This window comes from Perna viridis, chromosome 3 (genome assembly GCF_037379345.1).
Source record: "Perna viridis isolate PV_CMFRI_1.1 ecotype Kerala chromosome 3, ASM3737934v1, whole genome shotgun sequence".
NCBI lineage: Eukaryota > Metazoa > Mollusca > Bivalvia > Mytilida > Mytilidae > Perna > Perna viridis.
Window position 1 is genome coordinate 39,309,837 of NC_142447.1, and position 262,775 is coordinate 39,572,611.

At 32.3% G+C, this 262,775-nt stretch overlaps 7 protein-coding genes, 1 long non-coding RNA gene and 1 pseudogene across 28 annotated transcripts; 6 read left to right on the top strand and 3 right to left on the bottom strand.

Annotated features, from left to right (window-relative positions):
- The first annotated feature begins 1,725 nt into the window (after positions 1-1,725).
- On the top strand, positions 1,726-8,187 carry LOC148622204 (tripartite motif-containing protein 2-like). 3 transcript variants are annotated; one of them, XM_088571848.1, is made up of 3 exons: positions 1,726-3,261; positions 6,095-6,207; positions 6,672-8,187. In XM_088571848.1, the coding sequence occupies exons 2-3, from the start codon at positions 6,105-6,107 to the stop codon at positions 7,691-7,693; spliced, it is 1,125 nt and encodes a 374-aa protein (XP_088427974.1). In that variant the 5' UTR covers positions 1,726-3,261; positions 6,095-6,104; the 3' UTR covers positions 7,694-8,187. The 3 variants fall into 3 exon arrangements, with proteins under 3 accessions (XP_088427974.1, XP_088427975.1, XP_088427973.1); XM_088571849.1 differs by lacking the exon at positions 1,726-3,261 and adding an exon at positions 3,300-3,550; XM_088571847.1 differs by lacking the exon at positions 1,726-3,261 and adding an exon at positions 4,328-5,498.
- Positions 8,188-9,413: 1,226 nt separating this feature from the next.
- On the top strand, positions 9,414-12,392 carry LOC148622205 (tripartite motif-containing protein 59-like). Its single transcript, XM_088571846.1, has 3 exons — positions 9,414-9,574; positions 10,448-10,529; positions 11,070-12,392. Exons 2-3 carry the CDS (start codon positions 10,508-10,510, stop codon positions 12,206-12,208), a joined length of 1,161 nt encoding a protein of 386 aa, XP_088427972.1. The 5' UTR covers positions 9,414-9,574; positions 10,448-10,507; the 3' UTR covers positions 12,209-12,392.
- A 1,217-nt stretch (positions 12,393-13,609) lies between these two features.
- Positions 13,610-28,092, top strand: LOC148622206 (uncharacterized; annotated as a pseudogene). Its single transcript, XR_015920888.1, has 19 exons — positions 13,610-13,735; positions 14,262-14,436; positions 14,655-14,860; positions 16,212-16,341; positions 16,986-17,110; positions 17,297-17,407; positions 17,637-17,813; positions 18,159-18,416; positions 18,663-18,782; positions 19,158-19,226; positions 19,635-19,733; positions 20,404-20,526; positions 21,411-21,510; positions 22,491-22,721; positions 23,202-23,288; positions 24,246-24,530; positions 24,997-25,189; positions 25,596-25,764; positions 27,857-28,092. The product of XR_015920888.1 is annotated as an uncharacterized LOC148622206 (transcript).
- Positions 28,093-31,977: 3,885 nt separating this feature from the next.
- LOC148622207 (transient receptor potential cation channel subfamily M member 5-like) lies at positions 31,978-48,301 on the top strand. Of its 3 annotated transcripts, none has more exons than XM_088571857.1 (21): positions 31,978-32,094; positions 32,370-32,543; positions 32,996-33,201; positions 33,700-33,832; positions 34,213-34,363; positions 35,259-35,370; positions 36,697-36,853; positions 37,280-37,536; positions 37,768-37,890; positions 38,549-38,611; positions 38,869-38,965; positions 39,657-39,779; positions 40,336-40,435; positions 42,175-42,406; positions 43,501-43,587; positions 43,839-43,970; positions 44,511-44,798; positions 45,736-45,928; positions 46,468-46,645; positions 46,966-47,138; positions 47,798-48,301. In XM_088571857.1, the coding sequence occupies exons 2-21, from the start codon at positions 32,375-32,377 to the stop codon at positions 47,881-47,883; spliced, it is 3,060 nt and encodes a 1,019-aa protein (XP_088427983.1). In that variant the 5' UTR covers positions 31,978-32,094; positions 32,370-32,374; the 3' UTR covers positions 47,884-48,301. The 3 variants fall into 3 exon arrangements, with proteins under 3 accessions (XP_088427983.1, XP_088427982.1, XP_088427984.1); XM_088571856.1 differs by having other exon boundaries at positions 32,003-32,094; positions 32,342-32,543; XM_088571858.1 differs by lacking the exon at positions 31,978-32,094 and having other exon boundaries at positions 32,372-32,543; positions 47,801-48,301.
- Positions 47,995-55,511, bottom strand: LOC148622208 (inactive polypeptide N-acetylgalactosaminyltransferase-like protein 5). The gene is made up of 10 exons (XM_088571859.1): positions 54,531-55,511; positions 53,865-54,019; positions 53,376-53,544; positions 52,463-52,660; positions 51,818-51,935; positions 51,443-51,625; positions 50,428-50,544; positions 49,637-49,741; positions 49,111-49,245; positions 47,995-48,269 (listed from the first exon to the last, which is right to left on the bottom strand). The coding sequence occupies exons 1-10, from the start codon at positions 54,773-54,775 to the stop codon at positions 48,150-48,152; spliced, it is 1,545 nt and encodes a 514-aa protein (XP_088427985.1). The 5' UTR covers positions 54,776-55,511; the 3' UTR covers positions 47,995-48,149.
- A 4,696-nt stretch (positions 55,512-60,207) lies between these two features.
- Positions 60,208-62,634, bottom strand: LOC148622209 (uncharacterized). Its single transcript, XM_088571860.1, has 2 exons — positions 62,483-62,634; positions 60,208-60,615 (listed from the first exon to the last, which is right to left on the bottom strand). The coding sequence occupies exons 1-2, from the start codon at positions 62,568-62,570 to the stop codon at positions 60,308-60,310; spliced, it is 396 nt and encodes a 131-aa protein (XP_088427986.1). The 5' UTR covers positions 62,571-62,634; the 3' UTR covers positions 60,208-60,307.
- A 228-nt stretch (positions 62,635-62,862) lies between these two features.
- On the top strand, positions 62,863-144,049 carry LOC148622210 (uncharacterized). Of its 4 annotated transcripts, XM_088571853.1 has the most exons (65): positions 62,863-62,987; positions 70,214-70,388; positions 72,971-73,018; positions 73,370-73,423; positions 74,747-74,800; positions 80,036-80,538; positions 81,496-81,579; positions 82,364-82,434; positions 82,830-82,980; positions 85,073-85,137; positions 85,661-85,787; positions 88,264-88,356; positions 89,607-89,794; positions 90,854-90,967; positions 91,526-91,659; positions 91,877-92,009; positions 92,259-92,528; positions 94,360-94,557; positions 94,950-95,087; positions 96,266-96,363; positions 97,057-97,154; positions 100,191-100,348; positions 101,186-101,270; positions 102,389-102,530; positions 102,841-102,916; positions 103,557-103,762; positions 104,291-104,453; positions 104,764-104,886; positions 105,238-105,295; positions 106,015-106,089; positions 109,003-109,113; positions 110,597-110,733; positions 111,388-111,453; positions 111,814-111,930; positions 112,765-113,484; positions 113,740-113,872; positions 114,697-114,891; positions 115,909-116,074; positions 117,066-117,133; positions 117,708-117,808; positions 118,377-118,523; positions 119,006-119,095; positions 119,462-119,568; positions 119,829-119,913; positions 120,314-120,460; positions 121,079-121,243; positions 123,414-123,512; positions 124,185-124,279; positions 124,791-124,938; positions 125,469-125,489; positions 129,231-129,348; positions 129,664-129,756; positions 130,280-130,382; positions 130,960-131,188; positions 131,673-131,822; positions 131,884-131,903; positions 132,468-132,579; positions 132,837-133,019; positions 133,458-133,661; positions 135,687-135,801; positions 136,959-137,056; positions 137,299-137,475; positions 137,739-137,839; positions 138,261-138,475; positions 140,503-144,049. In XM_088571853.1, the coding sequence occupies exons 2-65, from the start codon at positions 70,267-70,269 to the stop codon at positions 140,970-140,972; spliced, it is 9,135 nt and encodes a 3,044-aa protein (XP_088427979.1). In that variant the 5' UTR covers positions 62,863-62,987; positions 70,214-70,266; the 3' UTR covers positions 140,973-144,049. The 4 variants fall into 4 exon arrangements, with proteins under 4 accessions (XP_088427979.1, XP_088427978.1, XP_088427981.1 ...); XM_088571852.1 differs by lacking the exon at positions 131,884-131,903 and having other exon boundaries at positions 131,673-131,842; XM_088571855.1 differs by lacking the exons at positions 131,884-131,903; positions 140,503-144,049 and adding an exon at positions 139,950-140,104 and having other exon boundaries at positions 131,673-131,842.
- Positions 144,050-145,476: 1,427 nt separating this feature from the next.
- On the top strand, positions 145,477-234,780 carry LOC148622211 (uncharacterized). 13 transcript variants are annotated; one of them, XM_088571864.1, is made up of 16 exons: positions 151,513-151,679; positions 152,091-152,130; positions 153,608-153,698; positions 174,174-174,382; positions 180,803-180,845; positions 188,679-188,889; positions 190,488-190,597; positions 190,998-191,122; positions 196,212-196,352; positions 220,486-220,647; positions 225,071-225,235; positions 226,479-226,570; positions 228,836-228,974; positions 229,629-230,425; positions 233,124-233,159; positions 233,971-234,780. In XM_088571864.1, exons 3-16 carry the CDS (start codon positions 153,643-153,645, stop codon positions 234,532-234,534), a joined length of 2,850 nt encoding a protein of 949 aa, XP_088427990.1. In that variant the 5' UTR covers positions 151,513-151,679; positions 152,091-152,130; positions 153,608-153,642; the 3' UTR covers positions 234,535-234,780. The 13 variants fall into 13 exon arrangements, with proteins under 13 accessions (XP_088427995.1, XP_088427994.1, XP_088427991.1 ...); XM_088571869.1 differs by lacking the exons at positions 151,513-151,679; positions 152,091-152,130 and adding an exon at positions 145,477-145,496; XM_088571868.1 differs by lacking the exons at positions 151,513-151,679; positions 152,091-152,130 and adding an exon at positions 151,262-151,328.
- On the bottom strand, positions 163,213-164,555 carry LOC148622212 (uncharacterized). The gene is made up of 3 exons (XR_015920869.1): positions 164,470-164,555; positions 164,027-164,206; positions 163,213-163,325 (listed from the first exon to the last, which is right to left on the bottom strand). It is a non-coding gene; the product is annotated as an uncharacterized LOC148622212 (long non-coding RNA).
- Positions 234,781-262,775: the final 27,995 nt, after the last annotated feature.

The following is a 262,775-nucleotide window of genomic DNA, read 5'->3' on the forward strand; positions in this document are numbered from 1 at the left end:
CGCAATATTCTGTAGGTATTATTGACATTTATTGCTTCAATTGCATTACTACAAACTTATTTCATTGATAAGCAAAATTCGGTAGAATCAAACCTGAACAAATTTGGCAGTAATGCAGCTTTAGTTATAGTATTATAGGAAGGCTAACATTGTACTTTGTTGTAGTTGTTGCTTTTAAAATATTTAATTCAGGAGAGAGCATGGCTGAATAAGAAACAAAATGATTTGATTGATCGTTTCATTTCATAGCATATTATTCTTGAAAATCACTTTTATCATTAACTAGAGTCATTTGCCACCATATGCACATTATACATCGTTGTTACTCCAAGAAAGACGGTACACCTAGATACAGATATGTAGTACTTGGTAGAGTTTCCTCATTCTTTGTGGAAAAAACATTCCAAATCATCTTCTAAATATACCGAAGATGTTTTCAGAATGCTTGAGTTTTTTATCAACTGTTTAAAACAACTCGCTGATGTCGGTCCGACATATAACTACTAAACCAACACAAAAGACGTCCTGTTATACCGTGCTTTTGTAATTTGAATAGTAAGCATCTAGGCCAAACACGATCAATGGCAATGGAGATATCGCAGAAAACAACGTGAATTTCCTTACCATTATGCAAAGATTGGCCAAATGAATTTGAAATATTTAGTAGTTGGTTGATAGCTGAGTCACCATGAGTAAATCCAGATTGGCGTTGAGTAATAATCCGATTATCTCTCTGGAAATTATGATTGATTGATTGATTGATTGATTATCTTTATTTCCACCATAGCTGAAGCTTTGATATTTAAGAAACAAAATTAGCTATAATACAGACAAAGTTATGTAAACCTTATATACACAAATTAAATTGTCATTACAGACATCAAATTAAAAAAAAAATACATTTTATGCAGTAACATACATTTTGAAATAATACTCAGTAGCGAATGAGTCAATATTTTAACTTCTTCCGCATTTCCGCTCTTAAAAACTGGCGTCACGTTCGCTCTTTTCTACATAGATGGAAAGAGAGACTTCGCGAGAGAGGTTGAAAAGTCTACATAAGGGACTCTTCAGTTCGGAGTACATGTATGCGGCCTTGAGAAGTCTAGGGCTAATAAGGTCAGGGCGGAATGCCTTACCCGTATTAATGTTTTTCAACATATCTTCGACCTCGGATTCACAGATTACGCATTCTTTAATCTCATAATCACCTACGATAGGATGAGGAAGATGAGTGTTAGAGTCGTTCGTTATGAGTCATGAGCGTTCATTTATCGTGCGTTTGGGAGCGTTCGTTTATCGTGCGTTTGGTTCACGTTTAGCGTGCGTTTAGGTATCGTGCGTGCGGGAAACCTAAATGTTTCATGGAGTGTAAAACCTACTAAGACAAAACCTAATTTGGAAAATCTAGAGAAATCCTTTTCCGGCCAAAATCTTAAACGCTTATATCTAAATAACGGGCACACTGGCCTATCTATTTTTTTTTCTTATTTTGTTTTAGCATGAAAGATTTTAAAAGATTTCGCAACCCTTTGAAATCCTTGTTATTCTTTAGCAGAGGACATCTTTAGGTGTCCAAACCATGCGTCGATCACTCTGGTGACATTGTTACCCTTGTAATGTTAAAAACGTAAGGTTCGTTTTACTTAGACAATGATGCATATATGTATGACGAATTTTATTGTGTGCATTGTCGAATGTTCCAGTAAAATGATTTGTCACATACAATGATATATAAATCGATGAATATAAAATCAGCATCTGAGGTAAGTTGCTGGCATTCAGCATCGTATATTTGGTAGCAAATCGCTTGTGGATGTGTTATGGTCATTTGTTTCATTTATATATTTTTTTTAATTGGTCACCACGTGATGATTTGGAGAAAGTGCTGTCTGAGAGACGAGAATTATTTTTTTTTTCAAATGCATGGATAATTCATTTATATTCATCATATAAATGGCACCCTTCACCAGTGATTGATAAACACAGTAGCCATAGACCACTGAGGCTGAAAATGGCCAAATATTTTTTTAGAAAGCTATTTAAAATGGTTGAACAATTGCTATATAAATAGATATACTTAAAAATACTGAAAAAGGTCCATTGCCAAAAAGATTTCTATTAACTACTGCTTCATGGTCATGTGTATGTATAGTTTATAAAAGCTGTTAAACTTTCTTGAGTTCGGTAATCCATAACTTGTACCAGAGATGCGCTGAAAAGAATGAATTATCTTTCTTTTTTTCTACATTTGAGGAATTCAAGGTAGTAAAATTATTTTTACAAACTTGCTCTTACCATAGTGAAAACGATTTAAAACCTTAATAAAATACTTGCTAAATTTTGCAAAACTTGCTTGTATGACATCTGATAGCACAATGGAATTTTCATTGCACATATAAGAAGTAATAATGAAACGAGGGAAAACCATTACCAAGAAAACATTAGTTTGGTCTTTTTTTAATAAAGCAAGGAACTATACACTCTTAGAGAAAAAACATTGAATGCATTTAATACAAGAGTTTTACATGTCATAATTGTGATAGGCCTCTCTATTACTGCTGTATTAAAAACAAATAGTGTCAGATATATTGTAAATAAAAACCAGAAAAAAACAATTTCATTGGTAGCCAATACAGGATGGTATAAGACGTCCAAAAGGAATGTTGATATAATAATTCGAAACGTTCGGAAACATCTAATCATATATATCTAAAACTCAAAACTTTTTAAATACATGTACAGTCTGGCAAGTGACTGATCGTCGCTTTGTACAATTGCAAACATGCATCTTGAATATTTGTTTGTTGTACATTTGTGTTCTATCTCTTTGAACATGAACGCCCATGTAGTACATGCATGTTTATCTACTGTGATCCATATTGATAACCTATATGTCAAAGGTAGAGATAAATATATTTGATATTGAATTAATATATTAACTTAAATATCCATCGAGACCCTCTAAGCTTTACAGTCTGTTGGCTAAGCACAAATATAGACGTATGACCTAGTTCCGATCAATAGTCCAATTAAATATGTTTATTTTGAAAGGGTTGTGTATTCAAAATTACTGTAATCGCTTATAATTTAAGCATAGGCTAAATAGTATATGGTTACTGTTTTCTGTTTAGGTTCAGCACAAAAATATAAAGTTTTCGAGTAGTTACATAAAAGGGAAGACAGAAGACACCCACCGGCTTAATACACATTAAGTCTCTGTATCGGACGTACAGTCATAATCAGGTGAACAATACACAGGTAAGATCTCATGTAAACAACGATCAGTTTGTCATAATCTTGTTTTAGTTTCGCTTAAAATATAATATTTTATTTGATCCAAATAAGTTGTTTAATCTTTGTGTATCACTCACTTTATCTTCCAAACGTCCCACCGAATGAAAATTGCTACCAACATGTCAAAATAAAGTTACAGTATCTTCCGGTTCAGAAAGAAATAGAATTATAAGAAATGCATTGTTCACTTTGGCAAATACCCTAATGTTTGGATAGTTTTAGAGTAGATCAGGGCGTGCCGAGTTTTTAACAAGTGAGTACACACACACTAACGTCATGGTAATGTTAAACCTGAGGCGGATGCTATATCGTGATCTACATGTATAGTCATTCGGAAGTCATCAGTTTGTTCTCATTTGTACCTATATATCAATTCTTTTTTTTTCACTATTTGTATGTCTCATACATGCACTCATATCAATCATGTTCTTTTCTCCCCATTGTTAAACTCGTCTGGCCTCGGATGGATCCAGCTATTTTGAAAGGGGATGCCAATCGGGGTTCCTCAGATGAAGGGGGTGCTAGGATATTATTTGCTATTTTTGTCAATTTTATACACGAAAAATGACAAATTTGCCAATAAAAAAGGGGTACCAACCCCTTGCACGTGTCCCTGGATCCGCCTCTGGACTCCTGATTTGGAAATGAAAGATATGATATTTCTCTTGCTTCGACTCGTAACCATTTTTCATAAGAAATCTGTTACTTTTGCGTGTTGTTTGTAAGATTGGATCTTGAATTGAGTGGTGTATTTTCTTGTATGCTGTTGACCATTATCGCCCGTCATTGTAACTAAATACCTTCATTTTCTCGTTAAGATATGTTTGTGTTTCGTCTCTATGAAATTGCAAGGGCACTCCAGTCCTGTTTTATTTATGAAATGCTTCCTCTTTTCTTCCGACTGCTTTATTTTTACATGTATACGTTACATGTATATATTAGTACTCATCTAAAAGAATTGATCTTGATTACACATTTAAGATCTAGAAGTGTTTGTATGATGTTGCTATTTATGAATAGATCAATAATAATTGCTTTCAGAAAAGAATGTTAATTTGAACTTAATTGTTGGTCATTATAGGTATAAGTTCAAATCCTGTTTTCAAAGTTATTTATTTCAACAAAAGGAAATAGATCAGAGATAACAAAATTTTGTGATAGGTTAATAGGTTGTCATCACTGCTTCACCGTAAGGCAGAGGAAATAACTGATGCTTCACATACCAAAACGAAGTGAACACCTTTGTAGATGTCACAAAGTTGGCAAAGTCACCAAATCAAGTCCCCTCTAGCTTCAGATGTATACTTTTTATCATTCTACTTTGTTGATAATGCTGCCAGTTGTTTGTTTTGGTTATTGAAGTAAAGGTTGGCTTAATTTTGGAAGAGATTTTTTTTTAACAAGGTATGTGTTAATATGGCAATACGCGGTTTTGTGGTTAAGTCGCCATTTTCTTGAATGATTTATGGATTATAGTTGATTTTTTTATATTTTCTTTTTCATTCATTTATTCATTACCTCTCTTATTGAGTCAAATTGCCTGTATAATGTATCCTTGAGTTTCGTAATTTTCTAAAAATTGAATTAATGATACGTACATTAAAATTCAAGAAAGAAAATTATTTTATTTTCATTAAAGTATATGAAAAGGATTTTCAGAAATCAACTAATGTAGAAACAAGCAAAAACAATTAAAATCCAATTCTTACAAGTACTCTTATTGTTTAACACTTGTTTGGATGTACATGTTATGTGAATTGTATGCACAAATAGTATATAACTGTTGGATAAAACTCTCATCAATGAAAATAAATAATAAAAACATTCTTTATACATAGGTAAATGACATAAACGCATTGTATATATATTTCAAAAGAAATAAATAGAATAATTCGAGTTAAGAATGGACTTTGATGTAGCGATTATAAGGTAACTGTGAAATAATAGGTTGCATATTTTCCGAACCGACGTGGGAGTATTGCAACGAATACCGCCATAAAAATATACGATCTCACGTCTTTACACTTAAACCTAGATTCAAGGATGTGTATTGGCCATGGGACATAACAATGGGGATGAGTAATTTGATACTTAACATAAAATCATATTCATTTTTGTGACATAATCAAGTACTTCTCATACACCATATTGTACCCCGGAGGTTGAACGGTAAACATGTACAGAGCGTACAATGAATTATGGTGAGTTTTGTGAATTTTGTTTATTTACTTTTCAAACTTAAAATAGATTTATGACTTTAAAGACTGTATTGTAATGTATACTTGTGTTCCATTGACCTGGGTTCAAATGTGGTGAAAATAGTTAAAAAATTCTTTCTCAATACTTGCATTGTATGCACTGATAAGTTGATTATTATATTATAAACATTCGTTTATGTTTAGAGATGTGTTTCATTTGATTTTACCACTATACGCAACACCTTTTTTCTGTTATAGCGTTTTATTTATACGTGTACATTCCTTTTTAGTAGATTTTCTTTGTATTCAGAAACTTGTCACAACCTATCCAAACTATAGAAAATTACAAGTCTAAGAGGTGTTTGATACTAAATGTTTAACATACTTAACTGGTCATTCAAAAATTATCTTTGGTTATTCAAACTAACATTTACTTAACGTTTTGAAGAGTTTTGATTTCAGAACCCGCAAGTCAAAACGTTAATGATATGGTGTGTTAGAGAAAAACTGAGAACCCACCGATCAACTCCAATTCTACCTTAGCATCGGAAACTTTTACCTAAGTTTGACCAAAATCTTATTTTATTCAACATTTTCAGGAGGCAGTCAATGGAGGGCGAAAATAATGTTGAGATGGCTGAAATGGAGGAAGAGGATCAACAACAGCTCGAGGAAAAACTGAGACAATTAGAGGACGATTCTACTACATATGGTTAGTATTGGATAGTCATATCAATTGTCACACATCATCTATTGATATTTCAGGGAAACCGTTATGAATAAAGCTCGTACAAAGAGCATTAAAACAATATCGTCCAAATTTGGTATACGACTAAACATGTATGCGAAATGTAGAACATGTACTTCAATGATCGTTACCCTAAGAGTGAAAACGTAAGCACGTCTGATGAAATGAGTTTCAACTTTCGTTACTTTTTCATTCATTTTCTGTATCACATCACATCCATTTTGCTACCAATGAACCAATAAACTTAGAAATGTGGTGCATTTATTTTTAATGTTTTGCTCAAGTATTGGCATTGCCAAAAATTCCAACCGGACATATACGTTTCTGATATGACAAACAACACAAGGCAATGTTGCATGACTAACATATTAACTTGAAAAAATACTTATTTCATCACTGAAGCTGTTAACACTTTGATTTTGTTGTAGGGTCTTCTGAAAACAACGTTGATGACATTCCTAAAGCTACCCGGAAGCGGAACATTGTTTTCGACGAAGAAAGATTTGAGGAAACTTTCTTAAAGTGTATGATATGTCGTGAAGTTTACGACGAAGACGAGAAAGCTCCCAAAATGCTTCCATGTCATCATACATTCTGTTTAGACTGTTTACAGCAAATGTTCCGTGTTGAAGGCGAGTATAGACAGTCTTTGACTTCAGCCTTCCGCAGCATGCCCATGGCAGTTAAAATATGTTGCCCGACTTGCAGAGATGGTTTAATATGTTCTGAACAAGATATAAAACGCCTGCCAAACGATACAACTATTTTAGAGTTGTTAAATTATATCAAAGGGAGCGGAAAATCAGATGTACAGTACTGTTCTAAACATAAGATGCAACCTCTGAACTTTTTTTGTGAGCCATGCATCACACCAGTATGCTGTGACTGTACTGTTATCGATCATAAGGAAAAGAATGGCCATATCGTGATGAACGTTGACGAGGCCCTTGGGAAATATACTCCAGTGTTGGACGAAACAATAACAGAAATGGACAAATCGATTAAAACTGTAGAAGACAAAAAACAGGCGCTGGAAAAGGCCGCCGATAATATTGAACAAATACAAAAAGAACTTGCCGTACAAATACGACAAACATTTGATAGGATGAGGGATGCAATTGACGAGCGAGAACGTGAGCTGTTTAACTTATCAGAACACGAAATCGACAAGAAACGCAATGAAATCGGCGATCAGTTAGCAATTGTCCACGAACGTGAAGACTTACTTAGAAAAGACAGAAACAATCTTCAAAGTGCCAAAGATTCCAAGGACATAAGTGCAATGTTTACCCATCATCAGTCAGCTAGAGAAGCTTTAGCGAAGAAGGTAGACATTCCGGGACCTTCCCGTGCTACCAAAGACTTTGCTGTCAGTTTCCAATTTAACAGCAGGGCAGAGAACAATATACGGTCTAACATCAGTGTATTCGGCGATGTCAGTTTCAAATAGACGAGTTGACATTTCCTATGGGTCCAAGTTGACATGTCACATTAGTCCAAGTGCTTTCATTCTGGCTTTTATTGCATAGTAAACTTTATTTACAATTTCTGTGATCATGGTGCAGATTACACTGCATACGAAGCTTGCCATAACGTTCATAAATTAACTAGTGCTAGAAAGTCGTAAAATTATTTGTTGAAAGATGAGAAAATTTTGTTTCTAATTTCATATTGACTGATTGGGTTACAGGAGTATTACTCTTTCTACCGTATTTCAACCTACGTACAGAATGATAACCTATTGTATATAACCGATCCAATGAACTTTAAATAGATTTAGTCTTTGAAAAACAAATCTTAATCAGACTGATACGCTTCAAGCATTCTTACTCCTATATCCTCCATTCGTCATTTTATATGCATGATTTGTTAGTAATGAATTGTACCTACAACATGTACGGAGTACGACATTTGTTAAGTAAAAGTATCATTATATAATATAAAGGAGTGGTGTTTATTTAATACAAGTAGTAAATAGGTGTCATAAATGTTTCGTTCTTCCAAGTGAACAGTTAAAAGTAAACACTTGTTTCTGCATATTTAATATCGCGAAATAAATTGATATATGGAAGATCACGTAAACTTATAGAAGGGTCTGAAAAACTCCCAACGATGTTAGAACTGTCAAATTATATATATCTATGCGCTAAAAACACAAACAAAATTGTGACAATAAAAGTACTACTGCTCCAGCAATCATGTTAAGTAGCACTCCAGCTAAGAATCATGCAAAATGTGATTCATGGGTAAAAAGCCTACATATTTTTATTTTTGATATTATGTTTGAATTGCCATAGTAAACAGAAATTTACATTCAGCCTTTCATATGACCCGTGTTCTTTGGAGATAAAAATTATATAGAATGCACTGTAGATTTCAAAATCAAAGAAGATAACTCAGTGAATGGCATTCAAATACATTAGAATTTGTTGGATATTCAATGTTGATAATATCCTAAGAGCAGACAGATTTGAATGAATAATTACACATTTCATACTATAGAAACATAAAACAACTTAATTACAAAAATAAAAATATGTAGCCTTTTTTGGAGTGTATCACATTTTTCAGATTTTGCATGACTCTTACAAAGACAGCTACTTAAATACTTCTAGTAACTCTGAATACAAAAACGCAAATTAATGCGCGGATGCAGACAATAATCATTTTCCTTCAAATGCAATATAGGGTTTATACTAATACCAAACTGTTGCGAATCCGGAAATTTCGCAAAAGGGGTCCTTACTGGCCTGAAAGAGGGTTCAATATAGTGTTTTTGTTTTTTTTATGTGTTACTATGTTATCTACCGAACACCGCCTACCCACCACACTCTTGGATCCCTCAATGCCAAGGTTTTCTTATTTACCTTACGAGCTGATTATTGCATATTACACGTAATGTTCTTCAGCTCGTTTGAAAGTTTTGTACATTGCGTTGTATATACAGGCAAAATCCTTCTACGCAAAAAAAGTTTTAATCCATAAACTAAAGGAAACCTGTGAACTGATACCAAGACCAAGTTACTGGGTTTACGGGTATTTAATTTCTTAAATCTCCGTTTAGACCCTCATTTAAATCATGAATAAATGTGTAGGCAGTGAAGCCTATAATTTACATGTTATCCATATTTGCGTAAAAATCAATGGAAAAAGCAGACGAAAGCATAATTTTGAATTTCTTGGCATGCGCATTAACGTTCCAGCCTACGGATAAACAGGAAATGACAATGCTGTCTAAATGACAAAGAGAGATAGTCCTAAAACCGACAAGTAAAGAGGACACAGGTTTACATGTTACCGCCCTTTATGATTAAGGATAACATTATTAAAGGTTTGTCATTTATTTCTTACCCATTGGACATATCATAATTACATGTACATGTATTAACATTCTTAGTTTACACATGGTGCCCGTGGGTAATCTTAGTACAAATATAAACGTTTCCTTTCACGTTGGTAAAAAGGACCTCTCAAACTAGATTGTATTTTCAATTTAAATTTATCCATTGATTGTACGTGTAATATACATCGGTTATTCATATATGATGCATACATTGACACGATTGTCCCAACCTGGTGAAGTCATTCGCGGTAGACGTGTGCTTAATAAATAATATGACTAGTCCCAATATCTTACATTTTTTCTGCGCTCATTATTACGAAAAGAGATAGATCTGAAGATATACTGTAGGAAACAGGTCTGGAGACTTTATGACACACATACTCTATTTAAATTATTCATTTCACTACACGTGTAGTGTTACCTATGAAAGTTCCCACATTAAAAGCATTGATGTAACATGATAAACGCGGGGTGCGAAATAATTTATATATAGGAATATGTAAGGTCTGGAGACTTTAAGATATTAACAGAGAGATTGGGCCAATACCAATTAATGCCCCATATAGACAACAGTCAAGACTACTGTTTTGTCTTTGATGAATTGGGCTAATCCGTGGCTATGTACCAGTAGATACTATTTGAAGTTTTAACTATTTTTTGTATTTGTCTCAACAGATTTCAATCGATTTTGTAGTGGTTGTCTGAAATGCTGCTGTTCGGACGTTAAACCCCAACAATCGATCAATCAATCTGATTTTGCAGTGGTTATTGATCTGAAGCGTTTTACTGCACATTTTCATTAGACTTTAATTTGCATACAAGTATAACACACATTAACAATTACATGCATTCTGTTTTCAGATTTCGCCTTAAGTTTGAATTATATGGAGTCCAGTAGTTGGAAACTAATGTTTTCCTCACATGGAGAAAACTATTAATTCAGGTATACCATTCATATTTCTTTGTAAGAAAGTAGTCAATGAATGCACATTTGATATGCACAATTATCCATCAGCATCATTGTATTAAATAACTCTCGCACTTGTAGTTACGATTTAACATGATACGCACTGTACATGTAACCATCCCTTCAAATATACTATAGATATTAGTCCTCATTTGTATTTAGCTGTTTCATTAAATGTTTTTCAATTTACAACTTACAAATACGTGTAGTTAGATGTTAACTGCCATATTCCATTATGTATTTGGTAACAATAAACTCGCGTTTTTTTAAACGTATACCCTTGTTAATGTTTCACTTTTTAAAAATTTTGCACAGTATGCAAGCTACGTAAAGTATTGGTTTCTAAAACACATGTTTTTTTAAATTTATACTTAATGTATTAAGTTCACAACTTAGGGGTAAAATGCTATTCATAATATTTAAAAAAAAAATATGCTACACACTCCAGGAAATCAGATAAACTAAAGCTTGTGGTACCTGTATGAGCAGTAAAATTTTGGTACTTTTACATTGCAGACAATAACATTGAGTATCCAACCGGTACCCTGGATCGCTTAGCATTCACATCAACAGTCAGTTCAGAATTTCATGTCAAAAGGAATATAGTCTTAGAAGAGTGTTCTTTCGTTGAAAAATTCTTGAAGTGCATCATCTGTGAAGAGATATATGACAACGAAGACCAGCAACCTAAACTATTACCATGTCATCACACTCTTTGTCGTGTCTGCATCATAAAATTGTTTATTGCTGAAGCTGAGTACCGACAGAGCTTAACGCCTGCATTTGATGATCTACCTAACGCTGTGACAATCATTTGCCCAAGGTGTTGCGTTAGCTTTATTTCAACACAAGAAGGACTACGACAGTTACCGACTGACCACCGTGTAATTCAACTTCTTGATTTCCTAAGTCACACTGACAGACAAACAGTTCAATACTGCAAAAAACATACAACTCAACCTATTAATTTCTTTTGTGAAACCTGCATAGACTTCATTTGCCGAGATTGTACTATTGTAGACCACAAGGAAACGGGTGGTCACAGTGTTCATGACATAGACGGTGCGTTTAAGAAATATTGTCCAATTATAGAAGGAGCAATGGCGGATTTGGAATCAGAAAAGAAAAGTATGACTGAGAAACGTCAAGCTCTGGAAGAATCAATAGAAACATTTGAAAAGTCTGAATCCGAAGTTGTAGAGCATGTACGTAATTCATTTGCTGCTCTTAGAGCTGCTTTAGAGGAAAGAGAGAAACAACTCATAGCCATGGCTGAGAAAGAAGTAGGGAATGAAAAACAAAAACTGGCAGAGAAAATCGATCTTATCGACAAACGTACAAAGGAAGTGGATGACAAACACAAAGAACTTCAGAAATGTAGAGATGAGGGAAATGTTGAGAAAATGTATAAAGTAACACAAAACATCCAGGACTATAAACCACAACCTTTAAGAATCCGCGAAGTTGATGACGGTATAATCACCAAGTTTTCCTTTAATGATCGTGATGAGAAATATATATCGAACCGTTTACAAAACTATGGAGATATTATAACAAGGATGGAGTCATCACTACAAACCTCTAAAAGTAGGACTTCCACAAGTAGTTATTCTAGCTACTCCGCCCCATACAGGTACTCGTATTACCGCCCGTGAACGTGCTCAGTTGTATCAACAAAAAAAACTTTTTTCTTGCCTTCCATGGACAGAAGATGTTGACGTTATTAAACCATTTTTTTTAACTTTTTGTTGCCTTCCATAAACAGTAGATTTTGACTTTAATGAACAATATTTTCTTATATATTTAATCGAATATTTGAAATATAGAAATCACACAACACTTGGTCTTGCTCTGTTGTTCATAACAAAATCGGCCAAGAGTCACAATTTGGGCTTTAACCTCGACTGTGGTTTGATATAGAGTAAAAAATTTCATTATACAAAGCTTCAAAGTTAAAAAAAACTAGAATCTGAAAGTGTAGGTACAAAAAAAGAAATATATGCACCAATTGATTTAGTCACTGATCCAAGTGGAAACAATACATCACCATCTTCAGAAATAACGGTTACTTTCCTATTCATGAAGTTTGTGGATACATCGCTCTGAAAACAGGCAAAGAATGAATGAGTAAATACAAAACCAAGGGTATATTGGGGGCTAAAATCACTTATAAAATACCAATAAATATGTATTCCAAATTATCACCAGTCTTCAAAACCATAAAAAAACGAACTTCAATACTTGTGTATTTGATACAAATAATGAAATTCTTCCCCTGATGTGGGTGTGCTGACAAGGCAAAAGGAGGTTTTGAGTCCCGGATTTTCTTCTCTTAGATGGACGAACTTCCAGACTTAACGAGTATAATCTATCGAGGCTAGCTGGTTTTGGTGTATTATTAGCTTAGATAAATATCTCATTCTTACTTGGGTAATATTCGTGAAATATGCGTACAAAAAATAAAAATATGTCAGTTTTGTTCTTAGTTTAACTTATTCAAAAAGTGTTTAGGACAGGTTGTGTTATCTTAAGATTCGTCAGTAGGTTAAATTGTCGAGACTCATCCATTTCAAGACCCATTTGATTGATTACGCGACTTTGAACTGAAATGATTCTTGAGATTTACTTCGAACGTATGGTGCCTTCGAATTTATCCTCTATGGTATACGTGTATTTTCATTTGCTTTCCACTTGACAAAACATGCACATAGAGAAAAACTTCTTGCGTTACATTATTTTTATAGGCTGGATAAAAGGTTATTCTTAGTAACTCGTTTTATAATGAAACTCCTTGTGTACAATTAGATATATCGATTATTAATACCCAAATCCTCTACAAAATCATACACAATGTCGATATTAGGACTATAGCTTAGACACTGTACTGTCAGATGATTTAGGATATGTTTTGCAAGTCATCAAAACTAAGACTATTACTGAACGAAGAATATATGTATTATTAAATGTATACAATGATCAATAAAACATACTGCACATTTTATATTAAATGTTTAACAATGGGAGTCGCGTACCTTTGACTTTAGTTTGGGATAGGTGTCAACTCCAGAAAATACATTAATAACGAGTAATAAAGAGGAAGTTTGTCTCCGTCATTTTAACTATCTATGAATACTGTCTTTACATCATGTTTTGGTAGATAGAAAAAGAAGGACCCCTTAAAGGTAAGTACGTGTATTTACTGGGTATCACCATTTGTTTCCTATCATTCCACGTGCAACTTGCTGATTGTTTTCGTGATAATAGAGAACACTAAACTCGGCTTTCAGTGCCCTTAACGAATTCATGATAAAAGATATTAGTGCTGTTAATATAATATACATTCTTTGGAATAGTGTAAAAAAACTATTTCATTCTGCATTCTCAATCATAATGAAAATCCATTTCAGTGTTTTATAATTTTTCACAGTTTTATTTCCGTAATATGAATCTAGGAACCTTATTTCTAACCCTCTTTATAAGCCTTACATATCTTATCGTCCAATTACCATTCATTGGTTTGAAAAATCATAATTTCCAACAATTGACTATCTGCATAAACGAAAAATTAAGAATGCTTTAGTATTTCTTGTTATGACATTTTTTTCATAAAGACATACATGTCCATACTGCATTTTTCAACTTCCAAACCAATATTTAATGCTCGTGGAATATCAGTGATCATGTTTTATCATAATTTATGATCAGCAGATTTTAACAATGGCCAGCGATTCCAATTCTATCTGTAATGACTGCTCAAGACGCGGTGTATTGAAACCATGGTTTGTCATATCAGTGATTGGTGATTCTAAAAGTATTGTACCCAGCACATGGGAGAAGTCAACTTTCCAAAGCAGTCTTATTGACACAGCCAAGGGTGCAAATGGTAAGAATACCAATACAAGTTAACGACAATTAAAATGATGGCACATTGTAACGGATTTTTGTCTTAATTCCTTTTAAGTTCTTGCAAACTTCTGTTTTTAAATTGGAACAGTTTTAAGTAACTCTAATATTGATTAATTCGTACGTCCACGAAATGCTTTATCCTCAGTCACTAAAACATTCCCAAACGGTTTCGTAAACAATGTATTATGATTGTAGAGTGCTAGATATTCCACACGGGCGGAGAGGGAAAGTTAAGCCAAACTGTTCAGAAAGCCGTAGAAAATTATTGGGAAATAAACGGTCAAAATGCTTCTGAAGAAAGTGGCAGGCAGAATAGGGTCAAACATGTTGATATTTGGAGAAACGCTCAGAAGGCTAAAATTCAGCTTTTCAAATTACAACCTGAACGAAGCGAAACCGAGGTCAGCACGCATCACTCATGAATATTCAAAAGAGGTTGTCAATAAAAGAAGATATGTTGCAGCTTACGTGATTCCAGCGATCTAGACATTTGATTATTTAATCTAAAACTAATTTTATTTTATAATTGGTTTGAATAATCGCAGTCATTGTTTTAATTGTAGCATTTATATTAACTTTCTGGTATAAAATCAAGGGAACCAAAAATTCTAGCGGCAATCAAAAGAATGTAATCCAGGAACACAGACCAGACATGGAAAATAGACACATACTACAAAGAACATAAAATAAGCAAAATAATATATACAAAACAACAAAAGTAAATCAGCAATTCGGACTCCACTAAAAGTTTGGAGCATGGACCAGGTGCACCAGTAGGGTAAGCATCCCCTGCTTTTCTAGAAACACCCGCCGAGTTGCTCATAAAAAGTCGTCCAGGGTAGACGAAAGAGAAAAAAAATATGACACACTGAACAAATCAGTTCTCAGGGTGCAGATGAATACACCGTAACGATCCACGAGTCCGTGATGACGACTATAAAACTTCTGTAAAGTTCATGTTATTATGTTACATGTATATAAGGTGCCTAAGCCCAAAGCAAAACTAACATAAACCGACCCGACATAAAATCACAACTGTACTGATGCGGACATACAACCATAAAGGCATAATGGATATTAAATTAAATCTTAAGATGAAATCTATGAAAATCCACAACATATAAGACGTTTTAAAGTCGATAAGATACGTTCATAACTGATGCTCCTAATTAATGGTAACTATTTTAAGCTTACAACTACATAACAAAATGCTTACACGAGTAATTCATAACTGATGCTCCTAATTACTGGTCGATAAGATACGTTCATAACTGATGCGCCTAATTAATGGTAACTATTTTAAGCTTACAACTACATAACAGAATGCTTACACGTGTAAATCACAACACATGTGTTAATAAAACACATAAAGAAAACTAGCACATTTTACGTGTTTATAAAATGACAAATTGAATTCTGAGTAATCGCAATCCCATCTTCTTCCATAAGACTCACTTAATTGTATTTTTTTATATATTAAAACAAGCATTTTCTCTCCAATAGTGGCCAAACAGTGTTTTTCATTGATTACTATTACAAAATAAAAAGAAATGACACTCTTCTTCAATAACAGTTTTACTTCCTTCTGCCTCCCACTGTGTGTATTCTCAATTCTAAATAAAAAGTATTCCTGGGTAGTGTAAATAAGACAAAGACAACAGAGAAATGTTACCAGTTTCATTGGCATTTTCTTCTGTGATTGTTCTATGGAATATTTAGTTGACTATCTAAAAACTTTCTCTTATGGCACAGATACATGACGCTGATGAAGATCACAATACTTTTAGAATACCAGAAGATAACTATATAGAGATCCATGCCGGCCTCCTGAAGAAAATAGGGGAGGAAAGGGTCAAAATTATGAGACTACACAAGGATTTGAGTAATTATAAAACGATACAAAATTTTTTGACTCTGGTTTGCTTGAGCTCATTTCCTGTCACATGTACTAACTAAAATGCTACCAATTAATATGGAGCGAAAACGTTAATAACTTTATCGGCAGTATGGATGTTGAAGGCACCGACCATTTTACTAGTGGATTTTTTTAAATGGATATTCCAATTTTTTTTAGAAAAAAATCTTTTTGCTCAACCATTAGAAAAATAAAAATAAAGATTCTTTATTTATCGAATTACTCAAGGAAAGTTTTCAAAATAAAAATAACGATTTCGGTTACTGCTGAAATGTATATAAAAATTGTGCGCATCGGCGAAAAACATATTCTTATTGGATATCAAATCCGACACCCCCCTCAAGATAAAAGTGGTTGGTGCCTTAGAACGTTCGTGTCATACTATACTCTGTAATGCAACATTAAGCGGTACATCCAAAAACACTTAAAAATCTGTCATTAAAAATTTAGTTTTTCGAAATGGAAAGGATTCAGAACCTGCGCATAATGACTTTTTGGTGAAAATGCAAATTAAATAATCGAGTCAAAACTGTTAGCAGGTGGTTTTCGCATGTAAAATGTAAAATGGTTCTTTATTTGATGCGTATGCATAATAGTCGTATGCTTTACAGCAATGCAGATACCTGAAATAGTCCTGGTAGCGGAAGGTGATGTGAAAACAATAAAACATACCAGTAGTCATTACTAAAGGATCCGGAAAAGCTTCAGATGTCATTGCAGAATTTCTTGAGCATGGGTATGAATTTTCTACAAAGTCGTGTGAACATATCTAGTATGTATTAAATATTTCTATTCTTTTTATATAGCTTTGGAAAAAAATGGAAGTAGTGTTATATTACAGTGTAACGAATATAATATTTCTGCTAAAATAGTTCCAACTTGTTCTAATTTAGACTGAGGAATGTATAATTTTTGTTTTCAGAAAGAGGATACTGAAAAGTAAACTACCGTTGTTATTGGAACTCGTATGGACAAAGAGGAACTAAAGAAAGTTACAAATTTGATGAAAACCATTAAGAAAAAAGAACATTTGGTAACATGTTAGACTTCTGGTTGCATGACATTGTCAGAACGTGATAAGTAATATCGCAAAGGAAATACCGGTATAGATTATCTATAGTTTCTCAATCTAACAAAATGTTAAGTCATACACAACATGTAAACGACAGTATTCAGATATATTTTAATATTTTTATAATTCTTGGTCTGAAAAGGTAACATTATAAGAAAAAAAAATGTAACCATTTTTTTTTTAAATGCAGATATCTGTCTATGACATAAAAGATCCTCAGAGGAGTTCGTTGTCAGATACGGCCACGGATGCTATACTTAGCTGTTGGGCTGTTAGAGGCACCATGAGGCCAACCAGACAAACAAAGACGCCTTATGAGATTATTTCCTCTACCAAATATGGACCAGATTGCAAGTATGTCTACAAAGTTATCGAATGTAAATGTAAAGGTGTGTTGGCGTCTTTTTCTGGAATATTACTTGGAATGGAAATGTTTTTTTTTTTTTTTTTGTCTGCTTGGATTTTTTTGACAGATGGGTTTTTTTTGACAGATGTATTGGCGTCTTTTCCTATAATATATTACTTTGAATGTAAATGTTTCTTTGACAGGTGTATTGGTAACTTCTAGAATATTACTTTGATAATCAATGCCAAACTTTTAAGCTAACAATGAAATAATGGTCGAAAAGGGTTTGCAGTATTGATTTATCTATCTTAAATAAGTTTCGTTGATGATATACCACGAATACTATATTGTCGGACCTCAGGCTAGAGTGATACGACAGAAACCCTGAGACCACCTCCAATAGCATTCGCCACACCAGAGGAGGAAAATGGTTCTAACATACCCGATTCGTCTATTGGATCACAAAGAATGCTTGCAGCCAATGTCGCTAGTTCATTTTTAGTTACCAGGACAACGCGGACCGGGGACACTTGGTTGAATCCATCTTCATTTCCCTTGTACTTCTTCGTTGCTTATCAACTTATTCAGACTCATTTCTCAGAGAACAATGAACAACGCCGAGAAGTATGTAGAATTTAAATCATCTATTTTCAGGGTCAAACATTATAGATTCTGTACTATGCTGTATCCATTGTCTGCGCTTTTCAACAGATTATGCATTGTATTGTTTCTATATTATCTGAAACATGTGTATTTCATTTACTTCTTTCAAAAGTGAAGAGTCTAACGAATACGTTGGAAGAGAATATATTTTTTATACAAGCATCTGAAAAAGATTTACGTTTTTGAGTTGTTGTATTTTTTTTTCAGAACTTCGCAAAGCTCTTGGTAAAGGCGATTGAAGCAGATAAATTGGATTATGTTGCAGTTTTATTACGCGAACACGACATCGAGCTGAAAGTGACTAGTATGCCACAGCTTTATAAAGAGGTTATCTTAAAAAGTAACAAGTTTCGTTCGTCAGCAATGAGTTGTTGAATCTCATTCGATAAGTTTAAAGGCAAAAAGAAGAATGAAGAATATTATAGAAACTTTAAGGAAACTGATCATCGTCATTACGAATGTCTCGCCTAAATAGTAAATGAACATTCGTAACTCTGTGTGTGTGTGTGTGTGTGTGTGTGTGTGAACAGAAAAACACAAAGTGTTCACCCTACTGGTGCTTCGGTATGGTTGGAGTATATTTTAATTACCTCGTTTTATAAGTTCTGTATTCAAATTTTAAATGATTAACTATCTTGAAGGCGGAAAATGCCATAAGTTTAAGAAAACCTGATAGATTACTTGTATTTTTTTTTCTGCTAGACTGTAGAATGCAAGCTGTGTCAACCCATAAATTATATGGACTGTCAACATCTACACTCCATACTAAAGGTGAGCCGAAAAATGAAACTATGAATAGGTAATACGAAATAACATGGTTTGCGGCAGTTTACACGAATAGGAGATAGAGGTTGGCTCATAAATGTATAAAGAAATTCATATAAAAAATTATTATATTGACCACTTAAGAAACTTTGATCAAAACAAAGCGCTACATCTCTATCTATAATGTTCAAGCTTTAAAATGTATTCGACACGTTTCAAAGACCCACATGTTATTTGATCGGAACTCCTCGTACAATTTAGAAAAAAAAACCTACTTCCGGTTGTGGTAGCTAGGTGAGTTACATATTATTGAGCTTTGAACTTCTCTGATTATCTTTCCTGTTCCATTTTGAAAAAAATATTTATTTACAATGAAATATTCAATTATATTAATTTCCTATAATTCGTTTTAAGAGAAAGAAAGCATCAAAGCAGTTGTTTGATTCTGATGATCCAAACAGTTGTTTGCAGTCAGCTAGGGATTGTGTGCTGAATTTCTCCATTATCCTAGAAGTGAGTTTTTGAATGGTTAATAAATGAATACTGTAGCGTGGATAAAAATAGGTGCATTTAAATAATTTTAACATAGGCATTAACATGAAATCATTAAAATGTTCGCTTTTCTTCAAACACTGTGAGTATAATGGAATTGCTTCATTCGCGTGTTTTAACGTATAATAAAAAAAAGTACTTTTGTAACCAACTGATATATTACCCACAGCTGTTGTTTCTCTTCGGACTATGCCTCCTGATCTATTTCCCATTTCTTTGGATATTTACCGTACACAGTAATCTAAACTGTGATATCAATTAATTATATTTAAACGGGGCTTTGGATTTTTATTACACACAAAACTTTATTTTGCTACCATCGTTTTGATTGATCACCCGAGCAAACTGATAACTGTCATCTGTGAGGAAATATTTATGATATTCAAAATATACCAACTGAGTAAATCTATCTAATCATAAGTGAAGTATGTTTTTCAACTCGAGGAAAATGTATATCACATCGCCAAATATTATTCATAATGACTTGCTATTTAAATTCATCAATAAAAAAAAGAAACTCTCCAGAGGCTCGTTAATATTTTGTCGATTTTTGAATAACAGAAGGCAATGACAAACGATATTCAATTCTATTTTTAGACGGTTATATTGAACCGTTTATATAATATTTTAGCAGCAAACACGACAAACGATCGTAGTAGTAAGACAAGTTATCAAGATCTTTTGATTTGGTCGTTATTTGCTCATAGACCGCAATTAGCAACACTGTTCTGGAATGGGTGTGAGGACCAACTCTGTAAGCCAAGTACATTGTTTTAGGGAGCAATCAAAACGGAATAAGTATATAAGTATAATAAGTGTAAGGATTTATCCGACTGGATTTCATTCTTTTTTTGTTTAATAGTACAATACGTAAAATAAAACATTTTGCCGTCGTAATGTAAAAGAAATTGCAAGCACATTTCAATTTGTTTTCACATGCCCGGCAACTATAATAACTACAACAATATTAAAATTAAAATTCCGATCGGAAAATCTAGAAATAGTTGAACTCACGAACTGGCTGAGTGTCAGAACTCCGTGTCATCACAATATGGGTCAAAGCTTGCTGTAGGTTATGGTTCCGCTCGAAACGTTTTTGAACGTTTTACTGAATGAATGTAATACTACTGAAAATATCAAATACATACCCAAAACGAATATACACAAAATGCCTAATCAGAATTCAAAGGTTGATTCAGGGGCGTAAATACAATATCAGAAACAATGAAATGCTGTTGATTCGTAAAATGAAAGTTTTTTACGAATCAACACCTTTTCATTGTATTTCTATTACCTCCAACTTACACAATTTTCAGAATCACTCAAAGCATATATCGTTATATAACAGATTCAGTTGTATAGAGTACAGGACTCCTTTTACTGTACTTTACTGTGTGTAGTCCGTTTAAGCTTCTAAACAGTAGATCTGACTATTAAATACAAATTAAAAAGGATTCAAACATTGACTCAATTATGGTGCCATCAAATGTATGATCTACCAACAGATTAAAACAGTACATTTGTAACCTCGAGGAAAATTGAAGTTAGATCACTTACTGGTGAAAGAGTTGTTTTCTTTATAAAAGATGTAATTTCATTGTTTGTTTAATTCAAATAACCAAAAACTTGTGTTTCCAGTAACCGCACTGCTTGCTTATGGAGCACTCAAAAGAATGTCTGTCATCGCCAAAGAAAGTGCTGATCAGTCTGTTTATAAAGACCTTGTTGCGCATGCTAAGTAAGTTTTTAAAGACATTGTTGCGCGTGCGAAGTAAGCTTTTAAAGGTAAAAGCTAGCTATAACACGACAAATGCTTATGATGTCGCTATGACGGGTCTTATTATTTGTTGTGAAGACCCGTTGACATGCCTATTTTGATAAATATTTTTTGACAAGGTGTCAATATTTTGTAATCAAAGGGAGGAAACTGCCAATTGATTTGTTTTCTTCAATTTACCATCATACTTATTAGGTTATTTGTTAATTATCATACATTTGCGTGTAATAAAACTATTTATGTGAATGATGAATCGTAATAATCTTTTTATCTTTTTTGCTTCGGCTTTTGAATTTCGAAAATAACTATCTTCGAAAATTAATGCTACGTAGTGTATTTCTTAAAAACAGAAATGGGTTGATACAGTAAATAATAGGAACTGTGGTATGATTGTCAATGAGACAGTCATCTACCAAAAGCCAAGCAACGAACAATTAAACTTCTACAGGTCACCACGCGGTCTCCGACGATGGGCAAAGCCCATACCGTTCTGCAAGCTGTAAAAGGCCCAAAACTATTCATAAATGACGAAAATCGACCTAATCTATTGTAAAAACGAATAACAATAAACAAACAAAAACAAAGAACGACAACCATGGGACTACAAGTTCCAGAGGCACATAAAGTATGTGGCTAGGATAAAACTCTCCCCTTAACCTGGGACAGTGGTGGAAAAATACAACAAAAAGAACGAACTATAAAAATTTGTTGAATTCGGATTCAACTCTTGAGATCGATACAGAATATAAACACTTTAATAACAAAAGACAACAAAGTGTATCTACCTCGAAAGAGTACTCGCTTTTCCTGTAAGCTTCATGTAGTTCAAAATCCAAAAGCAACTGAAAAGCGCACCTATATAACTCAAACAAACTCTGCTTTCTTAACTTCTACTTATATGGAAATAATATTTTTAACATAAGTTTTGCTTCATTCTACAGAGTCTTCGAGAAAAGGTCATTAGATATGTAATCAGAACTATATAAAGATTACCCAAAGGAGGCTACGGAGATAATGAATACAGAGTTCAATGTTTTGGATATAACCATCAGTCCTCTAAACTGTGCTTACAACAATGACATGTATGAGTTTATTGCTGATCTTGCTCACAAAGATGTCTCAACAAAATATGGTACAACAAGCTCGGAACAAACTTAAATGTTGCATTTAAGGTATACACGTGAGGATTTGATCACATTTTGTACTTACACTTAATAATAACTTATACGAGTTTATTGTAGATCCTTTTTCATAAAGTTGTCGATTCGATCAGTACATATAAAACGGGTATGAAAAAAAAACAATTTGTAGTTTTTAATATTGAATATATCTTTTATTTTCTACGGATGGGAATGAAATGTCGAACTATAAACGGCAAATATTCTATGGTTAGATTGTTTTCAGCAACCAGTCTATAATTTGTCTTTCATCTGTATCGGTAAACATCAAATTAATTTATGTTTTTGTTGCAACTTGTGTTTTCACATCATTTAAAACTGCTTTGATTCTCAATTTCATTTAACATTTGTTAATTTTTCAGTTGCTAATAAGGCATTGATATGGCATGTCGAAATGACCATGAGACAATGAAGAATAGTAAAAATAAGGATAAAAACTCAGTTTAGACTCAAACTGAAGGTCGAGCTCAGTAATCTACAAAGAAAATGATTCATTTAGAAAATTTTAATGTTGGAGGGTATAGTTCTGGGATGCTGTCTGATATGGTGGAAGAATACTTGGTACGTCATTTTAGATATTTTTGCATTACCAAAACAATGTTGATAAGTTTTGTGACTTACAAAAGTGTTACACAAGATGTTTGAACGATCAGAACATCATATATTTAAATGTCAGCCCCTGTAAGAATCAGACAGTGGATGAAACATGGTATGCAAAACCCATCATTTTTGTCATGTAATTTGATTATTTGCACCATTGGAAGCAAGGAAAACAGACAAGATTTTTCATATCATGCTGGGCAATTGAGTTAAAATTTCATTGAAATGCACTGAAAATGAACATTTCAGATAGACTCTGTCAAAAATCTCATTTTTCAAACATTCTATTTCAAATATTTTTTAGCAAAGCCAGCGATGCAGCGATTAAATAGCGTTATTTTCAAATAGAGAAAGTATCCTTGAGTGATATTACATTGTCAGATCGGTGGCTTTTTGACATGCATGTTTCTGATTTTTTTTCCCCATTTTGCCTGGTTCTTACAAACACTTACACTTAATGATGGAGCCGAAACACACAGACAGAAAACTGAGATTTACAATGTAAACCTTGAATTTTAGAGATGGATTGTAAGACTTCGGACCCAACAAATACTAATCATTCAATACTTTTGGACACAGCACAGGGAGCTACAGTTTGTTTTAATGAGCTAAGATGAAATCCGGAAAAGAGCAAGGCAAAATGTTTGGTTCAAAACGTAATACGTGCAACAGGGCAAAAATGCAGGATGAGAATGGACAAAAAATGTCAGATCGAAGTCTTTGGGGGAAATTCCAGAAGTAAACGCAATACAAATAAAGTCATGTCAAAGATTACTACTAAAATGCTGGACAAAATATATCATCCTTGGTGCCCAATTGAACTCAAATGATGGCTCCCTAATTTCATTTTTTTTTTTTTTTGCTATTGAAACGATTGAAAGATTTTTTGTCTTGGTCATTGTTTTCATTTTACAACAGGCCCCGATCTTTCATAGAAGACAGAAAAGTGATATACAAACGTCATCGAGTTGGTCTGATATATGGTATAGGTTTGGAAGGTATATAAACAACTTCTGGAACGTACTGGATACTGTGTCCTATCTGTTGACCTTCTTAGCTATAGGACTTCGCCTCAACGAAGTGACGCTATTGTGGGCAAGACGGGTATACAGTTTCAGTTTGTTTTTGATGCACATGAGATTTCTCCACGTGGTATTAATTTATCGCAAAATTGGGGTATATGTCATATTGATAAAAGAAATGGTAAGTATATATCCGTATCCCATCATTACCCGGCCTTATGTAAAGTGCGAGAATTTTATACTTGGCAAAACTCTAAACATTGTCCCGTTAAGACTTTTGTATTTTGCATTTTATGGTATTGTTTTCAATATAACTGTTCACGATTTTGAAATTAAATAATTTAATTTGATGAAAACAATCGTTATGATTGACTAATTCTCTTTGTCCAACCCAAGTTATTTTGTATAACTTGCACTCCGCGATTCAAATATTCTCAAACTAATTCTTAATATTTAGATTTGAAATCCATCAAAGTTGGTCATATTAACCATAATAACTTTATAATCATAGACAGCGGCAGCGATTTCTTAAAAATGTGAATTAACCCAAACGAGGTGTAATTAATTATTGATTTCTCTTCATCCTATAAATGAGAGCCACAGTCCAGTGAGTAATAAGAGTGAAAACATCTTGATTGACTTTCCAGTTGAGAGACCTTGCCCGATTTATCATAATCCTGATCGTGTTCATGTTAGCTGTTGGTGTTATTTACCATGTTAACAAGTACCCAAACCACCACGATATGTGGCCATCCAAAATAGAACAATGGCGCATTTGGCAGATAATATACCTTCCTTACTGGCAAATCTATGGAGAAGTATTATTGGATAGTGTGACAGGTAATTAATAAAAAAAATACTATAAAGAGAAACATTTGAGATTGAATGACTGATCATTTTTCACGGTTTTTGTTTTTTGTATTTGCTTTTGTTTTTTTTTTTTTGGAAGGTCTGCTTGATCTTTGCTACTTACTCGCTGAATTTCAAAAACCATGTATTTATAATGATTTTCAAAATAGTCATTTGTTAAATATTTAAACAACTTAAATAGTCAGTAAGATTTATCATTACTACACTAGATCTACTTGTCTATGCATTGTATCTTGTTACTGGGAACAGAAATATTGCGAATAGAAGGGTGAATTCATGTTTATTCAATTTTAACTATTATGGTGACCTGACGATAAAAATGACCACTATAGTAAAATAGCCAGATCTGGTTAATCATAAAATGCTCCTTCAACAGGCACTGGAAACATGAATAGTACATGTTCATTCATTGAAAGAGATGGTGAACTGGAAAGTAACATCCATAGATGTGAAGAAAGCGATGATTGGGTTGTCTTCGTTATAGCAGCATTTTACATGTTGCTATCAAATCTGTTACTGGTTAACCTTGTCATCGCTTTATTCAGGTAAAACGTGTATCTAAAACTGCAGAAACATCTTTATGAAAATTAAAAATGAGAAGTTTGCAATACCAGGGCGAAACCCGTGAACAAAACAAAAATTTAAAAAAAAACCGGTCAGGAATTATTATACCAAAACGATAAATAACATACAAAACAGGGACACAGTTATATATTCAGATTTAATTGATACTTCTGTCAGTCTTATATTGTAAATCAATATAACATTATGGTAATCCATAAAGCTGCATTGGCTGTCATTTTCGTAAATTTTTGTTTCTGTTGAAATATGCCTTAACTTTGAATTATTTCTACTAAATTGTACGTTTCCTGTATAATTTCATTTGATATCTACAAATAAAATGCATTAAATACATGAAATAGGTGTCTATATATTTTTTTGTATTGCAAGGCAAAAAATCGACCTAGATAAATTCGTATGCATGTGACTTCGAGTGACCTTAATCCGCGCATGTGCTATAAGGATAGCTTCTTTAGTAAAAATCTGATTGCAAGGCGAAAGTGGTTATTCAACGGCAAGGAAGACCGACGGACTCCTGCCGGTAAAGATAAAAGTTCGAATATAACGCAAGGGTCCTTTTGAAATTTACGTATTGTAATATAATGTGGCTCAAATATGTCATTATTTATTTGAAAACTAATCAAGGAATAGATGAAATGAAATGAAAACAATACACGTGCTGACCTGTGTATCCGTTATTGTTATATTTTTACCGAGGTTGAAGTATTTTTAACCCAGGTGTATGTCCTGTCGTCAATCTCCGGAAGTGGTGGCGAAAAATAATTTGACCAGAGGTATTAATCTTCTCTAATTAAAAAAAACGTTGTATTCACAATATTCTGTAGGTATTTTTGACATTTATTACTTCAATTGCCTTTCTGCAAACTTATTTCATTGAATCGGCAAAATTCAGTAGAATCAAAACTGAACAAATTTGGCAGCTAATGCAGCTTTAACAACATGAAGTAGTAATCCTTAACATTACATGTAAAAATGTAGGAAAAACTATAAAATATCTCCATAATAAAAAGTGCACATTTCTAATACTACAACACTGTGCAACGTTTGAATGACATATATTGGTTCAATGCTTTTGGGATATCTTACTAAGAAAGAGCAGCTGAGACTGACATCAGCACCAGAAAGACTGAAGTGCTTAAGGTAAATACAAGTAGCCGTACCAGTCGTAAAGTAAACTCCTCTTGGAGAAGTCGACTTCTTTGCATATCTTTGCAGTGTCATAGACTCGTAAGGAGGCTCTGAAAAAGACACCAAAGACATCGAAAGTAGAATAGAAAAAACACCCTTTAGAATGATGACAACAATTTGGACAGCAGGTACTATCACATTAAATATCAAAATCAGATTGTTCAACTCCAGTATTAAGATCATCTTATTTTTGGAAAGCTACGGAATACCCCATAAATAAATTGCAAGACTTTATTTACAGCTGCTTAAGACCAATACTGAAGGTCAGATGGCCCGAGAAAATAACAAATGTAGATCTACGGGAGAACACCAAACAGCTCCCTATAGAGCCAGAACTGAAGAAGCTGAAATCGCCCTGGATAGGCCCCACCTGACGAAAGCCAGCAAACTCAATCACCAGCCAAGCGTTGCAATGAAACGCTCAAGAGAAAAGAAAAGTTGAAAGGCCAAGAAACACATGGAGAAGAAATCTGTAAGCTGAAATGGAAGCAGAGGGATACAAGTAGCAAGGTGTGGTCAGACTGACACAAAACAGAAATTGACGACGGAGAGTTGTTGGGTGGCCAGTGTACCCATTGGTACTAGAGGCACAAGAGCAAGCAAGCAAACTTTTTGTATATGGGTTACCCAAATTAGTTCCTTCTACGTGTGACGGACAGACTGACAGAGTCGAGCAGTTACTAGACGCTTTCATCTTTCATGAGTCAGGATTAAATGCTAACTAAAAGGTCAATATAGAAAAATACACTATTTCCAATTGTTTATTCAACGACTCATGTATACATCAGAAGAAACAAATATATTTATGAAATACCGGTAGGTCCAGGATAAATAATGCTCATTTCTGTCCTTGTATTTCTAAAACAGTGCCAGATTTGAGAAAGAAAGAGCCATTTCAGAGAAGATATGGAGGTATATCAGATATTCATACATAATGGACTTCAAAATCAGAGTACCTGCTGTATTAAACATTTTACTGAGGTCAATAATGATGCTTTACTGGTGCATTTGTTCTAAGTGTAGACACTGCGGGGAACAAGGTATACACATAATAAGAAAAAACATAAGAAGATTAAGGAACCTTAATCACCCGCCTTGATACTGTACAGTACACGTTATATTTAATATACTAGACCGTCTTACTTGAAGTAAGCACAGGACAAACTAGATTTCATCATTTTTTTAATTAACATCGTTCTAAAGTTGTCCAGTGTTGAACGCGTTTGTCAACAAACGGTCTGTATTCCAGTGGGAACAAATTGTGCCCCTCTACTCGCTGACTTATTCCTTTACTCTTATGAGGCTGACTTTATAGTTGATCTAATCCTAAGGCAGGACCATCGTTTTGTCAGATCTTGGATCTCAGTTCCGCATACATAGACGACGTATTTTCGTTAAACAATCCTAGTTTCGGGGATTTGATACATCACATCTACCTCAATGAAATTGAGATAAAGAATACTACAGACACTATGAAGTGAGCCTCATATCTTAACAAACAATTAGAGATCGATGGTAAAGGAAAACTTACATGTAACCAAACTATACGACAAAAATTCCTTTCATCTGTGGCAACATCCCTTCAGCACCTGCGTATGGAGTTCATATCACAACTCATACGTTATAGCCAGAGCTTGTTGTAACTACGCAGACTTTTTGTACTGTGATAGACTTCTTACAATTAGGCTTCTGGAACAGGGTTGTGTTGCTACAAGATTGAATACATCGCTACAGAAGTTTTATGTCGTCATCGTAAACTTGTGGATCATTACGGTGTATCCATCTGCGCCATGAGAACTGATTTGTTCAACATGTCATAGTTTTTTTTTTCTCTTTCGTCTCCCAAGGACTTGACTTTGTGTGAGTAGCTTGGCGGATGTTTCTATAAAAGCGGAGGATGCTTACCCTACCGGTGCACCTGGTCCATGCTCTCAGTTTTTAGTGGAGTTGCTCATTTGTACTTTTGTTGCTTTGTACGTATTATGTTGGTCATTTTAAGTCCTTGCTGTGTTTGTTTGTTTTCCATGTCTGGTCTTTATTCTTGGATTACTTTCTTTTGATTTCCACCAGAATCTTGGTTTTCTGATTAATCTTAAACATGAATGTAAAAAGTCAATATACAGAGAGATTTCTGTATATTAGTGGAGACTTAGAATGGTCAAACCCTCCCACTGAGCCATTCAAAATCTGAATTATTTTGAAAATCTTTTGAAAGATATTGAAGTCAATTACTCTATGAGTGTTCAAATAGTTAGTCTTTTTTAGTTTCAGGAGTTGATATATAAAATACGCCAATAAGACTATTCTATACCTCTGGTGTCAATCATGTACAATAAAGCAAACCAAAGCAAGGTTCAAGTCATCATTCCTACCAAGTTTTATTGATGAAAAGAGAAGTCCTTAAAGATATTGTTAACAAAAGGCGATAGAAGATACATATGTTATGACCTTGAGTGCTAAGTACATTGTACTAACACAAGGTCAAATAGACCTTTAATCTAAGTAAACTATAGCAAAAAACAAAATCAAACTTAAATACATGTACATGTACAAATGTTCATATAAAAATTTGATTTAAAAATGAAACATTTGATACATAAGACATCATATAAAAAATGACATCAAAACACTATTTAGAGGTTTAAGATTTTTTTTTATATAAAAAAATGACTATGTAAGAGTAAACAAAAATGAATTGTAAAATTTACTTCTTTACAAATGTTTAAAAGTACCCACACTAAGTAACTGAGATTGTACCATCTGTTTTATGTACATCATGCTGAACATCCAATTGGATGTACAGCATAATATTATGTTATTTCAGTTTAACTACATGTGAATATATATGTACATATATTTTAATTCCAGGACTTCCCTGAGGATCTCCTAAAAGCATGTCAGGGATATTGACATGAATAATAACCACAATCTTCAGTAGGCAACACCCAAAAAAGATGCATTTTTAACTATTGCTAAAAATTATCGTGACATTTTGAGATAAAATTGTCATTTATGTCGACAAAATATCCAAATTATCACGACTTTTCGAGATAATTTTTCGCGACATTTATTTATCACGATGACAGAAATAGACTTCCATACATACCAGTGTGGTTAACTGTCCTGGTCTGTTTTAAAGATTACGAATACAATCTTCCCAGTTTTTCATGAAATCAGAGACCTATAATTACAAGTCTATGGAATTAATACAATGTAAGAGTCTATATAGATTTTCTTTGTCGCGAATTTACAATCCCTGAACAGTTTCCTCTCGTTTTCAGTAGGACCGTAAAAAATGATTTCATGTATATCTCACACAGAGCTATTCCCATAAAAGAACGCTTAAAAGGTACAAATTCTTATTTAACTTGACTGAAATTCAACGCTACATTGGTGGAAAAAGTAGCGCACTCGTCCGCATTATAAGTAAAAAGAATGTTTCCAAAATCCCAGATTGTGTTTTCTATTTCTGACTATTTTTTTTTATTTTTTCCGCTATTTGGGACAATTAAAAATAGCAACTAAAACTTTTCCTGAGAAAAGAAACTAGCGATTGGTGCCAATTGGCGTCGGTAGGAAGAAGGACCAAAGAAGAACAAAGAAGATGAAACCTGAATTAAAGAAGATCTATATAGGGAGTGTATAATAAATAATATCTATACAATTTCACTTTTAGGAAACTATTATTAAATCTTCCGGTATTTTGGTTTGCAGAGGGGAATTCAGAGATTCTCAAAAAAGGGTCTAAGTTACCAAGGGGGCCTGAATCTCCCATGGCTCAATGGGTTCCTATATAGTCCCCTAAATTTGTCCGACCTATAGTGCAATGTCAGACCTTTTAATATGAAGTCCAGTTTTAGGCGTTGACTTAAAAGCTTGACATTTAAATCTTATTCATGGCACATCTTGTTTTGGTGGTGAACAATATCATGCTGTTAATGACGTGTATTTGGACCTAATGGGTCATATCAAACAAAATTTTGTGGGTCTTATTTCAAGTACATGTATGAAGCCCGGGCCTAAAAATTAGTTTAATATTATAGGCTAAGCATCACATTCGATAGTTTATTCTAGATATACCCTGTGGTGTTTGTTTACCGACAACTTTTATAAACCCAAAAAAATATGCAAGTTAGAACAAACAGATACCAGAAACACAATTAATATTAAATATTCAGGAATCAGGTAATTAGTAATATAGTAGAATCTAGATATTACTGACTTGTTTTTATACCCTGTTATTAAGTTTAAATTTCATTTTCAGTTCTTTTTTTTTTCGCCTAATTTGTACTTCTTCTATGAATTAGAATTATCTTTTTTGGAAGGCTGAATTATCATGTGTACATGAATACCAAATACAACATACAATAATTTATTTTTATTACTTTTACTTAATCTATTTTGAAATCTTTGAATTAAAGAAAATCAATATAAAATCCAAAACTCAATTTAATTCTTGAATGATATCTCAATGATTTCTTGTCCCCAATTTGAAATGCTGATACTAGACTCTAGATAGCACCTTACACGTGGCTGTGCTTAACTATTAAAACAAGGCTGGTATGCCATACGACTAGAGTCGCCACTTCAAAAGTTTTACGGTTGACATCACAGGTCTTCGGAGTTCCCGGCAATGTTTTGTCCATGGATTTCCTCTCATGCGAACCTTCGGTTTTCCTGGCAATGTTTCGTCAGTACTGTGGATTTCCCCTCGTGTGTACCTTCGGTGTTCCGGCAATGTTTCCCTCGTGCGTATCTTCGGTGTAGCTACTAATATGTATATCAAAAAAACTTATTCAATGATGCGTGTCAAGGAAATAATTTAGTTTATATCTCAGTAAACAGCAGATGTCCTAGTCATAAGCCATAATCTTTAAAAAATCCTCCAATGAAATGTTTTTGAAGGACAGCTAACTTCCTTGTAAACTACTTAACATAGTCATTGTCTATAACAAAACGTTTAAACAATAGAAATTAAGAACCATGACCTTGATCGTTATTTCTTTAATAGAAGAAATGCTCACTGCATATATAAACTTTCGTCTTGGGGTATTATAATAAATGCATTGTAATCGTCATTGAGTAAGATACGACCATGTAAAGAGGTAAGTAAAATAGTGCTTTAAAATTTGTTAAATTGTCACAAGAAAATTGGGCTTCTGTTATTGTGTGGTGATTTTATTTCAGTACATTTTTAAATTGACACTAATTATAAAGAAAATATCTGTATTTTTGTTCTTTTAAAAGTTCTCAACTCTATATAACAAGAACAAAACAAAAATGAAAAAAAAAGATTAACATTGAACATTAAGTAATGACGAGTAATAAGATATACAATTGAATATGATTTAGGTGAGGGATATTTTGGAGATTATTTCAGTTATAATGATCATAAACGTTGATTCCATTTGGGAGATGTGTTTAGAAGAAGCTGGACGTACTCCACCTTGGTTCGTGATTTCTGTAATCGGGGATTCTAAGAGTGTTGTCCCCAGCACTTGGGAAAAATCAAACTTCCAAATAAGTCTCTTAGATGCTGCAAGAGGAGCAGATGGTTAGTATAGTTTTAGTTGTATTATTCATTTAGTTATGTGTATATTGCTTTCTCGGGAATTTAAAAGATAAAAAGATCGGTAATTGAAATTTTATGTTTATTTATTTTTGCACTCCGCGATTCAAACAATCCCACACAAAATAACGTTTTGATTACGAATCAATTATCAATAATTTGACTGCCACCCATAAGAAATTGAGTTATAAGGAATGTTTTTTTTATATTTTTGAACAGGTTATACGAAATGACCTGCTCTGCGGCAGTTTGCACTAAAGTCTTAGTGATGATCTATGTGCTGATGAATGATGATTATCAAAATTGTTCTGATTTTTTAGTGACGATTCGTCCTTTTTTTATTGTTATTATATTTGACTCATGTAAATATGTGCCAATATTTTAGAACTGTATTTTGTTGAATAAATTTAACCACTGACGTACTCCTTTTATTCAAGAATGTTGGATATTTCACAAAGATGGCAAAGGAAAGTTAAGCAACGCTGTCACGGAGGCCGTCGAAAGTTATTGGCAAGTATCACAGCAAGGATCAACTGGTAAAACTCTAGGCATATTCTCGAGAAAGAAAGGAAGCAAAGGGAAGATAACTCTTTTTGGAATAGAGCCAATAAAAGTGAAAAAAGAAAAGAAAAATACAGAGTTGGTAAGATTAATACAGCAATATTTTAAAGGTCATATCTCTAATTCTTTAATATATCAAGTAATTGTAGTGACTGATTAAGCAACGTTTATTGAATCATGCACCGGTTTTTAAGAACCTTATATATTACTGTTTTGTTTGTTGGGGTTTAACGTCCGAGCAGCAATATTTCAGCTATATTCAGACGATCTTAGACTTTTGTTTGTTGGGGTTTAACGTCCGAGCAGCAATATTTCAGCTATATTCAGACGATCTTAGACTTTTGTTTGTTGGGGTTTAACGTCCGAGCAGCAATATTTCAGCTATATTCAGACGATCCTTATATATTGCAGTTTTCACATAGACAAGTACATTTTATCGAACGACATTTTTTTGTAATCAAGGATTGTTGAAACCTCATTTGCATCCGACAATTAAGTACTCATGCTGAGACAATTATAATGAAGATATGACAAACCCTTTTTTAATCACAATTAAATAACTATTCACATTTTATTGAAGAAATTTGTGAAAGATGAACTGCATAAACAGTTTAAGATACCAGAAAATCAGTATGTCGAGACTCATATGGAGCTTTTAAAGAAGATTTCTCAAGAAAGAGTTAAAATACTTAATCACAACAATAAAGAACTGAGTAAGTAGTGTATTAAGTGCCTTTTAACGTAGGGATACAAGATGCTTTAATGAATCCTTATGCTTAGCGCAGTCTGTTCCTAGTAAGTTTTTACGGCAGGATTATGTTACACCTAGATTGAAGTTGTTAATATAAGAATTATAGTACTTTTGAATACAAAAGTATCAATTATATTTCAGTATGCTGCAATGTACACGTGTTTCAATGATTTAACAAAATTCCATCAGCAGCATAAGAGCTAAATACATAACAAGATCTAAATCAAAATAAATACACAAACATTTTCAATATAAAAAAACATTGAAATCGAATACAAAAAAATAATTTCGTGCTTACAGAATTTGTATTTTTTTTTATGTTTATCACTCATCTCCTAACAGAAATTATGATAGCAGTTATAGTACTGGTGGCAGAAGGAGACTTGAGTACTATTTACCACGTTGATGAAATTCTGAAACATGATTTACCAGTGGTTATAGTCAAAGGTTCTGGTAAAGCTTCAGATGTCATTGCTGAATATCTAGAACATGGGTAGGACATACATAATAATTGGCAATATATCCGAAATAATCTGTATTCAGTTCAATTATAATATCTTGTCTGAACTTAAGTTTTTCCTATTAATATTCGATTAACTTTTCAAGATTGGCGGTTTTTTTTCTTTTATTATGAATCTGTTCGCACCTACACCAAAGAATTTGAGATAAAGGATACTACAGAAACTGTGAAGTCAGCTTCATATTTTGACCTACACTTAGATATCGATGGTAAAGGAAAATTATTGACCAAACTATACGACAAACGCGATGACTTTCCATTCTGTATTGTCAACTTTCTTTTCATCTGTGGCAACATTCTTTCCTCACCTGCGTAGAGAGTTCTCATATCACAACTCAATATGTTATGCCAGAGGTTGCCGTAACTACGCAGACTCGACTTTTCACAATAAGGCTTTTGGAACAGGGTTATGTTGCTACAAGATTGATGTCATCACTACATAAGTTTTATTGTCGTCATCATGAACTCGTGGATCGTTACGGTGTATCCATCTGCACCATGATAACTGTTTTATTCAATGTGTCATCGTTTTCCTCTCCTCTTTCATCTTTTTTGACCTTTTATTATCAACTTGGTGGGTGTTTCTAGAAAAGCAGAGGACGCTTACCCTACAGGTGCACCGGGTCCATGCTCCGAGTTTTTAGTGGAGTTCGATTTTTTCACTTACTTTTGTACTTTGTATATAATGTTTTGGTTATGTTATATTCTTTGTTTTATGTGTCTGGTCTTACATTCCTTTGATTTCGCTAGAATCTTGGTTTTCTTGATTACTCTTTAAAACTTGGTTAGTTTGATATCTACACTACTTGATTCTGATAGTAACACTTCAAATAGGTTTTTAAACTAGTAATCTGTCATTTTTGTATAGGAAGGAGATACTGAGAAGTGACGCTCCACTGCTATTGGGTACCTGTACAAATCAAGATTCTCTAGAAGATTTCACAAAAGTGATGAAAAGTATAAAGGGGATGAAACATATGGTATATTTCTATCAGATATTTTCAATATTTATATGTGGCATTCTTGTGTTATACTTCTAAAAATCAATATAATTGTATTATTTTTCTATACATCCAAGCAACTTTAAAAAATGCGCTGAAAAACAGCATTATTATCAAATGTTACTACATCATTAAAAATACACATGTAACGAGGTCTGTTGGCATTACTAGAATGACATCTTTACCAATTTAAATGTCATTGAATTTACTTGACGTTTGTGCTATTAAACCAGAGCTTAAATTCATTGTATTTTGGTGCAAAGCTGGTCTCTCCTCCGGTGCACTTTAGATTACAGACCATCAATTTCGTCATCAATTTGGAACGTACGCAAAAAAGTCCTACGCCAACGTACAAAGTAGTCCCTTTAGCATACCATTATAAAACAGTTGACAATATTTTTGAATGAATGAACTTTTTTCAAAAAGGGAATTTTATGCCAATAATTTTTAGCCCAAAGTATACTGCCTCAAACTTAAATAAACTAAGTTGGTGAAACTATAAATAAAGATGGTCTAAATACAGAATTTTTAGGATTCCCCAGGCTATGAGTTCCGAGTGTCAGTGCTGCACTGCAAGGTAGTAAACCCCTTGCGAAATTTTGAGTGACATAGCAGTTCATGTGTATGTTTCAAGTGATATATGGTTTTGGTTAGGTTAAACTTAAGGTATACTACTGAGGATTCCCTGAAAACGAGCAAATTAACATGGAGAGTAATCGAAATCTGAATTAGTGGTTTGTAGCCTTGAGTTTAATTTTGTTTTAGTGAGGCTTATATATACACTCATTGAAACGTTCACGTTTACCATTTTAGCGTTCGTGGATCGTTTATCGTGCGTTTAAATATCGTTTTGCGTTTGTTTAAACGCACGATAAACGCTCGATAGAAGCGTTCATTTATATTTATTCTTTCATTATTTCCTTGATTCAACTGTTATTTTTATATTTTTTTCCATTATTAAATTATATAATTTCAATAACTTTATTTTCTATTGTTTCTTTCTTCATTATTTGTTAATATTAGTGTTTTTCATCGTTCGTCTATCGTGTGTTTAAAAGCACGATGTGAGCGTTCGTCTATCGTGCATTTGGTGAGTGCTTCTCGTGCGTTTGGGTATCGTGCATTTGGGAAACCTAAACGTCTCAAGGAGTGTAATTCATTACTGCGTTACCATTTTTAATTTGTCATGCGTAACTTAATTGTTCTTCGTCTGCGTGTATTTTTATGTCTCCGCTTGTTTTATTTTTCTCGAAGGATTTCCCATTGTTTAACACCGCGATGACGAATAATCTTGATGTTTTATAGATATCTATCTTTGATGTGACAGACCCGAATAGGCGTCCTCTGTCTGAGGTAGCTACAGATGCAGTACTCCGATCTTGGTCAGTGATGGGTTCTGGAAATTCTAAATCAAGACGACACGTTTCATCTCCACTCTCTTCGTTAGAACTTCACAGAGCAAGTATGTGCATTTTAGATACTAGTAGAACATTTCTGTAATTACTCATTATCGAATATGTAGGAAGGAAAATCGGAATCAAAACAACCTTGAATGGCATAAGTTTTTGTTGTGCATAATATAATTTAATGCTAATCGTGTTAAGCCTTGTTTTTTTTTTTTATTTTCCTTTGGAAAAAAACTTAATGCAAGGTTCCATATATCTATATATATGTAAGGAGATGTTGAACAACAAATTGATATTACCAATACGTTTTGTTATCAGTGCAATAACAAGGAATCCTTGTTTCTCTCAATCTATATTAAGAAAAATATTTGTTTAAATTTTTAAGATATAATTGCAGATATGATATCATCTTAGGTTTTTTTTCAAATGCTTGTGCAATTGACGTGTCTTGAATTAAAAAAAATATACCAACCCACACACAGGCATTGCTGGTGAAACAATACCTTCTTTGGAAGTTGAAAGAAATGGCGATACGTTGGAAGTTCCTGAGAGATCCGTGAACAGTCCACATAATTTAAGACCAATTTCCTCGCATCTTATGAGGTCTACCTCAGGGGTCCTCAACTTAATGGGAGGAAGCGGAAGAACGTGGCAGATCCCATCTTCATTTTCTTTATACTTTTATGTTGCTTATCAGATCATACAACAACGGTTTCACGACCACGATGAAACTAAAAAGGTATAGAAAAGTTATAGACGAACATAAACTTCACACAATAACCAATACATATTTTTTTTTAGTGCATGTGATAACCAATCGAATTCACCTAGAAATTGTTAATGTAGAAATAACTTATAATTTTTTCCGTGATGAGTGTTGAAAACATCAAAGAACCGTAATAAAATAAAAGCTTTGTAACATTTGTAATTTTTTTTTCGGGTATAATTACTGTAAAACTTTTAATTTTAGCTGTTAATCGATGATTTGTTCGGGAAAGCTATCGAAGCTGACAAAATGAAATATGTTGCTGTTCTTCTGCATGAACATAATGCTGAATTCCAAATACACAAGTTACCAATCTTGTATAAAGAGGTACATTCTCTCTCTTTATTAATATCAGAAACGATAAGTGTCAGTTTTTGTAAGAACCAGGGTGTGGACGAAAATGGTATGAGATAATTCGACAATTGGACAGTGTTATTTAATAATTTTTATCATTGGAATCAATATATAAAGATCAGATCATTACTATGATTATTAGTCATAATTTCATTGAATTACACTACCAATGAAGATTTTATGGGCACATAATTGTCCAAAGCCTAATATTCTATTGAGTATTTCCAAGCATGTCCGTTAATGATGTGATCAAGTAGTTGTCATCATTTACAATACATATCGTTAGACTTCCTTTAGTATAAAGTATATTACAAGACAAGTTTTTTTCTAACATGTTTGTTTCAGGTTTTCAAAATTTTGCCTTATTCTTACAAAATCTCGTATTTATTACAAAATGTAATCATAAGCTGTTTGAAGATTAGGGAAAGCACCATGAACATCGCTCTCAAATACTAAGAATAGTTTGCCCCTTTTAAACACAAGTGTCGGTACATATTTTCCCAAAAATCCAAACCCTGTTAAACTTAATAATTTAAAACAGAGTTCGGTTTTAACTGCACTGCAGTTGCAATGTCTTTTTTTTTGTATTTTAATGATGAGTTTAAAAATAAATCTTCCATTTCACCATGAGACTGTGATCTGCAAACTATGTACGAAGGATAGTGGATGTCAACACTTGTACTCTGTACTTGAGGTATTTATCTTATTATTTTACGGTATATATATATGAAATATAAATGCAAGTGTTTATACAAGAAATGTTTACGGAAATGAAAGTGGTTAAAGTCAAATGAAAAGAAATAAAAGATTTGATAGCGTATAAAATGTATTATTACTTTATCAAACAAACGGCATTTTCAGCAAACTGATATTATAACCCCTTATTCTTAAAATTAAAATGCAGTTGTCAATTAAAATCGAAAAAAAGAAAAATCTTTACTTTACCATCAGGCAATGTCAGCCGCATCGAGTTTATTTGAAGGCGATTCTAACGCTTGTCTAGAAGCTGGAAGGGAGTTATGTGCTGAACTTCTACATTATCCTAGAGGTACATGCATTGTACAATAGCTGGCTTAAAATCCACACCGCTTTCTTGCTTTCAATTATTGGGCATACATGTTTGAAACTATTCTTTTTTTATTTGTCTTCTGTGTTCTTTTGTTTATTTACTAGGTATGTACATTGTGTTAGTACAAATGTATGGATAATTATGGTTTTCAGTCGATAACAGTAAAATAACACACACATATTAAAGTTTAGTACATCATCTATCCAGCCGTCTTATCATGTAATTAGTCTAATAAAAAAAATACCTAATATTGCTGTCATGGAGACAAATGTTATTTTTTTCTCTTGAAAAAATAACCTAAATGCAAAGAAAGGGTATTTATACTACTTGAATCACGTGTACAGCATATCGAAATTTGCAGTGTATATGATTGGCATTTGTGTATTTTAAAGTATAAATTTAAGGGACTGTATAAACTCCGTAGTACTATCTGTTGTTGTTAGTTATATCCTACTACTACCAATGAAGATTTGTTGAAGCCCAACTGAACTGGTAAAAGGACGACTAGGTAGTATGGTGTCTTCATATTCGAATGTTCACAAGGTGAAGTAGCTATAAAAATAGGATTGAAAACAGTCCCTTTGTAAGCCTATATAAACGATCAATATTGGTTTTCAACTCCTTATGATTACCATTAAAAGTAAAATTCTTTGTTTTCAAATATACACAGCAATAAGGAGACAGGATGATTCAATATTGACAGTTTCATATCAAGATTTACTTATCTGGTCACTGTTTGCCAATAGACCGCAACTTGCCGAACTGTTCTGGAAAGCATGTGAAGATCAACTCCGTGAGTGTTAAATATTTACTATTTTAGAACAACCTAAGGCAAGACTAATAATTGCAAGTGGTTTTATTTTGAAATCTCTAAATCATGTTTATAATTATATGTTTGTTCTTGGTTTTGTAATTGAACATGAAAAAAGAATCATTGTAGGTTCTCCTTTGAACTTATAATACATTACTCTCAGAGCATGGACTAAGGCGGGATTTTTGTTGTTTCTGTACATAAAAAAACGATGCAAGTTAAGGAGGTAGACCTAGGATAAGGGACATAATTCTTACAAATCATTGGAACGTTTGTATTCACCATATCAATCTCATGTACGCATCAAAGTAACTTAGACTTATTTCATTCTGTCTCAAAGGAAAGATTGAAAGGCTTTGGTGAAATTTAATATGGTACATATCACTGATTTCAAGAGTTATTTCCATTACCCTAGGTCTACCTCTTTAAGTAAAAGTTTGAAATGTTATAATCTAAAAGGTTTAATTGCTACTTTATAATGTTTTCATTGGATAATTATTTCTGCTAGTCAAAATCATAAACGTGTTTATGTTAAAAGTAGCAGCACTGTTGGCTTATGGAGTACTAAAGAAAATGGCGGCTGTTGCAAAAGAAACTGCTGATCAGTCCGTTCATAAAGATCTTGTAGAACATGCTAAGTAAGTTGTTGCCAAACTGTAAAGTGTTGACAATTATCATGATTATATTTACATTTTGCATATCCTTTTACTACGCTGGCGTCTGCGATTATGCAAAGCATTATTTCGTATTTTTAAACATTTTCACTTTTTGGGAGCATCAAAACGGAAATTTTAGATACAGAACAATATAAAAGGTGCTGAATACAGGAAACAGAGACGATCCACATACACAAAATATACAGTAGAATAAAATTACGATAATAAAAACGAATCACTACATAAAAACTTAAGCACTTATAATTTGAATTCCCACAAATAATAATTGGGAGGAACATCAAGTGATCAAGTGCAGGCATATCCTGTCCGCCAGAGGCACCCGTCTCATTGCAAGTGAGTAAAATCCGTTATACGTTTAGTTGTAAATCTAGTAAAAAAGAGATATATCTCATCTCATCTTAGAAATAGAAACGAAACGAAACTTCATATCGGTTACACAAGCTGTAACAATAGGAAATAATCCATGGAGGCTTTGCATCTTCCGAGTTCTAGTAAATCGGAGTATTCTTATTTTGTGCAAACCAACAGCAGCTCTAATCGATTTTTAATATGACGCATTAAAGTATTTATATTTTAGTCTGAGAGAGAATTTATTTGAAAATTTAGCGGCTTGATAAAGAAAGAAATTTACAGAAAAAAATACATATCTTGCTGAAAACACAGATGAACGGTATTTGAGTAAAAATGTATACATCGAATAAAAGCGTGTATTGTATTTAAATTAGACAGTATGTTTGACACGATAGAACTTTTGACGTAAAACTGATAGAATATTTATATTAGTTTGCCATTTTAAAATATTTCATTCTTATTATACCCCAGTTGCAAAGTGCAGATAATATATAAATTGGGATTTATGTCGTCCCGCCCGTCCTTCTTTCTGCCCGTACTTCCTTCCTTCCTATCCCCCTTCCGTTACACGTGTTTTACATTGCAAAACATGGACTTTTATGAATATGGGGGCGTACATCGGGGGAGGGGGGGGGCGCATTTCATTACTCACCCTACACCACTGAATAGAATTGAATAAAACTTTCACGGGATCTTTATTTATGTTCCCATTATGCACATCCTATTTTATATTTTGATATAAATAATTTTTGGGATTTCACATACCAAAACATGGACTTAGTAATTTATGAATATGGGGGTTTGTGGGGCATCTCTGATTCGTTACTCCTCCTACAACACTGAACGAATTTAAATGAAACTTTCATAATATCTGTATTACATGCATGTTCTCATTGTGCACCTCTTATTTTGAATTTTAATCTAAATCAATTTTGGGGATTTCACATTTGTAGCAAAATTATGCATATAGCAATTCATGAATGAAGAGACATGGTGGGCCCATTAGTATCCGTTACTCGGATTCTATATGTCCCCATTGCGCATCTTTTACTTTAGATTATTAATCAAAATAAATTTGGGGTTTTCATATAGCAATTCATGAACTTTGTCATTTATGAATATGGGGACATCGGATACCAATCTTGTATGTTTATCCTCCTATATACTGAATGGATTTTATTAAACTTCATTACATGCTTCAATTGTGCACCTCCTTTTCCAAATTTTGTTCCAAATGAATAAGGTCAAAAGGGGCATGCTATCAAATGAGGGAATGGGGGTAGTACATTAGTGAGCATTGCTCACAGTTTGTCTAGTTTCATAATTGTATTTATTACATTGATGTACAGAATATTCGAAAAAAGATCATTGGACATGCAATATGAACTTTACAAAGACTATCCAAATGAAGCCATGGAACTCATGACTACAGAGTTTTGTGTTTGGGATATCAACATTAGTCCGTTGAAATGTGCATATTACAATGACATGTATGAATTTATTGCTGATCCCTGCTCACAGAGATGCCTTAATAAAATATGGTACAACAAATTGGGTACTAACTTAAGTGCTGCCCTTAAGGTACATTAATTTGAAATGTCTCAATTCCTAAATAGCCAGCATCATAAGAGTTAAGGAATATGAAGCGAATAGCGTAGCACAATTTGTTTCCTTTGGAATGCCGACCGCCTGTTGAAAAACACGTCCGCCACAGTGGATGTTGTCGTTAAAATAATTCCTCGGCATATTTGAACTTGGATTCATATTTAACTAAGTATGGAGAATCGTGACTAAGTATATCGTTTTGTATCTAGGTGTTTTATCCTTTTTAGAGTAAAGCGATGTCTTATGCTTTCAAATCGGGATTTCATCTTAGTATGGAATAGTAGTATAAAGAGCTAAAAAGGGTTTAATGCTATCATATTCCGATAATTATCCATATATAATTGGGGGTTTCCAGAAGATATCTCGAATTCGTCAAGACTCACATTGAGTTGGTACTACATGTACTATGGGGATAAAAAGTGTCGTTGTAAGAATGAAGAGACTACTAGTATTTGACAGTAGTAAATAGATAGTTTCGAAAGAGGTTTGGTGGTACATTTCATTACAGTTATGCAGCGTTGTTTATATGTATTATTGTGGATATTTTGAATCCAATACGAACTATCGCAAGCATCGTCCTTCATAAAAATAAACCGACAGAGGATAGAACAGATTGATGTTACACATTATTCTCCCATAACTTACATATGATAGTCATATTTAACAAATTGAAATCATGTATATATATGATTTGTTCAGAATTAGATCACTGAATGATCATCATGCATGCGTCAATATTGGCTATGTACAGAAATCGATACCAATACAACATTCTTATCGATATGTAAAATTCAAATTTACTTAAAAGCTTCATAAATTTGCCCATTGTTTGTTTACGAATGAAGTTCCTCGTTTATTTTGCTTTTTACTGAAAATCTAGTGTTTGTATTATCTGTGAATTTATCTCCGCATATTGTTGTAAGTTTCGGTTGCGTGTGTGAATGTGTGTTTTCTCAGGTTGTCTCGATTTGACACTTTGGAAGTCGTGTCCTCTTTACAGACCTTTTACAACGCGACTTAAATTAACGTGTGAATATGAATTGTTCTAATGTTTCTAATTGTGTTTACAGAAAGGTACCAGGTGTGGAAGATTTCAGGGGAAATATGCCTTTTGTAGGTTGATGTCGGCACCATTTACAAAGTATCTCATGAATTATGTAAGTAAAAAGTTACATATTTGCTACATTTTATTCATTAAATACGAAAATAGTTGTTAATTATACAGAAAAACTAGGGTATTTTTTGGGGGTTCATTTTTTCTTAAGGGTTAGTTCTTTTGTCAGTCAATCAGTTAATTGTGACGTCAATGTGCATATACATATATGTTTGGTTTTTTTTTTTGGAGCCAGATAAAATGGTAGTTTTTCTGGTCTTAACATATTCAATATATATCTTTTTTGTTTTTCAGTTAGTATTTTTCATAGCAATAATTGTTTACAGTGCCTTTCTGTTGACAAACCTGAAAGATGTACAAAACATTGGAGGCTTTGAGATATTCGTATACGTTTGGATGGCGTCTGATATTATTGAGGAATATCTAGTTTGTATTCAGATATTTATATTTATTTAAAGTTTTCTTCCCTAAGTAAATATTTGTTGTTAACACGTGGACTTAGAATTCGGCTTTCCGTCCGTCCCCAATAATGATATCTGGTGCATAACTTCTAAAACTTGAATCAGTTTTGAAATAACTTGTTATTGTCTACTAATGAAATTACTTGTTGTCTGATAAGCTATTATAACTTATGGGTATTGAGGAACGGAATTCCAACCTGTTACATTGTAGTAGTACATGAACAGGTCATTCCTGTTAATGTGTTTGCTGTAAATCTTAGGTGCTGAAAATCTACTGGAACACGTTTCGAAATACACTGTGCACAGTGTGTGTGTGCAAATGAGTGTATCCACTGGAAATATAGAAATAACATTTTCATTTGGTCTAAAAATGACAAAGGTATTGCTTTAATTATTGAAAAAAAAAACAACAAATAACAATACAAGACTGTGACATTGCTTAGAGTGGTCTACAACTAAATCTTTTTTTTTTTTTATAAAATGCATTTTTTTTTCTCTTTATTAGGTTCCAATGTTTGTAAAGAAACGTCCTCGAAAAACCTTTCAGATTTCTAAGAAAAAAGCCGATGGTTGGTATCGGTTTAGACGATACATTAACAATTTCTGGAACATTCTAGACACGCTTTCTTATTTTATTACTTTCGTTGCCATCGGGTTACGGTTTTTATGTAGTACAATTGATTGGGCACGCCGTGTGTATAGTTTCAGTTTGTTTCTGATTTACATGAGATTCCTACATGTCACTCTAATATATCGCAAAGTGGGAGTCTATGTTATTCTGATCAAAGAAATGGTAAGTTAAAACAAACTTTAGTCTACTAGTGTTTACATGTATGTTCATATCGGTTAACTTTATCGGTTAAAGCAAAGTTCACTTCATTGGAAACGATATGCAAGAGCTTCTAAAGGGTTCTGGTTAAGACCGGTAATTTTTTATTCTCGCTAAAGAGGTAGAATAACCGTGAAAACTTGCTGTCTAAGCTTAGGGTGATGAAAAAAAAATTGAATAATATCGATTTCTGTAAGTTGTATATGTAAAACGAGAATAAGTATTGTGAATATGTCAAAGAGACAACAACTCCATCAGGATGAAAATGTCAGCCCGAGGCCACCCATTGGTCTTCAATGAACATTCAAAAGGAATGGGACATATTTTTTGTATGTTTCTGTCTTTCTTTTAAAAAACTATTTTGCAGTTTACAAACTCATCAGTGTAAAAGTAATTGGATTCATATAAAGTATCTGGAGTTATTTTTGCGCACTTTTGTAAGATACTTCATCCAAGTTACATTTTCGGTTCGCCAAATTTCTGATTCGGGGACTTGGCAGATATTTAATCATTTGATGTAAGCATTTCAGAATTGCAATTATTTATCTTGTTTAATTTGGTCAGGCTTTCTCTTTTTTTTGACATACATTGATTTAGTTTCTGAGTCTGGGCTTCGTTTAAGTGCTTAATTCCGTGCAGTTCGTTTTCAGATGCATCTAGTCCAATTTTTAATCGTTGAACCACTTAGTGACTTTACATCAAATGTTAGAATATAAGATTGATCTCATTCTTCTGCATACAATTTCTGCGACGATCAATACAGAGTAAAGTCCAAAAGTCAGAAGCAGCGAAGAGTTCTTCTTGTATATCAAAATAAATAAAAAATGAAATACTTAAAAGCACAATTTATGAAAATTTCTATGTCTCGTTTTTAAACGAATTATGGTGTTTCTGTATTTAGATGAAGGACCTAGCTCGATTTATCGTCATCCTTATGGTGTTTATGATTGCTGTTGGAGTAATGTACCATGTTAACAAATGGCCAAACCATCCAGACATGTGGCCGTCTGCCATAGAAAAGTGGAGAATCTGGCAGATGATGTACCTTCCCTATTGGCAGATTTATGGGGAAGTGTCGCTGGATATTGTAAAGGGTATATTAATGAAAAAGAAAATAAAACATGACCAATACCAATAAATATAAAACATGTTGAATGAAAAAGAATTAAATTAATTTGTTTCCAGAGTACATAGAAAAAAAATACCTCATTTTAATTTCGACATTGTTATAATAAACTCATATGAAGATGAAAGCGCAGTTACATGTTTAGGACGTTCATAAACTCATCTTAAAATAGAGGCCCAGAAGAATGATTTTGTAGTTAATGTAAAAAACTAGAATGAGGAACAAGAATATTCATAATCCAGGAACCAAACTATAAAACGAAAAGTAAACAAAACACAAATTAAGTAAAGTAAAGAACTAAAACATAAATGAATAAATGATCAGCAGTTTTACGGTTGTTTTATGAATACACGCTCTCTTACCGACGTTATTTTAGTTCTTTAATCCATCTAAGTAGTATAATAATGAAATAGTATAAGAGATTACACGGTTCCTGTTTCCATTGTTGATTGTAGTAATTGGCGTAAAAATTGAAATTAAAAACTCAGGTTTGTTTACATTCAATAGGAACAGAATGTGAAACCAGTTCTTGCACTTATGTTGATACATGTGATACTTGCCCATGTACAAACCAAACAACTCATACATGTAAAGAAATTGATGATTGGATGGTCTTTGTTATAGCAGCTTTTTACATGTTACTGTCCAATCTCCTGCTGGTTAATTTGGTCATCGCTTTGTTCAGGTAACTTATAGTAAAAGTGGTGCACAGCACTATGAAGGACACCGAACAGGAAAAACTCAACATTGTTCTCGGATATAATTCTTCATAATTTGTTCCATCAGTGAGCATTGTATTTTCTTTCATATTTTTTTTAAAAGAATCGAATATGATACTTGGTTAATCTCCTAGTTTTTTTCCAAGCAAAGGGTGAATTTCGAACACTAATATTATTTCAATGTTCATGCAGAATTGCTCAACTTGATTAGATACTGTTCTAAACGATTGATTAAACTGTTTAAAATATGTTTACTTTTAATGATGTTCTTGTCTTCTAATGTAAGTGCTAGGTTTGAGAAGGTCAAAACTAACTCTGAGAAGATATGGCGTTACATCAGATATTCTTACATCATGGACTATAGAATGAGAATACCAGCTGTATTAAATATAGTAATGAGGCCTCTCATGGTACTGTACTGGTGTGTCAGTAGAAAAAGTACATGTTGTGAATGCAAAGGTAAGAATGAATCAAAATTCAAATCAAAAACTGAGAAAAAAAGTTAACACCATCAGTATATTTAAACATGGTTAACACAAACGTTTGTGTTTTTGCTTTTTTTCTGTATCATCTATGTCATTCATGTAATAGTATTTACATTTTATTTATTAATTCATGTAATAGTATTTACATTTTATTTATTAATTCATGAATAATATTCTCTGCTAAAGACTATGATTCTGATGCAACATCAGAACATTACAATGTAATGCAGAGAGTTCCTTCTAAAAAAACTTTCATTCCTTTCTTTATTTCCTCTTTAGTAGAGAATATTACTCATGAATTAATAAATAAAATGTAAATACTATTACATGGAAAAGAATGACAGATATAGAAACCGAAAAAAAACAAACCAAAAATACAAATATTTCATTTTAGATGTACAAAATTACCAATCTTATCTTAATACTAAATGTTGTGAATCTTGGAGTGTTGTACAAAAAATGTTTGAAATGATTTCTTAAACAATTTCAAGTCTTGTGTAATTTGATTTTGAAACGAGTGTAAAAAATCTTTAGCGTAAATGATAAACTTCATATTTAATTTTGTTTCTTTATAATAGGAGTAACTTTTATTTGTATGCAAATTGATTCTTTATGTATGCTATCTTTTTAAAGTAGATTGTTACCCCGATAATTCAACAGAACAACATTTAAAACAGTTACGAACTCTACAGTCACTTTGTGCAGTTCGTTGTAACTAGATACTTTCAAATTCAATGTATATTGTTAACTTTATGTTGATGATACTTTAGAAGACTCATCGCTGTTGCTTATTGTTTTTTTACAATTGTAAATTAAATGAAACACATTGCTAAGTTTGTAGTAGTAATCTTTTTATGAAGTTAATGGTTTCATTTAAAACGAACGTATAAACTGAGCAACATGTATGTCAATGAATACTATGACATAATTATTGTAATATTTTCTATTGAATATATTTATACTTTTGATACTGAACACACTTAGGTTAAGGTATAATTTGTATAGTCCATATTTGATTCTGAGAAGTTACACATTCCTCAAACCGTAGATTACTCTGAGTCTGTGTTAGACAGTACCTTGTTTTTATATGAACTATTTCACCATTCTGAAATGAAGTGAATAAATGTATTATTACTACTGAAGTCTATATCTACGTGAGACAGTATAATAGAGTAATCAAGGGAACCAAGGTTATAGCGGTAATCAAAAGAATGTAATCCAGGGACAAAGACTAGACATGGTAAACAGACATGCACAACAATGAACATGAAGTAACTTAAAATCATACATACAAAGTAACAAAAGCAAATGAGCAAATCGGACTCCGCTAAAACTGGGAGCATGGACCAGGTGCACCGGTAGGGTAAGTGTCCTCTGATTTTCTAGAAACAAACATGAATAATATTCATTTCCTTCAACGTTTTCAGTAAAATGATATCAATGAAAATATTTCTTAAAACAATCACACATCAGATTGTCAAAATAAAAACCAGAAATAAAATTCAAAATTAAGAAAATAAAATAAGACAGTAACCAAAATCAGACAACCAAGACCTATTGAAATGATCAGACGCACTTCGTTTAAAAAAACGCCAGTCGAGTTCTCCATGTTAAGCCGATAAATTGAAGTTGAAAACTGAAATTACATAAATATTTTATAATAAAAGTGGGCGTACCAAATTTATTATGAATTTGTGCTGGCTATAGTAAAACTTGCAATACAGCACACCTAAATGTAGAGACTAAGACGTATATTGTAAACACAAACTTAAGAAAAGAATACAATGTGCAAGTTTCCTACATTATTCTTCAACTCCTTGGTAGTAGATTTCACAAGTTATCTGGTAAATTTATACCTGTTATAATTTCTAATTAACAAATTCATTTTAAATGTTGTCTGTGTAATTTCATTACAAAAATGATTTGATTGAAAAAATCCTCTTTACCTCTTTATGAATGAAATTGTCCTTCGGTTCTTGCATGCAGTTCTGAATATACGGCACCAAATCTAGAACTTCTTTCTTCACAAATACACATTGTAGGTTTGTACGAAGTTGTTTATCTTTTGTAAATGTGAAAAACTGAAATAAAAATTGTACACAACGTTTTTGCTTTCTAATTTACCTAATCTTCATACCTTGTATTTGTGTCTGCTTAGTAATTGTTTTACATTGTAATTATGTCAGAACTGAAAAAGCATACACAACGGTGTTTATTAGTACAGTTTTATAGTGTATTGTCTATCATCAATTGGCAGATCTTTCATGTACTTCATGAAAAGCAAACAACAATGCATTGTTCTAAATTCGGCACGCTGAACTACATGTTTGAAGTGTTAATGCACATAGTTTTTAATATATGAAGTACAACATGTACTTATTTAATACATGAAGTACAACATGTACTTATTGTTTTTCGTCATTTTCTACAGATATTTCTTTCATAAATTCATTAAAAGAATAAATGGTATACCTGAGTATGTAGATCATTTGAACACGGTCTAGAGACCAATCTTCTGGCACCAGAGAACAAATGTCCTTCATTGTCAAGGCAATAAGCGGTAGCACCATTTTCTACCTAATACGAAAAAAAATGTAAGGGGAAGTCAAAAATAATACAATACTGTGTCTTTGTTTTTTCTCTAATTATTATTTTCCGCATTGTAACTACTACAATGATGGATAAAGTAAGAGTTGTTTCTCTAATCAATTCGTCCTCGTTTTCTGTTGTTTATTTACATGTTCCTGGCCGAATGTTAACACACCAAAAGACATACTGACCCATCGGCCAATAAAATGAAAAACGACCATGAAAATTGATACTCACGAAAAAAATTAAACCACAGTATTTTTCTTCAGTGATTTTAACCAATGTTTAGGAATCACCAAGCATATACTACTCATAATTGTATAACCCAGCAATGCTAAAGGTTGTCTGGCAAGCTATTTTCTGACTTGGTGCATCCTTACGGGCATGGAGGAACGGAATTCCAACCTCTTACGTTGTAGGAGTAATAATTGTAATGCATCTGTCAAAATCCAGGAACTTGACAAACACACACTGCTAAAAACGACATTAGATTAGGTGTTTCTATCAGAATGTATAAGCTTAGCATTGAATCATGCATGGCACAATTAAGATCTAGTTATTTATTACGAAGATGCGTTGATGGTTGAACTGTATTTTATTTGAAAGGGTTTGTTTACTCTAAAATTTTAGATATCTCCATTTTTAGGCTGTTCATATGAAAAGTATGAACTTACCATTGACTTATTAGTATAAGAATACAATTCGGGCCATACATTATCTAGAAACCATGCAAAAGGTTTACATCGTTTTCTAAGTCGTTTCTGACGAATAAGGCTGCCAACACTTATTTCCTGAAATCAGCGTATTGAAAAAAAATATTGCTTTAAACATGTTTCAATTTGTAGTTGTATTCAAAAGTTATAATGACAGATTTAAAAAAAAAACAATTACCAATACACGTTTTAAGCATTTTTATTATTTGGAATAAAATGACCTTGCATAAAATTCATGTACTGACTACACTTATCAGTGAAAGACTAAGAATTTACAATTGGGGCCAAAAGACGGGCCCTAAATTAGCCCCCCCCCCCCGCCCACTTGTGTTAATATTAAAATGTTAAAAACGCATTTGCTTGATTATTCTTTGAACTATATTGCATTCTCAGTATTGCCTATGCTCGAACATAAAAAAAAACCATACCATTTTGAAAAAAAAACAATTACACGAGGGAGTCCGTGCCATTAGCTCCTACCCTTATGATCCACCAATGTTTTGTATTTAAATGGAATTCAATCTGAAATTACTCTGAACTTCATCGTAAAACGGGAACAAATATGTGTATTTTCTCATAATGTTTTACATTGACTGTAATGACGAATGAAAACGGGAGTTGAATTGCGCATAAAAATTTGAAGGGCAAAACTTAACTCTTAGGTGTTACTTTGGTTCACTTACAACAATATGATAATGCAGTAAAATAGATTACTTATATTCAAGCAATGAAAACAGAAGACACAAGTGTGTCATAGCGGTACACATATGCCCTCTATTTTATGAGGTCCTTGTGGCTCTCACAGAAACAAAAATACCACATTTTAATTAAATTTTACTTTCCTGGAAGTGGTATGTTATTACTTGATAGCACATTATTTACAAAATATACCTTTAATTTCACAATTTTGATTAAGAAGATGATTCAAAACAAAACAAAAAAAAATGAAAATTAATAACCAGTCTTCATTGATCACCTTCATATCAGGATGTTGGTTATATACGTAGGACACGTATTTGTCCATCCACACTTCAGCAACTCTTCTATAATTAAACATTTCAATCTCTTGACGATCATTTTGAAGATATGGCTGACTCCGTGTTATGTGTCCTACCCTTGAACATGCAACATGGACAAGTTCTCCACCACACAACCACACCTGAAATACATTATTTTACAGGCTTCAGGTCACAAAAAAGATGTTTTAAAAGGTATTTTTGTTCTACTCACAATATGAAACATATCTGCAATTGTATGTTTACACAATAGCTAAAGAACCCTTTCAACATATTATATTATACATGGCATATGTACGGGCGTCCACAGAAAAGACAGCAGAGGAACATTTTACCTTAAAAGAAAGCTCAAGATTCTCGCCACCCCATATTTTAAGTTTGGCATCGTACATTCCAATCTGTTTGAAGAACTTCAATCGTACAGCATAGGCAGACCCCACAGCAATTACTCCACTGAAATAGATGTGTAATGAGCAGAAATGGATTGTGCATGTACTTGTATCTAATAAGCTTTTTATATCATATTTTATTTTTTTATGGTTTTAACAGAGGAAAGCCATGATTGGCTTCTCGCAATTATATGTACTAAACAGATAATTTATGAAGGCAGATTTTAATTATTGTCATCTCTTCTATCCCATTGAGGTATGAAAGGTACCTGAACTAATTTCCAGTCTAATCAAAATTAGATCTTGCGTTTATTGTAGGGGCTTATTTTAATTAAACTGAACTGATTTTAATTGTACAGATTTCGTTGATTTTTTCCCGTTGGATACCATTGTCTCTGGACATAAAGGCAGTGACCTTTGTGATCCAGTGTTTAAAATAGTGGCATGTATCGGTGGTTGTCAAAATATTGTACAAAAGAGGTATATGTAGGTTTTTATATACATAATAATAGGTAGAACATTTTCATCATTCATCAGAATTTAAATATAACAATTCCATAAAAGAAAAGTTTTATAGGTAAATTGACATACGGAAGAACCAAGTCTCCGTTAACGAGCTGATCCGGCCTGTACTCTGTTTCGAAAAACTGCAATCTCCAGTCAAACCCATATCGTGCACGGTATTGTCTAGTGAACTCGTAAGCAAATGTCTGGGCATTAATTGTGTCAAGCTGACTCATGGCGACTGCATTGGGTTTTTCTCGTAAAATACCTAACAGAGGTTCCATCCTAAATAGCAAATATTTACAGACGACAGATATACATAAAACTTTGAAAATATAATTTTGTCATTTCATAAAAATAAACTCGCATTGTCCTCGCTAAAGACAATATAATAAAAAAAAACACTTCAAGGAAATAACAAAAAAATATGTTGTTTTTGTATAAATTGTCCGAGTCCGGACATCTCTGATCGTGACCAACCGGCCCGTAATGAGAATGTTCAAATTGATACATGTTTAAAAAGAATTTTGTTTAAAAATTGGTGTCATTAGAGTACATTTAGAAAGTTTTATATTGAGCCTGTTCTTATTTGTGAATTTTTCTATCTATGATGCCATTAATATCATCAGATGGTTCAAAATTCACAATCACAATGACGTCAGTGACATCTTAAGATCTGGACCACGGACCGAGTGGTCACGATCCGAGATGTCTATAAGTCGAGAAGTCAGGTATTCGAATTACGCTCGCGGTACCCACATACATATAAAATATAAATATATTTAAAATGCAAGTAATGAGGACAACATCTACATTTGCAATGAATGGTTGTTTAAGTAGTTTAAGTGTAAATTTTGCTTCTTAGATTCGCTAATACTCAATAGAAGTCGATGCCTGTTTAGCCATGTAATTACAGTGCAGACCTTTTCATCTAGTTTCATTATTTCATAAAGAGTATCTGAAGAATAAATAATGAATGAATTTCTATTTTTGTGTATACCAGTGTCTATTGACCTCCATATGACTATCTAGGAAACACAAAACGTCACCGGTCACGTGCTTTACGCCTTCTAGTCGAGCGCCAATTAGTCCAAGTCTTTTGCGTAAGGTGACAATTTTGACAATACTGCCAAATAAACGCCTGATATATTGGAGAACAACCGACGCATCTGAAAAAGAACACAGAATGCATGAAAATAAATCTTTACATACCATGATTGTATTTGATAAAACTTGTACTTGTATGACGATTGGATGTGATTGCATGACACATTTTGTTACCTTTTAAAAAGTTCTTATTGACTAGAACATTTTACGTTTTATTTTTTTTTTTTTTGTATTCTGATTAATGTTGTTCAAATTTTATTATTTGAAATGTAACATCGAACCTTAGTCTGTCAGGTTTAAATTGGATCTTACTTATTGAATAGACTAGCCTAGATTGATTACACATTTATTAGATAGTTTTATATAAACAAATATTTTATACCGTTGTGGCCACCGTCGTCCACCAGAATGAGTTGTTTCAAGTTTATTGTTCTATTAATCACACTATAAACGGTACGTAACAGGATGGATGGCCATTCCTTGTAGAATGTAATCACTATACTGACCGATAGACGGCTACTTCTTGGCACTGGACACCTATACACACGAATGTAAATACACAAATGCTTACAAGACGGTAGTACAGCAATAAAAAAAAACAATGCTATGATTACACGTAAGCTAAAATGTTTAGATGAGGTGGACAACTTTTCTCAAAAGACTTAAAAATAGTGTGGGCTGCTTTTTCTGTGACACTACCTGGACTGTTTTTCATACAGTTTCATAATTTTCAAACTTATTTGTATTTGTTCAAAATATACGTTAATGTTCAGAACCAGCTCGCAAGTTAGAAAAATTAGTTATTTTTTGCTAATGTCGATTAATGCTTGTAAACGCATCATTTTTCAACGGTATTATTAAATAAGCAAGTTAATTCGAACAAGCTGTATAGATGAGTGACTTTCAAATTAAAATTTGTTGGTGTGTTGTTATAAGTGTAATTTAAGTTGAAAAGGTAAACATTCCATTTAATTCAAAACTTGTTACTTCAGGGAAAATCGATTTTATTTGCATCATATGTATACGTACTGTATCCCAAACTAATTACCTGTCAGGTCTTGAATCTGGTATTTTCCTATTTATAGGTATTGTATCACTCAATCTAACATTGATTAAGAATGTCCTGTATTCTTCATTTGAAGTCTTTTTATTTTTCTCAGTCTTTCCAGGGGGGTAGTAAAAGTATATATTATTTTTATCTCCAGATTCTGACAGTTCAACGTGGTGCTGCACAAACAATGTAACCAATGTTACACTAAACAAAACTAGTACAACTTTAATGTATCTATACATAGCATACTGCTGGCCATGGAATATTGCTTTATTTCTTCAAGTCGATGCCATTTTATAGGTATTTTATTTAAATATATATTGATACTCGTGGATGTCTCATCTGTTTATTGATTGCACATGTATGACTTGGTCACAACTTAATTTAGACGCCTTACGAAACTGCTGATATATAGACAGTGAATTTAACGTGTTGTTTTTACAGAATTAACTATTTACCCGCAGAGCTTAGTCCTAATAGATCCTCATAGTTGCATTCAACATATTTCATTTTCAATGCCTAAGCCGGTCCTATTACCGTACGTATTTTGTTTACACCGGAAACATACCTGAACAGGTAACTATAAATATACCAGTATTCATGTATGGATATAATACGAATTGTGTTTGTAACTGTTACAATGTAATCTATATTCAGTACAGTTCGAGACTGCTTGAAACATGATGTGGTCTATTTTTCACATGATAGGGCATTTTTACTTCATATTTTTATTTTTGTTTCGTATTAAATAGATAAGAAAAGGGTATTGATTTACTAGTTCCTGTGAAACAATGTTTGCAGCTGGCTTCTTTTTTCTTATTTAAGACTGTCAATTTTATTTTTGTGAGCCGAAATGATGCTCAAGGCCCCAGTACGTCTGGGATAAAAGGTGTAAAATCGGGCGCATTTTTGGCATTTTCGGAGCTGTAGGCAGTCTTTATTTCTTAGTACCTTTTAAATATATTTTTTTCATAATTCAAGACATGTACTGACATCAAACTTCTAAATTCATATGTCAGATATAGTCCAACCCAAATTCGGTTTATCAATTTGAGTCGCCAAATACTGAACAAATATCGATTCAGTAGCAATTATCATTCAAATTGGAGCAATTCTGTAGCAACATCGCTAGAAACAGTTCAAGAGTTGTGTCTGAAAATGAAACTTTCCTGTACGCTGAATCGCCGTTACAAAATATTTAACTTGCTTTAATGGTGACATAAAGTATACAAACTATGGACTGAATGAGATAATTCAGATTCATTTATTTGATTCTGTCCAGACTTCGTTTACCGGCGTGTGTATTTTGGCCCTGAGCTAATTGAATCCAGTGCCAAGCCTGATGAAATTCCTCTATTAGTCATGCACATTTTACTTTCTTCACTTAAAAATGTATAGGTTGAACCTCGTCTATTTCAAGGTTTGTTAAATTGGAACTGATTTGATTATAAAAGTTGGATTAAGTTTTCATTTTGAATTTAGGTCATTGCAATTTGTGAATATGGAAAGCAAAATTAATATTTGATTTAGAATTTATATGTTTTGGAATCAATTTGGTAAGTATAATTTGTCTTGACTATGTGGAAATAAAATGTGTATATGTTGAACCCCGTCGGTTTCAGGTCCCGCCAAGATATTTGTCCCGTAAAAATCGCACAATTAAAATCGAGTTTCCCACAAAACAAAATGACATGGAATAGTGAAATAAGACCAAATTCACGATAAAATTATGCTAAACACTCTCCAAAGCAGAGATTGTGGAAAACCAAATCCGTTCTATCCTCTTTAAGTCTCTCTACTTAAAAGACAATGTTTGTGATATTCCGTCCATGTGTTGGATTCCAAAACTCCACAAGAATCCATACAAACAACGATTCATAGCTGGAGCTGCAAATGTACCACCAATATTAAATTCCATACTTACAGCTAAGAGGGTCTTCAGTCTTACCACGACTCTTGTTATTCTCGTAGAGGTATCAATTCAGTTTGGATGCTAAAAATTCAAAGGTTCTTCTGGGCACCCTAATTGTCAGATTATTATCGAAATATAATAGCACCAAGATATGTGATTTTTCAACCTTTATATACCTATCAATGTACATCGTTGTTACTAAAAACGGAACACATACATGTGTTGATACAAATACGTAATACTTGGTAGAGTGTTCATAATGTTAAAAACGATTCCAAATCATCTTCTTAACATGCCAAAGATGATAATGTCAAAATTCCGGAATTTTTTATCGACAACATACTTGTCAAATGTAGTGGACATGTTTTTTCAACAGTCGGCCTTCCGATGGGAACAAATTGTGCTCCGCTACTTGCTGACCTATTCCTCCACTCCTATGAAACTGACTTTATAGATGATCTGATCCAAAAAAAGAAACATCGTTCAGTTTTCGTTACATAGATAACTTAGTTTAGAGGATTTTATACATCGCATCTAACCCAAAGCACTAGAGATAAAAGGACACTACAGGCACTATGAGGTCAACCTCATATCTTGACCTCCACTTAGAGAACTATAGAAAAAGAAAACTCGTGACCACATTATATGATAACTTTCCTTTCATCCGTGGCAACATCCCTTCAGCACCTGCATATGGATTTCCATATCACAACTTGTATGCCAGACCTTGCCGAAACAACACAGACTTTTTGTGTTGTGCTAGACTTTCTGTAATATGGTTATCTTGCTCTACAGAAGTTATGTGGTCATCATGAAGTCGTAGATCATTATGGTATCATGCACCATGATAATCGATTTGTTATAAATATATTCTTTTGATTTCCACCCGCATCTTGGTTCCTTTGATTATTCTTTCAATGAAATTAACTCTTGATATGGAAAACCGTTTTTGTTCTTTAATTCTCATAGTGCAAGCAGTCAAATATCTCTATTACGGTGGTGGGTTGTTTCCTACCATACATGTATTTCACCCATTGCCTGATTCTCACCGAGACTGACAATAAAAACTGCTTTATGTTCTCTTTGATTATGGGTTATTGAATAAGTCAATGTTTCCTTTGAATACAATTCCAGCTGATGTCCGCTTTCTCTCAAATGTTATTGGCAAGTTAAATGCAGCTTCGGGATTTTTAACTATCAACTAGGTTCTATAGAATTTCGCCAGATTCTCTTGAATACGATTATGTTTCCTCTGGAAATAGCCAGTTGTTTCAAACTTTCCGGTTTTTGCCATTTGTTAGACGGACTTCCCCTTTTTTTTACCATTGCCTGGAGTTAGGTTATTTTAGCCCAGTTGCAACCAAGTTGAACTCGGCTATTAGTTTGGTGATGGCGGGTGGGCATCGACATTCACTTTATTGGTTTCCGGACGATAACTCGTCTGGAAAAGTTTATATTCGATTCAAACAAAACTCTGATATATTGTTACATATCCGGTGAGATCCCTATAGTTCTGGGGAAACTTTCGTTGAAGGTCAAGATCACAGCAGTCAAAAAAGTTATTATTTTCCGTAAATTTCCGGATGATAACTCAAAATGTTTACATACGATTCCAACAAAACTTTGGGCTTCGTTACTTACCAAGTAAGTGAGATCCCTATTGATTTTGGGGAAAGTTGGTTTTAGGTCAAGGTCACGGTCATACAAAATACTTAATATTTTCCGAAAAATTAGGTTTCCAGACGATAACTCTAAAACATGCCAGATGAAAGAGATACTTATTGATTGAGAAAAATTTTGGTCATGGTCAAATAATAAAATAAAAGAAAATAAAATACATTTTAGCATAAAATTAAAGAACCTTAGTGAGCACTCACATACCCCACGCGTCCCAATGTTGGATACTCATGTAAATTTGTTAGTAAGAGAAATACATGTAGTAGGACCCAGATAAAAAGAGGATTAAGAATGTTTTTTAGGCTTTGGACCTTTATCTTCTAAATTCTATTACTCAGAATGGTAGTTTCAAACTCCAGACTGTGATTTCTTTGATTTTTATTTAATCCAAATTAAATATCATCACAGCAGAACAAGATGTACACTTGACCTGTAACTTATAATGGTTAACTTATATACCAAAAATCATGTCAAAATCTGCAAGCGTTTAGAAAAAAAGTCATAAAAAAGCATTTATTTCTGTGAATTCAGCTAAGATCAAAGCCCGTAATTTCGGTAAAAATCATCGGAGCGGAACCAACTACAAACTTGTCCGGTAACTAATCATGGTCAATTTCAATACTAAAAATCAGGTCAATATCTGCAAACGTTCAGAAAAAAGTCCAGAAAACTGTTATTTCTGTTAATTTTGATAAGTTCAAGGCCCATAATTTCAGTAAAAATCATCAGAGCAGAACAAAACGTAACCTTGACCTGTAACTTATCATGGTGAACTTATATACCAAAAATCATGTCAATATCTACAAGCTTTCAGAAAAAAAGTAAGGAAAACTGTTAATTCTGTGAATTTAGCTAAGTTCAAGGCCTGTAATTTCGTTTTTAATCAATGGAGTGGAAAAAAAGTTAAACTTGACCTGCAACTTATCATGGTGAACTTATATACCAAAAATCATGTCAATATCTGCAAAGGTTTTAGAAAAAAAGTCAGGAAAACATTTTTTCTGTGAATTTTTCTAAGTTCGAGGCCCGTAATATCGGTAAAAATCATCAGAGGGGAATGAAATGTCAACTTGCCTGTAACTTATCATGGTGAACTTATACGCCAAAAATCATGTCAATATCTGCAATCGTGTGGAAAAAAGTTCGGAAAACTTATTTCCGTGAATTTTGCTAAGTTCAAGGCCCGTAATTTCAGTCAAAATCATTGGAGCAAAACGAAAGTTAAATTTGACCTGTAACTTATCATGGTGAACTTGTATGCCAAAAATCATGTTGATATCTGCAAGCATTTAGAAAAAAAGTCCGTAAAACAGAAGATGGACTGACATACTGGTCAAAAACATTATACCCTTCGCAACTTTGTTGCGTGGGGTATAATTTGGATTCCAGGCGATAACTTTAAGTCTATATATGATTGAAACGGAAGTCTGGGATATTGTTACATACCAGATAAATAAAAACACTGTTGATTTTTGGGGAATTTTGGTTGCAGTAAAGGTGACAGTTGTCAAAAACCAATTTTTTTTCTGTAAAAATTAAATAAATTTCTGGACATTAACACAAAAAGGTTTGAATCCTATTCAAATGGAACTTTGGGATATTGTTGCATACCTGGTAAGTGATACCCTTTTGATTTTGGGTAATTTCATTCATTGCCAAGGTTACAGTAACAAAAACTCCATTTTTTCATGAGTTTCTATTTGCCTTATTTCTAAATGAGGTCTCATAAGGTTCACACTGATTAAAAAAAAGATCCTTATAAAGTAAAAAAATGTATGATGAAGCAAACAAAGTATGAAATGTTTCCTGAATAATTCAGTCTATAATGTATTAAACTAATTACAATATTGACATTCTTATGTGTGTATATTTGCATCCTATATCTTGACTTCAGAAGAATCTAAAAGTTGAATTTTAAACCAATGAGATTCAAAATTATCACACCCACCCCATATAAAAAAAAACCCAGAGTACTCTAGACATATTATATGTTCAATAACCACTCACTGAATGGTTAAACCCACACTTCTTGGGTAAAAAAATCTTTGTGCTTATCATTCACTAAGAAAGTGAGAAAAGGTTAAATTAAATGTTTTTCACTTTTAATATAAATAAATTAAATTATAGGATTTTGTCCAGTGTTTACAAAAGCAGTTTTTCAATTCAATTACAGATGAAAAATAGACTAGAAATCAGTGACTCTGCCCTTTCTCTCCCAGTCACCATATCTTGTTGGTTCTGGTCCTCTTGGCCCCCCAATTTCTCCTGTGTTGGGATTAGTATCATTGGGGAATCTTTCCAGAGGTTCTTGCTCCACATAAGGATTAAAAGAAGCTTCTTCTGTTTCCATTTTATCATCTAACTTTCCTGATGGTGTGTTTCCTTTTTTTCTCTGATTTGTTTTCTCGCTGGAATCACCTGACTGTTTCCTCACAAACACTGACAGGGTTTGTGTAGTGTTTACTTCATTATTCAACAATCTGAGGACTCTACCTGTAAAACATAAAATAAAATTTATATATTATAAGACTTTATCTTAAGAACAACTGATGATGACTAATCAAATGTCATTGGTACTGGTTCAATGTTTTTCATATATCCAGGGGCTTTATATTACTGTCTATTATGAATCTAACACGATGAATGATCAATGGAGTATTCTAAAGTGTAATTCTTTCATTCATCGAAATCCACGTTTATTTGATTTTCTTCCAATCTAGATGGAATAAAATAAAATATATTAAACATACAAAACTGAGACTTTTCATTTCATTAAACGATTTAAGGTGATTTGTGCCACAGGGTCAATCATTGATCCAAAGATGGCCTCTTTTCTGTTCACTGCCAAAGGGCCAATGCATTAGTCCTGTCTAAATCATGCTGCTTCATTGATCAAAGCCTTTATGATTGTCAAACGTGACATTAAGAGGCAAAAAAAAAAAAAGGATTCTATAAAAAGAAACTAAATACTAGTTTGCTATTTGATAGTGGGAGTGAGCCCCTGTGGTTGTACATTGATTTCAAGTAACAGATCAAGTAGTAAACCTAGGGTAAATTTATTTTATCATTAATCCCAAATATGTTATTTGTACTGGTGAACAGAAAAATTGAAATAATTTATGGTACATGTATATGAACTATTTGCACATGCTTACAATAACAGAAATATTTTAACTCCAGAATTTACACTTACATCCCTATCCTACATTATGGTAGGCAAATCAAAAAAGATTGGAACGTATTGCAAAATGATTGTGACTGTGGATGTTTAGGAATCAATGGTTATCAATGGGTCACATGGAAGTTTGGTTTTAGTTTACTGATACATGTGCATTCGGTGCAATAATTTCAGTTTCTGTCAAAATGGTGATATACATTGTACACACTCTATAATTACATAATGAAAGCTAGTAAACTAGCATAAGTTTTAACTAGTTACACATGTATTATCAGTACTATTAATTTTTTAAAGGTTAGACAGACTCCTACATGTTCAAACACCAAATGACTAACGTCTAAATATGTGAATTAAATAAGTACTGCTCTTTGTTTTTTTTATGATTTTGCAAATACATAACAGTATATTCAATCATGCTTTTCAAATTAGACCTGTATTCAAAAAGATGTCCAAATGTAGTTTTACCCAACCAATTGATTTTGAAGTTTGGAAATTACGAATCATGCAATACTTGCACGTTCTGAGATAAAGCAGTGCCAGATTTTGATGCCTTTCTAATCTCTTTAATAACTGGTCTATGATAGCATTAATCATTAGTCTGCATTATTTGAAATAGATATCTGTTTGATTGACATACTCAATTGGTTTGTGAAGTAAACAATTAAGATGGCAGAAATTGTGTAAGAGGTGAGGAACTGTCTACATGCTGTTTTTTTTTTGTTTTGTTTTTTTTTGCAGCTAAGTTACTGTTATTGCAAGGTCAAGTGCATATGTATCATGGCAATCTGTCATACTTTTTCAGCAGCAGCCAGAGCTATATATATATTTTAATCATCATTGTTAAGTAATGGGGGAAATATTGATTAATTGAATCATCATTTTTTTCCATGCCTGAATAAAAAAAATATATTTTTGCTCAAATTTTGAATATTTTGTTTTAGTTCAATTTAATCACAGCCCACCAACCCCAACCTCTCCAATATAAAATGGTCGTTGCCTAGCAATGTAGTCTGCACAATTTACGTAACGCACACTTAATAAGTGACTTATAAGTTATATTTGATTCTTTAATAATGCCTGTATATATGTCAATATATCTTGTGAGTATCCTGAAATGAATACCATGTTATTTTTGCTTTATGGACAAAAGCGAAGGTTACAAAAGCTATAATAAGCCCTTACAGGCACTATTCATAACAAAATTTCCAAGAGAGACCAAGCGAGCCATTTTCTGTGCAGAGTAGCAGTTCTTAATGATAAATCGGAACATCTTCTGTTATTTTCGCTAGATGTACACGAAAGAACCCAAAAGTATGAATAGTTCCGATTGAACGACGAGGTCAAAATACCAAAAGGTACTTAAGATATGTATTCTTTATTAAAATAACATATTTTTATCACAATAATCAAAAGTGTCCACAAGATAGATAATCTACAAAAGAACTTTATATAATAACTGTTCATGGTTAGTATAGGTTTCCAAAAGGTATTTTACATTACACTCCCTGTTTTCAGTAAAAGGAATAACTTAATGTATGGTATTTAGTCAAACCTTTGATCTGGTTTCCGGGCTAAATTGCGTTTTTTAATACTAAAAGTAGACAGGACGGTACCAAGTGTGAATTTGTTTTTTCAGCGTCATGACAATCAGCTTGTAAAAAAAAGATGCTGACAAAACCATTCTGTTGTAAGTTTTATACCCTCTATATAAAAAAAAATAAATTACGTGTAAGGTACTTTGTCTACAGCACCCGAGAGATAGACTATATTCTTCAAGTTCAAAGGCAGAACCACGATTCGAATTTCGAGTAGAACTAGAAATCAAGAGTAGTTCTCGCCAGCAAGTAATTCTCGGCAATGATTAATTTTACTGTGTTTTCCGTCCTCTTCTGTGAACAAGTTAATGCCCAAAATTCAAGAGATAACATCTAAGAGATTGCTGATATCAGGGAGTGTAAAAGCATGAATACAATATTCCATATTGGGGAAATCCGGAATTATTCTGCAATTATACAGCCCTACTCAGGCTACTGGACAAAAATTAGTTCAAAATTGAACATACTCTTATAACAAAACTATAGTCTAAAACGTATTTGGTCTTCAAAAAGATCATAATTGATGCAAATTTACTATTTGTAGAAAATCAGAGCATTGTTTGGCTATTGAAATCAATTTTTCTTCTTAAAATCTGTTAAATTCAATTAACAACGATTGCCAATGTGAATTTCTCCCTTGCTCTCCATTGAGTGACCTACAAATTTACCCCAAACAATCTTTATCAGAAGTGGTGATAAGTACAGTCGACTCCACTTAATCGCATATCACTTTATTGCATATTTCGGTTATTAGCATAATTTTCTCCTGCACAAAACCATTTCCTTTTATTCTATTAGGGAAAAAATCGCTTATTTGCATAGGCCTTGGAGGTGCATTTCGGTTTATTGCATAGAGAATTTTGCCTCGTCCAGGTAAAGACAGGTTTTCCCAAATTCTATTTTAAGCCTTCGGGTCATAAATATGTCAATCATATTTATTGTTGTAAAAACTAGATTATCATCAATCAGGAGGTGTTAATAATGGATTAAAAAAATGATGGACATAAAAGACAATATAAATGATTTCTAATTACATTAAAATAAACAAGCACCTAGGTGAACAATGACTTCTGACGACATGCCGAACATCACCTTATGATGCGGCTTGAGGTTCGGCTTGGGGTATTTTTTGTTCCTATTTAAATTCTTCCGACTACAAATGATTATCAATGTAAATTCAATTTTCTTTAATGAGCTGAACAGTTTTGAGTGAGCTTGGGTTACTAGGCATAAATATCATACGAAAATTAAGTCATTCATTCAGTACAATGTCTAATGAAATTCAACTACCCTAAGGTGCCCCATACTATCCACACTTCATAGGAATATAACGAGGTCAATGACGCGTATAATACACAACTATCAGTGTACAATGAACAGAGGAACAAAAACACACAGACCATTTCAAAAGCCCACAAACTGCAAACATTGATGAATATTACACTGAATCCTGGCTGAAATATGAAATATGGGATTTGCTTTCGTAGAAAGGTCAGGAAATTACTTGACTATTTATAGATGAGAAACACGTGGTTTTACTTATAAATACACACAACGTAAAGAAGGTCAATAAACAAGACAAACACAATATATATTATTATTTATTGATAAAAGAACAATACAATGAGAAGGTCTATAACAATTAAATACTAGATCAGAAATGTTGAACAGTGATATCCCTGGTTGATCCACAGTATTGTCGTCTTACCTGAACTCACACTTCCGGTAAAATCGTTATTTCGGTTATAAGAATAGCCCGGTTATTTGCATAATTTTTACTGGCAAATAGGCTATGCAATTAAGCGGAATCGACTGTATTTCCAAATTTGAAAGATCTTCTATTAGAGGAAGACATCACTTGTTATGAGTTTACAGAACACTGCCATTGCTATTTGACTGTACATTGTACATATAAATTCATGAACCAAATTAAAGATAAAAGATGGGAGAATAGCAACTGCCTCCCTTTAAGTAGGAGCACCTCCTTATGGAATTTGATCTTATATATTTTTTTATTTTTCATTGTCAGTAATTCAGAACAACTTTTTAAATATGGGCCATATATACACACTAGACCTTTATAGCCTGTGTAATAAAATCTTTATTAGGTCATTTACAAATATATTTATTTGCGTTGGCTTGTATGATGGAAAAAAAATAAAATAAGAACATTTAAAATATAGAAATAAGGTTTATGTCTTTAATAATATTCTTTAAAATGTAAAATTGCAAATGAATCTATAAAGTCAAAAGTTATAAATTGAATAAGTAACAAATTTTAATACTTAAAAATAATAACTTGAAAAAATGAAATATGCTTGAGAAGAGTGGTATTGTATAAGTCACTTTTCATATTTAGCAAGTTTTTCAAAAGGACATAACCCGCCAACAACCAACAACCTGGTTGAATATTGAATGTTTGGACTTTCAAGTCTACTGCTGTCCTTTGCTCCAATTTGACAATAAACCAGTCTGTCGGATAACAAATTTGTACAATCATGAACCAGTCAACTTAAACGATTTAATAGGGTTGTCACGATGTTGACCATTTGTCCCGCTAACATGATTTTTCAGGGCAAATTTTTGCCAAAACCTGATTTTGTCAGAATTACCTAAAAAACTCCTAATCAAAACCCCTAAATTTGTGTTTCAATCATATTTCTTAGATTAAAAGAGTAATAAATCTGACAAAAGGTGTTAAGTGCTGTCTTACAGGTAATGGTTGGTTTTATGACAGGTAAATGATCTCGTAGGAGCAATCAGCTGATCAGGGTTATCGATGATGATCGACAATTAGAAAATGAATCCAATTGGATCTATGACAATTTTATGAACTACATTGTACCAATCATTTTCTAAAGTTTAATTTCTATTCTACAATTAGTTTGACAAATGCTGTCAATTTAAGAGGTCTAAAATTTCTAAAACCACATATGTAAACAAATTATAAAATTACCATTGTTTATACAAAATAAGTTATCTCATGCAGTCTACAATACTTTTTTCACATTTCCTGTAACTTCAACAGTGCAGTATATTTCCCAAAAGTTTTGATTGCAATATTTTACAGAAAAAGTACTATTTCTTTTAAATAGTGATGATTTTGGAAATTTAGTATCAACATTCTTGAGTATTTTTTACATTTTTTCATATACTTTACCTCATGGTATGCATTTAATGAAAAGAAAATACTGCTCAAATTACTCTTCTTAACATTATCTGTGATCTAGCCCGAAAATGTGTTTTTATAGGCAGAGATCTTCAGGGGTTAAACTTTTGTAAGTATCGTACGGCACACCGACTCGCCTTCAATTGACATTAAATAAAAGTAAGAAAGATGTGCTCAATGTATTTAGAAATAGTAGAAACACATTTAATGAAAGTAAAGGTTTTCATATTTATCAGCTCATTAGCTTATTGCCATCACTTGGTGTACGTCGTCGTTGTTAACAATTTTTAGCTCACCTGGCCAAAGCCATGTGAGCTACTGCCATCACTTGGTGTCCATCATCGTCGTTGTTGTCCGTCGTCGTTAACAATTATACAAAACTCTTCTCCACAGAAACTACTTGACCAATTAGAACCAAACTTGGTATGAATGTTTCTTGGGGTATCCTGCATAGAACTGGTGTGGGAATTTTTGATTTGTTGGAAAACATGGCCGCCATTACTAAAAATAGAACATAAATGTCGGACAGTAGTTTTTCGCATATATCTCCTGAACAGTAAGATTTAGCCAAATTTTGACATTGGATAAAAGTGTTTTACCATGATGAGTCTCAGAGATCTATCTGTGGTCCAATTTTCATTTTAATCTGTTAAGCCATGTTGAAGTAATTGCCCTTTTTTGATGTTTGTTGCTATTATTAATGTTATTATTTTCCAAAATCTTCTCCTCTGACACTACTGGACCAATTGGAACCAAACCAATTTCTGATCTGTCGAAAAACATGGCTGCCATTACTAAAATTACTAAAAATAGAATAAAGGGGTCAGACAGGTTTTAGGTTTATCCAAATTCTGAAATTTTGTAGAAATGTTCAGCATGATAAGATCTATCTGTGGTCAAATTTTAGTTTTAATCCATAAAGTCATGTTGGATTTATTGCCTATTTTCGACATTTTTTTGCTATTTTTAATGTTATTTCTTTCATAAATCTTCTCCTCTGACACCACTTGATCAATTGGAACCAAACTTGGTATCAATGTTCCTTGCGGTATCCTGCATGTCACTGGTGTGGGGACTTTTTATCTGTCGAAAAAAACATGGCCACCGTTACTAAAAATAGAACATAGGGGTCGGACAGTAGTTTTTGGCATATGTCTCCAAAATGGTTAGGTACATGTATAGACAAGTTCTTTTAATTGCTTAAAAGATCCTTATTATAAGACCTACAAAAGTCTCTAGGGATAAAAGTTGTCTGATGACTCCTTGTAGAATGACACTTTTTTTTTTACAGTTTTCAGCCAATATTTTGAAAACTATGATAGATAGAAAGAAACTTTCAATCAGTGAAATGATCCTTATGATAATTCCTACCAAAGTTTTCTTGAGCCAAAATTGTTGGACAACTTCTTGTTAAATTTACTGCCCTTGAAAGGCAAATTTCAACAAGGTGAGCGATTCAGGCTTCTGGGAGCCTCTTGTTTTTTCTTTTCATTATAACCAGAATTTCAATTATTTTTGGGGGAATCTGGGACTAATAAAAAAGTTCAATTTAATCCCAGGAAGAATCCACCACAAAAATGGGCTTCCAAACTTTAATCTGTGACAGTGCACACAAATGTTGTACAACTGAAAAAGGCCCTTTAATACTGTAGTTGTCTCATTTTTATGTTACTGCAGTCAAACCCATACAGTTTGCAAAATATGTCCCAAAAATGTCCATTCACATGTTGTCCTGCCTAAAAACCCCATGGGGATTTTCAAAAGTTGGTAGGTATATTTGTAGAAAGTTACACCCTTTTGCTTAAAATCTTAAAAACGAACCCAAAGTCTGGAGTATGAGAAAGGACTATAGAAGAGCTATGTGTATCCAAGCTGGAATTACTACATATACATGTATTATCAGGGAGGTTCTATATCTTATTTTCTTTTTTCTTTTTTGTTTTTGTTTTTTTTATTTATTTGAACAAAGATGATTGTAAATGTTGTCAAGTTCAAAATTAGGTCATTCACATCACTTAACGTCCATTATCATCATTGTTTACAATTTTTTCAAAACACTTTTCCTTTGAAACAAGTAGGCAAAAATTGAACCAAACTTAGTATGAATGTTCCTTAGGGTAATCTGCATAGAGCTGATGTTGGGATTTTGAAAAACATGGCCACCATTACTAAAAATAGAATAAAGGGGTCAGACAGATTTTTTCCCATATATCTCCAAAACTGTTAGGTTTAACCAAATTCTGACATGGGTTAAAGTGTAAGATATGATTAAATCTATCAAGTATGAAATTTTTGTTTTAATTTGTGATGCCATGTTGGGGTTATTGCCCATTTTCTACACTTTTTTTGTTCTTTTTAATGTTTTTTCTTTCAAAAATCTTCTTCTCTGACATTACATGACCAATTTGAACCAAATTTGGTATGAATGTTCCTTAGGTTATTCTGTATAGCTCTGTCATTGATAACATATATGAGTTGTAATATGAAAACTCCATATGCAGCTCCTGAATGACTGTTGTGACTGATGGAAGGAAAGTTGACAGTACAGAATGAGAAGTCTGTGCTTGTCACAATCTCACTACATAGAAAACTTTGAATAACTAAGTCATATATCAAATTTATATCTTATAGTGAGCACAAAGTGAGATCAACAACAACGTGTACATAAAAAAAAAATTCTTGAGATGGTGGACCAAGTGATACATGTAATCCGCAAAGGGTTCAACAGAATGCACAAATAGCCTTGTTATGGAAGTTTCACAGCCAAAAATAAAAATCGACTCATATCCGAAAAAAATGTGTATTATTTCTCTGCTATTCCAATTGCTGTTTTAAAGAAAATTCACCACTTTATAAACAATGTGTACAAATATACGACTGGCTTGCAAAACATTTGGGAAAAATCACTCAAATTTCCTAGAAAAAAGCATACAATTTTTTGGTGTGATGGAAAATAGTAACAAAGACATAAGTACTGTCATAAACTTAACTAAATTTAAATATAGTAAGTACTTTGAAAATATAAAAAATGACAAAGTTTACAGAAACATGATTAAAACATGTGTTCCCTTAAATGTGTCATTTTGAAACAAAACCTGCCTTTATGAGGCCATAGAAGTGACATTCAGCATGTTAATAATGTGCAGACATGTAGTTTAAACTTAATTTCAGACTTTGATTGACTTCCACAATGACACAAAATATGAAATATTATCTTGAAAAACTTTGATTAAACATTATCTTTTTTTTCAGAAATGCAACCAACCGTTCTAAAGCTTACCACACAGATTACAAGTTTCTCATTTGCTTTTGTTTCTTTATAGGGTTTATTTTGGTTATTTCATGTTCTTTGTGTGTATCTGTTTTCCCTATCTAGTCTTTATTCCTGAATTGCATTCTTTTGATCGCTGCTAAAATCTTTGTTCCCTTGATTGCTATAAAACAATACAGAATGAAATAACTTATTTTACTCGTAGATTGTTAAGTTGGCCCTTCATGCCGACGACTGTTTCTCATAACTTCTGTGGTCTACAGTATGTTACATTTACATGTACATGATGTGTTGCCCAAAATTCAATAATATTTTTCATGAAGTCAAAGGTATTTATCTACTTTTTTTTAGGCCTAATGTTGTTCAATTAGTACACCCACAATTTTTTTTTTTTGGATTCACCACAGAGAAATGCAAGAGTTTGGGTGGTATGCTGTTTTATTGACTCAAAAACTCTTTCCAACCCCTTGATATTGATATTGATATTGATATTGATATGTAAGATTGGGGTAAAGATTCAGCAATAATCAAAGGAATGGATTAGTTAGATTCAGTTATACAGTGGTACATTTTGTAGTAAGGCATAACTTAATGAAAAGTAAGTTGACTCAGATGAGTCTTGTAAACGTTACATCTTTCTTTCATTATGATATCCACTTACGTTTACAGTATACAGTGTATGTACATTTTGTAACAAGGCGTTTTTTAAGATATGAAATTTTAATCAAAGTGATTGACTTTATGGTTTCTTTTAAAGTTGACAATCCTCACAATTTTCTAATCATGATTATTAGAAATTCAATAAATAAGTTCAGTAAGCTATTGCTACCTTGAGCTATCCCATTTCTTTAATGTCAGAACCGTATTTTTACTTTCAGTCTGAAAATCTAATCCGGTGTGAAAGTTGAAAAGTAGATAGAAACAACAAACCATGAAAAAGTCAAAAGTTCCTGCCAAAAAGGCAACAGGAAATCAACCACCTGTTGAATTGGACTTAAGAAATGCTATTGGAATGAGCCAGGCTTTCAACCCACAAGATGAAGTTCTTAAGAGGTATTTGTTATTCCTCATAAGTACAGAAAAAATTATTAAGACAGTCTGTTTTTTTCCCCGAATACATATACAATTTCCACAAATTTTAAGCCTTTTTCTTTTATGGTTTAGTAATAATTTCACAGTCAGTAAAATGACAGCCAAACATGTGGGACTGTACTTTAATTTTTTGTGATATGAACAGTCCTAATTATTTAACAACTTGACAGAATGACATGTTTCAGATCAATCAATAAAAAAAGAATAAAATTTGTGTTTGATTACTGAATAGACCGGTCATGTACACCATTTTTTAGACATTGTGTCTTGTTTGTTTTTTTTTTAGAAAAGAAAACAGTACTTGGTATTTCTGGTTGCCAGGTTTTTACAGTACATTCTAGATAATAGCTTTCTAGGCCACCTACTCATTTGAAATTATTTGACTATTTTGGCTACATAAAACAAAACTTGATAAGTTAATGGCAAGCAAATATAATATATATTCCTATATGACAAACCAAAAAGAATTTATGGTTGTATAATGGTATTGTGCTGTTGTTATCATCTTTAGACACTTAAAATTCCTTTCAATAACTAAGTATAAAATGTACAGATTTTTATGAAATTTTACCAAAAGTTGCCGCACCACAAAATAGAGGCCTAAGATTGTTTTTTGGGCTTGTGACTTGAATCTATAAAAAGAGTAAGTGTATAGATCTCTATTATACTACAATGTGCCATACCATCAAAGGAAGGCTTAAATAGATGATTATACGACCACAAAAAATTTGCTGTCATATATTTCTATGGCAGCGTAGTTGTCCATAGAAACTTGGTTTTCATTCAATAACTTGAGTATTAGTTGGTTGATCTTAATAAAATTTTATAACAAGGTTACAAACCTAAAACAACTATTTCATAGAATTCAATTATGTAACTCCAGTAAAAGCTTTGGAATATCTGTGATATTGTTCCACTATATTCTATACCACAATGATCAGACTTGGATTGATTTTGGTGGTAAAGACTTGAACTTTATAGATTAGGGACCAAAAAGGGGGGCCAGAAACTGTAGACATTAACTTGACTATTATTTGTTTTTGGTTGTATATCAATTTTTTTTTAATAGATACCTTATGGAAATCTATGCCTGGGTTTTCTAGTCAGAATTTCAGATACTTGTTATGGTTTTTTAGTTATAAGGGGTCAAAGGAGCCACATCCCAAAAAATTTACTTTTTCATTTTTGGAATAATTTTGAAACTTTTCTTTTATTGGATTCCTTTTGAAAATCCCTGCCTTCTTTTCAGTGAGATTTCATATATTTTTTTAGGTTTTTGAGTTAAAAGGAATCAAAGGGGCTATGTTTTGGTCTGATTTTGAAAATTTTTGATTAAATTTCAAGTTTTGTGCTATATTGTGTCCTAACCAATTGTTGTGTCCATGGATGAAATTGTAAACCCCTATGCTTAAGTGTGACAAAATCTAATATTGTGTCCACTTGCCCCAACTGTTCAGGGATCGACCTCTGTAGTTGTTTCATGCTACGGTCCGTGAAGCTTTTTATTTGGGGTTGTGACACGAACTGTTAAGGACCGAGGAACTAAAATATGGCCAGGAAAAAAAGCATTTTTTTTTATGTTAAGACAACAACTTGAGTAAATGTAAATGGATCTCATTATATCATACCACAATGTGTCATTTCACAGAAAGAAAGTTTCAGATTTGGGGGCCTAAAACAGAGCATTTCTTTTAAGTCGGGATAATGACTTTAGCAAAATTGGTTTAATCTCTTTGAAATTGTACCATAAGGTGCCACACCACCAAAGTAAGACCTTGATTTATTTGTTTTTACTTGAACCATTTAAGAAAGAGGGGCCCAAAAGGGGCCAGAATTAAGCATTTTCCTGATGTCAGGTGTCAGGACAATAATTTGAGATCTCCTTGAAATTATATGACAAGGTGCCTTACAATAAGGGGAAGACCAGGATTGATTTTGGGGTATGTGACTTGTACTGATTAGGGATAAGAGGCCTAAAAGGGGCCACATCATTTCTTGTCAAATTCATATCCTTTGTCAAACATTTAATTTCAATTCTAATTCAGAGCTTTATCAATCAAGCTTGAATGTTGTGTCCTTACTTGTTGGAATTTGATCCTGTGTTCAAATCTGTATCAATAGTATGTGTTAATTATGTTGTAATATTTGTCCATGAGAAAAGGTAAAAATACTTGGTTGGAATTCTTATGCAATATAGTTGCATATTAACTGCTTATTGATTTTAAAAACATTTACTTTGAGTGAGGTACATGTAAGCATATATTAACATGCTGAAAAGGGTTTGTTAAAATCAGTTTAAGTGCATTATACTAATATAATTATTGTATTAGAGTATTTAGCATTCTCAGTATGGTCAGATTTTAAAAAAAAAATCTTTTTTAAAAGTACATAAATTCAATAAATCTACAATGTATAGTGTTAATAAAAAAACCCCAGAATGATGGGATCAGTAATACTTGTTCAGGCTCATAGGAGCCTCAGTTTCCTTATAAAGGGATGCTATGGCAGAGTTGTACTTTAATTGTAGCTAATCTTTGCTTCAGAAATGCCAAAGGAAGGAGCCAGGCTTTCAGACCTCAAGATTCAGAAAGGTAATTATACTCATGCATGTGTGCTTAGTGATGGAGTTTGCTTGAACAAAGTGGTTGTGACAGGATATCAAAGGTGCTGTACAGATCTATCTTACGTACTGCATTAATTTCGTGAGATTGTTAAGAGCTGTGATCTTTGTCATCGAGGTTTCTAAGAGTTGTGATTCTAGTACCTTTTAGGTACCGGTATATATATCTTTTTATGTTTGCTGTTTAAGGCTACAATCAAGTTTGCACTGACAATTTCTCACAAGGCTATGGTACTTGAACATTGAAAAATTATACTTGTTTTCCATGTGTTTTAATGCATTCAGCAAATCTTTTTGTTGTAACTTTTATTTATTTTTCTAGAAATGCTATTGGAATGAGCCAGGCTTTCAACCCACAAGAAGAAGCTTATAATAGGTACAGTATGCCACAGTTACTAATAGAAGGGCCTATAATATTTTTGCATTGTCTCATATGGCTTTTCTTTGTACAATCACAAACTTTGAATCCATAATTTGATGGTGCTGTTGCTGCCCATAAATATATGGCTCACCTCAATAACTTGTTTATAAGAGTATGAAATTATGAAATTTAAGGTTGGTATTGAATGTTTGGGGTTATGACCCAAGCATTTGTGAATAAGAGTGGGGAAAAAAAACCATCATTTGTATATGATTATAGAGATCATGGACTATGACTATAAATAAAACTGTAGAAATGTTGATATTATTGATATTACCAAGTCAGGAACACAGTGGCTTTTTTCATTTTTTCTCGTTTATTCTTGACAACTATTTCATGTATTATTTAAATATGTCCCTCAGATTTGTGATTATGAGTTCAGTACTTTTCTTACTACTTCTTAGCTCATCTGTCCGTTGTCATCATTAACTCTTTCAAAACTCTTCTCCTCTGACACTTCTTGACCAATTGGAACCAAACTTAGTATGAATGTTCTTTGGGATATTCTACGTAGAATTGGTGCGGGGATTTTTGATTCTTCAAAAAATATAGCCGCCATTACTAAAAATAGAACATAGGGGGTCAGACAGTAGTTTTTTGTACTTATCTCCAAAACTGTTAGGTTTATCCAAATTCTTCCAAATGCTGAAATGATCCTTATTATTAGGCATACAAAAGTCTCCCAGGAACAAAGTTGTCAGACAACTCCTTGTACGAGTTATTGCCTTTGAAAAGTGAAAAATGTTATTTTTTTGTTTTTTTTTAGTTTTCAGCCAATATCTTGGAAACTTTGAAAAATAGAAAGAAATTTTCAATTGCTAAAAAGATCCTTATGATAAGTCCTACCAAAGTCTTCTTGAGTCAAAATTGTTGGACAACTACTTGTTAAATTTATTGCCCTTGAAAAGCAAAATTTAACCAGGTGAGCAATTCAGGCTTTTGGGAGCCTCATGTTTTTGTTGTTACTGTTTTTTGTGTTTTTAGCTCTTTGAGTGTATTTACTAGCTTTACTTCTAACAGCTGTTAGTAGCTAATGCGTGTTTCGTACTCAAAAAAATGTTCTTCTGTGAAAATGGCAAAAGCTAGAAAATAACAAAAACACTATATTAATTGACATTTACATTAAGAACAGAACACTTGATATCAACTCTACCTGGTTATAAAGGTTTTCTAAGAAGGACAGCATTAACGATTCAGGTAAATGTTCTGTAAAGTAGTAACAATATCTACCCTATAATTTCAGAAAATTTGTTATAATGCTATCATTTATACTTACAGAAATGCTATTGGAATGAGCCAGGCTTTCAACCCACAAGAAGAGGCTTTTGTCAGGTACAATATGCCCCCAATCATTTGGAAAGGGACTTTTGCATTTTGGATCTTAAGTGCCCACACAATATCTTGAGTATAAGCATATGTATTTCTCTTTGGCATTATACCGGTACACACAGTTCCACACGACAAAAGTCAAACTTTGATTGAATTTGAGTGCTATGATCCTAACCATTTTGAGTTTATAAGGGTGAAAAAAAAATGCAAAAGAAATCATCTATACAGTGCATTCCTTTTAACTAAACAGCCTATATTTTAACTAAGAAAAGTATATAATTAATAGGCCATACAAAAAAATGCCTAGATTCTCAGGCCACTGTTTTGAAAAATAATTGTGGGAGGGAGGCTTATTTTTCTTTTTTCTTTCTTTCTTTTTTTTTTTTTTTTGATCAGGAGCAAGTTTTCTTTTTTTTTTTTCGAGAAATTTCATCAAATTGAACAATTCTGTAAATGTACAGGATGTTGAGAAGTTAAATAAAATACTCCATGGCATTAAAACTTTACTGTAATATGAGATGTGGCAAGAAATAAGAGCCATCTCTCCACCACAAGACATACTTTTGTTTTTAAATGGTCAATGTTAAAAACAGCCTCATTCGCATTGTATTTTTTACCTTTCTGTCAAGTGCACAAACGAATCTGTCAACAAATTGAAAGTCGATTCTGGACTGGATATGAAAATTTCCGGAATGATATGAAATTTCTGGATTTTACCGTAATAAAAATGTGGGAGGGTTTTTAGGAATGCAGCTGTGCCTGAGAACCTAGCATATTTTTTTTTAGCCATAGGAATATGCCTTTTGTAGATATACTCCACAAAAAATGTTAAGGGCCACCATAAAAAATTCAATAAATTTAATTTTATTATTACCACAGCATATATGTAAACAATTCTATAAATTAATCACTATAACAATAAAAACAACCTTCTTTAAAACATATGACAGTCTAATAACGTTTAAGTTGCACTCCAGCTAAGGATCATGCAAAATGTGATTCATGGGTAAAAAACCTACATATTTTTATTTTTGATATTTTGTTTGAAATGTCATAGTAAACAGAAATTAACATGTGGTTTTTCATATAACCCGTGCTCTTAGGAGATAAAAATTATATAGAATGCACTGTAGAGTTCAAAATTAAGGGAGATAACTCTGTAAATGGTACTCAAATACAATAGAATCTACTGGATTTTCAATGTGGATTATCTCCTAAGAGCAGGCAGATTTTAATGAATAATTACACATTTCATAGTATAGACCCATAAACAATCTAATTACAAAAATAAAAATATGTAGCCTTTTTTGGTGTGTATCACATTTTTCAGATTTTGCATGATTTTTACAAAGACAGCTACTTTAAATCACTGTCGTAATGGTGAAAATCCAAATTTTGAATATTAGGGAAAAAAAACTAAGTGATCCTAAACATTTTTTGTGGAGTATATTATCATTTCAAAAGAGAATATTTGATGCTTTCAATAATGTACTGTATTAATAGTGGGGAGAATATCTCTTTTTAATGCCGAAAAATGTGGAATTCATGTATGTGATTTTAACTAAAGAGACTAGTTAGGGACTGTAATTATAGATAATACTGTAGAAATGTTGATTTTCACAATAAATTAATTTGTGCATTCTGTCATATAATTTTATTTTGTTATATTAATTTTTTGAAATGGATTTTAAAAATCAATGATTGCTAAATGCTTCAAATTTTTTTGTACAAATCATAAATTAAGATCCTATACTTTTATGGTGCTATTGTCATACTAAAAAATATGGTATAAAAACAATATCTATACTGTAAGTGTACAACAAGGTTTCCTAACACAAATATCAGACTGGAAATAATTTTTGAGGTTATGACCATAACCATTTTGGAATAAGGGGTTAAAAGGGGCAAAAAACAAGCATTTGTATATGATTTTCACAAAAAAGACCAGGCGTTTATTTCACAAAAATTTGTAAGTGTGAAATTGATCGTAATTTTGATGTCACAATGCTGTTTTAGATTGTGACATCATTACTTACGATCAACTTAACACTTACGACTTTTTGTGAGATTGACGCCAGGGTTGTAACTGTAATTAATACTGTTGAAATGTTGATTATTGCAATTATTAGTATTGTCTTAATCTAACAAAAATATTACAGTGTTCTCCTTAGGCCCTTAAAGCACTGTGCCTTACAGCACTATCAAGTTTGAGCACTGTGCTATTGACCTTGGTACTGTGCTATCTTGCTACCAGCGCTGTGCTATAAAGTTTTTTATGAGGATTAAAAATCAATTGCGACAGGAAATCTGTGCCTCGAGGTCATACCAGCATCATACAAGGTAATTAGTTCTTGAAACCAATAGCAGTAAAAACCATATGGTCTGTTGATTGCCGCATTACCATACAGGTGTCTGAAGCCAATTGCCAACAAGATTCTTTATCAGTTCTCCACCTTGCCATTTTTTTTGTATTAAATTTAAAAGGAAAAAATAAAAATGGTATTAAAGTTATAATTACTGCTATTGAAGAAAAAACATGGGACCTATTAATGTCCTGTCACATGTGCTGAACACAGCACTATCCAAAAATCTTAGAAAGAACACTGTATTATTTAGTATAAAGCTGTATTAATTTTAATAGCTTTTAATAAATGGAAAGTGTTCCAAAATAAAAAATAAATATTGCTTGTACTATTTTTGCTTCTGTGATAATGGCAAAAACTAGAAAATACTAAAAACACTGTATTTACTTTAGGAGCAGAATTCATTTCCACTTTACCTTGCTTAGAACAGGAATGATGTTTAATGGTGAGACGAATATTCTATAAAGTAGGGGTAATAATGATTTGTTACTGTGAAAGTACTTTGATTCGTGGATACCAATTTCCATTGATTAGGGAAGAAACACAAGTTAGTGGATTTTTTAATTTGTGTTTTTGATGTTTTCTATATACAAATCAGTGGAAATCTCCTTTTCGATTGGAACCAAATTTCGTGGTTTGGCCTATTTACGAAAACCATGAAAGTTGGTAACCCATGAACAATAGTATTTTCAACCCACAAGAAAAGGGTTATGATAGGTAATATATATACCACCATCATATTAGAATTTACATCTGTTCTATAGGACTGCTAAAAATTTGGAATTCTCCTGTGTTATGGTAAAGTTGCCATACTCCATAGGCATTTAGTGTCCTCTTGATAACAGGAATATAAGTGAATGATTTTTATGAAATCAATAGGGTTCTAAAAAGGCAGCATTATAAATGTCAGGTGAATGTTCTATAGAATAATTAACATATCTTTAGTTCCAGAGTAGTTTTGGTGCATGTATATGATTTTCATCTATCAAATAATTGTGTTATATTATGTTCTATTAATCAGAGCAGTATGGTTATAGTTAACAATTTTATTATATTTTGGACTATCCCTTAACTATATTTGAACATATGTGTTACTTATAATGAAGGATGGAAGACTAGTAATTGTAACAAAATCATTCATAGCCATAGAAATCAAGCTTTCATTACATTGAAAGAAAATTACTATAGGTATTTTTTTTACTTTTTTATCAACTTTTCTATGAAGGTGGATATGAATTTTCCCAATTTAAAAAGAATGTTGAATCATGTGAAAGAAATTTCTTCTCATGCAAAACAGAATATGAATATATTCCTGAGAGAAAAAGATTAGGGAGAAAATTGTAAGTTAGTATCTATTAATTGGAGATTTTCAGGGGTGTTAACCTTAGGAATGCTCCATTGTTTTGATAAAATAAAATAAAATCCTCTTAAGGAGGCTGCTCAAAAGATCACAGAGGTTTATCTCATTAAAGGTATGGCCTTGAAATTCAAAAGTTTGTTTTAAACCACTGATTGAATGATTGATTGATTTTGATTGCCAACAAGAAAACATGAGTTCAATATATGTTTAGACACTTATATTTTATGACTATGAAAGAGACACATCAGTATAGGAAACAGAAATATTTTACTGCTAGTTGTTAAACCCACGCAAACTATGTGTAGGGTGCATAAAGGAATCACACCCCCTGTCTGTCTGTCTGTCTGTCCACAATTCTTGTAAGCTCAACTTCTTCTATATAGGAAGTTTTGGCATCATATGTAGATGGCATGAAGTTATATAGTTACTGTCAAGGGACTTTTTAGGGAGATAATCAAACTTAAGGGTTTACATGTTGAAGCCTCATAAGAACAACTCCTAAACCACTCAGGGGATATTGATGACACTCTATAGGGACATCGTATGAAGATGTGCATAGAGGAATATAGTTACTGTTGAAGGACTCCAAAGGAAGGTGATTGAACTTACAGATATATTTAAAATCGTTCGAAGAATAAAGAAGAGGCACTATGGAATTGCCTAAAGTATGAACATTTCATTTTGTACTTACATTTTTTAAAGGTTGAACTGTGTCAGTTGTTGAAATATCAAAAAATACCGATAAGATAAGATATATATGTAAAGGCTGCTGGGTTGTTTAACCAGTCCAGATTAAGAATGCAATTGCAAGCCCCTTTCCTTGACTCTTCCCAAATGGTTTGGATAGGAAATGGGGGAAGTATTTTTCTTTCCTGATCATATTTTACTTGCAAATATGTCATTTTCAAGGAAGATTAATAACTTCATTTTGTTGACTTGAAAATGGCTTTTAAATACTTTTGTTAAAGTCATTTTGCCTGGATATTGACAGGGGAAACAGATGATATTTTATTTTTTGGCCTTGTTCCATAGTCGTTTTCAACTGTTTAACTTTATTAGTGCTTGTACATGTATGTAAATTTTTTTTTTCAGAGTACAGTGGATTCCACTTTGTTTCATACGAGTTAATAATCATGTAGTACCTGAACATACAAAATTATTATTCATCTGAATCATGTAAAAAAATTGTCATATTGCATAAAATAGCCAAAGATTCATCTATTTAAAATTTAATTCAGAAATGTACCTGATTAGGTTACTCAATATAACATCATTAATGAAATTTTTCATTTTTGTGAGAAAAGAATTCTAAAATTCAGTTTAACATGGAAAACTATGTATATTTTCCTTGAAATGGTGATTTTTTGTTTATTACATTCATGTATACATGCATCCTTTTAATTACATTTATACCTTATATGTAGCATAGGCTATGTGATGCATAGTAATCCACTGTAGTAGATTAGTTTTACAGTATGTATATTGTATAACTTTTCTTCTCTTTATCTGTTGTAGTGATACTGAAGGTGAAGAAATTCTAAGAGAGAAGGTGTCATTGAAAGCTCCTATTCCACAAAACCAAAAAAAATTACAACGAGCCGACAGTTATGGTACTATAACCATGAGAAAACAGAAAATTGAAAAGTTGTCTAAAGATTTGCCTCCTGCACCACCACCTCCACCACCTCCACTCCCCATGCCAACCAAAAGGAACCATAGTAATAATGATCTGTATGAAACAGGAAGTTTATACAGTAGAAACAGCATGGAATTTGAATTAGACCATCAAGTAAACAGAAGTAATATATCCCCTAGAAACAGCATTGCATCAGAATTAGACTATGAAGTAAACAGTAGTAATATATCCAGGAGAAACAGCTTAGTACATGAATTAGACCATCAAGTTAACAAAACAAAACCTACATCAATAATGTCAGAGAACAAAGTATTTAATGTAAAGAAGAAAACAGCTAAGAAGTCCCAACTTGTTAAACTTGCAAGACCACTTCAACCAACAGGTATTAACAATTATACTGACAAACGCAATCCTTCTATGCTATGAAAATATTATTTTTCATACAAGATAATTTTTTTTGGTTTTGCAAACCACAAAAAATTCAGTTTTCAATGAAAAGGAAAATTCATATTCACAAGTATGATGAAGTTGAATTCGAGAATCTACTTTCATTTCTTCCTGCATCACATGTGGTGAAAGTATGTCTAGAAGCTGTTTGACGCTGCTCGACAATATCTCAAAAAGTATGCAAGTAATATTTTTCAAACATTGTAAGTACTGATATAGTTGTACACATTAAAGTTGTGCACCTCATTAAGTTTAAAAAAATGTTTATCACAAATTTGACCTATTTAAGTTATTCATTTGCTTTCACAAGTACATATTATCATACAATTATACAACCGTATATAAAAGATTACAGTAAAAGATTACAGTAGTTTCTGCTGTATGGCTACATTCCACTAAATGATTCCTCAGACTGGCTACATTCCACTAAATGATTCCTCAGACTGTTGATTATTTATTCTGATCTATGGCATAATTCATGTTATGGGCGTTCATTGTACAGTGTTGTACTCTAATTTGAGGGCATCAGTGTTCGGGTAATTAGAAAATTTCTTTGATGTGTGGAGTTTATAGATCTTAAAAGAGATATATATAATATTCATACTTTTGTCAATCAATAAAAACTACAAGCGTTAATATTTTTATAACTTTTTGGATGTTTTTTTTTTTTCAGGGGAATGATTGAATCATACACTTGTTTTGACATATATGTAGTTTTCTATAGAAATAACAAATAAGTAGAGATGAGCCCTGAAGATGAGGTCTCAGTCTAGCTGTCTGTTATCCTATTATTGAAGTTTTCCTGAAAATGTCATCCTGGGGTGCATCTTTTACAATTTGTTAAACCAAGTACAGACCTATATAACTTTTAATGATAATGAATATTTTTCAGGATTACCCACTGATCTGTTAGACCAAATCAGGTCATTTAAAAAAGACGAAAACCTGAAGGTGGGAGATGTACAAATGGGAAAAAGTATGAATATTTAACTGCTTTAATAGTTTATAAGATTTTAAGTATATGAATTGTTGCATAGTTTTATTGCTTTTGAATTAATCTCTTAATTACATCTGTAATTTTTTATTTATTCACACATTTGAATATGTTCAAACCATTTTAATCATTCATCTGTATGGCTTGATTCAATTGAAAGAGTAATCAAGGGAACCAAGGTTATAGTGGTAATCAAAAGAATGCAATCCAGGACAAAGACCAGACATGGAAAACAGACATACGCAACAAAGAACACAAAGTAACTAAAATCATACACACAGAGCAACAAAAGCAAATAAGCAACTCAGTTTCCACTAAAAACTGGGAGCATGGACCAGATGCACCAGTAGAGTAAGCATAAAATTTGATTTCAGAGGTAACACAAGATTCTGATTGGATAAAAAATTTTGTCTATCATCTCATAGACCAAATTTTGAAAAGACTGTGATGTCCTCAAACTTTTTTTAATGATTTACTCTTTGAAATTTCATACTCAAATTGAATTATAAGGAATGACTTTTATATTTTTTCAGTCTAATGCCTATGGCGCACACTTGAAAAATAACTTGCCATGCAGGTTATTCATTGTACACCACTTAATTCAGGTTATTTCTTCATAGGCCAAAACAAAATATAACAGTCATTCCTTAAATATTTTAGACTTTTTTTACATTTTGTAAAGAAAATATTGATGTAGAAAATTGTAACTTTTACATTATCTGCTGCAGCACATTTGTCCTCTGACTTAATCTGATTCATTTTACAGACAAGATAAATACAGAACAGGTGTTGACATTGTTTGAGAAGAGAGACTATTTTCCTTTGTCTTCATTTATAGTAAGTAGGTTATTTATCTTCAGGTGGGGGTGGAATGATTTTCTTTTGCAGCTAATATTCTGCAAAATTCAACTTTTATTAGAACTATATAATCTATGCAAATGTTATTCCTTGGTTATAGATGTAACACATGGATGGTTATATTTTTAATTCTATTTTACTATTATATCATTAAATGGCCAGAAGCTAAATGTTTTTCATACATTTATTTCTGAGATGCTATTGACTTAATTCAGTATTATTTCTTGAGTCAATGTTATCCAATGATTTGTTTTTATTCCATTGATTCATTTTAATACCTTAGATTGATTTTATTCAGTATAATGTTATTAATCAGTTTTTATTGGATGTTATTTCCTTGAAAGAGCATCTTTGATATTTGATCTTCTTTTTAGGTAACAATTAATCAGAACACATTGTTTGGAGATTACCAGTCTATAATACAGCTCAGTTTGACAGGTATTGAGCAGGTCACTGATATGTTGTTTTATCACATGATGTCACATGTCATGGAGTTACCAAACTTGGACACTCTCAATTTATCAGGTAAGTTGAATTCCATGTGTAATTGAAATTTTAAGCTTTGGACAACTTCATTTTCCTGATAAAAATTTAATTAAAAGCATACCGCAAGAAAAGTGATTGGAACAATGAAGAACTATGGCAATAAATCCAATGCAACACAGACACCAAAAAAATTGGAAATGGGCAAGTAACATCTTTCATCCTTAAGATCTCTTTCAAGACTCATGATGAGACTAATTGTTTCTTTGCTGAACAGTTTCCATACCTGCGTGAGGTTAATTATTTCAAATGAATTAATTTTGTAACATTTTAACCCAGGATTCAAACTTTAAAGGATATGTGCCTATGATCTCTGTATCACTGAGATTTTTGCCTATGGTATGTGCCTATGATCTCTGTATCACTGAGATTTTTGCTTTCATTTCCAATTTAAGTGGCAATTTTACAGTAGAACAGTGATATCCTTGTCATTTCTTTTCAATTCTCAACTCAAATTAAATCAAACAGTGTGAACTTTGAAATTTTAGGAAAACAAAAATGTATTTTTTTAATGAAATTTTATCCACACAAGGTCAGTATTAAACATTTTTTTATCAACAAAATTTGCATGTGCCTTTCTCATTTAAAAAACGCCATCTCACTGTAGTGTTATATACTAAATATTACATGTCAAAATCTAAAGAGCATGTATCAACCCAAGACTCCTATATGGATATATGTTGAGGGTTGATATTACATGCTATACAGATTTTCACATGTCATGTTCATTATATCTTATATTTTAACTATACTTCAAGTGTGTTTTGTGTAGGCATTTGTTATAGAATATGTGATATAGGTCTAGGGTTGTGATATAGAGATGTGATGTAGAGTATGCAATATAGGCTTAAAGAAATAGGATTTAAACAATCTCTTACAATGCATATACAAAAAAAGATGTATTTTAATATAAATATGATATATTACAATATTTTAGTATTTTATATATTTTATACCTCCACTCAATGAACAGTTGGTATATTTAAATCATCTTGTCTGTCAATCCATCTATCATTCTGTATGTCAAAATTTAAAAATTTTCACATGAAAATCTTGGCTCCCACTGGACAGATAGATTTCAAATTTGGTATGGTAAATTTATATAAATGGACCATATGTTGCAAGCATTTTTTCTTGCTGTCTGATTTCAACTTCCTGTACAAGTTGAGGTATATCTACTATTCTAAAAACTCTTTAGACCACTCCCATGGTAAAAAAAAGTGATAAACACATGAGCAACATTTCGTGCTACACATTGGCTGTGTCTATTCAAAAATAGGAAGAAACTAGTTCTATTAGAATGGGAATAAATCACAGAAACTCCATTTTATCATTGTTTTACCACAGGCTACATAAATGGCCAGCCCGTGGTAAAACGATGATATAATGATGTTTCCGTGATTTATTATAACCCACGCATCTTCAGTTTTCCGCACTTTTTTTAGATGCTTGCAGATATTGACATGATTTTTAGTATATAAGTTCACCATGATAAGTTACAGGTCAAGTTTAACTTTCATTTTGCTCTGTTGATTTGTACAGAAATTACGGGCCTTGAACTTAGCAAAATTCACAGAAATAACAGTTTTCTGGACTTTTTTTTATTAAATGCTTGCAGATGTTGACATAATTTTTAGTATATAAGTTCACCATGATAAGTTACAGGTCAAGTTTAACTTTCATTTTGCTCTGTTGATTTGTACAGAAATTACGGGCCTTGAACTTAGCAAAATTCACAGAAATAACAGTTTTCTGGACTTTTTTTTATTAAATGCTTGCAGATGTTGACATAATTTTTGGTATATAAATTCACCAGATAAATTACAGGTCAAATGTACATTTTGTTCCACTATGATGATATTTACTTTGGATTAATTAAAACTTAAAGAAATCACAGTTTAGAGTTTCAAACTTCTACATCTATTTCTCTTACAAACAAATTTACTTGAGAATCCAACATGGGGACGTGTGGGGTATGTGAGTGCAGTCACTAAGGTTCTTTAATTTCTTAAGCACAACAATGAGTGCAAATTAATGTTTTTCCTGATATCATGCCTTCTTTCTACATTTTTAGGTTGCCATAATGTTACAGATTCTGGTATGAGATGGTGTGCTGAACAGTTTCCATACCTGCGTGAGGTTAATTATTTCAAATGAATTAATTTTGTAACAATTTAACCCAGGATTCAAACTTAGTGAAGTGTTTGTCATGTAGAATGTCAGATATATTTGTTTCTGTATGTTGCCCCATATTATTCAAATCCATACCTAACTTAAATATGGTGCAAAAAGGTAATGTAAAAAAAAAGTTTATTTTTAGATTATTAACATTATTAACTTTGTTGTGTATGTCTGTTTTCCATGTCTGGTCTTTGTCCCTGGATTACTCATTGCAACACATTTTCTTAAAAAAAAGTCTATAGCTCCAAAGTGCCCTTGCTGAAATATACTCTTTGAAGGTTTTGCTTAATTAAAATTAATTTATTTAGCAACCTACAAGCATGGAGTCTTTTTTTTTTGTGTTACTTATGAAACTGATTAAAACTTCTGAAAATTTATTTGATTCTGAAGCATATCACAATAAACATTGGTAAAAGTTCATTTGTTGTTTCAGGTTGTCTGAAAATAAGTAATGATTTAAAAGTTTTATCTGTCTCTGTAGGTTTACCTGAAAGGTTGCTATGGGGTGACAGAGAGGACACTTCATTACTTTATGGATACATCGTACTCAGTAATAGAATACATGGATATGACTAGTACCGGTGTAACCACAATACCTAGCAAACTGAGTAAGTCGTAGTGGTAATATTACATGACTAGTACCGATGTAACCACAATACCTGGCAAACTGAGTAAGTCTTAGTGTTAATATTTGTAAACTGATGCTCCTTGGTAGTTAATGAAGCCAGAAAGATGAGGTTCATTTTTCTTCATTTATTTTCATATTTGGTTAGTCATCATAAAGTTGGTTAAAATAAAAAATAAAACTTTTAGGTTTAACATGTTGCCAAAATGCTAGGTTTCATGCATTGAACTTAGTGACAGTTCTAGATTACTTACATTTAAGATGGTAAATATGCTAGTTTTAGCCTCCTTTTGTATGTCTGTACACATGTATGTGTTTCTGCAAAGCAAAAGGCTTGAATATATATTTCTGTAAACTTGCCATATTATGCCCCAAATGCAAAAGTATTTTAGATGGTACATTTCTGTGAAGTTATTATTTTAGAAAGGAATCATGTTTGTGTGTAAAATGAGATGATTTAACTTGCAGGTTTTAACATATTTTTCTAAAACTGCTCAATGAAATTTTATGGAATTTTATAGTAAAGTAAGGCAGTGTATGTAGATATGCTTTATGAGAGATAATTGTTGTCAAGGGTCTGCAGTGGAAAATTATTTAGCTAAAAGGTTTAAGATGATTTAATATATATGAAGCAGGAGTATTGTTTTAAGGCTTGTTCAAAGCATTTCTAGTTTCTATTGGAAAGTGATGGCTTGTTGTAATTTACAAGGTAAAACTTAATTGTGGAAATATACTTGATTAACTTGAATTTTATGAGCTGATTAGGACAAAGAGTCTGGCTGTAATCCTTGGTCATAATTTAAAATCTAGGAAAACCACATGGAATAAATGATACAACAAGAAATTGTTAACTTCAACTTTTTATAAATTAATTTGAGATAAATACTGTAATCTGATTGGTTAAAATAATTTTGTTATATCTCAATGGATAAAAAAAATATTGACATGCCCCTATTCAGTTAAAGTAAGAGCTACTTTTCTCATGTTTAAAGATAAAAATATGTTTTAAAATTAATTTTTAAGAATTGGCTATGATAAAAATTTTGTCTATTGAAAAATAACATAAATTTTCCATGTGCACTTCGTGCAATAAACAATGTGTACATGGAAAATTTTGTGCAATAAACAGTATGTACATGGAAAATTTATGTTATTTTCAATAGACAAAATTTTTATCATAGCCAACTCTTAAATATTAGATATTTGGATTATTTTATGGTACAGTAGATTCCGCTTAATTGCATAGCCTATTTGCCAGTAAAAATTATGCAAATAACCGGACTATTCTTATAACCGAAATTACGATTTTACCGGAAGTGTGAGTTCAGGTAAGACGACGATACTGTGGATCAACCAGGGATATCACTGTTCAACATTTCTGATCTGGTATTTAATTGTTATAGGCCTTCACATTGTATTGTTCTTTTATCAATAAATAATAATATATATTGTGTTTATATTGTTTGTTGACCTTCTTTACGTCGTGTGTATTTATAAGTAAAACCACGTGTTTCTCATCTATAAATAGTCAAGTAATTTCCTGACCTTTCTATGAAAGAAAATCCCGTATTTCATATTTCAGCCAGGGTTCAGTGTAATATTCATCAATGTTTGCAGTTTCTGGGCTTTTGAAATGGTCTGTGTGTTTTTATTCCTCTGTTCAATCACCATTGTACACTGATAGTTGTGTATTGTATGTGTCATTGACCTCAATATATTCCTATGAAGTGTGGATAGTATGGGGCACCTTAGGGTAGTTGAATTTCATTAGACATTGTACTGAATGAATGATGACTTAATTTTCGGTTGATATTTATGCCTAGTAACCCAAGCTCACTAAAAACTGTTCAGCTCATTAAAGAAAATTAAATTTACATTGATAATCATTTGTAGTCGGAAGAATTTAAATAGGGACAAAAAATACCCCAAGCCGAACCCCAAGCCGCATCATAAGGTGATTTTTGGCATGTTGTCAGAAGTCATTGTTGACCTAGGTGCTTGTTTATTTTAATGCAATTAGAAATCATTTAAATTGTCTTTTATGTCCATTATGTTTTTAATCCATTATTAACACCTCCTGATTGATGATAACCTAGTTTTTACAACAATAAATATGATTGACATATTTATGACCCGAAGGCTTAAAATAGAATTTGGGAAACCCTGTCTTTACCTCGATGAGGCAAAATTCTCTATGCAATAAACCGAAATGCACCTGCAAGGCCTATGCAAATAAGCAACTTTTTCCCTAATAGAATAATAGGAAATGGTTTTGTGCAGGAGGAAATTATGCTAATAACCGAAATATGCAATAAAGCGATATGCGATTAAGTGGAGTCGACTGTAATAACATTTTTGTTGCCCAAACAGACCAGTAGTACTAATGTAATAAATAGTTGAGCACACATTATACGCTCCCCCGTCAGTAATAATATTACCAGTATATTTGATTTTTCCAGAGACACTTGCAGGAGCTATAGGTGTTATGGGATGTCCTATGATATCTCCTTCTACAGAGATATACAGAACCCAAAGAAGATCGAGTTTGCTTAGTAAGAGAATTTATATATTCATTTGTATTTCTAATTTTGTTAGTACATGTCAGAAATTCACTAGTACATCTTAAATGTCAAAAATAGAAAGAGCTTTCAGAAGCACCCTTCTTTGAACAAATTATGCAGAATTTATGCTTTCATGGCATAAGTTACTATTTTTGAAGTATTGTAATAGCGTCCCTTGACCAAAGTGAACAAAGTACCAGAACTGCTTAATAGGACCCTGCCATTACGTAGTAAGCAGTCTGTCCGTAATTCTTTAACAAATCGTGCCTTTGCTGTAACTTTGCTAAAACTTTGTTGTATTTTTGTGTAGGCTTTTGATTTTTGGCATGAGGGTAAATCAGCCCAAGACGATTTGTTTGTACCAGGGTTTATAAACTTTAACCTGAAGGTCAAATTAATGAGGTTTGCATACAAATGTGTGTCTCGGCTGTAACCTTTTTATCTTTTGGAGTATACTTTTGATAACCAACTCAAGATGATGTCATGGTACCCTGGTTGGTAACCTTTGACCTTGAATTTTTTATCTCAAGGTCAAATTAATTCCTTTTGCATTACTGTTTAGTGTCTCAGCTGCATTGAGTTTTGCATTTAAATTGAATGTGTAATGCATGGCTGATATACAGGATTTTTACCACAGTGGGGCCCACAGAAATTGATTCCATCTCAATGATATTAAGTTAAGTGAATTTTATGTCCCCCGTGATATGTCAGAAGTTACGGCTCTTGGACTTAGAAAGTTTTACTTTTTTTGTATAACAGAATGTTAGCAAAACATCATGTTTTTTTTAAATATTTATGTATAGCCTTGTTCAGTTTTGTTGTAACATTACATTGACAGTGATAAAGAAGGCAATTTGTTGGTTGAAATGTATCTTTTTACATGGTGGACATTGGAACACTATTCTTTTATCACAGAGGAATGAGCTAACAGTATCTTGAGAGCTATCAGGTTGTAAATTACTGTAAACCAACATATTTTTGGAAGGAATTTGTTTTTTGCTAATTATCAATCAAGAAAATGGTGCAAAATGAAAGCCACCAACTCATACATGTATGAGTTCCTTCATTATGGAATATAGGCATAGCGTAAGTCCCAGAAAAAAAATTAGCAACACAATTGAATTGATATGCATATGGCAAGTTTGTCAACAGTAATCAGTTTGATGTTTTTTGTGCACTTGTTGAAATTCCTATTTCAATTTCACTTAAAGATTCTCTTATGTAGTTATTTGTTATTCCAGATACAAACCTTGAAGATCTTTTGCATTATAAAGTAGTTGTATTAAAAGACAAGGATTGTCCCTACAGCTTCATATCAACTGTCACCAAGAATCAAGTGAAGAATAGATATGTCAATGTACATACTGGATTCCAAGTAGACAAAAGAGATCCCTATATCTATAATATATATGAAGTGGAAGTTGGAATGGTATGTTCATACATTTTGTCCACATGTACATGTATTACAATGCTACATGTATGACCAAACAGATAAAAATGCTTTTCATTAGCTCACCTTGCCTGTTAGTGTAAATTTGCTGTGCCATGTTGGAGTTATTGTCCTTTTATGACATCATTTTGTTATTTTTAATATGCTATTACTTTCAAAAATATCTTCTCTTCTGACACTTCTAAACTGATTGAACCAACCTTGGTAAGAATGTTCTTTAGTGTTCTACATAGAACTGATGTGGGATTTTTGATTTGTCGAAAAACATGGCTACCATTACTAAAAATAGAAACTTAGGGATCAGACAGAAGTTTTTGCTTTTATTTTTAAAACCAAAGGGTTTTGCAGAGAGTTAAATTGTTCAGGTAAACGAGATCTAAATCAAATTTTCGTGTAAATCTGTTAAGCAATGTTGGAGTTATTTCCCTTTTATGGCATCTTGTCGTCTTTTTGCTCTTTTCAACTTCTAAAACTAAAACTGATATATGGATGAGAATCATGGGTTAATGCAGTGCTGTGCTGGGCATTTTCACCAGTTCAAACCGAATTCATACCTCAAAGTTTTTATCAAGTCAGATCACTTTTATAGTCTTTATGATATACAAAATTTTAAATGAAATGATGTTTCAAGCAAGGAAAACAACCTTTTTTTATTTGAAGCAGACGACATCCTGGCAACTTCAAAACAATTTAATATTCGTGACATCACAACAGATGTCAAAACTATGTAATATTCATGACATCTCAACAGAAAAGTTATATCCAGTCAGTGACTGTATATCACTTTCAAATATACTGTCAATGCATTTTTACTGCTCTAATAGAATGGTTGCAGTATAAATATGATTTTAAGACATGACATACAATTATGCTTTATGATGGATCATCTCAATTACTATTACATTCTTTGTTAAACATATGAGACACCTTTTTTGCCATTCTTTTTGCTACTGTTCTATATAACCATATAAAGAATAAATTAATGGCTTTGTTTTGCCTTGGTTGTGAATTGTACAGTTTATGGTGTTCTATTTACAGGGGATGGAGAATTTTGTGTTCACCAACGGAGGTGTAGTTATCTTGACTTATTCAACTATTGGAGCAGACACTGTCAGCAGACTCACTAACCAGCTTGTCTATTTACTCACCAAAGTAATGAAACAATCTGAATTGTAAAAGGGAGTTTATTTTCATTTTTTGTCTTGGTTGCTTTTAAGGGTTTATAAAATCTGCTTAAGTTACTAGACAAAATTTATAAGACTATAAGTTTTAAAGCTTTATAAATTCCAGTGCAGTTTTCCAGAAATACATGTTGTATATTTCTATAATTTGATAATAGTAGTAACAAGATTTTGATTGGATGAACTAATTTTACCATGTGACAGTGACATCATTAACTTCATTTAAGATTTACTCCTGATTTTTTGTATTAGAATCAAATTTCTTGTTTATCAATAATCATGATAAACATCTGTTTATTTGAAATAACTTCTATGCTTATGATGCACACTCAAAAATTAAATGCCTTGTATTAAGGTTATGTAGTGAATACCATGGGTTTGAGGTTATTTCTTCATAGGCAGAAACATACATTACAGATGACTATTATAGACAACTCCTTAATTTTAATTAAGATATAGATTTTACTTGGTGTGGGTGTAACTACTAATACAAATGATTTACATATAGAAGATAATTCATTTTTTTAAGTGTCCAGAGTCTGTTTTTGTGATAGCTGACTTATCAGAATCAGGTGGAAACACATCACTCTCTGTTACTAGGGAAGTCATCAACAACTTGGCATTGTGGGTAGAAAAGTTTGGTGCTGAACATACTATGCAACTGTAAGTTATATTCCTGCGAGTTTTTTTGTGAATTGGAAAATATTAATGCCATTAATTATGCTTTCTGATTTTCTTGAGTTAAGCTAGTTTTAAGTTATCATATGTTGCTGTTTACAATTTTAAATATAATGAAAAATTCAGGATAAAATCTACTTTACTGTGAATTCTTATGAGTCAGATATCTATGACTTTCATAATTTTGTTCTTTTTTATATAGAGGTGACCTGATGATGGAATTTACATTCCAACAACAAAAGTCATTAGTAAAGGCTTTAAGAATCCTGGAAAGTATTCAACATATACAAAAGAATAAAGATGGAGAGTTTAAATGTATAGTGAATGCTGATTTTGTAAGTAACCTATCATCTGGGCTTCATTGACAATATGTCGGCATATTCTTTTTATAGTATCTTATTTCTTTGATAAATCCAAACAAATCATCTTTTTATGTAGTACAATTCAATAAAATTTTTTAGATATCAAACTGCCCTAAAAGTTACTTTTATATTCTTTGCAATCAGGTATTCTATAAATTATATATAAGCTTAGATGGTACAATGGTGTGAAAACATTTGGATTTATTCTTATCTATTTTGTAGTCTGGAGGCAAGGTTAACCCAGAAGGTTTGAAATTTTTAAATGAAGCAGTGACAACTATCAGGGAGCATTTCCCATGGCATGGTAATCATTATCATCCATTGGCAAACAAATGGTTTCTGGAAGAATTCTCAAGACCGAGGTATGCTCAGAACAAACTGGGATCTTTGTCTGACCTAGTGGTAGATGATTCTGTTAAGTTTAATTTAAACTCTCGGGGAGTAAGTCCATACAGAGAGCTGGATGAAGTTTTCAAAGTCAGATCCATTAGGGTAAATATACCACTTTTTTATGTTTTCCTCTTCTTTTTTAGAATATTTATAGTTTATTTTTAATTTTTGACCATGTTATGGGAAATGACCAACTTTGGTGCAGTTAATGCTTCATGAACAGCAGAGTGGTTAATAAAGCTTAAACTGGCCCAAAGTTGATTATGTGAGCATTACTTTGTCAAAAATTAAAAGCAATCCTTATAATTATATTTTTAATCGATTTTAGTCAAAATTAAGATTTGTCCCTTTTCCAAAGCCTTATATATATATTTTGAATTATTTGAATGGCAGACTATGGTCCAATCAGCATTGATTATGTCACAGTACAAAAATCTTTAATGGTTATTGACATCACAGTACAAAGTTTGTTTATATGGAAAACAGCCTATCTTGCCCAGATGAGAAATAAAAAACAATCAAATTAAATTATATCTATATGTAACAAATATAGTAATGTTTGTTACCACATAACTTATATTCTACCATGCAAAGTTTTGAGGTACATGGGAATCACCTTTTCTGTCCCTCCATTTGTATATCTGTCTGTCCACTTTTCTTGTAGCTGTAACTGCTCATAAATGACAAAATCACATAATGAATATTGGTGAAATTTAAAGGAAATTTGGGCACTATATGTAGATGTGCAAGGAGGAATATAATAACTGTTGGAGGATTCCTAAAGGAGATAATCCAACTTAAAACTTCAAAAGTGCAACTTTTCCAAAACCATGTAAGATATTTTGATGAAATTTTATTGGAAATGTGGGCATTACATGTGGATACACATGATGACTCTTAATGGAGATTGTCCAGCTTCAGAGATTTTCATTTTAAAACCTTGTTAGAACAACTCCTCCTAAAACACTGACGTGATATTGATGACATTTTATTTATAATGGCTTGCTATTATATGTTGATGTAGATGAATGAATATGATAACTATTGGAGGATTTTTCAGGGAGAAATCCGACTTAAGTGCTCTTCGTTTCACATTACTTGTAACTCTTTTTGAAATGTGGATGTTCTCTTTGTGAGCTTGCTCACAACATTTCTACTTTGTGTTGAATTTGGATGTTACATTATAAATAAGTTCATTGTGTTTGGCATTCATGTCCCATCTAGAGTTTATGTATTTTAATACTGAAATTTAAGGGAGGTTTTGTAGCATTCTTTTTTTGGTGAAATTATATATACCATGTACAATAGTTATTAGAATTGAATATGCTATTGGTGATTGGATGTAAAGGAAAAATATACATGTGCATGTCCTGTGGAAGTGATAATTATATTACAGTTTTAAAGTCCAGTGACTTGATCTTTTGTCCTTCAATTAGAGACACTTGTAGGGTGGAACCAATCAGCAGTACAAAGTCTGTATTCCAGATTTGTATCCCTGACATTATAGTATTAATCTTGAAAAAGAAAAATTCATACCAACACTTAATGTTGCCTACTGTCTGACACATATATCAAATTTATCCAGAAAACTTTTTTAAACTTTAGGGTCATGATGTCTTAAATCTAACTTTATGTCTGTCACTTTACAACAAATGTTTTTGCTATGAAATTTTTGAAACTTATGCTGAGAACTGTTTGAAGCAAATTATGGTCATGAATGATTGGATTGTTTATGTTTGAGTCACACATCAACTTTCTGTTCAGCAAACATTTTTTGTTAGAAGGTGTGTCAGATGGACAAATTTTGTTTTGTCTTTATATTTTCTAAATGAAGATTTCTATCAGAATTTTTTATGTAATTAATATATTATCCCTTAGTGAAAGATCATTCTTTTAATTTATGAATGAAAAAAAAATTTCACAATCGTTTTAGGGTGAATGTGTTTATTTGCCAAAGATGACCTCTAAACCTGCTTTCTATCAACATGAAGTATTTGAGGAATTATGCAACAAAGTGATTCCAAAGTTAGCAAAACCTCCACAGAAAGCTCCTGTATCAGGACTTAGTGCAGACTTCCCATGTTTTACAAAAGAAGATATACTTGCACTTTACCAAGGCACAGAAAAGGAGGTAATGTGATTGGAATAATTAATTGGGTATATAACCTGATAAACATTGATTTTAAAGTTTATTTTAAGGACAAACAAATACTTAGTTATTGTAAATTTCTAAAATAATGTTTAACCTGATGCAATAAGTAAGTCGTATAGATAAAGCTATGGGTCCTTGTCAATCAATAGTTCCTACTCATTTTAACATATGATTTTCATCAAATCAATAGTAATTTTAACAATAATGAAGTTGTTTTTATGTTTAATGATATAAACTCAGTGTATAGGCATCACATATATGATGTGAGAAGTTTGATGCTTAGTATATTAAATGGAATAGTCTGACGAGACACAATTTCTTTTTTTAAATTGTCTATACAGAATACTTATATTTGAATGTTTATTTTGTAGAATAACCTGATTTTAGAAGTTTTAGAAGAGAGTAAATTGATCCTTAAGCTACCAATTTCCAGACAGCATCCAACGATTAAGGACTCTACTGTATATGTATCTAATGACAGTCTACCTGAGGAACCACACATACCATTGGTATGTGTTTTATATGTCCCAAGGAGTCTCCATGTTTGCGTAGTCATTAGTAAATCAACCATTATGTCTTATCGTGAAATGTTAGAAAGTTTTGAAGAAATGTTTGACTTTTAGTGTACATCCTTCAAATGTACTTGTACTATAACTATTTTTTATTGTGTGGGTTTCCCATACTTTTATTCACATTTTTAGGATATTTTACAAATTTGTGTTGAAATATTGAGGAAAATTAAAGAGCAATGTATATCAAGGATGGAAGAATATGAATATATAAATGTTTGTTTACTGCATCGAAAAAAATAAGTTGGTTTAAAATTACCATGCCCCATTTTGAAAAGAGATAGGTCAATCTATGCTATATTGTATAAAAAATTTGACAAGTAAACAGTTCCAATATAAAATGGCAATATTTTTATTTTTTTTATTTTTTTAATGCTGATTTAAATAGTTGCATGGGGAGATACTAGAGAATTCTTTTGATTGGGATTTTTATTTGTGCATTTTGATATTCTTTGTTAAATTGAATACTAGGAAGAATTTAATCATTATGTTTAAAGAGAATCCTACCATATGATCTGTTGACATAATCTGAAAATTCTGTAGTGTGCAAAGAAAGCCATTTTTAGTTGGATTCTGTTGTGCTGTTGATAATGAAGCTATGTACATAAATAATGCATGTTTTTCATTTATTGAAAAACCTTAAAATACTAATAGGATAATTAATTGGAAAGTGTGAATAATCAAAATATCATCACAGATGCTGAAGAACCTATAGATTTAAACAGTGAGTGGAAGTTGTTCTGTACATGAGTTAAATCTTCAAGCCTTCTTTGCATGAGTTAGTATATTTTGATTGTTCACAAGTGCAAATGGATTATCCTCATAGATTTTCCCAATAATTTATGTCATTTTCAGCATTAATTTAAAATTCTGATTTATATGTGTGTTGTAATGTTTTGGTGGAAGCAAGTTTTAGACTGAAATTACAGGATTCATTTCACAATATAAATTATCAAAATTGAATAAATCACTGCTATCTATATTATAAATATATTTATTAACCTTTATGTTGGTTGCTCCTGGCTGATCTTTAATCAGTTTTTTTGTTCATTTTTCTTTCTGATCCAAATTTTGTATATTGATAAGTTATCATTTATTGTTCCATATATCTTTGACAGGACCATTTTTGGGATGGTAAATTTACAGATCAGTTGTATTCAGGGAGAAAATACAGGATTCCAATCCTGCCAGATAATCTTTTGTTAATAGTTGTAAGGTAACTGAATATCTTTCATATTTTCCATGACCATTTTAGTGCATTTTGTTTCCATCTTAAAAATTTCTCCATTTGGCTCAGCCATATTCAATTTTTAAAACTATTTAATTGTAAAATATGTAAACAGAAGTATTTCAATGTTTCTGGCTGAATAATGACAACTCCCTTTGGCCCCTAGATATCTTTTCTGATATTATAAGTACTTTAATGCATTCATCAGGGACCTTTATGTCATTTTCATATTGCAATGATTTACTTGTAAAAGGATTTTTTTGTAACAAAAAAATATGGAGGTAGAGAGAAACCTGTTTTATTCAACCATAAACTTTAAAATTGGTAAGGTGTTTGGATTACAAGGTTATATATACCTTTGAATTGATACAATAGAACTAAAAGTGTCTGCTTTAGACAGGTTTTTGGATTACACAAGTTATATATACCTTTGAATTGATACAATAAGACTAAATATGTCTGCTTTAGACATGTGTTCGGATTACACAGGTTATATATACCTTGAATTGATACAATAGAACTAAAAGTGCTTTAGACAGGTTTTTTGGATTGCACAGGTTATATATACCTTTGAATTGATACAATAAGACTAAAAGTGTCTGTTTTAAACAGGTTTTTGGATTATTCAGGTTTTGGTTTTGATAGGATCACCTTGTTTTCAATTTAGTTTTTTAATTTCAGTCAGCTGATTAAAGTAGCCAAACTTCTACTGATGTGGAAAGATGGTATTATAATGCAGCAGGGTCCAGTTACATACAGACTAGAACTATTCAGGAAAGGTAGCTATAAGAACTTGAACTAATGTACAGATAATAAAACAGAATTATTTACAATACCTAGATATCAAATGCAACATTAAAGGCTAAAAATGCTTGTAAATAAAATACAAAGCATTCCACAATTAAGGCTTAGTGATTTCATGTTTTTGTGATCCCTTTGTTCTCTTTCAGCTAATAGAAATGTTAAAATATAAACCAAACCTATTTAAACGTGAAATACTTTTACTATTGCAGAAAGTGCTACAGCATTGTAATTACAATAATGGAAACTGGCATTTAGAACATTTAGAAGTTGTATATGAAGGAAGCAAAGTTTTTAGTAATATTACCAAAAATTAAGATCTCAGTCTGATCATTTCAGTAAGTGACAAAATGCTTGTTAAAGTTCATATGAATTACACAAACCTTTACTAGCCCCAGTTTTTTCCAGTTAATAAAAGTACAAGAATTTGTACTCAGTGCAATAACACAATTTAGAGTCACAGAAATCTAGCCCACACTGACATAAGCAAACACATTCAATGATTTTTTTACCCCTACTTAGAGCTTTGTTTTTTATGTGCTTTATTATAGCTTGTCTACCAAAGACTTGCACTTATACTCGCCAATGCTATTATTTACCAGATTGTTAAGTTATTGGATAAGTCTAGATATTGATATCAGTCACTATCCTATAGCTAGACATTACAGTAACATGACCTTCCAATATATTATTATAATTATATTACCCACTGCTTAAATGTGAATTCCTTTTTCTTGAAATGTTTGCATATTTTTCTGTGACAGCTTTGATAAAATTGAAAGTTCATGGGCATATAAAATTTCTACTTCTGACATAGTTTTCTGATTGGTTGTTTTTAGAATTTGTTTGATCTAAAATATATATTTACCAATATTGAAAATTCTACATTTTAAAAGTACATGCAGTTTTATTTTCTCATCAAAAACTCTACCATTCATTAAGTTGTGATGCATTTTGTCATCTTTATGAGGGTGATTACCCTGTTGTATAAGTAAAAGAGAACATTCAGTATTAGGGCCCAGCCACAAAAAGTGGTAGAGACGCCCTATAGTGATGAGTCCATCCACCCATCTGTCTGTCCTGTAACAAATCATGTTTAGGCTATAACTTTTTTGTCTTTTAGTGTAGGCTTTTGATATTGGCATGAGAGTAGATCAGCTCAAGACGATGTGATCTTAAGGTCAACTTAATGATTTTTTCATACAGATGCATGTCTGGGCAGTAACGTTCTTGTCTTTTGCCATAGGCTTTTGATATTTGGCATGAATGTATATCAGATCAGGACAATATGTCTTGTCCAATGGTTGGTGACATTTGACCTTGAACTTTGACCTCAAAAGTCGAATAAATGATATTTGCATAACTGGTGTCTAGACTGTAATGGATTTTGTATGATAAATTGAATGTGTTGCCAGAGCTTGCCGAGACTACACAGACTTTTTGTATCACACTAGAATTCTAAAAAATAGGCTTCTGGAACAGGTTTATATTGCTACAAGATTGAACTTACAATCACTACAGAAGTTTTATGGTCATCATCATGAACTCATGGATCGTTACGATGTATCCATCTGCACCATAGTTTTCCTTTCCTCTTTCGTCTACCCAGGACTTGACTTTTTATGAGCAACTCAGTGGGTGTTTCTAGGAAAGCAGAGGACGCTTACCCTACCGGTGCACCTGGTCCATGTTCCCAGTTTTTAATGGAGTCTGAGTTGCTCATTTGCTTTTGTTACTTTGTATGTATGATTTTAGTTACTTTATGTTCTTTGTTGTGTATGTCTGTTTTCCGTGTATGGTCTTTGTCCTTGAATTACATTCTTTTGATTACTGCTATAACCTTGGTTCCCTTGATTACTCATGTACATGGCTGTTATATGGGATTGTTGGATTCTCAATGATATCTAGTTACATTATATTGTTGTTAGGTGATTACCCTTTTAGTAGAATGGAAAGTTCATTATTATATTGTATTGTGGCAAATTGGTTACTCAGGTGTGTTAGTAGAAGGGTGCATTCATTTTTACATTTTATTGTTGCTATTTGATTACCTGTTATGTAAGTGGAGGGGAGAATTCATTACCGTATACACCAAAACAATGAGTTTCTAGATTTTTTGTTTCTGGAGACATAATTTTCGAGGTCCATAATTTTTGGAAATCAGAGCCGAAGTCGTCAACAAAAGACAACATTGATCCATTTTGCATTTTTGATAACAGTTTTATGTTGAATAAACTAATAAAGTTTTATTGCTATTTAATAGTTGTTCTATCCATCAATGCCGTTTCCTTGCATTTCATAGTTTGTACGAAAAACCATGACTTGCTTCTTATTTTTCTCTCAAAACACTAATTATAACTTCTAATTATAACGTCTTCACCTGTGTGCGGTGGAGCATTAAATACAGAATTAGGGTTGTGCCAATCTGTCCTTGGGGCCATTGTCAAATAACAAAAGATCAATCTAAAACTGAAACCAGTTGTCACTAATCCTTTATTCCGCTTGATGAATTGTTTCCGGATGTCAAATATTAATACTCAAGAATGGCAAATTAAAAAATATTTTTTATAAACAGTTGAACTTGATGCCATTATTTTAGTGAAATATCTGATTTGCATACGAATAGGAAATGTAAACATTTTAGCAGAATTGTTCAATGAATCCAATACATCGCTGTATTTTAATCAATGAATGGCTTGCAAACGCAGGGAAACATAAAAAAAACCTTTTTATTTAAAAGATTAATGATGAAAGGACACGCATTTCAAGGAATTTACCGGAATCCTTTCATCTCAATGTGGTCTTCTAGGGAGAATTTTTCTTCGATTCCTAGTGCGCGTTTTACATGGAAACTAACTTTTTTCATTTATCACCCTTGCCAAGAAGGGGGTGTGCGGATTACACGGATGCGGGTAATACACGGAAGAATATGGTATTACATTTTATTGTTGCTCGATGATTACTTGTTATGTAAGTAGAAAGGAAAATTCATTATTACGTTTTATTGTTGCTAGGTGATTACCCTGGTGTGTTAGTAGAAGGGAGAATTCATTGTAAAGCCAAACCAGATGATGAGAAGTACACAGAAGCTGATAGTATTGTGTGGAAAGGACTCCGAGGAATAACCAGTGTTTTTGAGAGTGTTCTCATGAAAAATGATATTTTCTATGCAGTATGTGAAGTAGTACATTTTATACGTTTTGTATTTACAATTAAGTTAATGGGACTACTTCAGTCACACAAAAAATCTATTACTTTGACTTCACACTGTTGAGACATGACATCATCTTCATTCAGAACTCTGAAGAAGAAGACAGAGATGGGTCACACATTTGCTTCCAATGTTTTGATGGATATTTTCAAATATCTTGTCATTTATGAGAGATAGAGAAATATCCATGAAAAAGATCACAGGCGAAAATACAGATTTTGATATATAATAAATTTGTGGTGCACTTATATGATCTAATAATAGCATTTTTTTTTATGAGTACTGTCTTTGAACAATATGCCAAAACATGGGGATTAGAAAGACTGTGAAACTGATTGAAAATTTGGATCCATTTCCGGCTGACCTGGTTTATTAAAAAAAAAAATAAACTCAATTTAAGATTTTCCTCGAATACTTTCAATCAATCAAATTGCTAAAAAATTAAGATTTGAGGTAAAACTGAAGGATTAAAGAGACTTTTCTAGTTAGAATTTTTAAATGGAACCCATTTCTTGGCTGCTGAAATAATGCAATGCAGTAAGTACTCATTTGCAGTTCTATTTCAGAAGTTTCATTTTGAGAACAAAAATTAAAACATCATTGACATTCTCATTTGTAAGTACAATGTACACATTTTTTTTTACAAATGATAAGTTTCCAAAGATTGTCATTTCTCTTTTGTTTAACATAATGATAGAAATCAAAACCAGAAAAAACTAAACAAGGGGAGACAGGTCATTGTAACATGGAGTGGTTTCTTCTATTGAGAAAATAAAAGTAAGGCACTTTGTTTTATAGGGAGAATACTTCTACTACCAGGAGAAAATCAAATTCTACAGAGATGAAGCTTTAGAATGGTTTGCTGGAGTTAGGGAAAAGCCATGTAAGTCTGATTAATGAGTACTATACTGTTTTTCAAGATTTACAATAATTAGGGTCCTGCCACTGTGATTCTGATGACCTATTGTTCTCAGTCTGTCCATCAATAAAAGTCATGCCTAGGCTGTAACTTTTTTGTCTTAGTGTAGGCTTTTTATATTTGGCATGAGGGTAGATCAGCTCAAGAGGATATGTCACATACCATGGTTGATGAACTTTGACCTTGAAGTCAAATTAATGATTTTGCAATACAGGTACGAGAACACAATTAATTTTCACACAGAGTTTTTATAGCATTTTTCCAATTTAAAAAAAAATGTATCGCTTAAAATCAAATGAAATTTTGGGAGCTGAATAAACCATCTTACCTCAAACTTCCATAAAAAAAATAGAAATTTTCACCATCATTTTTCAATATTAGCTACCTCAACACAGGGACCCCCTCAAATTTGACCCAAAATGGCTTCCATAAGGCAAAAAGTTGACATTTTCTTACCTCACCAAATCACAACCTATATGTATTTTTTTTAATTTAACACATCTATTAAATTATTTCCATTACTCGTCTTTCAATTGAACCAAAAAAGATTAAAAACTTCTAAACATAAGGTTGTCTAAATAATTTTAAAAAAAATACCCTATTAAAATAAAGCAAAGGGCAGATAATTGTGATCTCATACCTACAGATACGTATCCAGGCTGTAATTTTTTGTCTTTTAGTGCGGGCTTTTGTTATCAGGCACCAGGGTAGATCAGGGTGGGATAATGTGTTGCATATTTAAGTTGATGACCTTTGATCTTGAACTTCGGTTTCATGGTCAAATTAATGATTTTGCAATACAGATTTATGTCTAGACTTTATTTAGTTGTCTTTTGATGTTAGCATTTGGTATTAGACACGAGAGTAGATCAGCTTAAATTTTCTGTATAATTTTGATCATAAAAAATGTTAATTATTCACTTTATTTAGATTAAAGGTGAGGTCCTTAGAGAATTTTATCTAATTGTTGGAAACAATACAAATCATTTAATAGATTGAAAGGAAATAAATTGACTGATGTGGGAGTTACTTAAAGATTTAGATGATACATATTGCCTTAATTTAGTTTAAAATATTTTTAGATATGTGTGACAATGTACAGAAACTGGTACCCAATCATGCTGTGTTTGAGTATGCACAGGGAACCAGGTGTTATCAGTGTGACAACTGTGGGACTAACAACATTGACTGTAAAGACAATTTGACTAATCATAGATATCGAAAGTATGATCAGATTTATTTGTGCTATTTGTTCACATGGAAAGATAATTGGGAATTTTGGACCACAGGTTGTGTTTTTTATAAAATAAAATCAATTATATTTTATTGTTTGAAAGAATAGTTATGAATGTATCTTTTAATGTCTCCTTAGATGCTATATTTTTTTTCTTTTTGGAAAAAGATTGAAAATGGAATTTACAAATAAAATTTCCAAACTTAAAAGTTGTCAAAGTTGTCGTCTCTCTTTAAACCATTGTTTTAAAAAATGGTTGTACTAAACCCTTAAATAAAGTTTCTGTTTACTTTTTTACAGTGAATGTGGATGCCAGGAATATTCAGCACTGTGTAAAACATGTGGCATGTGTAAAAATTGTGTACACACCATAGCTGTATGTATTACATTATGTATGGTTAGCATGGCGAATTAGTTTTGCAGTTGTAAACTTTTGTGATTTTGTGGCAAAAAAGCATATGAAAAATTTTGTTAATTCTAGTTCGACAGATTCTTACTAATGTACATCAATACTAAAGCTTGAGTAAATATTTCATGGAATTTATTTTGACGTTTTAGAAAGACTGCTGAAATATGCCAAAATTACATAAGCACTCTACTAAAATTACCTGCTTTATGGTATTTGATTGCTGACTCATCCATTTTCCTTTATGTATTATTCTGTTGTTCTAAATGATTTGTGGAAATTTTGGAATATTCATAAGAATCAGTATCTAAATCATAGTATTGCAGAAAGGTTAACTTAAGAGAGGGTAGAATCAGATGAAGGAAACCTTCAGAATGATATCTATCATATACATTCCTCACAGAAAAAGTGAAATGGCCAAGTACTTAAGGAAGTATAGCATAGTAAGGAAAAACCAATATAAATGTACATGTTTAAAGGTCAAATTGCCAGTTTACAAACAAAGTAGTCAGTTCAGAAACATTTTTACCCTATTGGGTGCTACCACAGTGTCTATAGATTTAATTCATGTTTACAAAGTTACTCTTGAATTTTCTACCCATATTAATAGGAAGCTGTAACAACAATACAACCAAGCTTTAGAATGCAGAGAGTGATAGAGAAGGAGAACTTGTCTGTCTCAGGGAGTAACATCAGCTTTGGTAAACCCAATCTGAAGTATACATTCCGTAATGAGATGTCATTTGAATCATTCAGTCACCTGAGCATTGTCTTACTGAGAGGAATCAATTACAAGATTGAGCTGACTAATAAGGAGTAAGAATATACTTTTATGTTAAACTTATATTGTGTTACAGTAAAACTTGTGAACCTGTAATAAACCCGAATCTTGTCTAAACTAAATGTCCTTGCTGAACCAAACAAACACTTAACTTTGAATGGGGTTTGGTGATACAGATTTCACTGTATCTGGTAATTAGTTGTTATTAGTGTTTTTTTATGTTGTCATATATATAGTACTAGTATTAGTATAGTTTTGCATGAATGGATGATTTCTTGTTTAATTCTTTTCCATGAAAATCTTTACTCTTAGTAAGGTTTAATTTTACTGCAAATACAGATTTACTGTGAAAGTATTATTTTTCATGGGGTATCAATTTTTGTGATTTTTGTGGATTTGGTGAACCACAAAATTTAGTTCCTAAGGAAAAAGAGATTTCTCATTCGTTTGTATGATAGAGCTGTCAAATCCACAAATTCAGGAATCTACAAACTGATACCATGAAAATTAGTACCAACGAATAAAAGTACTTTCACCGTAACTTTCTTTACATATACTTCTAGAGAAGGAAATCTAACAGAGAAATTGCTGTTCCATACATTAGAAGGAAAGATAGAAAGAGTCTCTATTTCATCTGGTGAAGAGAAAGTGGTGGATACCAAGAAAAATAGAGAAATGGATTGTCATTCAGGATTTACTATTGAGCTCTGCTTCAAAAGTTATGATGTAAGTTTGTTACCATTTCCTTTAAGGAGAAAGGTTAAAGGATTTTAGAATTATTTAATATTTTAATCTCACCCTTCATGTGAGAAAAGTGGATAGCTTTTAAATTTCAAACTGAAAAGCATCCTCCATTGTTTTTCTTTGGCAAATGTGAGATATCAGATGCATTAAACAATTGTATATTGAATTTTTGGGTGGGATGAGTCAAAAGGTTGCCATTTATTGTTTATTTCATTTAGTATTACAATAATTGAAAATTTATTTTTAGGCTTCAAACTTTAAGTCTGATATAATTGCATTGGTTTACCTATAGGTTTTACAGATAAAACAGAATGAGAATGTTATATTTTCTTGGGACCTGAGTGGATCATTTGTACAGGTTTCTATGATGGCATTAAATCCGGGCAATATCATGGTCTACTCCAATAATTATGTTGTAAGTATAGGATGTAAATATCAAATATAGAGAGCTGAGCTTCATAGTGAATTACGTGACATTTAAATTGTAAAAATTAATGTAGATTTTCATATAACTGTACTATATTTTTTGTTTTTGTTAATTTTCATGGATTCTATTGTGCTGGTGACTAGTATGTTTTTGGTAGAATGCATATCTTATTGAATATTGAAGAAATCACTCTTTCTTTTTTAATTTGTTCTTTTTTTTTGCAATTTTTGTTTTTGGTTTAAGCACTTGATACACTTGTTAAGGTGTGGGCGTTAACATGCATTCTTGTGCAGTTATGTATTGTAGGGGATTAGTAATTTCTTGTTGTTTTCTTAATAGGATTTTCAAGATATAACGTCTAAAGACAACCAATGTTGTGAAATGACTTTTCCTTCATGTGAGTACAGTATTCTTTATATTCAATTGTATAACCATTTCAGTTGTTTAAACAGATTTTCCCTGTAAATCATGCATCAGGTTTATACAAGTGTGAATCATTCTAGGCTCTACTGAACATAATTGCAGTACAAGTAAAGCAGAGCATTTTATTTTAAATGTAATGGAAATATAGCTCTGCATATCAATATTGTTTACATACAATACATTTAGAAAACAACTGAATAGCTATTTAAGTTTATTCTGAAGCATTGGGGATGTAGATATTTTTTTACTGCATATATAAGGAAAAAGTTCGGGAAAATTTTCCTGCCATTTTTCCACAGTACATATCAACTAAATTTGACCTATCAGTATCTTAAAAAGGCAAACTTTTCAAACACTTTGACAGTAATTTCTTGAGGTTATGAGGTATAAATACTTGGATTATGCAATAAAGGGTCTGTGTATTTTTTCTTCATGTGCCACACCTTATACACATTTTACCTTATTCTTAGATGGAGAAGTACTTAATAATGAAGAAGTACAAGAAAAATCAGTCTGCATTTGTTATATTTAATGTTGATATTTCAATCAATATTTATTTGAGTAGTTGCATATCATAAGTCTTACACTGGTTAACTGTTCTCTATCTAGGAATGCCTGTCTATTTATTGCAAAACTCACATTATCTACATTAGATTTATTTCACAAAAAGAGTTTCTAATGATTAAATTTCAGGTGTTGAAAGGAAGCTGACGGGAGAATTTAAAACAGCAATGGAGATGATATTTGCTGATGGCAAAGATTTTTCAGGTTTGATTGATGCATTTAGATTTGTTTATACTTTCTACTTCCTTTTTGATTGACTTAATTTAGTTGACAACTATTTGTCTGTCTGTCTGTCTGTTTGGAAAGCTTTGTGGGATAAAAAAGAACTGCAGAATCTTTGTTTTGATGAAATGAAGTTTTCTTTTGTGTTGATTTGGTTTCATAATTCAAATTTAAGTAATAGGGGATTATAATTGCCTTAAAATAGGCAGGTGTATCTTGTGCTTTAGTACAGCTGTTTGTTTAACCATCCTTTAAAGGGTTGCTTTGAGATACACAAGGCCATCCTACATGTACATTCATGTCCATTTTTTGTTGTTTTAAGCACACACACACTCTTTGAGTTACATGAAAAATGAGATAACGAAGTTTCTTGCATTTTTAAAGATCTCAGTACAAAAATACCAAACATTTGAATACTGTATATTTCAATATCTGTACATTTGTTTCAAGGAGTTCAAATACTCAGGAAGTGCAAGATTCAAAATTAAATTATAAACAAGAACTACTCAAAGCCAAAAATATGAAAATAGGAAGCCAAATCTAGCACTGATGAGTTCAACCATAGTATGTCATAGGAACTTAAACAGTGTAAACCCTTGTTTATTACAAGGAATGTGTTTTAGGGTTTTTAATTATGTGCTATGTCAAGTTTTCATAAATAATACATGTACCATATTCTTCTGTGTATTGCACATCCTCTTCTTAGTAAGGGAAGTCGACGAAAAAAGTTAGTTCTGTGTAAATGTGAACTGGGAAGCAAGGAAAAATCACCTACAGATGTCGTCACTCCACCGCACACAGGCGAAGAAGTTATAATTAGGACAGCATTACAGAAGTGGTCACTCCACCGCACACAGGCGAAGAAGTTATAATTAGGACAGCATTACAGAAGTGGTCACTCCACCGCACACAGGCGAAGAAGTTATAATTAGGACGGCATTACGGAAGTGGTCACTCCACCGCACAGAGGCGAAGAAGTTATAATTAGAACAGCATTACAGAAGTGGTCACTCCACTGCACACAGGCGAAGAAATATAATTAGGACAGCATTACAGATGTCGTCACTCCACCGCACACAGACAAGAAGTTATAATTAGGACAGCATTACATATGTCGTCACTCCACCGCACACAGACGAAGAAGTTATAATTAGGACGGCATTACGGAAGTGGTCACTCCACCGCACAGAGGCGAAGAAGTTATAATTAGAACAGCATTACAGAAGTGGTCACTCCACTGCACACAGGCGAAGAAGTTATAATTAGGACAGCATTACAGATGTCGTCACTCCACCGCACACAGACAAGAAGTTATAATTAGGACAGCATTACATATGTCGTCACTCCACCGCACACAGACGAAGAAGTTATAATTAGGACAGCATTACAGATGTCGTCACTCCACCGCACACAGACGAAGAAGTTATAATTAGGACGGCATTACAGAAGTGGTCACTCCACCGCACACAGACGAAGAAGTTATAATTAGGACGGCATTACAGAAGTGGTCACTCCACCGCACAGAGGCGAAGAAGTTATAATTAGGACGGCATTACGGAAGTGGTCACTCCACCGCACAGAGGCGAAGAAGTTATAATTAGGACGGCATTATGGAAGTGGTCACTCCACCGCACACAGGCAAAGAAGTTATAATTAGGACAGCATTACAGAAGTGGTCACTCCACCGCACACATGTGAAGAAGTTATAATTAGGACAGCATGTTTTGAGAGAAAAATAAGAAGCTAATCATGCAGAAGACATTGAGACAAAAAGATTCCAGATAATTCCCTGAAATACATATCCTTTCATCATGATTAATCTTTTAAATTAAATTATTTTTTTTTATGTTTCCCTGCGTTTGCAAGCGATGTATTGGATCCATACATATGAATCAGCTAAAATAGTTACATTTCCTGTTAATATGCAAATCAGGTATTTCACTAAAACATTGACTTCAAGTCTGACCGTTTATAAAAAAGATGTTTAATTTACCAAGCTTGTGTATTGATTTTTGACATCTGGTAACAGTTCATCAAGCAGGTTTAAAGGAATAGTGACAAATGTTTTCATTTGATCATTAAATGACAATGGGCCTTAGGACAGAATGGCACTCCTGTTATTGTGTATTTGACGCTATATTATAGAAGTTATAATTAGGACGGTGTGTTTTGAGAGAAAAATAAGAAGCTAGTTGTGTTTTTTTGTACAAACTATTAAATGCAAGAAAACGGTATTGATGTATAAAACAACTATTAAATAGCAGTAAAACTTTATTTGTTTATTTCACAAAAAACTGTTCTCAAAAATGCAAAATGGATCAATGTTGTTTTTTGTTGACAACTTCAATTTTGATTCCCAAAAATTATGTCTCCAGAAAAAGTCTAGAAACTCATTGTCTTAGTGTATACCACTCAACCCTCCTGGAACAAGGAAAATTTTTTTAAAAAGTGTGCAGTATGATAATAATTATAATAATAGACTTTGTTTTGAGATGGTAACAACAACTAAACTACCATGAGACCATCATGCAACACAATTGGAGACAAATTATATACACATAAGTCTGTTTACAAACATGACAAAATAGTACAAGAAAAAACAAACAAACAAACAAAACAATACTAACAAATACAGATATGTATTATTGTTATAAAATACATAGACATAGCTGTATTGGTTAATATACAAATCATTTGTCACTCAAATACTGCTTGATTTTATGTTTGAAGCAATACATGGAAGAATATGATATATGGTGTACTTAGTGGGGGTATAATTCTCAGTCTTATTGTACACCAGCAGTGGCTTCGACCCAGTAATTTATAATTACAATAATATCAATATTTATAGTATATACATTTTGTAATTAACATTTTGGATTGATTTGCTTTAAGGGGCTGCTGGCTGTATTCTACCAGACAGTGTTACAGAGACAGATTTAATTTTCCCTTCTACACAAATATTGAACAAAGCCAGAGTGGTGATGCCATTATGTTTAACTAAAAGTATGTTGTTTACTCTTATTTACTACCTATAGAATCGATGTCATATAATTAAATTCATTTACAGCAAAAAAAAAATAGCAATGGGTTGAAGGGGGCATGAAATATTATCAAATATGAAAAAGGAATGAGGGAAGTGGTAAGTTTTTTTTGTGTTTGCTCTAACTGCATCAGGACTGGTTTAATCTGCATTCAACTATGATTACATCAGGACTGGTTTTGATTGCAGTTGACTATGATTGCATCAGGACTGGCTTAACCTGCATTTGACTATGGCTGCATCAGGACTGGTTTTATCTGCAGTTGACTATGATTGCATGAGGACTGGTTTTGTCTGCAGTTGACTATGACTGCATGAGGATGGGTTTTGTCTGCAGTTGACTATGATTTCATCAGAACTGGTTTTGTCTGCAGTTGACTATGCCTTCATCAGGACTGGTTCTGTCTGCAGTTGACTATGATTGCATCAGGACTGGTTTTGTCTGTAGTTGACTGTGACTGCATCAGGACTGGTTTTGTCTTGGAGCGTTCGTTTAAATGCATGATAGGAGTGTTTGTTTAAATGCACAATACAAGCATTTGTTTAAACACACGATAGAGGCGTTCGTTTATTTTTGTACTTTGATTATTTCCTTGATTTAACTGTTATTTTTATATTTTTTGCTATTATTAATTTATATAATTTCATTAATTTTATTTTGTATTTTTTTCTGTCTTCATTATATGTCAATATTATTATTTTTCGTCGTTTGTCTATCGTGCATTTAAACGCAGGATATGAGCGTTCGTCTATCATGCATTTAAACGCATGCTAGGAGCATTTGTTCATCGTGCGTTTAAACGCACGCTGGGAGCGTTTGTTTATCGTGCGTTTGAATGCAAGATAGGAGCATTTGTTTAAACACACAATAGAAGCATTCATTTATCGTGCTTTTGGTGAGCGTTTAGCATGTGTTTGGGTGTCGTGCGTTGTAGAAACCTAATTGTCTCAAGGAGTGTATGTGTAAATGAAGTTCCTCAAAAGTCTTCTTTCTGTATGTCTGTCTATCTACCTACATAGACTGATTTTATGTATTACTTATGAGGAACAGAGGTATTTGTATTCAAACGACAACTTTTTTGGTAATGCCTTGTTATGTTGATATAAGTGAAGTCCAAACCAACTGGAATATGCTAGACTTACTGGAACAATTGTGCTGCATAAACATTTCAAACAATCACTTCCAGATTGTGTAGGTTAAAACCTACAGAACAGTTTTGAGCCATTAGTTCTATACCTCTTATGTATTTGTAGGACATTATTGATGCTTTGTTCCTATAAATGAAAGGTTTGTGGAAGCCAGATGTAATGATTTTTACCTGTGAGAACTTCACTATTTCCATTTTGGTTTTCCTTTTATTATGTGTAGGATAATGAATATACTATGTGGAATGTTATAAAAGATATAAGCTAGCTTGTATGACCATTTTGTCTGATATATTGTAGATAGATTTGTGGATGAATGGTATCTTGCTTCTCTAGCTCACATGGTCAACAGTGAGGGAATAGCAATTGAAAAAGACAATGGTGAAATAACTTCTGTTGGCATGGCCTGTAATGCCATGTTGTCTCAATATCCTAATGTAAGGAAAAAAATAACCTTTTATTGAAAATCTTCTTTCAAACTCACTTTTAACTTTGTTTAAAATTTAACACATACTGAAATTATGGCTTCTTAATTTGAAATCAAAGTTCATTTCTGAATTTTAAAATCTTAACGAGGATAGCATCATGAAAACCTAGGCTAGGCCCAATGACATGATATCTATTCCAAAATGATGATCAAAATTTGGACTTACACTGAAACTATTACAAAGTAGAATATTTGAATGGAACTAAGTACATTTATTGTTTTGATGAAGCTAGACTTCTGGTAGGGGGGTATAACACATTGTGTTTTGATGAAGCTAGACTTCTGGTAGGGGGTATAACACATTTTGTTTTGATGAAGCTAGACTTCTGGTAAGGGTAAAACATGTGTTATACCCTTTAGAAATGTTTTGTCATTTGTTTAAGTTTGGTCTGTTAATTATTTAAATGAACTATCTCTGTATTGAAAAACAAATATTTACTTAACTCAGCAGACAATACTCTAATAAGTAGTGGGTACAATGTCTTTTTTTTAATTGGCATGTGGATGTTTTCCTTTCATACCAAATATGAATAAAATTCAGTTTTGATATGGTAAAAGTTTTGGAAGAACCTTATCAAACATAAGGTTATATTTTCTTTTCCAGATCAATTTACCAGACAGGTTTGAAAGGTATTTAAAGGATGCTAATGGCAAAATTGAAGAAAAATTGGTAAGGATTTAATTTTATATTATATTGACGTTGAAGCACATTATGATCTTATGAAAATTAAAGTGAAAGTTAGTCAAAAACATTGGCAATGTGTTTTCAGTTGAATACTCCTGTATTTCTGTTGTTGAACAGTGAATGTTTTTTGTGTATCAGAAGTTACCACTTACCATTTGATGATGTTTAATTTAGTATTTAAAAAAAAAGATATTGGATAATAATATTCATGGGTACATTAAATGTTTTAACATTTTCACAGCAGTTTAAATGTTTTTACATCAGGCATTATCTAAAAATTCTGTCAGGGAATAAGTTGCATTGCTTTCCTGAAGTAGAACTATAAAATATTATTTCCAATTTCAGGTTGAGAGAGGTATGCAAGAGATTTTAAGGCTTCTGAGTATGGACTTAATCTTAGAACTTGGTTTAAACTATACCCTTCAAACACAGCTACCAGCTCAGATAAGAAGAACTTTTATGGTAGGTCTTTTGGTGATTAACATTGATGGAAGTAATAAGATTTTCTTTTGAAAACCTTTATCAATTATGAGGCTTGAAGTTTAAAGTATGCTGCTATTCAGAACTATCTACTAGCAATGTATTCTTAAATAACATTTGAATAATTTATTGGTTAAGGATGCATACTTGTATACTCGGCGTCACATAAATAACATACTGTTAAAATTTGAATAAAAATATTTTCTACGACTTTATTGACACCTACCGTCGTTTAAATTGTCTTTAATAACTTGCTCATTCGTTTAGCCAAACGGCTTCACCCTAAACAAGTCGCTTATTAGCTTAAATCATGCGTAACAAATCCTTACGGGAAAATCCCATACTAATATCCGCCATGTTGGTTTCGACGGGACGATTTGTTTACAAACGAAGTTCGTAAGTTCCCGTCGAACTCCAGTGACAATCGTCTGCTTGATCAACTTCTCGGTATTGTACGTTGTTAAACCATTTAAACGTAAACAACATCTCCTAGCAACTTGATCACTGTAAACATGGCCGACTTTTTACAATGTAAATATTGGCACCGAGAATTGAAATCTGACAGGAATTTAATGATTCAATGTTTAGGGAGAAGCCGTTTGGCTAAACGAATGAGCAAGTCATTTAAGACAATTTAAACGACGAGAGGTGTCAATAAAGTCGTAGAAAATATTTTTATTCAAATTTTAACAGTATGTTATTTATGTGACGCCGAGTATAGTTCATTAAAAAAAGAGAAATTACAATAGTGTATTACAACTTAATAATCAATAACCCTTGAATGAGAATTGAAATGTTTATTTTCTTCTGGAATAGGATGCAACCAAGACAATTGTATCAGATCCTGAAAAATCAGCCTTATATCCCACTGAAAGTATTGCTATGGAGGGTAAAATATTGTTCTTGTGTGAAGGTCACAAAGCTACATTCCAGTCAAGGGTAGACTTTACAGAACTTTCCCCTTCCCTGTTTAGTGGATACACTAAATTCATCAGAGACATCAAAGTTGTCAAAACATCCATTGTTACTATACCTGATGAGGTATTCAGGGTAATGCCACATTTAGTTAGATGTGAGCTGTACGAGAATCTCATTGAGAAGTTGCCAGACACAATTGGTGAGTGTAAGCTGCTACAGAAATTAGACATTGCTGACAACAATCTCACTGATTTACCCATGAGTCTTGTCAACTGCAAACAACTGTCAAGAATTGATATGAGTAGAAATGTCATGAACGAAGTACCAAAGGTTATCACCAAGCTTACATGGCTGAAACGTCTCCTTATGAACAACATGTTACTGACCAGCTTACCAGAGGACATAGGTGACTTGGAATCATTAGAAATGTTATATGCTATTGGTAACTGCTTCACTAAGTTACCAAAGAGTATTGGTAAACTGAAGAATCTTCACGATTTATCATTGTCTGGTGTTCCATGGGTAGACATCAAAGAAGGACAACACTGTACTAAACAATTGTTTGAAGAGTTCCTGACTAATTCCAGGATAGCCCACTGGCTTGATGCCAATAATGAGGTATGCGCTGCCTTATTTCTTGTTTTTTTGTAATTCATGCTAAATACAAGTGAACAAAGAAAGGTACTTTAATTTTTTCTTCATTATTACTCAATATCATTATACTAAACTTGTTCTGCTTATAGAAAAAGAACTTATTTTCAAGTATGGTATGTTTTCCTATGTTTAATGTTCAACTTTTGAGTCTTATGCATATACTGCATGTACTAGACTGTACTAGACTATACTCATTTGTTTTTTTTCTTTTTTTTTCAGGACAAAATGAAGCTGTTTAATCAGTTTGATTTAGATGCTAACAATGTTTTGGACAATAAAGAAATGGGAAATGTTAATGCTACACTATTCAATATCTTCCCTAGGTTTGGATACAAGGGAATTGAACCTCCAGGTATGTAACTTTATACCATAATTTCTAATATGATGTCCTTTAAAGGCTTTGAGACCACAACTGTGGTTGATTTTTGATTGCTATATGAGAAGTACCTGACTTATTGGGCATGGCTTTGTGTGTATAAATGAATGCCCACCTTAAATCATGTAAACAAACACATGGAACATTTTGATGTGTATCAGCTGTTTTCATTGCTGACACTCTGGGTAAATAATGTGGCATAAATGACCAGCCCTTGGTAAAACAATGATAAAATGGAGTTTCCCTGATTTATTTTTTAGTTTAATCTGTACTACTTGTATATCAAGCTGAAATGAAACTGCTCTAGAAGTTATGTATTTTAAGAGTTTTAATGTCTTTTTATCAAACTTGAATATAAGACAATATGAATTTAAATCTGTCATGAAAATTCAAAATGATAAACACAAGTGTTTGAAATGGTGTCAGTACATGTTGTATACCATATTGCAGTTGATACTTTATTATGTGTCCCAAAAAAAAAAAAAAAAAACCACCTTAAGACTATGTTAAAATTATATTTCACCCCTTATTTAACAATGTAGAATTATACTTCAATCCATACAGTAATTACCTTGTCCATCATTTTGTCTTTTTGTCTGTCTGTCTGTGCCCCCACAATAAATTTTTTACACTTTTTCTCAGCTTGATAGGGCTTGCAAAGATTTGTGTGGTATCATTAGCATGGCATGGCATGGAAACCTCTTGTTATATTTGGTGTTAAAATAGAGCACGAAGTTTAAAATGACATTAATCAGTTTGTATCTAGTTCTTTGCACATTTTTTACTTGTATTTCCTGTAGATGATGACTCTCCTAGTGGATTTCCAGAAGAGATTCTAGAACTGAAGCAACTGAGATATCTCAATCTACAGTATCATGGAATCGTACACATACCTGAGAGTATAGAGAAAATGTCAAGTCTGGAAACATTAGTTATATCTCATAACCCAAATCTATTATCCGTGGCATCCAAGTGTGGCTTACTGCCTTTGAAAAGTAAGCATTTAAAGATTATATTTCTTAGATTATACTAATCTGTACACCAGTATCTAGGTTTTGAATAATCTTTTCAATGCAGACAAGAAGGCTTTATAACTTATTCTTCCATGATATATCATATTCAGCCTTTTTAGCACCCTTGAACTATTACACTGATGATTGCAACTTAGTTCAATAATATTTAAAATGATAGAACTCATAAGTAAGTGCTTCTAAGATTTTTAAAATATTTTTTGAGAGATAGTTGAACTAACTTTCTTTTTAGCTCACCTTGCTGAAGGCCATGTGAGCTATTGCCATCACTTGGCATCAGTTGTCTTTGTTAACAAGATTTAAAAACTCTTCTCCTCTGACACTATTTGACCAATTGGAACCAAACTGGGTATGAATGTTCCTTGGGGTATTCTGCATAGAGCTTATGTTGGGATTTTTGATCCGTAAAAAAAAATGGCTGAAGTTACCAATAAGAGAACATGGGGATCAGACAGAAGTTTTTGGCTTTGCACATATCTCAAAAGCTGTTTGGTTTAGCCAAATTCTGACATGGGGGTAAAAGTGTTCAGCATGATGAAATCTGTCTCTGGTCAAATTTGTGTTTATGTGCTAAGGCATGTTTGAGTCATTGCCCTGTTTTCAATGTTTTTTTTGCTTTTTTAATGTTATTTCTTTCAAAATTATTCTCTGTACTAACAGACTAATTTGAACTAAACTTGCTATGTATGTTCCTTAGGGTATTGTGCATATAATTGATGTGGGGATTTTTGATCCCCTTAGGTTTGAGAGTTAGGAATTTTTATCCACCAAAAAATATGGCTGCTTTTACAGAAACAGAATGTTGCTTATCGAACCAGGTGAGCGATTCAGGCTCTATAGAGCCTTTAGTTTAAAAAAAACTTACGAAAACGTCAAGAAAAGTGAATTTGATTTTAGTATTTTCAACTTTCAAGTACATTTCAAACAAAAACATGTATAAGTGTTGCAACTCATAATAAAATTCATATTCTTACATTTAAGGATTAGACATTACTAATTGTCCATTACTGAAGACACCACCCAAAGAGATTCGTGATAGAGGGTTTAGAACAGTTAAGGCATATCTACGTAGATTGACTACTGGATCTGTTGACTGTCAGAGGACTAAACTTATGTTTGTTGGACTTGGAGGGGCTGGCAAAACAAGGTACTGTCTATAAGAAAGATTTTTGATGATACACCAGTCTTTTGACAGATGTCTTATGGTATACTGTCAAAAATACTATGAAGGCAAAATAGTTTTTTTTATAAAAGTTTTGTCTTTTATTTCCAATTAGGGAAAATTTCACTTGTCTTTTATTTCCAATTAGGGAAAATTTCACCTTTAATATCTACTGAATAAAAATCCTTTTTGGAATGGATTTTACCAAAGACCTTCTATAGTTTTATTTTATTCCCTTTGTGCTACAAAACGTATTGGTTCTATACTTATTAAGTAGCACTCCAGATAAGAATCCTGCAAAATGTGATTCATGTTTGGAAAGCCTACTTATGCATTGTGTTTGATATTTTGTTTAAAATTATTATAGAACACAGATATTTAACATGTGGCTTTTCGTATAACCCTTGTTCTTAGGAGATAAAAATTGTATAGGATGTACTGTAGAATTCAAAACTAAGGGCAATAACTCTACAAATGACATTGAAACATAATAGAAACTGTTGGATTTTCAATGTGGATTATCTCCTAAGAGCAGAGAGATTTGAATGAATAATTATATGTTTCATCATATAGACCTATAAAGCAGCTTAGTAACAAAAATAAAAATGTGAAGGCTTTTTTAGGGTGTACATGTATCACATATTACTCAGTTTACATGATTCTTACAAAGACTACTACTGAAATAACAGATACAAAATATGTTTTAATGGAAGAAAGTTCCCTTTCTATTTGTTTTTAATTGTTTTTTTTTTTTATTTTGGTTTCAGACTTATGGTTCTTAATACATAGAAAAGGGGTTGGGTGGTTTGGCATATTATGTGTCTTATTGCAGCTATTTGCCTGGTATTACAAAGCTTTTAATATTCAGATATAGGTTTTACGTACACTGTTTAATGTAGGACAATGAATTTAACATTTTTTGTGAATAAGAATTAATCATACTGATCAATGAAATTGAATTTTTTTTTTATTTTAGTTTGGCTAAAGCCTTGATGACCAGTGAATTCCAAACAAGTCTTACAGGAGCTCAGGCAATTACAGATGGTAGGATTTTAACGGTCTTTCTATTACTGTGATCATTCATGAGAATTATTTTGTTTTCAGTAAAGTGTCTTAGCTGGTGCATTCCTAATTTTGATGATTTTGAAAAGTCCTCACATTTTTTATTAATATTTTACTTACGGTTGGAAATTTTAATTTGTGGCTTGTCCAAACCATGGAACCCTTGAAAATTGGTTTTACCATGAAAAAATATAATTTTCATGGTAGATTGTTATTATTGTATTTATCATTTATTTGCTGTACTAAAATTACAATTAAAGATTGGATATTTCATAGTACTTTTACAATGATTAACTTCTTCATCTTATTACAACATTATATCACTTGATTTTGAAATTATATATGGGTTTAGAAACTAACCTCTACTCAGAGGATTTGTAATACCATCATGAATGTGGAAGTCAGTAAATTTTTTTTGCCTTCATTTTGCTAAAAAACTTCCTCTTAGCCAAGATGGCATGTCTAACCCTCTTTTGAGTATTTTATTTAAATCCCAAATTATTTCAAATTTTTGCAACACCTTGTTTTTACATGTATAATTATTATCTGCCGACAGGTATTGATATATGTACATGGACTGTGAACCACGATGGGGAGAAGGTACAATATAGTGTATGGGACTTTGCTGGACAAAGTGTCTACTACAACACACATCAGGTAATGGAATAAGATTTTAGATTTAAATATGATATTAGGTTTTGCCTATGAGGGATATAATCTGTGTTGTTATCTTGACCAACAGGAATATGTGAGACTTTATATGTGCATCTTCATGAAAAATTCAAATCATCACTTCCTAAGAGCATATGTCATTTTTTAAAAACATCATTCCTGTCAGAATGATTTTGAGTTGTGCCAATTTCAGGACATCTATAAATAAAGGACACTTCTGACGCACTGTCTCTGTGAAGTTAGGAAACTCGTGTTAGGTTGAAAAATTATATCTCATTGCTATATATCTTACTTAAAATCATTGACCACAGAATGTGTTGTTTGTCTTCACTTTTTTATGATTGCTTAATAATCAATATTTCAATATGTTTCTTTTGTTGCATTCTGAGCAAATTTAACAAGGAATATCTTATGGTGTTTCTTTCCATTCTGTGTATGGCAAGGATAGTATTTAATTAATATTTTTCCTGCAGGGTTGAAAGTGAAGTTCTGTGTTTTTATTGTATATACTATTGTTGTAACTGTTTTGATAAGTCTGTTTCTATTCATGTAGTTTTTCCTATCAGACAGAGCTGTATATTTACTGCTGTGGAATGTTAGATTAGGAGCTGAACATGCTGGGCTTAACTTTTGGCTGAGTTCTATCAGAGTACATGCCAGTAAAGCTCCAGTGTTCATCGTAGGGACTCATATGGACCAGGTAGTATATGCTTTTACCCATGGTTGAGATCCATCAGGGTACAAACTCTGTTCATACTCTAAAAACAGGTTTTACATATTGAATTCAACAACAGAAAAGTATGAGTTTTATATACCCACCAAGTGTCAGAAAGATTTAAATTCCAGGTGTATTTTCTGTTGAAATATATTTTTATTGTGCTTTGAGATATTGCTGTATTCCCCATCTCTATTTTGTATATAATGATTGTTTACAGGAAGAAATCTATTTTGGGATAACCAATATATCTTTCTTTGTATGTTATGAGAATTTTTTTTTTTTGAAAAAGCTAAAAATGTATATCTTTTTTGTTCAGTGATGCTGTTAGTACTATGGTCTCAGTAAAACAAGAGAAATGTCTTCATATCTTTAAATTATCTTGAAGTTTTTGATACTAGTAGTATTTTCAAAGCAAAACATGTCACTTACTGGTTTATATGCAAATGTATTATTTATTGCACCAGGTTCCCAAGGCAGAGTTACCAATTGAAGAATTAATGGAAAACAATCCACAGATTGAGGGATGTTTCTTTGTCAGCTCATACACAGGACAGGTAATTAATTTATGATTCTATTACTGATATAAAAACTTTCCTATAACCAGTGGGTATGTACATTTTATATGGTTGAAGTTATTGTGTATTGAATTTACCTGCTGTCTCATCCTTTCATTGAACAATGGGTTTAACTTGTTTTCCAGCTTTCTATCATAATAGAATTGTACATAGTGAGTTGTTATTTATAAGTGTCCGTGACTACACTGGAGTTTCCTATCCATGACATCCAATTATAAGTGTCCATGACTACACTGGAGTTTCCTATCCATGACATCCAATTATAAGTGTCCGTGACTACACTGGAGTTTCCTATCCATGACATCCAATTATAAGTCTTAAAGTTAATTTATTTTACATGTGTAGGGTATTGAGGAACTGAAGTCTGAACTTATCAAGGTGACCTTGAGACAAGAATACATGGGAGAGAAGATTCCTGCAGCTTACCTGGAATTAGAAAATATCATCTTAAAGTATGGTCTCGTACTATTTATACAAAAAATCACATATAAATTGTTTTATCACAATTTTTTAGGACAATAGCAGATTTTGTGATTAGTATGAAAGCTATAAATACTAGGCATGACATGTTCTCCTGATCCATGCCTACAATTGTTGGTTATGTCTTAAATATGTACTTTATTGTTATGAGTGCAGTGTTGTAATGACAATTGATATAACACTTGCAATCTTCCATACTTTATACTAAAAAAACCATTATTGATGGTTGTAGAAAGAGACAACAAAATGTAGACTTGATAGAGTACAATGAAGTAGAAAGGATGGCCAATAATTCTGGTTTAGTTGACAAGTCAGAGGTAATTAATTAAAAAAGCCAGTAGGCAGTGATGTTAACTTTTGTTTGTTTGATGAATTGCTTCCATTCAATTTAATCTAAACTTATCTAAAAATAGACTTTTAAAGGTTTGAAATGCTTCATGTCATAAAATTGATGGAGGTCAAGTTTGAATTTATTTTGGGATTTATTTTGAAAGGTAATTTACTAATATGTTGGTATGATGAAATGATATAACTTAAGAACTATTATATTTTCATTTTGGAATTTCATAAATAATTGTATATTTCATAAATAATTGTATATTTCATAATCTAGAGAAAAAACTATCATGACACACAAAGCCCATTTTATTAAGTCTGTTTGTATGAAAATCCTAAATTATTGCTTAGATTTAACAGTATATGCTGATTTTTTTACAGATTGCTCAAGCAGTACAGTTTCTCCATGACTTAGGTTCAATCCAACACTTCACACATGAAGTCTTGAAGTCAAAGGTGGTCATTAACCCACAGTGGATTGTAGATGTCATGGCAAGGGTTGTATCAGTCAAGGAGTCTCCTATTGAGGTAAGTTGGTGTGACTTTAGATGTCATGGCAAGGGTTGTATCAGTCAAGGAGTCTTCTATTGAGGTAAGTTGGTGTGACTGTAGATGTCATGTTTTGGGTTGTATCAGTCACAGAATCTCCTATTGAGGTCAGTTGCTATGACTGAATGTTATGGTAAGGGTTGTATCAGTCAAGGAATTTCTTATTAGATAGATTTGTACAATTGTAGATGTTATAGCAAGGTTTGTATCAGTCAAGGATTCTCCTATGGAGGTAGATCAATATAACTGAAGATGTCATGGCAAGGTTTGTATCAGTCAAGGATTCTCCTATTGAGGTAAATCAGTATAACTGAAGATGTCATGGCAAGGTTTGTATCAGTCAAGGATTCTTCTATTGAGGTAGATCAATATAACTGAAGATGTCATGGCAAGGGTTGTATCAGTTAAGGAATCTCCTATTGAGGTTAGTTAGGTTCTAAATAGAATTTGCAAGTAAAAAACAGATTCCAGTATAAAGACTATGTGACTGATATATGAAATCTGTCAATTGTTATTCTTATTGTCCAGGAAGTAATACTAAAATCCATAATGATTCTTTTTACTGTTCAAACTTCTATTGTTGCTTTAATATTTCAGGATGGAAAGCTGAAACATAGTGATGTAGGGAAGGTATGGAGGGAGTATCCGCCTAACTTGCATAATTGGTTGTTACAGTTAACAGAAGAGTATGATCTGACATTCAAGTTGGTCAATGAGAAAGCTAACCTTGTACCATGTTTACTACCAGAGAAAAAGCCTCAGGTAGGTTCTATCAAATTTATCGTAAATAAAGTTATATTCACAGGCAATTTATTTGCAAGCAAGAAAGAAATCAAGAAAATGAACAGTCATGAGAAGTCCTCTCGTAATGGAGAGTGTTAGTCACAACAGTAAATAGTAGCAAACAGACCTTTTAACCTCAGAGGGTGGCCATGTGGGAGATCTCCAACATACCTGTTAACCTCAGAGGGTAGCTATTTGGAAGATCTCATATATACTTGTTAACCTAAGAGAGTTGGTAAGTGGGAGATCTCCTACATATCTGTTATCCTCAGAGAGTTCCTATGTGGGAGATTGCTTACCTACCTGTTAACCTCAGGGAGTGGCTATGTGGGAGATCTCCTACCTACCTGTTAACCTCAGAGAATGTCTATGTGTGAGATCTCCTACATATTTGTCAACCTCAGAGAGTGGCTATGTGGGAGATCTACATACCTGTTAACTTAAGAGAGTGGGTATGTGGGAGATCCCCTACATACCCCGTAACTTCAGAGAGTGAGTATGTGGGAGATCTCCTACATACCTGTTAACCTCAGAGAGTGGCTATGTGGGAGATCTCCCACATTTCAACTATTTTATGTGGGAGATTTTGTGTGAAGAACTTTTTTTGCAATGAAATTATAGGATAATTAAAAAAACATAAAGAAATGGAAACTGTATCAATCATTTTATTCGAAGGATTTTTCATGAAAAGAAATGTATGTGCACTTGTTTGTCTTCAAATGGTCTTTCAGTTGGGAATCTTTTTTTTATTTTCAATGGCAGCTATAAAATAGGTGAGAAAATCTTTCTGAGTGGGAGTTTGGAGGCTCCCACAGAGAAGACACACTCTTTGTAGGAGACTGCTCAAATGTAGGAGTCTCCGTTCATATATGGGAGGGTTAACAGGTATTAGCAACATAAAAATGAATTAATGTGAAAGTACTTTTATTCTTGGGTACCAATTTTTGTGTTTTAGGGGAAAAGTATTAGTTTGTGGATTCTTGAATTTGTGGATTTGAAACTATATCAGAAAAATGAATGGAAAATTTCCTTTTCATTGGGAACCAAATTTCGTGGTTATCAAAACCCACGAAAACCATGAACATTAGTACCCCAGGAACAATAATACTTTCACAATAGTTACAAGTAACTAGAAACATCTGTAAACAAAATATGTACTGAAATCAAGTTGTATCAAGGTTTTGTTTTCATTATTAAACCATATAACTGTTGAAGTGAACAAAATTTATTGGTATAATACATGATGTATTCAGGAGATTGATTTAGAAAGGTTATCAAAAGTTTTGTGAAAACTAACAGTAAATCACAGGCCTCTTCCCAAATTTAATTTAAGTGTCACCTTGAGCAACTGATCAGTTGTTATAGTTGAAATATAAGTTTGTGAAAAAGTGTGTTTGCTGTGTCTTACCATAAGAATATTAGATTATTTAATATTTTTTCAAAGAGAGGGAGTTTCTCATGCTCATCTCAGAGGCGCTCGACGAGATAAGCACGAGAAAATCCCTCTCATTGAAAGAATATTAAATAATCTAATGTTCTTATGGTAAGACACAGCAAACACAAAAGCAGAGCCGCTTGACGAGATAAGCATGAAAAATTCCTGTGAGTTGAAAAAGTTTTTAATAATCTGTTTATCACTGTTTTGCTGAATTGTAAGGTATAAGTTATTTTCAGTTTGCTTGACGTAAATATGTTAGTTTTATAAGCACTGTAAAATTTTCTTTCGGGACTATTTTTCAGCGACGTGCTATGTGATGTCACGTATGTTGTGCAGCTGTGTACACATTTTTTGAAAAAAATCGGTTATGTCGATTGCATTTAAAATTTGTTAAATAATTTTGGGATTTATTCATTCTAATTGGGTAAGTTACTGTATTTAATCATTTTCCATTGTAGACTAGAAAATATTGCCACAAATTTGCCATTATTTCATACGCAGTAAACAAACAGATGGTTATTTGGGTCGTCAAATATTCCTACGCTGTTGCTTGTATGTCACACGAGGACATAGAAACTAGCGATAATTTTCATTCTCGACTAGCGTGAGATTGAAAATTATTGTATAGCAAGATCAAAGGGACTTTAAACAAAATAGCGATAAAGAATATTATCTGTTCTTTATTCATCATTTATGTTTAATTATTTCCAGGTGCCATGGCCTGAGATAAAGAAAGGTTCTGGTGTAAAGGAAACAAAAATGGTCTATCATTTTGAATATCTACCAGCTGGTCTATTTAACAGGGCCCAGGTAACTTAATATTTAACTTTAAAGTAGATGGATTTTCTTTTGAGTTATAAATAAGCCATCAGAGGTACAGGTCATTTTTAAAACCATAAAGTAGTAACAGCAAGATGAAAAATTTAAAACCATGCTGAAACTTTAGGTTGGATTTATCCTCTATCCATTACTGACCGTTTTATTCAAGTTTTTTTTCGTAATTTCCAAAAAACATAATTTTTCCTGAAGTCAGTTTAAAACTTTATTGAAACCATTGAGCAAACAGTGGCTGCATATGTATACCCCCACACCAAAGGAATGGGGGGGTATAATGTTTTATCCTTGTCCATGTGTCAGTGTTTCTGTCCGTAACAATTTTTTTCTGTCACAGTTTTCTCAGTGACTACTCTTTACAGCAGTTTTAGATTTTAACACATTCTTCCTGTAGGTATGCCATATGGTGGAATACATTTTCAGAAAAATTGACAACTTTCTGTTTATCAAGGACTTTATTTTCCTTATATTGTGAATGAAAGTGGGAATATCACTAGAGAGCAATGCCATTGCTCGCATATTTCTCATTTAATGTGGTTACCTATCAATAAATATTATTGATTTGATTTTGTTGTACAACTTCATAAAGGCATGTTGACCATATTCAAAAATGTTAGATTAGCATTAATATGTTGGAGACTTTTTCAGGTGAGACTGCAGGAATTTTCAGACAGTGCAGTCATTTGGAAGAGAGGTTCAGTTTTAAGGAAGAATGAACACATAGCTTTGTTACATCATCATAAGTATGTCTACAGTTAGATGTGTGATTGTGCCAAAGTTTCTTCTATTAATTGCTGGGGTTTTAGAGTATTAGACTAAACAGTAATTTGTTTCATATTATTAAATTTAGATTTTAATGCCTTGGCCTCTAAGTGGCAGATGCATGTAGTCTTATTCTTGTCTGTCATTCCTCAACTAACAGTTCTCTTTTAAGGAGATAGACCTAGGGTGAGGGATTTAATTCTTAAAAATCATTGGAACGTTTGTATTCAGCATTTTACATCAATCTCATCTAAGCATCAAAGTATCTTAGACTGATTTCATTCTGTTTCAAATGAAAACTTGATGGGCTTTGGTGAAATTGAATGTGATACAAGCATTTCAAGCTACCAAAATGTGGTATAAATAGTATTTCATTGGGAGGGTTTCACCTGTATTTTTATATAAGCTCATGTTCTTAAAACATTGAGTTTGTTTATTAAGCTATAAGCATTAAACTCTGAAATTAGACCAAATATTTTATTTTTTTTATAGAGACACAGAAATGATTGTAAAGGTACAAGGTCCACGTCCTGAGAATGTTTTATTTCTGGTCCATGAAGTGTTTGAGGCTCTGATTGGTGAATCATTTGGTGGTGTCAAGTATGATTTCAGCGTACCCTGCCCTGAATGCATGACTGTGGTAAGTAGCAAATACACTCTATTATATTCTCAAGCTCTTTTGAGACTTGGTCACATTTTTTTGTCCACCAATCTCTGATTGATGTTTTATGGTTTACCACGATATAGATGCTTAGCTGTCTGCCCAGACATCCAAACATCATGGATTACCTGAAAAATGCTTAAACAAATTTTATTAATCATTATTTGGTACAAGGTGTGTCAACATGAAGGAAAGCTCCCTTTTGTTATTGATTGTCTTTTCAGGTTTCAGATGGGACTGAAAAAAATGTAAAAATAGGAGGACAAGTGTACTATATGATTTAGTAGAACTGTTTAGTAACAATTTTAATGAAAAGTTTTCAAGCTTGAGGTTCATAGAAAAATCTAATCAATTCAGTATTGTATTTTTTTAAACATATTATTATCAATTCTTATCTTAAATTTGTGCCATTTATATAAATTAGTGAAGGGTCATTGATTGTAATCACATGGGAAGTGTTCATTTGCTGAACCCTGATGGTTTATTTTCTATTGCTATTTTGTTTGCAGTCACTTAACAGTGAAGGAATGGTAAATATCACCTCACACTCAATACAAAATTCCTCAATTCTCTGTTCCCGTATTAGTTTTCTTTATTTCTCCCTAACTTCAAGCATGGTACTGTCTGGTCACTCTGTTTACTTTTAGTAATTATTCCTATGCACATGCCTTTAGATCTTCTTACTCTTTAGTTATTAAAAAATATGAGAACTTGTGTCCTTGAAGAAATGAGTTGCCTTGCTCTTTCTTAAGTAAGTGTATCAAATGTTTTTTTGTTTATCTTAATGGACAGGTCAGGGCTATGTGATAATTTCATTCATTCATTCATTCATTCATTCATTCATTCATTCATCTGTCACTCTACTTGGTTTCTGGATGAAAAGTTAAGAATCACTCAACCAAATTTCACAATATGTTGACCATTTAATATAGGTCAAGGTAAAGTATATATATTACATGAATTGTTCTGGAGTTATGTCCCTTTTTAGCTCACTTATCCAAAGGCCATATGATCTATAACTATCACTTGGCGTCCGTCATCGTCATCCATCATCGTTTACAATTTTTCAACAACACTTTTTTGCAACTCTTCTCCTCTGATACTACTTGAACCAAACTTGGTAAGAATGTTTCTTGGGGTATCCTGCATAGATTTGATGTGGGAATTTTTGATTTGTCGAAAAACAGGGCTGCAATTACTAAAAATAGAACTTAGGGGTCAGACAGAAGTTTAATACATATGACTCCAAAACCATTAGGTTTAGCCAAAATCTGACGGGATAAAAATGTTTAGCATGATGAGATCTATTTGTGGTCAAATTTCTATTTTGATCTATTGAAAACATTTTATGAGTTTTTATGTTTTTTCTGTTTTTACATTTTATGAAAGCTTGTGGTATTGTGAGTCTAATAAGACCAAAACTATCAAATTCAGACATAGGACTACAAAGAAATGGTCATTTTTATATCATGCCCCTCAGTGATATTTTCCCTAAATTACTAAAAAATTACAATTTTAACTAACTTGTCACACCAAAGTGATACCTATGATAATTCAAGAAGTTGTAATAGCAGATATCATTTATCATTATGAAAAAAGAACAGATTTCAACAATTTATATCATACCTATTTTATTACTGTGTGATTCTAAGTCTGTGCTGTGTGACTATTTCAGTACTTTGAATATCCCAAGCAGTGACGTTGTGTATTTCATGGATGACGTCAAGTTTTGAGTCACTGTTACTGATAAAAATCTTGTTGCTATGTTGTTTTTTTTAAATACCTTGCACAATGCACCTCTTAAAATATAGTCAGATTACCAATATCACTATACTGATTTTATGGGAAAATGGAAATAATGACCAGGAAAGGCAATTTTCCTCAAATTATGCATTTCTCTGAAATATGCCATAATTTAATTTATGGTCTCACTAACCACTTCTAACGTTTCCATTACTTTACATGTTAAAATAGTAATTTTCAAAGTCTCACTGTGAATTCCCAGGACAAATGACATCTTAAAGTTGCATACCGTTGCAAAGCTTGGAAAATATGGCTTCCAAAATCATTATGCTAATGGTACGATGATAGTAGAAATTCTTCACAAAATTTACTTGAATAAATAATACTGAAAATCCACATTTTTACCCGTTCTGCTAGCTGACAGCATGGAGGCAAATTACTCACACATGTAAACAATATTCATACACTTTTGTAGTTAATTACATATATGATTTTAAAGTACACATTCTCAGCTTCATTTTGACTACTTTTAATCATAATACACACAAATAATGCACTTACAATGCATATGTCTAGGTTCAGTGTGTTTTTGGTACTACATAGGGGGGTGGCCATTTGACCCGGAAGTGGTTAGTGAGACCTGAGCCATGTTGGAGTTATTGCCCTTTTTTGAAGTTTTTTTTTTTGCTTTTTTAATGTTATTTCTTTCAAATTTTTTTTCCTCTGACACTACTTGACCAACTTGAACCAAACTTGGTAAGAATGTTCCTTGGGGTATCCTGCATAGAACTGATGTGGGAATTTTTGATTCATCGAAAAACATGGCAGCAGTTTTTAAAAATAGAATATAGGGATCAGACAGCAGTTATTTGCATATATCTCCAAATCGTTAGGTTTAGCCAAATTCTTTTATTTCTGATATGATCCTTATTATAAGGCCTACAAAAGTCTTCAAGGATCAAAGTTGTCAGACGACTCATTTGAAGGTGAAAAATGTTCTTTTTTACAGTTTTCAACAAATTTTTCAAAATCTATACCCAATCTAATGAATTTAGTATTTAAAATCAAAAGCTACCACCTCAGACTTGTACTCTACTGCAAAAGAGGATTTGTCATAAGGATCAATTCATCAATTGAAAGTTCATTCCATCTATTATAGTAAAATAGATGGAATGAACTTTCAATTGATGAATTGATCCTTATGACAAATCCTACCAAAGTGTTCCTAGAGTAAAAATTGTCGGACAGCTCGTTGTTTGAATTATTGTCCTTGAAAGACAAAAAATAACCAGTTGAGTGATTCAAGCTCCTGGGAGCCTCTTGTTTCAAATTATAATTTGGAGTACAGTAGTATCACTGGATCAACTCTCTAGTTTTTGTGTGTCTGATGCTTGTGCTCAAACTCAACTTTAAATTGATATTGCTTTGCACTTTGTTACAGTATTATGGCATATATTATGTACAGTCGAACCTCGTTAAATCGAAGTCGAAGGGACCATGCAAAAATGTTCGCGTTATCCGAGGTTCGAGTAATCCGAGGTCGAGGATAAACTGGAAATACTATAGTTTGGTCCATGATTGTTTCTGTATTTACATCATATGTTGTACTTGTACATGTACAGAAATGTACTTCACTTTACACGGTACTTCGTAATGTTATGCGTTTCATATCGGAAGATATTTTTTTGTATGTTGTATATCATGTTTGAAATAAGTGTTTTAGTGAAATTTCCTTCTTATTTTTTCTTATATCAAAAACTTCATAGTTCATATAAATATGCTGTTTCGTTTGATTCACAATCCGGAGTATCGTCAAACCATGTGCTCTACAATATTACGATAACATTTCAAATTCACTAGCGAAAAGAATGTAGTCAAATACCCTTACTATCATCTGTTTGATGTTTCATTAAATAGTCAGATACCATTACAATTCATCTGTATTTTTTTTTTTTTTTAAAGTTCAAAATATCATAATATTCAATATCACTGTTGGTGTAAATTCTGACGTGTTATTAATAAAATTCGTTTCTTTTAACAACATGTGCAATTTTAAATTAATTAAATAAACAAATCAAACCATAATGAGTGTCAACACATTAATTTTAAAAGCCACGCTAATTGTTGTTAAAACACACTTCGATCATGGTTTGTAATGAAGCAATCAGTTTTCCGACTAATTAGTTTTTAGACTTTGAGACATCAGGGTTAATTAACCTTGAAGTCATTGAGGGGACTGATTGATTACCTCGAGTTATCTGAGGTTTCGATTCATCTGAGTTCGAGTCATCCGAGGTAAAATTGTATTGGAGTAAGGGGAGTTTTGCTGGGACTTTGTAATTAGTTTGAGTTATCCAAGATTTCGACTAATTCGAGTTTGACACATCGAGGTTCGACTGTATTAAAAAAGAAATAGGTTCCATCATATAAATATATTTGTATAATTATTCTGTTGAATTAAAGTCTATAATTTAGTTACATGTAGTATAAAAGATAATTGAACACGCCATTTCTTATTTTTATTGTAGAAGAAGAAGGACCCTCACATGTTTGCAGCTTCTATGATCAGAAGAGCCATAGATCTACAAGCTCCATTCTTACAGTGCCTTAGGTTCTTCCATACAATATCTGTAGGAGATTTACAATGTAAGTAGAACTTTATTCTTCCATTTTCCTATACACATAGTTGCATTCTTTTAATTTAAATTTAAACATGTTAATTAAAGTGTTATTGTATTGACAAATAAGATATTTGTTACTACCATAACAATTTCCCAATGGAGATCCATGGCCGTTTTGTCAGTTTTTAATGGATTTTCTACAATTACCTTGACTTTAATTTGAAAACAGTATGTATCACCATGATTTTGCATGTATATTTAGCTAATTAGGTGGAATGCATGATATTGAAATAATCTTTCATTTCTGATAAATTTCAATATTCTGTATGTCTATTTACAGCTATAATGCCCCCAGATACAACACAGGACTATGATATACATTTGGCTCATGCTGTCAATGACCTTCAGGAGTTTGACAAGAAAGACTCCTTAGGTATAAAACTTTATTACTATCAAGATTTATCAACCTGACAAAATTAAAGGTTTGCCTAAGAATATGGCAATCAATAAAATGGTCTGTCTGTAAGTGCTCCTGTACATCAATTTATTTCTTTATTTCATGTTGGCTCTTCAGCCATTTTAATGTAAACAATGAATCTTGATCTGGACTTTGTGATTGGAAGGTTTGTCATGACAAATACCTAATTCTGTAGGTCAAAGTTGGTAAAATATATAAAGCTAAAACATCATATTTGTTTTACCTCTTTGCAATGTTTTTGACTATATAATATAACAAAACTAAAGCTTATAATTATGTCTTGTCAATAGCTTACTAATCATCACCTCAGTTGGATATGAAATGTTGGTCATGACACCACAAAAATTTATATACAAGGTGATTTTACTATTGAGAATTTGAATTTGTGGGGTTCACAAACAAAAAATAAATCGAGAAAATAAATGAAAGTATGTTCAAATTATTTGATGAGGACTGATTGTATGAATGTTAATTGTAGATATATTTGTTTCCTTCTGTGAGCTTGATGCACCTAAAGACAAGTCAAAGGTCATTCACCCTGAGGATGTTCATAAAGAGCTTCTCAAAGAAAATTACAAATGGTATTTAAGTGGTAGAATTGATTTTAAATTAAATGTAAAACTAATTGTGATGAATACACTTTTGTGAAAGACGTAAATTCACACTAAACAAATTATCACACAGTTTGTCATTTTTAAGACAAATATGCTTACACTCACTTTTCTCAGCAGTTGCACTTCAAATCCACTTAAAATTTGATATGCAACTTCAATAACAGGTCCTACATAGCACTTTCTAATATCAGGTCTGTATCACACCAACTTCCTGTTAATTTATTAATATGTTTTTTAATATGGTAAGGGTGATCTTTTTTGGTCATCCACTTCCTGTTAAAAGACTGAGACAAAGTTTCCAAATGGGGAGAACACAAGATGTGCTCAATATGATACAGTGAGGATATCTTATATTCGTAAGTGACACAAGTTAATATTGGTCACTTAGGTGTATAGTTATCAGAATTTACTCATAATAACTTTCATATTAAGGTGAGATAGGTTTGCACATATCACAAGTTGATAACTATTTTCCTGATGATGTCAAGTAAGTGTATACGACATTGATGACATTGTCAGCATATAAAACTTTTTTTCATTTCAGTTTCTACCCAGATCCATCAAAGAAGTACTCTACAGATGTGGTAGCCAAATCATTGATAGATTCCTCCATATTTGTTGCCTTTATATCCAACAACTATGTCAATGATCAGACATGTTGTAATCTGTTTAAGTTTGCTAAGACAACTCTAAGGAAACCATTTATCATAGTGGCAGTAGGACCTAACCATGAGTGGAAGAAAAGTGCTTTAGGACTTCTTGTTGCTGATGTGGTATGTCTCTATCATAGGCCTACTGTAATTTGGCTTTTAACTGTCTGTGGAGTCTTTCAGAATACTTTTCTGAGCAATTCATTTTTCCAACCACTTGTATAGGATACAGAAGTTTAGCATTTTTTTTACAGTTAATGTTTTATTGAACCATTTTTCTTTTCTGTCTTCTTTTATCAAACTGGACAATTTTCATAGCATGTTGGATAAATAGTGTTGCATTGGGGCAATGCACAATTACCGACAGAATAATTGTTGGTTTAGTATTATAATCTTACCTTTGTACTGACAGAAAATTCATATTACATTCATTTAGATTGATGCTTAAAATTTGGAAATATTTTAAAAGTACGTGTGTATTTATAATATTGTGGTTAATTAGAAAGTAATCATAATCAAGAGAAACCAAGTATGTGTGATATGTACTATCTGTGTTTTTTCACTTTTAAGTTTTTCCAAAATTTAGAAAATATTTTCTCTTTTGTAGGTATTTGTAAACATGATAGATTCTAAGAAGTCAGTTTTTAGTGGTAAGATGGAGGAGTTACTAGTGAAGATTAAGGAGATCTATAATGTAGAAGTGTCTAATGAACATCCTCCTTGCTTCATCAGTTACTGCTGGAAAAACTCTAAAGAGGCTGTGGAACTGGGCACTATGTAAGTTAAATACTGATAGATAGTAGAAAAACTCTAAAGAGGCTGTGGAACTTGGCACTAAGTAAGTTAAATACTGATTAATAGTAGAAAAACTCTAAAGAGACTGTGGAATTTGGCACTTAATAAGTTATACTCTCTGCTCCATATACAATTTAGAAGGGACGGTGTGTCAGCAACATCCTATATTTGTAGAAGCTCTGAAATGTGAATATCTTGAAATTGTTCCATTGGAAGTGACATTTTTGGGAAATGCCATATGCTGTTTGGAAGTGATTGTTTGAATGCAGACACAGAGTTATAGGAATACTGACATATTTCTTTTAGTGAAAACAACAACATACTGGTGAATTATAAAAAAAAAAAAATTCATTTTGAGTACAAGTATAATTCAATCTCTCATAGGCATAGCCTTAATTCATATTATGAAATGTTTGGTTGTCCTTTATAATATATTTTAACTCTTGTCAGTATGGACTTACAAATGTCCTGTTTTGACATTCTTAATTTTGTTTCTACATTTGCTCTACTATGCTATGCATTTTTACAATGTAGCTGTCAGTTGATATGGTGTAGTTCATTTTATCACTTTAGTCATAGTAAAAGTAAATGTATTAAATGATTTTAGGTCAGATCCTCAAGCCTATGCCTATACACCTGATCCCAGGGATATTGCCAGCTTCCTTACTGCTAATGGTGTACAATGCTGGTTGGATACAAAGAGAATTGGATTTGGAATGGTAAATATTTTGTAGCTCCTAGCTCATACTGCCATAATGTCACTATATTAACACATTTTCTTGTTTTTTATGAGACATTGGCAAAAAAAAAGTATTGATTTGAATTTGTACCTTGTTGTGAGTGTACTGGAGTAGAATTTAGAATTATATTTAGCTGTGACTTTGTTTGCCTTGATATATTTTAATAACAGGAGGAATATCACTTTATAGGTACACTTACCAGTATTTTGTCTGACTTGAACTTTTCTACCTTTCAGTCAGGGCTGTTAGATGACATTGCCAAAGGTTTACTGAACAGCCATCTGATGATATCGTTCCTATCGGATGACTATGCTTCCTCCCACAATGCCATGACAGAGCTCAGTTTTGCTGCTCTTACCCTCAGGATACCTGTCATTCTGGCTGTAGTTGGACAAGGCGATAAATGGAAGACTAGTGAGGTATGATTATAAACAAGCCATGTGATGGTTGGTGGGGGGGGGGGAAGTTCATAATACAACAATTTATGAGATTAGGAAATTCAAATACAATAAGACAAAACAAAAAGACTGATTAGTCTTAGGCTTGGTGTTATATTTCACGTTGTATTCTAACCATATTCTGTAGATCAAGTAGTTCATTTTTGCATGTAAAATAATCTTAAATTTTCTGATAAAATGAAAGAAAAATAGTAGAAAAAAAACTTGGTACAACTCTCCTATAATGGATATAAAAATTTTTATATTGAAGTATCTTCCAATTATTTGTACTAATTTGCATAAAGAGAGGATGTAGTTCTGAGTAAAGCAAATGTGTGGGTTTTCAAATGGAAGCAATATACATGTGTACTAATCCCGCAGATATCATCATTATTGAAATGCATTATTACCCAATTTCAGGCTAACATGTTAGCATTCCGAGTACAATGTCCAGTAGTAGATTTAAGAAAGTTATCAGAGAATGAAGGGAAAGAGAAACTCCTCAGTCTAGCATCTGAATCACTTAAGGATGTCATCAAAGAGAAGGATGTTACAGATGAGAAATTGGAAAAACCCAATAAAAAGAAGTCAGACTCTGGCAATAAGGATAGCCTCTCATTTCAGGTTAATAATTTAATTTTTTGAAAAGCAAAAAATATTCAGTTGTATAATGGTATGGCACTGCTATCCCATAGACAACCACAAAAGGAAGTTTTGTATTGATTTTGTGACTAATGGCTCCCACCATTTTCAAATGAGGGGCTAAAAAGGGCCCAAATACAAGCATTTCATAAAATTATTCAATATAATTCCAGTAAAAACGTGGATATCTATGATATTGTTCCACAATATTCTATACCACAAGATCGGACTTGAATTAATGATTAGAGCTATGACTTGAGAAAATTGGGAATAAAGGGCCAAAAAGTGGCTAGAAACCAGCATTTCCCTGATGTCTTGACAATGACTCTAGTCCCTAGTACAAGTGAATGGATTTTAACAAAATTGTACTATATGGTTCCATACCATAAAAAGAAGACAAAGGTCATTTTTTGGGGGCTGTGACTTGGGCCAAGTAAGATTAAGGGGCCTCAAAAGGACCAAAAACAAGCATTTTCTGATTTCTGGGTGATAATTTCAGTAAAAGGGAATGGAATGTTTGGCATGTGCATAGATCACCTAAAGACGATATGTTGCATTCCTTGGATAGTGTCCAATGTCCTCGAACTTTGACCTCAAGTTCGAATTCCTGTTTTTCAATGATAAACTTGTGTTTGGGCGGTATCTTTTTTTGTCTTTCAATGTAAGCTTTTGATATTTGGCATGTGGGTAGATCACCTAAAGACGATGTGTTGCATTCCATGGATAGTGGCCTATTACCTTGAACTTTGACCTCAAGCTCAAATTCCTTTTTTTCAGTAACAAACTTGTGTCCAGGTTGTGACTTTTTTTGTCTTTTGATGTGAGCTTTTGATATTTGGCATGTTGATAATCACATAAAGACAATGTGTCACATACCATGGATAGTGGCCTATGACCTTTGACTTTGACCTGAAGGTCAAATTTCTGTTTTTTCATTGACAAACTCTTGTCCAGGCAGTTACTTTTTTGTCTTTTGGTGTGGGTTATGATATTTAGCATGTAGCTATATCACCTAAATCCATTTTGTATATATTGCTTAATTGGCATGATACCCTGTGCAGGTCCGGGTGTTAAAAGAATAGGCCTGCAGCAGCGATAAGTTTGTCGTAATAGGCGACTAAATAGTGCTCAGAAACCTAGCCGGGGGCTAGGCGCTCTGCCCACAGAGCAACTGGGATATGTGCCCCAGGTGGTGGAATGGGGTACCCCTGGCGTGTTACATGCTGGGGTTGTCAGGCTATAATACGGAAAACCTGACCGCAAACCATAGTGGTACACAGTGTTGGGAAAGATGTCATGTTCCTTGCACGTTAAAGAACCCTGCGGTGGTATTTGATAGGAGTAGGAACCTTTGCGCTCCGCCACAGGAGGCTAAATTGCCCGACCTTACCCGTCCCTCCCTTTTTCTAGGGGCAATCAAAGTTTGTTGACCCTATTATTCTTGTGTCCCTTCCCTTTTTTTATTTTATCATCATTTCATGTTCATTTTATCATCTATTTCATGTTCGTCATCTGAATATAGCTGAAATATTGCTGCTCGGATGTTAAACCCCAACAATCAATCAATCTTAATTGGCATGATGGAGCCCACAGAGATGGATTCCATCTGAATGATTTCTAATTGCAATATAAATTTAAAGTTGTATAATTTTGGAATGGTGGGTCCTTACTTGCCCCAACTGTTCAGGGTTCAACCTCAGTAGTCACATCAAGCTGTGCCCTGCAAGACATTTTTTTTTTTAAATAATCCTTCCACTACTTGGAATTGATATTGTCAACTAGCTGTTGTAACTTGGATATATGTGATGAATAATGGGTCGAAGTCTTCTGGTCTATGAATGATAGATCATTGCTACAATTGTACTTGCTAAAAAAAAATGAATCAATGCAAAAGAACCATTGAACATGTTAGTTTAGCTGTTGGCAATAACTTTTAAAAAGTTACAATACAAATTTTTTTTTATGAAAACAGCATGCAACAATAAACAGTTATTAATAATTTTTCAGGAACTGTATGAGCTCGCCCAGAGGAAGTTTCTTCATCAGATAACCCAGTATGCCCAGACCCAGGATACATTAAGACCCTATCCCAGGCTCTTCTTACTGGATGTTATCAAACAAGGTAAAAGTGTACAAAATATAGTTAGGAATACTCACTACACAAATTGTCGTAGTTAATTCTTTGCCTTATTTCTTCTTTTAGATTTTTAAGTGCAATTCTACATTCTATAAGTATGACGTATCATTTTGTCCTGTCTATCAACCTGTCACATACTGTAAACAGAGAAATTCTGTGCCATCTGTTTTCGCAGTTTAGGTGATTAATCAACTTTTGCACAGTTCTAAATACATGATTGTTCGTCAAATCATATTAAAATGGTTCTCAAAGAAATAATTCATGACAGTTTAATTTTTGCATTACAAGTGTTACTGTGAAAATTGTGAAAATAAAATTGCTACAATAATTTTATGATTCACAGTTCAGCTATATGTTTGTGTGTATTAGAAAGGATTAAAAAGTAACTCTATAGACAGTAATAAAACTACTACATGTGTATGGGTTTGGAAAATTTTAGGGGGATAGCACACTGCTAAAATAGTATAGGCATCTTTTTATCATAAACTAAAAGTAATTTCATATGTATTATATGGTAAGTTATAAATGAGTCATCATTCTTAGTCATTAACCACATGTAGGTTACAGACCACCAATTCAACCAATGAGCGTTTGGAACGTACGCAAAAATAGTCCTACGCAGAAATTACCCCTGTCCATCTTATTTCAAAAATTTAAACAGTTTCTGAAAGGAAAAACATTTCTGTACATTTTATAGGTGCATTTTGCTTCTTGTGATGTGAAGCCTAATCTCCATAATGATTTCTAAATATTCCCCTATCTTGTGAAAACACTGGGATTTCCCATGCTATTTATAGACCCTTCACTTCCAGTACTGCACTGCAAGTCTGCTAACCCCACATGCCATTCTGAGGATTGTGAGCTGACATATGTAGAATCGTACTGATATATAGTCCTCTGCAGGTTAAAGTTAAGGTAAAGTCCAGAGAAGCCATTGAATATTGTGAAATTAGCATAGAAGCCTATGGGAAGTGGAATTAGTGGTTTCCAGCCTGTAGTATATCAAATAATGGGTCTTTATTGTACTTCACATACAGAGGATGAAATGACTGTACCCACAAGGTACAAAGGTCAAAAATGTATTTAAAATGTATTTTGTATATTGTGTTTTCATAAAATTTGATCTTGAATCATTATTTTAGAGAAGAAAGAAGGAGATGAGAAAAAGACAGTGGATGAATTAGATATTAGCTTCAGAGATGGCAAATATTGTCTACACACATTGTGTGAATGTGAAACTGTAAGTTTATAAATATAATTGTTACTACACGGATAATATTTCAAAGACAATTTCAATTCAAAGTGGACCACTTGAAAATTCAAAAATGATAGTTTTGCATATTTTGGATTTTGAAAAAGCAGTTACATTAAGTTGCTCAATATGTAAAAGTTAAGGTGCTTTGAATTGTTTACTATCACTTATACTATCCCCAAAAACTAATGAAATATAGTTAACACAATTTCTATTCAATATATTTTAAGGGCTGGCATCCAGTATCAGATCCAATAACATTGGAGGAGGACTTTGGACATCAATCTCTTGTAAAATACACTCCATATCTATCCAGAATCACTGCTCTGATGAAACATAATGAACAATTCAAGATGGCAGCTCTGTCGGATAGACATGGTATTGCTTATCTTAGGTATCTCACTGAGGTAGGTAACAATTTGTGATATTTTTTGTTAGGATGTGTGGTGGATAGTTTGAATAAGGTGAATAAACAAGAAAAGCAGAGGCTAGTTGATTGACTTAAATACATTCCATTTTATTCTGAAATTCCCAGTTTAACATATATTCATATGAAAACCAGATATAATCTGATGTGTCGGAATATTTTTCTTCATAGAGGAAAATAATGCACAGAACAAGATTTCATATTTTCAGAAAAGGTATAAACTATACATACATATACTCTCAGGCTTCAGCAGCTGAACTGACAGAATGTAAAGAGGAATATCTGACCTTGAGAGAAGATGTGATTGGTAGAGACCCTGATTACAACATGGGTGACCTTCAGAGGTATCAGAATCTATCTTTATCTTTTACCGAAATAAGATTGTCTTCTTGAATGCAAATAGTTTTTAGATTCCAGAAAACTGATTGATACAATATACTGGGAAGAGTACTCCTCTTTTAAGTAGGTATTTGGGAAAAATTGACTACTTCCATCTTTTTACCCATGGTAAGATTTCGAATATATGTTTACTTGCAACATTGCTATTCAACATTTCATCACCTGCTCAGTTGTTATAAAATCTTATATAAAATGAGATCAACCATTTGTTTTCTTTATAGAGAAATGTTAATTTTTTTTTCATGTGAAGGGTATATCAAATGATTTTTTTTTGTTATTTTCATATCATAATTTATCCCCACATTTCCACTAATAAAATTTCAAAGCATATTTGATTTTACTATATGGTTCACTATTTCTGTTTAGATGCCGTCTCCCAAGTGGTAAAATGATTTGGCTGTGTAAGGACCATATTTCTAAAATGAAGGTGACAGTATTGTCCAATGAGATGATTGCACATGATAAAACAACAACCCGAGTTTTGGGAACAGATCACATGTTAGAATCACTCAGAGAAATGGACCCAGCTAAAATGAAACTTGCTTTTAAATCTGCGAAAAAGACTAAAAGAGTAAGAACAGGTAAGAAAACCTAGAGTAAGTCTCAGCTGGAGGAGAAGGGTGGGGAGAATCCTTTCCTGTCTCCAGATTACTTGGATTACTTGGATACTTAATTCTTTGGTTAACAAATATCTTAGCAGAATTGTAGTTTTTCCCACCATTGAATTTTATTTTGAGCTGATGATAAAATGTAGTTCCCATATTAGTACATTTCTCAGAATTTGATTGTTCAATAATCTTTAAGTATCCCCTATACCCTGATGTTGCTAAGTCATACCCAGTTACTAGGTAGTACCCTGTTTAAAGTCATTCATCCCCTGAGTACCCTGTTTGGGTCATCTGTCTTACTGAATACCATGTTACTAGGTCATGTATCGTACTGATTACCATGTTACTAGGTCATCTATCCTACTGAGTACTCTGTGATAAGGTCATCTATCCTACTGGGTACCATGTTAAAACTAAAAGGTCATCTTTCTTACTATGTACCCTGTTAGTGTAACCTGTGACTAGGTCATCTATCCTACTGGGTACCATCATAGGTGTTAACCCTCCCTTTTTTTGCTGGAGTCTCCCATAATTTTACCTTTTGACCCACAAAAAAGAGGTCTCCCATGTGGGAGGCATCGATCTCCCAGTTTCAAGAATTCCTCCCATAAAAAGCTCTCGTAATTGAATATATCAAATTTGTTGTCAATTTTTGTATGCCGTTTTTGTTTATATCAACAACCCGATGGGTCACGAAAGTGCTTTAGGTTATTGTCAAAACATTTGGAACAGCTGATTGACATTCGAGTCTCTCTAGAATTATCTTCATTCATATCGACAAATAGCATGATTTACAATTTGGAATGGATAGTTATGTTGTTTTTATGAACTTTGTGGCCAAACACACATTTTGCCATTCCATGTGGGTGATCATTTTACTGACTGTGAAAAAAAAAATCATTCCCTGATGATAAAATTGCAGAGAAATTTTAATGTAAAAGGACTAAATGAACCCGAATCATAAAGTAGGTTATCATACCAAGTCTTGAGGCAACAAACGTATAGTGATTGAAAACTGTAATCAGAAACCATTCAGTATTTTATGTGATGAAAGCAATGGTAGGGGTGCCAAAAAGTTCTTTGCTACTCTTGTTCCCAGGTCCATCAAAACCAGATTCATTGACATGCTGGTGATGAATATTGGAAGAGTGCCAAAATCTATTTCATGCCATACTAAGCATCACTTCTGTGAATACATGTATAATACATTTTGTTGATTCATTTGTATGTATCATGTATTTATGGTTTTGAAAAAATATATTTAAAATCATCTGTTTTATTTCAATTATAACATAACTAAGTATGTTGATAATGTCGTCACACAGAATCTCCCGCAATTTTATGATGAATTGCAGGAGATCTTCCACAATTAGGTTTGAATAGGAGAACAAGTATGGGTGCCATTTTTAAATTGAAAGGTCATTTTACCTATATGTTACTCTTACAGTGTAACCTGTGACTGGGCCATTTATCCTACTGAGTACCATGTTACTAGGTCATCTATCCTACTGAGTACCATGTTACTAGGTCACCTATCCTACTGAGTAGACTGTGATTAGGTCATCTATTCTACTGAGTACCATGTTACTAGGTCATCTATCCTAATGAGTACAATGTTACCAGGTCATGTATCCTACTGAGTACACTGTGACTAGATCATATTTCCTACTGAGTACAATGTGACTAAATCATCTTTCCTACTGAGTACAATGTGACTAGATCATCTTTCCTACTGAGTACTCTGTGATTATGTGAATCAATTTCTTTGGCAGTTATGTTATTGAATCATGTTTTATTTCTTATATGCTGGAATTTATAATGTTCAAAGAAGTTTTTACTCTGAACAATACAAAGATGTGCTCCTTTAAAACAATCTTTGAAAAAAAATCAAATTTATATGGAAGTAATCTGCATGTCTAGGATCATGAATGTAAGTGACTTAAGACTTTATATTTATACATGTACTTTTTACATGATCAATGCAACTTTTATTATTCCAGCTCCAAAATTTGCCAAAGAACAAGTCAACCTTCAGAAGAAACAGTCTGTTTTGAGACAGAAATCTTTACTGAATGAAGAATTGCTCACTGAGTACAGGAAGAATGTCAGTGATAAGGATCCACACCAAGCTTCAAGTCTGGCTAAGCATAAAACAATCCCTGGGACAGACATTCCTGTATTAACACATCCTATACAAAGAAGTAGGGTGCTTCAGGAGATCAAAGATAAACCATCAACATCAGCTATAGAGGAATCTCCAAAAACAAAACCTGCAGAGAGTTCAAAGACTAGTATGGCCACTCCCTCAACAACAAGTGCTGTTGGTGATTCCCAAAGTAAACCTATGGATAGACCAAAGTCTGATTCCAATCTTAAAGACAATGAGAAAAGCCAGCCCCAAGCTCAAAAAGAGCCATTAACTCTGAGTAAGATGGGGAGAAGTAAAAGCAAGGCCTGTTCATTAATGTAATGTCTATAAATAGCCACTGACAATTTAGTGCAAACCATTTCCTGTGGTGATAGTACCATGACTAATTTTGTTTTTGGTCACAAGGGGTAACCAAAGTACTTTTAATTTACCAGATATGTGCTAAGATTTTTTTGTAATGGGTAATTAAAATCAGTTTATGAAAAGAAAAAAAATGAGTGATGTTGATTACAATATTTGACAATTTTGACTGATGATGAAATATGACGATTAGAATGATACAGACTCTATTGCACACACAAAAAGAATTAAAAAGATTTGCTAGATTTTTTTTTTTTTGTTTTCATTTCAAACTTCTTCTGAGTATTTGATACATTTTTCCACATTTCAAATTTGAGTTTTGTAGAATATTTTTACATCTTACAACATGAAACTTAGTGATTGTTTGTTTTTTGATGTGATAACATAATCAGCTGATTTGTGGTTGTTACATGTGTGTTATATCTATATATGTTGACTGTATTTGTTATAAAACATTACACATTTCTACATTTATTGTTTTGTATATTTTATTTATATTATATTTATGTATTTATTTATTTATTTATTTATTTATTTATTTATTTCTATGAATTTACATTTTCATTGTAAATGTTAATTATTTTATCTACATAGATATTATGACAGTCTGATTTAATTTTTTTCAGACAAATCTTATTTATTGTTATTAGTGTACTTGTTTTTCTTGTGATAAAAGATCCAATCTAAAAATGATCATGTTATTTATTTATTTTCGGTGTCATACATGTGACAATATGAATCTTTGAAATTTTCTCAGCCATATTTTAAATGTATCTAAGAATTGGAAATTATCAAACATCATTACTTTTGGTGGTTAACAGTAGATGCTCCAGTGTATTGCATATGGTATACTGCTTGTAAAAGCACATTGATGGAAGATTTTATCTTGTATTGTCAAGAAATCATAAAAATATTCACCATTTGTATCACACACAAATTTTTTTTTTTAGATTTTTGAAAGAGATATCAACATTTGTATATTGGAGATGTTTTTTTTTAGGTGTAAATGTTGTCTTCTGAATATTCTGAAATTTTACGCATGTTTGTGATGTAGTTTTTCCAAAGATATGTTTTCATTAGTTCTGAAACCCAATGTAGTTATTTAATGTGAACTTTACAACTTCTTGATTGTAACAATGAACTAAATTAAATGATTACAAATTTTTTCTCATTAATAGACCAACATAGAAATAGAATTGGATTTTTAAACCAACAATTTTGGTTTGATAAATATGTACTCATTTAAGACTCATTTTGAACCTGATTGTTTACACTCATCTGTTCTCTAACCAGTTTATTTATAAAATCTAAAATTGAGAATTTCTTAAAATTTTCACTTTCAAGTGATTTGATTGATCGAGATTTGAGTTGAGGAAAATCACAATTTGAGATTCTTTATGAAACCTTGTGTTATTTTAGTGCTTGATAATATTTTTGAAGGAGTAAGTGGAGAAATGTGTACACATTATCCGTCCTAGAACATGTGACTGTGATAATCAAATTGACAATGATGTTTTTTATATGTATTTTTTGTTGTACTGATTTAGAATACATTTACTACACATTAGATTAACTTCTGTATCACAATGATGACACACATAGATAGTTTAAAATACATTTGTTGTATTTGATGTTCTGTTGTTGAAATAAGGGATGTAGGATTGTATCTGCAGTTTCACTTAATTATGATCAGAATAGGACCATCTTTTAAATCATACCCTAATATTGAAATTTAAATACAATAGTTCAAAAGATAACAACCAAAAAATTAATATTATTCCAGTTTTGGAGGGCATGTACATGGGCTTCCCTCCTTTCTTACACACAGAGACTATCATCATGTGCTTGGAAGTCTTGAAGTTTATTTACTAACTTACTGGATTTTTTTTCCCATGCAGTTGGTATAGTTTCGATTTCTACCCTTTGACCTTAAAGACACTCTTTCATTGAACCGCAAGTAACCTGATCGCAATTCTGTTTCTCGTTTGGGCAAATACTGGTAAGTTAGTGGCATTCGAAAAAAATGTATCGAAAATTGAAATTACGTGCCATTTGTTAATTCTTGAATGAAATGTAGAAAATTATAAGTAAAAAGAACAAAATTGTACTGCGTTGGCTATCTTTTTTTAAAGATTATACTTGCTATATTATAAATTTATGACATGATTATTTAGAAAATTTACATTTATTTATTGGAAAAAGTGTCTTGTTTCAATTTTAACTTTAATATATGAAAGGCACATGTTTGTATGTGATACATGTATTTTTTTTGATATTTTTCAAATGCAGTGGTATCAAACTATTTAATATAGAAGGTTTTACTATTTCACTGCGCATACTACTTATATATGTTAAAAATGTAAGGTTTACATTTATGTATTCCCGCAACTAAGCAGAGAGTAACATAGAAATACCAGTGTCCATCTGCAGGTGCATCCGTCCATGCCTCTACCTGTCTGGTCACATTTGTGGATACTACTTGACAGATTTCGTTCAAATTTTGTAGGTAGGATTGTAAGTCACCGCCATTTCAATTAAAACAAATTTACAGGAGTTTTAGGACTTTTGCACTCCAATTTTTCTGTGGTGGCGGGGGACATATAGCTATGAGTTGCTTGTTATAATTAAGTAACTAGAATGTTGATATTTTGGTTTGATAATTCAAAATACTATTCACAGTATGTCAAAAAGAGACCTTATGGCTTCTTACACTTGTCTTTCATTTTCTTGTTTTGAATATTTTTATCTTTAATGATGTTGCTCACATCATGTTACATATTTTTATTATTATCTTATAAGTTATTTAATTTGGAAAAAATGCAATGAATGGACCTTATAACCCTGTTACAGTATGGAGTTTAAAGTGTACCTCTTGTATTTCAGGTGTAATTATACATTCCATATTGTCACTGATCTTTTTTACATGTTTTGACTATAACGATATTTTAGATTGTTAACAATTTGGGAATAATTAAATTGCAAATCTCCATATTTTTCTCATGTTAGATATTTTCTAATAAAAGTAGATGAAAAATTAATTTGTTTTAATGTTTTCTGTACAACTGCCGACTCTGGGCAAATCTGTGCATACTACATTCAGTGCCTTGGAGCCAATTTTTGGTCCATGTTTTTTTAGCATACGTAATACACTTGATGTTTATGATGTCACCAGTTTCTGACAGTGCAGATATCGTATACACATTAAATAGTCATGACACGGCAGTTTTATTTACCACAAAATCTTGTGTCACTGAAAAAGTTAATGACATTACATATAATTAAATGTATTTTCAAGCTTAATACATATAGTATGTGTATTGTATGATCTGTCTGCAGTCTTGATTGATCAAGCCATTGTAAGAATAGTTCATCTTACAGAAATGTTCAAATAAGAGATGTACCATGGCAGATGGATATATAAACAGCTTCTACATGGCACAATGGCACATGATCTCATCTTCACTGGTATTTCACAAGACATTATAGTTTGTATTACCCTAAGAAGGAATGCCATGAAGATCTGAGTTACGTATCATAAATGTCTGAAAAAGTCAATGTGCAGTGATCCTATTTTGTAATGGAAATACCCAGTTCGTAAAGGCAACCACATCATTACTCATACAAAGATTACTACACGACTCGCATGAAAATGTGTCAATACTTAAAATATGACCTGCTCAAAACCAACAGGTAGTGTAATTTTAGAGGACTTGTTCATACACAATCCTTTAAAAAAAAACAATTATAATCGTATATCAAGAAATTTGGTAAGATAACTGGTATTGCCTTAATATTTTTTAATTGGTGAAACTCAAGGGAGTGTATACTAATCAATTCAGCAGATCCATAAGATTCCAAATGAGCTGTGGGTCTGTTTTAGTGGTCTCCAATGATTTTCTTCATTAATATCAACTAAAATTTTCTAGCATAAGACTAGTCCTGGCCCCTTGGAAGCACCAATGATATTTAGTTGCAGAAATTTCAGATGTAGTTTCTATGAATATTGCAGTAACTATGGAAACCATGGCCTGACAAAAAGAAGGGTTTAATAAGTTATTTTTACATTATGACCCATGACATAGACCTGTAATTATATACATAGGTCTGTATCTGTGCTACCTGAGTTACTTTGAAGATTTTTAACAGCTATTGATGAAGGCATTGGAACATCATGCAAGACTTTTATTACCTTATTTTAATTTTGATAATGCTGACATTTACAATCATATGAAAACCATTTAAAAATATTGGCCTTGGTTAAGGTTTAAAAAGTTTATATTTTGAACAGTCAGTCAACATTCAGATTATGAAAAATGCTCAGAAAAATGTCAGGACGGAACTTGATTAATTCTGAATAACAAGAATGATAGAGTGAGAAAAAAATGCGGTAACAAGTTTAGAACCATCCTAAAACGTCATGTTTCATTCCCCTGTACAACCATTACCCTTAGCCCGCAAGTGGAAGGTGTTCACCTTCGGTTAGAGGTAAACTTTAATAATTTGTTATATTTAGGCATGATTTTAGTCTAATCTGGCTTAGGTTACATATACATGTGTTAATTATAATATTAGAAATTTCCCATTATGGCATGTAAAGTTTATGAAGGAACGGAATTCCCACCTCTGTTGGAGGAGTAGTGTGTATTAAATTTACCGATCTACTAGATGAAGATTTCCAACCTCATTTTTCAAAGAATAAACTAAGTATACTCTCTTTTCTGAACATCTAGGCATTTGGAGATATAGGAGGTGTAGCGTGGTGACACTTGACTAGTGTTCATGTGGCACAACGTACGTATATAGGCTAAAAACCACTAATTCAGTTTCCCATTGCTCCCTATGTTAAATTGACCATTTTCAAAGGCTTCTCAAATATTTACCTTAACTTTAACCTGCTCATAACCATATATCACCTGAAACCTACATGTATCAGGGTATCTCAGTCAAGAGGAAACAAGGGGTTAGCAGACTTGCAGTGAAGCACTGTCATTCGGAACTCACCCACCCCTAAAAATAGTAACTGGAATTCTCAATTTTCTTTATTTAGCCACTCTTTGTTTACATTTCAAAAAAATAACTTATATCTATCAAAAGTAGGCAAATTTGGGCTCAAAATGATCAAAATGAATTTATCTTTCAGCAGAAGTTCCATTTATGTAAAAATGATTCCTAGATTTTGTATAATAGCATGACAAAGGGACTATTTTTTTGTTTGCGTAGGACTTTTTTTGCGTACGTTCCAAAGTTGATGATGCAATTGGTGGTCTGTAACCTAAAGAACACCTTTTCTGCTTTCAAACTTGTTTTTATTGCATCTACCACATAGTACGGAACTTGCGATATGAAATTTCAAGTTTTAAAAATTTTCGTTAAGGATTTTTCGAAAAATGGCTCAAAATATGAAGGTACCTTATATTGGCCTGAACAGTAATTTTACAGTGAAAATAGTCATATGTGGTAGGGTTCATTACATCCCATTTTTGAACTGAAAATGGCTTTTTACTCACTTTTTTTGCAATTTAGACTGTTCAGTATATATTAAAGTTGTAATTAACATCTTGTTTTTGACCATAGCAAAATTTAAATTCTGTAAAATTTAATTAAAATTTGAAAATTAACTAATTTTTTTCCAAAATTTTAAGTTTTTGGCATAAATTAAATGCTTTTTGGATAAAAAATATTGAAAATAAGGATAAAATATGAAATTTCATTATCTTTTAAATAATTTAAAACACAGGTAGATAATATATTCCTTATAACATGCCCCCAAGAGATTTCTAATCAGATACCCATATAAATGGCATTTTATGGCTTTCACAGGGGGGGATGCCAGGTGTGGTCTGCAATTTGAAATAATTATAAATTTCCTGTTTAATTAGCAGTTATTTAATACACAGAGTAGTTGTTCTTGTATTTCATGCCAAAAAATTTCATTTAAAAGCAGTTTTAGTAAGAGTGAAGGCAGGAAATGAGCCGCAAGCGGAAACTTATTGGTAAAAAATTTGGATATCAGGAAGGAAATACTCCTATTCATAAGGGTAAGAAACTTAAATATGAGCCCAAAAATGACCCTGAGCCTCTTATGAGATTACCTCATACTGTTTATGAATCTAGAGTAAGTCAAGGTAGTGACAATGTTCTGGAAATCCATGACACTGACCAGTCCCTTTGCACTCCCATGCTGCTGCGGCCACGGCCAAAAAGTCCTGAGTTACTTGATGAATATCTTGAGCCAAATGTCTCTGATCCAGACAACCACACATATAAACATTACATTCCCTCTCTTGTAAGCATACTGTGGAATACTACAATAAAAGAGCATATAGTTGAAAGTAATGGTTGTGACGGTGACTTAGATTTTGACTCTAATGCAGCCAAAAAGTGGGGTTATGCATGGAAAGAGAGATTAAAATGTAACAAATGTGGTTTTAGAGGCCAGTTCTACAAACTGTATTATGAAGTAAATACTACTAAGCCAGGTAGAAAGGCAGCAACTCTAAATATGGCTTTACAGGCAGGGTTACAAACAACTCCCATATCAAGCAAGAGCTATAGGGATATAAGCATAACTTGTAACATTATCCCTCCTAATCTATCTGGCATGCAAAAACTTGCAAATAGGGTTGGAACTGTAATTGTTAGGTACAATGAAGGTGATATGAAAGAAATAAGGGAAGATATTGTAGCTGAAAATGAGATGGTTGGTCACTCAAACCCTACTTATGTGAATGTTGAATCAGATGGTCGCTTCAATAATCGCATTTATAATAGTGACGTGACTGCATTTCAAGGTGGTACGCAAGTTGTCCAAACTATAGTTGAAAATAATTCCTCGCTTAAGAGAATTATTAGCGTGTTCACTGGTAATAAGCTATGCAGAGTTGCATCTCGGTTACGAAACAAGGGTATTGAAGTATCATGTCCTGACCATGCTGGGTACTGTTCAGCTAACTTGGCTGAAGATGATGCAATAGGTAATGAGGCTGTATATGTTAGAAAATGCACTATTCAGTTGAATGATGCATTGCAAGTTAGGCATATTACTACTGATGGTGATAGCAAATCTGCTACTGGTGTAGAAAAAGCTCAAAGAACAAGTGTACATGTACTTAAAGATGTTAGACATCTATCAATTGGTATCAAAAGAGCTGTGCAAAAGTATACATTCAGCCCATCCATGTTTACTGGTCCTAATAAGAGAAACCTTAAGCACCGTTTTAGTATGGATTTAAAAACTCGCTGCGTTGCAGAACTAAACAAAGCTTTTGAAACACACAAGGGTGAACTTTTTGAAATAAAACACCATATGCCAACCGCTATCAAAGCAATTATAAAATGTTATAATGGAGAATGCGGTACGGCATGCCAAATTCATTCTTATGTGTGTGCTGGTCTATCCTCTAATAAGTGGAAAAAGGTTTTTCTGCCTGACAATGAGGTTATAAATATGAATGATGAGGATGAAGTCATGGTAGAGAATTGTATTAATGTACTTTTAGGGCCTAAAAGTCTTGACTTAGTACGTTTTCTTACCTCGACCCAAAAATGTGAAGCGTTTAATCGCAGTCTGCAGAGGTGTAATCCTAAAACAGTCACTCATAGTAGAAACTTCCCAGGTCGTGTACATACTGCGGTACACTTAAGTAATCACAAGTTTGGTAATTCAACCTTACTTCGTACAAAGATACTTGGTGTTGAGCTTACACATGGGTCATCTGTTATCAAACATCTGAAACAAAATCAGAAAGCTGAAGTATATGGTAGACAATATAAAAAGCTAAAGAGCACAAAATGTCTAAGGTCTAGAACACGTCAAAGGAAATATAACTTACATGCGACAAAAAACTACCAGGTTCATTATAGAAAGGGTATTTCTGACCCAAAAGTGCCAAAGGCAAAGCCCAGTACTTAGTGTACAATGCCTGTGTGGTTAACTGATGTAGTTACCTCCCTTACTGTGATGTAAATAGTGTAAATAATTAGTACATGTTTAGACTTGTTGTACAGAAATAATGTGTGATATGTTACCTTTACCCTATAAAATGCAATCATAATATGGAGAATGTTTTGCACAGTGAGTGGGTACAAGGCCGCGACAGTGTTCACGGTCCTTGTTGACCTGCTCCGGCTCAAGGGACAAATGTTCCACATTAATGCACCTCCTATTATGACATCTATGTGATACTTGCATGCTTTTAGGTAGTTCAAAATTCTTGGTAAACAACATAAATGCAAATCTATGAGTATATATTGTCTTTTTATCTCTTTTCCAGGGAAAAGTTACAGTTAGTGTGGAATATCTTCTGCCCCCTCCCCCTAATTTACACAAAATGCATCCTTTAGCCCCTTGAGCCTCAGAATTGGCCAAAAGTCTTTCTTTTTGAGCTTCAATCCACTTGTCTTGATCCATTTTCATAAGATATTTCAAGAAAAATCTAATTCAGAAGGTACAAGTTATTTTTAATGTCAAGGCTGCACGTGCAATTTCCCAGTTAAGGCTAAAAACCACTAATTCAGTTTCCCATTGCTCCCTATGTTAAATTGACCATTTTCAAAGGCTTCTCAAATATTTACCTTAACTTTAACCTGCTCATAACCATATATCACCTGAAACCTACATGTATCAGGGTATCTCAGTCAAGAGGAAACAAGGGGTTAGCAGACTTGCAGTGAAGCACTGTCATTCGGAACTCACCCACCCCTAAAAATAGTAACTGGAATTCTCAATTTTCTTTATTTAGCCACTCTTTGTTTACATTTCAAAAAAATAACTTATATCTATCAAAAGTAGGCAAATTTGGGCTCAAAATGATCAAAATGAATTTATCTTTCAGCAGAAGTTCCATTTATGTAAAAATGATTCCTAGATTTTGTATAATAGCATGACAAAGGGACTATTTTTTTGTTTGCGTAGGACTTTTTTTGCGTACGTTCCAAAGTTGATGATGCAATTGGTGGTCTGTAACCTAAATATATACCTGCATTAAGGTTGTAGTAGGTAGTGAGGTTTATTGATCATGACATGGCTAAAGGATCAAATATTTAGCAGAATTGGTTTGGTGCTGGCTTGTCATGGAGCAGTCTAGAGTTCGTCTGATCAGAGACCTATAATTAAAGAGATAAGAAACCAGTTAAATAATTATCGATAAAATTATCATGTGGCAGAGAATGAGATTCCCTGACCTTGCCACTTATTTATTAAACTTCTTTTTCCACTTTTGATGAAATGATCTTAAATTATTGTAGCAGACGCCAAGAAGACCTAGAAATGGGAAAATGAAGATTTTATTCAATTATCTTTAAAAACAAAAAAGTTGTGATACATGTTGTTAATGTGAAAATTATTAATTTAATTTTGAATTACTTTCATTTTCATGAAAATCGTGGGTAGGTAACTTGTTTTTAACACTTCTTTTTTGGTTGTTTTGATAGAAAGAAAAACTTGGTATGCATTCAACATGAAGCTAAGATATCATAAAATGTGTAACTGAAGGTTTTATTTCAAAGGGCTCCTTTCAATATTCACAATACTTTATTGGTTATGGTCATTTTATGTTGTCATTGAGATTAAGTAAGTACGAGATAACTGAAATCTCCCCCCACTGCTACATGTAGTGGGAGATTTCAGTTAGTCGCAAATCTCTTTAATTACAGGTCTGTTGTCTTATCCTGAGCAGTGGTATAATTATGCTAGATGATTTACAGGGACTTGTAAAAGTGATTTTATGCAAGATAAACAGATTATGGGTGTACCACTAAGGTCCCCTGTTGGTGAATCATGCTCTCCTGTTACATGTAGTGCCCAACTAAAAAACCCATGGACTGTGTGTAACTATTTTTTTATTGTAAAATATGACATATCTAGACATGCCCTTAATCCTTAATTAATAAAACCATTTTCAGGTATTTTAAAATGGTGTGTAACCTGCCACAAATCATGACTTTATTTTCAGGTTTCCAACGTACCCAAAGAATATACTTACTGTTGACAGAGACGGATTAACTTTAATTTTGAATTGTGAACTGAGTATTTGCATTTAAGATATTTAAAGGAAATAATAATAAATGTTTGTTCAATCATATCCAGGATTTAATTGCTTCATATCATACACTCAAATGGAAAATAATTTGAAAGGAAGGAGAAAAATAGGACAGCTTATTAATACGTTTTTATTCCATTTGTAAAAATATTTTACATGATTAAAGTTTCTTCTCAATTTTCCAGTTTTAAATTTCATTGGAGAAAGGAAATGGAGACAGTCAATAGAAAATGGCTAATTTTAGATATAGCTACCTCGATCAAGTTTCCGATAAAAGGTAAAATTATCCACCTGAAAATATCTCATTGATTAAAAGTCTAAACACTTCTAAATAAATAAACTAATATGAATATGAGTATTTAATGCAGTGGAGATTTCATGACCACAGTTTATTAAATGGATACTATAATCTTGTGATCCTTTATATTAGGTAACATCTTCCTTAGGGTGTCTTTGTAAAATAATTCTGATTTATCTTTAAATAAGTTGGGAATGATATTAATGTTAAAACCAATTATTAGCATTGGCGATTTACCATGAGCTTAACTGCTCAGCTTGTGGAAATTGATTACAGGTAAAACCTCACCTGGACACATGGTGGATGTTGATAATTGGTTACAGATCACCTGTAAGTATTGCTGTGTTTTTAGTGTTGGACATAAAAACTGGTAATAGGTAATATAGGAAAAAAAATTCTGGTATAATTTTTCATTGATATCTTTTGAAGTTATTTTATTAAATTGCTGTATTGAGTTTTTATTGTGTACCTTGTATGTTTAAGTATTTTGAGTGATCAATTAATTCCTATCTTTTGTAGATGCATCTTAAGTATCCAATGTTAGGAATTTTCTAAAACAAGAATATCAAAGCAAGAAATTGTTTTTGCTCTTTTTTCTTAGAAATGTCTTTTGAGTAAGATATTTATATCACTATACTACTAATAGTTTGATTGTTGGCAATAATTTCCTGCACTGTTTTTAGTCCAAAGTTCATAAAAAAAAAATTTGGGTTGTAATGATCTCAAATGCATGTTTACCAGATGTACAAGATTCTGCTGAAGAAGCCAGTAAGCATTTAAGGTAATATAACTTACTGTATAAATCGACAATAATATGAATATATGAATTTTAATAGAGTACCATTTACAGTTTTCCTTCTCAGCCTATAAGTGATGTGATGAAAAACAGAAACAAAGTTTTATTGCTTTCTGCCATGGATATTTAACTAATTTGATCAATGGCCATAAATATTATTTCTGCTTTAATAAAGCAAACTGTACAGAGGCATGTATTGCTTGGGTGTTATTTAAAAATCAATGTTCTATAAAAGATACAACAAAATTTCAACAGAATGAGAATCTTGACTTGTCTGACCTTTGTGTAAAAGGTTAAAAAACAAACATGTTTAATTTTCATCTGGTCAGCAATTTGCTTAGTTATGTACATACGAAGAAAATACAAAATGATTCGTATGTTTTCGTTATTATGGAAAATGAATATGATCAAATACTTTAAAAATCAAAAATTAAGGACAAATATGGCTAACTTTCAACAATATTTTAAAAAATGCCACAATGGTTGTACTGGTCCAAATTAGCCATCATTATATTAGCATACAAAACCTTGACTTAAAGAAGGCATTAAAACTTTAAAAATTGTTCATGAAATATCTATGAATTTGAATATGATGAGCAGTACAGGCAATAAACTATAGGTCTGTGTTGTATTATGAAAGAAATTCATATAATTATCAAAATCCATGAAGATTTGTCAAGTGATAATTTCTATATGTCATAAATTTCAAATTCACCCACTTGAAGTTTAATATATATGTTGTAAATAATGTTTGCTTCTTGACTATACCAATGTCTATGTTCTTTTGATTTCTCATCGATTCCCGTTCTAATCGCTCGTCAATAAGAAAAAATTGTGGTGTTTTAGAATTGACGTGTAATAGATAACAGTCGATTTAAACTGATTATTCTATCATAAATATTTCTTAAAGTCTTGGTTGTTGTTTACCATACTATGAATTTTAGTGTCCATGTTTGGGTGTAATTTTTACCTTATTATTTGTATTGAATATACAAATGTTTGATGGTTTTTGTTGAAATTACAAGTTACTGCAGGTTATCTATACAAAAAAAAACTGTCTTTTTTTTCCTATATTTGTTCTGTACATAGTTCCTCACACTTTCTGCTCATTGGGATTTTATTCTATGTTGTGGTCCAGAAATACATGGTGAATTGACTGTTGATTCTCACGACCTAGATTTCAACAACAAATTTAAAAAAAACTAGGATACACCGTACTGTCAAGTAGGATAGAATCAGAATTATCATTATACTACCAATTAGCTACGTAAAACAATCCATCTGGTCATTTAATCAAGAGTAGACCAACTGTATCCATTGTAAGTTAACTATTTTACTGACTTAGATTTGTTTTATATAAGGCCTCTGTCTAAATAATGTCATCCCAAGTTTTGATATTGAATACTAGTAATATATCTTTCTCTGTTTGTTTTCTTTTCAGTTATTTTTATTCTACTTGTAGATGTCTTTTGTGGTGAAAAGACTTGGGTTGTTTGAATGAATGGAAGAGGAGTCTATCTTGAAAGATCGCAGATACTGATAGCCAAAATAAGGTTTGTTATGGAAAAGGGAAATATTTTATCAATAAATGAATAAATATCTGAATTGTCAAAGTCCTCAATGATTCTGTAGGTTTAATGCCGTTGGAGAGTACTTTGAATGTGACAATGTCAGATTAACAGAATTTTGACATGTGACAGCTGACTTTTGCCTGACTCTTATAAATACTCATAAGGTACTAAATTTAAAGCATAAGTTAAAAGAAGTGACTTATTTTAAGACCATAATTAAATTGAATTGAATTTAATAGTTATTGAAACATAACAAAACCAACAACGCTTTAAAATATAATTGAAAGAATACAAAAGAAATTTTAGGTTGAATAAAATGTTTAATTGTATCTAATACAAGTTCGAGTGGACTATCTGTGTACATTCAGAAAATAATTTCTCCATTTTAACCTTTTGAAATAGTAATATGACCCTATTCCTACATATAAAGTCAAATTAGATACTTGATCCTACCATTAATATTAACCATTTTAAGTATTGTCTGTAGTTCGAACTATATGATAATTTCATCTTGTATACTCTTGACACCTTGCAAGGTTTCGTCCATTTAAAGAAAAGTACATACAGATCAAACACCAAAATGATTTAATACTACTTTGATGGTATAGAAAAATTAAGTCTTTTTAAAGTGTAATATGTGTCTACATGCCAAAGTCTGAGCTTTCCGTCAGGTCATATAAGTTCAAATACTGAATGATTTATTGTATTTTAATCGGCTGTAATGTTGAATTTAATAGATAAGTTTACTTTTTTTGTAATGGATAATTTAGGTAGGGGTGTAATTAAAATTCAGAACTGTGTTTCATAGGATAAATTTGACTTTACAATGAATTGGACATTATAGTTTTGGATAGTCCTAGACAACAGATGCTAAGGTAAACCACTTAACTGTTGATGTGTACTTTAGAGCAAACTATAACATGATATACATGTAGATGTAAGTTTCTGAACAAATTAAAACAGCAGTTATATCCTGTGTACAGTATAGTTGATGGTGTTTTCCGCAGATAGTTTTGTCATATAGCAATCTATTCTCAGTATTGAGTTCAGAGTATTGTATTCCAATTTTTGCTTTAATTTATTCCTGATTGCACAATTCAGCTTTTTAATGATATTTGATGCATTTAATTAATTTCGTGAGATACATCTCCAAAAGTCATATTGTACATTCAAAGTTGATCTTTAGAATTATGTGTTTAGAGGGCTGGTGATTTTAATTATTTACTTTTCAAGACACAAACAAAATCCTTAAATTGTTGAATCCAATTTGTGACTGTGTCAACAGTTTTAATTTTTTGGGTAAATTGACTGTGATAATATTGGTTACTCCCTTCAACAGACTGTTTATAATACGCATGAATTATGGTGGGGAATTTATTTATGATAGCGCATATGGTGACATGATTATAAATTCCTAATATTTACATAATTATTTGTTTTATTCTTGAAGTGCTAATTATAAATAGAAAACTGCACCTATTAGTGTCATATTTTTCTTACCATATTTTGCTATTTTTTGTTGTTTTTAACTCTATTAAGACAGCTGAACATAGTCATGTGTACCTGTATAGAATTCTTTGCCCCATAGAAATATTAGCCCAAGATCTAAAATTCAACTTGTTCATCCAGGAAACACAAGTCATAGTCACTCAAAGACAAATGTTCAGAGTTCATTGTAGTATGAAACATTTAAGTACCTCCTTCCCATGGAAGAAGGGCGTACATACATTATTGTAGTATAACATTTTTCTTTAAGTACCTCCTTCCCATGGAAGAAGGGAGTACCTACATTATTGTAGTATAACATTTTTCTTTAAGTACCTCCATCCCATGGAAGAAGGGAGTACCTACATTATTGTAGTATAAAGATTTCCATTCATCAGGATCACACATTTCAAAAGGAATAGCTGTCCATGAATCCAAAAGTGGTTCCCTCTCTGTGTGCTTAAATGCTAAAAAGTAGTCAGAAAAAAGGTGTAGGTAGAAATTGTCACCTACTGCCTTCTTTTGAAAGTCGACTGCTTGCCTATCTGAAGTTCCTGTACTTTTTCAGTCTAAAAACATCCATAGCATTGCATACTCATGTTTAAGTAAAATGATGAAAACTTTTGAACAGTCAGACCTTAATTGGAACTGTTATAGATAACAGGAGAAGTTGAATGGTTTAGGATTAAAGTCTCCCATAGTTACAATTATAGATAACAGGAGAAGTTGAATGATTTAGGATTAAAGTCTCTCATAGTCTTTATGGTTTGTTGACGAGAAAGGTAAAATAATTAATCATTAAACTTCAAGCAATAATAGGTTCCATTAACTTACCAAAACACTTGCTAGGCTTATTGTGCTTTGATATGTACTTTTTCATACTTCCATCCCTTCAAATTTAAGCTGCAAAATTAGGGTGTACCTGAATGGCTTGGTGTGGAGTATTTGGGAAAAAAAGAAATAAATGAATGTTGAATAGGAATAACTGAAGTTTACAACCTGAAATATCCATAAGTAACATGACAAATGTAATTAATTTTGAAAGTTTAAATAGACATTCTTTATGCAGATATTACCTTTGACACTATGTTTAATTCTTTGTTGTACAGCCCTTGACTCGGCCCTGTAGATTAAGTAGAATTTAAATAATAACAGTTGTACAAATAAAACAGTTAAAAATATAAAATGTAAATAAACAGTTTGGTATTTAGATAAAACACAATCCATGTTTGTTGTCAAATGTAAGCATGGGGCTTTTGTTTTCTCACTCTTTCCAAATGAGGTAAGTGGAAAGAAAAAGAAGTCATGTTTTATGAGCATGTTAAATTCAGTGTATCAAATGTCATTATTGTATTGTTAAAGATCCTTACACTTCGTTACATATACTTCATAGATAAGTGAAGTAACACATGGTTGACAGTGTAAAGTTTCACCAAATGTACTTTATTTTGGAATGATTTTCCTCTTAGATTGTTTAGATGCCTATAGAATAAGTCAGGTCAGTGTTAGGTGCCCTATACTATACAGCATGATGACACATTGTTGAAGAACCCTTTCTTTACTAAAAGTGAGATTTTATGTATCAGTAATTACATAGAGCACATTGTTTGTTGTGTCTTTGACTGATACTGTATGGTACATGTATATTGCTTTCAGTCTGTTTGTCAGTCCGCAATTCTGAAAGATATCTAGATTGTTTTGAAAGAATTTTATAATGTATTCATTGTATTTTTATTTAGTAATGCTGCAGTTTTAGGGCATCACAACATAAGTTTAGTAGGAAGGGATTTCTTAAATGCTCAATAACAGCTGTTCATTAATATCTTTTGCCCAGTGGCCCCAAATTTTCTTTTCATAATTTCATTAAACACACCTTAAAATGTTATATGGGAAGTTTTATGAATTTCTTGTTAGGCCCTATAGTGATCAGTCCGTCCATCCATCCATCCGTAACAAATTCACCTCCGCTCTATATCTAGAGAACCATTATGATTTCATACTTAATACTTAATATGTATATTAACCAACACCAGAGGGTGTGTCATAATGTATGTACAACTTCCTAGGTCAAAGGTCAACAGTGTTTTAGGATTTTTCATAAATTTAGGTTTTCTCAGGAAAAATTCATATAAAATCAACTTTCCCACAGTCAATGACTGCTTTCCTAACAAAACCAACCCTTTCAGCATATTAAGTTTTCAACTTGTCACAGGAAAGTGTAACTAAGTAACTAACTTTACCTGACCCAAATTTCACTTGTCCCGGGTAACAGGAAATAGGAATCCCAGAACACCGGGTCAAGATACAAAAACTTTGGTTTCAGTTGACAACCCCATGTCCTGTGGTAAAGATCCTGTCCGCTCTATATTTTGAGAACCATTATGATTTCAAAGTTTATACTTTACACATATATTAACCAACACCAGAGGGTGTGTCATAATGTATGTACAACTTCCTAGGTCAAAGGTCAAGGTCAAAAACTTTGGTTTCAGTTGACAACCCCATGTTCTGTGGTAAAGATCGTGTCCACTCTGTATCTTGAGAACTATTATGATTTCAAAGTTTATACTTGACACATATATTAACCAACACCAGATGGTATGTCATAATAACTTCAAATAATGCTTCATATCAGCTTATTTACCACATGTTATTGACAGCGGGGCCCACAGAGATGGCTCCCATCTCAATGATATCTAGTTATTTCTTCAGTGTTTTTATTTGATAAAATCTGCCAAGACAAAAGCTATGGAGAATGTAGAGAAATCCTTTTCCTGCCATAATTTTAAATGCTTTTATCTCAAGTACGAGCACACTGACCCATCTATTTTTTTCTTCATATATTGTTGTAATATGAAAGATCTAAAAAAAAGATTTTATAACCCTATGAAATCCTTGTTATTCTTAAAAAGACCAGCAAACATCCTTAAACTGTACCAGAACAGAACAATCATTGGCCTATTTTAACATAGTATGGGTCCAGGACTATGATTTATAGATGTCTACTCAATAGATCAATAATTGCCTCTGGTTTATCACTATTGTGTCATATCAAAATATTTAGTCCTTACAAACATTACTCTTAATGATATCTATTGAACAAATATTATAAATTAGATTTTCTTTTGAATTTTGTGGAAATTTATTTGCCTTCTTGACTTTAGATCTTCCTTTTTGCTGGTTACTTTCAATAAATGTAAAGTCTTCTCTGTCAGTCTGGTGTCTCTTTATTTCTGGATCTCTGGTTTCTTTTGTCATAATCAGGGCCATGGAAACATGCATTCAGTCTTCTTTAAAATCAAATATGAAAAGCCCTTTCATCCGCAGGGTCTTCTTTTCATTTCTATGTGCATTTTGCTACTGCTTTAAGCCATTTCAAATAAGTATTCTTATCTTTTCTATTAAACTGATTGGTGTGTGATATTAAGATCTTTTCACTATTAAATTCTACCAGGTTTTATTCCTCAATTATAGTATTCTACAAGGTATTAATTCTACTGAATGTTTTCATGGAAGAAATATCAATTAAAAATGGCCATATTGTCAATACCTAATCTCAAGTTTGCTCAATATAAACATTTGTGAAGCCTGTTCCATTCCTTGTAAAACCTACAGAATTTCAAATAACATGTTTTTTTGTCATTTCCATTAGGGGTGTAAACATTGGTTATTAAATGTTGGTTAATATATTACAAACTTATGAAAGATTGAACATATCTTTTATAGATGTGTTAAGAATCGTTTGAATTTTAAACAAATTGAATTTCCAAAGTAAATATATTGGTCTTTAAATAGGTATTTTAAGTTATAAGTTTGGTTTTAGGATGGATTTGAAGAGCTGTTAGCTAGCTTAGGTCAGTGTTTTGTACATTTTAAGTGGATTTAGACTTTTTATTTATTTGAATTATAGTTGTTAATAGATTTAGATCAGTACATATTACTCGTATTAGAATTTTGTGTTGCTAGTTTTTACATTAATTTTTCTGAAACCTGAAGCCATAACTGAAGAAGTAGAAAAAACATGGATTTGCTCTTAGTATAATAATAATACATGTACCATTAAATATACATCTAATTGAAAATTTGTACTGAATCTGATATTTAATACAGTTCAAAATTAATTTTGAATTAAGTATGAGGAAATTTCATGAAATTCATTTTATAAACAAATCAACACCATTGCAGTTTAATACAAACTCTTGGTGTTTTTTGTTTGTAAGTGTTTGACAAATCCTAATTGCTATTGATTGACCATATATAATTTTTTTTTTTCACTTGTATCTCCAAAGCCAAGATAAGTTTTGATATTGAAGTAATCTTACATCCAATAAATCATAGCATCGTTTCACTAATCAAATCAAACTTCATTTTGTTCATTAATTTTTTAGAGCTCAATCTAAAATTAAATGACCTCAGATGCTAAGCTAAGTTAGCATTGTTTCTGTTGAAATTATTTGGGAAATATGCACCACAAATTCTTGTATGTACAGCATCATATTTCCAAATTTCAACTCACAAAATATAACACAGGACTTGATTGGTCATCTTCACCAATTAGTGTTGTTTCTAGCTTCCTTAGCAAGATTATGGAAGATTAATCAGTCTTATTTTCATCATATAAAAATTTTAATGAGCAATCAGGACTTGACTAAAAAAATTGTATGGACTGGGTGCTCTTGTAGGGTAAGCTTTCTTTTGCTTTTTATCCAATGAAACACTTACATGATATCACATTCAGCTCAATACTAAAGAGAGAAACTACTAAATTATGAGCAAATCTGTTACCAGGGTGATGATTAGCTAGTTGATGATTTTGACTGTGAAAGTTTTAAAGACAAAAAGTAATTAGTATAGTCTTGTGGCTCCATAGGCTGGGGAATGTTGCCGAGTACAGTCATATTTGAAATTGACAATTTTGAATGAGAAGTTCTCACATTTATAGTAAAGTTTAGTTATTGGTCTTCTTTCTTTGTATATCACTTATGATACATCAAGATATGACATCTCAGTGTCTTTCATGTCCTTTATTTCAATTTCTTTATGATACATATGATAAGTGGAACATAAATAATAATCAATTCTAGAATTATTTAAATATAGAACAACTATGTAGCGAAGTGTAATGGACCTTGCTAAGTGCAGTTCTTTCTTTTCAACTATAAGCGTTAACGAACAGATTGTCAAGCTGAGGAGCATAATTAGTTCTCATTGGTTTGTTTAACTGTCTGCTGGAAAATAATGAAGTGCTATGCATTTGAAGGGGGAGAGGTTTCCTTTTTTAAGCATGACTCCTTGTAATATTATTTAAAAATATAACCTGACTCATACTAATTATGACAATAACAGCTATTTGCTTTCCCAGAACAAATGTGTAAATATGTGTTTTTTTACAATTGTTCATTTATCAAGGTACACTAATAATTTTTATCATTGGACACTTCTATGTATCGCTACCTCTTCAGCTTTTGATATGGATAGCATTATTTAAAACAAGCCTCTATTGGCCAATACTTCCATGTTAGTTAGTGAACTGTAATGAAACGTTTTGTCAGGAATGGTATTTAGACTGAGTTTTACTTACAGATATTTTTTTTAGTGTGGTGATGGTGGTTGACTGAGAAAAATTGCCTCAAGAGGTGATTTTGAATTCTTACTGGCCAATTTTAACAAGTTTGAAAACAATAAGTTTAAAATATATAGATTCTATCAGTGTTATTGACAGCAGTGACCATGAGTTCTTCATACTTTTCAGGACAAACTAAGTGTAATTATTTTCATGGTAAGAACTACTTATAAATAATTTCATGCAATTTGATGAACTATTGGGAATTAAACCTTATGCGAATGTAGATTGAAAAGAAAAACTGAGAAAGAAGCATGAAAACTTGCCAGTTTATTGTTTTACTTACCATTAAAATGCCACATAACAAAAATACTTATATTTTGTTATGTTGTATATTGTAAAAACATGAATATTTTAAGTCTTTTTATAGGTATCATAATGATTTAAAGTTATAACAAACAAGCCACAGCAAATCTGTTTTGATGTTGAAATTAAATATGGTGTGACATTTTTCATCAGTTCTTTATGATTGATTCCTTTGGAATATTTGGCCACTTCCTGGCTTGATATTTGGCATCTGCCATTGTGAAAATTTTAGCGATTGTCTGTTTATGACTGTTGTTACAGGATAGCACCATAAGAAATGTCAGAAAAAAATGTACCTAATTACTTTAATTATATTTTCTATGGTAGCAGTATGAAACAGTTTCTCTATGATTTGGTTCTATTATCTTCTTCTTTGATGGCAGTATATTTTGCAGACAATGTAATATAAACTACAAGCCGTCCAGCACATTTTGGCAAAAAATAAGGGTTAGTTTAAGGGCAAAAAAAGAATTAGGAATTTTACAAACATTGACACACTTGATTACTTGTGATGAAGAAAACATTTATAGACAAATAGGATACACTCTCTTAATTACAAAACAAGCAGTCGTTGAAACAAAAACTGCAAGGATAATTTTCAAGACTCCTAAGACAGCAGTGGAGTAACAAATTATGGAAATTCAGATGAAAAATAAGGGCTTTTTAGGAATTCCCTTTGAATTTCAACTTTTTAAAGGAACATTAGTCAAACCGAAAAAAAAAAGAATTTTTGAGACTTTAAGGGTTGCTGGACAGACTGAAACTAGTGATATGAAAAATTCACCATTGTGTTTGGTGGTTGTATGATTGTGATGCTTTGTCCATAAAATCTTCATGGAAAACAATGTACAGCGAGTAATGTTGATATGGCATTTAGCTTTACACAAATTTTGAGCATCAAATATGTATAAGATATAGCTGTATGATAATAATTCTCTTTTTCTGAGAAAAAAACCTAGAATTCATATGATAATTCAATTTTCCATGATGCACTATAGGAATCTAACATCTCTTGAACAGAGAGAGAAATTGTAAGATTTCACATTCTCTAGCAAATTAGATGTGCATATTTCATATAATACAGAAAGAAATGAAAAATGCGCAAACTGAAATGTGTTTTTTTTTTTTAAAGTAATCAGTATGTATTAAATTTGTTTTTTATTTTTTTTTATGGCTGATCTGATCTGTAAATTAAAGGGAGGTAACTCTAATTGACCTCGACTGCAGTCTGCAATTTTTTTGATATGATTTTTTTTTTTGTAGACATTTTGTTTAATTATAAAAATGTTTTCCTTTTAATCATTAGCTCACCTAGACCAAAGGTCAACACCAGCTTATGTTATCACTTTTTGTCCGGTGTCTGCTGTTAATAAACTGTTCACATTTTGCCCAACTTCTTGTACCGGTAAACCTCTCGACCAATTTTAAATAACATGGCAGAAATAATGTATGGAAGAGATTGGCCAGTTAGCAAAGATCAAGTTCTCTGATAGGGTTGATGATCTTAATGCCCTCTACAATTGATCCTCTTTTTGTGTGGCTTAGGTGGTTTAATGGGTAGTAGAAAAGACATAAAAATAGGAACCTCTTTAAATGATAAACTTATGTTTAAATAATCAAATGGTATGACCACATGATCTAACATTCTGCAGGTGAGCATTGTAGGCTCTTCAGAGCCTCTAGTTCAAGTAAAAAGTGATTTTCAGTTTTGATTTTTAAATTAATTGATTTTTATAACTGTAACTTTACATGATTTCCTTGAGAGTGAAGAGTAGGTCAAGATGCCACTAGATTGAAGGAATCCTTCTCGGTGGGGTCAATATAAAATGCTTGATATCCATTCTACTTAAAAATAAATATGGAATTTAAGAAAAAAACTAATGTCATTAAGATGATGAATTACAATATTCTGGGAGAGGTTTAAGTTTCTTTGCATTAGTGTTATCTGTATTTTCTTACTGCACGAAGTAAACAATGTTGTAGGGTACAACTTGGGTGTATATCAATACAATTCTTGTCTTACACCCCATTAATCATTAAACTGAAGACTACCTTGAAAATGAGTTTAATAAATTTTCATTTCTCTCAGCATATCATTAAATTTTAGTATGTCCAGTTAAATTACCAACACTTTCAGTACTAAATGTCAAGGTGATTGTAAGAAGACAGAGCTGTTCCACACTTCAGGGGATGAACTGAAATAAAAGTCAATTGTTTTATCAATAAAATGTTCAATATTAACAAAAAGTTAAGTAAGTCCATATAAATAATTTTAACACAAGGTGCTTTGTTATCTTTGATTTTATCAGAAATAAGTTCAACCTTACATGCAGAAGAACAGAGAAAATTAACTATGCTTTTAACTTCTGTGGTTTGTATGACTGTGTCAATAAAGTTTAGTTTAAGTTTATATCACAACTAGGTGTTTTGTTATTGATTTTATGTTTTTTTTTAATTTTTAATACTATGCCATGGTATGCTCAGTGTTTGTCTAGGCCTATTAAGTTGACACACCTTTAAAATATTTTTAGAGGACAAAAAGTGCAGTTCCCTTCCTTGCATTGAATTTTAATTTTGTCAGACATTTTTATTCTTGATTGAATTCTTATAGTTTCTTGATAATGCTGCAATTCACTAGAAAGCCAGTAATAATTTATCTTCTCTTACAAATCTGTTAAATGTATGGTAAAAAAATAAAAGTATTGCTATATTTGGGGGAAACTTCAACAAAACTTAGAGGGAATCAATCCCCCTTCACTTAAGTCAGACCATATATAACTTTAAGATATATTGGATGGGTGAATAAGTACTACATGGATATGGAGTGAATGTAAATACAGAATTATTGCTATTATGATGACATTTATATGTTTCTTGAAAAGTAAAGTGTGCTTACCCTCCCTCTGCTTCTAGTCTATGATCCTGATTCTTTATGGATTCCAAGTTTCTCATTTAGTTTTAGTTTTTTGTCTTCAAATTTTTATACTGTTTACTGTTGCTGTGTCCATATTATTGACTTCATCTTCATCCAGCAACTGTCTGAGTTAGGATGTAATTGTGGCTTTCCTTGATGTAGCTGAAATATAACTGTTATGACAGGTAGACATTTCAGCACTCCATAAAAAAATGCAAAAGGGCATTGGAACACAAACCAAATATAGTTACTTGTAACAACAAAATACACATTTTAGAGTAAAAGAAAAAAAATATGCTGTGACTAAATTTGCATTTTAGGAAAAAAAATACTAATGTTGTAGATAAAGTAGATAGAATATAAGAAAGAAAAAAAAGATTAATTCGATAGTTAACTGGAAATGTAAATAATCGAAATATAATTACCAGTGCCAAGAAATGCTATGATTTAACAAATGCAGGAAACTTATCTACACTAGTAACATCTCCAAGTGTTCTTGGCACGATTAATTATTTTTTGGTTATTCAAAATAATCAGATGATTATCCTATTTATAATATGGATTTTCTCAATACTATATTGATATTCAAATCATCAGTGACATCAAATTAAGTTTACCTCAGAACTAAAATGTGTTGAGACAAACGTCTGTGTGAAAAAACAGAATTTATTTCACATAAGAATTATGTAAATAAATTACTCAGGGAACATTTGATTGTTCAGTATTATAATTATGATACATGTTTTTTAATTAGAAAAAAATATAAATGGCAAGTAAGTTACTATAAGATAGAGACTTTAAAAAATGTTAAGTAGCACTCCAGCTAAGAATCATGCAAAATGTGATACATGGTTGGATTGCCTACATATTTTTATTTTTGATATTTTGTTTAAAATGCTTCAGTAAAGAAAAATTAACAATTGGTTTTTCGTATAACCAGTGCTCATAGGAGATAAAAATTGTATATAATGCACTGTAGAATTCAAAATTAAGGGAGATAACTCTGTAAATGCCACTCAAATACAATAGAATCTATTGGATTTTTGATGTTGATTATCTCTTCAGAGCAGGTAGATTTGAATGAACAATTACACATTTCATAATATAGACCCATAAAACAACTTAATTACAAAAATAAAAATATGTAGCTTTTATTGGGGTGTATCACATTTTTCAGATTTTGCATGATTCTTACAAAGACGGCTACTTAAATAGTAAGTTACAATAAAAACATTGATGTTATTGAACCAGTTTGTTCACCTTGTTTTCCTCTCCTCTTTCAACTACCCTAGAGTTATTAACATTATGAGCAACTCAGCAGGTGTTTCTAGAAATGGAGAGTTTGCTTACCCTACCTACCTATTAGTGGAGTCCTAGTTGCTCATTTGCTTTTGTTTCTTTGTATGTGTTATTTTAGTTATTTCATGTTTTTTGTTGTGTATGTTTACCCTGTCTAGTTTTTATCCCTGGATTACATTCATGGTTCCTTTGATTACTACTTAAGAACTTCTCCGTCTAAGAATCAGGCAAAATGTGGATAAGGTGTGGCACATGAATAAAAAATACACAGACATTTTAATGTATTTATACCACATAACCTCAAGAAATAACTGTCAAAGTGTTTGAAAAGTTTGCCTTTTTAAGATATTGATAGGTCAAATTTAGTTGAAATGCACTTTAAAAAAAATGGCGAGAAAATTTGCCCGAAGTTTTTCCTTATATAAGCAGTCAAAAAATATCTATGTCACCAATGCTTCAGGAGAAATTTAAATAGTTATTTTCTAGATGTATTGAATGTATTTGAGGCAGAAAAAGACCAAATTGAGAAATATGATGTGCCACCCATTGCCTGATTCTTACATAGAATGGTACTTAAGTAGCAGTCTTTGTAAGATTCATGCAAATTCTGTAATATGTGATACACCTAAAAAAAAAGGCTACATATTTTTATTTTTGTTGTTAAATTGCTTTATAGGCTTATATGATGAAATGTATAACTATTCATTCCAATCTGTCTGCTCTTAGTAGATAATTCACATGGAAAATCCAATAGATTCTATTGTATTTTAGTGTCATTTACAGAGTTATCTCCCATAATTTTGAATTCTACAGTGCATTCTATACAATTTTTATCTCCTTAGAGCACGGGTTGTATGAAAAACTGAATTTTAATTTCTGTTTACTATGGTAACTCAAACAAAATATCAAAATTAAAAATATGTAGGCTGTTTACCAATGAATCTTATTTTGCATGATTCTTAGCTGGAGCACTACTTAAATACTTGAATTTTTTAGCGCACATAGGGATCAGTAGTATTTTGCATATATCTACAGAACCATTAGGTTTAGCAAAATTATTTCAGTTGCTGAAATGACCCTTATTATAAGGCCATCAAAGGTCATCAGGGATCAAAGTTGTCAAGCAATGCCTTGTAAGAGTTATTGCCCTTAAAAGATGAAAATGGCTTTCTTTTTTTTTATTTTCAGCCAATATCTAGAAAAATACAATAGATAGAAAGAAACTTTCAATCGCTAATATGATCCTTATGATAGTCCTACCAAAGTCTTCTTGAGTCAAAATTGTTGGACAACTCTTTGTTAAATTTATTGCCCTTGAAAGACAAACTTAAACTTGGTGAGCAATTAAGGCTCCTGAGAGCCTCTTGTTGTATTTGGCGGTGTACAACAGATACTTTTTAGAATGACTTAAAGTATACGGACAATGTAAATATTCCAGAGAGCCAAGTGCTCAAATGTGCATCCTTCAAATCCCTCAAAAGTACCTGCACCCATAGCAAAAGAGGTTTTTAGAAAATTGAATATATGCAAGAGATTCTAATGAAAATTTGCTGTGTTAGAGAATTTAAATATTGGACAAATCACATGTAATTCAACTGATTACAATAGCTGTCAATGTACAAATCTGCATTTCAATCTGTAAATCTATTTTACATAACATGGTCTTACCAAAAACAAATTTTCAATTGATTTTCCCATAACTTTTCCTCAGATAATCCCTTGACTTTAAACTTCTATTGAGAGGTTCATGTCCAAAGTTTTCAATTCTTAATCGTATATAACAATATTTCCATTAGAAAAAGTAGGCCACATACTGAGATTTTACAAATATAGTTTTGGCAACATCTAAATGTGAAGTTGTAAAATAAAAGCTCCTATTTATATAGAGTGTTCTTCCTAGTTCTAGGTAGGATATTGAACCTTGGAAGAACAGAATAATACAATAAAAACGGTGGCTGGCTTTAAAGATGGGCCATATGTTGTAAGAGATTTTGGGTGCTGTTCAAGGCTTTAAAGATGGGCCATATATTGTAGGTGCTGTCCAATATCAAGTAGGAATATACTTATCACCATACCATGTGCAACTCCATGTTTAATTTTTCAGCTCTTCTTAAAATTCAACCACTGCTTGAACTAAACTATCTTTGGGTTAAAAATTCAAGCATGTCATGATTATAGACAGTGCTGAGGTTCAATATCCATCTTGCTGAATCTTATTTCATAATTAAATAGTTATGTTTTGACACTTATCAGATCCATGGCTACAAGCCTCAGATATTAAAACCAGAATATCCATGATTTCACGTAAGTCATTTGTTTAAGGCTTCAAAAACGCAATGTCATCGTCATCATTGTTTCTATCAAGTCAATAAGCATTTGTATCTGTTCTATCTAAGCCCTTCTTGAAATGGTTAGTTTTATAGAGATTGATTAATATGCAATGAATGTGCCATATTTATATATTCGAGTACTTAATATTAAAATAGGACAAGTGGATAGTATAACTCACCATTAGAGGGTATAAAACTCATATTTGCATGGTTATTTAACACCAATAAACTTCTACTTCTGATGACCTGGTCATTCTCTATATTTTACCATTGTATGTCATAATGTCAGAATAAATATTCCTTGCTTTAGACTCAGCAGTAACCATATATGTTACTGTTGACCCTAAGTTAGTAGATATCTGCCATAAGGAATCCTAACTCTTTTTCTTCTGTACATTCCACGATATTCATCCATGCTGTTACTGAATGCGGATGATGATTCAAGAGAAACAAAATTCCTTTTAGCATAGCAACTGTAGTGCTGTTGGTAAATGTAGTACATGTAGTAAAAACATGAAGTGCTGGCTTAATTTTTTATCACAGTTTTCCTCAGTTGTACATGGTACCTATACTGATATTGATAGTGATAGACAATAAACCAGGAGTAGCCACGAAGAAAAAAACTTTCACTTACATTTCTACATTTTGTTTTCAAATGGGGGCATCAGAAAGTTTTTATACCTGTTATACCTTAATCTCTGTTCTCCCATTTTTCTTTTATATTTGAATTCCAATAATTGATGTAATCATTGTTTACATTGATCTTCATAGAAATAGCTTGAAATGGATTTTTACCATTATGAACAAAAGTGTTGTATACTAGAGTAGATAGAAGCTCATTTTGACTAAGATAAGCCAAATAAGTTGGTAGGAATAATGATTCCATGATAAAAACCACACATTGACTTGTTCATGTAGAGATGAGTGACATCTGGTTGGCTTTGAGTCTGAAAAATGTCTTTGTAATTGCAATGGTATGTCTTCCTGCTGACAGTTCCTTTCAAATTTCTTAACATGTAGATTTATTGCAAAGCAAAGTTCTATTGAGAATCAATCAAGTTTCCTGATGTCCTCAAATGTATTGTGTCTCTCAGATATTTGTTCGTAACAGACACAAGGGCTTCATTTAAGGTACTGGTTAGATACATGCATTCATATGTAACATATTTTTGTTGATGGTTCATGCATGTGGGGCCTCATACAGAAGCTTTTGACAAAGTCATTAACACCTTTCACTTAATATTGTTAAATTGATCAACTGATAAGTAAAGACAAACACTTCACATGTAAACTCAATTCATAAATGTCTTATACAAAGATATCTGGAACCTCTCCTTGTCAGGTGAAAGTTAACCAAGAAGCAATGTATATGCTATAATAAAAATATTGATGGGAAGTTAAAATCATTATTGGTCAAACGAGACTTTGAGTCTGTCAAATTCAGGTTACAAAGAGCCTTTTATTTAAACACCTGGACTCTTATGGAAATAACCTTTAAATCTGATAGATTGATTTATTCTTTTAAATTATTTAATGATGGAAAGTTATTGTGACTTTACCTCTTGTTTACATTTGTATCAGAAATTTGTTTTTTTTTTATGCAGAAGTGTTATCTGTTCAAGCCTTGGATTAGATACTTTACTTTTCTTTCAAATCATTCTTTGATGTGTTTATGCTTCTTGAACATAGCTTGGAACTTGTTTACTTTTTTGTGGGATATACACCTTTTGTATTTACTTAAAGTGGATTTAATTTAAGAGGCATTGTTTCTATATTCAACCACGGTACTTACATAGTTTTTGAAGGCAATGACTCAAAACCAGGATGTTTTCTGTTTTGATATGAAGTTTTGTTGAATTTCAGTATTATTTGTGTAAAACAATTGAATGTGAAAATGAGTGTACTTGAGTTGAAATCCCCTGTAGATATAAGGATACTGGATTATAATTCTAATATAAAGAGGGATATTTTATTTGACAGAGGGAATAAGAGAACAACGATGAATCCACACCAACTTCTTCCTCCAATGTAAGACTACTATAAAAGAGTTCATTTATTGATATCAGATGTCTTTTTTATTGAAATTTATGTATTTGTTCCATTTTGATTTCCTGGTTATTTTATATACCTACAGCTTGGGCAAATAATGAAAAGCCTAAATCACAGCAACAGGTAACATGTAAATGTATAATAAAAACTGTTTCACCCTGATATTGAATTCATGAAAATTGTCAAGGATCAGACCCAGTGTCCGTGCGTTAACAATGAATATATTTTGACCATCGAAAATATTGATCTATTCTTAAAAAAACATGTTCAAAATAATAAGTGTAAGTTGAGCATGAATACCAAGTAAATTGATAATTTATTAAAGAGCAACTTTTCAATGTTTTTTTTTATCCCCACATAATGTGTGTTCATTAATGTTGTAATATTTTGTCATGTGACTGAAGCGAACAAAATAAAATAGTTAAGAAGTTGTTTTTGTCAGTAAGTATTGCTTATCAGAAAAATTTCTTCATCTCATGCACAAAAAGGTCTTGCTCAAATTTCAAGATTGAATATCCAATTGATTATTGAAATTGTGCTCTCAAAAAAGAAGGTTTTCACAGAGAAATAAAAATGACAATAAAAAATGAAAGTGGGGAAATTGGCAAGTTTTTCTTCTGTCATAAAAATGGTAATATCTTGTCTCTGATGAGCAAGCTTATTTTTCACTTATAATGTAATCATCTGATATTAAAATTGTAAATGTATTTACTGTACACATATTTCAATAATACCTCTTATCAGCAACAGTAGAACTCAACAGAAGATTCAAATTAAAATGGTAAAAAATCTACAAGGAGTACTCATAACTAAATAAGACAAAATCTAGCATGGCACTGAGCAGTTTGCCATGTCCAAAAGAAAGATAAACAAATCAAAGAGAGACAAAATCTAGCATGGCACTGAGCAGATTGCCATGTCCAAAAGAAAGATAAACAAATCAAAGAAAGACAAAATCTAGCACGGCACTGAGCAGATTGCCATGTCCAAAAGAAAGACAAACAAATCAAAGAGAGACAAAATCTAGCACGGCACTGAGCAGATTGCCATGTCCAAAAGAAAGACAAACAAATCAAAGAGAGACAAAATCTGGCTTGGCACTGAGCAGATTGCCATGTCCAAAAGAAAGACAAACAAATCAAAGAGAGACAAAATCTGGCTTGGCACTGAGCAGATTGCCATGTCCAAAAGAAAAACAAATCAAAGAAAGACAAAATCTAGCATGGCACTGAGCAGATTGCCATCTCCAAAAGAAAGACAAACAAATCAAAGAGAGACAAAATCTAGCATGGCACTGAGCAGATTGCCATGTCCAAAAGAAAGACAAACAAATCAAAAAAAGAGACAAAATCTAGCACGGCACTGAGCAGATTGCCATCTCCAAAAGTAAGATAAACAAATCAAAGAAAGACAAAATCTAGCATGGCACTGAGCAGATTGCCATCTCCAAAAGAAAAACAAACAAATCAAAGAGAGACAAAATCTAGCACGGCACTGAGCAGATTGCCATCTCCAAAAGAAAGACAAACAAATCAAAGAGAGACAAAATCTAGCACGGCACTGAGCAGATTGCCATCTCCAAAAGTAAGATAAACAAATCAAAGAGAGACAAAATCTAGCATGGCACTGAGCAGATTGCCATCTCCAAAAGTAAGATAAACAAATCAAAGAGAGACAAAATCTAGCATGGCACTGAGCAGATTGCCATCTCCAAAAGAAAGACAAACAAATCAAAGAAAGATAAAAATGATTTGAGTTTCTAATTTTGCAATAGTTCATTTACTTAAAGTTGATTTCATCAGAAAGTGTACATAATCTTTTTGGTAAAAGTTTGTAAAAATATGTGTATGTATGAAAACTTTTATATCTCAAGCTTAAATGGTTAGATAATTGATAATTTGACAAATTTCTACAAGTTTTTTTTCCACAAATATGTAAGAAAATCGAAGAATATGCTTATACGTTAAAGGATTTTGATACCTTGTTGGTTGTCAATACCTATACCAATTTCCTTGTCAACGTATGTGAAAAAATGGTGGTTTAAGAATATTGCATGTGTTCTTAAGTGTCAGTAGAGCCCTTGTCCCTAGTGGCAGTAAGATTTTTCTTCCTTGATGGCTTGGAGAATCTTTTCACTGATGGCAGGAGGAACCTTGCGGGAGAACCTTTCCCTTACAACTTCGAGTAGTAGGGACAACTTTTGTCCTTTTGTGGCATGGCGAATCTCTGTCTTGGATGACATGAAAAACCTTTGTCCTTTTGTGGCATGGGGAATCTCTGTCTTGGATGACATGAAAAACCTTTGTCCTTTTGTGGCATTGGGAACCCCTGTCTTGGATGGCATGAAAAACCTTTGTCCTTTTGTGCCAGGGAAGCCTATACTCTTTCTTTTCAGAAAAAAAAAACTTTTTTGATAGCAGGATGAACCTCTGTCTTTGATTGCAAGAGAAACTTTACCTTGATTACAGGGAGAACTTGTGTCATTGATGGAGGATGGAGAACCATTGCCCTTTGTGACAGGGTAAACCCTGTTTATGATTGCAGGTACACTTGTTACCTTTACAATGTCATGGAAAACTGTATTCTTGACAGCAAAAAGAACCTGTATCCTTGACGGCAAGAGGAACATATGTCCTACACGGCAAGAAGAACCTGTATCCTTAGTGGCAGGAGAAATTGTGTCCCTGATAGTAGGAAGAACTTTTGTCCTTTTTTGTCAAGAAATGGTCAAGAGAACCAGTGTACTTAATGACAGAGAGAACTCTTGTCTTTGAAGACAGGGTAGGGAGAAACTTTGACTTTGTGGCAGGGAGAACACATGTTCTTGGTTGCAGGCACAGCCTTTGTCCTTGATGTTAGGGAGTTAGGGAAAATCTTTGTCTGTAAAGACAGAGAGAACCATTTCCTTGATGGCAGGGAGACTCTCTATGTTTGATAGTAAGGAGAAATTTTGTACTTTATGTGTTTGTGGTTTCAGAGATAACCTGTTTTGTTGATGGGAAAACCTTTGTCTTTTGTCTCAGGGAAAACTTGTGTCTATGGTGTAGAAAGAACCTGTGTGATTGGTGGCTGTGGAACTTAGTGTCATTAATAAAAGGGAGATTCTGTGTCTTAGGTAACAGAGAGAACTTGTGTCACTGATGGTCAAAAACAGTGTCCTTGATAGTTACAAGAAATTCTATTGTGTAGTAGGGAGAATCTGTGTCTTTAAAAGTAATAAATGCAATTGAACAAATATATATGTAGGAATGTAATTCATTGCAGTGTTTCACCTTTACTAGCGCTACAAGATTTAGGCACTTTCACATACTGTCCAATATTACCTGGTTCATGAATTAGTGAACTTTAAATACAAAGGTCTTAAGATAAATAATGCAGATTGAATGTTTTATGTTTTAAAGGACATAAGCTTGCAGAAATGTGATATGCAAGTTGAAATATTTGTCAAAGCTGTTTTGAATAAAGATCAGGCCATATCTACATGAATCATAAATTAATTTGTACACATATTCATCATGAATATTTGACAACACATTGTTTTTTGGGTGGTCTTCATTTTGGAGCTGGTATCGGCAAAGAAGCACTTGTATTAAATTTGATCAATTTCTGTGATTTTTAGGATGTGATGTATCCTGATATTTGATCTGCGTGAAATTAGGGTTTCCTTTAGCATAACATCAACTTTACTTTTTACTCAGATAATTAGTAGGTTTAACCAATTTGACTTCAATTCCTCCTAATCAGCTGAATGCTTCTATGCATCTTATTTAACATAGAAATTTTGATCTGCAAAAGTTTCGGGGTTTATATGAAAACTTAAAATATATGCATGTGAATACTTGATATATGACACATTGTTGGAGCTTATCCTTTTATAAGCTTTTAATTGCTCACAGCAATTCTAATTTCTTTTACGAATGAGTGCTATTTAGTATATTGTATATTACTATGTGCAAGCAAGTTTTCTTTTTTTATTTTATTTAAACAGACATAAACAGACATCTTTTTTATACTATTTGGAATTTTAAAGATGCCTTAGAAAAGGTTAAAAATGATGAAGTTAGTGATTTGTAATTACCTCAGTGTGTAAATATGTGCACTAAATTTACATATGGGCATGGTTACAACGGGGTAATCGCAGTCATATTTGTTTTAATCTTTAGCACAGAGGTATATATCACCACTGCCATACCTATCATTATCTTGTCTACTTCAACGTCCAAATGGTGATCTAAGGGGAACAATTCTAACTTATTATGGCTGTATGCTTTGTTTCTAATACAGCATGAATAGTCCATTACCAGTAAGAATATGGTCTTATTATTTATCAAGATATAATAGCTAAGTTTTGATTTGTTTTGGAAAAAAGATTTTGCAATAATACATTGTAACTTTGAAAATCTTAATTTTTAGTACAAACTGAAATAGTTTTTTCTTATTTATCATTGTAGACGTGAAGAAATGAATGGAGATGTAAATGATTTAGATGATGATGGAGAGGACAGTAATTTTATTAGCTGGGGTTGTGGAGAGTTTGGTCAACATGGGCATGGACTTCAAGAAGACATTGGTATAGCTGAAGGTCTAATCGATAGGTTCAGAGACAAATGTCAGGTGAAGATGGCCGCTTGTGGTGCTAGTCATGTGATTGTTGTTACCAGTAGGTATCACTTGACTGTCATGTGACTTTAATATACTTGTCTAACCATTTTTAGTCATGTTTTCTGGTCATTTACACATGAAACAATTTATACCCTTGTGTTATAGACTTGTACATCTATACCAATTATTCATTTCTGATTTTGGTTATAATTGGTGTGAAGTTTTTTTTTTCATTTTAATATAAATAAATAAACAAGCCAGAGATCAACAATGACATCTTAAGATTATCCTTAGGTATAAAGCAGTAGCTGTATTACTTCAAATATTAATTTTTAGGGTCCTACATTAACGATGCATGTGCCCTCTTTTTTGTCCGTCCGTCTGCAATTATCTTATAAACTGTATGTAGTGCTGACCTGAAACTTTATTTTTTTCTAATTTTTAATTGATTTTCACACTTGTTGATCTCTAGAGAAATTTGAATTGATGAGCTGAAGTTGAAAGGGCAATTGGTTGTTGTGTGATTGTATTGCATTGTCTGTAAAATCTCATTGGTTGAAAGCCATGTTGTGATGTTTCCAACGTTGTTCTTCAAATAAAAACTGTTGATATCATAAGCAAAGAATGGGTAGAATTTCTGCTGTGACACAGATGATGTTTGATGCCTAAGATTTTCGTATTGAAAAACAAGAGAAACAGAGTCTACAACTTAATCTTTTTGATTATGAATATTCTCTCAACGTGAGAAATTTCCATGATCAACTTGCTATTGTTGTAGATTCTATATAGATATATATTAATTACCATATGAAAATATGCACACTAGTATTAAATTTTGGTTTAATTTTGTACAACAGTGAACTATTGATTTTTCTTCAATGTTCAGTTACAGATTTTGAGAATGGATTCTGTTAAGAAAAAATCTCAGAAGTTATGCATAGTAGAGTACTAAAGTAGCTAATGTGCATATTCCAATTCTTTGATATGATTTCTATGGTTCAATTTACTGCAAAAAAAGTGGACTGAAACATTCTTTTTTTTGTTTTGCTTCCTTTTACACCTTAATAATAATGGTTCCTCATCCAAATATCAATAGATGTGCAGGATGAGGGTCATTCTTAGAATAGAGCCTAAGGCTCTGATGAAATTACTTATCTACAGTCCACTATGAATGACTATAACCTTTATTTAAAAAAAAACAATAATCTACACACTATAATACTGTAATACTTGTGTCTCTATTGACCCATGTATAGACCACATGATAAGTCAAATTTCACATTATTTAAATTACTAGTACTTAAGGTGTAATCAGAGTTATTTCCCTTCTACTGATTCTGAACCAGTAAATGTTTTCACTTTGCAATTCTTATCCCTCCATGCTTACAGAAAATTAACACAATTGTACATGTATCTATGTTATTATAATATTGGAATAACAGTTTTCAACAATTAAGGCAACAGATACTCTGGTCATTCATTGTCATCTTCATAGAAGATTTCTCAAGTTTTTCAAGCTAAACAATATTATAAAATGAAAAATAGTTTGTATGCAATCTTTGGTAAAATATGGACTGATTGTATACATAAAAAATTGTAATGGTTATTGTACAGGAGTCTAATTAGAGATACAACTGGTTCTATCTTATATTGAATCATTGTAACTATTAACTTTATGGCATAAGAAAATCTAATGTGTGATAATCCTTATACACAAAACGTGTTTTTTTAGTCTGCAACCATCAGTCCTTATAATGTATATAGTGGGTAATTTTTGCTGGAGCCAAATTTCCCAACTTACTCAATGAACAAAGTTAGTTCATATCATGTTACTCTATGAATAGGATTTGTACGACATTGGCATTATATGTGGGTGTGCTTTATGGTAGATATTTTTGTTCAGTGTTTATGTTGGAAGGTTATCTGTCTTTAAGGGCTATATATATGTTTAGAGGCTGTTAGGGCAATTAATTCCAAAGCCTTGTAAGACTTGATAAGAATATATTAGTGTAAAGATTTGGCACCATATATGCATGTGAATGAGGCAATCAGTTAATGTAAGGAAAGGAAATGAAGAATGACTGAGAAAGGGAGATAACAAAACTTAAGGGTAGTATATGCTTAGGTTGGCAATGGAGTTAAGTATCCTCGTCTTAGATCTTCTGATATTTATATAATCTAAAGTGGTTCTAAATCCTTTAGAATAAGTGACCTAGTCTTGCAACAATATAGTTAAATGAAACAACAATTTAGTTAATGTGTATTATAAAAATTTCAGAATACTTTGTGGAACAAGAAACACAAATATGAAGTGCCATATAAGACAATACAGGCATCGACGGCCTCTTACACATTATGTTTTCCTCTACAATTTAAATGATCTGAAGTTTGAATTGAAAATTAATAGGGAAGCTTTTAAATCTATTCTGTAGTTTCTAGGTAATTGGTTGTATTGATTATTAATGTTTCATTCTATTTCAGTGATAGAGGGGACATCCCAGTTTCTTCTAGCTTTTCATGAAATTGAATTCTGAAATGCCTTTTTTTATCAATTTTGCAAAAAATGGAAATCAGTGTTGTGAACATGTAATTAATTTGATAGAAAGTGACTTTTTGATGAAGAAATGAATGCCATCAAATTGTGGAAAAGGTGGAAGGATCATATTTAGATTATTTTGTCTCAATTCCATAGCAATACTGCCTTATTAAAAAGTCATTGCAGTCTTTGTCAGAATTTTTTATGTTTTTTTCAAATGTTCTTACGTGCTTGTGGGTAATATCATTTAGTATGGTTTGTCTGTTTTTATTTGTTATTCCACAAAAACCGCACCAATCTTTTACAAGTTGATGGAATTAATTCTTTTGTAAAAATCACTTTTAATATGTACATTGTGTCTTTTGTTAGCAGTTGATTATTCATTTAACAATAACTCTCATCCCCAGGGGTGATGTGTGTATTGGCAGGAAATTGGATTACGCGGTTCCTCTCCACAAAAGAGTTCTAACTACGGTTGACAGATGGGCAGGACAATGGATTTAATACTTTTTATCACAAGTTCTTTGCCAAAGCCTTTGACATTTTCTTTCATCACAATTGATTTAAGGTCGTCATATTTTTTGTGGAAAACACTGGAAATATAAAAAAAATTACAATTGAGTTTGCTCTTCTTGAAGCTAATAATGATTAAGGCCATGTCCTTACAAAGTCCGGAATCACAGAAGAAAGTGGAAGGTTGACAAGATTAATAGTAGGCCATCAGAAAATATGTAATTTTTATATGGCCCTTTTATGAAAATGGCAAAAATTATCTGTCATGTTTTTTCAAAGATTAATTGCCAATATTGAAAAGTATTGTCAACGGACATGAATATTGGCCATAGAGGCTAAGGAAATTGGTATCACATAACACTTGAATGAATGTGTTAGATTTATAGTCTCAGAACCAATATCTGATGTCATATAGAATTTTGATATGATACTATACTTCCCAATAATGCGCTATACATGGTGATGAATTTTCGTTTGGTCCATGATATAATGTTGGATGCAGCAGATAGCAATGATTAATATTGTCGGAGTATTGGCAGATTTATGCCCTATGATCTATGGTCATAGCATGGTTCCAGAGTTCATAACAGCCAATTCTCACATCTTAACAAATATTGCAATTATTTGTCTCCGCTTTCGGTTTTATCAACAAATTTCTCTTTGGCATTTAATTTTTGTCCGCCTCACCATTCATTCCCATTAAAGATGGTTGTGACATAAGATATCACTTTGAGGTCTCCGATAAGAGACTGTTAACTTTCCATATTACAAATTGTACACATTAGTTCTCCCTATAATCTTCAATGAGAGGAAATGATTTTTTACTTGTTTCAAGCAAAAAGGTTCTTCTACAGTTAATAAGGCAATCGTGAAATGGTCTCTGCAGATGAGATAGTTCTTGAACTTTAGTATTAGAGAATTATTTTCAATCTTGAAGCTTCAATGCAATTGAATTTTGTGCCTGGGTTAAATAGGATTTTGTAATATTTTCATAGAGTTATAATCAGTTATTCCCCAATACATTATTGTTATATAATAGAAGAATCATATTGACACTTAAGTTCTGAATCATATGCAGTTAAAGAAAGGGCTGGCTCCAAAATAAAGTTCTGTACACAGAATGGAGGATTTTTTTTTGTAAATAATGCAGTGTTTGGTTGAAGACAATTGAATTGAGAATGTCCAACAAGCTTGTTATGATATCTAATTAGCATGATTATACCTATCATGCTCATATTGGTGACAGTGCTCAAGAAAACAAATTCTTTTCTACAATATATTAAGGATTATCCGTACTTTATCAGACTAAACTTTTTAGGTTTCTAATTAATTCAAAAATATTTACTGGTAAGAGAGTAGATCTCGCCATTTTCAAGACAGAAGCAATTCTCGCCAATCTTCTCACCAAAATTTTTATTCCTCAAAAAAAATTGTTGTATGATAGCTCATTTTTGAGAGCAAAATATCAGCAATCTCTTTAAAGTTTCGTCTTAAATTGTTTCACAGGAGAGAACAAAAAATCAGTGAAAACTACTCCTTGGCCAGTAATCATAAGTTTTTTTACAAAATTATTTATATATTTGTCAGATTGATATTTTATCTAAAAGTCTTCCACTCTTAGAAAATATCTATGTATCTAAACCACAAAAGAATGAATACAGTATGGAATGCCAGATTTTTAAAATACTTATAAATATTCTGTTGTTTTTTTTTTTAATGACTTATCACCCCCTTAAAATGCTACTTGCGAAATTTTGAGTTGTGGAAAACGTATCAGTTGATGAAAATAAATTTAATAAATGTTGTTTTAATATTCCATATCAAACTTTACAGATGTTTATTCAGTAATGAAAATGAATGTCATTTACAACATCCTTTGTTTGAACGACCATTACCTGATGAAGTGTTATTCTATATTGGGGGTTATGCTTATGGCTACGAGTTGCTTGTATCAGGGGGAGACAAATTCTGTTCACTGAAGTTAACTATTCTACTTGCTGTAACATTACTCTGAGCTTGATTTTAGATGTATATTGAATATTGAACATATTTTGGTGGTAGAGTTGGATATCTCACTCCGTATGCTCAGTGGAGAAGAACAATCTAGAATTTTTTTCCTTATCTTATGGCAATTCATCTTATAAGACAGAATAATTTTGTTTTTAATAAAGTAAAAACTGTTGTCATCAACTTTATCGACATTTGGATCATTATTAATGAGGCCCTGTTATAAAAAAGTATCCAACTGGCCAAATAAAAATGGTGCTGTATTGGAAGCAGACATCATTAGGGAAAAGTAGAGGGATTAAGTGATTATATGATTAATGACTGTTAAAACATTGGAATATTGGACTATGCACAATTATCAAGAAAAATTCTGCACATGAATGCACATAATTTGTCGCGAGCCAATTTCAGCCATGTTGATATTGCGATATGGTTTTCCTTTTATGACATCTTATTTTTTGCACTTCAGTATAAAAAATGGCCTCTTGACTAATGAGATATGATATGAAGGAAGCATGTCGCATTTTAATTTAAATTTTCTATTCTGGTCTGACAGAATATTTGCCATATCGGTGTATGATTTAATTTAAGATAGAACTATGGGACTTGGGGCTGACATCGGCTATTGAATAAGTTGATGTTTTATTAGGTGTGGATGATAGGATTCATTACTACCAAGGAGAATGATCGTTGACGGGTTCGACCCAGAATTGAAAATAAATTGCTAGATATAATGCTAATAAAAAGGCGGAATGAAATGATATTTTGAAAAGGGATTTGAATATTGACAAGAGTTTTGACGAGAAATGACAGTATTCTAATTTGGGTGATTCCTCCAAGGCATTCAAGCAAATTTCTTCATATTTTTGAAAATTGATAGAATTTTTGACTGCCAGGCAAATCCCATCTAGTGTAAATATTATGAATTTCATGCCATGATCATTTCTCATTGAATTTGGACGTTACATATCAAAATGTTCCAACACATTATTTCATAGCAGACAGGAAAGGAAGTGTGCTGGAAATTCTAATAGAAATATTAGCACTCATTGTGTCTTGCTTTTTAGATCCAATATTTTTTCTCATAATAACTTCCAATCCTAAAATTCTATGAATCGAATTTGATTCTAGCTTTGACTTTTGGACATGTTGTATAGAAGCCAAATGAATTATAAGAAAACACATGTAAAAAAACTGTCATGTCACAAATGTCAATAACCTATCTGAGTTTAAAATGATTTCCCCATTACTGTATGTTTTTTTTTTTTTTCATATCTTCAAGGAGGATAGCTGGTACTATTGCTCAGATTTATAATTTTCTACTTCCTTAGAATAATCAGATAACTAACTTAAATTCCTCTCTTTCTATGTTGTATTCCTTCATAGGTTTGTAATATTGTATTATTTTCTGTGACATTTCAGATGACAACCAGATACTTGGATGGGGTAATGGAAACAGTGGACAGTAAGTATATCTTTTTCTCTCTATTTTTCATATTGTCTACAGCCACTTGTAGAGCAGAAGTTATAGTCCTACATATGCCAATATATTCATTTGCCTGATTCTTGACAAATTATACCAATTTTGCTATGGAATGTGTTGCCATTATGAAGAAATTTCTTACTCTTAATGAAACAGTTAAGCAGAATCACATATACACTCAAGTATATACAAATGTAATTCTCCACCATTATTACTGTATATAAATCGCATATTGCACCTAAACATACTGTGGAGGTAGTTCATACTACAATACTTTTTTATCTTTTTATTAGCTCACCTGGCCAAAGGCCAATGTGAGATTATGCCATCGCTTGGTGTCCGTCTGTGTACTCTTTTTCAAAAGTCTTCTCTTCTGAAATTACTTGATTGATTGGAACCAAACTTGGCACGATTATTTGTTTGGGTATCTTGCATAAAAACAAATGTTTTTTTTTATCCATTTAAAAACATGGCATCCTTTAATAAAAATAGAACATGGGGGTCAAACAGTATTTTTTGTAAATACCTCCACATACATAAGGTTTAGCCAGATTCTGATCTATCTTTGGTCAAATTTTCATATAAATCTGTTAACCCATGTTGGAGTTATTGATCTTTTTGAACTTTGTTTGGCTTTTTTTGATATTATAACTTGAAAAAATATACTCTTCTGACACTAGTGGACTTGGTATGATTGTTCTTAAGGATATTTTGCCTAGAACTGATGTGGGGATTTTTGATCCATGAAAATCATGGCCACTGTTACTATAAATAGTGTGGTCAGACGGCATTACTTTTTTGCATATATCTTCAAAACCATTAGGTTTAGCCAATAGGGTTTTAGTGTGCAGCATAATGAATTTTTATCCAAGAACAAATGGCTGCTTTTTAAAAAAAAACAATATCGCTCATTATACCAAAGGAGCATTTCAGGCTTTTTAGAGCCTCTGGTTCCCATTCTTTATCATAGTGTCTGTTTGTCTGTTCATCCATCCACACTTTTTTCATTACAGTTTTCTTTACAGTTGCTTATCACACCAACTTGATATTTGTGTATAGGTATGTCATGTCATGTCAGAGTCAAGTGTCATTAAATTCTGTTTATATTATGACCATGTGGGATGCAGGGGTATCATTTAGTGAGCTTTATGCATAGTTTTCTAGTTATTACTGTAGAAATATTGTAGGTGTATGCTCGTATGTAAATAAGATTTTTATTACCCCAGTATTTAGGATATGGTTTTTAGTAATAAGGTTTAGAATTTTTTTTAAACATACCACACAATATTTTTCATATATGTAGGAAATATGTCTGACAGATCATTTCTTTCTGTATGAAATGTGAACTTTATGCAGGATGTCATTAGGTTATTAATCAGCTCAAAAAAGTCATCTCCTAAATGAAGAAAACAGCTTCCTCTGACAGCAAAAAATACATCAATTTCTAAACAGGGTCTCTAACAGGATTAAACTCACTGCTGTATGCAATTCTAACATTTATCACTTGGTGATGATGGTTGAATCAAAGAAAAATAATATTAATTTTTCACGCTGTGTTTTCATTATAAAATATATACAAGAGAAAGATAGCTACATCCTGTGGTGTGATCATGTCCAAGTTAATCATGAAATGCTCCAGTGCTAATTGATCATTGGGGTTGGGACAATATTCATGGTATAATAACGAGTGATTGTTCATATTTTATGTCTCATGCCAAATAGGGCATTTTGATATGATATTGGTAAAACATTAACAGGGATGAAAAATTATATTCTATCGGAATATGAATTCCTCTGTGCTTCGAGGACTACTCTTTGTTATGGCTTTTCACCCCAGGTTACTACAAAGTTAATCCATTGCTAACAATATTTGTATTGAACGATGGCTTGGGTCTGACACCTGAAAATTGGATAAATGAGAAAAGATGAAAAAGTTGACAAGGTTTATACGTTAGTAATCTCCAGGAATTCAAGGGATAATTGTTCCGAGGAGTTAGATAATAGCGATATGAAAGCTGTTTAAATTTCCTTCCAGGAAACAATTACAGTTGATTTACTTCTAAGGAAAATGGAAGTCTGCAATACTTCTACCAATTACTTGTGTAATGACAATCTTTAGGTTTACCACAGGCGTTTTGGGATTTTTTACCTACTATTTTTCCTTTTAATTTTACAGCTTTCTATGTGCCATAATTTTCTGGTGTTTCCCATCTTTTACACTAAACAGAATACCCACAACTTTAAAGCTAGGTAATTCTTATAAGCCATATTATGTAATAAAAGTAGTAATAGAAAGTATTAAAATTCTAAAAATCTTTTAATATCAAGCTAAGGCTATTCAAAGTTAATTCCTTGTTTTTCAGACATTTTCAAGATTTAACTTGAGTAGGTAACGGATATTTTTAATTTATACCCTTTCTTTGCAGGAGGTATATAGTGATCATTGTGTCCATATGTACACGCATCTGTTCACAACTTTTTCATTAGTTTTCTCTGCAACAACTTTATTGTAGCTATTTGATATTTTGACAGAACTTTAGATAGGTACTGTGGGATCATACTGAAGCATTACCTCTCCCCTTTTTGACAATTTTGTTTATGATTTGACCATATGGTTTCTTCAGTGAGTTTTGTTCACAGTTTTCTTAATTCTGTTTATACTTAATTATACATTATATAATAAAAAATGTTTCAACTTAATGTTGTGGAGGCGGCAATTTTTAATTTACTTTATTTCTTTCAACTTTTCACCAAAGTTTGAAAATGTGAAATCTTGAGAAAAGAGATGGTCCTGAAAACAAGTAAATAGTTTGGTTTGGCCTGTAACCTTGTTTATAGTATCGTACATGTTGTCACTACAGTTCTGACTTTGTTAGTATTTTTTTTACTATAATAGTGGAATTATGGAATTGCAGGGAAAATAAATTATTCTTTAGAAATAGTCATGCTCTTTCATTTTCCTATCAAATTCTAAACCTAAGAGAAAATGCATTAATCTCTTTTTAAAAAATTCAAAAAGATCTGCACACAATACAGAAAATTATTGTATAAATCATAAGAGAATTAAACTTTTGACAAGTATTATCATGTCCTTATTGGGGAGGTTCAATCTACATTGAACAATATGATGATGTACGATTGCCTGTGATCCTTGTTGTCAAACAACTGTTTCTACAGGCTGACAGGGTTAGTCCTGAGGCCACCAAGTTACATCAGTTTGTCGAGATCTTCAGTATTCCATATTTTGTCCATTAATCTCTGGTGTAAGATCTAATTTCCCATATTTGACTCATGTCTCAGCTGGGATCAAGTGTTATCGATATACAATTCTGTATCAGCTGAATGTTTTGACCTCTTTCTGGATTAATATTCAAAAGATGTTGTCTTGGCTCGGAGCTTCAAGGAAGGTTTTTGAGATATGAAATATTATAGTGAAAAATTAAACCCTTCTTTGCCTGAAGTGATCAAATCGGTTGAGAAAATATGACATTTTTGTTTTGCAATTACATTTGTTTTAGCATTGCAATAACCATCATGATTAAGCAGAATTGCCTTTATCATCTTTGTAATATAAGAATGTATTGTTTTGGTTAGTGATCAAGATTCAAGCATATCATTGGTATTGAATGTCATCAAATGTCATCAAGGATCATGCCCCCAAAACTTCATTCTATGGTTTATACTTCCATGTCAGCTTGACATACATCACGTTCCTTCTAGCTACAATTTTACCATGTAGGTTTTCCATCTTAATGACCTGTTTTGAAAACTTTTCTGGACTTGGAAATTGACAGATGTTGTAGAGATCATCTACCAATCCGTTTTTTACATAGCCATATTTTGAAGAATTTCGGTGTTATATTTTATATTTACAGAATATTTTAAAACTGATTTTCACACAGACCATATGCTCATTGTGCTCATTTTTAACTAATACTCATATGATCTATTGTTATAACTTTGTTTCCATCATCTTTGGTCACTGTCAACTTTTGACAATGATATTTGAAACAAAAGAAAAGGTTTGACCCAACCTCAGCATAAATCTTTCTATGAAAAAACCTCAGTATATATATCCAGAAAGGATATGGTGAATATGTCAAAGAGACAGCAACTCAACCAGCAAAAAAAATGTCAGCTCAAGGTCACTCATGGGTCTTTAATGAATGACAAATAAACCTACAAAATCACAGGGCAGGCTGCAGTTGTCCCCAAAACAATATTGTGTATTAACAGTTCTTTCAAATAGTAGGACTTTTTTTATTTTCCCAATGAAAAATTAGAAGGTATATTGCAATCACTATTTTTTACCATACTTTAGACTATTAGAATTTTGTTGCAACTATCTGGACTTCCTCCAAATGAATCATTTTGGTATGTTGTTTTGTAATGATTAAGAGGGGGGGTCTTCATTATGAAATAAAATTCATAATACATGACTTGTACCATATGATACAAAAATGTCAATACATGTAGAAAGGGTGTCTCCCTTAATAGATCCTAAATTGGTCCAATTTATTACATTGATGGTACTTTTTACCAAAGTGTTGAATCTCTAACTTATATTCATTGTAGAATTTGTCTATATAATTAAATATAAGGCATCTCAAACCTCTAAATTTCCAATAATTGTAAAGTTAAAAAGTTTAACTAGTCTGAAAGGTTTCATTGATTGGTTATGATTACATTTTTGACAGAGAAGTGAGATGTGCATCGGTCTGTCAAAAGTTATATCCATACAGATATGAGTAATAATGTTGTATGACCCTAAGGTTAATAGCATAAAATCGCCTTGTCAGAAATAAGATTGGATTTTTATGGGCATAGTAATGACTAGGATAACAAGAAATTTATTCTGCATAATTTTTATTTGTCTCCTTTCATAATTTGATTTTTTATATTTTTTCTTCCATTAGATGGAGAAACTTTTTAAAATCTTTTTGATGAAAATAAAAGATTATAGATGATGGCAGACTTGACTATGAATTAGCCAATTGGGATGGTATTTTCCCCCACATGTCCTTGTTACTTGCTAACTCTCTGCTGGTGGTATTGCAGGAACCTGACTACATTAATAAGTGGTGGATCCTGAAGTCCCAAAAATGGGGAGGGAGCTGAATGGTTTGAAATAGGGCCTGCTTTAGGTTTCCAATTATTTTGTTATAATCAACCAAAATTTTCAAACATAAGCCCCTGTCCCTGGTTCCATCTAAACTAATATTATCAGTATGTACTGCATGTCATGTACAATGACCCCTTGACGAAGAGACTTTTGATAAATGTTAGGAAGACTTACCAGTATGTTGATTTTTTTAACACAGAAATAATGTGTAAGTAAAACTAAATCAGTACAAATATGGATAAAATATTACATTAAAAACTGACAAATAATGAATGAGATTGGAAAGCCAGATACCCTCCACTCTATGAAAAGAAACTCTGACCTATCCTTAAAGTTGATCAAACTGAAAAAAAAGAGAATATCTCTCAAGCAGAGAGATGTTGATACTGCAAAACTAAGAATTTCAATACCCCACAAAATCCATCTGGAATCTACATTGTTAGCCCATATATACAAATTGTATATAAATATATTCTTTTAATTCAGCAGAATTATGTTTTAGTCTATAAACTATTTAACTCAATTATTTAGGGGTATTATGATTCTAATGGGATGTTTTAGTGTTTATATCTTGTCATTGATAAACATTTCTAAGGGAGATGGCAGTACCTTTCCCTTTTTCCACAATTATTCCACCACATGGTAAAACACCAAGGAAGTGTTCACTCTACTTGTCAAAGTTCTAGTCAAGACAATCATATATTAATTGAACCTTAATCATTCCTGACACAAAAGGCCGAGGTGGGATCCATAATCCAATAATTGTTTGACTTATCACAGAGTATCCTAATATCCACCACGGCAAATTTTCTCTACAGTGCCACAAAGCCTGTCCTCAAGGTTCTAAGAGACTTGCTCTAGATCAAATTAATTGACGTAAGTTGAATTGAGTATTATGCAGAAGGTCTTTAGGTTGCCTCTCGGGTGTTTTGTAAGAATGTGGTAATTCTGATAATGGCAGTGTTCAATTCGCGATGGTGAAAATTACAGAGATTGAATTACGTTGAAACTCTGTTTTGTTGCAATTCTCAATAATTAATACACTTTTCAATCTTCTGTAATGAACTTACTTCGATTTCATTTGAACATTTTTGTCGACATTTTCTCCCGAACCTGTTACCTAATTCTTTTAGAGTGAATTTTAACGAAGTTAAAGCCCATTTTATTCAATTCTTGTGAAAGCCTGAGAAACCTTAGGTTTATAAATTTAGACACTTTCACCCTATAGAACCTGCAGAGATTAGCTGAAATCAAATTAGCACTTTTAAGTTTTTTGTTTCCTTTTTTAAGATTTTCTTCACCATCCATTCACACCCTGATTTCCTTTATTGAACTCTACAGCAGTACTTACAAAACAGTAGTGAAACAAATATGACTTAAGGAAGAAAAAATGTCTACTTGCATTACTTATTACAACTGTAAGAGTAAAAGTCTGAAGAAAACAACAAAAGCTATTTATTGGGTCTTATTTTCCTGAATCTTGTCACTAAGGAAAAGCCAAGGTAGTCATGATGTCATGTTTTTTTTAAAGACATGCACAGTGCACTTAGATTATTAGGTCATTCAATAATTTAAAGTTCAAGTTATTCTGTTTCAAAAGTAACTTTTTGTCTGTACTTTTTCACAGGCAATCGTATTAGTCATTATGAGCATGAGCAATCCCATAATACCATTCTCAGGTCTGCAAAATGTTTGGAGGTCGATGAGTGAATTACCTTTTATTACTGTATTAGCTATGAATTTCAATATCTGTTTATTTTTACACGTTGTGACATTTGCTCCCCAAGGTGAAGAGTTAGTCACTTTTAGTGTCAGGAAGGTTATAGAAAACAACAATGTTTGCTTTCAAGTTGATAAGCATAAAGTGAAATGTTATCCTAAATGCATCAAAGTAAATAACCCTTGGGTCCTGAGGGTTTCAGTACATGTACTATATAAATGGACAGACTAGCTATCATATTCAATATTAAGTCATATAGAAATGATATTTTGATCCCAAAGGTCAAATTACTTCTCTTATAATCAATCAACTCCATATTTAATATAACTAATGTTCACTATTTCTATTAATCTTTTACGGCAGAAATAATGAAGAATTTCAATGAATGATGCAATCAAAATTCTCCAAAAGGCAATGGCTATTATTTACCCACTCTTGCTCTTTGTACACAGAGCCATTTAACTGTCATATTTGTTTGTCTATAGCTACATCAGAACATCAGACTTTCTGATCTTTGATAGTTCCCACCTAACTCCTTCTACAGTATTTATTTTAAACTTCAAAGATATCAGGTATTAATAGTATACTGAGCCTAGAAATGTAGGTAAAATAAGTACTGTAAATTATCAGTAATTGTTGTGACATTTTTATTTTATAGAGAAATGTGACTGATGGGAGAATTATTGAAGATGCAAAGATAAAAAAAAATCGCATTTTAGGCTGAAATGATATAATTACAATAAATAATGCAAGCAATAATTTCTGAATGTACACTACTTACACATGTATCGGTTACTCATCAGAGTTAAATACCAAAGATACATGTAAGTTCAATTTTACCCACAAAGGTTTCGTACTTGTAAGTCTGAACTACCAATTGTAAAAGAGCCAATACTTGTTCCGAAAAATATGTTACTTATTATATGTGAAGGCCATCATTGTCAAACATCTTCATTGATGTTTTTTTTTTCAGATTGGGGAACAACAGTACAGAAACATGTTGGCATCCAAAACCTATCTACCTCCTGAACAACCAGAAACCTAATCCACCAATAGCTGGCATCGCCTGCGGTGGTCGCCATACCATGGTCTGGTTAACAAATGGCAATGTCTTCAGCTTTGGTAACAACTTTTTTGCTCAACTGGGATATGATTTCAAAGTCCAGAATTATAAAGAGAATCAGGTATGTTAATCCAACACTGTTGATATGAAGAAGGCATCAAATTGGTCTTGATGACATTTTTGTTTTGTTTTGTTTTTTTTTTTTTTTTGGCTTCATGATTTTTCTCAAAAGAAGGGATTAAAATGATGATATGTGCATGTATTATATATTCCAGGACATGTTTTAGACTAGACATGGTTTTTAATTTTAATTCCATTTCCTCACTCCTATGAATGTTTTTAAAAAACCTATGACTCTTTGTTATCATTTCGCTTTAAACAAGAGGATGACTGTGTCCTTAATACTGTAATTTTTTTTTTACTGTTGGACAATATTTTGTAATTGTAATTAATCATAATAATGTGTAATGACGATAATTCCCTTAACAGTACTGGATACTGCTGAAGTATCCCATCAATGCTAGATAATTTTATACTTAATGCCATATTGGACATTCCAGTAGTACCTCTTTGTCATATGTTTGTTTTTTTGCTGTTCTACTATGCTGTGGCTCAGTCTGAACAGGCCTGCTGTTTTGTGGAACTTGTAATGAACTGATGATTTAATCTGTGCCCTAATTAATTTACCGTATACTGTGTCTTAAGAGCCACAAAGGAGTTCTTTTCCAGTTTGATATTTTGTTTTAAAGGGTAAACTACTGCCACCTATTATCAACAACAACTGTTATGGGAAACCATTGCCTCATCCAGATCAGGTGACAGTCACATGACCATAGTTTGAAATACATAACACTTTTTTGCGGAACTGACATTCATTTTCACTACATGCGTGGCATGGTAAATTCCTGGCACATGATTTGTTCTGCTTCCCTATAGATACTGCTTAATACTGCTAACACAAAATGGTTGTCTAATACATGTACATGTATGTGTACTGGTACTTATAAAAAAATCTCTTCACCATTTGGTCACAATATTTTTTAGTTTATGCAGTTCAAAAATGGCCATTGTCTGTGAGAATACAACAGGCTTTCATGCAGACCCTTATTTTCCTTTTTTTACAGCAGCCATTATTTTCCATATTAAAGTCTCAAAATCGTAAAAAAAAAATAAAAGCCCTTATTTTTGGTGGAAATCCTATATTATTTATAGCTGGATGGGGTGAATATTTCAAATATTTCACCAAAAAATGTGTGTCCTTTCCTACCCTGAAATCTTTGATTCATCTCTGTGGAGATGCATACACATTGTTTTTTGTTTTTGTTTTTTTGTTTTTTTTAATTTTGATAAGTAGATTTAAGCCCTAATTATTTCTCAAAAAAGTCCTTAAAATTCCTAAATATTACCCTTATTTCATAATTATTTCATAATTTGTCCTTTAATATGCCCTTAATTCTCACAAAATGTTGTTTTAAAGCGTGATTTGATATGATGTTTGGATTAACTCCTTATTTTGTGTCTGGATAAGTATATCTCAAAACTAAAAGAGTTACGAAAAATTTGTTTAAATGAAATATTCATGCATCAGTAAAGCATTTTGCTTTGAAGCTATACTTTAATTCTTTTTTTTCTGATTAAATGTGGTGTGGATTGGTTGTTCACAAAATTGACATAAATAATTACTTAGACATTACTGGTATTTATTTACCTTTTTTATAGATTACTCCTCAGTTGTTGAAGTTTTTGGTGTACAGACCTGTAGCTCAGGTGTCATGTGGAGAAAAACATTCTGTGTTCAGATTTGAAGGAGGCTCTATTGCCTGTGTTGGGTAAATGATATATTAGTAATTTGCCATGATGACTATAGATCAGTGAAACCATTTTTGTTTTGACTGTATTGATAAAATTGTCTAAATGCTGCATATGCTGGTTTTGGCTGCAAATCAGTAAAAAATAAATTGCACAATTGCAAAGTATGTGTTTTTTAAGTTGGATCTGATAGCATTTGAAACAGCCATAGTTCATTGATAGTGTTTTGTTGGACTTTTTAAAAGCTAGAAAAATTCAATACCTATAGTTGTACGTGTGTTTCAGGTGAGCAAAGATGTAAACAAGATTGTTTATGATATCATTAAACCATTACTTGATGAAAAAAAATTTGAAAAGCCTCATTCTTTTATAGCATCTAGACACTGATTAAAATATTATGTCATTAAACTTTTTTCCTAGTTGTAATACTCATGGACAGATAGGTTCAGACAATAAGGAAGAGGCCCTAGTGCCGAGGTTTATAGATCTAGATGAAAGGATCAACTATATAGCTTCTGGTTCTAACCATAACTTAGCAATTACAGGTATGGAAATTTTTTATATCAGGATGAAATGTGAATTAAGGCAAAAGATACCTAGAAGTCCCAGCCTGTTGTTTAGCTCAATACTACTCATTACCATTAATTGTCATATTCTATTGTTATTGATATATTATGTATCAAAAGTAAGTCTGCTACCAAAACATTTAATAAAAAGTTATAAAGGCACAGATTTAAAACTCAGCCCTTCAGTTTTATTCCCTTATATGGTTCTCTAGGTTACAATAAATACTGATAAATATGTGTAGTTATGGATTCATAAAGATAATTTAGAGAATACATCTTTCATCTTAAAATCTGAATTCAGTTCTGAAATACATTTTTAGACATATATGTTCTTAATTGGATTTGCTCCATTTTTATCCTTATGTAAACTTTGCCAACCATTGTAAAAACTACATGTAGTAAAAAATATTTAATTTCAATTAGAGTTACTGTTCTTTGCCTGTAAGGACTGATCACACCTGAACATGTACACATACCATGAGTTGGATGAAAAATAACATCATTTCTAATGTATGAAGTAAATCAAATTAAAAGGTTTCTAGATCCATTTGGCATGTTGTTTTTACAAGAAGAAAAATTAAACACAGCAAAATCTGACATAAAATGCACAATTACACCTACAATGACAAATAACTTGCAAGGAAACAATTTTAATGTGCCACTATTACTTGTGACTTTTGACAAATAAGTACTTTTTTAGGGGTAATCTATCAGAGAGAAATTTCATGTTTTAGGAAAGTATGATAAACCTTTATGGCAAGGTACAGGTTATGGGTTAGTAGTTTTTAATCTAGGGTTAAAAACATAAAATAACTAAACCACCCCAGATTAGTGCCTTACATGAGATAGTGACAAAATGTTGTGAAATTTACTGGCGACCTCTGACCCTTAACGCCTTGTCTTTGTCCAGTTACTCAACACGTGTCATCACAAATGACAAACGTTGTGTCAACAGACATCAGCCACCTGGCAGTACTTTTTATATGTCTTTTTGCTCTCAATCCTACATTTCATTTTAATTGGGCTTTACCTAGTCTTAGAGACATGCATGCCAGTTGAAAGAGTATGCATTTTTTTTGTGGCATCATTAAGAATTTTTTTTTAATAACATTTCTAGGACATCTTTCTTTCTTTTGGACCACCCACCATTGGTTCGTAGAGTTATTCACTTGGGCTTCTATTATTGCTGAAAACAGCACTTTAATTGAAATTTAGTGCAAAAAATATGTTATTTTTAGAGTAGCAAATATCTATAATGGATCCCATAAATAAGTCTTGTGACCTAGTATGTAAGGTCTTCATATCACTCTGTCTGTGGTCCTGAATATCAATATATACATGTCATCTGTAAGTTTACATGTAAAATGAAAATGTTCACATCTAGGTGTTTAACTGTCACTTCATGTTCATGTATACCTGTCTAATGTGCTGCTTTATTTTATCTTAATACAACAGATGTGCAAAGGCAAAAACTTTTGGCAGATGTAAACTAAACTCAACAGTTAGTAATCTACAAAACTTGGAGAAATGGCTGTAACCACAGGGAATGAACTACATGTATATGTTTCAGTGTACATTATTATGGCTGTTAACTATAAAAAAAACTCTTGGTTTTATTTCGACTGAGGAAATCTGTATATACATGTATTTTTTTGTTTAAGGGATCTACAGCACTCTGATTGTTTAAAAGATGTTATTTCTTTTCTTTGTGGCAGAACTCCAACATCTTTGGTTGTGACTCATTTAAAAGAGCACCCAGCTTCTGAGCCATAAACTGTATATTCCAGTCTGACTGGATTAAAAAAAACAGCTTATTCATATACACATTCTTGAACAAGAAAATAGTGGAAAAATAGATGTACTTTACTATATATTCCTAACCCGCACCTCAAATTTTTGAAAATTTATAGGATGATAGTGCACTGGGAAATATTCCTGATGAATAATGGCCTGTTGATTAAGGGTGGCATGAGTGTCTTTTGTTGACACATTTGAAGGGTTAAATAAATCAGATATACTTCATATTATGTAATCACTAGGCAATAAAATAAATTATGTTATCTGCTTACACCCACTGCCCGGATACATGTAGGCATGGCGAAAAACTTAGGCTTGGTTACTGGCTCTGAATACCAATGTGTCATCTTCTGCCTTCTATTCTTGTTTTGTTGTGACTTTCTATGCTCTAGTTGTCCCATTTAATGCAGAGATAGTGAATTGTTTACATGAACTCCATTTAATGATACTTTTTATTAGTTTTAACAACCTAAGAGATTTTGCAATAAAAGAAATTATGTTATCAAACTTGGAATATGTTTTCTTTTGTTTTTTCATTTTTTTATATCCCCACTCCGCAGGAGAAAAGGTATACTGTTTTATCCTTGTCCACGTATCTGTTAAAATTTTTTCTGTCACAGTTTTCCCAGCAACTGCTCATCACAGTGGCTTGAAAATTTTACACTTTCTTCTTGTAGGTATGCCATCTAGTTTTTGGAATCTGTTTTTGGAAAAATTCAACTTCAAGTTAGTGTTTACCGAGGACTTTATTTATTTTCTCTATATTGTGATTGAAAGTAAGGGTACATTGGGAGCCATCGCTCACTGATTTCTTGTGTTTTTCTATACTTTGCTGTTTTTTTCTGATATTCTTCCTGTTCCATTTTGTGTTAATCCATGTATAAGAAAATCTATCATTAGTAAAATAAAATTTGTACTAATAAAGATGTTGATGTTGTGCTGTTTTGAGTTAAAATATATTGTCCAGGAAATATCCCTATGAAGACTTCCTTAATATGTTTTCTTCAATGGTAAATATTTTAGTTCAACTTTGATTTTACTGATTAATTGTACCCACTTCTCCTATAATTTATCTTAATTGTTTTATTTGTTATACATGAACTTAGATATTTTTAAAAGTTTGAAAATTATGAGTATTATCACGAACTTTGTACCAGGAACCAAGACCTGCTCTTTTAACCAATCCAAAAAGCCTATCCACATGTTACTACATGCCATTAATTTGCACAGGTTATGTGCTGCTGTACATATTGGTGCATGTTCAAGGTTAAATTGTCAGCTAAATGTCACTTGGTGAAGTACAAGTTGTATAGTTCTCTGGCAATGTTACATAATCGGAGTCAAAGTCATGTCCTACTTGTATTACTGGTGACTTTTTGATAGTAATCACACTGGAATGGCCAATTAGTCATTCAGGCCCCATCCAGAACCATGTCTCTGGTTACCCATGTGAACAATTATTTTTCAACAACTGTTGCTAACTTGTAGAACTCACAGGAATAAAGAACAAAACACAGTCATCAAAATGGTCATAAGAAACCTGCATGTCATCTGAAAACAGCTCCAAGCCATCCTTTTGTTATATCCAGTACACTTTGGTGCATATCCATTTATCATTATCCAATAAACTTTTTTATAAAAAAAAAAATCCTGCATCAGTGGAGACCCAAGTAAAGGCCATTTTTCCTTAACAGGTATTTGTAATTGCATTTTTGAGAATCTTTAAAGAGGGAAATAAAATAGATAAGATTTAATTTAAATTCGTATGCAAATAACCTAACATGCTTTACCTGCATTAAATATGGTAGTTATTGAAAGTGTCAAGTGCATTTGTCTGGGAATTGGATGGGGTTTCGTCCTTGGGTTACATCACTGTTTACTTGGTGTAGAATTTTATACCTTTTCTCCACTTAAGTCCGCAATTAAATCATTCTAGGGTTTCCCTGCTAGATATCCAAGATCAAACATAGATAATATGTTGGAAACACGAGTCCCTGTTTCTGTGTCACATTCAAGGTTGCAAGTTGACTGGTAGATCGCAAATTTTTGGTATTTTATGATCTTTGGATTTTTATGGTGATCCAACTCTTTATCATCAGGTCATGGTGATAGATGACTTCAATGCCCTCTCCTTAAATCTATCTCTTTCACTCTTCTACAATTAGGTATTATTTGTTGTTTCTGTCAATTTTATATGTATATAGAGTAAGAATGAGACAAAAAAATACCTTTTTTCTTAACGCCCCATGCAAAAGCAAAGAATCAGTTGGGCTGAACATGACTGATGTTGGGTTGCTGCTGAACTGAATCATGTATTTACTACATTAACTACAATGTCACATTTTTTTAGTATTTGGTGTAATATTGATGTTTAACTTCATTTTTATGCAAAAAATTACAGATTGTGAGAATTAGATTTTATGGGCACAAAACCTTAATAATTATAATAATTAATAGCAATGAACTTAATTTTTTGGTAGTAAAAATTACACTTTTGTAATGATGTGCCTATGAGCTATCAGGTGAAAAATGGATAAACACTTCATTTGAATTTGGGCCCTTTTGGACAAAATTAGTCTATATGCCTGTACTAATTTCACAAGAAGCGAACATTGATTATCGTACACAAAATAGACTTTAATCACTGCTGAAACTTTGTGATTACAACTTCTTGAAAGCAAAGTGAGAATTCTAACATCAGAGCTTTATTTCCAAGGAAGGCCAATTATCTGAGTGGGGCTAGGACAAGTTTTTCTCTTTATTTATTCTGAGGATGGTCTGGTATATCTATTAGGTATGGGTTGTGTAGAGAAAGGTTCTATTTTCTGTCATGATTATTTTAAGAAATTTAATTGGGACTATGGGATATTTTTTTTTTCACTAACATTAATATGCGGTAGGTTTAACCTATAAGAGTAAAAACCTGTCCACTAAAGCTCAGGTCTTATCAGTAGATATGCTTCAAGTGTCCTAGATCCCTAGCTCCTATTACGCTTGGGACAACTTGGGGTCTGGGTTGTTCCATGAAGATACTAATTGCGTGAAATTAGAAGTACAGTTTGTTTTCTCATGATTTATCCATTTCTGCTCTACAATATCTAGAAATTCTGAAGAGTTTCTTCAGACTGTAGTCAGGTTCTCAATGATTCTAGGACTTTATCTTAAATTAGTTTAGTATTGTTTTCTGTTTTGAGAATTTAGTCCTTTATTAGGCCACATATATGTGATGTGTGGTAAGAACTTCTATTTTCAAATCCTTTTTTACTTACAGAGGAAGGCCAGGTCTATCAGTGGGGCTATGGGAAGTCCTGTGGAGAGAAAAACAAACATCTATTATCACCAACTTTGGTGGAGAAACTGAGAAATGTGGTCCAAGTGGCTGGAGGGGCTTATCACAGTATGGCTTTAACTGGTATGTATTGGAACTTTCTTGTGGACATATATAATTATTAATACAATGTAGGATAATTAATTGGAGAGAGTGAATAACCAAAATATTATCACGAGTGCCAAGGAACATCTTGATTTAAAGAATGAGCAGAACTTAATTCACCAAAACATCCTTGGCATGAGTGATCATAATTTGGTTATTCACATAAACCAATTGATTATCCTATTTATTAAATGAATTTTCAAGATGAATTTAAAATTTTGTCATTTGCAGATTGATATCAACGTTTTGGCGGGAGAAAGCCCAAGAGTGAAATTACTTATTTTATTTCACAGTGTGAATTATCCAAATTTATTACACTGGGAACATTCAATAAAACACTGTTATTATCTTTATAATAAAGATTATTAATTTTCATAATTTAACTATTGAATTGGAAGCTTTATGAACTATGAGTCAAGTTTTTCCATGATGCTCTTTATCTGGATATTTTAATTTTTTTGGGAGATAATCCATAGTGAGAGAGAAAAAAACAAGAAACATCAACTATTGCAAGAACTCTGGGGACCATAGGAACTATGGCAGGGACTCAGGGAGAACATAGGAACTATTGCAGGGACTCTGGGGGAACATAGGAACTATGGCAGGGACTCTGGGGGAACATAGGAACTATGGCAGGGACTCAGGGGAACATAGGAACTATGGCAGGGATTCTGGGGGAACATAGGAACTATGGCAGGGACTCTGGGGGAACATAGCAACTATGGCAGGGACTCAGGGGGAACATAGCAACTATGGCAGGGACTCTGGGGGAACACAGGAACTATAGCAGGGACTCAGGGGGAACATAGGAACTATGGCAGGGACTCAGAGGAACATAGGAACTATAGCAGGGATTCTGGGGGAACATAGGAACTATGGCAGGGACTCTGGGGGAACATAGGAACTATGGCAGGGACTCAGGGGGAACATAGGAACTATGACAGGGACTCTGGGGGAACATAGCAACTATGGCAGGGACTCAGGGGGAACATAGCAACTTTTGCAGGGACTGTTGCTTCATTTGACTAGGACTATGTTTCCTTTAATGCCTGAAATGGTTCTGAGAGGAGGTGATTAAAGATGTTAGATACAGTTAAAAGTCAATATCTTGTCATGAATTCAAATAATAATGCCAGAAATGTAATAATTGTCAACTTTGACAACATAATAATTGAATATTATACAAATAATGACATTAACACTCTGGTATCCAGTTTATATGTCCACTTGAATCAAATCTGTCAATGTCTTGTTAGACAGATGAAAATGTTTCTCATGTAATAATGTGTTGTGGTCAGTCTGTTCATGTGGTCATTGATCACTCTGTTGTCCTGTTTGTACACAATAGACCATTACTGGTCATTATTATATTTAATTACCCAGTCTGTTGCCATTGGTGGTGTTACAATAACCAAGCAAAGGAAGTTGAACATTACAATTGTTGCATTGGTTGTTTTGTAAACATTGTGCATAATTCTGGAGAGGGTTATTGTCAGGGGGGTGTCATTATAGGAATTCAGTGGAAGAAATGCCCATACATTAACTTTAACTAGCTCCTGGACTGGCATTGACAAGATAAAGCTAATTGAAAGGTTCTTGTCACTGGGATGTGAAACCGTGAGAACTAGGTACAGCTTGTACAATATGCACATGTGAATCAAGAAAATATTCAATTGTCAATACTTGACGGTTTTGTCATGGAAATCTAGATGACAATAATGTTATGTCTGTTTGAGATTTTACCCAAACTTTCCTCTTTTTGACAATTTTACATTCTTTTAATTGGATGCTGGCAGAAAGCATACGATTACATTCAAAGTCAAGGCATGTTATTTGGCAGATGAATTTGGTAACATTGTCCCCATAACATACATTTTAGAGTTTTTGGCATGCAAGTTGAGTCATGATTGTATAATGTATTTTGTACTCCCTCTTAGTCACATTTCAATGATGGAATATATAATGTAGTGAACAATGGTCTGAATCTATAGAAAAGTTTTCATGTTGTTATGGCGAGCTGTCTTTTTTTGTTATGATGACTTTAAAAATAGTTATGTCATGTTGAAAAGCTTAATTTGATTTCAATTAATAATTTGCTGTTTAATTTAAAGTATGATTTCTTTGTATGAATTTATTAACAGATGGGCTAGAATTAAACCCAAAAATGTGAGAAGGTAGTATTTGTACATGTATTTTAGGAATATCAATTAAATCTACTTGTAATACTTAAAAACATATTGATGTTTTTCTTTTCTTTTTCAAAAAAAAAAATATTGGTTGTTTCTCTCTGGTCAGTCCTTATTTCCCCATCAAAAATTATCTTCAGTTAATACTTTTACAATATAAAAAAATATCATTTAACATGGATTGACTTAAAACTGAAGATTTATCATTGAGTTCAAGTTGATTTGGATGTGTCTTAACAATCACAGTACATTATTATTTCATCTCTACAAGTGTGTAACAACTTTATGGATTACTGCTACTAGGGATGAGGAGCTTAGACCCTCTTAAAATAAAATAATAGAGCTTTCAATACTGGACATAAAGGTTTAGGACCTTACTCCCCTTCAACTTATTGTCAATGACTAAATCTTCTACCAAAATACTGTAAACATATTAATTTATGCAGATTCTGTCAAGTGAACATATTGGCTGGTATCAATTTTGGCATTTTAAAACAAATGATTAGCATTATATTATATATGTTTCAAATCTATTTTGCTGGTACTGGTTTTCACGATTTTCTGTCCACTGGGAAAATAGCAAATTAGTATGTTTACATCTGGACTTTTTAAAATCAAGTCCAAATGTGTTGTGATAGTTAAAAAAATGGACATAATTTCTTTTACAATGTATCTGTCCTATTATCCACAGTTGACACTGCCCTACCAAGGTGTCTAACTGTACATTATAACATTGATGTCCACAGTTTTGTCACGGAAAATTAACAAAACTGTAATAAACCCCCACCTGACACGATGAACACAGGTGTTACAGTTTCCTTGTTAGTCATCTGATAGTGCTAACATCTTATTAAAATCGTCATAAAAAGTCACAATAATTAAGACCTTTCACATCTTAAGCTGCTTAGAATCATCATAGCAAATTATGGGGCAATGAAATAAACACATAGTAGAGACATTTGACCTGAAGGGATGTTTAACAAAGTGGTTATTTATGGTCTACATTGTGATCTTTTGTGTAAGTTTATGAGCAAGGGTCAACCTCTGCTACCCAAAGGCTTTTTTCTACCTGGCTGCTTACCTTTTGTAAAAGACATAATAGTTAATATCTTTTCACCAATAACAAGAAAAAACATATGTTTTTCACATCGATGGATATCGGACTAAAGTACACAACCCTGTGTCAGCCTGTGCATGGCCTTTCAATGTCTGACAAAGGACATTATAACATCGTATTTGTTTGTGGAGTTGAACTAGAATATTTTGTGGTTTAATTATTTATTTTTGAAATTTATCTTTCTAGTAATCAGCACTTTGACAGTGCTCACAATTGATGTTGAGATATGACTTCAGCTATTGCTTATTATATTGATAAAAAGTAGGAGTTATTCCCCTTTTACTGTTGCTTGATAAGTCTAAGTATGTTGATACCGGTACATATATACACATACAGCTTTTTTTATTAGAATAAAGGACCTAACAAACCTGGCTCTTTCTAATTAATGACAGTTTAAGAGACAATTGTTAAAAGGTTTCATTAATTATACTAATTAACTAGAGGTCATAATAATAAAGGAAATGACATAAGTGGTCAGTCTCTTGTGTCTAACAAAGCTGAACAAATTCATAGTGGCCCAAATTTATATAAAAGTACTTTTGGTAATCTCTGTGAGTTTTTAATATTTTTATCATGGTTTTACAATGGTGTATTTGTGGCGTTTCCCCATTTCAGTTCCTTTTTCTTTTTTATTTGTTGTGTAATTTTAATGGACTAGCAAAATTATTGTTGTTGATAGGACTTTTTTTTATCATAAATATAAAATGAATATTTTGTTGCATAACAAATTTCCTGGTTTTACCAAATTTGGAATCATGAAAATTGGTCCACTGAGACAAAATTGTACTGGTACTTTCTGAATACTTTGAAATATACTCATAGTGTCTATTTTCGTGATAAAGAAATTTTTAAAAATTCATATCCTAAAATTTATATAATTAAATAATTGCTGGATTTTACCCCTGCAAAGGTGTTTTATATTTTTCCAGGAAGTAATATTAGAAATTGATTATTATTTAGTGTGAATGGAAAATTTGATATTCTTGGTGTCTCCCCTTACTGATGTGTTGATATCGAACAATGGTCCTCAAGTGTTAGGTTGAATTTGATTGATTAAGTATGCAACCCAGACTATGTAATCTGTGATAAAAATCTTTGACTTCAAAGTATGCATTAAGGGTTATGTAAAATGTGTTTTAAATGTCACCCTCTACTCTGTGCATAATTAGGCTGACATAAAAGTCATTAATTTTACCCTTCAATGCAGGGTTCAGTATAGCTCTCTTAAAGAAGTGGGGTAACTCCACCCTAAAGTTTATCATGCTACCTCTTACCTGAGAAACTACCTGACAGGTCTGAGCGTGAAGCATATGGCATTTTGATGCAGAATTAAGTAAGGTTGTAATCTCTGATCTTATGAAATGCACATAAGATGCATGATAATGGCATTGGGCTCGATAAATCTTAACCTTTAAACTTCCTATCCATGTAATTGAGTCTTTGATCATATAGAAACCTTTTGTGTTTGTATTTTGATAAAATGAAAAACCTTCCAATCTAGGGAGGAGAGTTAAGGTTTTTTGCTGTTTATGATGTAAAAACAATTTATGAAAACTTTGTAATTATTGACTTTCAAGTTGCATCAAGGTCATAACTATGAGCAGGTGCATCACCTGTGTTGATAGGATCAATGAGATCATGCCATGTTAGTTATACAATTCTATAATAGATTGTGAGTGAAAAGATCCTCCAAAACATTTAAATTTCATCTTGTTTTACCTTCATTTCTTATTCTTTTGATGTAATTGTTATTTTATGTTTTTGTTTATCATTTCTACTAACTGGTGGGTTATTTTTATACATAGTAACAGTAGGGTATGGCTTCTTTTGGAAAACATCCTTCTCATTGTTTTACAACAGAGACAAGCACTACTTCCTAAGGTCAGAAATTTGTGTTCCCTGTCAAAAATAAAGCTTTTAAGGATTGCTGTTCATTTTTGTTAAGGTTATGTGAAATAACCAACATAGTGCCAGTTTATGCTTGATGAACTGCAAAGTAGCTTACAAAGAAATGTAAACTGCCCCAAAGTTGGTTATATGCGAGCTTAACTTGGTCAGAAATTAAAAATAATTCTTATCATTCAATTCCTAATCTATTAAAGTAAAAGTTTGGATTTTTCTCTTCGTCAAAGTCTTATTTAGTTAGGAATTATTTGAAATGTGAACTGCAGACCTATTGATGTTAATGACATCATAGTACCTAGTTAGTTTATGGAAGATCTTACCCAGATGAGAAATAAACGATCAAATTAGAGTATTGTTTACTCATCTATACCATAAAATGTGTGTATCATTAACATTAAGCTGTAAACTGTACCAACATGTTATTTTTGTGTAAGTAGTAGAAAATAACTGTCGATCAAGACCTCATAGCTCACAGAGCAGTATATGACATCATCAGCTACCTCTTTGTTTTGATTATAATAAATGGAGGGAGCATTATATTATTTGTTAGTGTAGAAATATGTAGTTATCATATCTAGTTTGGATTTCTACTGACCCCTGACACAGTTTAGTATTTGGGATTTGGGTATCAATGTTGTTTGTGTGCCATAGACATGTTTGGGCTCCAGTGTCATATGTTGTCATTTTTTACTAAAAGATGAAGAAAAGGAAGGAACTTAAAATGGAGGGGGCAACATTGCCTAACTTTCTACTGCTTGCCTTATTTTTGCTAGGAATCAACTTGTTCCTTTCAACTCAATGGTTTAGTATTGCTTGATATTACACATGGTGTTGTGAATTTTGTCTGTTCAATGACACAATTTATAAAAAGGTCTGAAATTTAATAATAATTGCCTATATTAAAATTATGAAGTACGCACATAAAACTTGAATGGAAGTTTAAATAAAGTCTTTAAAATTTAAAATTTTATGCATGTGTAAAGTAAACCTATATCACATGCTGAACAGCAGTGTGTTCTAAAGATTTGATTGCAGTCAAGATTAGAAAATTGCAATTTTTAAAAGCTTTTAATGATTTATTCCCATCTTATAACCAAGACATGTAATTCTTTCAGCTCATTTTACAACAAAACCTATATATTGTTTCATCTATTTGCAATTAAAAAGATTTACATCATAGTTATATTTTTAATTATATCAATTTCATTGTTAATTATAGAACGATTGTGCAGACAATTTACACCAAACTGGTAACCTATATCTTATGCAGGTAATTAGAGGCAAGTCGGGTCGAAAGAAAAAAAAGTTGATCCAAGCCCAAATGACAATCCTCTATGTAAAAACTGCATATCCTTGGATAACCCTTTCCCTAATTATGCAGAAAATCAGATCTGAACTGGAGACTTAACAGTATCAGATTTCCATCTGTGCAAATTAAATCGCAGGTAACTTATAATATTCTCGTTGCATGCTGCACCATAATGATATTTAAAATGCTGTGAGTGTAATACAGGATGCACCAAGAGGGTGACCTTAGACCCGCTGCACAATGCATGTTAGTGTTTTCATGTGTCTCCACCAAGATCAATGAAGATGGCTAGCTCATCACCATTTATTATAACACAAGGGTTATGTTTGTGTATTTATTTAGAAGATAAAAGAGTATATGATTATCTAGGTATCCCACCCTGCAATGTTTTATGACATTCAGACTCATTAATTGCTCCCTCGACATGCACCTGTGATACATAACAAAGTGTGTCATTGACAAGGTCATCATTGTTTAGTAGTACTATTGACTTCAGTTTTATCTTCGGTCCATTTTTTTTCTGCAAGATATTTGAACTTTGGTATTTGTTTTTATGCAACTGGGCAATCAGTGGTTCATGGTTGTATCTTGTTTACAGTACATGTGTGTAGCTAAATTTAGGGTTAAATTAAAGTTAAAAATTAAGATACATGCCTGTATTTGTAGATATGAAGTTGTAGTGTTTGATGGACATGCAGTTGTGTGAATTATCATAATTCATTTTAACTTTACAACTGGTTTTAAAGTCTATTTTCCTGAAAAAAAAAACTTTAAACAAAATTTTATTCCTGGTTTACCGATTCTAATTACTAACCCTTGCTTTGAGTGCTATGGGCAGAAAGTGCAAAAATAGTTGGATCAATGAACTGGAAGAGGGACTATGGTACATGAATTTTAAGGAGACAAAGAAATGTGGTTTATTAGCAGAAATAAGTCAGAATTTTTTAGTGTTATAACTGTAGTTCTAACTATAGAAAATAGTATAAGAGTGAAGGAAATAGTTTTTATAAGAATTAATATCTCCTTAGATTTATATTTTTGAGTTTGTTGCCCTTTGCAATGAGAAACGATTCCTACATGACACTAACATTCCCAGGCTGATTTTTTGGAATTATAAATTATTATAACCCCTATTGGCTAGGTATAAATCTAACAAGTCACAAATATTTTTACAGCCAAAGGCCAGAGAATTACAACATTTGTGCAGTTTATGGTCTAACACGCAAATCCTTGAGCAAGTGTAGCGGTCTATTAACAATGTTCTTCAAGCTTTGACTTTTTGACAGAAATAAATGACGATTATGCAAAAAGGTCAAAAGTTATCAATTCAAAAGCCTCTTTGAAATGAAATATGATTTTTTCACCTGTACAGGTAAATATTCTAGTCAATTTATAAAGAATAATCATGATTTTGTCTCCTTGAGTGGTTTGCTGAAGTAGAAGATTTTTCATAACTTTTATTTACTTTGGTGTTAACCTATTAGATAACAAGTCGCGACCTTGTCCTGAGACAACCTACACACTGGGTTATAACAGGTAAACAGAAATATTACCTTAAGGGTGTAAAGGTTGATGTCCAACAAATTAGGTTTTGTGTTTAAAATCTTTATAACCATAATCTGTCTACACCAAAGTATGGATCAGGGAAAAGCTACCATTATGGTAAAAGAAATATTAAAATTTGAACAAAAATATCATAGAAATATTGAATACAGTGCAAATTAAAAAATATGGTAATGGATAATTAAAAAGACTTTATGGATGTACTAAACTGCTGCTTGTCTTCAAGGCATTGTTTCAAATTAAATTTTCTTCAGAAGTTTTGAAGTAGTTGATATGAATTGTTATGAAATGGGTGAATAAGATAAAAAGTAACATTGCAGTGACCCTAGGCTAAAGTGAGGGCAGCACTGAAAAACATACATACCACGGGGTTATTAAAGAGTCTAACAGGAGGGCACCTGGCATCTCATACATACTGACATATCAATTTATACTGTAACCTGACCCTATAGAAGTTTCTGAAAAAAGCTAAATTCTTGTTGATCCCAGACAACTTTGCACTGACCCTTAGACTGCTGGTAGATCCAGTATTGCTCTACCATGACCCTGCTAGTAATTATCTTATTGACCCATCCAAACCTCCCCACACTACCAAGTGGCAAGGCTAAGACCCTACAAACCCTTGGGTAATAAGGTATTCTAATGAAAGTAAATTTGAGTGACAAGGCCTCGATCAGTATTGTCATATTTCATAGCTGTATATAACTTGTCATAATTGAGTTTCTTCTGCACATTGGTTGTGTTTAATTAGATTGTGGTGGTCTGGGAATTAGCCTCTCCAAGCATGGTTTTCATCAATGTCAAAGCTGTAAAAACAATATCAATCTAACAATATTTCCTTTTTATTTATGAATAAACATAGCTTTCATTTTAATTGTGATGTGTAATAGTTTTATGGCCCTGGTGCTGCATTGGAATCAAGTGGATAAAGGTTTCTTTTAGTCTGGAATTTATAACATGTTGATAGAAAAGGATTAAATGTCCTTTTGAGACAATGTAATTTAGCATTTTTTTTTACTAATAAAAGGAGGTTTCCGTATATTGAATTTAAAATTATATAGTTATCTCCCTTAGAACACCTTATTTTACTCTCAGAACCTAAAGTCATACTTAAAAATACATACTTTTTACTTATTTTTATAAATAATTTTGCTGATTCTAGGAGAATGCACACTAGTCAAATTAATCTTAGGAATTTTTTTTCAGAGTTTATTCAACTCCCTTCAATTTATTTCAAATTACTTTGCTATTCTTACAGAGTTTTACATATTAAGGTAAAACATTCAGGTTTAAAAAATGAAAGCTTGGGTAGTGGGCAAAAACCCCAATGAAGATATCCATATTGTACTGTTCTGTTGAAAGCTATATGTCTTCTGTCCTTCTGAAGTTTCCCTTCCCTAGTTAGCCTTTTATCCCTGAAGCCATGGTGTTCCTTTCCAAAATACAGCACCACATGTGCAGTCAAATACCCAAATACAATGCATACAAATGCCTGAATTGTCCACTTTAAATTTTTGATTCTGATAAGGAGGTTTTTGTAAGATAATACTTGAGCATTTAATTGGGCTCTTAAGATGTGCTTCGTCTTTTATAACTAGCTTTTTATCTTGCCTGCTGGAGATCTGGAGAGCATCACTATTTAAACAATGGCAAATATATTTTCCTAATTTTTTGACAAATTGTGCATATGACCTACATTTAATGTAATTTTATCCTACTGCAGGTGCACTGCTGATATTTATAACTAGTTAAAATAACAAAAACCTATTTGATAATAAATGCATGTACAATTTATCACCATCTTCAGCTGAAGGGTTTATGTACAGGCTGTTTAGCTAGTGCATTTGGGACCTACTTTAAACCTAGTATATGATTGCAAGATTGCAGGGCTGGGTCATTGCCAGTTGTTTTTTTTTATTATTTTTTTTCTGCATTTTAAAGTTTTTTTTTTAATAAAAAATAAATGTTGAAATAGAAATGTACTAAGTTAATTGTTGGGTTTTGAATAAATGAAAAAGCTTTTGTCAGTTTTAATTTTTTTTTAATCTGTAATTATTTCTTCATTATGGTAAAGTATGTTTTCCCAGTATCTATAATTTCTTCTAGATTCACTTGCATTATTTATAAGAAATTAAAGTGAAAAATTCTGAAAGGAGATTCTGTTTTTTGAGATTCAAAGGCAAAATCTCAATTTAAATAGCTAAAAATGGTCTTAAATATTTGTTCCTTTACCTGGTGTCTGTTATGTAAAGAAAAAAGAAAAACAAAAAGATAATTGAAATCCCAAATACACTGTCATAATCAGTATTGTATAAATCAAAATCTGAAATCATATAAGATTATGAAATGATACTATCAGTCTTACAAAAAACCTGTTCAGTATTCCAGGGTACATGTTTAATTGCCATCCTTTTCACATTCAGTCGTATTGTATCCACTCTGCATTATTTATTATAATATACATGCAATCTTTATTTGCACCATGATCAAGGGTAGACTCAGTTTTCAAATATCTAGCTTTGATATGTTTATGATACCATCGAAGAAATTAATTTATTATGTAATGAAATAGTCAGTCCTGACAATTTTTTCACCACAATGAATTGTGAAAAACAATATAGTACCATTTCAAGTGGAGAAATTTGATTTAAAAAATAGTCATAAAAAGATGAAATTTAACAGATAGGCGAGATTTTTCTCTTGTTGAATAAAATGAAATCAGATTATATTTAAAATGCTGCAATTCTGGAAAAAAGGAAGGGGTATTAAAATTTAAATTTTTGATGGTTATTACAATCTGTGATTAAATGTGTCAGAGCACAATGAGTATTTGGATAATTGCATTTCGTTTTAAATATTTTTCTTTCAATGCATGGCTGCAGTAATTTTATCTGTCAAAATAATTTATTTGTAATCTTCATGTCTCAAATTCCTTGATAAAATTTATGCATTCTTATCTTTGGCATAGAAATGACGAAATTTCCCACAGTGGACAGTATCTTCCAGTGTCCATAATTCACCTGTTATAAATTAATAGTTATGAATGGAGGGTTGGACTTGCAAGTGGTTAATACAATACAACCCTGCTGACTACTAGTTCGCCATGCAAGAATTTGGTGGGAAAATTATACAGAGAATGGGATTAAAGTTCAATAATTTGAGGTTAAACTGTCAATGATAAACACGCAATTGTCCAGTCTCAGCTTCAACAGGGGAAAAACTACTGAAGAGTCCACTGAGACATGTTAACTAACTGTTGAAGCGAAATTTTATTTGTCATGTTTGAGTTAACAAGGCAGAATAATGGTATTTTGTTTGACTCTAGAAATTATAAAATTGTCATTTTCAATTACTGTAAATATTATCCCAGTTGTCACAGAGCAAGGAAAAACATGAAATGTACATCTAATAATTTGTAGAACTGATTAACTGGTTAATTTGTGACAAATTGAAAAACATCATATTTTTTTTTTATTTTGAAAGGAAGTGTAATTATGTCCTTTGCATAGCAGTGTTTTCCTCATGAAATCAGTGTGAAAAAGGTATTTTAACAAAACTGTATAGACCCTTTCCTATTAACGATATAAACTTCTGTGAAGTAGATCTTTTGGTATAACAAAATAATTTTCCTGACAAAAGTGCATATTGATTAACAAAAGGTCTATTTATGCAGTATTTTAGGGGAACCTGTTGTAAATGATGAATGACTTACATCTTTATGTGTAGTAAAGGATAGCTATAGCCCCATAGAAAGATTGTTGATGATAACTATTTTTCCCAAAATCAAAAGAAGAATAGAAATCAATTAACTATAGTTCAATAAATCAACATTAGCTATATATGTGTGAAATGTTGGGATTCAAAAAATAAAATAAAGGTGATTATACCCCAAATTTCTAGATTATTCAACTTCTTATGCCTGTATATGATATATCATGGGAGAGAGAAAATTACACCTGGTGAAAATAAAATCAACCATTTCTACAATCGAAAAGGACCTTTACAGACCATATATGACATCTACACATTTCTACAATAAAAACACCAAATTTTCAACTTGCCAACAAAAAAAAACTATAATGGTCTATAAAATATCTGGAAAAATATGAAAGATTATGATTGTTTGCATATTGGACTATTCCACTTTCTAGGTTTCTACAGAACTTGTCTGTGCTCCCTGATCAGTTTATTCTATCATTTATTTATTACTTTATTATGAGGCAAGCATGCACTTTACAGACTGATATAGAAAATTGAAGATAATTAATAAACTGAATATACTGATTGCTTACCCTCAGTGCCCTTACATGACCCAATCCTGCCAAAAAATAACAGATTAGCAAAATTACAAGAGAGTCTTGACATGTAGATGAAAAATAGCATCAGTGATAGAAATTTGGAGGGTTATGGAACTTTTCATTTGCACTGCACCTGTAACCTTGATGCTGAAACATATACATGTATTGATGTGATGTATGGTTGCTTAATCTCAGATTGTCCTCTTTGACCAGACACCTGCAAATTATGTAATCCTGTCTGCACCTTATCACATTGGCTGGCATTTATAATGGTGTCTAACCTCATTGTGTTGTCACCTATATACATAGTTTATGGTCAGCTTAAAGTGACATTGACAAAAATTAGCTTAGTTTGAACTAATTATTTTGAAGTATACTGCTCCTGATAAGTGTGGGGCAAATCATTCTTTTCTAATTTGTTTGCTCATTTTAATTAAAAGAAAATTAAATTGATTTCGATTTTAGAAACTGTTTGATTTTGATAATTGTTTATACAGAATTTAATGTAAATTTGATTTGCTTTCAGTTGGTATTTCTAGACTGGTATCTCTGTAAATTTAACAATTTTGTCAGAAAGATCCAAATTTTGCTGCTAATCTCACCCATATTTCTAAGATACAGAAAAAATCCTTATCAGAGGCATTTGCCTTTTACCAATTTCCTTTCTGTAAAGCGTACAATTAATATAATCAAATTAGCTTTCCACCCAACTCTTTATACATGCTGGTCCTGTGCAGGTCCGGTTGTCAAAAGAATAGGCCTGTAGCAGCACTAAGATTGTCGTAAAAGGCAACTAAATAGTGCTCAGGGCCCTGGCCAGGGGCCAGGGCACTCTGCCCAGAGAGTAACTGGGTTGTGTGCCCCAGGTGGTGGAATGGGGTACCCCTGGGGTGTTACATGCTGGGGTTGTCGGGCCATAATACAGAAAACCTGACCGCAAACCATAGTGGTGCACCATGTTGGGAAAAATGCCATGTTCCTCGCACATTACAGAACCCTACTGTGGTATTCTCCCAGAGTAGGAACCATAGGGATTTGCCACAGGAGGCAAAATTGCCTGACCCTTACCACCTCTCCCTGTTTCCAGTGGCAATCGAAATTTGTCAACCCCATTATCCTTGTATCCCATCCCATTTTTCATTTCATCATCATTTCATGTTCATTTTATCATCCACTTCATGTTCATCACCTGAATATAGCTGAAATATTGCTGCTGGGTGTTAAACCCCAACAATCAATCAATCATTCATACATGCTGACATTTGCATAACCATGAGGAGGACTCATAGCCAAAGTTTCCAACAGCTGACATTTTACCTATTGTAGGTGACCTTGACCTAATCTCCATGTGCACAGGTGTGTGAATTGGAAATTACAATTAGAATAGATTCTTTATTTGTTTAATTACACATTTATATTCAGAGTATCAGGTTGTATAGGTTACATTCATATTTAATGGCTGTAGACTGTCTTCTGGAATTAAACATTCAGATTATGTACTTGCTTTACATTGTATAGTTCCAGACTTTGTTTACCTCAAGCAGGTTATTTTTATTCTAATATATGTAATCACTGGTTTCTTTTGTCTGGAAGGCAACTTCAATTTGATCTGCATTGGCTGCCCAATATGGTTAAGGTACTAAAATAAAAGTTTTAAATCACTGAATGACTTAACCATCCCTGTACACATGTATAGTTCACTGGAAGATTCAGTAAACTATACATTAGTTCTTTGGTACATGTATTTCAAATTGGTAAACCCATAAATCACCTAAAAACTTCAACTGCTGATAAATTACACTTTGCATGATATTTAGATGCACTTATACTTAAAATTTATTATGAAAATACTTTCCTTTTAATTTTAAAATGGCATTTTCACCTAATAGATTTATGGTCTGATGACCTTTTTTGTAACATTGTATGCCCTACCTGTGTTTCATGACGCTTATTCACATTCAATCTTTAGTACTGTGCAAAACTTTCCATATATTTATATTATTAGAATAGTCTTAATTAAGGCTGTCTTCGTAATTAATTTCAGTTTTACCCTGGATACGAAATTGGAAAGATTTTTTTATCGTCTCCTCTTCTGTTTATTATCCTGAACATTTTGTGTGAGAAGAAGGGTGTTCACATTGACTTGGTAGACTTGTAAGGTTATACTGGGGGTACCACCCCCTCCCCCTTCAAGTCCAAAGTACACTACATGTTTTGGGTGAAGTCCTAAGTACACTTTTACTTTTTGGTAAAGTCTGAATTCCATAAAGTACAGCTGTTTTGAAATGTTAAGTTCATGGACTTGTGTGCCAAAGTCAAAGTCCAAAAAGGGAGGGGGTGATACCCTCTATACTAGGACACAGTGACCTGATTAAGTATGATCAGTTGCTGATCCACTGGTTTTAGAACAATGTCAATCTAGAACTCTTAGTATTTTTGTTGTTGACAATAGAATTTAGTATAATTACATTATATACAGAGTAATCAACCCAGGACATTCATGAAAAATATACAAATTAACAAAGGATGGTTAGGTCTTTCTTAAATGTTCTAGTAAAAAAAATAAAAATTCTAATTTTATTATGATGCAATCAAGGTCCTGCAGGTGGCATTTACATTCATCAGGTGACATAATAAGACATTGCACAATGATATAATATTCATAATGGTATTTTTGTAGCACAGTATATGTGCTGGGCAGGGAGTAGCTCACCATTTTCAAGACAAGCAATTCTTGCCATCTGCTCACCAAAATGATATTCCTTGATGAAAATCATTGTGCAATAGCTCATTTTTGAGAGCAAAATATCAGCAATTTTTATGTCTTTGATAGGCATATCTTTTTTTTTTTTTTTTTTTTTTGGGGTGGGGGGGGGGTTAATGGTGTATAATAATGATAAAAAAAACAGACATTTTGATATAGGGACAGTGTACAAGATAGATTAAGATGTGTGTCATTGGGTATCATCAGTCCACAATAGGACACCAACGGACGGTGCTCAAGGATATGCATGAATGATTAAAATCATTGCATTCCCTCTCGTGTCCAATGTTGACCAACAAGACATGTCACAATTAGAGTGTATGAATATGTGTTTACTGATTGGTTTTACTGTCAAGGGACTTCAAGGGACTGTGCTTAAGGATATGCATATTATCAATGGAAATTCCTCCTCATGTCCCCTACATGAAATAACTTAACTTTTATTTAAGAAGATCATACAGGATGCAGTTGGGCAGATCTAAAAAAAAAAAAAAACCTGACTATTCACTGGACAAACTTCAAAAGTTACTGTGAAATGGTTCAGTTAGTACCATATTTTGCAATAAATTCTGCCATTTTTTTAAAGGATTTTTGCATTTTCTTATGACATCGTCCATATACATTTTTGTTCAATGTATAGATTTACAAAGTTGGAGCACTGATCTGTTATGGTATTAATACATCAAGGTATTATATACATTTATGTCTGGAAAGTACTGAGCAGGCCATAGTTTTGTCTAAATTCATTTATTATTCTTTTATCTGTCTCTGAATCATTTGTATGTGATACAGTTCTTCAACTTAACAGTTGTGAAAAAATGTGTTCTTTTCAGACTTCATTTGTCCGTGATTACTATTGAAAGATACAAAGGTTTATATTGATATAATTTTCTTCTCAACTTTTATTTTCAGGAAATGCATAGTAAATATAATATTCAAGTATTTAGATCATTGTAGAACAATTATCAGACACACTCAGTCATTAATTAGATCATAAATTAAACAAAGTAAATGATGCACATCAAGTGGAGATAACCTCTGTTTTTTTTAACTAACAAATCCCATAGAACTACACCTTGTTTATGTTTGCAGTCTGGAAGATGATTCTTGGATGTTGATTACCCATGTTTTACCTAACATTAACCTCTGACCTAACACATAGTGTAAAGGTCAAAAGGTTAACTGCAGTAACGGCTGTAGAAAAGGAAAGCTGGTTTATGTTTTAAAGATAATTTTGGCTAGAATTTGTACATTAATGGGATATCTTTTATCACCATGAGATACTGTTTACATACAGACATGTTTTATGGCTAAGAGTTTATTTATCATCTTAATGCTGGTTACAAAATTTTGATAAAATATTTTTATATTGTGACTGGCTAGGTTATCAGTTTTCCCAGGGTTCATGTTATCATTTTTTTCTGCATTGCATAATAAATGCACTAAGATAACAGGCATACATGTACATAATGAAAAAAAATCAAATTGTGTGGGTTTGTGCCATACTGCTTTGTCTGACTTTCTTATTTTGTCATTTGATTATGTCACATGGGAAAAAAGCCAGAGCTATATTTAGGAGTACATTCAACCCTTTTAAAGTGTTAAGTACCAGTCCACATAAAATTCAGACACCACCGCCAATGGTTTAGTGATTCATGATGTAAAAAAAAAACACAGAACAGACGATGCTTTTCCAGTCTACATACATGTACTAGTATGCCAGATTTTCATGTAACAATATTTATTTCTGTATTTAGATCTGCACTTTTGAGAAAATCATACATTTATCTCCATTACAATCAATGAAATCAAACAGAATCAAGAAAGATAAGTCTTGCAAAGTGCCAATTTCATGTGCAATCTATATAATTTCTATCTCAAAAGTGCAACAACCAAATGAAAAACTAAGACTGGTTATGTGATCAGTAACTGTTTCTGTACAAGAAATAAGAGTGAATTTGGTGGGTTTTTGACATGCACGAATCACCTCCTGCCTGATTTTGATGTAGTCTGGTACTTAAAAGTTTGAGGACTATTAAACATGTGATAGGAACATTTTTCTGCATAATTATTTTTTTTACTTTTCAATATTCTCTAAATACTATAATCTTATCTTGTGTACCTTAGTTAACTGTTTCTGTAGTGTAAATGTTTTTAGATATTGTGCTATGTCAGTGTGTTTTACATTAAGATAGATAAGCTTAGAAGATAGACAGCATTAGTAAAGAATTGTCATGTCCTGTTGACCATTTTACAAAAGTGTGTAAGACTTACATGTATGTCTACCCAACTCAACTTTACGAAAGTATAGTTAGATAAGGGTTATGTTTGTTTTAATAACCTAGTCATACCTACATGTATAATCAAGCTAGTAGGTTTTTTTATCTTCCCAAAATGTCAGGAACAAAGAAAGCCAAACTGCTCTATTGCAGATACAAGTAATGTGTTAAAGTTTAGTTAAATGGCCACATGCCTTTAGGGATTAAGTGCAATCTATAAATGCCTGTCTTAATATTTGGTCAGTTAAACCTCTGAAAACCCTCGTGGAAATGATTTGAATTTTTTTGTAGATCGTCATCATGGTTTATTGTGTTTGTGAGTTTCTTTACCACCTCAAATCATGTCCCTGTTTACTGCTCATCTTTATTCTAGTTTAGGATTCTGTTACTCTTGAGAACCCTTCATGGGAACTATTCCAAACTTAATGTGCATCTTTTGACTCCCATACACATCAAATTATTGTGAACTGGACATATATGTTCCATAACTTTTTGTCCAGTTTGGAATCTTACATTATTATGATTGGGAATTCAGTATGCATCATCATCTAGTAGGGTTGTTCTGTGTGAGGCTTTCATCAGGATCTACTGTTTGCTTACTGTAGTGACACCTTAAATCATCAGTATATAGGTGTAAACATCAGTGTCCAATTCTTCTAGTTAGAAGTGAGCTTTAATGATATTTAATAATATTCTGTAAAGTTTCATCATGTTTTTCTGTCTCCCTGTTGTTCAATATTTGTCTGCTGACATGGTTTAAGATGTTCTTAGAATAAAATTAGCCCTAGCGTAGCTGTCAGCTGGTTTTTGCTAAAGAGGGTGTGAGGAAGATCCAAGTTGGTAGAATTTTTTTTAAAAATAGAACAATTTTGGGTACTTCTAACACTTTCTGAAGTAGTTTTTATGAGTTTGATCTTTCATAAATTACCAAAGTAGTGTTTTGCACCCAAGGCACCCCCCTCTCTGAGAGCCATGTCTAGATTGTCCTTGTAAAAACTAACTTGCCCCTCTATTCATGACTTAACATACTTGGCAAATTAGTATAAAATAATTTTTTTTTCTTTTTTTCAGTTTCATATATTGTTTCTGCTGCATTATTAAGTTTTTACTAGATTTGTAATTTTTTTTATTGTCGAAACCAGGAATATCATAAGAATATATACCTGAGGAAAAGTGAATCATATCAATTATCATTCTTTATGCTATGCAATTGTATCAGATCAATTGAAAAAACTTTTTTTAAACTACCAATATTTTTTTTCCTTTTGAAATTGTATTTTTCACATTCTTGAGCTTTTCTCTTAAAAAATATTAAATGAATTACTTTTATGGCATCATTTTTAAATTGAATATTATGGGTTAAAAGTATAATTCTGGCCTCCAATGAAACAGGACTATAAATATTTTCTTACTGTACCATATCCTAATTCTCATAGAGACTCACTTAGTTTTCTGAATGACTATCCTATTTGTTACTCAGACAATTACCATCATTTCTGTATGATGAAGTTGTTTTAACTCTATTATGATCATTACAATATTACACAAAATTAATTATTTAATTTTTTCCATAAAGGTGTCCTGGGTTAAATTTGAGATGGCATTCAGTCCTACATGGTTTGTTATTTTTAATAATTAGTGATGGTAGGCCTGCTGGTTTAGGCAGACCATATGTTGATAGGAAACTGAAGTAGATTGGACGAGTGCCCTGGTCGACTGAATCACTAATCTCTTGCTCATGTTTTCACACTTTGACATTTTTACCAGAAATTGTTTTTTAAATATCATGTATCAGTTTTCTGAGATTAGTTTAAATGCCTCCCAAAAGGTCACATTTGTCACTTTGTCCCATTGAGAACTATTGTTCATCAGACAATTGGTTTATATCCCAATCTTTCTATTAAATCCACAGTATTGCCTCTTTGTAGCTAAACTATTCCTTGGAGAAAATTTAGAGAAAGATTAAAAAAATCAGCCAGCCATTAGCCCAGGATAGCTCTTTGATTTTATGCCAATAAAGCAAATCTAGAGATGAACGGATACCTAGAATGTCAACTTTGTATCAGCTATCCCAGGAGGCATTGTAACATAAGTTCAGTTTTAGCACCTCTGTTGAAGTACTGAGGGAAGTGTATGATTTATGTCATGATTATTATTTTATTGTGTTGTATCTGAGATCAACGAAATATGTTTCTATTTTATTCTGGGGTATAAAAACCTGATAACATTTTGTCTACTGTCAGATTATTCCATCAATGCTTTCAGAAGTTTTATTGTTAACACATAAGTTTAATGGAAAATGAGTGATTTATATGGCTCAGTACTGTTGTTTATTTGTAGCTTGTCTACCCCATTGGAGATATAAAACAGCAGCAGACTTGGTGTCCAAAGCATATATATTACATGTGTGTGCAATCTCAAGTTACGTCATTTGAGTCCAAGAGACAATAATTAATGGTTTTGAATTTTAAAAACAAGAAGCAAAGTGCATTCTTAGTTATTTTTTAATGAAATATTTGAAAGGTTTGTATTACTGATCTCATTAAATATCTCTCATAGAGATTTTCTTCATTTCTGTTCTTATATATTGCGAAGTCAAACTTGCCTGTAATGAATTTAAGATATGTTAAAAGACTTGAATATAACCTAATTTTTGATACCCAAATTAGCTAGGTTATGCGATACCCTCAGAAAAGTTTTGTGTCTGCCCTCTAACAGTTTCCAGATGATAACTTAAGAACAGATCAATGAATTTTTATGGAACTTTGTAGACTTGTTTATTACCATAAAATGCATGTTCTTAAGAATAACTTTTTAGCAAAATGTAGTTTTTGAGTTACATCACATCAAAATATTTAGGGTGGTAACAGACAAAAAAATTATTATTTTGAAAATATTTAAACTTATTCCCATAATACTGTAAGTTCAGAAGTTATTGCATTGTTTAATTTTTCTAAAAATGCAAATAGCTCAATATCACAATTGTAAAAATTAGTTTTATAGAATTTTTCACACCACTGACATGGGATTTTTCTTAAAATTGCAAAAATTAAACATGCATTTCTGACCAAATTGAAATGGCAATTGTTTCTATTTTTTAAGAACTCTGTGGCAGGGGTCCTCTATCTTATTTCCAGGATGCCTGTAAAACACAGTACACCCTAAAGGTCACAAGGACATATAGACACACAGACAGATATATCATGCATGTATCATACATTTTACTACTAAAGTACATTACTTATTATGTAAGCTACCTCTATTATCCCTTAGAGGTCTACTTCAAGTCACCAAAGTAGAATTGTTTGACTGAAGATCAATTAAATAGATAGATCATTCATTATTATATTATTTTAGGTGTTTATCACTAATTGTATGGTATCCACTATTGTCTGTTAATCTTTATGTCTTTGTTTTGATGTATACTTCAAAATATTTAATGAATCAAGGAGCCTTTAGGGATTCTAAATATTCAGTAAGATATGAATTACTTCATTAAAGGAACACTATTATAGTCAAAATACCTGTGTGTCTGATTTGTATCTGGGCCTGCTCAACTAGTTGAGTAAATATACCAATTTTCATGTCAGTCAGTCTGCTTATGCACCTGTTTTGTTTTTATCTATCCATCTCACTTATGATTTCATGATAAGTATAGAATCAATTGACCTGCTCATTTCAAACTTTAACACAATGCTTTGGACCATATAACCATGTTTGATTAGAATGTACATTGGTACTGTTCTTGGGTCATGACTTTTTTTTCATGTAGAATAATTGGAATGTGGGAGCATCTGGGATCACAACTTTTAACTTTCTTTAGTTTCTGTATGTCTACCTGTCTGTCAAATTGTTCCAAATCTTTCAACATTCTCCTTTGAAAGACAAGGTAGTTATTTTGGTCTGGTCTGGTTCGGTAAGTAGTGTTCAAAAATACTTTTTTTCAAATTATTTTTATTCTAGACTGGCATTTATATAGATGCAATAACATTAACAGAACTATTATGGGACTAAAGCAATGGTTAGTTCCAGCCGCTGATTATGACGTTATAGTGGTTTTCAAACTTGGAATTGATGTTTTGTTTTTTACATTAAAGTTTAAGTTAGATGTCTTTACAAATTGTTCATTTTCTTTTTCTTGTTTGCCCTTAACCTGTTACTTTTCTTTATTTGTTAGAATGATTGTTCAGATTTTTTGTAATCTACTCTTGATACCTTTCTGGACATACAGATTTGAGTCATTTTTGACTAAATGTTTAAGCAAAGCCTCCTAAATGTTTGATATCAAATGGACACTGACATCATATTGGTTATTACAGAAAAGCTGTCTTAACTGTATTCTGTAATAGACTATGAAAACTATCTCTCTGTAGTGTATATCATGTTAAATGAACCTGTATACAAAGACTACCTATCTTATGATTTTTGTTTCCCTTGGAAGGTCACTATAGACAGGTTTGTTAACTTTAACCTATAGCATTGTGATTTTTATATTTCCTATGAATTGACAGTCCAGTGATAGTTTTACATCAGTTATAATTTGTTGTGTACATTTCTACATACCAAACATCTTGGGTCCCCTGCAGTGGCCCCTATTGAACTGAATTAGTTTGTGTATTCTTTGTATGTATCATGTAAACTTATCTATCACACATTTAAACTTGACAACAATTGTTTATGTTTTAATGGATTATATTTCTGTATTTTTGGTAAGTTTTGGAAATATATGGCACTGTCCTTGAATTTTTCTTAGAAATTTGAATGAGCTTCTGCTGTAGAAGATTTTTCACCTTTGCAGCATAAAAAAGGGTTATTATACTTAGTTAGGCCAAGTAAACTTAAATATTAGATTCTCATACAACCCCCACGAAAAGTATTGGGCAGGTGGGAGGACTATTTTTTATTTCTTACCAGATATCTGCTGGCCTAATTTTAGCTATTTGAAGTATTGATATATTCTAATTCCATTGCCACATCAGTTTCACAGAAGAAATATTGTTTTAGTCGCCAAGAAATGAACAATTTGTGTGTTATATTATCTCAATACTAGAATCTGACACGAAAACAAATCCTGATTTTGAAATTCCCATCCCAATTCTTATTTTTGTCGATTTTTTAAGGGGCAGGAGGGGATGAGATCCTACTAATGTATTTTATTTTACCTTACTTTAGAATATCTATTGATCTATAAAACAAACATATATTTGTCAAATAGGTAAGTACTGAATGAAGCATACAGGAAGCCAAGATCCTATGGGAATGTCGAGTGTGAATAATTCAATGATGTTTCAAATCTTAGTTATTGCTATGAAAACTTGTTTGGGACAGTCAAGTTAGATGTATCTTTTACTGGAGTTCTTTGGTTTAATTTTTAGTAATTCAGCAATCATGTAATTTCTGTGTTTTGTGTATTTTAACCCTGAAACCATAATGATTCTGTCTTACAGACCATTTCCTCTTGATATGCTTGGGCTTTATTTAGAATTGTTTGTTTTAATACTATAAACAACACCAATTTCAGCCTCAAACATTTTTAAAAAAATGAGTTGCCTGAGAAAAATTGCTTGCAAAAGTTTTAGCCATGATATATCCTATACTTCAGTGCTAAGTAGGTAAATTTTGCAATTGTTTCCAATTATTTGTTGAAATATAAAATGAGCAATTTCGAATGAAAATAATTCCTGAAACCTTTCATAAAACTGTTACAAATTACCATGTTTTGTTGTTACATTGTGGTGTATCCTTAAGGGAAACTTCAGAACACATGTTTTATAAAAATATGATGTGCATACCATCAATTAAGTTTCTCCATTTTCCTTCAGGGTTCTTAGATACAGCAAATTTATCACAAAAAATGACAAGTTTTTTTGTAACAGTCTGCCCTTCCTGACCTGCAATTATTTCAAATGTTTTAACAATGAATGGTTTAAATTGACTTGAAGCTAATTGTACAGAAAAATGGACCATGCATTGGTAAAATAAAGTGAAAACTGTACAGGAATGCATGCTGTTTTATGTTGACAAACATTCTTTGAATTATCTTTAACTCTCTGATAAATAAAACAGTGTGAATTACTCTTTGGCTATGTACTTATGAAGTAACATTCCAGCTAATCCAGCATTTAGAGTGTTTTACTTAATATTGTGCCCATTTCACTAACTTTTAATAGGGGCTTATGTAAAAGCGTCCTGCTCTACGATCATTGCTGAGAACTTCTAATAGTATGACACATGACCTCCATCTAGATGTTTTACATCTTCCTACACTGGACTGTAACCTTCAGCATATAGCATAGGTGGTGTTTTACAAGAAGCAGGAACTTCTCACTTTTCTGGAGCTTCTGAGCTCATCTCCAGCCTTTGGATTCATACTGGTTATTTCTCTGTGTTTCTTTAGTATTGGTGTTCTGTTATTTGTTTCTTGTCCTTTGACCTTTTGGTGTTTTTAGATTTTTTTGTCCTCACCTTTAACCTTGTTTACACATCTAATTTTATAAATGCAGGTTCTCAGTGTGGAGCCAACATCTATGTCAAATAAAGATTGAAATGAATTGCACTAAAACATACTTAACAAACTTGTATTAAAATGTAACCATAGAGCAGGCTTTAGAATGGGGAACAAGATGCTATAATCATGATACTTCGGTTTATGAATTTAAAAGACCATAATACATTTGTATTTCCTTTGTAGCTTCAGGAACAGTGTATGTGTGGGGGTCTGGAGCTGACGGACAGTTAGGTTTAGGAGATAAAACTCTCTTTCTTGCCACACCAAAAAGACTGAAGGATTCAGGCATACATAGAAAGATCACGTACGTAGCTGCTGGAGAATGCTACAGTGCAGCCATAACAGGTAAAAATCACAATGGAATTAATCTTATGAAATCAATTGCATTTTCTGAACCAATGTCATAAAAAAGGGCATTAATGGAACATTAAGTGATACTATGCTACATAATGGTGATAAAAGGGGGATGGCAAAATATTCATAAAGATCTAACTCGAAAACTACATTTTAAATTAACCTGTATTTTAAGTTACTAAACAAGTGTGCAAAGTTTCAAAAAATCAATTGATCTGTTTTTAAGTTGTTGAGAGGGGGTTTAGGGGGCAGACATGCAACTTTTCAGTGGGTATTACATACTACTTGTGGTGGGGTATAAATATATAATGGGAGGAAAACTTCATTATTGTCACATACTGTCACATAAAAAGCACAAAAAATTTATGGAGCTTTTTATTTGAAAACAAGAAATTTGATTATGTCATAGTCTGGAAGCACTAATTTATACATATTCATGTGCTTGATATAAGTGTTATGAATTACTTTATACAGATGTATTGTTACTTAAGTTATTGGTTATACTAAAAGGAAGAATCTTCAAATATATAACCTGAGAACTTATTATTTTTCAATTTTTGGGGTGTCAATAACATATTAATTTGCTACATAATTATAATAAGTATCTTCTCAGAACTACTTATACTGTTGTTGCAAGAACAGAGTTTTGTTCATAAAACAACTGATAAAAAAAAATAACTTATAAGATTCTAAGACAGTAGTTGGTCATATAGAAAAGTCTTAATATTCTATCATGGCACTAACTTGTAATGATGAATAATAGTTCGCAGATCTTTGAAATTTCTGCAGGATCAGACTGCTTGTAACTTATAATTAAATTCTTATTAAATTTTCTGAATAAATAGCAGCCCCTATATCATTAAAATAACTCTGTCTTATTAGATCATCTTTTCTCATTCCTATTGATTCTTTTATATGAAAATAATAAATCATAGGAAGCTATTAGAAAACAGAAAATGATATGGCATTACTTTGGCTAAATGCCTTCGTTAATGCTCAGTAAAAACTTTGGAGATTTCTCGTGGTTTGTGGTTGTGGTTCCAGTCAGAATAAAAAAAATTGTCCAATTCCATTTTCAGATGAAAGACCACAATTAGAAAACATCATTGGAATAATGAGTTTGATTTTATTTCTGTAGGGAAAATGGTTGAGTTCCTTTGTAATTATAAGGAGTTATTTAATTATTTCTGTGGGTTGTGTGTTAACATTACGAAGATAATTTGCGGCCATGCGGTCACAGCTGAGGTATTGTCAACGGTTAAATGCCAGGATCATTTTGGACTATTAGGAAACAATACAAAAGATTCTTTCTGATGGATCCTATTTAATTGCTTTTTCTAATGCCATAACTTTGCCAGAACAAATTATATTTTTTCGCATTCAAATGAAGTTTAGGCAATGTAATTTTTGGTAAAATTTGTATGTTTTCCAATAATAAAGACTGACAACAATAGGCCCTGTTCTAAATTTAGATCAGTCTGTTTAATTTTCTTGATTAATTAAAGCACTTAATTATTGGAACAAAAAATTACAGACATGTTATGCTAATGTCATGACTTCATCTCCTGATCATAAGTTATTTAAATCAAATGTGAATTCTATTATTCTTTCTGCCCCTCTTTGACAAAAAAAATTAAAAATAAAAATTTCTTTTGTTGACAAAATCTGATATGAAATTTGACCTGTTAAATTTCTTTTTGATTTTGATCCTCTTATGCATTATAAATTAAGTTTCCAGAATTAGGAAAGCAGATTTTATCTCCCTTTGAAACTTCTATACACTGGTATGAAGTCAGATATATTAATTGAATAATAAATAAATGAAAACAATAAAAAAAAATTTAAAAACAGAAGTACAGACAAATGATTGTGATCTGTCATGGGTATGTATTTTTTCTTCTTAATCTCATGTATAATTCATTTTGGTAGTTAAAAAGGACAATTTTTAATTATTTTTTTTTATGGGACGTTATTACTTAAAATTTGTGTTAATGAGCAGGGTTCAAAATCAACATTTAATAATTCAAAGGGATTCGAAAAGTCAACCATTATCTACACATAGTGTCAAATTCAGCTACCGATAAAAGTGGGTATTTATTAATTAATAAATACAAACTATCATTAACCTTGTGTGATAAGGAGTAAGTTGAGATACAATGAAGGTATAATTTTTGTAAAAATTTTTAATTTGAGAACTGCATTAAATAGAATTGCACACAAGTTTGTGTGATGTAATTTTTTTTCTTTTTTTTTTTTTTTTTTTTTACAATTTTTTATTTTGTCTGCCAATAACAGAATTTAAGAAAATGAACTGAGCTGAACAATTAATGGATGTTTTAACAGTAAACAATTTACTTTTTTTAATCTGTTTTTCATAATTTGTTTTACTACAATGTTTGTTTGGGAAAAGTTGTGGTAAAATTTTGTTAAATAGTTTTTATTTTTAATAATTGAAATTAGGAATAATTAAATAAAAAATTAGTAACATTAATATATAACCTTCCTACTAAGTCAAAAGGTATCATATCTTTTTGCACAATGATGTAAAAAAAAATGCAAATGACAGAATTATATATGTATAGATAAGAAACTCCACAGATAGATTAAACCTAGAGAAGGCCAAATCATGGTAGAATTTATTGAGTTGTTCCAATGAGCTACTTAAACACCATGATGTAAATAATCGATGGGTCATTTGATCATTGTTCTATAGATAATTAAACTTTATTTTGCTACTGGAAACCTTCATCAACATATGCTTTACCAGGCCATTATTTTCTCATTTGGTATCCTGTTCCCTGTGTAAATCAGAAGTGTCAAGACTTTTTTACAAGGGAATTTCAAAGTTATGAAATACTTAACAATAAAAAATTATATTTCACTTTAGTTTTGTTTAGAAATTTTATAGCCTCGATGCTCATCTTCAAAGTATAAATATTCTTTATGCTAATTGATAAATCATGTACCCATTGAGCATTTTATCATTTGATAAATTTACTTAAAACAGCATAATAAAAGGCATTTTATAGATATTTTCATCGGAAAGTCATTATCAAGCAATTTATCAAAGTTTTTTATTTGCTAATGCTCCTCTTTTGTCAGGTGTATGCAACCTTTCACTTCTAGAGGTTATTTTACCGATTTTACTGATTCAACTATCGACATTATAATTAACCAATACTGACAAAGTACATCTACCATTATCAATTACCAGATATTAATATTGAATTTATATTCAACAATTCAGAAATGACACCAGCCTAATCGTTTTTGGGATTGACATAACACTATCATTACACTGAAATATCTGTCCTTTTAGAATCAGATCAAAAATTGATACACATATTAACTGTCTATTTTATAGAAAAAATATGGGTCTTTAGAATTTGATCAAAAATAGATACATTTTGATTGTATTAGTTTAATGGTATCTGTATAATTGATGATTCAGTAGGCAGTGGTGGTCACACAGGAACTCTTCTCATGCTTACTTGTTCATGAAATTAAGTATATCATTCTGATTTTCAGTTTTTTGTGGGAACTCTGAACAAACATTATAAATAATTATGTTGCATTTAAGCTCCTGAGGACTCGAGACAAAGGCATCACTTAATTTTAAATATGAAACTTAATTTTTGAGTAATGCATTATTTATTATTAACAATATTAAGTGGCTATATTTGTAAAAGTCGTGATATATAAATTCTTAAACTGATTCATACATGCAATCCCAGATGCATTGTGGGTAATTTTCAATACCTCTAAAAGCAGGTAATTACAGAAAGCCTGTGAATTTCTTATGATTCCATTGTAATCACAGTGACAAAGTGATTCTGATGGCATGATATTTTAATGAGTTCAAGTTTGTCATAGTTTTGTTTTGGGTTTTTTTTGCATCCTTATAGCTTGATAACAAGATGAAAGCAAATCTTGACAAGTTTCAGGCCAATGCATTTTACGCCCTTTAAAATTACCCAGCATACATTATGTTAAGTGTACTATTCTCTTGTCTCGCTATCCATCACTGACTATCAGTTGTTTTTTTTTTCTTTTCCAATCCTATTCCAATTAGTCTTGCATTTATAAATAAGAAATAATCTGACTTAATATTTTCACATAAAGGGACTGTAATGTCAAAATGCTAATTTGTACTCTCTGTTCAGATGTAAACAAAAATGGGAGGTGTTATTTTATGAATAGAAAATGAAATATAATTGTAAAGATGCTAGACTTAGGTCTATAAAATTGTTGACATCAGTGTGAGGAATTGTGTACCAATAAATATCTGCATCCACTTCCCTATTGTATTACCAGTGTCTGATTACAATGCAGAAGAATTTTTTATTATATTGTTGTTCTTTTCATTATATTTATATTTTGTGCAAAATTATAATTCATATCTATTTTGTTTCAGAAAATGGCAAGCTGTATATGTGGGGTAAGAATAGCCATTGTATATTACCTAGCAAACCTACATCATTTAAAATCTGGACCCCTTTCTGTGTTAACACAGGACTGAGGACTGTATCATCTGTAAGCTGTGGTTCCTGGCATGCTGTAGCCCTTACAGGAATACCAGGTAAATCTTGTAGTAGATTACAGCTAATTTTGTGTCAACCTCAATCTTCACCTAGAAATGTTACATATAATGGAATTAAATATGTTGTGTACAGAAATTGAAAGATGCCATACTAAATCAAGAAAAAAGACACTTTACCAAACACAAATTAACTTAAATAATACAGAAAAAAATGAGTAGCCTGGACTCCTTAGCAACTAGGTGTATGGACCAGGTGCAGTAGAAGAGTAAGCTGTTCTCCAGAAACATCTACCAACTTGCTTACCGGTATATGATATCAAAGCTGAGATAAAATAAAAGAAGACAGCATTATAATGATCAACGCTTGTACCTTAAGCATGATACAGGGACTTTAATTAGATGAAAGTTTCTTATGTCCTTGTGTTATGTATACTAATAAGAGAAGTACTGTTACATGTGTTCAAATAAGTAAAATATAATTATTGGTTAGTGCCAGTTAATATTTGATTGTCTTAGAGACAAAATACCTGTATGTTTTAAATTTACCACAGGCACTTGGGTCCAGAATTTTTTTTTAATTTGAATTTTTTTTTTATTTAAAAATCAAAAATTCATTGTTTTTAACCATTATCAGCGAGTTCTGATTTAAGTTTTGCCATTTTTCACAATTGGATCCTCCTCCAAATTTCATATATATGCCATACTAAATTTCTGAGGAAAGATTGCAAAAGATGGCAAAATTTTTGTCAGAACTTGCTAATAACAGTTAAAAACAATGAATTTCGAATGTTTTGGGAAAAAAAAAATTTTTGACCCAAGTGCCTGTGAAATTTACCATACAGAAATTATGCAAACTGGTATAGCTGAAATCATGACTAATATTCAGAGCATTTAATTGAAAAATAATATATGTTAGGCCAATCTTGTCCATGACGAGTAGAAGACAAAAATTACCTTAAGTATATGGATTTTTTTGGGGTGCTAATTTTGGCATATTTTAGCAGTCTGTCTACGCCAAAATATTTTCTCTGGGCTTATGTACTTTTTGTATTCCTCTTTGCCTACAAATTGTCAAATTTTACACCTGCCTAAATAACCTGCTGTACAGTATAAGATGAAGTCAACAATATAAGGTTGTTTTCTTTTACAAAAATAGCTAGTTGACTTACAATGCCAGACAGAGATTTTAGATTAGAATCCAGCCAATGGACAAACATGATTTTATTGCATCAGTGATTTTGTTAGGCTTTTAAAGTACAAGTTTTCGGTTTTTGTTTTACAGATCCAGTTACTTTTTACAGTGATAGAAAATCTGAGATATCTGAGAAGGAGTTGGTCAAGATGGTAGATGTTAATGGACTCAGTAATCATAGGGTCAGTGTTATGTTGGCAGTGAGAAAGTTACACAGGAAATTTTCAATTGTTCTTAAATATATGGAAACATGTTTGAGACTGATTGGAAAGTACCTAAATGTTTTTGTGCTTATTAATTTACATTGAAACAAATGTTTTCCAAAATTATATGAAAACTAAATTTTTTATACAGGAAATATATATAATTACCATATGATTTTTATATACTTGTTTTTCATGACTTAGTCCTAAGCAAATGAAGAACACATGAGAAATATATGTCTTAAGTGCTTATGAGGCTGACTTTGTAGCTGATCTGTTCCAATGGAAGGAACATCGATTAGCCAGATCCTTTGATCTCATTTTCCACTTTATAGATGACATATTACATGTATCATTAAACAATCCTAGTTTCGGGGATTTTATACATCACATCTACCCTTAAGAATTTGAGATGAAGGATACCACAGTCACTATGAAGTCAGCTTCATACCTGGGCCTACACTTACAGATGGAAGGAAAAGGAAAACTACTGATCAAACTATACAGCAAACACAATGACTTTTATTTTCCTATTGTCAACTTGTCTTTCATCTGTGGCAACATCCCTTCAGCACCTGTGTATGGAGTTTTCATATCACAACTCAAAGCTTATACCATAGCTTTCCGTAACTATGCAGACTTTTTGTACCATGCTAGACTTTTTACAATTAGGCTTCTGGAACACGATTATGTTGCTGCAATATTGAAGTCATCACTACTGAAGTTTTATGGTTGTCATCATGGACTCATGGATTGTTACAGTGTATCCATCTGCACCATAAGAACTGATTTGTTCAACATGTCATAGTTTTACTTTTCTCTTTCGTCTACCTTGTACTTGACTTTATCAGCAACTCTGTAAGTGTTTCAAGAATAGCAGAGGACGCTTACCCTACAGGTGCACCTGGTCCATGCTCTTCATCGTCATAGTCCATCGTTGTCTTATGTTATTAACAATTTTTCAAAACTCTTCTCCTCAGAAACTACTTGACCAATTGGAACCAAACTTGGTATGAATGTTCCTTGTGGTATCCTGCGTAGAACTGTTGTGTGGATTTTCGATCCATCAAGAAACTGGCCACCTTTACTAAAAATAGAATGTAGGGGTCAGACAGTAGTTTTTCACATATATCTCCAAAACCATTAGGTTTAACCAAATTCTCACACGGATAAAAGTGTTTAGAATAATAAGATCTACCGGTGGGCAAATTTTCATTTTAATCCATTGCGCCATGTCGCAGTTATTGCCCTTTTTCTACGTTATTTTGCTATTTTTAATGTTATTTCTTTCAAAAATCTACTCCTCTGATACTATATGACATATTGGAACCCAACTTAGTGTGAACGTTCCTTTGGGTGTCCTGCATAAAAGCGATATGTGGATTTTTGATCCGTCGAAAAATATGGCCACTGTTACTAAAAATAAAATATATGGGACAGGCAGTAGTTTTTCACATATATCTCCAAAACCATTAGGTTTAGCCAAATTCTTTCAGTAGCCGTTGTGATTCTGATTATTAGGCGTACAAAAGTCTAAGGAATTAAAGTTGTCAGATGACTCCCTGTAAGAGTTATTCTCCTTGAAAGTGGAAAAATGACTGGGTTTGTTATTACACTTTTCAGGAAATATCTTAAAAACCATGGTAGATAGAAAGAAACTTTCAATTACTGAAATGATCTCTATGATAAGTCCTAACAAAGTCTTCTTGAGTCAAAATTAACTTCTTGATAAATTTGAAAGGCAAAATTCAACCAGGTGAGTGATTCAGGCTCCTGGAAGCCTCTTGTTTAGTGGGGTCTCAGTTGCTCATTTACTTTTGTTACTGTGTATGTATTATTTTGGTTATTTTATGTTTTTTGTTGTGTGTGTCTGTTTTCCGTGTCTGGTTTCTTTGCCTTAGATTGCATTCTTTTGATTTCCACTAAAATCATCTTAGTTCCTTTAATTACTCTTTAAAATATGTTGCAATGATTCCTGAGTAGGGTAGCAATAAATAACATTTAAAATTAATTTGTCAATTGTCCATGAGGCAAAGACTATTAGGAAATTAACCATATCGAGTACTTTAAATATGACCAAACTTTAGGAATGATTTCATGATGTAAATGTATTTGTATAAAACTGATAGTGATGTGTTAAAGATCTGTTTCAGTTGTCTTCATGCTTAAAATCTGACTGGTTATAAATAATACATTTAATGATGTTGTCCTTGTAAACATTTTCATATGTTTTTATTTTAAAAGGATGCTGATGACACGTCAGAAGAAAGTGAGGATGATTTTAAAGAAAATTTGCCAAATATAGCACCTAAACATACAGCCTTAGATGGAGAAGTTATTCTGTCTGTCACTGTAGAGTATCCAGAAGAATTAAGATACAAGCGTATGTAGATGTTTGTTTTAAAGTTTTTATTGTAAAACCATTGGAATGAGGGCATTATTTTTTTTTCTATCAATGAAAATGTTCAGTAGTCATAAGGAATCAAAAACTACTTGTCTATATTAAGAAGACTGTATTGTGTATTAGGACTGTAATGTATGAGTTTAATTGTGTTGTTTGAGGGGAGTCAGTAGAATTGGTCTGATTTAGACAGGTGTTGGGTGTACCCAGGATTAAAAATTCATTTAAACTAATAGGAAAAAGATTTTGAAATGTTTGGGTTTAGATGAGTTTTGCCATACATTAGTGTAAATAGCAGTTTAAAATCTTGATGTCTAAACATACATAAAAAATTGAGGACGTTATTCATGAAATATTATATCAGTCAACCACGGAAATTCATATAAAAGCAACAAACAATGTAGTTTCCTCCCTAAGTTTTTGTAATTCAAATCTTAATGATATCAAACTCCACTTGTAGAAGGAGATGTGAAAACAATTTATAGAGTTTGATATTATTGAAATGCAATGGCAAAAAAATAAATATTTGGTGAAAGTATTGAATGACAAGTAACAGTTACAAAGATATATAGCTTTCATATTTTATTGGGCATAACTCTTTAATAGGAGATCCTACTTTATTTTGATTTGTTAAAGGTGATGCTACTGTAAGTCCATCTATATCCAGTGAACAAAAATGGCAACAAGTTGTCCAAGAGAAATTGCCACAAGACCATGACAAGTCTAGACTTGTGATACAAATGCCAACAGAAGACAAACCTAATTACATAGATGCTTCAACATCACCCATACCATTCAGTAGTTCAGAATCAGAGAGTGATGGTTTACATACTGGGCGGAGTCATCTGGAAGATAACATTCCTAAAAACACTTCACCATCACAAAAATCAATGTCTCGTTATCCACTTTTTTTTGACAGACAGAAAACTAATGCTTTAAAAGAACAACCATCATCAGTGGTACAAGTCAGTAAAACTAATGCTGAAAACTATTCCTTACCAAGAGAGAATACAACATTCAGTTGTAAACAGATTGATCTCACAGAACTAGAAGTTATCAAAACTATTACTGACTTAAAGTCACAAGAAAAAATTGTACGGGCAAATCTGATAAATGAAACGGGACAAACATTCATAGAGTCACCAGTTAGTAAACTTAGTTCTGAAAAATTTAGAGAGAAGCTTTTAACAAGGACTTCAGATAAAAGTGGATCATCATTAGACAATGGAAAGTTTGTTGACAGCCCAGTTCAGAAAACTGGTCGTCATAGTGACACTGCCATTTTAAATTTGGCCATGAGAGACAGATTATCTCTTACAAAATCTCATCGTAGTTTAGAAAGTGCTTTAGCTGATTATTATTCTGTCGATGATGGAAGATGGCCTATGAAACAATCTCCCAGTATTCCAAAAAAGGGGGGTGTTGACTTCGGCGTAAGTATTTGAGAGTCTGCCAATTATGGATATGCATCAAATGGGATCAGGCTTTTAGTGCTTGTAGTGTTGTGATGGTGTTGGCTGATTATTAATATTTCAATGTGTTTCTTGAATGAAGGTTTATTTATTTGACATCAAATTTTCTTATATAACTTGACCATCTCTGTTAATTTATGGAAGATCATTCATAACATGCAGAAGGAAAATCTTTTAAGTATATAATTAATGTTTTTTATGGATAGAAATGATTCATCTACACCTTATACTGGGTTTGTTTGAGTTTGACTTCTGTTCTAAAATATCTTGAACTTTATTGAAAGCTTTGTCCCTTTCATTGTTGAACAATCAAAATTTAGATTTTAAAAAGTCAGTTTAACCTTGGATAAATATTGACAGTCATTAGCGTCATTTGTATAATTAGAGGTTTTGTTAATGACTTTGAAAACTTCATCCTCCAGTCATGATCCGACATATTTAGCATGGAGATATTCAACTATAAAAGAAGTGTTGAAATTCAAACCAACAGCTCTTTTGAATTGTTAATTTTATTCTAATTTTGACTGACAATGGGAATCAATTATTGGTCATTGAAACTTAATCATATGTATCATCTGCTTGTTAATTAACTCATACAGACTGCAATGCTATACCTAAATTGACTTCTTGGGTGAAAATTGATTTTGAGATGGGTTTACCTCACCCCCTTTTGTCAGGCAATAAGGGTTGTCTTTCACTAAAATAATTATCGCAGCTAATTTGAGCATGATTTTATCTGACTCAAGCAATAGATTCCAGTTAGAAATGTTTACTTTTTTAATTGTGAGTTATATCTTTATTTGTTCTCATTGCTTAGTATTGTACATGATATGATGGGGATGTGGGAAAAAATTGCCTCATATTTAATGTGGCTGTTTTTCAATTTAAACTCATTTTATATTTTCTGATGGAAATGCACAATTTCACTGGTTTGAATTAAACATTTTAAAGTTTTCCCTTTGGAAACAATAATGAATTTGAAATCCTTTCATTGTACTTGTATTTTTTTGCCATATCGTGACAAATATTAATGGAAAATATCGTTGAAATATTAATGGAAAAACCAAAGGTTTCAGATCATCCGAGTGGTTAAATTACCTGAAATCTACATCAGATTACCATTTAGGATAGCATTGAATAAGCATCTAGTAATTTTTCCATTTGGAAGAATTTAATTGAATTATTGATGTAATATGTGTAAACACTAACAATTGACTTTCCTTTAATTACAAAGATTAACTGTTGTCTACGGACGTTTTAGATTCCCCACCGATACCTGGACAATAATATTTTTTACTCCAGTAATCTTTTAAAGGTGTGATCTGTATTTCAGTGTTTTGCAATCAGCTGATAATGGCTTCCTATTTAAGCTTGCTCATTTACTTTGTTTGATATACAAGATTAGTTGATAGGAAATTGCCACAAATTTTCTAATTTCCGTTGCTGTTTAGTTGTGATATCAATTAAGTAATAAAGAGCATTCTATGAGCTATCAGTTCAATCTGCCTGTTCTAGCATACTGAATGCTTGGAGAACTCTGCAGCCATTATGCCAAGGCAAGTCATGCTATATAAGAGCAACAACTACTGATAAATTTTTATGCAACTTTTAAAATCATATGAAATATTTAAAAAAAAATATATTTCATTGTTAAACCATAGTCACAAATAAATGGTATGCATTACTTCATTTGAATGCAAGTACAAGTAAAATGTGCAGTCTGTTAGCATATATGGCTTGTACTACTGATCTGTAGTAATATGACCCAAAGGATACTGAGTTCATTATTGGGACCTAAATAATGTAATAATAATTGGTCCCTAATGAAGTTGTTAATAGTTGACAATAAATACTACACTTTTTTATTATCTAGCATTTTAATTATGATCTAAACCAAATCCTGGCTCTTTGTTATGGTTGCCCTTGCTTTGCAGAGATTGTAGGATGTGATATCAATAAGGATGAACTGTAAGATACAAAAGCCAAAAAATGTAATTTATGGAAGGGTTTCAAGTTATGTTAATTTAGAACACATATGCCAGCTGTCAGTTACATAACCAATACACTTGTTTGTAATCCAAGACTTTTCTATTATTATTATTGAATGGATTTTACTTTAAAGAATTAGTCTCCAATGGAATAAATTAACCCAGTTACTTAGTTCTCATTTTTTTCTTTAAATTACAATCCATTAAATAGCCATTCATTGACGATTTCTAAAGAATTGATGAATTGATTTGTAAACTAACATATATGAGACTATGTTCCGTTAGTCTGTATGTATTACTTGTGTATTTATAGCAGTCTGTCTAGTCATTCCTGATTTTTCTAATTATTCCTATTTTTTTCCTGAATTTTCCGGAGAAACTCCTGATAACTTCCATTTTCATGGAATTTTGTATTATTTCATTATTTTTTATGTTCCTGATAACCTCCTGATATTTAAGAAAATGATCTCCTGATTTCCTAATTTTTTGGACCCAAAAAGTGCTTGAGAGACTGTTATAGAATAAAAAGTGCATAAAATAGTTTAGGTATAGTTTTTTGGGGGGGAGGTGGGGGGACATTTATTACAAAAGATTCAATATTCATTTATACATAACTTCTTAGGGATTACACGTTAAAATATATGATTGATATAAACACATGTATTTGACAGAAGCACTGCATACCTAGTTTTGTACGCAGACAGAAGGTAACGATATCCCTGTAAATCACTGCACACTCTCTTATTCTGTTTATGTTTATAGACTTATCATTTAAATTGAATGTCATTTACTGAGACAAAATTTTTTCTGTAGGTCTATTGAGTTCTTGTTTAAAGTAGCTTTGTTTCTGAAACCTAAAGAACTAATGTTATGTAACTTTTGCTTTTATTTTATTTGAAAATTAAAAATTGAAAAAAGTTTAAGAAATAAATATTTCTGTATTCCTTGAAGATTCTTGATCAAATTCTTTGAATTGTTTAAGTGTTCTGTGAAAAAGAATTTTTTCTTGATATGAACCTTCATGTTTCCAAATGGACTATAGTTAATGGTTGATATGTCTAATTATGTTTTACTGCCCATTATAGTTGTCTACTGTAATGTTATGTTTTAGCCTAACATACTGAAATCTCTATACTTTCTGCACTCTTTCTCTGTCTGTTATTTTCCTCCTATTACATTATACAGATTAATCAGATGCAGCTTTTTATTGTAATAAATCAAACATTTTTAACAACTGTTTTTAAGTCCTATTTTGAAGTAAATAAAACAGGAATTGTTAGCAGCAAAATATATGTTAGAACTGGAGCTCATGTGAATTAATTTTTAATGCAGTAGGCCTTTACAGTTACATGTAGGTAAAAAGTTCTTTTGTATTATAGAAAATCACTTGAGATTTTTTTTTATTTTATGCAATACTTTGGTTTACCAGGTTTTACAAGTTTTTTTGCAATTTCCTTATACATTATTATATATGAACTGATACAATAGTCCAATGTAATTCTAAGATTTCTTTTATAGTTGAGGATTTCAAGATCTGATACAATTATTGGACCAATCAAATCACAAGGCAAAGTGCCACCAACCAATCATATTCAGAGATACTCTAATGTTCATAATCCAATAAACTCACAGAAGTCTATAGAAACAAAGACGAAAGTAAAAATACATGTACCAAGGCAGGTCAGCATACCTGTAGCCAGAGAGATGGAGAAGAAAATGGACTCATTACGAGTAGATGGAGTTACACGGAACAAATTGTTATACTCTAGTGCTTCTTCTTGGAGAAATCGAGATCATAATGGGCATTTAGATGTCTTGAAAAACACTTGCCAGCCTATTAATGAAACCAATAAACACAGTAAAGACAAAAGTAAGAAAGTGCTCAATGGACATTGTAAGAATCATCACAGTCAATCAAAGGGAGGGATTCTGACAAAACGTAGGTCAAAGACTTCTGTAGGAATTGCTTTCAATATGGAACAATTTGAAACAGCAATGGAACTTGACAATGATCTGAGATTAGATTCACAAGACTTGGTGCATAATGACCTCCCAATCTCATCAGTATCACAAATGAGTTAGAGATCTGATTGGAGACCAAAATCTTGGTCTGGTAGTACTCGTACACACTCAGCACCTTCACGTAATCTTGATTTGAAACTGAAAAAACTTACAGAGTTATCTAGTCTAAAACTGTTTGGTCATTTCTAACCAGTTTTTGCTTATGCTAATTAATGACTAGGTAAAATGGCTGGCTGCTTAAAAATGCTATCACATCTTTTGACTGTTTCTTCCGTTAAAAAATAATAAACAAAAAATAATAAACATTGAAGAAGAAGAAAAATTGACAACATGTACCTTTTGAGAAGTTATTAGTGTAATAGGCATGCAAAAAATATGTGCAATTCTTGTTATAAGTAAAAAATAAATATGCAGGCAGTCATACACAATAATGCTTTAGGATAAAAGCTCGTAATTTGCTATTAATTTTTGTTAAACACATTCCATTACTAGAGAACTTGTATACATGTACAAGTTCTGGTAGTTTAAGCAATGTGTATATGGAATATTTCATCATATTTAAAACATTTTTGATTTGTAAAAAAAGAAAAAATACTGGGCAAATGAGATTTTTTTTTCATATATGATAGATGCAACATAACCAATTTTAAAATTATAAAATAAGTTTGTTAATGAATTAGCTTTTGTTTGATGCATGTTGTTGGTGTTTAAAATGTGCCAAATTATGAGAGCATTATGTGATATTAAAAAATACTATAATTCAGACTTGTACCTTTACAGGGAATAACAATGGTCTTTCATATTGTTTTTTTTTTTCAATTACTATATTGGTTGTGGGCCACAGTATTTTGGAAACACCATACAACCTTATATAGGAATACACTTAATGAACTCCCAACAAATAAAATGTGTATGCCAAATCATTTTACTACATATTTAACTAAAAACATTAATGCTTACACAAAATATAGAAAATACTTTCCTGATTAAATCAGCTTCTTTAATTTATACATTTTGCAACCATTGATTATGATTTCAAGACCAATTGGCACTCTATTACAATAAGATAGTAAAACTGAAATTTAAAGCATGTACATGTACACTTTACAATTGTTATACAACAGCGAATTTCATACAAGTATCTTAACCATTTCTGGGTGTAATAATCATACTGACCTTTGAGTATGTACATGTAGTTCTACAAGTACTATATTTGCATGTAGATGTTATTTTTATACATTTGAATTTATAAGCTAAGCTCCATTTTTTGTGTGTGTATTCATCTTAAGGGCATACTTTAAACATATATGTATTCTTTGCACAAGAGAAAAATGCTTCCTCAGTTTTATAGGAATTTTCCCCTGGAGTCCCGTGTTCTCATAATGTGACATAATTGTACGTCCTTTGATGGTCCTTTCATCGCTGTAATCTGATACATTTACTTAACATTATAGCTTCCATGTCTTAGCCTTTGTCTTTTAACAATTTCACCAATTATGGTATATTACACGGAGGCTTTAACATTTTTTAATATAATCAGCGCGATTAGTTCATTTTTTCCGTACTTCAGAATTTACGCCTTAGGTCTCTGAGCTCTGTTTTAACAAAGGCAGCGGAAAATAACAATTTTATCGTTTCCTTGGTTAGTTACCAACAGTACCTAAGGGTAGATGTTCTCCCTGACAAACAATTAGGTTATACACTGGAATTGTCAACTTCTGTTTGTTTCTGACAAGATCTGACTCGTCCTTGGGTGACACAACATGTTGCAGACTTGTATGGATGGGGTCCAGATTGCGTCATATCAAGCCGGCGTCTTGATACTTTTAATAGATTTATTTTAAATGGAAGCCTATTTGTTTGTAAACATAGACGGATTGGTTTTAGAAGCCTCCCAGAATTAAGGAGGCTAAGTGATTGTTTTTTTTAATCTTTAAACGTGGAAGTTTCCATACAAATGATCCACCCTGAATTTATATATAGGGTTCTAAATGCTAAATGTGCCGGCATTGAAACGTCAAAAAATCAAAATGGTAGCAATTGACAGCTGTGTCTAAATATTTACAAAGATATTTGAAACAAATTCATAATCATGTCAATTAATCTTATACAGTGTGTAACCTAACGACTAGCTTTTATTTGTACCATTTTCAGCCCCATCAGGAAACCTTGTATATTAAATTACAAGTCGATTATGGTGTTACACAGTGGCATCGTCGTTCCGTCGAGCGAATTAATTTGCGGTGTAGTTTTTTACCGCAGAAACAGTTGCAAATCGGTATTGTAACCCCGAAGTGCTGTTTTCTTGGATATTTTATTTAAACAGTATTAGGAAGTCGGCCATAAAATGTCGATGATTTATTTGTGTTAATTACTTTAATAGTATTGCTACAAATATCGTTCAGAAAGACATATGTTAGCCGTGAAATGAAGATATTGGATACAGATTATTTTTAAGCGATTTGAAGTCCATATTTTTTTAATTTACTTTACAATGGTGCTACGATTGCCATGATTGCGGTCGGTAAGAACAATCCGTAGTGAAATTAAAAACATGCATACATGACGCAATCATTTTTATCTGATGTAAATTGTAAACTAACTGCTTTATTATAATTACTGCACTTAAATTAACCAACTTTTTTAATAATTTAAATGCATTTCATTTTATATTAATTCGGTAAAGAAATTAAAGGTGAAATTCTAATCACGCATGGCCCATAGTGTCGTGGATAGGCTCCATTTCGCATGCATGGAGTTTTGTTCCTTCTTTCGACAGATGCTTTCCAAGTACAGTTAAAAGAAACTATGTCGTGTGCATATTAACCCAAATAAAGACGTGAAATGGGATGACATAATTTATAACTTTTAACACCAGGATGCATAAATGCAACTGGAATATAAGTGCAATCTGAATGCCATGCATTTTAAAACATCCATATTATTAAGTACATGTATAACAAAATTGGTTGTCGTTAGATTTTGCTCTGAACCTTAATATGCTTCTGCTTATATGATGGCTGTGTATTATATGGTTTGGATGGACAAGTTAAATAAATGGTATTTGGCACCTTAATTTTCAAACTGAGCAATTGTGACTAAAATTTATTCATTCATTATCAAACACGTTTCTATCTCGCGGAGTCTCTGTTCATCCAGACCATGCAAGTTTCTTTGGTTTTATGGGATATCATTGGCGTGTTTGTTTACATGAAGGTCTAAATTCATAGTGTAGAGTCCGGCTACCACAGATTTTTACAACTTGTTCGTGCCGCTGAGAACCTGTAGAGCAGTCTTCTGTCTGGATTAATCACCTTGCGGTTATGAGTATCGAAAAACTACTTCCATACAAGTACATTTCAAATATGTACTAAAGTTACAGTATATGTCTCACTGAAAGTCATGATCACGATTTGTATACATTTTGAATGCAGTCATTGAGTCAAACCATTTGTTTTCAAGATACTTTTTTATATTAAACAATAAAGTATCGCAAAAACAAACGTGACTATCATCAATGTGTATTTACCAAGCAGTTCGGTACAGTTTTCCAAAATGTGTCAAGTGCAATATTTACAATTGTATACCAATATGCGATACTTGGTTTTTTTTTTTTTTTTTTTTTTTTTCAGTTTTGATGATACAAGTTATCCGTTTTACGAGAGACAAGAGGGGAGTTGTTAGTGCAACCGCGCACAGTTGGGTTAGTGGGAGAAACACATTTTTCAGTGTTTTGGCTTTTTTCTTCCGTGATATCCCAAGTTTTTCCAAACCGTTAACTACCAATTAATTTTCTATCACAGAAGGGTAAAATATACCGGCAATATTCTGAAAGGAAATTTACGCTCCTAAAACTATGAACAACCAAAACGGCTATCTTTTTCCAAAATACAATCCGAATTGTCAGCTTGTCAATGACAAGTGATTAAAATTGAATTGTTTTTTTTTCTAATTGACTTTAAGTTAAATACTCCTCCACAGTTTTGTAAAATATCTGGTTTTGATGTAACGTCACAAATGACTTATGTTAATGGGAGATACACAATGTACAATTACTAAAAGAATAATCAAGGGAACCAAGGTTATAGCGGTAATCAAAAGAATGTAAACCAGGGACTGAGACCAGACATGGAAAACAGACATACACAACTAAGAACATGAAGTAACTAAAATTATACATACATAGTAACAAAAGTAAATGAGCAACTCGGACTGCACTAAAAACTGGGAACATGGACCAGGTGCACCGGTAGGGTAAAAATATATGAATACGCCCAGTAGAATGTTCGGAATATGAAGTTACCATATAAACATAAATAATGAAATAAATGCATTTCCAAGTAGCACATTATAGTCTCAATTACTCCTCAAAATATTTATTTGAATGTTTGTGTGCATGGACATTTTGTTGTATTCCAAATTTAACATTTGCTGCATTTCAAAATGCGCATATAAAAACATTGTCATTTACATGGACTTAATGATATTCATATTTACCTAATTTTTTAAACGAAAAAATACCGGATTCTCAAACTTCTTGACATGCATTAGGTTTACAATAAACCGAACAAATATGTACACGTGTATTACATTAGCACGTCTTCGATTTTTGAACAACCGGGTTGATGTCAAATGGGTTTGATACATACGTTTAAAGGTAACTTGTCACCTCCGTCCAAAGTGAAGACGGAGAAATGCCAACTTCTAATTCTAGTTCCTTCAACTTGGTTGCGTTTGAAACTCGGAATTTTCAACAATTATGAGAAAAATTCAGGTTCTTCATTTACAATTGGACTTACACAGTGGGTCATTGACAAGGAGAAAAATTAAAAATGATATGTCGAGCAAATTAAGGAATCTTTGTTAGTTAAACAATTAACGGTTAGCTATCTTTCTTTAAATGATAATACATAATCGAAAAAAATGCCATAAATTAATGCCGAGTCTTGATTAAAGTTTGTCAACAATGAAATGATAAGAATTTTCCCACAAATTATAATCTTGGTTTGGTCTCTTGCTGTGTTGTGCGTTTGTCTGTCTTCTAAACTAACCACTATATTTCTGAAATCAAACATTACCACACCGTAAACTAATTCACATGTCAACTTACAATGGTAATTTACCACTGAAACTGCTAACGGAAGCAGTACGTTGACGGCAGATTGGGCAATTATTACAACTTATTCAATTAGTCTTTGTGCCCGACGTGATTCTGTGTCTATGATCATGTTTCTCCTGTTTGTTGATATTCATCGCCGATCGTTGCTCAGAATTATGCCCGCTGAGTTTACCTAAAGCTAACGCCATGAAGCTCAATTTCTGGGATTAGCGATAAAAAGTGACATTGATGCCTCGAAACCACAAGATTTAATGTCATAATCAACGTTGTGGAACTGGAATATGCATAATAGATATTAATTGTTATAAATAGGCTTAATGGGTCTGGCATGAAATATCCCAAATACAAACCCTTTAAATGGTAAATTTTTAATTGCTCAGAACAAAAGATAACTTTCAGATCTAGTTGGAACTATTCGTGCGTGAGATAGCTGTTTTCCAAGAGATACCATTAAATCAACTTTTTTTCTTGAAAATTATGTAATTTAATCAAAACATTAAATGGCAAACGTCAACAGTTTAGAGGTTTGCTCCATTATCTGTCTATCCTTTATTAAACAACTCATTATAGGTAGAGTGTGAGTAAACAGTTGGCTCTTTTGAGATAAAAACTGGCTCCATACTGATATGTATAAATGAGCAAATATGAATATCTGAAATCAGTCTATTTGATGACCCATGAAGGTAAAACAAACGACCCCAACTTGTGGTTGGTTAAGAAGGGGCTGTTTCACAATACACCATCTGTGACAATACTTAGGGAAAATTGCGAACACGTCATGGCACATTTTTGAACTTAAAGAGAACATAAAAATATTTGAAAATAATCTTTTTAACATAAAATAAATCCAAATTTTAATCGTTTTGACTGACGAATGCATGATTTAGGTAATTATATTGGATAGTAGCGAGTTACAAAGTTTATGACAACAAATAATATATAGAAGAAAAAAGAATCATAAAAAATAAGTAAGAAACGATAGAAGGCGAAATTGATCTTAAGGATCAAAAATGTGTAAAGTAATGGTCATGTATTAAGAAAGGAAATTGGGAATCAAGAACTCAATGATTTGTTAGAAATATAATTTACTTGGTGATAATGTTAAATGAAAGATATTACAATCGTATTAAATGGTCACCCTGGAAGCATCTTTATTGTCATTCTAACGACACCGTGGTGTTATAGACCCTTTGATATTTATTAAGACGGTTTTAATCAATCGACTTTAGTGGAGAAGAAGGTGATTTACAGAATGATAAAACAGATGATGTGGCCACGCCCACAATGGCTAATCATGGGCTGACCAGTGGTCAATGTAAAGCGTCTCTGACCAATATTGTCCGGAGTTGTTATCCATAACAAAGACAATACTTGTTATATTTTGACTTTTTTGACCCCTATTTTTAATGAAACAGATGAAGACCCTTTGGAACGCGTGCAGCTAAAGGTCCAGATGGAAGAAAATGCATCGACATCAGAAATTAAATGAATTCAATCATCTTTACTTGACAGAGTTAGGAATTGATGACCGTGAAGTTCGGATAAAACACAAAGGAAGTCTTATAAAAAGATATTCCTCATGTCAAATCACCCTGCATGGTGCGTGGTGTCCGAAGACTGGGCAGCATTTGGCTGAAGACCTCTGAACCCAAAATGGTCGACCTCCGACCCCAGGTGGTCAGTGGATAAAAGACTATAGTAAAGAAGTAATTTACGTCTTCGGACACGCTGGTCTTTGTGTCATATAAAGTGCAGGACCCTCGTATAATTCCACTTCAAAAGAACACGAGGCCAGTATCACTGTTTTGTTATGTATTTTATTAGTTGACCACTGGTCGAGTTCTGGTCACTCAACTGGCCTTTTTGAAAGCCTAACAACAAACAAGTTGAGAGGAATGGTCACAATGGGGATTGCTTCCGGCAATGTATGCTGAAAAAATATTAAACGCTCAGTTGCTATTTAGCTAAAAGTTTGTACAGTTCCAATCTTTAAAACATGTTTTTGGTTTAGTGTAGTGTTTTCTTTAAATTCCTTACATGAGACATAGTCAAGAATTTGAAATTAAACATGCATAAACAATTTACTGATATCATTTTTTAAAATTTATTAAAATAAATATAATTTGATCAAGTCAGTTCGAATAGATTCTGGCTTGCTTTTTATTCTATGCTTGCATTTTTCATCATCGTGGGTAAATTGTTGAAATGACTGTTGGGGTTTACATACCGGTAATAGCTGCATTTTGGAACCTCGTTCGATGAAGGAAGAAAATAAAAAAAAAATATAGTTGCAATGAACGGCTAACAAGGAATACCGATTTGGATAATCTAATCGTTACCATATCTTTATGGCCCGGATAGCTTTCAAGGAAGTGTTACCGGTGCACCTCTGTGGTTTCAACTAACTTAACAGGAACACCCCGTGATTGATATTTTGCTGTTGTATTCTTGGTAACTTCAATTTTGTTCGTATTATCAAAATTTATAGTATTTTTACCAAATCCCACCCGTGTATTGTGCTTTTCATATTTTATCACCATGCTTTGAAAGAGATCATTTTTATTTTTTCTATTCAAGTATATATTTTCCCTGTTTTTTTTTTTGTTTTTTGTTTTTTGTTTTTTTTTTTGTTTTTGTTTTTGTTTTTTTTTACCTGTCTTAATTTTCATAATCGATTTTATGTACTCTATTTATAAGCTAATCCTTTATTCGTTAATAAGAAAACTAGCGTAACCAACTGTTGCTCGCGAGTACTTTCAATTTATTATTGTAAGAGTAATCAAGGGAACCAAGGTTATAGCGGTAATCAAAAGAATGTAATCCATGGACAAAGACCAGACATGGAAAACAGACATTCACAACAAAGAACATAAAGTAACTAAAATCATACATACAAAGTAACAAAAGTAAATGAGCAACTCGGACTCCACTAAAAACTGGGAGCATGGACCAGGTGCACCGGTAGGGTAAGCATCCTCTGCTTTTCTAGAAACACCCGCCGAGTTGCTCATAAAAAGTCAAGTCCGGGTTAGACAAACGAGGAAAGGAAAACTATGACACGTTGAATACATCAGTTTTCATGTTGCTGATGGATACACCATAACGATCCACGAGTTCATGATGACGACCATAAAACTTCTGTAGTGATGACTTCAATCTTGTAGCAACATAACCCTGTTCCAGAAGCCTATTTGTTAGAGTTCTAGCGCGATACAAAAAGTCTGCGTAGTTATGCTATGAACACTCCATACGCAGGAAAGTTGACAATTCTGAATGAAAAGCCATCACGTTTGTCGTAAAATTTGGTCAATAGTTTTCCTTTACCATCGATTTCTAAGTGTAGGTCAAGATATGAGGCTGACTTCACAGTGTCTGTAGTATCCTTTATCTCAAGTTCTTTTGGATAGATGCGATGTATTAAATCCCCGAAATTAGGATTGTTTAAAAATAATACGTCATCTATATAGCGGAAACTGAGATTGAAGGATCTAGCCAAACGATATTCTTTCTTTCTGATCAGATCAGCTATAAAGCCAGCCTCATAAGAGTGAAGGAATAGGTCAGCAAGTAAAGGAGCACAATTTGTTCCCATTGGAATGCCGACCGTTTGTTGAAAAACACGTCCACCACACTGGACAAATATGTTGTCGATTAAAAATTCAAGCATTTTGTAAACATCTTCCTCTGTATATTTGGAAGATGATTTGGAATTATTTCTTACAAAGTATGAGGAATCTCTACCAAGAACTATATACTTGTATCTAGGTGTACCATCTATTTTGGAAAAACAACGATTATAATGTTTTTAAGTCGGGATGTTAACTGAGTATGGGGAATAGAAGTATACAGTATTGAAAAATCATAGGTTTTAATGCTATTATATTCAGATAATAGTCTTGAACTGATTGTCTCCAAAAGATCTTTCGAATTTGTCAGGATCCACATTGAATTAATACCACTACGGGAGTAACAAGTGTTGTGGTAGGACTGTAGACCCTCTTTGACAGTTGTGAGTATAGAAGTTAAAAGTTTTGAAAGAGGTTTGGTGGTACATTTTGCAGATCCAGCTATGAAACGTTGTTTGTAAACTGACCGATACATCGTACATAATTATTATCTTATATGTTAAAATCAAAACTATTTACTAGTACTTCTTCACCAAATGTAAGGATAAAGTACCGTTCAATTTTTTGTTTGATTGAAATTGAGAATTACAGATGATTTTCTAGCATACCCACATGTTTAAGTTTGACCATGGTATCAATTGGAACTTACTTCATGTGCATTTCTGACTGGTAATGAATATAATAGTTGTTGTTTAGATTTTAACAAGATTTAGGTAGAATACTATAAAACTTCAAAGTGAATTGTATTGGACATTCATGTTATCCTTTTACACCTCCAAGTCCCAAAACGTCGTTTTTATCAGTAACTACATCTGACAAACATAGAGATAAGCTATTAACTTGTCCAGTTTATCAAATTTCAGTGGTTATAGCATGGAGTTGACCTTAGATGTATGGTCAGGGAAAAGGTCCGACCAGGTCATCAACGTGGTCAAAATATCTTAAAGTAATTTGTCTTTGTGTAAAACACCACTTTCAAAAACACTATTGAAATAATTAGACAGTAAAAGGGGAATATATCTCTTTAAAATGCATGTGGTCATTTTATGGTCATCTGGAGCGTGAATTGTCCGGAGTTTGGTGTCAACCTAAGGCCAGATCTGGACAATTGAATATAATGTCGATTGGATTTGAATTGAAGTACGTTGCTTGATGTAAAATAGGTTGCTTTGTATAAGAATTTATATGTGGGAAACTAGCTGACCTAAGGGTCGTGACATCAAGTGTCCAGTGAAAATAATGACCACTAGTGCTGTCCGGCAGGGGTCAGAGAAAGGCTTTAGGATGCTTTTGATTGCGACGATAATATTTTAATGAGTCACGGTAAAATTTAATCTATTACAGGTGAATTCATAAAATTTTGACTGTAATCAATTATCTTCCACCAAACTTTTCAAAACTCATGAGAAAATTTTAAAACCAAACAATGAAGTCAGGTTTAACTCAAATTTGATTATAATTATGTGGTTTTGATGACACGGACGATTCGCACCGCTCTCTGATAGACTGTTAGTGATAATTAAATTCACATACCTACAAAACCGTCACACGTGATCATTATACTTTATACTTTTTCTTCATTTTTATAAATTGCCAAAAGAGCAAGAAGTTATGCAAATATTGTACATAAAATAATCGTTACAAAGATACTCATCCATGGTGAATCGGTGAAACATTGCCTTTCTGGAAATAACATAAACTATGAAGAGTTATCAATGCTATTCAGATTTTTCCGCGAACCAATGTTTTTTAATGGCTCTCAAATCGAAGTAAACTACATTTGGCCCCAGTTCTTGTTAGTTACATTTGATTTTTTTTTCAGTTATGAGTTACGCTTTCCTTCTGTACGATTTGGTTTTTTTTAAATTCAACATATTGCCGAAAAAGCCAAAAATCCGATTAGTTAGAGAACAAAGTCAATACAGATAGTTTCTTTAATAATTGTATTCTTTGATCGCCTGTGAAGTTGTTTATCAAATTACTTTTAGAATGTTAGCCATGTTCAACATGACTGTCTCTCTTTGAATTGCCATGTTGTCTTTGTATAGTAATTGTTACGATCAACTGTCCGTAGCTGACCAGTAGTTACAGTTGCTAGGTTTTGGTAATTTACAGGAAAACTCAGCGGTCTCCGTTTTCATTCGTAATTCTTTACATTCTTTGTTAAAGTACTTTGTCGACGTGGTGTGATTTCTCTTTTTTTAAACATAATTATCTTGTTGCAATTGCAGGGTTTTCACTTCATTCAATTAATGCAATGGAAATGCATTGTTGCTGGTAAGCATAACTCATTTCTTTTTTTTAAATTAGAGATGGGTTTTGAAAGAAAATGCGCCTTAAACGTTAAAACAGTCCTCTGTTTTATTTAAAATTAAGATATGTACTTTCAATGCTTTTTTTTACTCTAGGTGGTAGCATCGTAGACGGTGCATGTGCGGCAACTTTTAAACAACACAGACAGCGTGTTAGTCCTTTTGGCTACCCTCACTCGCACGTGCATTCAATTAAAACTTTATCAGAGGCGTTCGTTTTATACACATCTTAAAACCTATCTTAATCATTTGCATACGTCTACCATTAAAATGAAGCTTTTTTATCGCTGAAGTTATCATAAAACTGCTAATTTTCTGTTTAAAATGATATATTTCTGTCAAAAATCGCAAATACTGTGAAACATTATGATTGTTTAATTCTGGTAGACATTTATTGTTGGTAATCAACAGGTATGATGTATGTATTTTGGTGGAAAGGTGTCAAACTTCGAAATTAACAAAAAGTATAAACGTAATTTGAGTGATGGTTTATGTATCAATAAATAAATGGTTGATTAGGTATGGGGAAACACACACGTACATTTCAACACTTTTTTCTTTCATTATTTCGTGCATGACTTTTATTTTCATAATTTTGACAGATGCAATACCGTTGCAATTTAAGCTCCAACCCAAACTATGTGGTATTAATAGTAAAAAGTAGATCAAGGGGAACCTTAGTTACAAAGAGACTTATGTAACTGGAGAGTTAACGGATAAATTCTAATGATAAAAAAGTAATCATACAGACTTTAACTATAACGTATTCCCTACAAAAAACTTTGGAAGAATTCCGGTATAGAGAGTTTTGAAAAAATAGCAATCGAGATGTATGCAAGTTTAATAGATCCATTCAAAAACTGTTTTACTATCATACATGTATATAAAAGACGTTTTTAGGATTTCATTGTTCTTGCTTTACTATCTGAACACAGTTTTTATGAGTGTCAGTTTTCTCAGGAGATTCCCAGAAAAGATATTTAAATGTATATTACCATATGAAGCTTATTGACACAGAAATGACATTTTCGGGTTTTGAAACCATGTGTATGTGTGTGTGTGTGTGTGCGACCCGTTATCTTCATCTTCAGTCTGACACCTAACTCGAGGGACCGAATTTAATAATCTTCGACGCTCACTATAGCGGACAATAACTAAATCATAATTACATGTATGTATATATCCGATATGCATCTATAAACCAACGAACTGCCCAAGAAATTCGATTATTCTATAGAGATTCCATAATGCACAAAGGTTCAAGGGAAAATTCAGTTCTGTCATAAATGTCAATTTCTATCCACCACAACAAGTAACTGTGAATCTTGTCAATCAACTTTGGCATTACCTACACGGCAGGCCAAATGAAATAAATTACTCTTTGTGTTACAACACTAATGAAAAGATGGATAGCTTTCAGTTCAATTATTATTATGAGTGGATCCCTCAGAGAAGGGAAAGGAATATTTTTCAGCGTAGTGTTATGAGGCAGGGTACCCATAATGTGATTACATGCTGTATAACATAGAAGGGTTTTAACAGTAAAGTCATCTGTATAATTGTGTTTTCTTGTTAAATAGATGCGTCGGTTAATATGGATCAGTTAAAGAGGTTAATGGCATCAACATAAACATCAATGACTATAAAAGCTTTCTGCATAAAATGAGGTAACACGTAGAAAATGATAAATTTCGTAATGCATAAGGAGACGGTTCATATCATGCAAAGTACATCTTTGTTTTGGTTCTCCACCGTTATATAAATATAGAGTAATATTATGCACATTTCAAATTGTTTTCGTATACAATCACGTCCCATTTCATGCCAAAATATTTATAGTGATCAATTATAGTATTATAAAAATGATTTTCGAAAAAAAAGAGAAGAAAAAAAAACCTTTTAAAGAATCAATGATGACGATGATAATGATGATGATAACACACTAAGAAAACCACTGCTACCATTAAAGTTGCGTTACACCAATAAATGTATGCTGGCTTTGAACAGTTCTCCGAAAACAGCATTCATTGTAAGACACGATGCACGCTTTTGATTACATTTGCCTTTCTGAAGCTAACACATAATCATTATTAGAATGACCATCCACTTCAAGCTCTCATGTTAACAAGATGGGATATTTATGGTCATTCATACTGACCACTGTGTACACAAGAGGGTTGAACTATCGTCTGGAAGCTGATAATGGACTAACGAGATTTAACGAGATCTTCAATTAATGCGCACAGGAACCAATCGACCGTTAATATTAATTTAATGGAAATACTGATAGAAGGCAATTCAGCTTGATAGAAGTGTTCTTCGGGCATTCAATGGTCAAGGCGATAGTACCGTGGTAATAAATTAGTGATAAGTGGCCATTGAGTCCGGTAATAAATGGAGCTGGTGAAATATGGAAGTGTCAGTGGCCAGGAAATAATCATCTCTGCTTTATGTTAAATTCCAATGTCATGTAATTCAACATTGATTACTCAAATAAACCAAACAGAGAACAGCGAAAGGGATCACCGAAAAACCACTAGTATTGTAAGGTATTATATCTTGAAAGATATGCAAATGCCAATGAAAGGACATGAAAGAGGATTACAGTGATGAAGACCTTCTCTAAAATTTCAATGACTATTCAAACATTTGATGGTTTTCGGTGAATCAAAGTATTACTGATTTTGATTATTCACATAAATCATTCTTTTGATGTTTAAAATATCTTTTTTTTTTCATTTTTCTTGTAAACATTTTTATGTTTGTGGAACATGTTCAATATAAAGAACAAGACAATGAATACTACATATTGACCTGAGTTACATATTTTGATATATCCTTCTAATTAAAACAATAATGAATTAGATAAAATAATTAGATAACGAAGTTAAAATCTAGGACATTACTTGTGAAGATAATTTTAGTCAAGATGTTAAGAATGCAATTATTTTGTTCTTGAAAACTTTGCTTAATGCTTCATTATAAAGTATTCTACATATATGCATCTTTTTTTCATTCACAAAGAATGTTACTACAGCCATATTTTGCTAACAATAGAAGTGTAAACATAAACTTTTGAAATAAATGTACAGATTTACCGGAACAGATTTTTGTTCGAAAAAGCGAATATACTGTAGCCAAAATATCTAGTGCAGTGTAAGCTAGCAATGATTTGTGACAAATTGCCCGATTTGAACGAAAATCATATTTTATCTTTTTTTTTTTTGGGGGGGGGGTTGTTAATTAGCTGGATCACACATAAAATATCTCAATTCATCTAAATATAAAGTAATGGCATTTTTTTTTCAAGAAAATTGATACTAGCTTTCATTGCATACATTTTGGAACAGGACTACATTTGTATATGCATTTTTGAAATCTTGTTTTTGACTGCTGTAGATTTATTCTAAGATATGTTGTTTATACTTTTGTTGTTAATATTATATAGAATTTATAAACAGTTTTTCTTAAACTTGTGTTTTAAATACAAATAAAGTTGCTTGTATTATTAAAACTATGAATGCATACATCTGATTAAGGAATGTCCTAGATATTTACTTTAGCTGAACCTTACCCACATTGACAAACGAATCATGCAAATATTACGAGATCATAAAAATGTAGAACTTTTTAACAGAATAAATATATGCGAGACACGTATTATCCATTGTTTATTCATGTTTAAATATATGTCAAGTAAATATTTTTTTTCTTACTGTGCCGTCCAAGTTTACACATGTACAAAAATTGCATAAAAAATAAATTAAATTCCCTGAAAAGGTTGGGTAGTTGCACCCGACCTCTAGACAAAACGTTCATTCATTATCATAATGACATTAAGTTTATAAAGACCCATCATCATCTTACGTTTGATATATGTATACCCGATTAAAATACCATCACGTATCGAGGATGACGGGTATTTGAATACCCATTGGTGAAATACCGGAGTAACTAAATTCAATTTTGACCCTGAATTAAATGTATGTCAATAAGTCTCGATGACTTAAATAACCCAGACTAAACAGAAAAGTAAAATGAGCACATTATAGCATTATTGACGTGCTCTATGGTCGCAGGCAAGGTCAGATTGGCACGAACAAGGATATCTATACCACCACAAATATTTACATGTATAGAAAATTGAATTGTACCTGAGGTAGGAAGCCATCGCCAAATGATTTGGTTTTTTTCTTAACTCATAGTACAAATTTATGACCAATTACTATATATTTTATAATTGTTCATTTCCAATACTTTTTTTTCATACAGAGTTACTACAGAGTGTAATCAAGGGAACCGAGATTCGAGCAGAAATCGAAAGAATTCATTCGAAGGATAAAGACCTGACAGGGAAAACAGACACACGCAACAAAGGACACGATATAATCAAAATAACACGTACGATGAAACGAAAGTAAATGAGCAACCGGACTCCAGTAACAACAGGAGCATGGATCAGGTTCACTGGTAGTTTTGTTATATAGTTAAGTCACATAAGTCTTTCGGTGATGACCAAGATACGAGGCAGACTTCAGTGTCCACAGAGACTCTGTTGTTTGATGAAATGAAAATAGTATCATGAATATTTAGTTTTTGATAAAAACACAAGTAATAACTTCCCAGGTGTCGCGGTCTTTTTAATTTGCTACCATTCGCTTAATGTTTTATGTCTACAGCTACATTTATGTCTTAAAAATGGCGATTATAATTACAGCGTTATGAAATCATTGAAAAAAATTAAAAGTCCTGAAAGAAGGTATTATATGAATGACATTTCGCCTTTTCGATCTTTTTCGTTCACTAAATTTTGATACCTAACAAATTTCAACTTAAACCCTGTTATATTATATCAACCATTGTATATGTAGACTCGAGGATATATACGTACAAGTCGGAATATGATAACCAACCAAGCATTTTGTGAAAAAAAAACATTATTATATACCCCTAACTACCCCAATATTATTCCATTGCCATTATATAGACATACCAGGCGAATATAAAATTTTAATTTTATTCACCTCATCAACCACTGAGTGCACCAAACATGATTGATATTTATAATTGTCTACTTGGTGAATTTCTTTATTGACCAGTGGAACTTCATTTGAACCGTGATTACAATCACTGATCGATGTTAAATACCTAAATCATACCTTTAAATGCAGAGATATATCTTTAACCTGGGTCTACTAAGGTCATGACAGGTCCGACCCTGGGTCATTGTGGCTTGTCAACAAAGATGCGGGTCATTCAAGTCACTCATTTAGTATCACGTTAAGTGGTATATTATCAAAGTCTAAAGTGAACAACCGTAAATATTCGCGTGGAACATTTTACTAAAAAATGTCGATACTTCCTACCAAATTCCGTAATTACAAGACTATATTAACTATATTATTTTAACCCAGGGAAATAATTTTTAGAACGAATTTCATTCGATCGCACTTGTACCTAAACTGAAGACTAATTATCAAATTTGCTCTATTTTCCAGGTAAAAGTCAGATAAATGTAGATACATTAAGTTACAAGTAAATAGTTTTAATGATTTTTTTCATACAAAGATGTAAGCCTCGGATGGAAGAATAATCAGGGGAACTAAGATTCGGGCGGAAATAAAAAAAAATAATATATTCCAAGGATAAAGACAGGGTAAACAAACATACACGACAAAGGACATGAAATATTCAAAATAACACCTACCAAAAACAAAACAAAAAACAAACAAAAAACAAACAAAAAAAAACAAAAGGAATCAAGTAACTCGGACTCCAGTAAAACTCGTAGTATGGGCCAGATGGACCAGTAGGGTAAGCGGCTTCCGCTTTTCTAGAAACATCTGACAAGTTTCTCATTAAATGCCACGTCCAAGATAGACGAAAAAGGAAAGGGAATCTATGACAACAAATTGATTCTCAAGGTGCAGATTGATATACATAGTGATCCACGAGTTCACGATGACGACCATAAAACTGTAGAGGTGATTTCTATCTTGCAGCAATATAACCCTGTTCCAGATGCCTACTTGTACGAAGTCTAGCTCGGTACAAAATGTCCGCGAAGTTTCTGATATAACGTATGAGTTGTGATAGGAATACTACACACGCAAGTGTTGAACGGATGTTGCCACAAATGAAAGGAAAATTGACAATATGAAATGAGTCATCGCGTTTGTCGTATAGTTTGGTAATGCGATCTCATAGGTGTTGATGCAATAATATTCCAATTTTTAATCTAGCATTGAGCGTTCCAAGAGGATCTTTTTTCAGGATCTCAATTGCATTGATACCACTAAGAGAGTAACACGTGTTGTTGAAAGACTAAGGACCTTCTTTGACAGACATAAGTATAAAAATTAATAGTTTCGTAAGAGGCTTTGTAGTACATTTTGCGGATCCAGCAATGAAGCGTTGGTTTTATGGATTATTGTGGAGTTCTGGAATCAAATATATGGACGAAAACGCACACAATCATCGTCTTTATGGATTTATGGTTTTTCACTACTGTGAAAGTACTATTGTTCGTGGGGTACCAATTTTCGTGGTATTCGTGGGTAGATCAAACCACGAAATTTAGCTCCCAACGAAAATGAGATTTCCTTTGATGTGTATACTGGTAATCACGAATTCAAGAATCCACGAACTTTTGTTTCTTCCTAATCCACGAAAGTTGTCATCCACGAATTAAAGTACTTTCACAATATTTCTTTGAAAAGTGTGTTTCTAGAAAAGCAAGAAGAGGACGCTTACCCTACCAGTGCACTTGGTCCATGCTCATTTGCTTTTGTTACTTTGTATGTATGATTTTACTTACTTATGTTCTTTGTCTGTTTTCCATGTCTGATCTTTGTCCCTGGATTACATACTTTTGATTACTGCTATAACCTTGGTTCCCTTGATTATTCTTTCAACAAGGAGAAACTACACGCCAGGAATACATAAGAACCATTGCTAACTAGTTTGTTGCCAGAACAGACCTGTAAACTGATTGCTGGTCATACATAGGGCTTTTATGATGATTTTAAGATGACTAATTAGTGTTGTAAATGCGTATTAACCATTTTAGCATCAAATGACTTATTCTGCTATAAACCCTATTTCAACCTCCCCGATGTAAGCAGGGGTAACAAATAATGCTGGGGAACGGAAGGAGTACAAGTAAAATAATGATATATAAAAAGTATAACTGCATAGATAATATTGAATTCATCTGTAATTGCCTCTAATATAATAATTTACTTTTGCAAATGAAATACTAATTGGCAAAAAGGCAATGCGTCGCATCAGAGTTCTTAGATCATAAGACAATGATAAAGTCGAATAGTTTATATGTAAATGAATATAAATACATTTATTACCATAATATCTTCCCTTGAAAGTTCGCTACAAACAACTTGAAACACAGTTAACACCAAACACGTCGTGAGTTTTAACACAGAACATGCAACCCATAATACTTCATAACAGACGAACATTAAAACCATTACAAATCATTACAGAGGAATATGTGACACAAAGCAATCCAGATTTAGGAAAATATAACCTATGTGAATCGTAACGGGTAGTATTCAACATGAAGAAATTAAACGAAGAGCGAATCTTGACAGGGAATATTTAACCTTTAAAAAACAGAAAGAAGGAAAAATGCAACCAAAAGTGAATTTGAATACGAAAAGGAACAGGCTAGCTATATCTATTTAAATTAGTGAGGACAATCATATTTTACCACAACACTTAAATAAGCCTTTATCAAGCGAAAATTGAAGATACAAGAACTTCTCAGTGAATTGTAACAAGACAATACAATCTGCATAGAGTAAAACTTACGTATGAATTCATTCCGTCATTGCTAATGTAAATGGAAAATGTTTGACGTAAAATAAACGCAAACAAGATTATTATGTTTAATAAAGTAAATCATTTTACATAAACAAAATATTATAGTTATAATAATAATATTTCAGATCCATCAAATACTAATAGGATAATTAATTGGAAAGCGTGAATAACCAAAATATCATCACGAGTGCCGAAAAACGCATAGATTTAACGAGTGTGTGTAACTTGTTCCGCGCACAAGTTGAATCCTCAAGCGTTCTTGGCACGAGTGATACTATTTTGGTTATTCACGATAACCAATTGATTATCCTATTTATTATATAGATTTTCTTCAAAATTTATTGAAATTTTCAATATGAATTTTACATTCTGTGATTGGCGATTGATATTAAAGTTGTGACGTTATGGCGGGAGAAAGTGCGAGAGTGAAATTATCGAATTTATTTCACAGTGTGAATTAACAAAATTCATTCCACTGGGAACATTCGATAAAACACTATATAATACTGGTTGATAAACAGAATTCCGACCGATAGTTCTACGCTATATGAGGAGACAATGACTTACTAATGTAAGTAGGCAATAGCAAAAGAATTGACTCAGTAGAAATCGACGGTAGATGTGAAAAAACTTTTTCGCTATATACAAAGAAAGGTTTGATGGACGTACCAAAGAATCATGCACACTATGGCAAATGAAGAAATCAATATCCAAATAAAAGAACATCTTTTCATAAAATTAAATTCCCACATAAGGTGATATTTAATTATCATTCAAGCTTACTCTCCCTTTTTTATTACGACAATAATTATCAGATAGTGCGCTATCATTAAGACTTGGAACGGAGCAAAGTGCGACCTTTTGTTTACAAACAAAGACAAATACCAATAAAAAAGTCGATGTTATCTTTCAAAAGCGCGGAACGCCGTTTATGAAAACCTCATCTTTATTTTTTCCCGGAAGACACGCATCTTTACCGGAAACTTTAAAAGTGCGAAAACTCCGAGAAAATTTTCCAGTAAATTAATCTTCACTCCGAACTACAATGTAAAACGTTAATTCACATCATAAACTTCACATTTGTAGCTTTTTGTGATATTATTGAGCATGTAGTGTTAAGTCGTCAATACCTAATTGGAATCGGTCGATACGACAAACTCACTTTAAAATCATTTATACAGAATTAACAAGCACAAAGACACTCGGGTTTTGTTTAGTACTCATGATGAAGCTCAAAGATATAGACTCAGCTAAAGACAATACCTCAGAAGGAACCAACAAAACCTCTGAAACAACAAAGGAGGAGATCAACAGAACCTCTGAAACAACAAAGGAGGAGAGAAAGATGGTATTGATTGTTCCTTTGCCAGTAAGAGGTAAGCATCAAATATTGTAATGTATTAGTGTGGTACTTTTACCTGTAACCTTTTTTGTCTGCTGAATGTTAGTTGTTATTCTATGTTGATTCGTTGTCCGATTCATATCGACGATTCATCAATAGTTATTTCGGGTCATTTTCGCGTTCCGATATATACCTTGCATGTTAGCATTGACAGGATCGATAATACAAGTTTTCAATGATGCTGCTACGCATCCTTGAATCCACCACTGGCAGTGATTACTTTATTTACATGTATCTTTATTGCAAGATGAGTAAACAGCAATACGTACTTTTTTATGTTGCCTTATATTATTGATAAGATATAACAAAACTGGAAATTAGTTTCTTAAAATGTGCTAGGTAAAATACTGTATAACTTTAATGCTAAATGGGGCATTGAACATTAAAGTTAAAAATAGGATAACATAATGTTTGATCAGGTATAATTAAACTTAAAAGTTTTAAACACCCCAATTCCATTTCACTTTCGTTATAACGAGAGAAGAAAACCAAAGTAAATTGTTCTGTGTGTAATTTTCATTGAAAAAAAATGACACAAATCTTATCGTGAAAACTTCATATAATGAAATAGGAACAAATAGAACACCGATTCGAAAATTAATAATAATAATAATAATAATAATAATAATAATAATAATAATAATAATAATAATAATAATTGTAAAATGTAAATTTTAAGCAACACAATCTTCAATATATAAATAAATATAAACAAAGACATGAAACGAAGCTTTTAATGTCTTGAGTTGTTCGCTTTGAAATATGGATATGATACTATTCCGTCTATAGTTCAGTATATAATACGTGCTTTGAAGATCCCTTTTCTGAAGCCAAGTCTTGGTTTTCCACTCCCTGGAAGATTAAACACAAAGGCTCTAAAACAATATATTTTCTGCACACTTCCAGTAGCAGGCAAAAATTAAAATAATAGAAAATGATCCATATTAAAAGAAAACTTTCAAATCAAAACCGATACATTAAAATGATTTGAACGTGAAAATTGACAACCAAGATGGTTCTACACGTAATAAATAACCGCTTTTATATCACCGAGCTATAATCCTCGCATGCAACATGGCATAATTACTAAACTAGTTTCCGGAACCACAGATGCGTCAGCAAGGAGTATCATAAAGAAGGGTTTCATTTCTGGATAAGGTTACCTATAATTAACGAAATGTCATAATCGCCGTAGAAAGCACGGAAACTAGAGAAAAGGCAATGTTGCCTCGTAAAACATAAATTACACAGTTTTCAAAGACTCTTGTTTATCTTTCATTTCCCCGAACTGATTAAAAGGGTTGAAACATTGTTTCAGGGTCGATGTTAGCTCTTTGTTTAAGGTGGTAGTTGCTACTTTATGATGTGATGTTGACAAGGTCGTGTCAGAAATACATACAAAGTTCTTACAAAGACTTACAGACACTTCGTAATAAGGACATCAAAACAAATATGGTGTTTGTAGAAGTCATATTAGCGCGCCAACGAAACAAATCATAACATATATGTGACCATATATATATATATTTTTTGTATTCTACGAACGATTATTTTTACTTCAGAAGCATCTAAGTAACAAACCTTGTCATAGATAGCTTGAACAGTGTTAGACAATGTATCGGGAATCGGTTAACCAATGTCCCGTTAAGTGGATAACGGTAATATTGGTTATTGGTGATCTTAAAATAGGGTGAGAGGTGCTATGTGATTGGGATACACTCTACACTCTGAATGAGGCATACCGTTACTTTGTGGTTTAAATTCAACTGTATAGTCAGAATTGATTCAAAGGTTTCCGATAACAGATAAACGGGAGAAACGCGTGTTTGCCAATGGGGTAAATGGTCCACAGAGAGTGGGTATATAATGTTGGGGTCAAGGGCAGTCTGTGAATTGGTTAAACGGATCGATATGAATGGGTACATGGTGTTCTCTGTTCAAGCTGTGATTGGCATATCGTGCTAGCCAGACTGGGGCGAAGGATCATGGAGTAATTCTTCGAATGGGTGTATAATGTTCTGTGTAAATATTTTATAAGCTACATAGAATACTAAAATTTGTATATATTATGGGACCAAGTAACTTATTTTCAAAGTAAGCTGAAAAGAGACGCAAGTAAAAATAACAAATCATTTTAATTATTTCTCTTCATGAACAGGAAAGAAACCTTTTTTAAAATCAGAATCATACTAGTAATGCGATTAAGTCACGTGACTGAACACTATGACTTCATCATTCAGTATATTTGTTATTAAAAAAGAGAATTCGATATCTGCTAAACTAACATAGTGCCCATACGTTACCAACATTTGGTGTAATAAATGATTTAATTCATACATACATACTTTTCTCATGTTGAGTGCAAAAATAATTGCGACGCACGGGCAAGATGACTTTCTTTTCCAAAACGTTCACTAAAGTACCAGTATTATACAGTTTGTTCTTATTTTATCTTTTAACGTCATTCAGGGATATATTATCACTACAATTATATCCAAAAACGTTAAGACACTGAATGATTTCAGCATTCCATATTTTTTTTCAATTCGCATTCTGGGTAGGTTCAATTCGATCTTGAAAACAACTGCAAAATACAATAAACCTTTTTTAAATGTAACAAAATTGTGTGACAATAATGAGAAGTTTAATTACGCTATGATTGGTAGAATATTAGCCTAAACTGTGAAATATGATATATTCTGTTTAACAATGACGTTTGTTTCATTTTTCTGAAAGCAAAAGTTTCATTTATAAGTTAACCGATTGTAATTTTTCTTGTATGCCAGATTTCTAAGAAAACATTTTAAAACTCGTGGATAGATTTTTTTTCATTCTTTGGTATAATGCCTAGTAATGCTACTCAAAGAATAAAGAGTATATGATGGGATATTAAATATATTCTGATTCAAGATGCAATTTTTTTTCTAAATCAATTAAACGAGACATGTTATTAATGAAGCCATCTTAGTGATTTCTCTAACATACCTTGTCTGTTTTTGCTTAATTTGATATAACCACCTATAATAATCCGTTACCAGAAAAAGGTGCTTCTGAAGTTATAATCCAGTGAACATTTTGTTCATTGCTTATATGTTATATTTTGTTTATATAAATTTTAGTGAACATTTATGATTAAATTTAGATTACAGTCGTGACATTGATGAAAAAAACCGCTTTTTATAAAGTCAAGTAGTCACATTCACGTGGCTCCCATTTGGTGACCATAATGCCATGCATTAAACAAACATTAAAACCAATTAAGGTTGATTATTAAGATGCCTTTTATTAGATCCCTACACTAAAACCACAAGTCAGGCTTTTTTGCAATATCCCCTCAAAGACTAAATAAGTTTTATGACATGACAATGCATAAAGGTTTATGAAAATCAAAGCAAGCCTCACATGAACTTTATGGCCATGTTATCGTCCCACGGGTCCATCCGGTTGTAACAATTTAGCTAACAACTAGGAATGGGGTGGGTTGTTCATGGAGGATAATAATTAAAATGTCATGTGCTGTCTTACTGTAAGTAATTGCGTTGCGTTGTATGGTGTAATTTATCTCATGGTATTAGTGAGATGGCTTATTCTAGAGAAAGCTAGCTTTATGATCACTCGGAAGTCGAAACACATCTTTCAATAATGCTATGAAAAATAATATGCAAATACGGATATTGGATATAAATGAGCAAACCCCTAATGGATCATAAACACCGTGCCTTTTTGCAGCGAATTCCGTTTTTCCTGAAATTGTAGTCACAGAGGTGTAATATCAAAGGCCGCTAAGTGTTTCTTGTCACCTACTCTAGTTGAGTGAGATATTAAAACACTTCCGCCGTTGAGAATATAAGGCAGCTATGATAGAATAACTCATCACACTATCCCATTCGTTTTAACATTGTCATGATCTGTAGGCCGTTTTATATAGCCCTCTAACACGACAGGGCCAAATTGACAAAAAGTCAATATATGCATTCGCTTGAAATATCACGTTAATATAATAAGCCATAAATTAAGAATTTTATATTACATAGGAAGCGAAGGAAGATGAATTTATGTCGTAACCTATGATACTGGTAGGGAGATACACGCTCTCTGACTTCGACTTACGCCATATTTGTGATTAAATCAAATAGGCCATGAGTGACGTTTTGACTGATAATTCCAAGTTTATATTTTGGAAGAGAATTTCATGTCATAATTCCATTATATTCCTAGCATATGCAGGAAACTATGCATAGAGAATTATGAAGGATATCAAATAATTGTGAATTTCCAATCAGGTTTTTTTGATAAAATCTTCGAAATTTTGGATTTTATTACCTTTCCTGATTTTGTTAAGTGGTGCAACATCGGTGTATGTTTGTTTGAAGTTGCAAAGTAAAGAAAAAAAGCTAGTTTCAAGTCAAAAGTTATTTGCTTTTTCAAAATTACATGTACATATTACGATGTTTTATGTTTATGTCGATCAAAATACTGTTAAAGTATTATTGTTCGTGAGGTACCAAATTTCATGGTTTTCGTGGATTGAGTAAACAACGAAATTTGGTTCCCAATAAAAAGGAAATTCCCCATTCGTTCGTATGGTAAAATTCAAGCATCTACAAGCATCTATGAACTGATCATTTTTCCCTAAACCACGAAAATTGGTACCCACGAATAAAAATTGTTTCACAATAATCAAACTATAGTAGTAGAAAACCTCAGAATTATTTACCACAAGCGTTGCTGCTTTTAATTTGCGTTTATTCTTTCCTGTTTTAGTTATTTGAACTTTATAAACGATGAATAATTCGACACGTCTCTGAAAAACTCCAGATTAAATGTTTGTACTGTGGCATTGTTGATATTACTGCTGACCATCGGGTCCTTGGGGTCAGACCATTCTTGATCTATACTGGCCTTTTAATTTCCCAAGAAGATTCACCCTTGATCGGGTCGGATCAGTGTAAACCAGCAACTTCTATCCCAATGTTATTAAGATTTATATTTAATATGGCAGAGTAAACCGTCTCCAGATCTAGATGTCTCATTTCTGCTGATTGGTAATGAATTTGATATGGCATTGGGGTGCACACAGGGTCACTACCCTTCAACTTACTTTTGAGTTCGATCTTTATTTAACTAAAGCTTATGTGATTGGATGAGGATATGCTATACCTGAACAATGTTTTTCAAAGTATTTTTCACTAATTATATTTAAATCCGAAATAATTATCTTCCCATTTTGTACCTCTTTGTCTGGTGACTTTGTCATCCCATTTTTATGACAATGTTTGTATTGGACACTAATGTTCATTTCTACGTTCCATGAGAAATTCCGGATGTCATATAAATTTGCAATATTGACTAGTTTTATGACGGTATCTTTTCTTCAATGAATATAAATAAGTACTTACTTGGCCTTGCCATTTCTTCAATGCTCATATAGGGTACACCTCAAAGAAAAATTATTTATTGGTTTCTTACTTTGTCAGTTTTACAATCAGTGTCCACAAAAATGAGCATCATTGTTTTTTGATAATTTTAAGTTTCGTTTTTCAGACTGAAATACGTTCGGATGGTACAGCAACCATACGAAGTAGATCTATTATAACAGTTAGATAACTAATTCTAGTACAATGGTCTCAAAAAGAATTAACATAACTTTTTCGTGTGAAAACTATTACTAATTTACAATTTATTTCGAGAAATATCCCAGAATTTCAAGACAGAACACGGAACATGGCAAAATGATTTTTCAACTTATAATAATACTGCACTTGTCTTTGAATCTACATAACATAAAAACCATTAGGGTGTTTAAAAATGAAATTGGTAAATTTACGCTTTATGTATTTTTATAATTTTGCACACATGTCGCAAACCCGAAAGCTTGACTTTCTTGTGGATGACAGATTATTAAAATTATATATGCACGTAATGCTGCACCTAAGATATGGCATCTTTGCATCGATATTGATTTAAGCGCGTGCTGAGAGTGATTGCATTACATTGTGCATTCATTTTGTTATTAATGCAAGTGTTACAAACCGCGGGAGACTGGAACTGTTTGTTAAGTTTAAAGACTTGGTTTCATTGGAGAATAAGATTAGATATCCGGCAATCAAGTATATCAATTAAATATGTACGAGCAAGCTTTCATTTGTGGTTGTCGTATTCAATTGCAGATTCATTTGTGGTTGTCTTAATTATGAACGAATAATTCACGACACATATTCATGATTATTTACAGTATCAATATCTTTAAATTTAGTGATGTATAAATATATAGATATAATTAATACAAAAGATAATTTTAAATATATTTTATATTGTATTCACAATTACAACTATACAATTTTTTGACAGCACGAAATCTTACTGAATCAAATGAGAAAATTTGTGAAATTTGTGCTTTTTCTGTTCGAGTGTTTTTGTTGTAGTTTTGTTCCCTTTAATCGTTTGTTTTTTTAAACTGGATGTCATTAATTCGCACTTTTTCGAAGTTTTATTAACAATGATGATTTTAAAGTAATTGGAATAGGAAATACACTAGTTAAACTGATATGATATAGGTTAAAGAATATATGTTGCAACAGCGCGGTTATGCTTCTTAATTAGACATCTGAGATTATTAGCACAATTTTACAAAAAGTGCATTAACAGTTTAGCATTTTAACAAACATAATCAATACTTTATCCCTTAACTATTTAATTCTTTTATTCTAGAATTCTACAGAATATTGCAAATGTATTTAAGCAAATTTTGAATGACAAAATTTGTTATTATGTATTTTGCATATGAAGACGTTAAATGTACATGTAAATAATATAATTTTATACAAAACATTCTTATTGTCATAAAATGAACTACTAAGAGGAAGTGTAGTTCAAAATATGCTCAAGAAAATATATTGTATTTGAATTTTTATATATATTTTAAAATGATGTTTATTTACGTTTTATTTGAAAAAAAAATATTTGTATTTTTTAATGTTTTTGTAGCTAAACATTTTCATGAAGAGAAGATATTTGAGTTAGAAAATATGATTTTCATACATTGACAGTACAGTAGATTGTTCGTTGATTTTTAGAAGGAATTTCCGTGACGTCACCAGGTTTTATTATATTTCATAAAGGGTGCTGTCTATTGTTTAAAAGAAGTTAACATATTTTGACCAAAAAAAAAAGAAACAATAAAAAGGAGAGGTCACGAGAAGATTAACTGATAAAACAGAAGAAAAGGCGCTAATAAAACTCTACAAAATATGATGACGTTCCATACAAAACCACAGACAATATTGTAGTTTTTGTTTAATCGTTTGACAATAATCCTTTGTTTTAAATTTAAAACTCCAAGATAAATGGTCTGTGGAAGTCATATGATACTTCATGGGACATAATTTTTAATTTGGAAGTAGATAAAGGGTAAAGAAAACCTTACATAGGTGTTTGCAAATAGATAGCTCATTTTGATAAACCTTGTTAGGTCCTTGGTAGGTTATGCTGGCTGTGACATTTTTCGTGATTAGAATTTAATCAGAATGATTGATTCAAATTTAGCAATAAAATCAAAATTTCGGACAAATTTTCATTATAAAAATAAAGACTTTAATCTTACAAAATGTTAAATGGAAAAATATAATCTTAGATTAAATTTGTATTACACTTTGTCATTATTCTTATTTGTTACCTGAAATCATAGTTATTCTAGATAAACGATAGCTTTGTTTTAATTTGCAGTATGACTTAAGAACATTAAAAATTTCCTTAGTTACATTTTGCTTCTAGAGTGATTCAATATACTAATTCAATATTACATTTTTAAATATGTTAAGTTCTTTTTAACTCGTTTATTTCTGAAATAGAGCATTGTTTTTTGCCTTTATACCACATTTGACATTAAACGTTTTTACAAAATAATACTGAAAAGGTAGGAAAAGATCATTTCAAATAGAATGAACCACCGAAAGAATAACAATTATATAATCAACAATCTATCATACACACAAACTGTT

Excerpts from the sequence above, each read along its gene's own strand:
- LOC148622205 (XM_088571846.1), top strand. The coding sequence starts at position 10,508 with ATGGAGAAAACTATTAATTCAG. Across the intron at positions 10,530-11,069 it reads GGAGAAAACTATTAATTCAG|ACAATAACATTGAGTATCCA; the intron begins GTATACCATTCA and ends TTTACATTGCAG.
- LOC148622204 (XM_088571847.1), top strand. The coding sequence starts at position 5,473 with ATGTACAGAGCGTACAATGAATTATG. Across the intron at positions 5,499-6,094 it reads AGAGCGTACAATGAATTATG|GAGGCAGTCAATGGAGGGCG; the intron begins GTGAGTTTTGTG and ends CAACATTTTCAG. Across the intron at positions 6,208-6,671 it reads GGACGATTCTACTACATATG|GGTCTTCTGAAAACAACGTT; the intron begins GTTAGTATTGGA and ends ATTTTGTTGTAG.
- LOC148622211 (XM_088571861.1), top strand. The coding sequence starts at position 169,568 with ATGAGTGTACTTGAGTTGAAATCCCCTGTAGATATAAGGATACTGGAT. Across the intron at positions 190,598-190,997 it reads GGCTCTATTGCCTGTGTTGG|TTGTAATACTCATGGACAGA; the intron begins GTAAATGATATA and ends CTTTTTTCCTAG. Across the intron at positions 196,353-220,485 it reads TCACAGTATGGCTTTAACTG|CTTCAGGAACAGTGTATGTG; the intron begins GTATGTATTGGA and ends TTTCCTTTGTAG.
- LOC148622210 (XM_088571852.1), top strand. The coding sequence starts at position 70,267 with ATGAAAAAGTCAAAAGTTCCTGCCAAAAAGGCAACAGGAAATCAACCA. Across the intron at positions 91,660-91,876 it reads GCTGAACATACTATGCAACT|AGGTGACCTGATGATGGAAT; the intron begins GTAAGTTATATT and ends TTTTTTATATAG. Across the intron at positions 104,454-104,763 it reads TCTGCTTCAAAAGTTATGAT|GTTTTACAGATAAAACAGAA; the intron begins GTAAGTTTGTTA and ends GTTTACCTATAG.
- LOC148622207 (XM_088571857.1), top strand. The coding sequence starts at position 32,375 with ATGATCATAAACGTTGATTCCATTTGGGAGATGTGTTTAGAAGAAGCT. Across the intron at positions 38,612-38,868 it reads ACTTGTACTCTGTACTTGAG|GCAATGTCAGCCGCATCGAG; the intron begins GTATTTATCTTA and ends CTTTACCATCAG. Across the intron at positions 45,929-46,467 it reads GTCGCTGGATATTGTAAAGG|GAACAGAATGTGAAACCAGT; the intron begins GTATATTAATGA and ends TACATTCAATAG.
- LOC148622208 (XM_088571859.1), bottom strand. The coding sequence starts at position 54,775 with ATGTATAGATACATTAAAGTTGTACTAGTTTTGTTTAGTGTAACATTG. Across the intron at positions 51,626-51,817 it reads ATCTTGAGCTTTCTTTTAAG|GTGTGGTTGTGTGGTGGAGA; the intron begins GTAAAATGTTCC and ends AATGTATTTCAG. Across the intron at positions 50,545-51,442 it reads ACCAACATCCTGATATGAAG|GAAATAAGTGTTGGCAGCCT; the intron begins GTGATCAATGAA and ends CGCTGATTTCAG.
- LOC148622209 (XM_088571860.1), bottom strand. The coding sequence starts at position 62,570 with ATGTTCCGATTTATCATTAAGAACTGCTACTCTGCACAGAAAATGGCT. Across the intron at positions 60,616-62,482 it reads TTTTGTTATGAATAGTGCCT|GTAGAGTCCTCAGATTGTTG; the intron begins GTAAGGGCTTAT and ends TATGTTTTACAG.